The following is a 288,358-nucleotide window of genomic DNA, read 5'->3' on the forward strand; positions in this document are numbered from 1 at the left end:
AAAACCTTCAGTAAGCATCATATGCAATGGGGAAAAACTGGAACCTTTCCCAGTAAGATCTGGAGTGAAGCAAGGTTGCCCACTATCACCATTATTATTCAATATCGTATTAGAAACACTAGCCTCTGCAATGAGTCAAGAAAGAGATTAAAAGAATTAGAGTAGGCAATGAGGAAACCAAACTATCATTCTTTGCAGATGATATGATTGTATGCTTAGAGAACCCCAGAGATTCTACTAAAAAGATATTAGAAATAATTCATAATTTTAGCAAAGTAGCAGGATACAAAATAAATCCCCATAAATCCTCAGCATTTTTATACATCACCAATAAAATCCAACAGCAAGAAATACAAAGAGAAATTCCATTCAAAAGAACTGTTGATAGCATAAAATATTTGGGAGTCTATCTACCAAAGGAAAGTCAGGAATTATATGAGCAAAATTACAAAAAAGTTTCCACACAAATAAAGTCAGACTTAAATAATTGGAAAAATATTAAGTGCTCTTTGATAGGCCGAGCGAATATAATAAAGATGACAATACTCCCTAAACTAATCTATTTATTTAGTGCTGCACCAATCAGACTTCCAAGAAAATCTTTTAATGATCTAGAAAAAATAACAAAATTCATATGGAACAATAAAGTCGAGAATCTCAAGGGAATTAATGAAAAAAAAAAATCAAATGAAGGTGGCCTAGCTGTACCTGATCTAAAATTATATTATAAAGCAGCAGTCACCAAAACCATTTGGTATTGGCTAAAAAATAGATTAGCTGATCAGTGGAAAAGGTTAGATTCACAAGACAGAATAGTCAACTATAGCTATCTAGTGCTTGACAAATCCAAAGATCCTAACTTTGGGGATAAGAATTCATTATTTGACAAAAACTGCTGTGATAACTGGAAATTAGTATGGCAGAAATTAGGCATGGACACAAACTTAACACCATATACCAAGATAAGATCAAAATGGGTCCATGATTTAGGCATAAAGAATGAGATTATAAATAAATTAGAGGAACATAGATAATTTATCTCTCAGACTTGTGGAGGAGAAAGAATTTTGTGACCAAAGATGAACTAGAGACCATTCCTGATCACAAAATAGAAAATTTTGATTATATCAAATTAAAAAGCCTTTGTACAAACAAAACTAATGCAAACAAGATTAGAAGGGAAGCAACAAACTGGGAAAACATCTTCACAGTTAAAGGTTTTAATAAAGGCCTCATTTCCAAAATATATAGAGAACTGACTCAAATTTATAAAAAAATCAAGCCATTCTCCAATTGATAAATGGTCAAAGGATATGAACAGACAATTTTCAGAGGATGAGATTGAAACTATTACCACTCATATGAAAGAGTGTTCCAAATCATTATTGATCAGAGAAATGCAAATTAAGACAACTCTGAGATACCACTACACACCTGTCAGATTGGCTAAGATGACAGGAATAAATAATGATGAATGTTGGAGGGGATGCGGGAAAACTGGGACACTGATGCATTGTTGGTGGAGTTGTGAACAAATTCAACCAATCTGGAGAGCAATCTGGAATTATGACCAAAAAGTTATCAAACTGTGCATACCCTTTGATCCAGCAGTGCTACTACTGGGCTTATACCCCAAAAAGATACTAAAGAAGAGAAAGGGACCTGTATGTGCCAAAATGTTTGTGGCAGCCCTGTTTGTAGTGGCTAGAAACTGGAAATTGAATGGATGCCCATCAATTGGAGAATGACTGGGTAAATTGTGGTATATGAATGTTATGGAATATTATTGTTCTGTAAGGAATGACCAGCAGGATGAAAACAGAGAGGCTTGGAGAGACTTACATGAACTGATGCTGAGTGAAATGAGCAGAACCAGGAGATCATTATACACTTTGACAACGATATTGTATGAGGATGTATTCTGATGGAAGTGGATTTCTTTGACAAAGAGACCTAACTTAGTTTCAACTGATAAATGATGGACAGAAGCAGCTCTACTCAAAGAAAGAACACTGGGAAATGAATGTAAAATATTAACATTTTTGTTTTTCTTCCTGGGTTATTTTTACCTTCTGAATTCAATTCTCCCTGTGCAACAAGAGAACTATTCGGTTCTGCAAACATATATTGTATCTAGGATATACTGCAACATATCTAACATATATAGGACTGCTTGCCATCTAGGGGAGGGGGTGAATGGAGGCGGGGGGGAAATCGGAACAGAAGTGAGTGTAAGGAATAATGTTGTAAAAAAAATTACCCTGGCATGAATTCTGTCAATGTAAATTTATTATAAAATAAAAGAAAATATAAAAGAAAAAAAATTGATCATCATATAGTACTGTTCTTGAAATATATAACAATCTCCTGATTCTTCTCATTTCATTCAGCATCAGTTCATGTAAGTCTCTCCAGGCCTCTCTGAAATCTCCTATTGGTCATTTCTTACAGAACAATAATATTCCATAACATTTATATGCCACAATTTATTCAGCCATTCTCCAATTGGTGGGCATCCACTCAGTTTCATTTCTGGCCACTACAAAGTGAGCTGCAACAAACATTTTTGCATATACAAGGGAAAGGTCTCTTTCCCTTCTTTATGATCTCTTTGGGATATAAGCCCAGTAATAGCACTGCTAGTTCAAAGAGTATGCACAGTTTGATAACTTTTTGAGTATAGTTCCAAATCCTTTTTTAGAATGACTGGATGTATTCACAATTCCACCAGTAATGTATCAGTGACCCAGTTTTCCCACTTCCCCTCCAACATTCAGCATTATCTGTCATACTAGCCAATCTGACAGGTGAGTAGTTGTATCTCAGAGTTGTCATAATTTGCATTTCTCCAATTAATAATAACTTGGAGCATTTTTATATATTGATAGAAATAGTTTCAATTTCTTCATCTGAAAATTGTCTGTTCATATCCTTCCATCATTTATCAATTGGAGAATGTCTTAATTTCTTATAAAGTAGAGTCAGTTTTTTATATATTTTGTAAATAAGAACTTTATAAGAACCCTTGACTATAAAAATGTTTTCCCAGTTTATTGTTTCCCTTCTAATCTTGTATGCATTACTTTTGTTTGTACAAAAGCTTTTAAATTTGATATAATCAAAAATTTCAAAAAATAAAAAAATAATCAAGAAATATTTTATGACCAAGAAGGATCTCTAGTTCTTCTTGGGTTACAAATTCCTTCCTCCTCTACAGGTCTGAGAGATAAACTAACCTATGTTCTTTTTTTATAATTGCATTATTTATGCCTAGATCATAAACTCATTTTGACATTATCTTGGTGTATGGTGTTAAGTGTGAGTCAATGCCTAGTTTCTGTCATACTAATTTGCAATTTTCCCAGCAGATTTTGTCAAGCAGTGAATTCTTATCCAAAATGCTGGGGTCTTTGGATTTCTCAAACACTAGATTATTAAAATTATTGACTATTTTGTCCTGTGAACCTGAGCTATTCCACTGATCAACTAGTCTACTTCTTAGCCAATATCAAAAGGTTTTGGTGATCACTGCTTTATAATATAGATTTAAATCTGGTACAGCTAGGCCACCTTCATTTGATTTTATTTTTCCTTAGTTCCCTTAAAATTCTTTATCTTTTGTTCTTCCAGATGAATTTTGTTATTTTTTTCTAGGTCATTAAAATAGTTTTTTGGGGGAGTCTAATTGGCATAGCTTAAATACATTGATTAGTTTAGGTAGTATCATCATCTTTATATTTACTTGACCTATCCAAGAGACGTATCCTAACCAATTGGTTACATCTGACTTTATTTGTGTGGAAAGAGTAGTTTTGCTCATATAGTCCCTGACTTTCCTTTGGCAGATAGATTCCCAAATATTTTATACTATTGACAGTTAGTTTAAATGGAATTTCTCTTTGTAACTCTAACTGTTGGATTTTGTTGGTGAAATCTAAGAATTCTGATGATTTATGTGGGTTTATTTTGTATCCTGCAAATTTGCTAAATTTGTGGATGGTTTCTAATAGCTTTTTAATAGAATCTCTGGGGTTCTCTAAGTATATCATCATATCATCTGCAAAGAGTGATAATTTGGTCTCCTCATTGACTATTCTAATTCTTTTCATGTCTTTCTCAACTTGTATTGTCAAAGCTAGCATTTCTAATACAATATTGAATAGTAATGGTGATAGGGTGAAATCTTGTTTCACTCCTAATTTTATTGGGAATGGTTCCAGTTTATCCCTATTACATGTGATGCTTACTGATGGTTTTAAATCGCTGCTACTGATTTTTTAAGGAAAAGTAAATTTATTCTTATAGTCTCAAGTGTTTTTAATTGGAATGGATGTTGGATTTTATCAAATGCTTTTTCTGCATCAATTGAGACAATTATATGCTTTTTTTTTGTTTTGTTTTATTAATTTGGTTACTGATATAGTCAATTATGCTAATAGTTTTCCTAATATTGAACCAGCCTGCATTTCTCATATAAATCCTGCTTGGTCATGGTGTATGATCCTTGGAATGATTTTCTGTAGTCTTTTTGCTAATATCTTATTTAAGATATTTAGCATCAGTATTCATTAGAGAGATTGGTCTATAATTTTATTTCTCTGCTTTCAACCTACCTGGTTTAGGTATCAGTACCATGTCTGTGTCATAAAAGGAATTTGGTCAGACTCCTTCATTCCCTATTTTTTCAAATAGTTTATATAGCACTGGGGCTAATTGTCCTTTAAGTGTTTGGTAAGCATCAAATAACTGTCCCACATATGAAGTTCCTATACATCCATAACAGCAATAGTTACACAATTTAACAACTCCATCCCGAATCTTTTTTTTTTTTCCAATAGCCTTTTATTTACAAGTTATATGTATGGGTGATTTTACAGCATTGACAATTGCTAAACCTTTTGTTCCAATTTTTCCCCTCCTTCCTCCCACCCCCTCCCCTAGATGGTAGGATGACCAGTAGATATTAAATATATTAAAGTATAAATTAGATACACAATAAACATACATGATCAAACCATTATTTTGTTGTACAAAAAGAATCGGACTCTGAAATATTATACAATTAGTCTACGAAGGAAATCCAAAATGCTGGCAGGCAAAAATATAGGGATTGGGAATTCAATGTAATGCTCCTTAGTCATCTCCCAGGGTTCTTTCACTAGGCGTAGCTGGTTCAGTTCATTAACGCTCCATTGGAACTGGTTTGGTTTATCTCCTTCCTTAGGATGGCCAGGTCCATCAGAATTGGCCTCATATATTATTGTTGTTGGAGTAAATAAATGATCTCCTGGTCCTGCTCGTTTCACTCAGCATCAGTTCGTGTAAGTCTCTCCAGGCCTTTCTGAAATCATCCTGTAGGTCATTTCTTACCAAACAATAATATTCCATAATATTCATATATCACAGTTTATTCAGCCATTCTCCAATTGATGGGCATCTACTCAGTTTCCAGTTTCTGGCCACTCCAAAGAGGGCTGCCACAAACATTCATGCACTTTCCCTTCTTTATGATCTCTTTGGGAGATAAGCCCAGGAGTAACACTGCTGGGTCAAAGGGTATTCACAGGTTGATAAGTTTTTGAGCATAGTTCCAAATTGCTCTCCAGAATGGTTGGATGTATTCACAATTCCACCAACAATGTATCAGTGTCTCCGTTTTCCCACATCCCCTCCAACATTCCGAATTATCTTTCCCTGTCATTCTAGCCAGTCTGACAGATGTGTAGTGGTATCTCAGAGTTGTCTTAATTTGCATTTCTCTGATTGATAATGACTTGGAGCATCTTTTCATATGGCTAGAAATAGTTTCAATTTCTTCATCTGAGAATTGTCAGTTCATATCCTTTGACTGTTTATCAATTGGAGAATGACTTGATTTCTTATAAATTCGAGTCAATTCTCTATGTATTTTGGAAATGAGGCCTTTATCAAAACCTTTGATTAAAAATATTTTGCCAGTTTATTGCTTCCCTTCTAATCTTGTCTGCATTAGTTTTGTTTGTACAAAAACTTTTCAGTTTGATATAATCAAAATTTTCTATTTTGTGATCAGTAATAATCTCTAGTTCTTCTCTGGTCCTAAATTCCTTCCTCTTCCACAGGTCTGAGAGGTAAACTATCCTGTGTTCCTCTAATTTATTTATAATCTCATTCTTTATGTTTAGGTCATAAACCCATTTTGACCTTATCTTGGTGTACGTTGTGACGTGTGGGTCGATGCCTAGTTTCTACCATACTAGTTTCCAATTTTCCCAGCAATTTTTGTCAAACAGTAAGTTTTTATCCCAAAAGATGGGGTCTTTGGGTTTGTCAAACACTAGGTTGCCATAGTTATTGACTGTTTTGTCCTTTTAACCTAACCTATTCCACTGATCAACTAATCTATTCCATAGCCAATACCGAATGATTTTGGTAACTGCTGCTCTATAATATAATTTTAGATCTGGTACAGTTAAGCCACCTTCATTTGATTTTTTTTTCATTAATTCCCTTGAAATTCTGGACCTTTTGTTTTTCCATATGAAGTCTGTTGTTATTTTTTTATAAGGTCATCCAAATAGTTTTTTAACAGTCTGATTGATATAGCGCTGATTAGATAATTTGTTTAGGTAGTATTGTCATTTTTATTCTATTTGTTCACCCAATCCAAGAGCGTTTAATTCTTTTCCAGTGGGTTAGATCAGACTTAATTTATGTGGAAAGTGTTTTGTAGTTTTGCTCATAAAGTTTCTGATTTTCCCTTGGCAGATAGATTCCTAAATATTTTATACAATCAGTAGTTATTTTAAATGGAATTTCTCTTTGTAACTCTAACTGTTGGGTTTTGCTAGTGATATATAAGAATGCTGATGACTTATGTGGGTTTATTTTGTATCCTACAACTTTGCTCAAGGTTTAGATTGTTTCTATTAACTTTTTAGTAGACTCTCTGGGGTTCTCTAAGTTTACCATCATATCATCAGCAACGAGTGATAATTTGGTTTCCTCATTGCCTATTCTTATTACTTTAACCTCTTTCTCAACTCTTATTGCCGAAGCTAGCATTTCTAATACAATATTAAATAGTAACGGTGATAGTGGGCAACCTTGTTTCACTACTGATCTTATTGGGAATGGTTGCAGTTTGTCCCCGTTACATATGATGCTTACTGCTGGTTTTAAATAGATGCTACTGATTATTTTAAGGAAAAGTCTATTTATTCCTATACTCTCAAGAGTTATTAATAGGAATGGATGTTGGATTTTATCAAATGCCTTTTCTGCATCTATTGAGATGATCATATGGTTTTTGTTAATTTGGTTATTAATATGGCCAATTATACTGATAGTTTTCCTAATATTGAACAAGCCTTGCATTCCTGGTATAAAGCCTACTTGATCGTGGTGTATTATCCTGGGAATGATGAATGATTTCCTGTAGTCTTTTTGCTTATATCTTATTTAAGATTTTAGCATCAATATTCATTAGGGAGATTGGTCTATCATTTTCTTTCTCTATTTTCAACCTACCTGTTTTAGGTTTTCAACCTACCATGTCTGTGTCATAAAAGGAATTTGGTAGAACTCCTTCATTCCCTAATTTTTTTTTCAAATAGTTTATAAAGCATTGGGCCTAATTGTTCTTTGAATGTTTGGTAGAATTCACATGTAAATCCATCTGGTCCCGAAGATTTTTTTTTTTAGGGAGTGGATAAATAGCTTGTTCTATTTTGTTTTCATTTCAGAAAAATAGTCCCATTTCAGGGACTATTTAAGCAATTTACTTCCTCCTCTGATAATCTGGGAAGCCTATATTTTTGGAGGTAGTCATCCATTTCACTTAGATTATCACACTTATTGCCATAAAGTTGGGCAAAGTACCCCTTATTATTTCTTTAATTTCCTCTTCATTGGTGGAAAGTTCTCCCCTTTCATTTTTAATACTATTAATTTGATTTTCCTCTCTCCTTTTTCTAATCAGATTTACCAAAAGTTTAGCAATTTTATTGTTTTTTTTTTCATATAACCTGCTCTTAGTTTTAATTATTAGTTCAATAGTTTTTTTTTTTTACTTTCTATTTTATTAATTTCTCCTTTTAATTTTAAAATGTCAAGTTTAGTAATTTAAGGAGTTTTTAATTTGGTCTTTTTCTACCTATTTCAGTTGCAGACCCAATTCATTGCTCTTCTCTTTCTCTATTTTATTCAAGTAAGCCTCTAAGGATATAAAATTTCCCCTTATTACTGCTTTAGTTGCATCCCATAAATTTGGGTATGATGTCTCACCGTTGTCATTATCTTTAGTGAAATTATTGTGTCTATAATTTGCTGTTTCACCCAATCATTCTTTAAGATGAGATTATTTAGTTTCCAATTACTTTTTGGTCTATTTACCCTTAACTTTTTGTTGAATATAGTTTTTATTGCGTTGTGATCTGAAAAGAAAGCATTTACTATTTCTGCCTTCCTGCATTTAATTTTGAGGTCTTTATGTCCTAATATATGGTCAATTTTTGTGTAGGTTCCATGAACTGCTGAGAAGAAAGTATACTCCTTTCTGTCACCATTCAGTTTTCTCCAGAGAGCTATCATACCTAATTTTTCTAATATTCTGTTTATCTCTTTAATTTCTTTCTTATTTGTTTTGTGATTTGATTTATCTAAATCTGAGAGTGCAAGATTGAGATCTCCCACTATTATAGTTTTGCTATTTCTTCTCACAACTCTCTTAAATTCTCCTTTAGGAAGTTAGATGCTATACCACTTGGTGCATATATGTTTAATACTGATATTGCTTCATTGTCTATAGTACCCTTTAGCAAGATATAGTTTCCTTCCTTATCTCTTTTAACTAGATAAATTTTTGCTTTTGCTTGATCTGAGATAAAGATGGCTACCCCTACTTTTTTGACTTCACCTGAAGCATAATAGATTCTCCTCCAGCCTTTTACCTTTACTCTGTATGTATCTCCCTGTTTTAAATTTGTTTGCTGTAAACAACACATTGTGGGGTTCTGACTTTTGATCCAGTCTGCTATCTGTCTCCTCTTTATGGGAGAGTTCATCCCATTCACATGAATGGTTAAAATGTCTAATTTTGTATTTCCTGCCATCCTAATATCCCCAGATTATGCTTTTCCTTTTCTTTCCCTCCTTTCCTCCTTCCCTAGTATTAAACTTATTGGTCCCACTTCCGTCACGCAGCTCTCCCTCTTTAGTATCCCTCCCTCCTCCCTTTGAATTCCTTCCCCTTTCTTGTACCCTTCCCTTATTACACTTTTTCCTTTTCCTTTTTCCTCTCCCAGTTTTTAATGAAGTGAGAGAAGATTCTCTGTAAAACAAACATGTCAATTATTTCCTCTTTGAGCCAACTCTGATGAGAGTAGGATTCACACAATGTTCCTCCTCCTCTCTAAGTTCCCTCAGATTTGATAGGTTTCCTTTGCCTCATCGTCGCATGTAGTTTCCCTCTTTTTATCTCCCCTTTTCCTTCTTTCTGACACTATCCCCTTTCCATTTCTACTTCCCTTTTTTATGTTATATCAGTAAAATCAGATTATACATGTGGTTTTTATCTATATCCACAACAGAAATACAGTTCTCAAGAGTTCCTTTTGCCTTTTTCTACTTCTCTTGAGTCCTGTTTTTGGACATCAAATCTTTTGTTTAAGTCTATTTTTTTCCCCTTAGAAACAAATGGAATTCCTCTGTTCTATTAAATGTCCATCTTCTTCCATGGAAAAAAAACGTACTCAGTTAGCTGGGTAGTTTATTCTTGGCTGCATTCCATGTTCTCTTGCCTTTTGGAATATCAGATTCCAGGCCCTTCGATCCTTTAATGTTTAGGCAGCCAGATCTTGCGTGACCCTTTTTGTGGTACCTTGATATTTGAACTGTTTTTTCCTGGCTGCTTGTAAAATTTTTTCTTTAGTCTGAAAATTCTGAAGTTTGGCCACAATATTCCTCGGAGTCTTTATTTTAGGGTCTTTTTCAGAAGGTGTTCAATGAATTCTTTCAACGCCTATTTTCCCTTCCGCTTCTATTACTTCTGGTCAGTTCTCTTTGATGATTTTCTATAAAATAGTAGCTAGGCTCTTTTTTTCATCATAATTTTCGGGTAGTCCAATGATCCTCAGATTATCTCTGCTTTATCTATTTTCCAGGTGTGTTGTTTTTCCAAGTGAATAGTTAACATTTTTTTTCTTTTCTTTTTTTTTTTTTGGTTTTGCTTAACTGATTTTTGATGTCTCAATGAATCATTCATGTGTATTTCTTCAGTTCTCACTTTTATTGAATTATTTTCTTTATTAGCTTTTATTTTTTACTTATTTTTGAATAGATCCAGTTGAGTTTTGAAATGAGGTTTTTTTTTTTTTTTCAATTTCACCATTTTTTTAAGTGAGCCTTTTTTTTTTTTTTCCCACTTCACAAATCCTACTTTCCTGGGAGTTCTTTATCTTTTCCAATTCATAAATTATGTTTCCCTGGGAGTTCTTTACCTTTTTTTCAATTTACATTTCAGGAAGTTGTTTTATTTTTCCACTTTATCAAATTTTTTCTTTAAGTGAGTTATATGTCTTTTCTGTACTCTCTTGCAGAACTTTTCTTTCCTTTCCCCATGTAAAGACAGCTTTCAATACTCATCACTGCAAAATCTCATGTTGCAAATTTCCTCCTACCCTTTCTCCACCCTTCCTCCAGACTGAAAATAATCCACTTTTGGTTAAACAGGTACAATTATTCCAAACATATTCCTACATTTATCATGCTGGACAAGAAAAATCAGATCAAAAAGGGAAAAAATAAGAAAGGAAAAAAAAAAAAAAGAAAGAAAACAACAACAAAATGGTGAAAATACTATGTTGTGATTCACATTCAATCTTATCTTCCTATACCACAACTCATTCAGCCATTATTCAACTGATGAACATCCATTCAGTTTCTGCTGTATCAAAGGTTATCCACAATTTGATAACCCTTTGGGCATAACTCCAAATTGTTCTCCAGATTGATTGGATCACAACTCCACCAACAATATATTGGAATCCCAGTTTTCTCAGATCCTCTTCAACATTCAACACAAATTCCTTTCTTCTCCACACACTGCAGAAATAGTCTATCCTTTGTTTTCCTAATTGGCTTATGAAATCATCCTTTATATCTAAATCTTGAACCAATTTTAACCTTATCTTGGTGCCTAGTATCTGCTTTACTATTTTCCAATTTCCCCCGCAAGTTTTGTCATATTGTGAATTCTTACCACAGAAGAAGATGGAGTCTTTGAGTTTATCAAACACTAGATTATTATAGCCATTCACTATTTTGTCTTGAGAGCCTAACCTATTGCACTGATCAAGTACTCTATTTTTTTAGCCAGTACCAAAAGCTTTTGATGGCAACTACTTTATAACACAGTTTTAGTACTGGTACAGTTAGACCACATTCATTTATAATTGTTTCACTAATTCCCTTGAAATTCATGAACGTTTATTTTTCCAGATCAATTTTGTTATTTTTTTTCCTAGCTCTATGGTACTTAATAAATAGATTAATTTAGATAGAATTTTCATTTTTACTATATTGGTCAGGCCAACCCATGAGCACTTGATATTCTTCTCATTGTTCAGATTTGATTTTATTTGCATGGAAAATGTTTTATACTTATTTTCATATAATCCTGACTGTCTTATCAGTTAGACTCTCACATATTTTATATTATCTACAGTTATTTTAAATGGAATTTCTCTTTGTATCTCTTACTGCTGGATATGTTTGTAACATATAGAAATGTCAATGATCTATGTGGAATTATTTTTTATCCTGCATCTATGCTAAAATTGTGAATTGTTTTCCAGTAATTTTTAGTTGATTCTCTAGTATTCTCTAAGTAACCATGGTATCATCTGCAAAGAGTGGTAATTTTGTTTACTCATTACCTATTCTAATTCCTTCATTTTTTTTCTTTTCTTATTACTAAAGGTAATATTTCTAATACAATATTGAATCGCAATGGTGATACTGGGCAAACTGTTTCACCCTTGATATCATTGGGAATGGTTCTAGTTTATCCCTATTAAATATAATGCTTGCTGATAATTTTAAATAGATGTTACTTATCATTTTAAGGAAAAAAACTCCATTTATCTAGTATTTTTAATAGGAACAAGGATTGTATTTTGTCAAATGATTTTTCTGTATCTATTGATATAATTGTATGATTTCCATTAGTTTAGTTATTGATTTAGTCAATTATTGTAATAGTTTTCCTAATATTAAATTTACTAATATTTCCTAAATACTAACTATTCCTAATATTTCTAAATATTCCTAATTCTTGATATAAATGCTACTTGGTCATGGTATATTGTCCAGGTGAGAAATTTCTACTTGTTAACATTATATTTAAGTTTTTTGCATCAATATTCATTAGGGAATTTGGTCAATAAGTTTCTTTTCATCTGGTTTAGGTATCAGCATCACATCTGTATCATGAAAGAATTTTGGTAAGACTCCTTCCTCCCCTGTTTTTCCAAGTACTTTGTATTGGAATTAATTGTTCTTTAAATGTTTCATATAATTCACTTGGAAATCCATCTGGCCTTGGAGATTTTTTTCCTTAGGGAGTTCATTAATGACTGAAACAAAGAATTCTTAATATTTGAGATCTACCCCACTTGAAAAATGTGAAAGGGAACACAGAAGAGAAATTAAGGGTGGAAAACAAAACTTCTAGATAGTGAATTTTTATGGTTGAGAAGAGAACACAGTATAAAGGAGACTATAAGAATGGAAATGAGAAGATCTGAACTAGAAGTAATTAAAACTGGTCTTTAGATTTAGTTTTGAATTTAGATTTAGGGCATATATAAAGTCCAGAAGGAGGTTTATTTGTGTATGACATGACATTTTACAAAACTGATAGAGCTCAAACTTAGGATAGTTGACATAGTATATTAAAATTAATGAAAACACTGTTTACAATGTATAAAATAATTATAACATAATAGTAATATTATGTATAGCGCAATTAAAATGATAATTTATATTTAATACAATATTATAATATAATGTTTAAAATATAATTTATAACAGCTTTATGATTTGTAAAATAATTTTCAATTTTCCCTTTCATTTTATTTTCAAAATGACTCTGAGAGGTATTTACTATTATTATTTTTATTTTGTAGATAAGAAATGCAGGCAGATCTTGTGATGTTCCAAACTCACACAGCTTATTTTGATCTTCAGTCTTTCTGTTTTTAGTTCCCACACTCCATCCACTGTGCTACTTATCTGCCTAGGCATAACAACTGGTATAAACAACACTTGTAATGCAGAAACTTGTAATGTATTCTAGTAGATACATAAGTGTGATATGGGAAAGGGCTATAATAGACATTTGTATACTTGTCCTTCTCTCCATTACATTATAAGATCCATGAAATCACTTCCAGTATTTTATCTTGTTTTATAATCTCAGTACCCTTGTGTAGAGTAGACACTCAATTTTTTTTTGAACTGAATTAAACTGAATAAAACAAATGATTACTCACAATACATGATATTTTCAATTCCCCAAAGCAAGGATTTAAGGACATTTTACTTACATATTGTCCCCTTTACATAACACCCCCTTTAAAACTAAAGAGAAAGGAGGTGAAAGAATAAATTCAAAGAAGAAAATGAAAAGTTATGGAGGTGGAGGGAGGGGGAAAAAGCAAATCATACCAACTTGTCCCTGACTTCAAATATCCTCAGTATTCTAATGAGAATGTGTATTTTTCAGTAAAATTAAAAGTCCTATCTAGCTTGGGAAAATAAATGCAAAACAAAAAAAAAAAAAAAAAAGAAAAAGAAGAAGAAGAAGAAAAGAAAAAAAACAAGCTTTAGAGAAGGGCATATCTCTTTTTTGAAGAGAAACATTACATTCACTTTGCTTCTACCTTTAGAAAAGCAATATAAAAGTGAAATGTTTTGCTTATTTATTAACTATCATCTAAGAAGAGAACTGCCTTTCCCCTCAGTGTTTCCAAGGTTCTCTGGCTGTCAAAACTTAGCTTCTTTGATAATACTGAGAATATATGAAAGAATAATAAGAAAGAGGGGAGGGGGACACAATGTCAGGTTTATTTCCTTTACCCTGGTATCTTCAAGAAGAGAGAGTTAACTGCTGAGCCCAGCAGTGAGCAAAGAATTCATGCTGTGAGCAGCTGCCTGCCTGGGAAAAACATGTTTTTAAAAATACCTTCTGGTCCAGGTAATTAGGACTTTATAGCCCAATAAGCTTCAACTGCTCTCAAGGACAAGACCTAGGAAAGCAAGTTGTCTAAATAGAGATTATTTTAGATGGCCAAAATGGCCCAAATTACACTTTGCTTGGATCTGCCTGGGGCTATGAGATCAATGGGTTTTGACTGAACAAAAATCAATTCAGTCAAACAACCAGTTAAATGAATTTACTTCCTCTTCAACCTCCATAACTAAAGGGTTGTTTGACAAAATAAATTCCATCATTTGTTTCAGCACTATTTAGATACAGCTTTTGTTTTCTTTCTTTCTTTTTTTTTTGATTACTGTTAAATTCTGTATTTTGAAACAATATGCCCAAATCTGTCTTTTTCAAACTTGTCCTGAATAATGTATATAGAAAACTCCTGTTATTGTCCTATCTCATTTTTATCCCTAAAAGGAACTCACAGTTTATCTAACATCTGGAGTCATAGATAGAGATAATTATATTCAAGGAAAAATCCCTTTTAGAAATATACTTGGTCACTAGTTATTTTCATTATCTGTGGAAAAAAAATCAACATATAGATTTCTTTCCCTTTCTTTCATTTTTTTCATTTTTGCATGTTTAATTTATAACTTTTATTTTTACATCACTTTCATTCCCTAATATATCCCTTATTCAAAAAAGTTCTTTAAATTTTTTATTCTTAAATATTATTATCCTTCCCCATCCCTTTTTCCCCATTTCCCCCTCCCCATTTTTCCCCAAGGGAAAACTTCCTGAATAAAGCATGTGTTAAGAAATAAATTTGTTCTCTATAAAGTACCAATAAACATACAAAAATTAAACACAAATACATATACATACAGGAAAGGAGTCTACAGAGAAAAAAAAATCATTAAAATAAATCAATCCATCAAACATGTCTAGCAGTCTATGCAATACTTCATACTTCCAGTCCTCTTTGGTTATGAAAACTCTTCTATAGAAACCAGCTCAATCTTAAAAATAATGAAGAGTTGAAAATTTTTTTTGCTATTTTCTGTAGGCATTATTACAAATAGTGTTTGTACATATGTATATGTATTTATGTATATATACACATATACTTTATCCTGCCAGATGATCTTTAGAATCTTTCTAAGACAATTTCAATGAAAGTGATTCAGTTTTCTGGTATGGCAGGTTACACTGTTATACTGTCCAGGTTTCACAGCATACTACACTGAGGTCAGCACAATGACTTTGTAGCTCTTCACTCTAGTACTCAATCAAATACTTCTCTTCTCCCACATTTCAGAGGCTTCCCAAACACTGAGCTAGCTCTGTCAATGTGCTTGTCCACCTCACTATTAATGTGTACATGAAAGGTATACAAGTTAAGTGAACTTATTCACAGCATTCAGAACTTCACCATTTTCTGTAATTGATGGTTCCACATCCATTGATGGACGATGTAGTGCTGGCTAATGGAGTACCTGAGTTTTCTTGGTGGTGTTAGACCCAAATTAGTATAAGCAGCAGAGAATCAACCCATACCATGTTGCATCTCAGCTTCAGAGGCTTCATTGAGTGTACAATCAACTGCAAGCAAAAAAAAAAAAAATCATGAAACACTCCCAGTTTAGTTTTGACTTGTAACCTTTTCAAGTTGAAGAAATTACTGTCAATATGATAGCTGACTATGATGCCATATTTATCCTCAATGAAAGTTATTTCTTGATGAAAAGATCATGCTAAAAAGCATGGGAGAAAACACACAGCCTTGTGTCATTCTACTGGTGACAGGGAAAACTTGATAGTATTATTCATTGTTCAGAACCTGGGCAAACATGCCATCATGAAATTGACTTACTATAGTGATGAACTTTTCCCGCCAACCAAATTTTGACATAATTTTTCATAAGACCTCACAACTGACAGTTTCAAAGACCTCCTTCAGATTGATAAATGTATATAGACCTCTGTTCTGTTCCTCCCATTTGCTCTGGGATTGTCATGTATTAAATACCTTATTGAATGTTCCTTGGCCCCTTCCAAAAATAACACTGCCTCTCAGGTAGAGAGTTTTCCAGGCATAGAACCAACTTATTAAGGAGAACTCTGGCAAAAATCTTGCCATCAGTGACTAGGAGAAAGATTCTCCTGTGATTGTCACAGGTCAACCTATTCCTTTTACTTTTATAAAGATTGATAGTAGAGGCATCCTTGAATTCCTGGGGCATAACCTCCTCTTGCCATATAATATCTTCCATTTGAATTGCCTTAAGAAGATTCTGAAGATCATCTGGCGGAATAATATGTCAGACACTGAGATCTTTTTACAAACTAAACTGCCATGCATTCAAATTCTCTTGCAGAGAATAGAATTGGTAAGCTGGGCACATTGTAATTTAACTCTAACAGTAATGTAACTTTGGTCCTCTTCAAGAAGGAAGGACAACAACCAAAATCAGATAATCATACATATTCCACAATCTTATTTACTTGTTCAAGATTAGTTGATAAGATTTCCATTGTTTCCTTAAATTCTTCATTTTTATTATCTCTTATAATAGTAATTTTCCAAATCATTAATGTAATAATATTTGTTTAGCTATTTTACAATTGATGAATAGTTCTTTGATACCTCAATGAGTAGATATGAACATATATTATGCAAATACATGTATATATATAGAGATATGTCTATTTATTTATCAAATTTATTTATCCTTTCTTCATGTCTTAGCTTCCTCTAGGATATATATATATATATATATATATATATATATATATTCATAGCACAATAATCTCTTAAAACTTTGGGCCAATTGGATTGCTCGTTTTTTTTTTTTTTAAATTCCAAATTGCTTTTCGCAATGGTTATAATACTTTACAGATCCACCTGAAATGTATGTATTACAATCTGCCTGCAGACTCTTAAGTATTGACAATTTTCATCTCTTTTCACCTTTGCCATCTTTCTGAGTGTAAAATAAGGCCACAGAGTTGTTTTAATTTTCATTTTTACTTGTTAGCAGTCTGAATCAATATTTCATATGGCTGTTGGTAACTTGCAATTATTCTTTTAAGAATTGTTGATTCACATCACTTCATAACTTATCCATTGTATTGGCTCTTGAGCTTTTATATTTGTAGAGATTTTTTATATTTCTATGACTTTCTTATATATTTTGAATTTGAGACTTTTCACAAAGATATTTGGTGCTTTAGCATAGAAGAGTAAAGAAACTATTTGGAGCATGCAGAATCTGGTTTGCAGCAATTCCTGCCATTTATCTCAAAATTTTCCTTTGCCCAGATTTACTTTTGACCTGACCTTTGAAGAGGGTAATTTGGATATCTAACATTTCTGACATTTAATGTCTCCTCACCTTAAGTTCTATATACCAAGGAATGTTTTAAGTTATTGTAATAGTTTTAGACTGGAAGTTTTAGAAGGTCATTAGAAAAAGGTGAAAGTGAAAAAAACCACCTATTTTGCAATATAGATTTAATATGGTATAAATTATTTATTCCCAAACAGAAAACAATAAACATAAAAGAATCACACCATACATTAAAAGAGTGAAAGACATATGATCTATTATTCTACTATTAATATAAGCACACAGAAAAGGGAGACCAATATTCCAGCCTTGTGACATCAAACAATTTTTTAAAGATTACTAAATCATGATATTATACTTAATCTTTTTAAAATCAATTGACAAAGTTGGACCTCTCTAATAATCTTTCTCTGATACCAACTCTCCCCTTGGTTTCAGTTTTGTCTTTCTGTTATTCAGGTACTCTATCATCTCCTCAATTGATCAGATTCTGAGGAAGAAGTTTATATTAGCTGTTTTTGCTCTCAGAGCTTTCAGTTCTCATAGGGATGGTACTAAGTAGGAATCACTATAAGCCTGAGTAGTTGAGTCCATATTCCAAGTGGTGAAACTCAGTCCCTGCTACCATATGTTATGAAAGAAGAACACCATTCTTTACCTTTTTCTGAAATCACATCTTGTCACTTGAAGGACTGTCCCATCTCAGGAAACATTTAGGAGGCTCTCATCAACTATGAAACTCTCCTCAGTGCTCCCTTTCCCTGGTACTCTCTCCCTCTCTCTGTAGGGAGAGGTATAGGCACCTGAGAACTCTTACTGAATTATAATTTTAGGAAGGACACTTAGGGAATTTACCTCACCATTTTCTGCGTGACTGCTCTCTTGGTCTTCATGATCTCCAGAAATTCACCATCCTTAAAAATCATACTAGCACCATTTCATCACTCCTTAACCCTGGGATTCCCTTCCTGTGGTTGACAAAAGTAGAGGGTGGATATTGGTGAGTACTTTAAGGAGTATGTCCATGACATTTGCCTCATACTTTCCTGCTCAGCTTCTCTCTTGGGCTTCTTGATGTGCAGATATTAATCATCCTCCAAGTTTAAACGAACTCTGAAATCTATACTTCCTAAATCATTTTCCACCCAGACTTAAGGAGTTCATTGTATACTTGAGAGTTGAACTATCCTCTTCCCGGTAAGGGGTTCTCTAGGTTAAAAATTCACATTCAACAAGCACAGTTTTAAAGAGGATAAGTACAAGTTTATTACTGCTCAGAACCTTGATTTAAACAAGACATAGGGGAAGAGGAAACTTGTAATAGAGAAACAATAAACAACTTAAGGGGTGTTAACAAATTCAGACAGACATGTAACTTATATCATCAATTTGGGAATTTGAGAAACATAAACTCCTGACTCTTCAGGCTGGGGGAACCCTAAATCAAGTCACTGATCAGAGAGCACCCAAAAGAGGGAAAAACTCTCAGGCAAGGCCATCCCTTTGTTGGGTGAAGCTCCAAAGTGTCTAAGTATGTAATATATGACAGCTTCCCAGATAGGGAGGGCTTCCACCAGAGGAAATAGTTCATTCATCCCTTAAATCAGCTTGTTTCATTCAGAAAACTGAACAGGTTTCCGGGGTGAAACACATGCTCAGGCCAAAGGACGATCTTAAATCAAGCAGGAAGAAAAGTGCTGGGCTCTTTCTGTGCCTCCTGGAGTCTTATCAACAATTGTAAGCATGTCCTCATGTTTTCATTACACGATAATACAAAGGGACCTGTCTGACATTTATAGAGATTCTTTACAATCACAGAAAATACTCCAAGGACATGATTGAGACTTACTAAGATTTTTTACACCCCCTTTGTACCTTTTTAGTTTCTTTTCATGTGTTGTATTCCCCCACTAGACTGTGAACTCCTTGAAGGGAGGGATTATTGTAACCTTTTCTTATTATCCTAGTGTTTAGCATATTGTCTGCCATATAGTGTGTGCTTAATAAATGTTTATTGACCGTTTCTGGATCATACTGTATTGGAAAGTAGTTTTTCACTGCCACAACACGACTTTCCAGAAGTTTAAAAAAAAAAAGGGTAAAAGCTTTTGGGCATACAGGAGGCAAAGGAGGGGGAAAGAAACTATTTATATATACACATTCCCCCCCCCCAACACTTTCATCTCAACCATATGGAGATTATGACAAAGCTATGCAAGGCCATGCAATTAAATTATCTACTTTGCATTTTACCATTGCCTCAATCATTCAAAAATATTTTAGTACATACAGACATTATGCTAAGCAATAAGAATTTAAAAAAAAAGATACCTTCTGAATGTTTGATTAAACAGCCTTTCATAGTCATTGTATTTGAAGTTATATCTTTTTTCCTCTTTCTTTTTTTGCAAGGAAACTGGGGTTGAGGGACTTACCCAGGGTCACACAGCTAGTACGTGTTAAATATCTGAGGCCAAGTTGAAATGAGGTACTCCTGACTTCATGGCTGTTATCATTGCACCATCTAATTGCCCCTTTGAATGTTATCTCTATAAAATTTGCTCAGTTTTTTTTTTCTTACAATTTAAGTCAAGTACTCATTTAGACCATATGTGATATACAATGTGAAGTTAAATCTTTTTAAAAAAAAATTAAACTACTTTCTAGAAGCCTCAGGGAATCTTCTCAAGTAGAGAGTTCTTTCTGGAATAATTTATATTCTATGATTTTTGGAGAGATGGATTGATGAAGTTAATAGTTTCTGATTTTTGCTCACAAAGTATATCCCAATGACCCACATTTAATTTTATCAGCACTATAGTGTTTATGAGTTCTATTTACTATAATTATAAACACTATCCTGTTAACCTGCATTTTTAATATAACCCTTTGAGGTTTTCCAAGTACTTTGTTTTTATAAACTCATTTGATCTTCACAGCAACCCTATGGAGTAGGTTCTTATATTCCATGTAAAAATTCACTTTGAATATATTAAAAAAATTAAAATCCATGTGCATATTTTACTGAAAGATTTTTTGTAATTATAGGATTGCAAAACTATTAATAGGAACATATTTATATAGAATTATCATAGGATTTTTAAATTTAAGTTCTTTGTATCAATACCTAAGAATAATTGTTGTTTTTACTTTTGTTTGTTTTATCCATTCTTTTTTTTTTTTTTTGGTAATGCAATCATAGTTCTTTCATAACAAAGCGATTGTTAACTATTTTAAATAATAGTTTGTATAGCATTGGTATTAATTGCTCTAATGTTTGATAAAATTAACTTTTAAAGATGAGTTGATCAGCTTTTCTTTTATATCTACTTTATAACATGTTTAAGTTAATTTTCTGATGTTGATTTGACTAAAATCTCAACTTCATAATTTTAATTTGACTTTGTATTTTTGTTATTAATAATTTAATAATTATCTGTTAAATGCTTACTATTTGCTATGAATTATGCTAAGCACTGGGGATACAAATAATCAAATGAAAAAGTCTCTATCCTCCAGGAACTTGCAATGTAATGGGGGAAGACATAGAAAAGGAAGCTTAAAAGCCAGGGGTAGAGAGAAAGAAAAGGATCATCCGGGAGGACCCAGTGAGGGAGAGTAGAAGTATGATGTAGTTGAAATCAAGCTGATGGGAAATTCAGAATTACCTATAATGTTCTGTATCAAAAACTGAGTCAATCAGCATAGTGATAATCTACTTATTTTATTTTGAAGGTGAAAGTATTTCCTGAAATGGAATACCATAAAAATATAAGAGAACATTCTATTCTAAAATCTTAGGCACATCATTCCACATTCATAACATAGATGATATATTCAGGAATAATGTGCAGAAAAAATTAGGATGCTATTTGAGTGCTAGGTGTGTAGGTAACCCATGATTGGAGAAAGTTATTGTGGTTGTTTGTTGTTGTTGTTGTTGTTGTTGTTGTTGTTGTTGTTGTTGTTGTTGTTGTTGTTGTTGTTGTTGTTGTTGTTGTTGTTGTTGTTGTTGTTGTTGTTGTTGTTGTTGTTCTTCTTCTTCTTCTTCTTCTTCTTCTTCTTCTTCTTCTTCTTCTTCTTCTACTCTACTAGATTATAAATTCCTTGGAGGTAGAAAGTCTCATCTTTTCTTATTTGTGTCCCAGTTCAGTGAAATTCTTGGAACACAGTAAATACTTGATAAATATTTATTGAAGTGAACTATCAATAACAAAAATAAAAAACAAAATTAAGCATGTGAAGTAGAAGTCTTTATCAAACCAACATCAAAAAAAATTGAACATATAATAAAGCAAGGTATTATATATATAATGTATCTATAGCTATCATCTATCTATCTGACCAGAGAAGAAAACAGATATAACTAGATATAAATATATTTAACTATATATATATATGTATATATATATATATATATATATCCTCTCTCTCTCTCTCTCTCTCTCTCTCTCTCTCTCTTTCTTTCTCTCTTTATGTCTCACTCTGTCTATCTCTCTTTCTGTCACGCTCTGTCTATCTCTATTTCTGCCTCAATAGCATGGCTGACACATCAACCATTTCCTTATTAAATGAATAAAAGCATAATAATTACATACCAAATATATGTCTCTGCCTAGACCTTTCTCTGTCAGGAGGTGATTAACTTCTTCCCTGTTGTGATCCAATTGCACTTCCTAGACTCTGAGTTTACCCTAATGAAGGCTACTGAAAAGTATTATACAGGAAATTATACTAGTAAGTCATCATTTGCACTCAAGGAGGCAATATACACATCAATGAGATGGAAACATAATGATGTATTCTAGTATTTATATAACATGGATTATTGGGCACTAAGCTACATATATCCTCAAAGAGTATGTAGGTTTATTTGGGCAAATAAGTATATACTTATGCAAACACATGCATATATGTATGCACACAAATCCCAGAGAGAGAAAACAATTTGCCAAAGTCACAAAGCAAGGTTCATACAATGTTTTTAGAAATTAAGCCTGAACTGTGGCACCATCAAGTACAATATGAGTTTCATAGTCTGATAACTTAAATGCACATTTCACAATAGAAAGAATTACATAAACAACAACATTTTTTTAATGAAAAGGTGTCATTTGGATCATAATAGTTTTTTAATAGCTTTTTATTTGCAAGTTATATGCATGGGTAATTTTACAGCATTGACAATTGCCAAACCTTTTGTTCCAATTTTCCCCCTTCTTCCGCCCACCCCCTCCCCCAGATGGCAGGATGACAGTAGATGTTAAATATATTAAAGTATAAATTAGATACATAATAAGTATTCGTGACTAAACCATTATTTTACTGTACAAAAAGAATTGGACTCTGAAATATTGTACAATTAGCCTGTGAAGGAAATCCAAAATGCAGGCAGGCAAAAATATAGGGATTGGGAATTCAATGTAATGGTTCATAGTCATCTCCCAGAGTTCTTTTGCTGGGTGTAACTGGTTCAGTTCATTACTGCTCCATTGGAACTGATTTGGTTCATCTCATTGCTGAAGATGGCCAGGTCCACCAGAATTGATCATCATATAGTATCATTGCTGAAGTATATAATGATCTCCTAGCCCTGCTCATTTCACTCAGCATCAGTTCGTGTAAGTCTCTCTAGGCCTTTCTGAAATCATCCTCTTGTTGGTCATTTCTTACTGAACAATAATATCCCATAATATTCATAGACCACAATTTATTCAGCCATTCTCCAATTGATGGGCATCTACTCAGTTTCCACTTTTTTGGCCACTACAAAGAGGGCTGCCACAAACATTCGTGCACATACAGGTCCCTTTCCCTTCTTTATGATCTCTTTAGGATATAAGCTCAGTAGTAACACTGCTCGATCAAAGGGTATGCACAGTTTGATAACTTTTTTGAGCATAGTTCCAAATTACTCTCCACAATGGTTGGATGTATTCACAATTCGACCAACAATGTATTAGTGTCCCTGTTTTCCCACATCTCCTCCAACATTCCGCATTATCTTTCCCTGTCATTCTAGCCAGTCTGACAGGTGTGTAGTGGTATCTCAGGGTTGTCTTAATTTGCATTTCTCTGATTAATAATGACTCAGAGCATCTTTTCATATGGCTAGAAATAGTTTCAATTTCTTCATCTGAGAATTGTCTGTTCATATCCTTTGACCATTTATCAATTGGAGGATGGGTTGATTCATAATAGGTTTTGAAAGTTGGAAAGGATTTTAATGGTTATTGTGTTAAATAAATAAATAAAGTTGATGTAAGTTTTTTTTTTTTTTAAACAGATGAGAAAACTGAGACTGAGAAGGGTCAAGTGATTTGCTCAAGGTTATACAGTTAATTCATGGTTAAAGTAAGGTTTAAATTCAAGTCTTCCCTACTTTGAATCTAATGTTCTAACCCTTGTATTAGTTGCTTTTGTTTGGTCATTTGGGGGTTTCTTGTCAAAGATGCAAGGCTAATTTGCCATTTCTTCAGCTCATTTTAAGGATGAGGAAACTGAGACAAAAAGAATTAGATGACTTGCCCAAGCATAATGTGTGTGCTATGTAGTAAACACTAATCCTTACTTGTTGATTGACATAAAATTTTAAAACTTAGAAGGCCTTTAAAATGTAATCATATATCCTTATCAAAGAGAAATACATAATTGAGTAAATCAATTATTTAATAAGCATTTATTTAATACCTATTTGCTGGACAATAAAGTAAATGCTAAGAAGAAAATATTAAGAATGAAGTAAATCTTATATTAAATTTATATTCGGTTAAATATATATTTATAAATCTATTGAATAATTGCTATAAAATATACAGAGGCAGTTTGATAGTTTAAAGATAAATTATGAAAAGCATAAATGCAAGGTACTTGAGTCCAAAGTAATGAGAAATAAATGGCTATGGGAAGAGGGAAGGGAAGTAGATTAAGCTTTACTTAATAAAGTAAATAGTCAAATAATCCCAAGAACAAGGGAAAAATAGCAGTAAAGTACCACTGGGAAAATTAGCTATTATTAATATTGGGGGATACCAAAGTATGGTATGATATGATAACTGAGGTATCATCGAAGAATATGATAACTGTAGTAAAGCAGTGAAAACACACTAATTCAAGAGTTATGATATTTGCATTTAGCTCTAAATCAGTAGGTAATTGGGCTAGTCAATTAGAGTTTTTTGAACCTATTCCTTCCCTGTAACAATGGAGATAATAAAAGTTATTTTACATAATTACAGTACTGTCCATAAAATAAGGACTTTAAAAAAAAATTAAGTGGTTTATTATTTGAGATAAACTTCAAGAGAGGTGTCATGATCTAACCAACTGATGTTTTTTGAAACCTAACTCTGACATACATTTAAGTAAATCTTATTAAGTCATAGAATCTTACATTCTTCATCTGTAAAATGAACATAAAAATGACTTACCACCTAATACTGTTATGAGAAAATCATGTTGTACATTTTTGGCACTAGATAAAGGGTAATTGCTATTATTATAAAAGGTGTAGAAAGAGGTGTGAGTTCAGATGAAACAGGACACTCCAGGGACTACAGAGTAATAAAAATCCTCCTGGTAAAGTCTGAGCAGTTTTCTTCTGCTCTGGGAATTTTTGTCTTCAAGAGAAATATATCAGTTGTAACTTTGAGCGTAGGTGAACCGGCACTGAGGATTTGTTGTCTCCCACTTTCAGTAAATTGCAGTGATGAAACTTCAGCTGCAGGTGTTTATTAATAATTCAAGGAGAGAATTAAGTACTATTTTTTTCTCTCAGACTAAAGCTAACAAGGTCTTTGCTTAGCTATTTGCATCTTTATTTCTATCCTCTGAACATGCATTCTCCATTTAACCCAGGATATGCCACTCAGTTGTTAATGACACTTTTGCAGCTTCACATTTAGCAAGTTCCTAGCATAACAACCAAGAAAAACTCTATCAGAAGCAACTTACTTACAATGTCCTGATCCTAAAATAAATAAACTAAACAGCTAGGCAAGTTTTCTTTAATAGGAAGGGAAAAGGGATATAACAGCATATAGTATGTGTTTGAGGAGATTATTTTGGGTTTATCATCCATATTAGTGTTTAGCAATGGGAAATACATGTTTGCCATAACCATTAGTTGGTGACATTTCCCATATCTTATCTGCTTCTTACAAACATACATTTTAATATCTAAATCTTTAATTTATTGAAGTTTGAACATTTTCAAAATTCATTTTACATCAATTGTAGTTTTCTTTCTCCCCTCCCTTGTAAAAATAAATGAATAAATACCTGGATATTTTACTTGTTTCATTATAAAAATAGCTTATATGTCTGTAGTAGCTTATGCTTACAGCAAGCTTGTGAAGTCTCATTAAAGTTTTAGAGATGAGAAAACTGAAGCTCAGTTTCAGCAACCCATCCATTAACTCACAAAGTTAGTTAAAGTGTTAAACTGGGTTTGAGACATTCCAAGAATAAGGATCTTTTAATGAGATCATGGAGTGATAGACTGAGAGCTGGAAAGAACTTATAAATCATCTGCCATGATACTAATTTTACATGAAAAACTGAGTGCTACAGAGGATAGGTTCAGATCTCAAATTTCAGACTTTAAATCCATGTATTAGGGAAGACTCTGCCTGCTTAACCAGGCAATGATATAATTAAAACTGACTCAATGGAGCTTTTAGACTATTTAGCATGGGATCAACATAAAAACTTAGCTTTCCTGAATTATCTGTAACCATTATAATATATTTCAGGAATGAATTAACAAATGATCAAACATTTTTTTAAGTATTTACTATATGCAAAGCAATGTGCTAAGCACAGTATTTACAAACAGATAATCAAATTTGTTCTTGCTCTTGAGTTCATATGCTAATGAGAAGATTCAAAGGGTATAGGAATTTTCAGGAGTGGATCAGATAGAAAGGCCTCTGGTCTTTAGGATGTACTCACAAAGCAAATGACAATGCATCTTGGATATCATTTCTATTGATAAAGCTATATCCATTTCTAGTACTGAAGCATTTTATGGTCCTCTCAGGACTTTCTTTTTTTTACATCTTCATTAAGTGATGGGGAAATTGGGACTAAACTACCTGCAATTAATCTTCACAAGAGTACCTGAATAGAGGGATGAGGCACTAGTAGATGCCTATCTGTTGCAGCCCATTGGTAATTGCTACTATTTTTGTCCCAACCCCTTTGCATCCTCAAAGTTTCTTGCGTCCTCATGTAGGCTGGTTTGCCTCTAACACGGGGTAGCTGTGGGCCAGCAATAGGTATTAGTGTTGGTTGTCCTTCATACTCAATGAGAACCAAAATGAAACAATTATGTCAGGATCAAAATGTAGTATATTTGCCATGGCTAATCACATTAATAGATTCTCAGAAGGCTCGACCACAGGCTGGGCAAAAGTACTTCATGTGAACACTTGAAGTGAAAGTCTCTAAATTTGAACATCTCATTTTTGTGGTAGCAGTGAAAGCAGAGTTGCTTTTCTATATAGATGATAGCTTCTAGAGAAGGTTAGAAGAAAGAAAGGTATAATGTATGTTCCTAGATTTAGTTAGTCTCTTTTTGGTAATAGAGCAAAGACTCTTTAGTTACATTCAATCTTCTTTTTTTTTTCTGGATGCAGATGACATTTTCTGTTCTAGGTCTGTGGGATTTCCTTCTATCACTGAACCACTGAGAATAACTAAGCTTTTCATAGTTGATCATTGCACAATTTTGCCATTATTGTTGCTATTATTGTATACAATGTATTCCTGATTCTGCTTGTTTCATTCAGCATCAGCTCATGTAGTTTTTCCAGGTCTTTCTATAAGCAGGTTTTTATATATCAATAGTCTATTATCTTCATGTACCACAGTTTGTTCAGTCATTCCATAATTGACGAACATCCAGTACTTTTCTAATTCTTTGCTACCAAAAGAGCTGCTACCCACACTGTTGCACATGTGGGTCCTTTCCTCTACTTTATGATTTTCTTGGGATGCAGACCCAGTGAAGGCACTGTTGCATCAAAGCGAATGCACAGTTTTATAGCCTTTTGGACTTCAGATTGCTCTCTGCAATGTTTGGATCATTTCACAGCTCCACGAAAATTGCATTAGTGTCTCAGTTTTCCCACCTCTCCAATTTATTATTATTATTATGATCGAGGCCAGTTCCAATGATCTTGTAATGAAAAGAACCATCTACACTCAGAGAGAGGATTGTGGGAACTGAATGTGGATCAAAGCATAACATATTCATTCTCTTTGTATTTGTTTGCTTACATTTTATTTTCTTTTTCATTTTTTTTCTTTTTGATCTGATTTTTTCTTGTGCAGCAATATTATTGTGTGTGTGTATGTATATATATATATATATAATATATATATATATATATATATATATATATTGGATTTAATATCTGTTTTAACATGTTAACCTTTTTTTTGTATTACTTGCCATCTAGGGGAGAGAGTGGAAGGAAGGAGGGGAAAATTTGAAACACAAGATTTTGTAAGGGTACATATGTTTTGAAAAAATTATGTAAAGCTTCCCATCACATTCTAATTTACTGCTATGAAATAATGAAATAGTGTCCAAAATGTTATATCAACATGAAAGGATTTTGTCAATAAAAATCATTCACTGAAAAGACAAAAAAATAATACTGAATGTAAAGATTTTCCCCCAGTTTTGTACTTCCCTTTTAATGTTGTCTCTGTTGCTTTTATTTGTGTAAAATATTTTTAAATTTAATATAATTAAAGTTGCCCATTTTTACTTTTTATAATGTTCTCTAGTTCTTCTTTGATCATAAATGTGTCCCTTCTCGAAAGATCTGTTAGGTTATAACAGATTTAGGGCATTAGCATGCTCTAATGCATACTCAATTTTTGTTAGTTGTTCTCCTAAATTGTTAAGGGTAGTATCCTTTACGCCCAAATCATATACCCATTTTGACCTTATTTTGGTAGAGAGTGTGAGATGTAGATCCATATCAAGTTTCTGACATTATTTTTCAGTTTTCCCAGAAAGTTTTGTTAAAAACAGAATTCTTATTCCAGAAGTAGGAGTTTGGGGATTTATCAAATACTAAATAGCTACAGAGCTTGATTTTTGTGTCCTGTGTATCTAATCCATTCCACTGATTCATCACTCTATTTCTTCACCAACACTAAATGATTTTTGATTACTGCTGCTTTGTAGTATAGTTTTAGGTTGGTACTGCTAAGCTAACATCTTTTGTATTTTTTCATTAATAATTCCCTTGATATTCTTGACCATTTGTTGTTCCAGATGAGTTCTATTATTATTTTTTTCTAGTTTTATAGAATAATGTTTTGGCAGGTTCATTGGTATGCGCTGAACAAGTAGACCGATTTAGACAGAACTGTCATTTTTATTATATTAGCTCAGCCTAGCTCTGAATTATTGAAATTTTCTCAATTGTTTAAATCTGATTTTATTTGTATGAGAAGTGTTTTATAATTGTATTTATATATTTTTTAAGTTTATCTTTGCAGGTAGACTTCCAAGTAATTTATTTTGTCTAGAGTGATTTTAAATGGAATTTCTTTTTTTATCTCATTGATGAATACCTTAATAATATGTAGAAATACTGATGATTTTTATGGTTTCATTTTATATCTTACAACTTTACTAAAGTGTGAATTGTTTCCAGTACGATTTTGGATGGTTTTCTAGGATTCTCTAAGCATATCATCTTATCATCTGCAAAGAGTGATAGCTTTGTTTTCTCATTGTCTATTCTAACTCCTTTAATTTGGATAAATTGTTTGGCTAAAACCAACATATCTAGTAAACTGTTGAATAATAATGATGATAATCAGCACCCTTGCTTCACCTCTGATTTTTTTGGGAATGCATTCAGCTCCTCTCCATTACATATAATGCTTGCTGTAGATTTTAGATAGATACAGCTTATTATTTTATGAAAAACTTCTTTTATTACTGTGCTTTCTACTGTTTTTTAATAGGAACAAGTGCTGTATTTGTCAAAATATTTTTCTACATCAATTGAGATTATTATATATTTTCTGTTGGTTTTCTTATTTGTATGGTAAATTATGGTAATAGTTTTCCTGATATTGAGCCAGCCCTGCATTCCTGGTATAAATCCTACTTGGTCATAGTTCATTATTCTGCTGATAAACTGCTGTAATCTATTTGCTTATATTTTATTTAATTTTTTGCATCAATATTCATTAGGGGTATTGTCTGTAATTTCCTTTCTCTGTTTTGGCCTTTCTTAGTTTAGGTATCAGTGATATATTTGTGTCATAGAAGAAATTTATCAGCGCTTCTTCTTTCCTTCTTTCCTTTTTTTTTTTTTTCAAGTAGTTTACATAATACTGGACTTGATTGTTCTTAAATATTGGGTAGAAATCACTTGTGAATCCATTTGGCCTTGGACATTTCTTTCTTAGGGAGTTCATTAATGACTGGTTGAATTTCTTTTTCTACAAAGGGAGTATTTAAGTTTTTTATTTCTCTTCTGTTAGCCTGGGCAATTTATATTTTTGCAGATATTCATCTATTTTGGTTAGATTATCAGACTTGCTGCCATAGAGTTGGGGAAAATATCTCCTAGTTATTGCCTCAATTTCTTTTCCAATGGTAGTAAGTTCACTTCTTTTATTTGATGCTGGTGATTTTTTCTTTCCTTTTTTTGAACATATTAACCAAAGATTTACTATTTTATTAGTTATTTTTCATAAAACCAACTCTTCATTTCATTTGTTAGTTCAATAGTTTTCTTAGTTTCTATTTTATTATTCTCTACTTTGAGTTTCAACATTTCTAGTGTGTGTGTGTGTGTGTGTGTGTGTGTAGGCACTTGGGGTTAAGTGACTTCACCAGGATCACACAGCTAGGAAATGTTAAGTCTCTGAGCTCAGATTTCAACTCAGGTCCTTCTGACTTCAGGACCAGTGTTTTATCCATTGAGCTATGTAACTGCCCCTCTGATTTAATATTTAATTGGGAGGTGCTTTAATTTATTCTTTTTCTAGCTTTTTAGCTGCATATTTAATTCATCTTTTCTTTCTCTATTTCATTGATGTAGCTCTCTGGAGATATATAAAAAAGAGATAAAAAATATAAAATAAGAAGTGCTTTGACTGCATGTCATGGATTTTGATATGTTATCTTATTATTGTGATTTTCTTGGATGAAATTATGGATTGTTTCTATGACTGATTGGTTGACACACTCATTCATTTTTTTTTTAATAATAACTTTGTATTGACAGAACCCATGCCAGAGTAATTTTTTACAACATTATCTCTCGCACTCACTTCTGTTCTGATTTTTCCCCTCTCTCCCTCCACTCCCTCCCCTAGATGGCAAGCAGTCCTATATATGTTAAATATGTCGCAGTATATCCTAGATACACTATACGTGTGCAGAACCAACAGATCTCTTGTTGCACAGGGAGAATTGGATTCAGAAGGTAGAAATAACCCAGGAAGAAAAACAAAAATGCATGCAGTTTATATTCATTTTCCAGTGTTCTTTGTTTGGGTGTACCTCCTTCTGTCCATTATTGATCAATTTAAACTGAGTTAAGTCTCTTTGTCAAAGAAATCAATTTCCATCAGAATACATCTTCATGTTGAAGTATATAATGATCTCCTGGTTCTGCTCATTTCATTTAGCATCAGTTCATGTAGGTCTCTCCAAGCCTCTCTGTATTCATCCTGCTGGTCATTCCTTACAGAACAATAATATTTCATAACATTCATATACCACAATTTATCCAGCCATTCTCCAATTGATGGACAGCCTTTCATTTTCTAGCTTCTAGCCACTACAAACAGGGCTGCCACAAACATTTTAGCACATACAGGTCCCTTTCTCTTTTTTAGTATCTCTTTGGGGTATAAGCCCAGTAGTAGCACTGCTAGATCAAAGGGTATGCACATTTTGATAACTTTTTGGGCATAATTCCAGATTGCTCTCCAGAATGGTTGGATTCCTTCATAATTCCACCAACAATGCATCAGTGTCGCAGTTTTCTGGCATCCCCTCCAACATTCATAATTATTTTTTTCGTGTCATCTTAGCCAATCTGACAGGTGTGTAGTGGTATCTCAGAATTGTCTTAATTTTCATTTCTCTGATCAATAGTGATTTGGAACACTCTTTCATATGAGTAGTAATAGTTTCAATTTCATCATCTGAAAAGTGTCTGTTCATATTCTTTGACCATTTATCAATTGGAGAATGGCTTGATTTCTTATAAATTTGAGTCAATTCTCTATATATTTTGGAAATGAGGCCTTTATCAGAACTTTAACTGTGAAGATGTTTTCCAAGTTTGTTGCTTCTCTTCTAATCTTGTTTGCATTAGTTTTGTTTGTACAAAGGCTTTTTAATCTGATATAATCAAAATTTTCTATTTTGTGATCAATAATGGTCTCTAGTTCATCTTTGGTCACAAATCTCTTTCTCCTCCACAAGTCTGAGAAATAAACTATCCTATGTTCCTCTAATTTATTTATAATCTCATTCTTTATGCCTAGGTCATAGACCCATTTTGATCTTATCTTGGTATACAGTGTTAAGTGTGGATCCATGCCTAATTTCTGCCATATTAATTTCCAGTTATCCCAGCAGTTTTTGTCAAAAAATGAATTCTTATCCCAAAAGTTAGGATCTTTGGGTTTGTCAAACACTAGATTGCTATAGTTGACTATTCTGTCTTGTGAACCTATCCTATTTCACTGATCAACTAATCTATTTCTTAACCAATACCAAATGGTTTTGGTGACTGCTGCTTTATAATATAGTTTTAGATCAGGTACAGCTAGGCCCCCTTCATTTGATTTTTTTTTTTCATTAATTCCCTTGAGATTCTTGACCTTTTATTATTCCATATGAATTTTGTTGTTATTTTTTCTAGATCATTAAAATATTTTCTTGGAAGTCTGATTGGTATAACACTAAATAAATAGATTAGTTTAGGGAGTATTGTCATCTTTATTATATTTGCTCAGCCTAACCAAGAGCGCTTAATATTTTTCCAATTATTTAAGTCTGACTTTATTTGTGTGGAAAGTTTTTTTTGTAATTTTGCTTATATAATTCCTGACTTTGCTTTGGTAGATAGATTCCCAAAAAGTTTTTGCTGTCGACAGTTATTTTGAATGGAATTTCTCTTTGTATCTCTTGCTGTTGGATTTTGTTGCTGATGTATAAAAATGCTGAGGATTTATGGGGATTTATTTTGTATCCTGCAACTTTGCTAAAGTTATGAATTATTTCTAATAGCTTTTTAGTAGAATCTCTGGGGTTCTATATGTATACCATCATATAATCTGCAAAGAGTGATAGTTTGGTTTCCTCATTGCCTTCTCTAATTCCTTTAATCTCTTTCTCGACTCTTATTGCCAAGTCTAGTGTTCCTAATACAATATTGAATAATAATGGTGATAGTGGGCAACCTTGCTTCACTCCAGATCTTACTAAGAAAGGTTCCAGTTTTTCCCCATTGCATATGATGCTTACTGATGATTTTAAATAAATGCTCCTGACTATTTTAAGGAAAAGTCAATTTATTCCTATGCTCTCAAGTGTTTTTATTAGGAATGGATGTTGGATTTTATCAAATTCTTTTCCTGCATCTGTTGAGATGATCATATGGTGTTTGTTAATTTGGTTATTGATATAAGTGATTATGCTAAAATTTTTCTCTTAAAGCCTATTCTGAAGGCAGTAAGATACCCACTATATTCATCCCCCTCCATTCTTTCTCTCAGATATAATAGCTTTCCTTTGCCTTTTCATGAGATGTAGTACCCCCACTTTACCCTTTTCCTGGTACAATGTCCTTTACACATCTAGTTTCTAGAACAAGGTATACATGTATTCTTTATATATCTTTATAGCCGAAATATAGTTCCCAAGATTTCTTTTTACCTTTCTAGATTTCTCTTGAGTTCTATATTTGTAGATCAAACTTTTTATTAAGTACTGGTTTTTTCATCAAAAATAGGTGGAATTCGCTTACTTCGTTGAATGTCCATCTTCTTCCCTGGAAAAAGATGCTCATTCTCGCTGGGTAAGTTATTTTTGGTTGCATACCAAGTTCCTTAGCCTTTCGGAATATCATATTCCAGGCCCTTCGATCCTTTAATGTGGATGCTGCCAGATCCTGGGTGATCCTTATTGTGGCTCCTCGATACTTGAATTGGGTTTTTCTAGCCGCTTGCAATATTTTTTCCTTCATCTGAGGGTTCTGGCATTTGGCCACTATATTTCTTGGTGTTTTGATTTTAGGATCCCTTTCAGTGGGTGATCGATGAATTCTTTCAATGTCTATTTTACCCTCTGTTTCTATGACTTCTGGGCAGTTCTCTTTGATAATTTCCTGGAAAATAGTGTCCAGGCTCTTTTTTTCATCATGCTTTTCTGGAAGTCCAATGATTCTCAGATTGTCTCTCCTGGATCTGTTTTCCAGGTCTGTTGTTTTCCCCAGAAGGTATTTCACATTCTTTTCCATTGTTTGATTTTTTTGGATTTGCTTGACTGATTCTTCTTGTCTCCTCGAGTCATTCAATTCCATTTGTTCAATTCTGATTTTTAATGAAGTATTTTCTTCACTCACTTTTTAAATATCTTTTTCTAATCGTCCCATTGAGTTCTTTTGTTCTATGGAAATTTTTTCCATTTCGCCAATTTTGTTTTTTAGAGAGCTATTTTCTGTTTCCAGTTCACTAATCCTATTTTTCAAGGATTTGATTTCTTTATCCACTCTCTCTTTAACTGAGTGGGATGACTTCTCCAGCCTCTCTTGCCAAGCCTCCCTCTCCTTTTCCCATTTTTCTTCTAGCTCCCTTGTGATAGCTTTTTAAATTTCTTTTATGAGGTTCATCTGTGCTGAGGAACAGATGATCTCCTCCTTTGGGGATTCACCTGGGAAAAGTCTGTTTTTAGTCTCCTCAGGGTTTAGAGTCTGCTCTCTATCTGTATAGAAGCTGTCATTTTGTCAGAGAATCAAAGACAAACTAACAAAGAAAAAAAAGAAAAAAAACCCTAAATGGAGTCTGCTTTTTTGGGGGGAGGGGCTGGATGGTGTTACCGAGCTTCCTCTACAGACTGTGGGGGCAGCAGCGAGGCACTAGCCCTACTGTGCTGCGCCTGCACTCTGAGACTACGAGAGTGTGCTGATACACTGTGGGGGAGGGGTGGCCAGGTCCTGAGAGACTCCAGCTGTTCGGGGTTGTATTCTTCACCACCACCCCCTTCCCCCAGGTGTTTTTAGCTTCTCTGCTGGGCTACTGACTTGCTGCCAGGGCAGAGTATCCAATCCTGTAGCAAAGCTCCCCCCCCAGAGATGGCTGAGGTCATACCCCACCCTGCTCTGGTCTGCTCATCTGTGAGCTTCCTGTCCTCAGCCTGTGCCTGATCTAAAACCGTCCCCGCCCTCAAGCAAAAACAAACCTTTCCTGGTGAATTTCAAGGATGTCTTCTCTTGATAACTATTTGTGTTTTCTTTTTTTTTTTTTAGTCAAGCATTAATTCAGAGGCTTGTCATGAAATGGATCCTGAGAGAAAACACTGAGCTTACACAGCTGTGTGCCTTCTCTCCGCCATCTTGGCTGGAAGTCCCCACTCATTCTTTAGAATTAGATTATTTAATTTCAAATTGGTTTTTAGTCTCTTTCCCTGGCTCGTTATTGAATATGATTTTTACTGCATTGTGATCTGAAAGAAAACATTTAGTATTTTTGACTTTTTGTATTTGATTGTGAGGTTTTTAGTGCCCTAATGCATGCTCAATTTTTGTGTAGTACCATGTACTGCTGAGGAAAAAAAGGTGTGTTCCTTTGCCTATTAAATTTTCTCCAGATGTCTATTATATCTATGTTTTGTAGGATCCTAAAAACCCCCTTAGTTTCTTTCTTGTTTATTTTGTGATTAGTTGTGTCTGGTTCTAAGAAGGGAAGGTTGAGATTCCCCACTAGAATAGTTTTGCTGTCTATTCCTAAAATGGGCTTAAAGTCTTTACTAATTCACCTTCTCTTCCATGTATTGCATACATATTTGGTATCATTGCTACTTCATTATTTAAGGTACTCTTTATCAAGATGTATTTTCCCTTTTTATCTCTTTTAATAAGATCTATTTTTACTTTTCTTTATCTGAGATCGAAATTGCTACCACTGTTTTTTTTTTTTTTTTTTTTTTTTTTTTTTTACTGCAACTGAAACATAATAAATTCTGTCCCAGCCTTTTACCTATCCTCTGTATGTGTTTCTCTGTGTCAAATTTGTTTCTTGTAAACAACACATTGTAGGATTCTGCTTTTTAATCCACTCTGCTATTTGTTTCCACTTTATGGAAGAGTTCATCCCATTCACATCAACAGTTAATTTTTACCAGCTCTGTATTTTCTTCCATCCTATTTTCTTCCATATATATACTTTTGTTCTCTCTTTCCATCTTTCCACACTACCCACTACCTTATCTTTTATTACCTGTTCCCCCTTCTTTTAAATAGTCTTTTTAACCCTCTCCATCCACTATCTTATTTTCTTACACCCTTTATCCCTGTCTCTTGTTTTTTCCCTGGTGACTTTGTCTTCCCTTCTATCCTGTCCCTCCCTTTTCTTTTCTTTCTTCTCTTCTACTTCTTTATAAATTTAGATAAATTGCTATACTCAACTGAAAGATTAATTTATTCCATCTTAAATTAAAAACTGATAAGATCAACCTTCAAACAATACTCATACCTCTCCTATTTCCTCCTGGGTTTTAATAGGCCTTTTGTACTTCTTCATGTGAACTAAGTTTTCCTTTATACACCCCTTTCCCCCTTTTCCTCTTTTTCCAGTACAGACATCTTGTCACCCTTTAATGTATTTTTCTTTGATGTCATCACAGAGTACATTCACAAACACCCCCTAAATTCATGTGAAGTCTCTCATGTGTCCCAGTGACAGATATAGCTCTCAAGGGTTACAGATAGTATTTTCCCATCTAGGGATGAAAACAGTTTAATCTTTATATATATATATATATTTCCCAGTTTACTTTTCTGTGGTTCTCTTATGTCCTCTGTTTGTACATTAAATTTTCTGTTTTAACTCAGCTTTTTTCAATAGAAATGAATGAAACTCTCTTACTTAATTGAAGCTCCAACACCTCTGAAAGATGAGTGGCCAATTAACTTTTGGTTGTAACTCTGGGTCCTTTGCCTTCTGTAATATGATATTGCAAGTCCTCCAATCCTTTACTGTAAAATCTGTCAGATCCTAGGTATCCTGAGTATTGCTCCTTGATATTTGAATTGTTGTTTTCTGGTAGCTTGCAGTATTTTGTCCTTGCGATTATATTTTTGGAGTTTTGCAACAATGTTCCTTGGAGTTTTCCTATTGGGCTCTCTTTCCAGAAGTGATTGATGAATTCTTTCAATGAGAAATTTCCCCTCTGTTTCTAGAATATTGAGGCAGTTTTCTTTAAAGACCTCTTGTAGAATGCTCTCCAGGTTCTTTTTTTTTTTTTTGGTCATGGCATAAAGGGATGCCAATAATTTTTGAATTGCCTCTTCTGGAGCTATTTCCCAGGTCAGCTATTTTTTGTTTGTTTGTTTGTTTTTTGTTTTTTTTTCCCAGTGAGGTATTTCACATTTTCTTCCATTTTTTCATTATTTTTATATTGGTTGACTGATTATTGCTGTCTTAAAAAGTCGTTAGCTTCCATTTGCCTTGTTCTAGTTTCTAAACTATAATTTTCTTCAATTGTCTTTTGGATCTCTTTTTTTCCATTTCATTTGTTCTGCTGTTTAAGGAATTGTTTTCTTCAGACATTTTTTTTTCCTTCCTCTTCCAAACCGTTGATTCTCTCTTGCATACCTCTCATTTAATTTCTTATTTTTTCTTCTCTCTTATTTGCCTTTTAAAGTATTTTATGAGCTTTTCCAAGAAGCCTCTTTGGGCTTGAGACCAATACATATAACTCTTTGAGATTTTCTCTGTGAACATTCTGTGCTCATCTGAGTTTGTGTTTTGGTCTGCCTGTCACCATAGTAACTTTCTATGGTCAAGGTTCTTTTCAGAACCTTTCCTTTCCTTTTCTTTGGGTTTTCTTTTCTTTCTTTCTTTCTTTCTTTTTTTTTTTTTTTTTTTTTTTTTTTACTTTTATGGTTGAGCTCTTCTTCTGGGCTAAAAGGGGCGCTGTCCCAAGCTTCCCGTGCCCCTCTGAGCCTTGGCTTTGAGCACAGCGTCCCCTCGAATTTTCAGGGGATAGTTTCCAGGAAAGAGCCTGGTTTCCCAGATTTTGCCTTCTGAGGTAGGACTGGTGGTTGCCCCCCTCTGCTGTGCTCCTTTGCTGAACCATGACTGAAGGTCTTAGTGGCTCATTTGCTGCGATTAAGACCCTCTCATAGGCTTTCCCACAGTCTGACCTGGGCTGAGCACCCTTTTCACCCCAGTGAGACTGACCTTTCTCAAAGTTTTTTCAGCCTATCTTGAGCTGGAGAGGGGTTTCATTCTGTCAGACTGTTCAGAGGCTGGGTTTCATATGATTTTCAAGGGAAACTCCAGAAATTTTCTTTAGATATCCATTTGTTCCTGTAAATGTGTATGTACATATGCATATCTATAGAATCTGTATATCCCTCTATACAAATATTGATATAAAGAGATAGAGGTATAGGTCTAAAATATATATCCTTACGTCTACATGTACAACACACTCACTTTTATAAGTAAATCTAAATCTATTTATATCTGTATGTCTAGCTGTCTTTCAATATGTTTGTCTATCTGTCCAGACTTGTTTTCTCACTGTCTGAAAATTCCCTACACTTAGGAAAACTACACTTGGAGAACTAAGAGGTTAAGTGATTCCTCATGATCCCACAGCCAGTACTTGAACCCGGCTCCTCTTGACTACAGATTTAGTCTCTGTTTACTGTGATGTTATCTCAAGTGTAATATTGTGCCATACTATCTCAGGAACAATATCAAATTGGATAAATACACCACCTGAAACTTAATTTTATGATACCAATGTGAATGGAATTCCTAAATTGCTTGTGGGAGATTGATTCTTTCAGTTTAACTCATAAACTCAGGATCATACATTTAAAGCTAAACATGAAAAGAGTTATATAGCCCAGACCTTTTTCTTAATGTGTAGATAAAAACACAGACTCATAAGGAGGTTAAGTTACTTGCTTGATGTTCAATACATAGGAAGTATAAGAGGCAGGAGTCAAACATCATGATCTTTTGACTCAAATCTGGAAATGTTTCCACTTTGTTTAGTCCACCCCAAGGCCTTGTGACTCAATGTAATCCCACAAGTTAGTTATGCATAAATTGCCTTCTCAGTCAATCTCTATCCTACACAGAACATTAAAGCTTGGATCACACAAAATGCAGTCTTATTAATACAGTTTCCAATTTAATTTGCATATTACTTCATCCTGGAAGACATTACTATTTTTTAATGTTAGCAAATAGGTAGAAAATGTCATCTAAATAAAAATTATGTTGTATATCATTGCAAAGAATTTGATAGTTATAGTTAGAATATATAAGCAATTTAGAGATTAATTATAACACTTTAAGAAAAAAAGAAATTTAGTAGAAAATGCTGGGATACTTATTTTGATTTCATATGAAATTTCACACTAAAATGAGCTATATTTTTTGGTAATGCATCTGCAGTTTTTACATTCTATGTCTTATAAGATAAATTAACCCTAAATGATTCAATTTTTCAGAACCAGACCAAAACAATCATCTAATGAATTCCATATGACTAAAGATGGTCAGTTCAGTGGAAAGGGTAAACTTCGAAGCAGGAAAATTACAATTTTCAAATCTTGCTTCTTATACTTTCTGGCTACATGAATGTCTAACAGTCATCCAACTTCCTGAGCCTCAATTTCTTCATCTGCAAAATAGAGATAATAGTAACTATAGTTCTATCACACAAGATAGCTGTATCAATTAAATGAAACTAATTTAAAGTGTTTTCATTATATTTGCTATATTTCAGAATAGTAATAACTAACATTAACATAGCAACTACTATGTCTTAGCCATTGTACTTAAGTGCCTTACAAACTAATGCTACATGTTAAGAGTTGTTAATATTAAGTGATAATATTATTCCTATTTTATAGTCAAGGAAACTAAGACACATAGAAAAGAAATGACTTGTCCAGAGTCACATAACAAGTAAAAATCTGAGTCCATATTTCTCTCAGGTCTTATTTTTTCCAGTGCTTATCATGGTATTTGGCATATACTAGTTTCATAACAAATGCTCACTGGTTGATTAATTGACTAATTTCTGACTCTTGGTCTAGTAATCTATCCACTAAGACACATATTACCCATATTCATTTTTAAATATCTAATAAATGGCAAACTTTCAGTTTCTTTGCTGAGAAAATCCCAAAAGGGATTTAAAAAAAGTTAGACCTGGTTGAAAATGACTAAACAGTAATAAAACAACTTTAAATATATTGTTAACATCAATAATATTTGTTATTCTTAGGAATGGGGAACAGGATTATTTTTGTAATTTTAGTAATATAGGAAACTCCTAGGTAAAGAAAGAGATTCTCTGTCAAAATAGGTGAGGGATGTCTCTACAATTTAGAGTCTAGTATATTTGTCAACAAAACTGAGAAGGTAAATGACTTGTCTAGAGGCACACAACCAGTATATATGGGAGTGGTGATACTTGAACCCAGATCATCTGAACTCTAAGGCTAGTTACCTATTCACTATCCCATGCTGCTTTCATGAAGTCATTGTTATTGTAACAATTCAATGAGTGGGACTATTTCTCTAAATCTCATATTTTAATTACAAACTTCAGTTCTTTCCCCACCAAAGGTTACTCTGTTCTTATTGTTTGTAATTCAAACCTAACATTTTTCTTTACCTTATAAATTATGGTCTTTAAGTTGCCACAGGAAACATAGTGCATCTGTAACATAGTACAGTGATTATTTTCCTAGGTTAAGGGGGAAAAAAAATGTTTCCTCTTGAGCCAGAAAAGAATTATTTATTCATTCTGCAGAACTAATAATGAAGATGCATTCTAAATGTTTCTAGGAATTCGTGATTTCCTTGTGAGATACCAATCTACTAATGTCAAATCTGAGCACACTATCAATATAATTCTATTGTCAATCACCCTTGTTATAATTCAATTCTTTTTTTTTTTTTCCCATTAAGCTATCCTCACCCTGGTGGCATAATGACCTAAGATAGATGAAATGAGTAGAAGCATAATTCTGTATTCTTGAACTTCCTAAGTGATTTGAACTTTCAGAAAGAAAAGTGCTCTAAAATGCATTCATCATCACCACCATTATTGTTATTCAAAGCTGATGTGACTGACAAGGCCATTTCCAAAGCTGTCTTCTCTTTACATTAGCTATTCTCATTCCTGACCTCTGGGGACAATGGCATGCAAAGTGAGATGGCCAAAATGGGAATAGGATCAGTTGATTGCCTTTAATAGCTCTCCAGACTTTGGCATCTCAAACAAAATGCTATATTATTCTGTTACTGCAGCTATCCTGAGTATAATAGAGAAGTAAGAATTGCAGGGGAATGGTATAAAGAATCTTTGTATGAGACAAAACTTACATTACTTAAGATATAATTTATTTTAAAGGAAAAATTAATAGGTCTAAATATTTATTTTTAGTGTAACATTATGAAAATATAAAATTATGATAATGGTTGTGCTTATATAAAACCAAAACATTTGTTTACAAAAAAATTAAGTCAATAAAACTAGTTATTAAACATAATAAACATCAGAGAAATAGGCCTTCATAGAATTATAGAATATTAATGGTAGAAGAAATCTTAGACATTATCTAATCTAGCATCCTATCTAATCTGATACCTGGTCAGAATGGGAAAATGACATGCTTTATTTGTTACTTTTAAAATAATTACATAATGTGAAAAGAAAAACTTAGTTAATTTAGAGTCAGAGAATGTCAGATTGAAATCATGCTTTGATACTCTTGGTAGAGTATAAAGAGTATAAAACCTCCCCCTCCATCTAACAGTGAGCTAAAATTCTTTTTGGGGGGGCATTGAGACTAAAATCATAATTTCATGAGTGTAGAGAGTTCCTATTAAAGAGTTTTCTCTACTAATGTAAACTTGCATTTTCTCTTAAACTAATATTTTTAAAGGTTCTTAAAGTACCCGGAACTTAAATAACTAACTCAAGATGACAATACTAATATATATCTATCAAAGGAGAGATTTAAATCTTTGTGGCATTGTTACACTGCCTGTCATGGACATATAACCCAGATTTTACAAAGTGGGGACTCATTCTAAACAAATTAGAGAAATAATGAAGATTCCCCCCACCTTTATCTATAAGCATACTAATAAATTTATGAAGAAGCAATAAATTGGTTCAAGCCCAAAAAGTCACTGAAACCCTCTAAACAGATAGGTAATACACATATTTATTCAGAAGAATGTAAGAACAACAACAAAAAAAGAAACTACATGTTAAAAATATTTGTTACAACACCTTTTATTTTAGCAAAGAACCCAAAATCAAGAGTGGATGATCATCATTTAAAAAATAGCTAAACATTTGATAAAATCCAACATCCATTCCTATTAAAAACACTTGAGAGTATAGGAATAAATTGACTTTTCCTTAAAATAATCAGTAGCATCTATTTAAAACCATCAGTAAGCATCATATGTAATGGAGACAAACTGCAACCATTCCCAATAAGATCAGGAATGAAACAAGGTTGTCCACTATCACCATTACTATTTAATATTGTATTAGAAATGCTAGCTTTGGCAATAAAAATTGAGAAAGAGATTAAAGGAATTAGACTAGGCAATGAGGAAACCAAATTATCACTCTTTGCTGATGATATGATGATATATTTAGAGAACCCCAGAGATTCTACTAAAAAGATATTAGAAATAATCCACACCTTTAGCAAAGTTGCAGGCTACAAAATAAGCCCACATAACTCATCAGAATTTTTATAGATCACTAACAAAATCCAACAGCTAGAGTTACATAGAGAAATTCCATTTAAAGTAACTACTGATAGTATAAAATACTTAGGAAGCTATCTGCCAAGAGAAAATCAGAAACTTTATGAGCAAAACTACAAAACACTTTCCACAGAAATTAAGTCTGATCTAACCAAGTGGAAAAATATTAAGTGCTCTTGGATAGGCCAAGTGAATATAATAAAAAATGACAATACTCCCTAAGCTAATCCATTTATTTAGCGCTATACCAATCAGACTCCCAAAAAACTATTTTAATGACCTAGAAAAAATAACAACCAAGTTCATATGGAAAAACAAAAGGTCAAGAATTTCAAAGGAATTAATGAAAAAAAAATCAAATGAAGGTGGCCTAGCTGTACATAAAACAACAGTTACCAAAACCATTTGGTATTGGCTAAGAAATAGACTAGTTGATTAATGGAATAGGTTAGGTTCAAAGGACACAACAGCCAATAACTTTAAAAATCTAGTGTTTGACAAAACCAAAAACCCCAGTTTTGGGGAGAAGAGCTCACTATTTGACAAAAATTGCTGGGAAAATTGTAAATTAGTATGGCAGAAACTAGGCATTGATCCACACTTAACACCGTACACTAAGATAAGATCAAAATGGGTTCATGACCTAGGCATAAAGAATGAGATTATAAATAAATTGGAAGAGCATAGGATAGTTTACCTCTCAGACCTGTGGAAGAGGAAGTGATTTATGAGCAAAGAAGAATTAGAGATTATTATTGATCACAAAATAGAAAAGTTTGATTATATCAAATTAAAAAGCCTTTGTACAAACAAAACTAAGCAAACAAGATTAGAAGGGAAGCAACAAACTGGAAAATACTTTCACAGTTAAAGGTTCTGATAAAGGCCTCATTTCCAAAATATATAGAGAATTGATTCTATAAGAAATCAAGCCATTCTCCAATTGATAAATTGTCAAAGGATATGAACAGACAATTCTCAGATGAAGAAATTGAAACTATTTCTAGCCATATAAAAAGATTCTCCAAGTCATTATTAATCAGAGAAATGCAAATTAAGACAACTCTGAATTTCCACGACACACCTACCAGATTGGCTAGAATGACAGGAAAAGATAATGCTGAATGTTGGAGGGGATGTGGGAAAACAGGGACACTGATACATTGTTGGTGGAATTGTGAATACATACAGCCATTCTGGAGAGCAATTTGGAACTATGTTCAAAAAGTTATTAAACTGTGCATACCCTTTGATCCAGCAGTGCTTCTACTGGGCTTATACCCCAAAAAGATACTAAAGAAGGGAAAGAGACCTGTATGTGCCAAAATGTTTGTGGCAGCCCTGTTTATAGTGGCTAAAAACTGGAAAATAAATGGATGCCCATCAACTGGAGAATGGTTGAGTAAATTGTGGTATATGAATGTTATGGAACATTATTGTTCTGCAAGAAATGACCAGCAAGATGAATACAGAGAGGACTGGTGAGACTTACATGAACTGATGCTGAGTGAAATGAGCAGAACCAGGAGATCATTATATACTTCAACAACAATATTGTATGAGAATGTATTCTGATAGACATGGATTTCTTTGACAAAGAGAAGATCTAACTCAGTTTCAATTGATCAATGATGAACAGAAGCAGCTACACCCAAGAAAGAACACTGGGAAATGAATGTAAACTCTTTGCATTTTTGTTTTTCTTCCCAGGTTATTTTTATCTTCTGAATCCAGTTTTTCCTGTGCACCAAGGGAACTGTTCAGTTCTGCACACATATATTATGTCTAGGATATACTTTGACATATTTAACATATATAGGACTGCTTGCCATCTGTGGGAAGGGGTGGAGGGAGGGAGGGGAAAAGTCGGAACAGAAGTGAGTGCAAGGGATAACATAGTTAAAAATTACCCAGGCATGGGTTCTGTCAATAAAAAGTTATAATTATGAAAAACAAAGAAATAGCTAAAACTACTAGTAGCATATGAATATAATAAAATATTGTACAGTTAGTACAGTTTATATTAAGAAAGTTAGGTGGCACAATGGTTACAGTATAATACTTTTAGTCAGAAAGACTCATCTTCCTAAGATCAAATCTGGCTTCAAACTCTATCTGGACAATTCCCTCATCTGTAAAATGAACTGGAGGAGAAAATAGCAAACCATTCTAGCTTCTTTGCTGAGAAAACCCCAAAAGGGATAAAAAAAAATTAGGCAAGATTGAAAATGACTAAACATCAATAAAAATAATTTATAATAGATTGTTCTTAGTGTTACCATTACACTGCAACATATCATGTCATTATTACTAGTATTAATCTATTGTAATGAGTTAATAAAAATAACCAATTCAGAAAAATCTAGGAAAACTGGTGTGAACTAACAAGTAAAGTGAGCAGAAGCAGAAGTAGAAGAATAATTTATACAGTAAGTAAAATATTGAAAAGAAAAATATAATGGCCAAGATTTGGTCCAGAGGACCAGTGCTTGAAAGGGAAGTAATGAAATTGATCTGTACCATTAGGCTTACATTTTCCGACATGGATAATATGTAGGTTTATTTTTTTTCTGCTAGATTATACTGACTTGTTGAAACTCAGGTTTTTGATTTTTTGGAGGAGACAAAGGTGAAAGATTTTTTGGGAAAAAAAGGGAAACTAATGATAGTGACCAAAAATTTAGGAAGAAATAAAAGAACATCAATGAAGCAGGTTTTAGAAAATCAACTATAAAGATTAGGAGGTTCAGAGGGTAACATAAAGAAGTGAGATAGCTTTAGAACTAGTATGCTGAATTGAACATATTCTTCAAAAAAAGCCATCTATATATAATGAGAATCATGTTTTCATATATAATCCTCTATGTATTTTTCATATGGAAAATTCATGTTTGTTGATATTTGCCAAATTCAGAATAACAAAAATATATTTTTAAATTAAAGTTAGCTTTATCATAGTTACTTGCAAAATGAAAAAAAATGTTCCCTTTCCTACCTTCATCTTCTGTATGAGAATAGGGAAAGATGTGGGAAAATGAAAGGGAAAAAATCATTTATTGAATTTCTACTATGTTAGATACTCTGCTGAATGTCTTGTTGAACCCATGATTCCATCTATGTAAAGAGCTTTTAGTAAGGAACTTGCTATCTTTGTAGATCAGAATCATCTCTGCAATGTAGCATCTTAGACAGTTACCTAGAGCACTAGAAGATTATGTAGCTTTGGCCCAGGGTCCCAGATCCAATATATATCAGAGGCAGGCCTGAATTAAACTTCCTGGCTCCAAGACTATCTCTGTAAACACTCTGTCATGTCATATTGGATATATCCCTTTTTCTTAAAAGGGCTGAACTATATTGACTTCTATAGAATTCAATAAATATGAATTTAGAAGAAATTAGTAAGATAATTTTAAGAATTATTGCTGTAGTTTACTCACAGAAAATAAATGTGTATCATACTGATTTATATGAATTAGGAAAAGCTGGTACATGATCTACTTTCCTCTACCTTTCTTTAGCCTTTCTTCTTTTCTAACCCTTCTAAGAAATAGGCAGCATTCATTTAAAATTCTATATGTTGATTGTTGTTCAGTCTTCAATTTCAAGAAATAGTAATCACATTACAATGTTGGAAGCCAAGTCCAGTGTGTTCAGCCAAAGTGAAACTTTTATAGAACCCCAGATATATGAGTATATACAATAGGTATACAAATCAAACATTTACATATAGCAAAGAAATCGACTTTAAAACAATTCTTTGTTGTACATATAACTTTACTCTTATAAAAGATGAAAGCACATTTGCATTCTAATGAGATGAATATGCTTGTTTATTTTTGCATTAAAAATTAAACTCAACAGAATATTTGATACTTTTTATTGTTGCCAAATTTTTATGATCTTCCACATTCAATTATATGACCTCATTTGGAGTCTTGACCCACAGTTTAAGAAGCTTTACATAAAAATATTTAGATGCTGAGTTTCTTTAACTCATGTTTCTATTGTTCTTCTAAGACTGGGTTTTGCTCATAGTATATAGCCCCTTTACTGAAGTTGGCATGCCATGCTGGGGTATTTTGTATCAATATTTCCCATGTCTCACAAGCAATACCAAAGATTTTCAGACATTGAGATTGTCCTTATATCACCTTGTGAGTTATAAGTTCTCTGTAAAAGAGTCTTTAGGGTAAGTGTTCAGGTGAAATTGAAACTACATGGTCAGTTCACTGGAGATGCACTCTCTGAAAATAAAGCTTAAATTCCTGGAAGTTTATATCCAGAGAGGACTCAGTGTCTGGTACCTTATATAATACCAACATAATTGATTACTTCAGATATACAAAAATTTAAATTCCTTCTTTAGGCATAAAATAGGAGCATTATGTATATTACATTCTCTTTTCTTTTTTTTAAATTTGACTTCATTTACATCAAAAAGTGCAACTGGAGGGATCTTAAACGTTCTTCTTTTAGGCCCTTGTTAAGTCAGAGGGAATTTTTGAATAAAAGAGAACCTGGATGGATGATGCTAGCATCCTTATAGAAGGTAATTGCATCACAAGAAAACTAAGATTGAGAAGTAAAGAAAAAAGTGGATAAAAAAATGAATTAATATTGAAGAGCATTGAAATAAAGAAACTATTATATCTCTGAAAGAAAGAACTGCATGTCTTCTCTCTTTTATAATATTACACATTATTACACTTAATATACATACATATATATATGTGTGTGTTTCAACTCAAGAACTATTGGTATTCTGGTCTACACATATACTTCTTTTATCCCGTATATTTATTTTTTAAGTAAAGATGATCTTACCTTTCTTCTTCCTTAAGAAATAACTCTTTAATTTTGCCTACAAATATGTTTATTTTTTCAAAAGAATGGGTTGGTATTTTTAGCATATTCATTTAATCTTATTAGCAGCAAATTGTCATTCATTAAACTAATTCACTATAAATGGAGAGATATTTACTTAAAATAATCAATGGTTTAAAACCATTTGATACTGCTAAAAAACAGAGTGATAGATCAATGGAATAGATTAGATACACAAAACACAACAATCAAGGTCTGTAGCAATCTAGTATTCGATAAACACCCAAACTACAACTTCTGGTATAAGAACTCACTATTTGATAAAAATTTCTGGGAAAACTAGAAAATAATATGACATAAAATTGACATAGAACTATATTTCACATCCCATGGCAAAATGTCAAAATGGATACATGATTTGGGCATAAAGGATGGTACCATAAATAAATGAGGAGAACTAGGAAAAATTTACCTATCAGATATTTGGAGAAGGGAGGAATTTAGGACCAAAGAAGAAATAGAGCACATTATGAAAGAAATGATTACATTAAATCAAAAAGGTTTGGCCCAGACAAAACCAACAAAAATATGATTAAAAAGAAAATACTAAGCTAGGAAAAAAAAATCTTTTCAGCCACTATTTCTGATAAAGGTCTCATTTCAAAAATAAATAATAAACTGTGTCAAATATATAAGGGAACAAATCATTGCCCAACTGAAAATAGTCAAAGAATATGAACAGATAATTTTCAGATAATAAAATTAAAACCATTTATACTTATAAGGAAAAATGTTTTAAATTACTATTGATTAGAAAAATGCAAAATAAAACAACATACCTCTCAGAGTGGCTACAATGATAGGAAAAGATAATGGTAAATATTGAAGAGGATGTGGGAAAATGAGGGCACTAATGTGTTGTTGGGGGAGTTGTGAAATGATCCAACAATTCCGGAGAACAATTGGGAACTATGCAAAAAGGCGCTATAAAACTGTGCAAGCTCTTTGACCCAACAGTGTCATTACTAAGTCTGCATTCCAAGGAAGTCATAAAGGACAGAAAAGGATTATTTTGCATTCCCTGAATATTTAGAGATATATAGTCTTTGAGATTTTTCTGAGAGTAGCATAATAAATACAGAATGGAAATTAGTTTCTATAAGGACACACACTTTGGAGAATTTCCATATCCAAGATGCTTGAATTTTATGAATTATGGGAGAATAGAACTTTTATAGCTTGTTAATTATGTTGTTTATATGTTGAATATACAATTTTAGTTATGATTTGTTTTTCTTTCAAGGAAAATTGTTTTGTTAGGAAATGCCACGAAGTATTAGGACATGGTATTTCTCTTTAATGTTTGTGTCAGATAAAGAAATATACTTCAATAAAGTATAATGAAGCACATCTTCCAAGGAAAAGATATAATTAAAAGTAATGATTATCATAGAATCTTAGGATTGAAAGTGATAACCTTAGATGTTGTTTCTCCTCCACTCAGTGTAGGATTCTTTTTCCAAAACATTCTGTCTAATTCAACTTCAAGAAACATGCATTAATTGTTATTCTTAGGAGTTGAAGGGAAGATGATACAAAGTTTAAGTTTGGTGCCTCCTCTCATTAACCTTAACATCTAATAATTAATGATACTGTCTAATTAGATTCATAAAAAATTAATCATTTCTTAATACTAAGAAACAAAAATCAACTAATAGTAAATATAATAGTGAAATAATCATATATATAGATACATATCTAGTAGAAACATGAATAATTAATGATTAGTAAATGAGTGAACAACAACAAAATCTTTGTGTGTACAGAAAAATGTATCAAGTGATGAATAAATAAAAAAAAATAACAAGTGAAAAAGACAGTTATTCCCTGCTTTCAAGGAGCTTATATCATCATGGGAGAGATGATACAGAAAGGAGATTTAGAACCTTAGAACCTATTAGAACATCCTGTGGTCCATTGAAGAAAAGAACTTATGATATATTTTCTTTAGTGTCATTTCTATTAATAAATCCATACAATTTCTGATGTTAAACCATTTAACAAAACCAAGAACTTCAACATTATTTTTTTCTTCTTGGGATTTCAAGAGCTGTAGCTGCTGAAGGAGTAGTGGTCACAGGACTTAAAGAGGCTCTGGTCTAGTCATGTCTGCCCAGGGTTTAGATAACAGATGCCAAAGAAGAATGTGAGAAAAACCTAGGAAATGGAAGGCTGAGGTAGATTGTGAAACTGTTTGTGAGCATGGTTATTTATTAGTGGCAGTTAGTTGCTGTAGTGGTATAGTTGCCAGATGTCTTCTCCATAGGGGTGTTCCCCATGAAAAATGCTTATGTGGCCAGGTTGGAAGTAAGAACCATGTTCTTAGGGATAATAGACACCAAATTCTACTAAATTCAAATACTCTGACCTTCAGGTGTGTAAGAAGTCAATTAAACAGTGTGGGCTTAAGTTTAGGGCTCCTTACTAGGTCTTATAAGTCTTTTTTTTATAATGTTTTCTATGTGTTTATATATGTTATGTTATTGTCTTTGATAGTTTTCTTAAGGGCAAGTTAAGTTTCATTTTTGTCTTTGTATTTCTATTGTATTCTGTATTTGTATTTGTATTTCTAATATATATTTCATATCTTCACAAAGTAAAGGTTTAATAACAAATGATTGTTGATTATTTCTTCATCATTGTTACAAAGCACTGTGCTTAAAATTATATGAATGAATGAACAAATAAGTAAGAGAGTGAAATTGAATGAATGAATGACCAAAGCATTTATTATATACATACATATATATACATATTATATACACACATACAAATATAACAAATATATATACAAATACACACACACACATATATATATATACATACATACATGTACACACACATACAAACTATATATATATATATGTATATATATATACATATATATATATATATATATATAGTTTGTATGTGTGTGTACACAGAATAAGAATTCAAAGAACAGTTCTAAGTTCTGGAGTTATAGAGATACAAATAGAAGTAATATATAGCTTCTGCTTATGTGGCATTCACATGCCAGTGGATAGTAGATTAAATTAAATTTGATCTCATGGACATGTTATTCCATACTTGATCCTCTGATACTTTGTTTTGATGGGAATTTTAGCTTTTTACCAGAAAGACAGGAAGATGGATTTTTAGTCCATGGTTTGTCATAGACTGGTTTTTCTCTATCATTAGCAGAGCACTGAATGATAGAGTCAGTAGACTTAACCTCAGATCTGGGCACCAATATTTATTATCTTTATGATTTTGCACAAAATCCATTTAATCTCTCTATGCTTCACTTCCTCATCTGTAGAATGAGGGAATTAGACTAGATGAATCCTCACTTTCCTTCTAGTTAGACATCCTATAATATTACTGTTTTTTTTTTTCCCCCAAGCTTTTAACATAAATTATCTCTTGGTCATACTGATGTTGCACACATTTGCTTACTCATAAGCATACCAGAATCAAATCTTCCACAAATAAATTTGTAAGCTCTGTTCTTTCTGCTGACATTTTCATATACAACCATCCTATAGCAGATGGCTGACAAAACTAATCAAGAGATTTTGAATAAATCAACAAAAATCTTTGGCCAGGATCTGTAGTTATTGAAAAAAAAAAAAAAGGACAGAACCATATGTCCCAGTATACTGAATATCATTCTGATGGGATTTTTACACAACATTTAATCATCTTGTTCCATATTACTGTATAATCCTTCACTGTGTCAGCACCTTTGTAGCTAACACTGCTAAATGCAACTTTCTATGAACTCGGGATTTAATTTGGAATCTGAATTAAAGAGCAGAAAAAGTTTTCATTCCTGATTTGGTACTAGTTTTGGTTTTATATTTGTGAACTGTATTATACATACACACACACACACATATATATATATACATACATACATGTACACACACATACAAACTATATATATATATATATATAGTTTGTATGTGTGTGTACAAACTATATATATATATATATATATATATATATATATATATATATATATATAGTTTGTATGTGTGTGTACACAGAATAAGAATTCAAAGAACAGTTCTAAGTTCTGGAGTTATAGAGATACAAATAGAAGTAATATATAGCTTCTGCTTATGTGGCATTCACATGCCAGTGGATAGTAGATTAAATTAAATTTGATCTCATGGACATGTTATTCCATACTTGATCCTTTGATACTTTGTTTTGATGGGAATTTTAGCTTTTTACCAGAAAGACAGGAAGATGGATTTTTAGTCCATGGTTTGTCATAGACTGGTTTTTCTCTATCATTAGCAGAGCACTGAATGATAGAGTCAGTAGACTTAACCTCAGATCTGGGCACCAATATTTATTATCTTTATGATTTTGCACAAAATCCATTTAATCTCTCTATGCTTCACTTCCTCATCTGTAGAATGAGGGAATTAGACTAGATGAATCCTCACTTTCCTTCTAGTTAGACATCCTATAATATTACTGTTTTTTTTCCCCCAAGCTTTTAACATAAATTATCTCTTGGTCATACTGATGTTGCACACATTTGCTTACTCATAAGCATACCAGAATCAAATCTTCCACAAATAAATTTGTAAGCTCTGTTCTTTCTGCTGACATTTTCATATACAACCATCCTATAGCAGATGGCTGACAAAACTAATCAAGAGATTTTGAATAAATCAACAAAAATCTTTGGCCAGGATCTGTAGTTATTGAAAAAAAAAAAAAGGACAGAACCATATGTCCCAGTATACTGAATATCATTCTGATGGGATTTTTACACAACATTTAATCATCTTGTTCCATATTACTGTATAATCCTTCACTGTGTCAGCACCTTTGTAGCTAACACTGCTAAATGCAACTTTCTATGAACTCGGGATTTAATTTGGAATCTGAATTAAAGAGCAGAAAAAGTTTTCATTCCTGATTTGGTACTAGTTTTGGTTTTATATTTGTGAACTGTATTATACATACACACACACATATCTATATATCTATATCTATCTATATCTATCTATCTATCTATATATGTACATATATATATATTTGTTATAGATATTAAGCACAATGTGTTGCTATTAGTTTAAGAAAGTTATGCTTCAGGCCAGATTTTAATGTAAAATGAACTACACATGATTAGAGTTCTATCAAAACACATGGTATTATCCTGGTTATGAGGTTTTAGCCTCTAGGGCATATTTGCAATGAGAGAACATGGTATATGTCCCTTAACCAATACCTTGGATGAATTTTACTTGCTGAGCAAAGATTTAAATGGAGTTAAAAGGATATGTCCATGATTATAACTTAATTTGCATATGTAATTATATAATTCTAATTTGCAATGGCAGTAAAGGGGGAATAAAAAATATGGTTATTATTTGCAGCAGATTGCATTTGATCTTTATGGTTTCCCAAATGAATTAAATATGAAACCTGTAATAATTTGTAAAATGGCACTACAATTTTCCACCACATCAGGTTTTTTTTTTTATTTTTTATTTCAAGGTAATGTAACTAAATACTCTTAAGTAAAGGTCAACTGCAAAGCAAATATACCTTAACAGTCAGCATATCATAGTAGAAAGAACCCTGGCTCTATACTCAAAAGACCTAAGTTTACAGTGTTGCACAGTGAAAAACATATGAAGTAAAAGATGAGAGAAACTGGCTTCAAATTCTGCTTCTCATGTTTACTGGCCAAGGGACTTTGGGCAAGCCACATCATTTTTCTGGGATTTAGTTCTCTTATCTATAAAGTGAGGGTGTTGCAGTAGATGGCCTCTGAGAGTTCTTTCAAACCTAGAACTATGATTCAAGAATATCTAGTAGACAAAGAGAGTAGATGAGTAGTGAGATTGGGAAGAAGAATTTAAATAGTCTATCTTAATTTACATGAGTGTAGTGGAGAAAGATCCAGCACTGGAGTTACACAAATAGATTTGGATTCAAATACTGTCCCTGGCAAATACTGCTTATGAGATTAGCAGCTCTTCAAAATATGTTAGATAAGTTGCCCTTCTGTAGCAGAGTAGCAGTTTCTAGCATGAGCTCCCCAGCAGTTCAAGTCATAAGTTAAGAACTTGCTGATTTCTACATCCATTGTTGCTCCAAAAAGTGGAAATTTATAAAGAAACATACATGCAACATAGAATTCAAACTATAGACTTGTCCTGCTGTGTAACTCAAAAGAAAAGAGAATAAGAGAGAATCGGTCTTATCACCTGTATGAATTTGAACAAGTCACTTACTATCTAAACTTTAATTCTTCATCTATAAAATGAGGAAGGGAAGAACTTAACTTTCAGATCCTTTATAATTTCACATTGATTAGCCTATGAACTGAATTAGCAATCATAAGAGTAGATTACATTTTTAAGAAGATAACAAATGTTGGAATTATGGTGTTTATGCTATATCCCAAGGATTCAGCATAATTAAAAAAGTAAACATTTAAAAATAAACAAATGAAAGAACAAAAAAATGAATTTTTTAAACTCAAGATAGAGTATGTGAACATCTCATCACTGATATGTCTATAGTGTGTTGACCTTATTAGCCACAAGATTATTGTCAAAATTACCTAGAGGTTACCTTCTACCATGACTAGAGAAAAGGTCCAAATTGATGGAATTACAGATCTGGAAACCATTGAATTGCTTATCTGGCAAATTCAATCTAACAAAATATATCCTTTACAATAATCTTGAAAGACAGATAGTGCAAGAATTACAATATCTATTCTACAGAGGGGAGAGCTTTAACTCAGATGAAATACTTTAACAACTGTGATGTTTAGTAAGACAGGACCAGAACTTTCAGTAAGATTCTCTGGATTCAACACTAGTTTTCTTTCCTTCTCCCTACATTGCTTCACTTTTAGTGCCAAACAGAAAGCAGAAATTCAAGAGTGATAATCTTCACTAATAATTGAAAGTAGTAAGATAATAATTTACAGCCTAAAAATAGGCATAAAATACTTCACATATTGATTATACACTGGGCCCCAATGTGCTATAAATTGTATGTACAGCACATAAAATCATAACTATCTATTTCATCAAAATTTGACATAAAACTAATTTGCTGGCTAGGATAAACCTTAATTAAGCATTCAGTTTAATGAACAGTTTAGTGTGTCTTATGAGAATTTGGATAGGCTTTGATAGGATAACATAAGTGGTCCAAGTAACCTAAAGGAAGACTTACTTAATTAAAGCCTTTTTTTTTTCTTTCAAGAAACTTTACAACAGCATACCTCTTTCCACTGTGTCACACAGATTTCTAGAAATCATTTGTGTTGTGTAATGGAATAAGACTATAATTTAAATTCTATGTTTAATATATGTTTGGGATACTTTCTCTGACCAAAAACACCCACTCTTCTCTGAGATAGGACATGCTTAATAAATCATTGATGACAGTGTTTTTGTTGTTGAGCAAATGCTGGTATTTCTCTCTCAGAAACATAGCTTTACCAGAATTGTCCAAGCCAGAATTTTTATTTTTCATCCTCAGTTACTGATTCAGTCCATTTAAATTCTACTTAAAGTCTGATTAGTTTGGGCCATCAGGAAACAATACTTGTCAGCTGTCAGGGAAAATTACATTTCATTGTAAAGTCATAAAACAATTATGAGGTCATTAAGACCTTTTTAAAAAGAACTTTGAAAAATTGCTTTTTGATTTCTAAGATAAGTATGAGATTACTCACATGTAATGTTCTACATTGACTAGAATCATTTAATATTGGGGGAGGGATAGGTTGATTAGTGACTTTTCAGGAATTCCCATGTATCAATGCAAATGAACATCTTTCAAATAGTGATAGAGAGTTGAGTGGATACTGAAAAATTAAATAACTTGATTAGACTCACAGAATCAATATGTATTAGATTTGAGCCTTAAAGTTGAGTGTTTCTGACTCCAAGGTCTATTTGCTATCGGTTACATTACACTCCCTTTTTATGGTTATTAAGAGATGGCTATTAAGAGATGGCTAAAAGAGAAAAGCTATAAAAGAGAAAAAAATCTATAAAGTAGTAAATAACAGACATTGCTTATTTTATTTATTATCAGCAAGTCAAATGTATTACATATCCCATTTTATAGCCATTTCACAGAAAGGCAGAATGGAGAAGTAATTATCTGACCTGCAGTAAGGAAGGAATGGATTCAAAAGTCACATCTGGCAATTCCTATTATGTGGCCATAGGGAAATCATTTCTGAAACTCATCTTCCTCAGCTAATAAATGTGAGATAATTAAAGCTATATAATACAACTCATAAAGTTGTTTTGAGGTCTAAATGATATAATATTGGTGGGTAAGACCCTTGTTAAACTTTTACAGTTACACGGATATTAAGTGGAATCAATGAAAAGAGTTCATGGTGATATATAATACTAGATTTCAGAAGTCAGTCAAATATCTTACTTGAGTCTAAATAGTTATTGCTTAAGAAATTACTTATCAATAAGGAATCTATTTATTTAATCGTCCACTAACCATTCCTGTGAGAAATCATAAGTAGTAGTACTAGAAACCTAGCCCATCAGAATTATGTATGGGATTCTTCTCACCATGGAAGTTCTAGGTGGGGAAGTGTGATGACCATGTCAGCACCCTGGATACTTTAGAATCAGCTGGAGTCAGAATCAGCAAAAGTCCTTGATCTTTATTCTTTGTGGAGGTGAAGGGAATGGCCATACGAAATGAGAGGAATCGTGACATGAATCCACCAGGAGTGACTCTGACTCTCTCACTCCACCCCCTAAATCCTCCACCCAATCTCCTATACAACAGATCAAACTTGCACAGAGTAATGGGCAGGGCCATTCTTTCTCCAAACATATATGAATAGAGTATTGTCCAATTGGTAATTAGCCTTACATGCTCAGACCTCAGTATATCTGCTCAGTTTCAGCCCATTACAGGGAAATGTCCCTAGAAGGAAAGTTACATTGTGATGACTTTTTACATGTTAAGTTTTGAATCATTGATATTTATATGGAACAACTAGAACTCATCATAAATAATACTAAAAGGAGCATCAAGGATGTTGGAGAAGATGTGGGAAAACTGGGACACTAATACATTGTTGATGGAGATGTGAACTGATCCAACCATTCTGGAGAGCAATTTGGAACTATATCCAAAGGGCTATCAAAGTGTGCATGCCCTTTGATCCAGCAGTATCATTACTGGGCCTGTATCACAAACAGATTATAAAAAAGGGAAAAGGACATCTATGTATAAAAATGTTTGCAACAGCCCTTTTTGTAGTGGTAAGAAACTGGAAGCTGAGTGAATGTCCATCATTTGGAGGATGGCTGAATAAGTTATGGTATATGAATGTTATAGAATATTATTGTTCTATAAGAAATGATCAGTATGATGATTTCAGAGAGACCTGGAGAGACTTACATGAACTGATGCTAAGTGAAGTGAGTAGAACCAAGAGAACGATATACACATCAACAGCGAGTTTAAACAATGATCAATTCTTATAGACATAGCTTTTTTCAACAATGAGATGATTCAGGCAGTTCTAACGGTCTTGTGATGGAGAGTCATCTATACCCAAAGAGAGTTTTGTTGGGACTGAGTGTGGATCACAACATAGTATTTTCATTTTTAATTGTTTTTTTCCTTGCATTGTATTGTATTTTTGATTTTTTTCCTTTTTAATTTTATTTTTCTTGTGCATCATAATTGTGGAAATATGTATAGAAGAATTGTACATATTTGACATATATTTGATTACTTGCCATTTAGGGAAGGTGATGGAGAAAAGGGAGGGAAAAATTTTGGAACACAAGGTTTTGAAAGGATGAATGCTGAAAATTTTCTATGCATATGATTTGAAAATAAAAAAAGCTTTAATAAAAAAGAATATATATATATATATATTTACACACATACATATATGTATGTGTATATATAAAAAGATGATCAAGAAGAAATATTGTCCATAATGCTAAAAAGATGATGAAAGTATCAAAATGTTGTCAAGGGTTCCTTTTGGTTAGTAGTAATATATTATACTGGTATGTATTGGACCCAGCTCTAACTGGCTTTTCAGCTGATTACAAAATTTTCAATATATTCAAAATTCAGGAAACATCAATCACTATGAAAATAGGCTTGATGTTTTATTTTTTTCATTGTCTGTACTCAAGAAAATGTTAATAAACAGATTAAAGTTAAAATGCTATGTATATTGGCCTCCCCCATTTCTCTTTCCAAAATCCAGTTTTTTTTAATATTAACAGCACTCCTCTGACTTATTTTGTAACTATTTATTCATTTATTAATCTTAGCAGGAATGCTACAAAAAAGTCAAAGAATGAAGATTTCACCCAAATGGGAGTTTTGTGACTGTAGGATAATGATGACTATAACAATAATAATGATAATAATACAACAATAATAACTAAGATTTATATAGCATTTCAAAGTTTTCAAAGATTTACATCTATAATCTCATTTAAGTCTCACAAAACCCTTGCTATATTACACCATTGTCATAAGAAATAAGTTTTGCAGAAGACAACTTGAAATGAATTAACTGTGTGGTACACTGTAAAGAGTGCCAGACCTACTCTCAAGAAAGACTTAGTTTTAAAATCTGTCTCCAATCCTTTTTGATTATATGATGAAGAAGTCAGGTAACCATTAATAGCCCTTATTTTTCACATTTGAAAACAGGAATAATACATATAAAGTGCTTTCATTATTATTGTCCACCATAAAAAAGACTTCATATTAAATTGGGTTAATATTCCAAAATTTGGCCTTTATCATGAAAAATCTCTTTCCTATACAATTTCAGTGATTACATTTCACATAGATTCCAATTTAATTTATTTTATTAAAAATATTTATAAATCCAACACTGTCATAGATATACAAAGACAAAAATGAAATGATTTTTATTCTTGAGGGGGTAACAGTCTACAATGAGGATACATTTATACTGGAGGCAGTTAGACGGCCTGGTCAAGAGTTTGAATCTAGTCTCACACACTTACAAGCTGTGTGACCCCAAGTAAGTCATTTACCTGCTATTTGTCTTAATCTGCCAGGAAAGGAAATTGCATACCACTCCAATATTTTTGCCAAGTCCATGGGATCTTGAATAGTTAGAAATTACTGAAGCAAGTGAACAATAATAATAAATTATATGTATACAGCTATATGGCAAAGTGGATATAGTGTTGAGTCATCAGTCAGGAAAATCTGAGTTGAAATATGACCTCATGCTTACAAGCTGAGGGATCTTAGGCAGGTCACATAACGTCTGCTTGACTCAGTTTCCCTATTTCTAAAATAAATATAATAATAGCATTTACCTCCCAGGGTTGTTTTAGAAATCCTAAGATAATAACTAAACTACTTAAGATAGTTAAGGTACATAATGAGTGCTATATAAATGCTAAGTGATGACAACACTGCTTTAAATAAGATCAATATAAGCAAAAAGTAACAAATATTGGCTGGGGCAATCAAGAAGGATTTCTTGTAGGAGATATTATTTGTTCGATCCTCAAAAATAGCTATAAGGCAAAATTTGGAGTAATGTAAGACAGTTGTGTAAAGGCACAAGATGAGATAGACTACTTTGTACTGGCACATCAAGTAGTTTTTGAAAGCCAAAAGTATGTAAGGAAGAATAATGTGTAACCACTCTATAAAGAGGTTTTTAAATCATGTTGTGAAGGCCTTTCAATGTCTAATTGAGAATCAAACAAATAAAAGGAGCAAAAATAATGGCTTCTTCCTTTATAACCATTATTTTATTTCTTTTAGGTCACACATACCTGGACCAATTTTTATTTTCTTGACAGATGTAATACCTTTAATAGAAAGAAGGGAAGAAAAGAAAATTAAATCAGTTTTAATAAGCCATGCCCATTTAAATCAGATCATCTGGCTTGCTGTGACTCTTCAGATCTTGCCTGCTGTGAGTCAATCAAATTTCTACATTTAGCTTAAAATAAAATCTAATCAAGCTATAACTGATTCTTTTTTATGCTACAAATGTAATAAACACTTTTACTTAATGAAAAAGAATATATTATGTAATTCAACCAAGTTCCAATAAAAAAAGTATGGGAAAATTCCTTTTAAAAATCTTCTAGATGATCTTGATTTTAACTTTCTATGTATGTATAAATACTTTTGTTTTTGGTTATGCCACAAATGTAGATAGTATAAATTAAAGTTTATATTTTCTACTTTGTTCTTCCCTACTTCCTCTAAAGTAAATAGCACAATATTTAACCCAATTATAATGTTAATGTCAACTGAGGTAGGATGCAGGATGCCAGGGCTTGTGCACTCTGAGGGTTAAATGGATAAATTTCCTATTTTAATTCACAAGATGGATGAGCTCAGCAACATGGCTTTCAATTTGTCTCAAACTCAATATGCTAGAGAACAAATGAAGTATAACCTTTATTAGTAGCTGGGCTCCATAGTACAAAGTTAAGTTTCTTCCTGTCTTAATCTATTCTCTTCTCTTGTATAAAAGTACTGAATGAAGACTGTCACTTCTGCCAGATAAAACCATAAGCCACCTTTCCTGAAATTACAGGTCAGATATGACAAATATTAATGCTACAGTACAATTCTAATGTACATCTTATTATATTACATTTGATGAAAGGACTAAGGGCTTTGGGTGAACTTTATAAACAAATCAAGAGTCCTCCTTTGCTAGCCCTTTCTTCATTCTGAACAATTTTAAATGTAAGCACTAAACATTTCTGCCAAGGAAAATGCCTACTTTTTTATGATTATTTGTCGTTGTTGCTGTTCTCAAAAGGTAACTGTTCCATTTCATTCCTAAATTATTTTTAAATTAATATGGAGTTGAACTTCAAGGAACACAAGAAATTATGCAGTTGAATAATCATGCGTAATCCAGTTTGTTGTTAAAAGTGACAGAAAGGTTGACAGTCATAATTATCCCCTCTTACATGGCAGGTTAGGTATGTGTGTGTGTTTGTGTATGGTCATGTATGTTTTTATATAATAAAAAAAAATCTCTCTCAATGGGGTGGGGAAGAAGACTCACTATTGGTTTGATTATGTCATGGACCTAAAAATTAAAAAAAAATTGACTATATGCCTTCATTTTACATAAGGCATACCAGTGAACCTATTTGAAGGAACTATTAGTTGTTTTTTTTTTTTTGTTGTTGTTGTTGTTGTTGTTCCTGTTTGGGGTCTATTTGAGGAACTATTAGGTTTTTGTGTTCCTGTTTGGGGTTTATTTTAAAATGTTTTGAAAAATACCTGCTTAGGATATAGACATAGCAAGAAGAAAAGAATTATAGAATGATGTCAGCTAGGAAGAAGCTATTGAGACTGAAAACTGACAGAATTAAGATAAATTAAGACAAATTGGAGGTGCACATTTCTGTTCCATTCCTACTCATTTTAGACCACAAGAAAACAAAAATGAAAAAAAAAGAATGAACATATCCAATCTGCATTAATTTGTCCTAAAACATATAAATCTTGAGATCTAATTTTACCAGACATAATTTTCATATAACAGAATTACAAAAAATAAAACGAGAAAAGCAAAGCTTATGGAAAAACATGCACATATGCATGTGCATTCATATTGGAGTTTTATTCAAGTGGAGACAATTAAGTGGCATAATAGATAACATGCCAGGCCTGTAGTCAGAAAATTCATGTTTTTGTTTTGAAATCAAGCCTCAGATATTTATTAGCTGTGTGATCCTGGGAAAGTTATTTAACCCTCTTTGCCTTAGTTTCTTCAAAAGTAAAATGACCTGACGTAGAAAATGGAAAACCATTCCAGTATTTTTGCCAAGAAAACCCCACATGATTCATGAAGAGTTTGAACATTACTAACAAATAGCTGAAAAATATTGCCCAAGTATTTATTATCCTCTGAATTATTGGAATGGCTTTTATTTTGATCCAGACCTGTGATTTCACTGTCTCAGGAAATTCCTAATGGTAGAATTGCCCTATATCAATGGAGACTGGCAATTTTTCTTCAACAAATAGTTTTACAGAGTTGTTTAAGGGCATTGATGCTTAAGTGGGTTACTCAGGAATGCAAATGTGTACAAAAAGTAGTTGTGAATTCAGTAATGATTTGACCATTTATAAAATTAGTCCTCACTTAAAAGTTCCTTTCCCATTAAAACACTTTCCCGTTAAAAACACTTATCTATCCCTTTTCATCTCCTTCTATTGAGTAAGAAGCAGACATATTGGGAAAATATTTAAATGCTCAACAGAAGAGAATATTTAATTTATACAAGATATATTGAGTTGCTTGAGTTTATTACATAGAGATGTGACATGATTAGAAATTCACTTTAACAAAAGCATCTTGACAGTTGTATAGAGGATGGCTTATAATAAAAGGAGATTTGTGATAGAGTGATGATCTAGCAGATCATTGCAATATCATTGGCAAAAAATGATAGGTACCTAAACTAGAATATTGCAACATGAGTTGATAGGTAGGGTTAAAAGGGAGAAATGTTTGAAGAAGAGAGAAAGTAATATTTAGCAACTGCAATAATACCTTAGTTCTTATCATTTATTGGTTCCAGAAAGCATAAGTGATGAAAAGTATGAATATTAAACAAAATTTTTCCACAAGGAGTACACTTCCAATCTGCAATGTATTCCTCCCCACCCAAATCTTCAAAAGGAGAAGTGGGACTTCTAGCTACAGAGAAACAAGCTAGCTCAATTCAGCTCAACTCCTCCCTACTTGGTCCAACTAACTTTCTGAGGGAAAACCAGGCTTTTATTTTACCTTCCCCTATTCCCTCTTCTGCTCCCCCACCATTATGCCTAAATTTTTGTGAGAGTAGAAGGGAGGAGCTGGATGTGGAGGTAGGAGCTATGGTCCCATGTTCTCTATAGCCCAGGACTGCAGTCACATTGTCCTGCAGAGACTACCATCATGCACGACTTCAGTATCATGAACTACAACCTTACTATCCTTCATTGGGGAGGAGTTGGCCATGGTTGAGGGCAATAGAAGCTGTAGCAGTGGAAACTGAGCAGAGTGCCTAGCCAACTTCACATGGATTGGTCTAAACAACAAAGTGCAATGAGTGCAGAATAAGTGTCAAGTGCTGAAGCATAAGCAGACAAGTGCTTAGATACCACTTTATTAGGATGTATAACTTCTGAAAATGTAAAAACTTAAATATGATGTAAAGCATGTAAACTTATGTGACTATAAGGATAGTGTTGCCCTCAATAGTAATAAGAAAGTATATAAGACAAAGTATATATTTTCTGGGTACAGAAAAGGAATATTATGCTTTGGACTTTTTGAATTTGGGATGTATGTGGCACCCAGTTTGAATGCCAAATATTTATTTAAAGTTGTGGTATTGAAGTTTAGGAAGAGAAACTAGTAGTGGATATGTAGATGTAGAAGTAATTTGAATAGAGTAGTTAGAACTGAATTCATGGAGGATAATAAAAACTGAGATCTTTGTAGAGAGAAAAAAAAAGTGATCTAGAACATAACCTTGGTGGATACATCACAGTTAATAGCATCAAAAAATTGTTGAATGATCATAGGAAATTAAGGACAAGTTAGGAAAAATAGCAAGAAGAGAGTACTGTCATGAAAAATCAGGGAGAAAAAAAGCATATAAGTGCATAGGAAAATCAGCAAAGACAAATTCTATAGAGAAGTCAAGCATAATGAGTAAAACGAAATTATTAGATTTGGTCATTTAAGAGACTAGTGTCAGTTGAGAGATAAATTAAGAAGGTAGATTATAAGGGGAGTAGAAAGTGAAAAACATAGAAACACTAAGTCCAGACAATTTTTAAAAGAAGTTTTGATTAAGAAATAGAGCAAATGCATAAGATAAAGCAAAGTAATTATTAAGCAAGGATATAAAATTAAAATGTTATGCTTGTTTTAATAATGATGAAGATGATGCTATGAAGCAGAAAAGGTAAGGAATCAGGGGTAATGGGTTAGAAAGAAAGAGAGAGTGGGAGAGACAGAGACAAGACACAAAGAGAAAGATACACACAGAGAGACAGAGGGACAGAAGCAAAGACAGCAATAGGCAGACTAGGCAGACTAGGCAGACAGAGACACAATGAAAGAAACAGAGAGAATCAGTTGCTGGGGCTGAAGATGAGACACTTGGAATCAATAAAAGTTTAGAGAAAGCTAGAGTGATAGAAACATGATTAGATGGAGGGATTTCATATCTCTTAATCATGGAAATGGAATGTTTCTGAGTGATGGCAAGATTAAAAGCATTATCATTCCCATGTATAGTTCAGGTACAATAGAAGAATATGCTATATTTGTTGAATAAACTGAGGAATTAGAAAGTTCAAGTATTTTCAGTAACATCAGCATGCATTTTGAAGTTCCCTAGTATAAAGTAAGGTAAGATAATGAAAAAATTAGTTGTTTAATAAATTTATTGTATCTACTATTTACTAGGCACCGTGTTAAGGACTGAAGATACAAAAAGAAGAAAAGAGGTACCTCAAAGACCTCAAAAGCTATTGAACGAGAAAACAAGCAAACAAATATGTACAGTTTTTATATAGATGAAATAGAAAATTATTAAAAATGGAAGGGACTAGAATTCAAAAATGTTGGGAGATATTCTTATAGAAGATGGCAGTTTAGTTGGACATTAAGGAAGCCAATAGGCAGAGATGAAGATTGCAAGAATGGAAGACAGCAGACTAAAATGTCAAGAAAGGAAAAATGAAGTGTTTTATTCTAAGAACATCTGAGTCCAGATCCTGGTGATTGTAATATACTGACCTTAAGGTATTCCTTTTCATTGCTTAATTAGTTTGATATATAATTCAAAATCTCCCTTTACATGCTAAAACCTGCTGTAATGTCCAGGTTAGCTCTCTGAGGGACCAGCCTTGGTCTTAGTGGAAGAATGAAGTAGGCAGGAGATTCAACAGGAAGATGGTCAAAGATAGAATGTCTCATTTCCAGTCCTCTCACACATTAAATATCTCAGTATGGTATTTTCACTACAGCACACGTAAGTATGTGTAAACTAGAGAACATTACATTACCATACTAAATACTAAGTATATATGAACTAGAGAACCATTATATCATCAGTTATACTGAGTAAACACCCTTTTATAAGTACCCTTGTTTCAAGTATATTTTTCCAGAGTTCTGACCCTCTACAACCTGCCTTTTTTATTTCCCCTTCCAGTGTGCCTTTGATTCTATGGAACTTTGAATCAAGCCTCAATCAGGCTCTCAACTTCAATCAACTTCTATGGTAATTTTCACCCTGATAGTCTTTTAAAGGGGGTCAGCCCTTTTTTGGTTTTATGTTTAATATTTATATTTAATAGGATAAAATTTAATAAGCACTTATTATATACTGGGCATTGTGTTAAGCCTGGGGATTTAAATACAAGACTAAGAAAATTCTTTGCAATCAAGGAGCATGTATTCTAATGAGGAAATATGAGACTAAGGAATTTGAAAGAAGCTGCAGAAGGTGTCCACACAAAAGCATGAAAGCAATCTAGAATCAGAAGTATAACTAGGAGTATAATGACAGATGACAGGGTCCTTCACAAAATGGAGACCTGGAGAAGAACTTACCAGTGGGAAAAAAAGGCTGAGATGATCAAAGTGTGAATAACCTTAGAAGTTGATTGAAGTTAAGAACACAATTAAGGCATGATGCCAAGTTCCATAGAATCAAAACCACAACTGGAAAGGAAATCATCAGCACAGTTGTTAGAGATTGTGAATCATACATAAAACTCATTAGACAATTAAGGGGAAATGTCATGAGGGTCAGTATATAACAACCACCAGCATCTAGATTAGAAGATAAATTTCAGTAGAAAGAACAGCTAAGAAGGAGAGGTTGCTGAGTGAGGGAGATCATGGTAATGAAAATGGGGAGAAAGGAGTATGCAGTAAACAAAGAGTATGAGAGAAAATGCTAGTAGTTCTACAAAGGAAGATTTGTTGTTTGTCCTTTCTTCTCTAAGAAGACCAATGATATCAGGAGGGTGATATCTTGACTTGCCAATGAATTAAATTTAAGTGAGGCAGAATTATGCAAAGCCATTTGAGTTCAATGGCAAGACATAGGTGCATGGACCCACTAGAGTGGGAGACCTTGGACTTTTTGAAAAAAAAATTAAATTTATTTCAAATTTCCCCCAGTTATATTCAAAACATTTTTTTTACATTTTTGAGTTCTAGATTCTCTCCCTTATCCCCATAACAATTAAGAAACCATTTGTGAAGTTATTCTTTTTTTTTTTTTGCTGAGGCAATTGGGATTAAGTGACTTGCCCAAGGTCATACAGCTAGGAAGTGTTAAGTGTCTTGAGATCAGATTGGAACTCAGGTCCTCCTGACTTCAAGGCTGGTGCCCTATGCACTGTGCCACCTGACTGCCCCCACTTGTGAAGTTATTCAAAGCATTTTCATAAATGTCAAGTTGTGAAAAACACCGTAGATCTCCCGGGCTTAGAGAGAGAGAGAGAAAGAGAGAGAAGACAGAGAGAGAGAGAGAGAGAGAGAGAGAGAGAGAGAGAGAGAGAGAGAGAGTGAATGCTTTAATCTGTATTTGATCATAATCAATTCTTTCTCTGGGTTTGGATAGGATTTTTCATCATAAGTCCTTCAGAGTAGTTGTGGATGATTGTAGTACTGAGGACAACAAAATCATTCACAGCTGCTCATCCCAGAACATTGCTATTATTTTGCATGCAATACATTTCACTTTGCTTAAGTTCATGGAGGAATTTCCAGGTTCTTTTTTTTCCCCCTGATCACAATCTCCTCATTATTTCTTATAGAACAATAATATTCCATTATAAACACACACCAGTTTATTGAGCCATTCTCAAAGTGATAGGAAAGAAAAGAAAAGAAAAAATCAAACTTGGAGGAGAAAACCCTCAGGATTTCTAGCCAGAACAAAAATAATTACTTTTTATACTCACTCTGAATCATCAAAAGCCAAATGGAGACCAAGTAATCCTTGAGCTGAAACTTATTATTGGTCAATCAATGAGAACCAGAGTGATTCGAGTTTAAGGCAGGAGCAATTAGCTCCATTTGAATGCAAAGGACATTTATCTAAGCCTGGTTTTCAAGGATTTCATAAAGGCTTGGGTTTAGATATCAAGAGAGGGAGATAGTGGTTAGGTTTCAGAAAGACATAGAAGAGAGAGTAGACATGATAAGAATTCTAAAAAATAGGGATTTTGCTTTTTTAAAATTTTGAATTCTGGAATTCACTTGAGAGCAGAATGAGAATCTCTAGTGGGATACTTGGGAGGTAATTGATTGGTTGGTTATTGTCCTTCATTCCTGAAAAGGACCAAAATGGCATCACTATGTAGAGTCCAGTTACAGTGTGTCTGACTGTGGCTGATTAGACTAATATAAGCTCAGAATGCTCTGCCATAGGTAGTACAAAAATAGCCTCTATGAACATTTGGAATGATTTCTCTAACTTTGTACATCTTGTGTTTCTTCTAAGCCAATTCATCTCTGCTTTGCTCATAGAATACAACACCTTCTCTCATAAGGGCATGCCATCCTGGGCAATCCTGTGTTAGTGTCTCCTATGTTATATAATCAATCCTAAAATTTTTAAGAAAGAACTTAAAAGTTTCCTTGTATTGCTTCTTCTGAAAGCTTGTGAGTGCCTATCCTATGTGAGTTCTCCATAAAATAATCTTTTGGGCAAACATACATTTGGTATTCAAACAATGTGGCCAGCCCAATGGAGTTGTGTTCCCTGCATTAAACTTGGAATACTTGACAGTTTAGTTTGAAAAAGGACTTTAGTATAGGGTATATTATCCTAATAGGTGTTCTTTAGAATCTTCCTAAAACAATTCAAATGGAAGCAGTTTAGTTTCCTGGCATGACACTGGTATACTGTCCAGGTTTCAAATATATACAACATGAGGTCAGCACAATGGTTTTGTAGAGCTTCATTTTGGTAGTCAATCTAATACCTGTGCTTTCCCATATTTTCTTTTGGAGCTTTGCAAACTCTAAGCTAGTTCTGGCAATGCTTGTGTCAATTTCATTATCAATGTGGACATCCCTGGAAAGTATACTGACAAAATTTGAAAGTATAATATCAAATTTTAGTTGCCCAGAGAAGATCATCAGTATAATATTTTATGATAGTGTGCTTGCTTGGGTTCTGGACAATGGACAATGCTCTCGAGCTTTCCCGAGGATGCATGGAGTGAAACAAGGCTGTGAGCTTGCTCCCATGCCTTTTAGCATGATGTTTTCAGCCACATTGTATAACACCTTCAATCAGGACAAACATGGAATCAAAGTTAGTACTGCTGATAAGTACATCAATTTGAAAAAGAAACAACTAAAACTAAAGTGGAGGGAGTATTGGTACATTTTTATTTATTTATTTTTTTTTTCATTTGGAGATGATTGTGTACTCAATGCTTCAGAAGCTGGGATGTAGGAAAAGTATGAACTGATTCTCTTCTGTTTGTGTTAATTTTGCCCTAACAATTAACACCAAGAAAGCACCGGTCCTCCATCAGCCAGCACTACATCATCCATATGTGGTAACATCAAAAACAGCAAATTGTAAAATTTTGAATGCTATGGATAAGTTCTCTTACACTGGCAATATACTTTCCAGGGGAATACTAGGGAGATAGTGTTGTAAGGCAGTATGCTCTGATGATATTGAATTAAATATTCGAGAGATAGGGACAGTGAGAAGCTCAGTGTTGCCTGAAACCTGGAGAGTGACTCAGAGAAGATTTTTATGAGTAGAAAAAGTTCTGTTGATGAAAGAGGTGAGTAGAATATTGTTGATTTTCAAACAGAAATCTTGCTTTGAGATCTGTGCATATAAGAAATATTGTCTTGAGATCTCTGTAATGGTCTTTGTTCCTTTGTAGAGCCTAGTATTCTGGATCTTGAGAACATACAAGCATTCTATTAAAGATCAAAAACAATGGACATGATTTTCTGGTAGCCACCACTATTTATTTTGAAATATTAGACCTCATTTAAGTCAATTAGTTAAGGTTACTGGGTACAGTTAGGCTCTCCCTCTACCAGGCCATCAAAATGATAGTGTTTAACCACCTAATGCTGAGGTATAGGGTGATATCCCAAATGTATGTTGGGATTATGGGGCTGGTATTAGAACTTCTCTCAAAAGAATTTGTAGGCTTAGACATCCTCCAGAATAAAGGAGCAAAGATTTTATTATGCTACTAGGGACAGGCTAAATCCAACAGAATTTTTTTGCAAGAAAAAGTTTAGCAATCAACAAAGAAGAAGACATGATCCCTAGCAGTAACCAGGAGAAAGACTCCATAGAATGGAATTATGCCATTAACTGTTGGACTAAAATCAGAAAGAAGTTTAGCAGACTAACCTCCAAAAGATGTTGGGAATAGGAGATTGCAAAATGACTCGTGTGTTAAGACTAAAAGTGATTTAGTACCCCAAAAAGAATTAGTCAGGATCTACAATATAAGCAGATCTTTTATTATGAAAATAATAACTTCATAGTTTGGCATCATAACTTAGCTTTTTAATTGAATAAGTAAAGGTGAAATTTTCAGAGATGTTCACCAGGGGTGGAATATAATCCAAATTCTGTTTGAACGAAAGCTCTACTTAGGATAAAAGGCCCTCTTAAGAATGAGGTGGTCTTGTTTTGTGTCCTTCCCTGCTTGCCTCAAGCAATATTATAATCCTTCTCAGAGTTTTTGGCTTTTTCTGACTCACCTGGTCAAATAGGAACTCTTCAAATTGTCTTTCAAGACATCTCCCCCCTCTCCCTCACTTATGTGTCCATTATCCTTAGATAACAGGTACTTAAAATGCTTCTGTAGAAGTCAGATGAGGCCATTTCACAGTTTTAGAAAAAAACACATTTTACATTGTAAATAATTAACTTGCTGCTTGCTAGGGATAGTTCAGTCTAGGTCATCATAATTTGTATTGGTGAAAATAAACAATAATTGTCTATATTCTTGATATTGAATAATCCTTTTTAAAGTGGTTTTGTCAGTTCTCAGATGTCGAAATTGAAACTATTTCTAGCCATATGAAAAGATGCTCCGAGTCATTATTAATCAGAGAAATGCAAATTAAGACAACCCTTAGAAACCACTACACACCTGTCAGATTGGCTAAAATGACAGGGAAAGATAATGCACAATGTTGGAGGGGATGTGGGAAAACAGGGACACTAATGCGATGTTGGTGGAATTGTGAATGTGTCCAGCCATTCTGGAGAGCGATTTGGAACTATGCTCAAAAAGTTATCAAACTGTGCATGCCCTTTGATCCAGCAGTGTTTCTACTGGGCTTATATCCAAAAGAGATCTTAAAGAAGGGAAAGGGACCTGTATATGCCAAAATGTTTGTGGCAGCCCTCTTTGTAGTGGCCAGAAAATGGAAACTGAGTGGATGCCCATCAATTGGAGAATGGCTGAATAAATTGTGGTCTATGAATATTATGGGATATTATTGTTCAGTAAGAAATGACCAGCAGGAGGATTTCAGAAAGGCCTGGAGAGACTTACACAAACTGATGCTGATGCTGAGTGAAATGAGCAGGACCAGAAAATTTGTGGGATGTAGCCAAGCAGTAATTAGGGGAAATTTGTGCTTACTTGCATAAAATAGAAAAAGAAAAGATCAATGAATTGAGCTTGCCATTAAAAAAGCTAGAAAAGGCACAAATTAAAAACTCCCAATAAAATAATAAATTTGAAATTCTGAAAATAAAAGGGGAGATTAATAAAATTAAAATTAAGAAAGCTGTTGAATTAATAAGTAAAAGTAAGTGTGGCTTTTTATGAAAAACAAACAACAAAATAGATAAACATTTAGTTAATTTGATTAGAAAAAGGAAAGACCATCAAATTTTAGCCTCAAAAATTAAAAGGGAGAACTCTTCTCCAGTTAAGAGGAAATTAGAGCAATAATTAGTAGTTATTTTGCCAAACTACATTTCAATAATTTTGATAATCTAAGTGAAATGGAGGAATACCTTCAAAAATATAGATTGACCAAATTAGCAGAAGAAGAAATAAATTTCTTAAATATAACCATTTTTAGAAAAAGAAATAGAACAAACTACTAATTAATAAGAAAACAATCTACAAGGCCAAATGGATTTACATGTGAATTCTATCAAATATTTAAAGAACAATTCATTTCATGCTATACAAACTATTTGAAAAAAATAGGCAAAGAAGAACTCCTACCAAATTCCTTTTATGACACAGATATGGCGCTGATACATAAACTAGGTAGGGTGAAAACAAAGAAAGAAAATTATAGACCAATTTCCCTAATGAATATTGATGCAAAAATCTTAAATAAATTAGCAAAGAGATTACATAGAGTCATCTTCAAGATAACACACAATTAGCCAAAAGGTTATACCAGAAATGCAAGGCTAGTTCAAAATTCAGAAAACTATTAGTATAATTGATGATATCAATAACCAAACTAACAAAAACCATATGATTATCTCAATAGATGCAGAAAAAGCATTTGATAAAATTCAACACCCAATCCTATTAAAAATAAAGAGAGTATAGGAAGAAAATAACTTTTTTTCTTGAAATGATCAGTGGCATCTATTTAAAATCATCAGCAAAGTAGAACCATTCCCAATAAGATCAGGGTTTTGAAATAAGGTTGCCCATTAGCACCATTATTGTTAAATATTGTATTCAAAATGTTAGCTTTGGCAATGACAAGCAAAGGAGATTAAAGGAATTAGAATAGGTAATGAGGAAAACAAATTATCACTCTTTGCAGATGATATGATGGTATACTTAAAGAACCATAGAGAATCAACCAAAAACTACAAGAAACGATTCACAATTTTAGTAAAGTTGCAGGATACAAAAAGAATCCACATAAATCATCAGCATTTTTGTACATAACCAACAAAGTCCAACAGCAAGTGATAAAAAGAGAAATTCAATTTAAAATAACTATAGATAATGTAAAATATTTTGGATTCTATCTTCATGATAGTCATGAACTACGTGAACACAACTACACATAACTTTCCACACAAACTCAGATCTAATCAATTGGAAAAATATTAAGTACTCACAGGCAGGCTGAGCCAATATAATAAAAATGACAATACTACCCAAATTAATCTACTTATTCAGTGCCATACCAATCAAACTCCCAAGAAATTATTTTACAGATCTTGAAAAAATAATAGCAAAGATGATCTAAAAGAGCAAAAGATCAAGAATTCAAGAGGAATTAATGAAAAAAAAAAGTCAATGTATGTATCCTAGCTGTGCCAGACCTAAAACTGTATTATAAAGCAGTGGTTATCAAAACCATTTGGTACTGACAAAGAAATAGAGTGGTCCATCAGTAGAATAGGTTAGGTTCATAGGACAAAATAGTCAATAACTATAGCAGTTTAGTGTTTCACAAACCCGAAGACACCAGTTTTGAGGATAAGAACTCATTATTTAACAAAAATTCATGGGAAAATTGGAAACTAGTATGACAGAAACTAGGAATTGACCCACAGCTGTCACCACATAGCAAAATAAGGTCAAAATGGGTTCATGATCTAGACATAAAGAGTGATATTACAATCAAATTAGAAGAACATAGGATAGTTTATCTCTCAGATCTGTGGAAAAGAAAGGAATTTATAACCAAAGAAGAGCTGGAACTTATTATTAAACACCAAATAGGCAATTTTGGTTGTATTAAATTGAATGTTTTTGTATCAACAAAACTAATGCAGACAAGATTAAAAGGGAAGCAATAAACTAAGAACACAATTTTACATTTAAGGGTTCTGATAAAGGCCTTATTTCTAAAATATATAGAGAATTGACAATCCATTCTCCACTTGATAAATGGGCAAAGGATATGAACAGACAATTTTCATATGAAAAAATTAAAAATATTTCCAGTCATATGAAAAGGTGCTCCAAATCACTATTAATCAGAGAAATGTAAATTGAGATAACTCTGAGATACCACTACAGAACTATCAGTTTGACTAAAATGACAGGAGAAGATAATAACATGTTAAAGGAGATGTGGGAAAACTAAGACACTGACACATTGGTGGAAATGTGAATGAATCCAACCATTCTGGAGAGCAATTTGCAACTATGCCCAAAGGGCTGTCATAGTGTGCATACCCTTTGATCCAGCAGTGTTACTACTATATCCCAAAGAGCTCTTAAAGGAGAGAAAGGGACCCACGTGTGCAAAAATTTTTGTGGCAACCCTTTTTGAAATGGCAAGAAACTGAAAACTGAATGGATGCCCATCAGTTGCAGAATGGCTGAATAAGTTATGGTATATGAATGTTATAGAATAATGTTTTTCTATAAGAAATAATCAGCTGGATGATTTCAGAAAGGTCTGGAGAAACTTACGTGAACTGGTGTTAAGTGAAATGAGCAGAACCAGGAGATCATTGTACCCTTTGACAACAATATTACATGGTGATCAATTCTGATGAATGTAGCTCTTTTCAACAATGACATGATTCAGACCAGTTCCAATGATCTTGTGATGAAGAGAGCTATCTTCACCCAGAAAGAATACTGTAGAAACTGAGTATGGATCACAATATTACATTGCATTCTTTTTTTTGTTTGTTTGTTTGCTTGCATTTTATTTTCTTTCTCACTTTTTTGATTAGTTTTTTCTTGTGCACAAGATAATTGTATGTATATGTATGCATATATTGGATTTAATATATACTTTTAACAAGTTTAATATATATTGAATTATTTGCCATTTAGGATAGGGAGTAGGGGGAATGGAAGAAATTAAAACATAAAGTTTTTTCAAGGGCTACTGTTGAAAAATTATCCATAACTATGTTTTGAAAATAAAAAGCTTAAAAAAAAAAGAAATTCAAATTGCTTAAACTTAACTTTAAGAGCCACTGAAGTTAAAATTTTAACTGACAGAATTGTTTAATAAATGTATTTTTGAAGCTTATCATATAGAGATATCTAATGATCATTGGGCAACATTACACAATGTATTTGTCCTCCTTCTTATTAATTATTTGATTCCTGCAGAATTCTATCTAATAAAATTCAGACATCTTTTTAGGTACATGTGATTGAATCTAGGCCCACATTTTGCCAAACAAATAACACTAAAATTGATCTCCATCTGTCAAATGTAAAGACAAAATGATATCAGTTATCTTGGAGAGTGAGTCTGATTATCAAGGGTGAACAGATATGAATCTAAGACTTCTATAGATGAATGATTAAACCTAAATTTCATATAATTTTCTAAAATTCCTATTTTTTGTTTTAAGTAGTATACATGAAATTAGATAACTTTAAATAAAACTAATATTTCTTCAGTCATCAGTAAAATTACTCAATTCAAAATACGTTAAAGTCTCCATTTCAATTTTTTTTAGAAAATACATTGAATACCATTCTGAAAGGACATTTTATTATGAATAGTAAGAGCCAAATTAGTATTTATGATGAAGTAAAATAAAACAAGAAAATATAAAGGGAAGCAAAGATTAAGAAAATAAAAATGATTAATATAGCTAGAATTCATGTAGTACTTAACAGTTTGCAAAGCACTATATATTATTTCAAATTAAAAGAATATTTTTTACAATGATTTTAAATATATCATTGAAAATATATTTGTTCTAAATTTTTCCTGATGTGCATGCACTCAATCACCTACCTGTAAGATCTTAGGCTCACACATGTAAAACTTATAGATACATTGTAGATCATTTAATTTAAAAATCTATATTTTCAAAATAGCAACTTGAGATCTAAAACCTTTAAATATATTTAAGTTTATTTTTTAACATTAAAATAATGTTTTATTTGGCTTTATTGTATTTTTGACAGGACTAATAAAGAATTAAACTATAAAGTATAGGAGATGAAATAAAAGAAAAACTGTATATTTGTATGTTTTTAGATTATTCTTTATATAAATGCAACATAATAAATACATTCTCAAAATTTAACTTCATTTTATCAACCTCTCTACTTTGTGTTTAATCACTATTTTTTTATATTTGATATGCATTGAAACTAGTAGGATAATTAAATTATCTTGAAAACTAATGTTAATTTTTTAAAGATATAAAGCAATATCTTATAAGAAATCTATGCAGGGCAATTCTTTTTTCAAACTTGGAAAAATAAAAAAAAAATAATTTATGGTCTTATCTTTTCCCCATTAATTCCAAAAAGGAGAAAGGTGTTAAACCATCAATGGCAAGGAAAAGAAAATTTTAAAAGGTTAAGTCTTTCAAGATTTCTCTTTGAAGAACATTTTTAAAAAGCAAGAAATTGGAATAGTACATACCATAATCAATGCATACACATATTTTATAGTAGATCGATAGAGAGAAGTGGTATGCACAAATAAATGTCACATATACATAAACCAAAATTTTATGTCCTTATGTGAATCATTATAAAGGTATATTTATAGTGTGTGTATGTACATAAACATGTATATGCACATATATAACAATAATCACTTAAGTACATGGAAATTCTTGTCTTCATTTATAAAGCTCCTTCATTAATCTAAAAAAAAAAAAAAAATCACACTTTCCCCCAAAGGACAGTGTAATCTGAATCTGATAAACTGGTAAGTCTTCTAAATGCAAACAAATGAGAAATATTCATTATAGGTAAATAGAAAACAACTGTTGGTTTCAATGTTGTTTTTCAAAGTCATTTTTAACAGCATTACTGACAATCATTTTAGGTCTTAGAACTCATTCCAATGACTACATTTATTAATCTCATTAATCATTATATTTTACAGTAGCACAATGGCATATTGAGCTTGCAATTACATAGGCTACAGCTACAGGCATTTTTAATGCACTGTCATCAAGCTTGACTTGAAACAGTACACAGAATACAAAAAAAAGATATTATATTGTTTGTATGTTTTAGTTTGGTTTGAATTTGAGGTTTTTTTTTTTTTTTTGACTAGCAAATATGTTTCTCTATTGAGGAAAGGAAAGAAAGAAAAAAAGAAGTAAAGGAGAAAGGGAAGAAGGAAGGGAGCGACAAAAACAGGAAAGAAGGATGAAAGGGGGAGAGAAGGAGGGAGAGGAGAAAAACAGGGAAGAATAAAGGAAGGTAATTACTCAATTTATTCAATGGTTTTATAAAATTACTATTTTAATAACCCAATCATATAAAATAATATATTAATGTTGGAAATATGTGTAGTCAAACAGAACAATGACATCAAATGGGTCAGTAACATTGTCAATGAGGATAATTCTTCCAATAATACAGGTTTTCACTTGTTAACATGTGCCTATTATATACAATTCTTGTCAATTTTCTCTCATAACTTTGCCAAGGGGAATCAACATAATGTGCTGGTAATCTTGCTTTCCTTTGACATCAGCAGTTTGACAAATAGCTATATCTCACTCTTATTTCATGAGCAACATAACTTTCCTTTTTAATTATATGTTTTTTTCTGAAGATATAATCTCATTTCTTCTTAATTTTTTGTCTTGTGATTCAGCCTGCTCACATCCACCACAAACTCACCACTTTATCTGAATTGTACTAATTTTTAGGTTAATTTTACAGGATATACAGTATTACTAGTAGACAACAGTACTAATAGACTATCAGTACTAAAAGTTGAACCACTTTTTACAGGAGTCAGAGAAAGGCAAGTTTGGATATTTAAACACTTTCCACCCTGTCTCCCTTCCTTCTATTCCCTCACTCCTATCCCTACACCTACCTTTCCTTTCCTTTCTTTCACTTTCCTTCCTTCTAAATGTCTCCTAATTCTGGAGCTCACTAATTTATTTTCACTCTCTGTAAAATTTATATAGTTAAGGAAAAATTATCACTATAGCTTTTTTTTCCCTAACTGCATTGCATAATATGACAATTAACATCATTCATTTGATTTTTCCTGTGTGAATGATATTTATAGGAATAAAGCCATTCTCCTATTGATAAATAAAGCATATGAACAGTCAATTTTCAGATGAAGAAATAAAAACCATTTCTAATTATATGAAAGACTCTCTAAGTCACTATTGATAAGAAAAATGCATTTTGGGACAGCTCTTAGGTAGCTCTGAGATTGAAATGAAAGATAACCTTCCTCTCAGATTGGGTAAGATTAGGAAAAGATAATGATGAGTATTGGAAATCATGTGGAAAAACTGGGGACACTAACACATTGTTGTTGAGGTTGTGAACTGATCTAACTGTTCCAACCATTCTGGAAACCAATATGAAACTATGTCCAAGACTACCAAACTGTGCATACTCTTTGATCCAACAGTGTTTTTACTGGCATGTATCCCAAAGAGATCATGAAAAAGGGAATAGAATCCACAAATGCAAGGGTTTTGTGGCAACCCTTCTTGTAGTGGCAAAAAACGAGAAACTCAGTAGAGGTCCATCAGTTGGAGAATGGCTGAATAAGTTACGGTATATAAATGTTATGGAATATAATTCTTCTATAAGAAACGATCAGCAGGATGATTTCAGAGAATCCTGGAGAGACTTATGTGGACTGATGCTAAGTGAAGTGAATAGAAACAGGAGATCTTTGTATATGGCAACAGAATTATGTAGTGATCAATTCTGGTGTACATGGCTCTTCTCAAAAATGAAGTGATTCACATCAATTCCAATAGAAGAGATAGAGGGAGCTATCTGCTTCCAGAAAGAGGATTGAGGAGACTGAATGTGCATAAGAACATAGTATTTTCATCTTTTTGTTATTGTTTGCCTGATTTTTGTTTTCTTTCTTATTTTCCCCCTTTTTGATCTGATTTTTCTTGTGCAACATGATAATAATTGTGGAAATATGTTTAATGTATTGGATTACTTGTTGTCTAGAGGAAAGGATGGGGAGAATGGAGGGAGAAAAACTTTAGAACCCAGGGTTTTGCAGGGATGAATGTTGAAAATTATCTTTGCATATATTTCCAAAATAAAAATCTATTATTTTAAAATAGATGCAAATATTTAAAAAACAAAAAGCTATTATTTTTAAAAGCTATTATTAAAAATTGATTGGATATACATATATTCTAAGAAGACGTGGAGTGTTTTGGTGTTTGCTTTATCAAACTTTTGCCAACAAAAGGAGGTATCTAGGGAACTTGAATACCTATATTAAAATATATCATGCTCAAAATTAAACTCATTATCTATGTTTTCTAAATCTACCCCACTTCCTAATTCCTTTATTTCTGCTGAAGACTCCATTATCTTTCCAGTTACTTAAATTACAAACCTCAAAGTCATGTTAAGTTGTTACTTTTACTAATTTTCTACATGTAATAACTTACCAAGTTTTAACTCTTTTTACACAATAATTCTTAAGGTCTTTCTCTCCACTTAAATTGCCACCAACTCAGTTCAAGATTTCATTGTCTTTAATTTTTTTGTATTCTCCTAAATGATCTCCTCTGGACCAACTTCTTTTCTGGCCAGTCCATCTTTCACATATCTGCAGATTTATTATTCTGAAATACAGATATGAATTATATTGCTTTTCAATTCAAGAAATTCTAGTGGCAGTTTCTTGCAGTTATAATGAAATGTAGTTTCCTTGGTTTAGCTTTTAAAGTACTTTACATTGTTGCTCCACCCTAGAATCTCAGAATATTATTTCTCATTACTTTTTAATTAAGTACTCTAGATTCTAGCCTAACTTACCTATTTATTCTTTGATCAAGATGTTCTCCATACCTGAAATTCACTTCTTCTTTGCCTCCACTAGCATTTTTTAAGATTTAATTTAAGTGTCACCTTCTATAGAAACTTATCCATAAATCTGGAGTTATTTGTATCTATCCTATCTCAGAAGAAAATATTTAGTTTTATATATGTAAGTAATATGTATGTGAAAATATATACACACATGTTATACGTAGAGTGATATAGTTATAGATCCACACATATGTGATTATAAAACATAATATATTACACACATTTACATATATCTACTTACTGTGTATATTTCCTTTACCATTTAATTTATTTTTTTCAATGATAAATAATTTATTTTCTTTCCCTCCATTCCTCTCCCAGACAAGAAATAGGGGAAAATTAAAGGAAAAAAAAAGTTATTTTGGTAGTAAATATACTTAGCCAAGAAAAGCAAATACATTGTCTATATTTATATCTATCTATATCTATATCTATCTTTCTATCTGTCTATCTATCTATCTACTTCATTTTTCATCATGAATCCGTCAAATATCTGACAGGAGGGAGACTGTGTCTTTTATTAATGGTTTTCTGTAATTCTGGTTGGTCATTGCATTCATCACACATCTTAAGTCTTTTAAATTCCATCTTTACAATGTTATTATTGTATAAACTACTTTCTTAGTTCTACTCATTTAACTTTATAACTTCTCAGGTTTCTCTGAAATCATCCTTTTTACTATTTCTTATAGCAAAATAGAATTCCAATACATTTATGTAACATAATTTGTTTAGTTTTTCTCCACTTGAAGTGCATCTCATTAGGTTCTAGTTCTTTTTCATAGCTCTAGATTAATATGTCAATTTGTTAGATTTCTAGCAGGCCCTCCAACATTTATCATTAGTTTTTTTGCACGTGTGTTAAATTTGCCAATAAAGTGGATGAAAGAGAGAATTTCAGAACTATATTAATTTGTTTTTTCCTAATTATTGGTTACTTGGAGACATATATATGTATATATATATATATATAGATAGATATATAAAACTATCAATAAATCAGATTTCTTATTTAAAATCTGTCTATTCATATAATTTAATCACAATTTTCATCAAAATTTAAGTAAATACCTTACTAAATGTAACTTATAGTCATATATATAATAAAAATGATGATCTAGAACAAATTTAGTTTGTATTAGGCAAAATTAACAAAGCTAAAAAATATATAGTCATGTTATTTGATAAAAAAGCAAAAATTCACAATATCAATATTAATAAACAATGAAATTACATTATGCTAAAGGAACAAGAGGTGTAAAAATTAATGTGGAAATTTTATGTTCAAAATGGACACAAAGTAGATACCTCTCTATTGAGAAATGACAAAAAATAATAACCCACATGATTGTAATGGGATATTACTATGTTGTAAGAAATAATGCATGTACATATACTGAAACAATGCATATACTGAATAAACTGAAGTATGGAAAGAATAAACTGATCTGATGGAGACTGAAGTAAGGAGAACAAAGAACAGAACATGCTCTATTAATGCACCAATGAAAATAGACCTCAAAGATCATAGGTCAATTTCCTCATTTCCAAATTTGAATTGTTTTTCCCTTTAGTCTCAAATGTTCTAATTGGTCTAGTATTCTGACTCCAATTCTGTTTATTTTTTTCCCTCAATACTTCAAGTTTCCATTTCTTTCTGGGTACATTAGAACTTGCCAGCCAATGGAAGGAAAGGTCAGAACTGGAGTTGGGAGCTTCCAGCTAGGATCTACATAATCTTGTATTGTGCAGTTTGCACTTTCCACTCCTTTATTCACACTCTGTCTGTTGGAAATTGCTCTATTGATTCTGATAAAGTAACATATTTTACTTCTAAGGCTTTATAAGAAATAATGGGGAGAGATTGCAAATTGAGTGTCAATTTCATATGTGTGGGCATCTGTTCTAATCAGGGAAAGAAAAGAATGAATCATATATATATATATATATATATATACACATATATATATATATATATATTTTAAGAAATGAATTACCAAGCCATTCTCCAATTGACAAATGGTCAAAGGATATGAACAGACAATTTTCAGATGATGAAATTGAAACTATTACCACTCATATGAAAGAGTGTTTCAAATCACTATTGATCAGAGAGATGCAAATTAAGACAACTCTGAGATACCACTACACACCTGTCAGATTGGCTAAGATGACAGGAAAAAAATAATGATGAATGTTGGAGGGGATGCGGGAAAACTGGGACATTGATGCATTGTTGGTGGAGTTGTGAACGAATCCAACCATTCTGGAGAGCAATCTGGAATTATGCCCAAAAAGTTATCAAACTGTGCATACCTTTTGATCTAGCAGTGTTACTACTGGGCTTACACCCCAAAGAGATACTAAAGAAGGGAAAGGGAGCTGTATGTGCCAAAATGTTTGTGGCAGCCCTATTTGTAGTGGCTAGAAACTGGAAATTGAATGGATGCCCATCAATTGGAGAATGGCTGGGTAAATTGTGGTATATGGATGTTATGGAATATTATTGTTCTGTAAGAAATGACCAGCAGGATGAACACAGAGAGGCTTGGAGAGACTTACATGAACTGATGCTGAGTGAAATGAGCAGAATCAGGAGATCATTATACACTTCGACAATGATATTGTATGAGGATATATTCTGATGGAAGTGGATTTCTTTGACAAAGAAACCTAACTGAGTTTCAATTGATAAATGATGGACAGAAGCAGCTACACCCAAAGAAAGAATACTGGGAAACAAATGTGAACTATCTGCATGTTTGTTTTTCTTCCCGGGTTAATTTTACCTTCTGAATCCAATTCTCCCTGTGCAACAAGAGAACTGTTTGGTTCTGCAAACATTTATTGTATCTAGGGTATACTGCAACATATCTAACATATATAGGACTGCTTGCCATCTAGGGGAGGGGGTGGAAGGAGGGAGGGGAAAAATCAGAACAGAAGCGAGTGCAAGGGATAATGTTGTAAAAAAAATTACCCTGGCATGGATTCTGTCAATAAAAGTTATTATTAAATAAAATAAAATAAAATATTTAAAAAAAGAAAAGGATTACTAAATTGATATTAGAGACTGAATTGCTGCCCATTGCTTTGTCACCATAAGTGATCTGTGACTTTCCCCATGTGAGATGCTATTTGATTTACTTTTACTTTGGTGGAGAAAGGGAAATACTCTCTTTTGAAACAAAGGGTAAGTTTTTAAGAAATTATATACTGGTAGTGTCCTCATTGCTTTCAGACCTTAAGAAACCAGGGTTGCTTGTCCAGACAACACCTTTGGAGTTTGCAGTTGCAGGAGAGTGCTTCCTAAATTCTGAAAGAAGCAGAGTGGGAAGGACCTTACCAGATATTACAGATGACTGAATCCATACTGAAACTGCAATCAGGAGGCTAAGAACATCAGGTTTAAAGAACCTGTGGAAGAATCTGTGGAAGAATCTTTGAAGGACCTTTGGAAAAATGCTCAAGAAAATTATAACTAAAATTGACTTTGCACCAGGGCAATTGAGAATGTTTTGATTGGGATGTTTAATTGTGCTTAGAAGAATTTTAACACTATTAGCATTGTCCCAGTTATTTATATTTTCAGAAAAGTTTATAGAGACTCCTCAATTGGAAGAATTTGAATTAACATTTTTTTAGGATGAGGACATTATTAATGTTAATTCTTATAGGGTTCTTTAATGTGAAATTAAGACAATATATTCTATATTCTATGAGTCATTTTAAAATTGTTCCCATTGTTTAGGGAGATTCTGAGAAGTGTGGCCTATGTCTTTGTTCTTTTGAAGATGATTAATACCTAAACATGATTTGATATCGATGGTTATTGAGCTTCTTAGAATAAAGTTATTTGTGTAATGTGGAATTTAAAACCATCTACTTAGATATGAAGATAAGTTGTTGTAATGGGCTGAGGCTTGAGTTGATGCACTGAGGTCCCAAGCACATGAGGCTAAATAGTAATTGGACCATACTCTATTAATATATAAGCTTGGAGAAAGAATGGCCCCCACCCACTCTTTGTGCAAGTCCTGATGTGTTGAATAGGAAATGACGATTTTGGTGGGTGAAGGCAGGGGAGTGGAAAAGGAAGGGGAGGAGAGCTCAGACCTCTCTCTCTCTGCTTTCTGTTTGTTTCTCTTCGTCTTTTTTGCTTTTTGCTGAGGTAGTTGGAGTTAAGTGACTTGCCCATGGTCACACAACCAGGAATTGTTAAGTGTCTGAGGCTGGATTTGAACTCAGGTCCTCCTGACTTCAGGACTGGTGCTCTACCCACTGAGCCATCTCCTATTTAGCCTCATGTGCTTGGGACCTCAGTGCATCAACTCAAGCCTCAGCCCATTACAAGTTGTGAACTTTTTAAAAAATTTTAATAGCTTTTTATTTACAAGTTATATGCATGGATAATTTTACAGCATTGACAATTGCCAAGCTTTTGTTCCAATTTTTCCCCTCCTTCCCCCCACCCTCTCCCCTCAATGGCAGGATGACCAATACATGTTAAATTTATTAAAATATAAATTAAATACAAAATAAGTATACATGTCCAAACCATTATTTTGCTATACAAAAAGAATTGGACTCTGAAATATTGTACAATTAGCCTGTGAAGGAAATAAAAAAATGCAGGTGAGCAAAAATACATGGATTGGGAATTCAATTTAATGGTTCTTAATCATCTCCCAGAGTTCTTTCACTGGCTGTAGCTGGTTCAGTTCATTACTGCTCCATTAGAACTGATTTGGTTCATCTCATTGCTGAGGATGGCCAGGTCCATCAGAATTCATGATCATATTGTATTGTTGTTGAAGTATATAATGATCTCTTGGTTCTGCTCATTTAACTCAGCATCAGTTCATATAGGTGTCTCCAGGCCTTTCTGAAATTATTCTGTTGGTCATTTCTTACCAAACAATAATACTCCATAATATTCATATACCACAATTTACCCAGCCATTCTCCAATTGATGGGCATACACTCAGTTTCCACTTTCTGGCCACTACAAAGAGGGCCACCACAAACATTCTTGCACATACAGGTCCCTTTCCCTTCTTTAAGATCTCTTTGGGATTATAAACCCAGTCGTAACACTGCTGGATCAAAGGGTATGCACAGTTTGATAACTTTTTGAGCATAGTTCCAAATTGCTCTCCAGAATGGTTGGATGTATTCACAATTCCACCAACAATGTATTACTGTCCCTGTTTTCCCATCCCCTCCAACATTCTGCATTATCTTTCCCTATCATTCTAGCCAATCTGACAGGTGTGTAGTGGTATCTCAGAGTTATCTTAATTTGCATTTCTCTGATGAATAATGACTTGGAGCATCTTTTCATATGGCTAGAAATAGTTTCAATTTCTTCATCTGAGAATTGTCTGTTCATATCCTTTGACCATTTATCAATTGGAGAATGGCTTGATTTCTTATAAATTAGAGACAATTCTCTCTATATTTTGGAAATGAGGCCTTTATCAGAACCTTTGATTGTAAAAATGTAGTTTTGAACTTTCTAGGATGAATCTCTTACTGTTATAACTGTAAGAATATAGTCAATACTTATTTAGGATATGTGATTCTTGAGAGCTACATTCACCTGAAGCTTTGATTAATGGCACTTGAAATTTGAGATCAAATCTCTTGAGGCTATAGCTGATATTATTTGGTGTTTTGAAATCAGGAATGATTGTCTGATGGATCAAGTCAGTAATCTACCATCTGAAAGTAATATGCCACAAGGTACTCAAGAGGAAAGTGGTTCTATATTGTTACAGGTAGAGGCTATTATGGGAGGACAACTGTGACTTCCAATTACAGAGTCATTCTGACTCACTTTCCCAATGGTGTTCCTTTGAATAAAAACCCACCTGATTATTCCTGAGTCTGGCTATAGGGTGGAATTGTTATTGCATACAATTGCCTAAAGTCAAACTGAGTTTAGGATGCTTTATCCTTTCATGTATGTTCTCTCAGCCTGAGGTCTGAAGATACTTTTTCAAATAAGCATAGATGGCTTTAATTTCATCTTCTGAAAATTGTCTGTTTATATTCTTTGCCCATTTATCAAATGGGGAATGACTTGTATTCTTATAAATTTGATATATATTTAGAATATTTATTTATATATATATTTATACATATTTATATTTATATCTATTTATATATATTTAGAAATGAGACTTTTATCAGAAATACAGTTTTTGATTATAATTATGTCCCTATTTTTTCCTCTTATAGCAAATTTCTATAATCAGGGCAAACATTCAATAGAAGCTATGAATACAATTCAAGTATAGAAAATATGTAGTCATTATATCCTAAATAAGTAGATAAGTGAGCATTTGGCCTGGTCATTTATCTGTTGCTAAATGCTTGTGTCTGTTTCTTTGAGCATTTCTGTTGTTGCTGACTTTCCTTATAGGCATTTTTATTTGTGAAGAATTACCTACTCTAATTACTGAGGACACAAATGGTTGCATGGATAGATGGCCCCAGATGGGAATTGGGGGTACAGAACCTTAATTTGTATGCTGAATAGGCTTATTAGACTCGAGGCTGTGGTCGAAATAATTACTAGCTAGATAACAAAGGCACTAGATTTGTTAGCAGACCAAGCCACTTAGAATACAGAAGAAGTACTCCCACATAGATTGGTATTAGAGTACTTTTTGGCTAAGGAAAGCAGAATTTGTGGGGAACTAAATTTTGGTGTATGAAAAGTGATGATAATGGACAGGTAGTGAAGGAAATTGTCAGACATCAGAAAATTGGGTCATGTTCCATTGCAGATCTGGCTCTGATTCTGTGAAGTTTGTCACCAAATGATGGTAGGCACTAAAAGTAGGGACTTGGTCATATAAAGAATTCACAATGGTAATTGTCTTTGGGAAAAGGTAGATTTATTTGGGAGAATAAGTTACAGACAAAATGAACACTGTCTGCCCCCTGTGTGATATAGCTTATTACAAGAGTAGTACCAACATCACTGGTCAGGATGGCAATGACTGAATAACCTGGAGGGGGAAATCCAGTTAGAGTAATCAAAAGACAAGTAGAGAAAAAGGACAAACCAGACTCAGAGGGATTGAAGACTGAGAATGAGATAATTGAGGAAATGTATCAAGAATGGTGTGAGTCTTCAAAGGTTAATAAATAAGAGGAGGGATTGAATGATGTACACTGAAGGAAGACCTCTCATAAGAATGTAGCCTTTTATCAGATAATTTCTGTGTTTCCTTTCCCAAATACTCCTACAATGTTCTCATTTTTTTTCTCATAAGAATGTAGCCTTGATCTATGCCCTAATTATGACTTGACTTTCCATTTACAAGTTGAGCTACATCTAAAAGCTGCAGGTGATGAATTATCTTAGATAAACAAACATTTCCCTTTTATCTCCTCCACATATACCTTTTCCTTAGCTTTTATGTTTCTAATACATAAAGTGTGTTGTGTGGTCAATATTTAGTCTCTAAGTAAATTAGAACTAGCCAGCCAATGGGAGAAAAGGTCAGAAGGGAGGCAGGTGAGGTTTTGGATTAGGGTCTACATAATCTTTTGTTTTGTAGTTTGCAGTTTGCACTCTGCATTACTCTATTGATACCTTGTCTGTTAGGAGCTGCTCTTTCTTGCAAGATCATAATATCTTTTTTTGCTTTTTACCTTGAGAGTCTCTGATTGTAATTTGGGTAAAAATTGCTGTCACACAAACACTTCCTAGATGCTGGGAACTCTTCTGGAGCTGTGGCCCAGCTGGAGTTAGGATTAATTTTGGGCTCCTACACTGCTTCCACAGAGCTTTTCTGCTGAACTGCCAGCCCTTCTTTGGTGGCTCTAGCATGAGAAGTCTGGAAGCAACCAGTACAGCTGCTGATACAGAGGTTGAACCCAATCCAGCTTGGATCTAGCTGAGAATGGCTCCATAGTACACTGCATGCCCTATCCTGAGCCTCCCACCCTGATATTACAAACCTGTTCTACTTAGCTTCTAAGCTGCCTTTGGAAGTTGGAGCAGTTAGGGAAAAGGTTAGGCAAGTTCCTGCCTTTACTCTTGTCATTTTGGCTCTGTCACCAGGGGTTTTTCTTGATGATCTCTTGAAGAATGCTATCCAAACTCTTTTTTTTTAATTATTTATTTATTTATTTATTTTTTTGGTGATGGCCTTCAAGTTGACCAATAACTTTAAAATTATCTCTCCTGGATCTATTTTACAGATTGTCTCTTTTTCCAATAAGGTATTTTATATTTTCTTCCATTTTTCATTATTTTTAGTTTGTTTGATTCATTCTTGATATCTCATAGAATCATTAGTTTCCATTTGCCTTGTTCTAGTTTTAATGTATGATTTTCTTCAATCACCATTGTATCTCTTTTTCCTTTTGAATAGCTCTACTTTTCAAGGTGTTGTTTTCTTCAGTAGATTTTTATCTTATTTTATTTTTTGCATTTGGCCAATTTTATTTTTAAGGAATTGTCTTCTTTTTTTAAAGCTGTGGACTCTCTCTTGCATACCTCTCATTTCTTTTTCTATTTTTTTTCCTTTTTTTCCATTTTGTGAAATCTATTTTGTAAGGAGTTATATGCTTTTTCCATTTCACTAAATCTATTTTTAAAGAATTCTTATCAGATAATTTCTGTGTTTCCTTTTCCAAATACTCCTACAATGTTCTCATTTTCTTTCCCTGTTTTTCTTTTAATTCACATGCCCTTTTTGAATTCTTCCAAGAGAACTTTGTGAGATGGGAACCAACTTATATGTCACCCTTTGGGACTTCATCTGGAGATGATCTGCTTTTAGTGTCCTCAGGGTTTGAGGTCTCTTCTCTTTCTCTATAAAAACTATCTATGTTTAGAATACTCTTTCTCTCTTTTTTTTTCCCTTTGGATCATTTTTTAAAAGATTGAGGTTTGTTTTTAGGGCAAAGGAGAGATTTTCCAAGCTTCCTCTCTAGGTGCCAGTGGCTGCACTGGGTCAGTGCTCATTAACTTCTGGTGTTAGTGTGTGGTGGATATGGTGTCGGGGTGTGATCAGGTCCCTTCTTATTCTGGGTTCAGGGGCTAGCTATTTGCCTCTTGTATTTGTTTTGGATGTCGCATAGCTAATCTGCTAATCTACCAGCCAGTAACCAGGACAGAGTAGCCAACATTGTTGTAAATTCTTCCCTTTATATTCCCCAATGCACAGGGCCCACACTTCTCTGTATCTCTGTGCTGTGCCTGAACTAGGTTGCCTCCCTCTGTGTCCAATTTAAACTGATCTTTTCTGAAGTTCTTCAAAAATATCTTCTGCCGAATATTTGTTATACTCCAAATATTTGTGGGTACTGTCACCCAAAACCAGTTCAGAAAGTTGATTTGATATTAAGCTGAGGGACATAGGGACAGCTTAGATAAAGAATTCTCCTCTATGCCATCTTGACTCTGCCCCTCCAATTTTTCTTCTACCTCTTTTATTTATCGTTTTAAATATTTTTATGAGCACTCCGAAGAAGCTTCTTTGAACCTGAGACTAATTCATATTACTCTTTGAGATTTCCCATGTGGGCATTTTGTCCTCATCTGACTTAGTGCTTTGGTCTTCTAAGAAAATTAGCCCTAGAAGTTGAAAGTTATTTTGTATAGATAGGCTGAAGAACCCAACTGAATGACTTGCCCAGGAGAAATGCTGCTCTATTCCACATATGTACTAGATTGTGGACCATAAGAAGAGAAAGGGCATTGAAGTTTTGCAATATCAGGGAAGTGTTTGTATTGAATATCACTGATAAAAATATGATATCCAAGATATAGAGGTAATTAACACAAATATTTGAAAAGAATATCATTTTCCAGTAATGTGTCAAATGAAATGAAATAATAACTCACAAAAGAAGAAATGTGCCATTTGACAATCGTTTATAATATTGATCCAAATTCGAGATAGTAATATGAGAACTAAAAAAATAAACTTTGAAGTTTCTTTTTTGTATTATGCAAATTGTCAATGGTGACAAAAAATTGAAACAATCAGTATTGGAGGTTATTATATAAAAGCAAACATTAAAGTGCTGCAAAAAGATAGAAATTAGTCAATCTTTTGTGGGAAAATTTGATTATAGAAATTATAAAATGATTATAGAAAATTATATTAAAATGTCTACACTTTTGATCCAGTTTCCACTGCTACTCATTATTTTACGAATAACAATTGAATTTATATGGAGCTTAATTTGTGCCAGTTAAAGTAATAAGAACTTTACAAATATTTTCTCTATTATTGTTACAACAACCCTGTAAGTTTTGCACTATTCTTTCTATTTTATGGTTAAGGAAACAGAAAATTAAATGACTAGTATGTGTCATAGTTTTAGTTCATTAATATTTCATTTCAAATAATATTAATTACATCTTATGGCAAATTTTTATTATTATATGAAATTGATATTATATAGTCTTATATTAGACCTTTCTTAACCATACATAATGGATATAAAAGCATAAAAGTGCATAGGAAAGATTTTTGGAAGTGTGAGCTTTGTTATAATGAATTTCCAATGGTTCCTTTAAGTAAGACTCTTTTCTCCTGAGAGACATTGGTATAATCATACTAGACATTTTATAAAGAGGTGAAATGATACTAATAATAAATGACTTTCACCAAGTAGAAAAGAGGTGTTGAATTCAATTATTTCCTACAACTATTTTGAAAGATACTGTATGAAGAGCTTTGCTCATAAGGTAGAATTTTTATATTTCAAAAGATACATAAATGAAGAGAGAATGAATGGAAGAATAGCTTGAAAGGTGAATAAAAGCATTATTTGGCACTAACATGGTGAAAAGTAGGTGCTTTGAGTATGGAAGGTCAGAGTAAAAAATGTCCTTTTGAATATGATTTATTGAAAATTGAATCTATTGAATATGAATCTATTAAAAATTGAATCTATTGAATATGAATTCATCAATTATCTCATAAAGTTTTTTTTCTTATAGAATAGAATTTAACAATTTGGAATTCTAAGTAATCACCCCTACCTTAAATTTTCCTGAGTATTCCAATTTTTTTCAGGTAAATAAATTAAGATATAGAGGTTGAGTAATGTTTTCATTTTTAATTTTTTTAATAGAGATTAGATTATTGTTTTGCTCTTAACTTACATTCTATAATCACATTACAAAAATGTTTTCAGACATCACTCATAAATCTTTGGACAGAGAGCATTTCTTATCTTCCTACATTAGACATAGCCTGAATTTATAGGCTGCTTTCCCCTCCAACAGAAAGTTGTAAGGAGACTGACTTCCTCTGGTGCCAACATCCCAGGTATATTTCCACAATACAAAACAAGCAGTTCTGGAGACAACACTGAAATTTGTTTTGGTGAATGTATTTTCAAGAGATTCTAGTTTCAATGTTAACATTAAAAAATGTTCAAATTGTTCAATATCCTTGGAGTTGATGTTACCCTGTATTAGTCTTAAGGGATTTAGCCTGTTGACTATGTGAGAAAAATGTTCTGTCCTGTTCCAACCTCTTACCTTACTACTTTTGATCTTTTTTGGTGGCTTTTTGTCCCTCACTGAAGTATTAGATGTTAATATCAAATAAAGCTTCAAAGTTTTTTTTTCTTTTCATTAATTTTTTCATCACTACTTCCACTTGTTTTTTTCTGTATTAGTTATTATTATTATTATTATTATTAAATGTTAGCTACTAGTTTATGAATGTTTTAATTTTTTTAATGTATAATCAGTGTAAGGCTTGGGATTTTTTTTTGTCATAGGAAATTACAATCTTCATTCTGTTTTATACTGCACTCGTTTTAATGGAATTACTTATGATGGAAAGCTCCTCTTTAATTGAAACATATATTGTCAATTAAATACCCTTCAGAAGACGAAACCCTGTTTCAAGTTGATTATCCATTGACCTCTGGAGGATTTCTTTACTTCTAGTATCAGATTCTTTCCCATTTATATCCTATAAATATGATTAAATGTTATCGATTTGATCATAACTATAATCAACAATTAATATTAATCAGGAGAAACAATAACAGATTTTGCAAAACAAGAGTGAGGGTAACTGGATTGCCTTGCTTTCTTCCTCTAAAACCTCTCCTTAGATAAACTAATCAGCACCTTATGGATTCAATTATCATCCATATGGAGATCACTCCCATTTTTACATTCCCAACCCTCTGACAGAATCTGCCTTTAAATCTTTCATAGACATAGACATAGACAAAGAAAATATTTAAAACTGAACTCAAGAATGTGTTTGATTGTTACATCCTTCTCTAGAAATTCTCCCAGTTATTAGTGTCATATATTGTATTTTCTCTCTGTAGATAGATAGAGGTATTTCAGATATATACTTTCTTTTCTGAGGATATAGTAGACTATAAAGTGATTTTTTCTTATAAAGACAACAATTTTTTTAAAGAGTCTTTTCTTTTGAAGATATAAGATTAGAGAAGTATTCTTCTATCTTGTAATATAGTAATAATACAGACTTTTTCTGTCTTTTAAGTAGTTTAAACTTTCTATGCCTCAAGATTATTGGAGATATTAGGTATAATAGAGACCTTGTTGAGTTAGGAAACATGTGCAATATTTTTATAGAATTTTCAAATTTACCTTTCCATTATCCTTAAAGAGATTTTTACTGATAAATGTAAATAGGATTTGACAAGAAAATAAGAGGGTGGGCAAACCTCTAGAATTTATGCTTATCATACCACAAGGCAGGGAGTGGGATAAGGATGAGGGACTATCTGGTATTCTTAAGAAGAGGAAAGCAGAACTGGAAAAAAGAGCACATATTGTTTTTTCTGTTTTATTTTTTCATGAAAACAAATCAAATCCATTCTACCTACCCCCTTAACCATGGGGAAAAATAAGAAGCAAAAGCATTCATATTCAAGAAAAATAAATGTAAACAATTGCCCAAATTTTAAAAATCCCATTTGGCATTGTGAATTTATTATTGTGGCTAGCACATAGAAAATAATTAATAAATAAGCCATTTGAAATATGTGGCAGGAGTTGGGCAGTGTACTGAATCATCCTCTGTTCATTCTATTTGAACATTGTGTGAATTAGAGTTTATTTGTTTGTTTATCAATTAGTTTCTTTACAATGCTGTTATTGTATGAATTGTTCCCCTGATAACTGCTCACATTCTGTATCACTTTATAAAAGTCTTCCTAAGGATTTCTAAAGCTCATTCTTTCATCATTTCTCAAAACTCATTAGTATTCAATTACATTCAGATATCATAATTCTCTCAGTCATTCCCTGATTAATGAGCACCCGATTAGTTTCAGATTTGTTTCTACACACACAAACACACACACACACACACACAGAGAAATTGTGTTGTGTGTTTTGTGTGTGTATGTGTAATTTATATAAGAATCATTTTTTTCTTTATTTGTTATATAATAAATTTATAGTTCTTTTTTAAAAAGAGTATAGAGTTGAAAATAGTCTTCAGAATGACAAGACCAGTTCACCAAGAGAACATTACAGATTGTTTCCTCATATGCCCTCCAACATTGTAGTTTACTCTTTATTGGTCAATATTGGCTATTTCATGGGGCAGCTAGGTAAACAGTGGATGGAGAACTTAACCTATAGTCAATAATACTCATTTCTGTGAAATCAAATCCAGTTTTAAGACACATAAGCTGTGATATTCTGGGAAAGTCACTTAACACAATTTACTCCAGTTTTCGCATTTGTAAAATGAGTTAGAGAAGAGAATGACAAACCACTTTATTATCTCTGCCAGGAAAATCCTAAAAATTTGAACTCAAATGAAAAATGATACTGTAACAATAATAATTCCCAATCCTTTGGGTAGGTAGTGATATATCAGTCTATTTACTTTTTATTCTTCTATTAGTTATTCAAATATTTTCCCAAAGGTTTAAAATCCTATTTCTAACTTTTAAAACTTACTATTTGTGTATTTTTATTATTTGTCAATTAGGGAATGATTCCCATTTTTGTGACTCTGACCCATCTCTTATATATCTTTGATAGCAGAACTCTGACAGAAACTTGATATAGTTACTTTCTTGGATATTTTCCTCCTGTTTTATTTAACTTGATTTTGTTTAAGGAAAGTATTTTTTTCCATTTTATGTTATTAGATTTGTTGATTCTACATCCTATGATCTTCTTTAATCCCTATTTGATTCTGGAAAATACTTCCTTTGTTCATAGAGACTCCTAACAGAATGTCTTTTCTTGTGTAAAAGTTAATAACCTGATTAATACTAATGATTCCATTGACTAATATTGTTAAATAATATAATTAGACTTATATAAATAATTCAACTGTTAAATCTATTTTACTACTTATAAAGTGCAATAATAGTAAGGCCAATGATAATATTATTTTGATACTACTCTTCCTTACATTAATGCAATAATGATATTAATAAAATGATTACTAATGATTTAATTAGTGGATACTTATAAATAAGAGATATCTTTCTCTTTCTCTCTCTCTCTCTCTCTGTTTTTCCCTCCCTCTCTCCTGCTCTGTGTGTATTCATGTGTGTAGATAACTACTTACGTATCACTTACTATGAGGAAAACTTATTGCTATTGCTAATGCAATTTTTACTATTAATTCTATGATTTAAATAATGTATCAACTTAAAATCTTAATAATACTGATTTTATTATTATTGCTTTTAATACTGCCAACAAAGCCTTGCAAATATTTTAATATTGCTTGGAAATTATCCTCAACTTTCCATTCTCCCTCAATTCCCATATCCAAATAATTACTCAGTATTGTTGTATTTTTATTTAGAAACATTTAATTTTTTTCCTCAGTTGCAAGTCAAGAAAATTATTAGCATTCATTTTTGCAAGATTTTAGGTTCCAAATTTTCCCCCCATTCTCTCTTCTTTTCTGAAGATAGTAGAAAAATTTATATAATTTATGCTTGTACTTTCATGGAAAAAAATCTGTATTAGTCACAGTTGTGAAAAAAGAAATAGATCTAAAGAAAAAAACAAAACAAAAAATAAGTGGAAAAAATGTTTCAATTGGCATTCAGAGTCCATCAGTTATTTATTTGGGTGACATTTTCCTTCATGAGTCCTTTGTATGTGTCTTAGATCATTGTGTTGCTGAAAAGAGAGAGCTGAGTGATTCGTAGTTGAATATCAAAAATTGTTACTCATATTGTGTACAGTGATTTTTAGGTTTATTGCACACTGTTACTATGTCATTGACTATTATGTTTCATGTGTTAAGTTTATTCCACTAATCCACCACTCTATTTCTTATCCCATATAAGATAATTTTGATGATTACTCCATCATAATACAATTAGAAATCTTGTCTTGTTAGGTCATTGTCTTTTTTATTTCTTTTCATTAATTCTCTTTATAGTCTTGATCTCTCTTCCAGATAAATTTTGTTGGTGTTTTTTTTTTCTAATTCTCTCAGATATAGATGTAGTTTGATTGGTATAATATTGAATAAGTAAATTAGTTTAAGCAGAATTGTCATTTTATTATATTGGCTCAGCCTATTCATGAACAATCAATATTTTCCCAGTGGTATACATCTGACTTTATTTGTTTAAAAAATGTTTTGTTACTGTGTTCATATGATTTCTTGTTTTCTCTTGACAGGTAGACTTCTCTAAGTATTTTATATTATTTTCAGTTGTTTTAAATGGGATTTCTCTTTCTCTTGCTGCTGGGCTTTGTTGGTCATATAAAGAAATGCTGATGATTTACATGGGTTTATTTTATATCTTGAGACTTTGCTAAAGTTGTCGACTATTTCAAGAAAAATTTTAGTTGATGTCCTAGAATCCTATTGAGAGAGGTCAGAGAACAACAACTGCTTCTCAATCTCATTGTATCATCAGCATCTTCTCACATAAAGAGAACCCATTCTACAGGTCTGAATTAGACCTCCAGCAGCCACTGGCAGCTTATCACAACATCATCTTAATCTGTACCCTATGCCTATCCTTTTAGATGTACTATTAATAATGCAATCTTTAAGAATTATATGTATTAGAGAGGACTGGCGAGACTTACATGAACTGATGCTAAGTTCCAGATGAGCAGAACCAGATCATTATATACCTCAACAATGATACTGTTTGAGGATGTATTCTGATGGAAGTGGATCTCTTTGATATAGAGAGCTAATTCAGTTTCTATTGATCAAAGATGGACAGAAGCAGCTACATCCAAAGAAAGAACACTGGGAAATGAATATAAACTGCTTGCATTTTTGTTTTTCTTCCAGGGTTATTTATACCTTCTGAATCCAATACTCCTTGTGCAACAAGAGACCTGTTCAGTTCTGCACACATATATTGTATCCAGGATATACTGTAACCTATTCAACATGTAAAGGACTGCTTGCCATCTGGGGGAGGGGGTGGAGGAAAGGAGGGGAAAAATCGGAACAGAAGTGAATGCAAGGGATAATGCTGTAAAAATTACCCTGGCATGGGTTCTATCAATAAAAAGTTATTAAAAAAAAGAATTATATGCATTATCTTCCCATATAGGAATACAAGCAGTTTAGCTCTAGTGAATTCTTTGTAATTTTCTTTTTTCCTTTTTTTTTTCTCTTGCTCTTGATATTTGATATCAAACTTTTGGTTTAGTTTTAATTTTCTCCTTATGAAAGTTTAAAATCATTCTATTTCATTTAATAATTGTTTTCCCCACTTGATATGATATGCTTGATTCTGCTGAGTAAATTATCCTTATTTGTTGTTTGTGGCAGCCCTGTTTGTAGTGGCTAGAAGCTGGAAAATGAATGGATGCCCATCAATTGGAGAATGGTTGAGTAAATTGTGGTATATGGATGTTATGGAATATTATTGTTCTGTAAGAAATGACCAGCAGGATGAATACAGAGAGGCTTGGAGAGACTTACATGAACTGATGCTAAGTGAAATGAGCAGAACCAGGAGATCATTATATATCTCAACAACGATACTGTTTGAGGATGTATTCTGATGGAAGTGGATCTCTTCGATAAAAAAAGCTAATTCAGTTTCAATTGGTCAATGATAGACAGAAGTAGCTACACCCAAAGAAAGAACACTGGGAAATGAATATAAACTGCTTGCATTTTTGCTTTTCTTCCCGGGTAATTTTTACCTTCTGAATCCAATTCTCCCTGTGCAACAAGAAAACTGTTTGGTTCTGCACACATATATTGTGTCTAGGATATACTGTAACCTATTTAACATATAAAGGACTGCTTGCCATCTAGGGGAGAGAATAGAGGGAGGGAGGGGAAAAAATCAGAACAGAAGTGAGTGCAAGGGATACTGCTGTAAAAAATTACCCTGGCATGGGTTCTGTCAATAAAAAGTTTTAAAAATATATTCTTATTTATGGTCCTAGCTCTTTGGCCTTGTGAAATATCATGTTATGTGACTTTTTGTTCCTTTATTATTGCAGATACCAAGTTTTGTATAATTCTAACTGTATAATTCCTGTATAATTGGTCTTCAGTACTTGAATTGTTTCTTTCTCATCATTTGCAGTACATTTTCCTTGATCTGATAGTTCTGAAATTTGGCTATAATTGTCCTTGAGGTTTTTATTTGGGGATGTCTTTCGTGAGGGAATAATGATTTCTTTCAATACTTCTGTGCTGCCTGGTTCTAAGGTAATAGGGAAGTTTTCCTTGATTATTTGTTGAAAAACTTTGCATTTCAGTGAACTACATTGAAGTATATGGTCATGGAATTACTGTAGGCTGCCTATTTGAACAGAATTGTGCCAAAGCACATGAAGGTATGTGTCTGCTAGAGGATGCTGGACTGAAGTTTATGGTTTTCTGATGCCTGGAGGATGTCTGTTTGCCCCAGCCTATATCAAATCATATGATGGCTTTAAGAGTGGTAGCATACCAGCTATTCTGGCTCCACTGAGGCATGATTTGGCAATTGGCATTTACATCCTTCACCATGCTGAGACTAGCATGTGCTCTCAGTTTTTTGAGATTGAGTTTACTGTCTATTCTTTCAGAAGCTGCCTGTTCTCAACTGTCCCCCCATTACCCTTTATCTGAGTGATATGAACCATTCCTGTTGATCTTCCAAGTTTCCTGAGCTAAAAAAAAAAAAAAAAAAAAAAAAAAAAAGATTTGTCTCTTGGTGCTATTTAATGGATGCTTGGAAGAACACATAGGAGACATATAGTAATTAATTGCCTACTCTGCCATCTTGGCTCCTAAAAGTAGTATCCTATCTTGTCAATTAGTATTCCTTCTCATCTCTCTCATTTTCCCCCTTTTACAAATCATATTACAACAACTCTAGATCAAGTTCATATATACATATATATATATGTAACATAAATATACACACAATTCACATCCACTCAAAGATTCATACACGCATGCATGCCCACACATATACATTTATCCATATGTAAATTTGCATCTAAAACAATCATATAGATGACAAAATGTAAATTTTTCTCTTGATTGAATATTTGTTTGACTTTGTCTAAAATTAATCATGACTAGCCCTACATTTTCTTTCTAGTAAATTTTATTCCTGATCCTTGTTGTAGTGTTTCTGTGTATCTCATTTCCTAAACCTGATAAGTCTTCTACTTTAATTCTGCTCCTTAGCTTACCTTGCAGGTTATTACTTAACTGCCCCCCACCAATGGATCCCTCCCTTATCTTGCCCTCTCCCCTTCCCTTTTCTCTTTATCCCATTTCCATTAATCTAGAGGAATACTAATTAAAATCCAGGACTCAAATTGTACTCACAGAACCTAGAAATCTCTTGACCTTAGTCTTTTTTTTCCATTTTATTCTGAGTAATATTAACATGATTAGGAATTTTCTTTTCATTGGAAGAAAGGGACAGGAATTTTTTTTTCCTATTAATAAACCATGATACTTGACATATCTTAATTAGAAGTTCAGATGACTGATGGACATTAACTTTTAACACTATTTTAAAAAATTAATTTCCTTTAGTGTATTAATGACTTCTCATTTCCTCTTTCTTAATGTGTAGGTCAGTGTAAGAACTATGAGAATTAAGAAAAATGAACAAAGGTGGTACTGAAAGTTTATCCTGAAGCCAAACTTTTTATTTCTATTTCATTATTTAATCTGAAATGTTCCTGTCTTTAGTTATCATATATATGTATGTGTGTGTTTTATTTTTGCTTTTGCTTTTGTTTTTACTTTTGTTTGCTTATTTGTTTTTGATGGTGGGATTTTCTTTTCTATGCCTTATTCATTAATATCTTAGCCCATTGTCTCAACATGAGTAAATTGTTTGTTTTTTGTAAAACATGCTTTAATAGTATTTTATTTTAGAGAGGGAACTAAGATGGTAAAAGCAGGTCTCCTGAGCCTTCGCCAGACTCTTCCAAATGCCATTATATAATGACTAAACAAATTCTAGAGTGTTGTAACTATCCCAAAAAAAGAGTGAAACAATTTTCCTGACTCAAACAACTTGTGAAGTCAGCAGAACAGGTCTATCACACCAAGGTGAGAGTAAAGTTCAGTCCAGGGCTTGCAGTTGCAGCATAGCCCTGACCCCAGAAAATCAGGGGGAAGCCTTGGAAGGCACTGAATCAAAATAAACTGCAGTATCTGCTTCTTGAGCTATTAGCCCACAAATTATAAGGGAATCAAGCAACAAGGAAGTTATAGGAGGCCTTTTTGCTAGCACTGAGGCAGTGATCTGTTGCTTTGCCCATACTTGTATCTAGGTCATAGTCATAGATGATACTCCCAGGGCAAGGAGAAGCACTAACACATCCGAGCTTGCAATTGCAATGGAGGTTGGACTTTCCTCACAATTCCAGGGCAGAAAAGAGTGGTTATCATCACTGACAGAGAAGAGCATGGATCAGGAGAATAGTAAACACACATTTCCTTGGATCATTCCACTTTGGAAGAATTTGAAAACTTACAGGTACCTAGAAGTAACTTTGAAAACAACTGTATAAAACCCTGAAAACTGGGAAAGTGCACCCTCTGCCCTGAAAGCAGAGCCCTACTTTAACAAATAATTTATAATTAAGCATTAGGCTGGGAAAATGAGAAGCCAATAGAAAATATTCTGCCCATAGAAAGGTCCGATGATGACAAGAAAGATCAAAAAAGAAAAAAAAATGAAGAAAAAGGTAACAAAGTTAAAGCTCCTACATTGAAAGCTTCCAAGGAAAAGTGAAAATAACTTAAATAAAAGTTCAAAATGGATTTTGAAAATCAAGCAACAGACATAGAGGAAAAATTGAGAAGAAAACTGAGAGTCATGCAAGAAAATCATGAAAAACAGTCAGTAGCTTGGTAAAAGACACACACACACATACACACACACACACCCATGCACACAAACACAATACTAAAGAAAACAACACTTTAAAAACATAGGCTAAATAACAAAGAAAGTTCAAAACAGTTCAGAGAAGAATGCCTTAAAAAGCTGAATTGACCAAATACAGAAAAAAAATGAAGAAAACAACTTTAAAAAATAGAATTAAAAAAAATTATATATATATATCATTATATTAATTTACAATAATCCTGGGGTAGGGGACAAACTTTTTGACCAAATATATTCCATTAAGAAAATGAAGTGAAGACATGGATAGTATGTATTTTGACAGGAAATTGATAAAAGTATTTTTCAACAAACTAGATAATTGAAGCAATTGCTCAAAAGCTAATTGGTATACTATTTCCTTCTGTATTATACAATTGATTTTTTATCAGCCAAAATTAGTTTTATTAGTGAACTGAAAAGATACTTAGCAGAATGAATTCCCCTAGGAGTGAAATCAGAAGAATTTGGATAACATTATATATAGTATCAGCAATATTGTGTGATGATCAACTATGAATGACTCAGATCCTCCTATAAAAGAAGGTACAAAAACTCACTGAAGAAAATAATTCCTTAAAAATTACAATTGAGCAAATGTAAACTAATGGCTTTATGAGAAATCAAGAAACAATAAAAACAAAAAGAATGGAAAAAATAGAAGATTGTGTGAAATATCCTATTGGAAATACAATTGCCCTGGAAAGTAGAGCCAAGAGAGGTAATTGTAAAATTGTTGGACTACCTGAAAGCCTTAATGAAAAAAAGAGAGCTTAGATATTATCTTTTAAAAATTGTTAAGGAAATGATACTGTTTGAGGATGTATTCTGATGGAACTGGATCTCTTCAATAAAGAGAGCTAATTCAGTTTCAATTGATCAAAGATGGACAGAAGCAGCTACATCCAAAGAAAGAACACTGGGAAATGAATATAAACTACTTGCATTTTTGTTTTTCTTCCCAGGTTATTTATACTTTATGAATTCAATTCTCCCTGTGCAACAAGAAAACTGTTTGGTTCTGCACACATATATTGTGTCTAGGATATACTGTAACCTATTTAACATCTAAAGGACTGCTTGCCATCTGGGGGAGGGAGTGGAGGGAGGGAGGGGAAAAATCGGAACAGAAGTGCAAGGGATAATGCTGTAAAAAATTATCCTGGCATGGGTTCTATCAATAAAAAGTTATTTTAAAAAAATAAATAAAAATTGTTAAGGAAAACCGTCCTGATATTTTAGAAACAGGGAAGTCTGGTGTAGTGAGATTAGAGCTGTCTATAGAGATTTTGGCATTTTCTGATGCCAAATTGGGGTCTTAGAGCTGGTGTATGATGTTTGCTGAGACTGCTGAAGTGTTTCTGAATTTCTTGGGGGCTACCCTGAACATTGGGAGATTTGACTGCTGGTGGCTGCCTATATGCCTGGGGCTATATAGAAGTACTTGGAGGTTCTTAGAACTGGAGAGTACCCATTCCCTGCAAAGTGCAGCAACCTCAGTAAAGCCAGGTACATGGAGACTCCTTGTGTTGGTGTTTGCTTGCTACAACAACTAGAACTAAGCATTTCCCAGTGGTTTTCTGAGTTGGGGCTTGCTGTTTGCTGGAATGCTTCCGGTCCTAAATTGCACTCTCTTTTTATATGAATGAGACTGATATTTTCTGCCAATCTTTTCAGTTTTTTTGGGGACTAAAGGGTTGTTTCACTCCATCTTTTTTTCTGGTTCTGCTATTATATTTTTTGTTTTAGGGTGCTATTTTATGGTTGTTTGGAGGTGAATATGAAGGAGTTATAGAGATTTACTGTTTACTTCACCATCTTGCCTTCCAGAAGTGAGTTTTTAAAGAATATTTCATGGAATTCTAATGCATTTTGCTAAGTTGGAAAGTACTAGTAAGGCTTCTCTGCTATTCAGAAACAGGCCTAATTAAGTTCTTGGAGGCCCATCATCAGAAAGATTGGTCAAAATGAAGTAAATATTTTTGGCCACAGAGATTGATGAACACTCATCTCTGAAGCACAGTAGGGTTATGATCTACACTAAAAAGTTGAATAGGGAGAAGAGTACTCACATTTATGAAAGCAAGGATTCATAAAACACTGAAATAAGTGGTGGTGGTATTGTTTTTGCTGAAATCTTTAAAGTTTATGACACATGTAAATAAGTATGTGTACATTTATTTATAGGTGTAGCAAAGTGATACAATGGATAGAGTTTTATAGATGTAGCAAAGTGATACAGTGGATAGAGTGCTGGTCCCTGGAACATGAACACCTAAATGTGTGTGAAAATAGAGTGCTATCTACTTAGAGCTAACTAGCTATCTCTCTACCTGTCTATCTCTCTGTCTGTTGTAAAGTCAGGGCTAGCTCCCTGGAGGCCTCAGGAACAGCTGGAGTCAGGATAACTAAAAGTCCTTGGTCTTTAGGAGAAGTGAAGGAGACAGATAAACTACCACAAGCTTGCCACCAACCTCCCTTCTCCTCATCCTGCTGCAAAGTGAAATTCTCTGGACTCTCTCACCTCACCCCCTAATTCTTACCTACAATTCTCTTAACCCCAACCATTGAGCCAGCATTAACTGTGAGTAAAGCAATTCCATACATATGCTAATAGTCATTGTCTTATTTTGAATAGGTAATTAGCCTTAAGTACTTGGTTGTATGATTCAAATGCGCCTATTCAGAGTTTCAGCCCTTTACAATCTGTAGCATCAGATCATTAGATTTTATATCCCTAATGATTAGCACAATTCCTGGCATATACTAAGCATATGCTTTCTTTTTGTCAATAAGGGTTAACTCATCATATTCAACAAATCATACAGAATTATGTATTTAAAACATGTTTATTTAATTGGACTCAATAACTTAAAAGCTAGAAAATGAAGCATTGTCCTTTATTTAAACTCATAGTACATGTGGCTTTAAGTAATGGGAAAACTCATGCAGTTCATAAGATGAGGCTATTTTCTGGAAGTGTTCCAAGAAAAGGAAATATAGAATGCAATTAAAAGAAAACTGTGCATGAAGTAATTGGACTCAAATACATCAAGTCCACATCATAATGACAAAGAGAATTCATGAAGTTAATGAAATGTATTTGACAATACAAAGCCTATAAGGGACAAAATGTATGATGAGATTAATTTCCATCAGTTCCTGGGGGGGTGGTGGAGAGGGGAACTATTTGACCAAGTATATTTTGTCAAGAAAATGAATTGAAGACATGGATAAAATACATTTTGACAGGAAAATTGATTAAAGCATGTTTGGATACAATTTTTCAGCAAAATAGATAATTGAAGCAATTGATCAAAAGCCAGTTGATAAACTATTTCCCTCTGTATAATACAATTGATTTTTTTCCAGCCAAAATTAGTTTTATCAGTAAACTGAAAGAAGGTAGTAGGCAGAATGCATTTTCTCAGAAATGGATGGAAATCTGGTTGAAAAGTAATAGATTAAAAAGATAATCAAGTTTTGTTGTTTTTTTAGTCTCTGTGCAGAAAAGTTTTAGTGACTGAAACTGGATTTAATTCAGGTTAGAATTTAATTCAGGTAGAAGTTATATATCCCAACATGATACTGTGACTTTATTTATCAAATAACTTCCCAATTTTCAAATATGTATCTGCAGGTTTTATTTTCCTCTTTTTTTTTTTTTTTTTTTTTTGTTTTCTGTTTAACTGATTAATGCCTGGAAAAAGTTGAAAAAGTAATCAGTATTACAGTTAGGGTAGTTTTACATAAAAGGAATATTCAAAGTCAATTACTACAGTATTAAGTGTCCCCAGTCTGTTCCATATAATTCTACTACTTATTTACTGCTCACTAAAATTCAGTTATTTTCAGAACTTTTGAAGAGTTTGACTCCCAGAATTGTACACAAACTACAAAAAATGTTTTTGTTGCTGGCAAAATAAAAGCAAAATTACCAAAATGTTTTTTTTTCTTTGTATACAATCTAGAAGAGACAAAAATGAATATATTTGTAATGGCCAAATAATATAATATTGCTAGTTGTGATGAAAAGGAAATATTAAAAGAAAGAGTGTACAGTGGAATTGAAAAGTTTTTTTTTTAAACAAGGTTAAATCCTCTATGTAGATCTGAGATTTTTTAACAGTTTCTGTTTTGTTTTGCTTTGTTTTTATTTTGTTTTTATATCATTGAACCTTTCTTAATCTAGTGAAAATTATGAACTTTTTCAGATTCTTTTTAATTGAAGAAATTGCTATATGTTATTAAGAATTGGGAAAATATAGATGAAATTTGTTTTGTCATTGAAGTTTCAATCATCCTGTAGGTTATTTACAGACTTCTAAAGGCTCCGTGGACAGCAGGTTAAGAACTCCTGGTGTAGTGATATTCCCCAAAAACTTCAGTTATTTTCAGAACTTTTGAAGAGTTTGACTCCCAGAATTGTACACAAACTACAAAAAATGTTTTTGTTGCTGGCAAAATAAAAGCAAAATTACCAAAATGTTTTTTTTTTTCTTTGTATACAATCTAGGGTTAACTCATCAGCCTAAGGAATTTTAGAGAATAAAATCAAGATAACTTCACTAAAGCCAACAATACTTATAGTTTTATCTCAGTAAAGTGCCTAAATCATAATAAACACCTAAGAAACATTTTTTTCTTTTTTTTTTAAACTTGGTGATTAGATATGATATATATACCTAGTAACATCCTTCTAAATCTAAGACCTTGTGCTTTTTCCTATACATGAATTAGTAAAATTACCTTAAAAATGATTTTGTTAACTATAATGAACTAAAAAAGTTACCTTTCTTGGGAACAATTTCTAAAAAGGAAAAGCAAAATGTTCACAAGAACATTTATGACATACTTGCATGTTGTTTCAGTTTAATCAAATACAGTTCCATCCATCCATAATGGATCTATGTGTAAAATATATTCAGTGATATATATTCCAAAGACTCTCTAGGGAGTAGGTAGATTATATGGGGAATATGTTAAAAGTAAATTCCTTAGACAATCTAATTTCTCTTTTGACTCTTTATTATGGTCAATCATCTTCTGGAAACAAGCTTTTTTCCTAGACCTCCTTTTAGTGACGAAAGAATGAAAACAAGCATTTATTAGGAATGTACTATGTGTCAAATACGATGGAAAGTAATTTATAAATATTATCTGATCGAATTCTCATAATACTTTTGGGAAATTAATCTTAATGTTTTCTCCATTTTGCATTTGAGGCAACTCATTAAACAATTAAGGAGAAATGTCATGAAGGTCAGTATATAACAACCATCAGCATCTGGATTACATGATAAATTTCAGTAGAAAGAACAACTAAGAAGGAGAGGTTAAGTGACTTAAGGTGGGATTGGAACTCCTAAATATAAGTTCAGTACTCTTTATAATATAACCAACAGCCTCTATTCTAGATACTTCCATTTGCCTCTCATGTATCAATTACATTTAGATCAAATAATCTGATCTCAGACTGCCCTAAATCTTCATTTGCCATTGGTCCTTTTCTACTGTAACTTCTTTAGCCAACTTTATGGACATGATGTCATGATTGGCTCTGAGGTTAACCTACATTAAATTGACTGTTAATATGTTTCCTTGGGCTATTTATCATTAGTCAGCTAATCCACACAATATTCAATGCACAGAATTAGATCCTGGAGAGTATATAGCAACTTGTAAAAAAGGAGACTAGAATATAGTAGTTGAGAAATTAGGACATGCATAGAAATTATTACAATACAAGTGAGAATATAAAGTTAACTAAAATGTGTCAAGAAGAAGGAAACAATAAACTTCATTTAAAAAAAAATGTTATAAAGGAAAGAAATGTGTATGTGTGTGTGTATAATTTTCTTTTTTAAAAGCTGTTTTTTTTTTAAATTTGGAAATCCCTTTACAAAAGTTATGTTCTTTTCTTCATCATGAAATAGAATCAGCTGCAAATTCTTAATGTAAGAGTTTGTCCAGTCCTAGTACACTTCAAGAAGCAAAGTGGGAATCTATTATTTCAGAACAGTATATTCTTGAAGGTTGGTCACTAGGTAATTAATTGTGCTTTGGACACAGCAGCTTGAAAAAACCATCTGTCTGTTGAGGAAGGCAGATTTGTATTATAAGGACTATTTTCACCCATGAGATCACAAATCATTTGAAGTATATTAAAGTTAGAATAACTGCAAGTTGAAGATATGTTAAAAGTTCAAACTCTTCAATCATTATCTTTTTCTCTGAGAATTCCTATTCAAATTTCAACTTAAATGACATTTTCTTGATACAATATTTTCTAAACATCCAGGTTATGAGTAGTCTCCTCTCCAAATGCAAAATAACGTTTGAATGTTCTTATCTGTAAATACTTTTAAAGGTTCTTTTTCATATATGTGTTATTTCCCATCATTAGAATGTAAGCTCCTTGAGGATAGAAACTGTTTTCATTTTTGTCCTTACATCTTAAGCACCTAGAATAGCACAAAACAAAAGAAGATATTTGATAAGTGATTGTCAAATTGTATTTAGATAGTCACCCTTATTCAAACCACAAATTGTATAGAGTTAAGGCCATAAAAGGTTATATGTCTTTTAATGTATCTGAGAATTGTATATTTAAGAGAATGTCATTCATAAATCGTGATCCATTCAGGCATGATTTTTTTTCTTTCTTGTTCTTCTATTTGCCCTTATAGTTCAAAAAAAAATTCCATATAAGAAATGCTAATTTTATATAAGACTAGCAAAAGCATAAAACAAATTTCTATTTACTCACACAAGATCTCATGGGACAGAGGAAAACAAAGTAAGTCTTTTTATGATGCAAAAAGTTGGGTTGATCAGCAATGATTAGCTTACATTTTGGTCTTGGTAAATCTTCCAGTTCCTGTTATTTCAACAGGCTCTATATAGAAAAAAAAAAAAAAAGTGTCATGTGCTCTAATACAAAAGATGAAAACTAGATTTCAAATCTTACCCTGATAGATGTTGGATAGATGATGCTGGGCTTAACTTAACTTAACTTAACTTCCAGGTAGCTCTAAGGGTATAAGTTGCAAAGAAGGGATGAATTCCCATTGGTTGAGAGTATTTTTTTTTAATTGGGAATTCTCAAAACTAATAATCACAAATAAAGATCCTCTATCACTATCATAAGGATGTCTTGTAGTATTGTTTCCTGTTCTCCAACTAAGTATAATCTTTTAACACTCAAAAACCATTAAGACAGTGATCCTCAAGTTACAAATCAGTGTCTGTTATGTAAACCTGACTGATCCACGGAAAGGTAGCAGCAAAGGGATATAATCCTCAATGTATCTAAACAATTTTACTAAGGGCAAGTCTTTTATGTTTCCTGACTTAACACTGGAATTTACAATTACTGCCCTGTTAGGAAATACATATTCCTCCTAGTATAGCATGATAAGTGATTCAGTCTCCCAAATATTGAGAACTAGCATATATTGTACAGTCCTTATAAGGTAGTAGTGTTGAAAAATAATAAAATAAAACCCCAAACAAAAACAAAAACATACTGAATTGAGCTCACTAGATCACCTCCTAAAAGAGACTCCAAAATGAAAACTCCAATGAATATTGTAGCTAAGTTTCAGAGTTATCAGATCCAGGAGAAAATATTACAAGCAGCCAGAAAAAAATAATTCAAATATTGAGGAGACAAAATCAGGATTTTCTACTTCCACTTTAAATGATCGAAGGACCTTGAATATGATATTCTGAAGGACAAAGGAACTTGTATTACAGTCAGAAATCAACTATCCAACAAAATTGAGCATTATCTTTCAGGGGAAAAGATGGATCTTTAATGAAACAGGTGAATTTCTTTATTTCTGATGAAAAGACCAGAGCTGAACAGAAAATGTGATCTTCAAATAAATAACTCAAGAGAAGCATAAAAAGGAAAGAAAAGGAACTGTTTCTTTTAAAAATAAAAAGTTCACATACCTATATGGGGAAATGATATGTTTAACTCTTAAGAACTGTTATCTTTGATATATGGATATTTAGAAGTTGTAAGTATAATTTGATTTTATTGGGATGATATAAAAAAGAAACTAGAAATGAAAGGGGGATTATACTGGAAGAAAAGAAAAGGGGAGATTAAATGGGACAAATCACATCTCATGGAGAGGCAATAAAAATATATTGCAATTGATGGAAAGGAAGGGGATGAGCATTATGTGAATCTTACTCTTAGTGAATTTGGCTCAAAGAGAGAATATCAGACTTATTTAGTTCACACACCAAAAAAATTGTTTCATCCTATAGGGAAGAGGAGAGGTAAGGGGAAAGGAAAGGGGCAGGCTAACAAAAGAGAGAACAGAAATAGAAGGGGAAAGAGGCAACAAAGAAGCAGAGTCTGTAAAGGGGGAGGTTATATTGAGGGATTTGGTAATCAGAAGCAAAACATTGAAGAAGAGGGAAAGGAGGAAATGAAAGAGAAACATATAACTTGGGGAAAACAAGATGGCAGGAAACACAATAATTTTCACTATGAATATGAATGTGATGAATTCTCCCATAAAACAGAAGCAGGTAGCAGACTGGATAAAAAGACAGAATCTTGCAATTTGTTGTTTATAAAAAACACACTTAAAGAAGAGTGATACATAGAAAATATATATAAAAGACTGAAGCAGATGTTATTATGCTTCAGCTCAAAAAAAAAAAAAAAAAGGAAAAAAAAAGCAGTGGTAGTGATCCTGATCTTAAAGACAAGCTAAAATAGCTCAAATTAAAAGAGATAAGAAAGGAAATTATACTTTGCTTAAGGATACCATAAATAATGAAGTAATATCAATATTAAATACATATGCACCAAGTGGTTTAGCATCCAGATTTCTAGAGGAGAATTTAAGAGAGCTACAAGAAGAAACAGACAACAAAACTATGCTAGTGGGGCATCTCAACCTTGCTCTATCAGAACTAGATAAATAAAACCACAAAATAAATAAGAAAGAAGTTAAAGAAGTAACTAGAATTTTAGAAAAGTTAAGCATGATAGACCTTTGGCAAAAAATATAATGGAGAAAGAAAGGAATATACTTTTTTTTTTTAGTGGTTCATGAAATATACACACAACTTTACCGTATATTAGGGTATAAAAATCTCAAAAGCAAATGCAGAAAGGCAGTAAAAATGCATTTTTCTGAGATCATGATGTAATAAAAATTACAGGTAATAAAGGTTCAGGGGAAAATAAACCAAAAAATAATTGTAAACTAAATAATCTAATTCTAAAGAATGAGTGTTGAAACAACAAATCATAGACCCAATCAATAATTTCATTCAAGAGAATGACAATAATAAGACAATATAACATTTATGGGATTCAGCCAAAGCAATTTATAGGGAAAGTTTCATGTCTCTAGATGCTTACTTGCAGAAAATATAGAAAAAGAAAATCAATGAATTGGCTTGCAATTAAAAAAGCTAGAAAAAGAATGAATTTAAAACCCTAAATTAAATATCAAATTTGAAATTCTGAAAATAAAAGGGGAGATTAATAAAACTGAAAGTAAGAAAACTATTGAACTAATAAATAAAACTATCAGTTGGTTTTATGGTAAAAAATAAACCTTTAGTTGATTTGATTAGGAAAAGGAAAGAAAAAATGAAATTATTAGTATCAAAAAATGAAAATGATGAAGTTTTCATCAATGAAGAGGAAATTAGAGCAATAATTAGGAGATATTTTACCTATATGCCTATAAATCTGATAATCTCAGTCAAATTGAGGAATACTTACAAAAAATATAGATTTCACAGTTTAACAGAGAAGGAAATAAATTGCTTAAAGTCCCATTTTAGAAAAAGAAATTGAACAAGTTATTAATCAACTCATTAAGAAAAAATCCCCAGGGCCAGATGGATTTACATATAAATTCTACCAAACATTTAAAGAACAATTAATTCTTATACTATGGAAACTATTTAGAAAAAAAATAGAGAAAGACGGAGTCCTCCCAAATTTCTTGTATGAGACAGATATGGTGCTGATACCTAAGCCAGGTAAGGTCAGAGAAATAAAATTATCAATCAATCTCTCTAATGAATATTGATGCAAAAATCTTAAATATTAGTAAAAAAAAAAAGATTACTGCACGTTATCCCAAGGATAATACATTATGACCCAGTATAATTTATAACAGGAATGCAGAGTTGATTCACTGTAGGAAAACTATTAGCATAATTGACTATATCAGTAACCAAACTAACAAAAATCATGTCATTATTCCAATAAATGAGGAAAAAGCATTTAACAAAATCTAACATTTATTCCTATTGAAAATGCTAAAAAAATATAGGAATAAGTGGATTTTTCTTTAAAATGACCAGCAGTGGGGCAGCCAGGTAGCACAGTAGATAGAACACTAGCCCTGAAGTCAGGAGGACCCAAGTTGAAAACTCGTCTCAGACACTTAATACTTCCTAGATGTGTGACCTTGGGCAAGTCACTTAACCCCAATTGCCTCAGTCAAGAAAAAATTAATAAACAGCAGCATCTATTTAAAACAATCAGCAAGCATCATATGTAATGGGAATAAACTAGAACCATTCCCCATAAGATTGGGTGAAAGAAGGTTGCCCACTATCACCATTATTATTCATAGGAATCTTAACTTTAGCAGTAAGAGAACAAAAGCAAATTAAATGAATTAGAGTAGGAAATGAAGGAACAAAATTATTACTCTTTGCAGATGATATGTTGGCAAACTTGGAGAATCCTAGAGAATTAACTAAAAAAAAAAAACTGCTAGAAAGTTCTGACTTTATCAAAGTTGCAGTATACAAAACAAATCCACAGAAATCATCAGTATTTTCCCATATTACCAACAAGTTGCAGCAGTAAAATAGTCAAAGAGAAATTCCATTTAAAATAACTGTAGATAATATAAAATATTTGGGATTCTATCTGCCAAGACAAAGTCAGGAACTATATGAACATAACTACTACACTTTCCACACAAATAAAGTCAGATCTAATCAATTGGGAAATTTTCAAGTGTTCATGGATAGGCTGAACAAATGTAATAAAAATGACAATACTACCTAAATTAATCTACTTACTTAGTGCCATACCAATAAAACTCCCAAAAATTATTTTACAAATCTAGAAAAAAATAATAACATAGTTCATCTGAAAGAATAATTTTCTGAACTGATTCAACAATTGTGGAGTGCAATTTGGAATTATGCCCAAGGGACTATCAAACTATACTTCTTTTTTCACCCAGCAGTATCCTTACTGGATCTAAATTACAAGATTATCATAAACAAGGCAAAAGGATCTATGTGTACAAAAATGTTCATTCCAGCCTTTTTTATAGTGACAAGAAACAGGAAAATGAATGAATTTCCATTATTTGGAGTGTGGCTGAATAAGTTACAGTATATGAATATTATGGAATATTATTATCCTATAAAAATGATCAGCAAGATGGTTTCAGGGAGATCTGAAAAGACTTACATGAATTGATGCTAAGTGAAGTAAGCAGAACCAGGAGAATATTGAACACAGCAACAAAAAGATTATGTGATGAACAATTCTGTTGGACGTGGCTCTTTTCAACAATGTGATTCAGGTTAGTTCCAATGGTCTTATGATGAAGAACACCTATTGTAACCAGAGAGATGGGACTGTGGAGTCTGAGTATGGGTCACAGTATAGTATTTTCTCCTTTTTTTTATTGTTTTTTTTGCTTGCATTTTGTTTTCTTTTTCTTTTTCTTTTTTGTTTTTGCTTTGATTTTTCTTGTGCACTATGTTAATTGTGGATATATGAAAAAAAAAGAATTGCATGTGTTTTACATATTTGAATCACTTTCTGTGTAGGGGAGAGGGTTGGGGGAAGGGAAGGAAAAATTTTGGAATGCAAAATTTTGCAAGGGTGAATATTGCATTTTTTTTCTGTGTGTTTTGAAAATAAACAGCTTTATTTTTTAAAAATCTAAAAACATTCATCTCTTATTTCTTATTTATTCTATATAGCTTGCTTTGTATATATTTGTTTGCATATTGTTTTCCCATTTAGATTGCAAGCTATTTGAAGGCAGAAACTTTTTTTTTTCTTTTTGTATACTCAAGCTTTAGCACAGTGTAGATATTTATTAATGAACAGTAGACATTTTATAAATATCCTTCTCTCCTCTCTTCCTATATTTGAATACATTCTCTTTCAAAAGTTAAAATAAAGCATGAGTTATTTGTGAAATTTCCTAAATGCTTCCTATTCCACTGTGGCAGATGCTTACTTTAAGATTTTAGTAGGCCCTTAATATGCCTCTACATCACTATACCATATTACAACATTGGGTTACATTATATTTATTTTCTTCCTTCTTTTGTAACCTTAGCTCTCTGACTGTATGAAGTGTTATTCATCTGTTTTTCTCTCATGCCACAAAGAATTACGTTTTTTCAGTATACCATGGTTGAATTCATTTGAATTTCAAAATAAAAATGATTTGATAACTAGGCATATTAATTGAATTTATAAAATCATTGGAGAAAAATATGAGGCAATATAATATATCTGCCTTATTCACCATTGGACACTTAGCCAAAAAAAAAAAAAAAGGAAAGGAAAAAAAAAATCTCTGACATCAAGTGATAATGTTGAATTTAGGAAGAGGACCCCACAAGGTTCGGGTCACAGACCAATGTCACAAGGTATCTAAAAATAATTTGCAGACTTGAATCCACTTCCTGGTCAAGGGACAAAATTTATTATAATTGTTACATCTTTATAAGTGGACTAAGTTCCACGAGAATTTAGCAAAGAAACAGAAGTAAGGAGATACATTTATTTAGTTCTTCATGTTATAGATATGCTAATTTTATGGCCCAGATATAGAATCAAGGAATGGTCTCTGCAATTTGGTTCTCACTGACCAACAGATAGTAATGTTTGTTAACAACTTTTTATTCTTAGGTTGGGTATAGTAATTTCCCAAGGCAAATTCCAAAACCAAAAGATTTAGAATCACTGATTTCCTGTTAGAACAGAAGCCCCCTAAGTTCAAGGGATTTCAAAATCATTGCTGTCTTCCCTAGAAGTCATATTACATCAGGAACATCTTTCTTCTTAAGGCCTATCAGATTTTTCCAAACTAATTCTAGATAATAATTTATCAACAAAATATGGCTGATAGGTTTTATCTTTTTTTTAAATTGTAGATAGTAAATTTTCTAAACCATAGAAAATAACTTTTGAAATGTTCACTAATAATTTTGATTATAGGAAAAAAAATGTGGCTACCTGTATAAAGTATCATGGGTTATTGATATGATTATCAATTCAATTATCTAAAAATAATATTCCAAATATTTTGCAATATCAATAGCTTAATCATTTTATAATGTTTTTTCTTTTACCCAATTACTTGGGAAAATAATATTTAGAATTCATTTTTTAAAAATATTTTTTGAATTCCATATTCCCTTTCTCTTTCCCTCTTTTCCCTCATCCTTAAGAAAGCAGGCTCTTCAAAATTACAAAACACTTTCCACACAATTTAAGGCAGATCTAACCAACTGGAAAAATATTAAATGCTCTTGGATAGGGCTAGCAAATATAATAAAGATGACAATACTACCTAAACTCATCTATTTATTTAGCCCTATACCAGTCAGACTCCTAAAAAATGATTTTAATGACATAGAAAAAATAACAACAATATTCATATGGAAGAACAAAAGGTCAAGAATCTCAAGGGAATTAATGAAAAAAAAATCAAATGAAGGTGTACCTGATCTAAAACTATATTATAAAGCAATGGTCACCAAAAACCATTTGGTATTGGCTAAGAAGTACATTAGTTGATCAGTGGAATAGGTTAGGTTCACAGGACAAAATAGTTAATAACTATAGCAATCTAGTGTTTGACAAACCCAAAGATCCCAACTTTTGGGATAAGAATTCATTATTTCACAAAAACTGCTGGGAAAACTGGAAATTAGTATGGCAGAAATTAGACATGGACCCACACTTAACACCGTACACCAAGATAAGCTCAAAATGGGTCCATGAAGAACAAGATTATAAATAAATCAGAGGAACATAAGAGAGTTTATCTCTTAGACTTGTGGAAGAAGAAGGAATTTGTGACCAAAGATGAAATAGAGATCATTATTGATAACAAAATAGAAAATTTTGATTATATCAAATCAAAAATCTTTGTACAAACAAAACTAATGCAAACAAGATTAGAAGGGAAGCAACAAAGTGGAAAAACATTTTTAAAGTTAAAGGTTCTGATAAAGGCCTCATTTCCAAAATATAAAGAGAATTGACTCTAATTTATAAGAAATCAAGCCATTCTCCAATTGATAAATGGTCAAAAGATATGAACAGATAATTTTCAGATGATGAAATTGAAATTATTTCCATTCATCTGAAAGAGTGTTCCAAATCACTATTGATCAGAGAAATGCAAATTAAGACAACTCTGAGATACCACTACACACCTGTCAGATAGGCTAAGATGACAGGAAAAAATAATGATGAATGTTGGAGGAGATGCGGGAAAACTGGGACACAGATGCATTGTTGGTGGAGTTGTGAACAAATCCAACCATTCTGGAGAGCAATCTGGAATTATGCCCCAAAAGTTATCAAACTGTGCATACTCTTTGATCCAGCAGTGTTACTACTGGGCTTATGTCCCATAGAGATACTAAAGAATGGAAAGGAACCTGTATGTGCCAAAATGTTTGTGGCAGTCCTTTTTGTGGTGGCTAGAAACTGGAAAATGAGTGGATCAATTGGAGAATGGTTGGGTAAATTGTGGTATATGAATGTTATGGAATGTTATTATTCTGTAAGAAATGATGAATACAGAAAGACTTGGAAAGATTGACATGAACTGATGTTGAGTGAAGTGAGCAGAACCAGGAGATCATTATACACTTCAACAACGATACTGTATGAGGATATATTCTGATGGTAGTGGATATCTTCAACAAAGAGAAGATCTAATTCGGTTCTAATTGATCAGTGATGGACAGAATAAGCTATACCCAGAGAAGGAGCATTGGGAAATGAGTGTGAACTGTTTGCATTTTTGTTTTTCTTCTCAGGTTATTTTTGCTTTCTGAATCCAATTCTTCCTGTGCAACAAGAGAACTGTTAGGTTTAGCACACATATATTGTATCTAGGATGTATTATAAGATATTTAACATGTGTAACACTGCCTGCCATCTAGGGCAGGGTGTGGAGGGAGGGAAGGGAAAAGTTGGAACAGAAGTGAATGCAAGGGATAAAATTGTAAAAAATTACCCATGCATATGTACTGTCAATAAAAAAAGTTATTTAAAAAGCATAATCATTTTTGATTAGCCAATTTTTGGTCTTCTCTATTATGAAATAATAGCAAAGAACATGATCCAGCATTTGTTAAATGAGAAGGTAAAGTTACTCTTAAAGTTCACTAGTGACATACTGTTTTTGTTAAAACTTCTGTAAATCATATTTTTTTAAAAAGCTCATTGAGTTTCTCGTCATTGCTGTAATGCATCATGCAATATATGACTACATTAGTCACACTATGTTAAGTTACTGATATAGTCTACTTTGACATGATTGATGGTACAATCAAAATCTTGGAAAAGGAGGTTTTTATTTTACTTTTAAAGATGATTTCTCAAACTTTTTAAAAATGGAAAGCATTAATTGTCTTTAGAAATAAAATTGCAAAGAACATGAATACAGCTGAAGTTTTTCCTTTTCCATGAAATGTGAATTTATCTGAGTTATTTCTTCTTTGTGATTGTGAATATATGTGTGAATTAGTTTATTTTACTTTACCTGTTACAGGAGCCAATCTTATGACTCATAATGGCAGGTGACAGAGCTTTCCTGCCTCAAATTTTACTCTTTTATGGTGAAATTTTGGCAAGCTTAATCAAATTGCAAATGTTTAGAATCTGGTTTTTGTGGTATTCTCTTCTTTATAATATAATGGTTCTCTCTGGGAGCAGGTTTCTTGGGGAGGTTTTCTGGAGGCAGCCTTAGTTGCAGTTGAAAACAATAATCACTTCAAAATGAAGCCAGCTGATTCAAATCCAAACGTTTATTTCTTATCTCTTTCCTTCGTTCCAAGAGCTCTTGCACTTGTCCTTTGCCTCTGCTTTCTTCAGCATCCAGCTAGCATCAAGGTGAAAGTTGGAATGAATCTTTCTTGCCTCCGAGACAGGGCTTCTCTCTGAATTCACTTGACGCTCCCTTTCAATCTTTTCAGCTGAACTAACTCTGACTGGTTCACTGAAGCTCTGTTTATGCTGGGTGTAAAAGGTTGACTCCTCCTCCGAGAGAGTGGGATTATGGGATCTGAGAGTGGGATTATGGGTTTCTGGCTTGTGAATCTCATACTGAATATTGACTTGTGAATTTCCCCAAAGTGTGAACTCCAATGAGTACTTAAATACTTCTTGCTTATATGAGCTCTCTAAAGGTGTGAACACAAGCATTGTATCAATTCCATAGAGTTAACTCTAGGATTTTAACATCTCCCTTGAGTTATCACCTTGTTTCAAGTTGAGTTAATACTAGCATTCTAACAGTTTTTCCCTTTGTATTTGTAGTCCTAGTGCATGGAAAAAAATTAGTCCTTTAATTAAAAAAAAATGTTGTTTAATTGATTCCACCTCTAAAATTCTTATTAAAAAACTGTCTTTGTACAACAAATTATTTGCTTGATATCCTACTGTGTTGATCTTTCAATTAACTAAAGCTTCTCTCTGCATGTGTCTCTCTCTCTCTCTCTTTCTCTCTCTTACTTTTCCAAGTTCTTATTGACATTTACTAATCCTAGATCATTATATTTACTTTAAATATATTTACCCTCCCCTTCCTTCAGAACTATCCCATATGACAATTACTGTTTTTAATGAATAAACAATTACTATTTATAGATAAATTGAAAAAAAGTACAAAAATATGTAAAACATGTGAAATATGTTGATGTCCCACTTCCATGAAGATATAGATTGGGAGATTCTTCCATCTTTTCATTCAAATACTGCTTGATCTTTATTATTTTGATATATTTTCTTTTTGATTTTTTTTTGTGCTGTTCTTTCCATTTACATTAGTGTAGTTACTGTGCAATATTAAGCTTCCTCTACAGGTAATAGCAGTTTTATGATGCCTTTGGCCATTATTGCTGACTTCCTTCCTATGCTGGGTGGGTATGGCCAAGTTGTGCATTATTTGGGGTTCAGAGGCTCACTTTTTGCCTTTTGTCTTTGCATTGGATGAGACACAGCTAATCTGCTGATCTATTGGCTTCTAACCTGGAAAGAGAGGCCGACCTTGCTGTATTTTGGCTAAAAGTCTCCCAATAGATTTTCCGGCATATGGATACCACACCACCCTGGGTCCTTGAGCTGTACCTTCCCTTTTCTGAAATTTTCCAAAATATCTTCTGCTGAAAATTTGTTACACTCTAAATATTTGTGGGTTCTGTCAGTCCAAAATCAATTCAGAGTCTTTATCTAGTGTTGATCTGAGGGTCGCCAGAAAGAGCTCAAATAAAGGGCTAACTACTCAACATCTTGGTTCCCAGAACAATATTACTTTATTACAAGCCATTTTAATATAATGAAGGAGTCTTACTAGAGTAGCTCACTGCTAATTAATTTTTGTTTGCTTTTTCTGTGAATTTGAATTCAACAAATTAGGCATGATTCCAAAACCAAAGAAAAGAAAATTAATTATTAGATTTTTTTAAATTATTAAATAAAATTCAAAACTCAGTGCTAAGCCCTAGTAGACTTTAGCTGCTAGGTGATATGGTGAGTGAGCTAGATAGGTATAAAACTTTGAGTCCTTCTGATGCCCAAATAAGACTAAAATGTAATGGAGAAATGTTGAACAACTTAAATGATAAAACAATAAAACATAGATAACCTTACATTTTAAAATTAATTCAATACAAGTCCTGTAGGAATGCTTATGTACATATTAGTGCTTCCATTCATATTTGAGTTTGATATCACTCTATCAGATCAATGGAAGATTTGTAAATCCTGCTACTGAAGCTAGGTTAATGTTCTAGATTAATGTTCAATCTAGCTAGTACTATTATTTTAAGCATTACACAAATATCAGTATTTTGAAATTATATGTAAAGATCAAATTGTGTAATGAATAAAGAGTTGGATAAAAAGTAAGTTTAGCAAGTCTCTGAGCCTCATTTTCCCTTCTGTAAAATGAAAATAATAATATCTGAAGTACTTGTTGAGAGCTTTAAAGAAGACAGCATCAAGGGGAAAAAAAAAAAACTTTAGAAACCAATCTTTAGATGTTATAGAAACAATAATTTTATTAACTAAACAATATCATAGTCTGCTGGGGTTTTCATCAATTTCTGCCTAACAGATGAGCACCAAGTTTATACTTAGAAATAATGGAATCAGGGAATGAAAAATAAATAGAATCATATTTATCCTGAGAGCATACTATCAGGCTAACCATTGATGGTTCAGTTCTAGTTGTGTAGAATTTATTATGTATTGAAACTTGGCCACATAGCCTTGTTCACCATCTATTCCAGTACTAGCTATACCCTCCTTCCTTTTCCTTGGCTCAGTCATGCCCCAGACAAGCCTCAGCCTTGGATCACAGCTACCATTTATTGCCTTTACTTTTACACATGTGCTGCTGAATAAAAGGGGGAAAAATATACAACTCTTTTGACTATCTGGATCTATTTTAGATTTGTGTTATATAAACTTAACCTGGACCCTCACTGCTGCTAGGCAATCCTACTGTATCTCCATTATAAAATCACTAATTAACTCTCCTTGCCAGCTCTCCTTAGTGACCTAATAGTTCCTTAGCAGTTTTTCATCTTTCCTCAAACTTCCAAGGCTCCCCAGGCCCCAGCTCTTTCAGCTCATCAAGTTGTCTCATACTTATAAGAAAAAAAATGAGTCCATCTACTATGAACTCTTTCTTCTTTCCTCTTTGCCATCTCTTCTTATTTAGGATATCTTATTCAGATATCCCATCTCTTCATCCTCCTTCATCTCTCACACAATGAAGTGGCTAAGCTTGTTCAAGTAATCCCATGTTATTCCATCTCCTTCAACTTATTGTCTCCTCTATTATCCCCACTCTTTCATTAATTGCTCTGTAATAGCTCATTTTCTACTGCCTATAAATATGCCTATGTCATCATTCTGTTAAAATCTTCAATTATTGCTTTCATGCCTGATAAATATTGTTTTGTTTCCCTTCTGTACTTGGTGTCTAAACTTGAAAGTGTCATTTACAATGGAGTCCTCTCTTTCCTTCCTTCACTCTTTTCTTAACCCCAGACAATTTGACTTGCAAGTTTATTATTCAATCAAAACTGTTTTCGCCAAAGTTACTAATAATCTCTTAGTTGACGATCCTCATATTTACCCATCCTGTCTCTAACTTTCTTCACTGATTTCTAGTCTTACATCTCAAAATGCCATTCAAACATCTGAACAGAACACATTATTATTCCCTCCCATCCCCTGAAATTCCAGCCCTATCGCATCTCTGCTTTCCCTTTTATTATAGTTGAGAAAAATATCTCCCTAGTTCCTCAGGCTCACAATATAGATCTAATCTTGGATTCCTATTTCTCACTCCTGGTATCCAAGGTGTTGTCAAGGCTTTTCAATTTCAGCTCTGCAACATCTCTTCTATATGTTATCTTCTTTCCATTGAGATTGACACCATCCTGCTGTAGACCCTCACTAACTTATGCCTGAATTATAGTAATAGTTTGCTGCTTTGTCTGCCTCCTTCATTTCTCCACCCCCCTCCCACTCCAATCCATCCTCCATTCAATCACTAAAATGAAATGCATATCCAGTCATGTCTCTCTCTCTCTCATACACATGCCTTGTCCCTACTCAAAAAAAAATCAAGGGCTTTCAAAAAGGCAGACTAACAAAAACACCTCTGTTTGACTTTCAAAACCCTTCATAAGTACTTCCTACTATTTCTGCAAGTCTTTTTATATCTTATCCCTCTACAGTTACTCTTTGACTTAGTTACACTGATCTCTTGATTGTTCCACAAACAAGGTATTCCATCTCTTCTCTGGCTATCTCCCATATCTGATATGTTCTCATAGGATGTAAAGCATCATCTTCATACCCAAAGATAACTATGGATGATAATAAAGGAAATTCATTAGGGAAAATAGAAAAAAAAAGATACTTGAAATAAAAATAAATGTCATGAATTGGTAGTTAAAGAAAAAAAAGCAATTATGGATATTCAAATGTATGGTGGTACAGATTTATTTTTTTTTAACAGAATGAGGGCTCTTCCCACTCATTTTTGAGCGGGGTTGTTAAATGTACTTTACTCTCAATTCCAAGATTTTAAACCACAGAAATAAAAAAACATGAAAAGTATGGATGATAACAATCTACCATTTTTCATAAATTCTACATAAATATTAAGGTGTGCAACTTGAAAGGAAAGAAAGATGATGGGGCTTGAAATATCCAATAGTTAGAACTAATACTTTTTTTAAAGTCATAAATTGTGTTGTTAATATTTTGATGTAATTTGAAATTTATGGATATATAACTAGGCATGTAAAAGAACATCTGAGAAGAGAAGAAAATAACTTTTCATGAAATTAATTTTTTATGACAAATAAGTAAAATATTTTACCAAACAAAAATAAGGACAAATTTATTTATAAAAATACAACTAATGCAATTTTGGTGGTTGTGGTTGAGCATCTTTATGCAATAGACATTGGGGATTGTGTTAACCACTTTAGTTTTACAACCTTCAAATCCCATGGCATTTCTAGAGATAATATAACTTTACCTGAGAACTATTAACCAATCAAATTAACTTAGAAAAAATTAGATAATGTGAAATTGAGTATCTAGAAGAGCTTTATATCTTTATAGCCAAATATTTTAATTGGGTTTTAACTTTACTTACCTACTCAGGATACATTTTAAAAATCTTCATTGTTAGATGAGCAACAGAACAGATTGTTCTATATTTCTATGTATTCGAATACCAGAGTAAAAAGAAAGAGACAGAGACAGAGACAGAAACACAGAGAAACAGAGAGAGAAGACACACACACACACACAGAAAGAGACAGACAGACAGACAGACAGAGAGAGAGACAGAGACAGAGAGACAGCGAGACCGAGAGAAGGATAAATGTGACAACCCTTATTTCTTAGGTGTTACACAAGGAAATAATTCAATTATTAATAACTATTTTTCATTATAATTTCCCACTGTAGTTGACTAGAACTATTAGCACATTACAATGTACAAATGGGGTTTTGTATCTTGCCAACTTTTGTTTCTTTTGTATCTTGCCTGCTATGTGAAGTTAAGAATTTGAATAAAAAGGGTACGTGTTTTAATGGCATTCTCCCTGGGGTACATCAAGTCATTTTATACAATGACACAGTAAGAAAGGCAATTGATGGTGTGTGACTGACTCTAATGCTACTTTTTCATCATTTCATTTGTTTTCCATTAGGCAGGAAGAAAGACATGTGAACTACATATAAATTCTTGCACTGTTCTCCATAGGGGGTTCCTTTCAGAATTAGAATTCTTGCTGAATACAATGTCTTTAGTGTACTCCAGTAATGTAAATGGGGAAAAAAAACAATAATGGGAAAGGTGGAGTTTTAGAAATTTTTTCTTCTTTACTTCAAAATTTATGCTACTTTTTCTTAAGAAATTTTGAAGGACATCTGAAGGGTTTTTAGAATCCTACTGAAATTAAAGGTGCAGGTTTTTTTTTTTTAAGCTAAAGTTATTATTTTGAGGATACCAATTTTTAAGGATAAAAATCTTGCAACAAATTACAATAATTATCTTTAGAGCTTTTGAAGTATATGTTGTCAAAATGAAAGAAATAACATTTTTCTTGTTTTTGTTCTATTTCAGTGATGTTACTCTCTTGTTTTATGCTAAATTTCTACCCTACATTCAATGTTTTATATTGTTTGAAGTGAGCTATGGTACCTTCTCAAATAATTTGTATTTCCATTACATATGGTAGTTTTGGGGTGTTCTAAAATATAAAATAATCAACAAATGGTAGACTGACCAATTAGATGTAGAGAAAAAAATAATATAGATTCTGGTCTGGATTAGACTGGATAGAGTGTGGATTCTTTACAATTTTCTCCTATATTTTGGCTGGTATCATTGCCAGCTGACTCATCATTATTTCCCATTCTATCTCTACAATGGATTTTGTCATGATTTCCTCAATTTTTACTTTTGTTTCTTTAAGGTTTCATTTTCCAATGTTAACGTTGTCCTGGGTAGAGATTTGGGAAGTAGTTGGGTCCTACTTCCTAGGTAATAAATCTATTAAGCCCTTTAAAACAACAGTTTTTTTGTGTTAGGTTAAACCCAGATAATAAAGAGATCATTTTGTATTTGGATTGGGGAAAGTTGATCAAAAACTTGTATTGAGATATTATGGTGCAATTCAAAAAGACTTAACTGTAGAGTAAAAAAAAAAAAAAGTTCATATCCTGAGTCTCACATTTATTACTTATGTGATTTTAGACAAGTCATTTTACCTCCCTGAGCCTCAGTTTCATGCTATGTAAAATGGGAATGCTGCACTATTATGATCCCTTCCAACTCTCACTATGCTCGTGACTTTTAGGAGAGTTTTATAGCTCATAAAAAACATGAAATTATAAAAATTAAAAATTAAGATTTTTTTTTAACAAAACTCATTTTAATATAAGAATCAGTTATTAAGCACCTAATTTGCTGGTGTTAGGCTTTTCATTCAGATTTAGTGGAGTGCTCTTAAGTTCCAAAGGCTTCTTTATCTTGCAGAACCTGAACTCTATTACTGTTATAACCTGAGGACATTTTTCTGTTAGGATTTCAATAGTATATATGATGGGGGAGTGGAAAGAGTAATGCCATGTAGGGTGGGCAAAAGGAGTTAGTATAGAGTTGAGTTGTGCTGCATGAATGTAGATCCTTACTTAACAACACGATATCAGGGATCAGCAAATGGATGAATGTTTTCATAGACTCGTTGACTTTTATATGATTATATAGATGTGCACAAACACGCAAATATCAATTAAAAAGTAGGGGGGAAAGGTGAGTTTTTGGTTATTAATTTTAGGGAAATGATCGTTTGATAGATTACAGTTCAGGTTTGAAAGTCCCACTATTTGTGGTATATAAGTATGTGTTTTATATAAATAAATGGTTCTTATCTGTATTTGATGAGAATATGATATTTATATACCTTGAAAGAAGAGAGGGACTTTATAAGACATAGGTAAAGAGAAAATATATTGCAGATATTGAGGAAAGCTAGTGCAATGACAAAGTAATAAGAAAAGGAGCATTTTATGTGAAGAACAAAGAAAAGGCCTTTTTGTTGTTGTTGTTGTTGATTATTGGAGATTTAGTAAGAGAAGTGATATTTTAAAAACCTGGAAAAAGTGGCTGAAGAAAAGAGCTTTATAAGAGATAGTGAGGATGCTTCTCCTTCTTATGTAGCATGTTGCCTGTCATTTCCATTGTATAAATAAGAAAATGCAAGCCTTCCCAATATCTTAAAACTAACCAGTGGAACAGGGAGAATTTGATTCTAGTTCTAACTGCGTGTATGTATGGTATTCAATCTACTATGAAAATGATAAAATGTCAGAATTTGAAAATCACAATTAATTTGAGCCCCAGCTTCTAGAAATGTTTAACTATTTCCATTTTGGTATCTTTTTTTTTTTTTACTTGACACTATGGATCAGTTTATCGGATGCTGAGATAACTTTATCCAAATATATGCAAGTCACAAATGATCATTTGTTAGAAAATTAAGTAGTGATTCAGCAATGCTTCATCTGTAAGCAGTGAGGCATAACCACAACAGAAATCAGCATCTGGAGTACATGTAAGTCATTTGATTTAAATATATTTGAACATCTCTGTTCAGAGCGTGAAAGAGAAAACAGATAGATACTGTCTTCAAATGAAAATGAATCTGCAGTAACTGGAAATCAGTTCCCCTCAGAGAGACATATATGAAGTCTAGAATGGATACAAGTAGCCTCTGAAAAAGGTGAGTTCCAACAAATACAAAAATAAGAGTTTTCACTTACTGATTTATTGATAGTTTTGAAAATCCCAACTGTAAAGAGATGGTAGATATATTTAGAAATAGATACCCAACCATGTAAATATGATGCAAAGGTTAAAGTTGTTTATTTAACTTCAGAATTTATTTCAACTGCAATAAATACAATATCTCTCTTAAGTGTATGTTCTTCTTCCTCAAGCTTTCTAAGGAACATCTTTCCCTTGCCCTTTAAGCTAAGGACCTTGCTTCCTATGTTACAGAAAAAATTTAGACCTTTCATTGAGTTCTCTCATTTATTTCTTTGCATTTCACATGTCTTAGATTATTTTCTCCACAATTCCTCCTTTATTTTTATTTCCTATTTGTTCTTATGTAAAAGATGCTTCTTGCCAAGGCAAAAAATCCTTTATATAGATTCCTGATCTAATTAAATTCCATCTCCTTAGTATTAGTATTTTGCCCCCTCTATCATTCTTGTCTCTCTTACTTTCGATCTTTCCCTGATTCTTTGCTGTCTGTAAACAAGGCCATGTCTTCCTAAACCAACAAACAAAAAGAAGAACTCAGTGCATCTAACAATATCCAGCAGTTATTTTTCTATATATCGCTTCCTTTTTTGTCAGTAAGCTTTTCAAGAAACTATCTTTTCTTTGTCTCTTTGCTTTTGTTCTGCTCCAGTAATCTTCTTAAATTCTTTGTGATCTAGGTTTCAAACTCATTATTCAACTGAAACTACTCTCTCCAAAGTTAGGAATAATTTTTTTTTGGCCTAATCTAATGGCATTTTCTCAACCAATATCCTTTAGCTTTCTATAACCTGAAAGTACTAATATCTCTTTTTTTCTGAATATTTTTTTCTTCTCTTTCTTTTCAGAACACTATTACCTGCTGGTTCTTCACCTTTTTGTATGGTTGTTCCTTCTTTTCTTTTGTTGAATCCCCATTTTGTAATGACCAATAACTATCAGTAACCTCCTTGGACCTCTTCTCCTCTTGACCCATGTTTTTATATATTGATAATTTCCTTTGAATATTTTTTCAATTTTTATTATCATTTCATATGAATATATATATAATATCCAGAACTATGTATCCATCTTAACGTGTTCTCTTATTTCTGGGCTCATATCATTAATTGCCTTTTTAATATTTCAAAATGGGTCCCTCACAGTCATCAAAAATGAAAAAAATATATATTCAAAACAAAGATCATTATTTTATCCACCAAGTTTTCCTCATTTCCTAATGTGCCTGTTGATTGTTGAGATCATTGTCTTCTTTTAGTCACTCAGGTTCATAACATTGAAGTCATCCTCTAATTCTCATCATCACTTTCCTTCTAATCTTCTAATCTGTTGCCAAATCTGTAACATCAAGCAATATATTTCTGATGTATGTTTCTTTCTCACCTGATATGGCCCCCCTGTAGGCTGTCATCACCTGCACTATTGAAGTTGCCTTCTGCCTGATATTGTTTCAAGTGATTCCCTTCCCTCAAATCCATTCTTTATTGAACTGTTAAAGTATTTTGTCTAAAAACTATGCTCCCTGGTCCCCAAATAATAAACTCCATGAGAACCTCCATGGTTAAATATATATATTTTCCTCCATTTCATTTTAAATACATAAATCTTTGCTTGGCATCTGTTTACTCACTTGTTCCTTTCTCTCATTCTTGGCTTGACACTTCTCTTTAGGTGCTCTACATTTCTGGAGTACTAGCATTCTTGTTTTTCATACAATCCACTTCCTGACTACAAGTCTTTGCACTTGTTGTCCTTCATGTTTAGGATGCTCCTTATCCTCACCACACTCCATGGATTGCATGGCTTTCATCAAATACTAGCTCAAAGCCTACCTTTATCTGAAGATTATTTTCTCTGCCTCTATCTGATATTTATTAAAGCTTTCTCTCTGTGATTACTTTCCATTTTCACTGTATGTATCTCACGCAGATTTTTTTTTTTTTTTTTTGGTGTGTGTGTCATGGAATCTCTGTTAGAATAGGAGCACATTAAAAGCAGGGACTACACTTCCATGTATTTTTGTATCCTTAACACTTGTTTAATACAGCACTGATTAACTGACAGACTCCTGCTTTTAAGCCTCTAATTATACCCATTAATTCATAATTGCATTAGTCAGTTCTTTCTGGTGGAACACTCTAATAATTGCATTAAGCATGGATCTTGATTTTCATAAATTTATCCCAAAGAATATTTGTGTAAATAAAACATTTGATTTTTTTGTTATTTGAAAAATAAATCACTTTAGCTTTAATGCATACATTAACTTCTATCTATTCACTAACTTCAAAAAAAATGTTATTCACTTTTTCTTCAATGAAGTTGTGTGATATTGGACATGAGACATCCTTTTAAGACTCTTATTTGAGAGTTTGAGAAAAGTTGATGTTTTCCTGAATAATCTATAAGCTCCCTAATAAAACTTATCATTATAAAACAGGAGTGATTACAAAAATATATATGTTTGTTATCAATAAACCTTCAAGGTTAACATTCTGTACACTTTTTCCAGCTACTTGGCCTTTGTGGATGTAGCTAACCCTCTTCTCCTTCTACCCTCAGCTCAAGTGTTTTTTTTTTCCCCTATAAAGTATTTTACTATTTTTTGAACCATATTATTCTTCTCTTACCATTTTTCTTCTTTGTATGTTGTTTGTCCCTGATAGAATGTAAGCTCTTGGAAGACAAGAATTTTCTTAGCATTTGTCTCTATATCCCCACAATTAGCAATTGACAACTAGTAAGTTCTTGGTCAAATTTTTGAGTGTTTTTTTAATTCCCTTCATTTATTTAGGGTGTTTACAAAACAAAAAGGGATGTGTAAATTTCAAATTAACAAAAATGCATTACTAGTGAAAGAAACATCATTCACTAAAGTCATATTGCATAAAGAAGATACAATTAGACCCCAATTATAAGAAACCCAATGAAGAGTTAATAACATAGCATGCTGCCATTGCAACCCATTGATGCAAGTTTCTAAAAATGCCAGTAACAAATTAGGTAATAGTGGATTACTGTTTTGTGACTAATTTTAAATGTTAATGTTATTTATATATTTCTTGCAATTCTGTTTCAAAAACCATATTTTTCATAATGTAATTTATGATAATGCATATTTGAATTACTTTCATAAAGCAATTGGAAAAGAACTATTAGGTATTTTGAAATAGTAAAAGGGAGCCATTCACAAGGACAACATGACCAAATCTGGATGATTTCTTTTGTCAACATTTCACAAGTAACTATGTAGAGGAATTATGAAGTGAAGAGATCTCTATTGGCTGCTGCATGCCTCGAGGGCTGCATGCAAAGCATAACTTCAATAGTTGAAGCTGACTTTGATATGACCTATAGTGTTTCTGTAATAGTTATATGTAAATTCATTTATTGGAGTTTCACACTCTATTATAAATAGCATAGCAGGAATAAGAAAAGGCATTTCTCTATTACATATGTATGGTGTGCTGGCAATTTCTTCTTAAATATCCTAAGGGAATATTTATAATAGCATTTCTTCTCACTAGAGTTTTTTATGTTTTATTCTCTTTGTTACAAATTTCTATTTTATATCAGCATCAGACTGCCTCTATTGTCTCCATTGTGCATTGTTTTTTGTCAATATAATGGGGGTATGGAATTGTAGCTCATAGAGAAATATAGCAGACCTATTATGAAATCAAAAAAAGCCTATTACATCAGCTTCTATATCAAAACACATCTTCATTCTTTGAGTTTGAGAAAATGCTATAAGGAGAGAGTTCATGAGGCTTTATTCCTTTTAGTCCATACAACCAGGTAGGAGAGTCTTGGTCCTTGGCCTGTGTATTTATACTTTTTCTCTTGTAGGTATTTTGTCAGAGTCTATGTGACCTTGTGAGTCTAAAAGGTTCAGAGGGTGTCTTGGCATCAGCCATAGTTTTGTAGCATCTGTTTTGTGTGGACCAAAGAATCATATTCAGCAGCAACACCTGAGACTTAGGCTAATGACACCAGAGATGAAGGTAAATCTATTAAAGAGATTAATAAAATTGAAAGTAAGAAAACCAATGAACTAATAAATAAAATAAGAATGGTTCCATAAAAAAAACAATAAAATAGATAAAATTTTGATTAATTTGACTAGGAAAAAGGAAAGAAGGTAACCAAATTATGAATAACAAAAATGAAAACCAATGAAGAGAAAATTAAAACAAAAATAGGAATTATTTTGTGGTAGTTGTATGCCAATAAATCTGGCAATCTAAATAAAATGGATGAATATTTACAAATTACAGATTGCCAGATTAACAGTAGATGAAGTAAAATATTTACAAAGTCCCATTTCAGAAAAAAAGAAACTAACAACTCATCAATGAATTCTCTAAGAAAAAACCTGTAAGGCCAGATGGATTCGCAAATAAATTATCCCAAACATTTAAAGAAAAATAATTCCAATACTAAATAAACTATTCAAAAAATATGGTGCTAAGAGAAGGGACACAATAGAGAAAGAAAATTATAGATCTTTCTATATGGAGATAATGAGGAAAGAAACTATCACTTCTTGGAGATGATATGATGGCATATTTAGAGAATCACAGAGAATCAACTAACTACTAGTAACAACTAACAATTTTAGCAAATCTGCAGCATATAAAATAAACCCATATAAAACCATTGACATTTCTGTATGTTACCATCAAAGTTCAGTAGCAATTGATGGAAAGAGAAATCTTCTTTAAAGTAACTAGACAATATAAAACATTTGAGAGTCTGCCTGCCAAGAAAACGCCAGAATTATGTAAACACATTTGCAAAACAGTTTTTAACATAAAAAAAAATGTTATATCTACCAATTAGAAGAATATCAAATGCTCATGGGTAGGCTGAGGTAATATAATAAAGGTGACAATTCTACCTAAATTACTTTAATTCTTCAGTGCCATGCCAATCAAACTGCCAACAAATGATTTTATAGAATTAGAAAAAAAAAAAAACATAACAAATTCATCTGGAAGATCAAAAGGTTAAAATTATCAAAGGAATAAATAGGAAAAATTCAAGGGAAAATGTCTTGGCTATACCAGACCTAAAATTATACTATAAAGTTGCAGTCATCATTTGGTACTGGCTAAGAAATAGAATAGTGGATTAATGGAATAGGTTAGATACACATGGCACAATAATTAATAACTATAATAATTTAATATTTGAAAAACCCAAAGTGCTAATTCTCCTTGAATATCCCCAATGTTTGATAATTTATACAGTCGTTCAATATGACTCTTTCCTCACATAAAATATGAAAACCACATAAAGCCAGACCAGAGCTGAGTCACGAAATTTTCATTAACTCAGAAGTTCCATTAATACAAGTATTTAAAAATGGCTCTATTTATTTATGTGGAAGATTAACATAGCACATTCGCTTATGCTCTATTTTCCTGGAAGCACCTCTATGGTATCTTTCACATGGATGATACCATCACATATGCTTAGAGCATGTAATAGAGTCCTATTATACTAGAACAAAGCATGCATTTTATGTTTTATGATTTTTTCATTCAATTTTCATTGTTAGCATTGTGTATATTGTTCTCCTGCTCCTGCCTAGTTTACTCCAATTTTATTAATATGTCTTCTCATTAATCACTGTATACGTTATACCTATATTTTCTAGCACATTATTATTTCCTTATATTAATGTATCACAATTTATATAGTTATTTCATAATCAGTGAACATATGGTTGTTTTCCTCTACAAAAAATGCTTTTTTAAATAACTGATCTGTAAGAATGGCTTTCCTCACTCAACTCCTGTGTTTAACTTCCTTGGAGTATGTATGAGATCTCTAGTTGAAAAGAATAAACATCTTAATAAACTCTAAAAGCAAAATACCTAATTATTTTTGTATTACAGGATAATTCACAGTGCAATTTAAAGTATATTTATGCTTCTATATTCCCACAATCTTTCCAACCTTAACTATTCTTTATTTTTTATTATATTTGCCAATTTATTGCGTTTGAAATGAAATCATGTAGCTATTATGATTTACATTTCTGTTGACAAAACTTTTAATTGACAATGAAATTTTGCTTAGAGTAAGAAATGTAAAATAATATATGACATGAGGAAGATTATCACAGCTTATGAATGATGGAGGGCTTGAAAAATACCATTTTCCATGGGCAAAATTGTATTACAGTGTCAACATATCACATACATAGATATATTATAAATTTTCTCTTGGGATAGACCAACATATTGTACTTATATATGTTATAGTTGGTTATATGAGTACGTGAACATATTTACCTACATATAAATGATTCTGGAAAAAAAATTATGCTACCTTAAAACCTTTTCTCACATGTCAGAATATATATAAACTGATAATGTATTTCACATTAAGTTTCATTAAGTGTTTACTATTTCCCATTAGAAATTCTGAGTGTATAACATTGTGACAAGATGAATTATGTTTCATAAGGTACTAGAGCCTTAATAAATCTTGCAAATGATTCAAACATTTTGTACTAACTGATGTGATAAAAATTTTAGCTTTCATCTTAAAAGTAAGACAGTTTATATCGTTCTCACATTTCCATAAGTTGACCTTTGATCTTTATCTTCTTTTCTTTTCTTTTCTTTTTTAAATTATGAGCACTACGGCAAAGATGTGGTTCACTTCCGTCTAAAACCTTAGGCTCTTGAAGCACAACTTGTCACAGGCAAGATGACAGAAAATTGTTCATTGCCATAAGTAATCTTGTTTCTTTATTTCCTGTGGAAATCTGTGAATTAAAAAATTACAACAAAAGCAGTTTGATTCTAACAACTTGAAGTCTCTTTGGTATGTCAATTTTCACTAGATTGTTTCTACATATCTATCTTGCCTTTCATGCTAACCAAAATAAAAGTAAACACATATGCCTCCCCCCCATATTTAGGAAAATACTTAGTACTGGATTTCTCAGTAAAGGAGATTTCATGTTTTACCTCTTTTCATTCTGATCAGATACTCCCCAAAAGCACCTTTTTACTGTTATAAATATACTCCAGTGCAGACAGAACAAGCTTGAAATGAGAAATAAGTTAAGAATTTATTATTTAGACTCTTTTTCTTTTTGGAAGGAAATTGCTTTATGCCAATACTTTTTAAAATGCAATTAACACTGTTTATTAATGTAGATTGTCACAATTTTCACCTCCTTAGCAATTTTGAGAATTTTAAACTCCCAGCTCTCAGTTTTCCCCTAGGAGGGGGAGTGTTGATGATATATCTGTGAACAGCTCTTACTATAGTTCAAAGTTATAAAATCCCAAACTCAAATTCTTCCATACTATTTAAGGTTTCTTTTCTAAGCAAAAAGATTATAAATACTTTTTAAATAACTTAGTTCTCTTAAATGCTTACAAATAATATTCTATTTTATTAATGATTTCCTTTATGCATTTACTTTTATCTATACACTATATAATATCATATGTGAATATGTTAGTCAATATTAATGAACCTTTTAAACATAAAAAAAGAGAGAGAAAGAGAGAGAGAGAGAGAGAGAGAGAGAGAGAGAGAGAGAGAATATACAAGTATATCTTCCAAAAATGTTAGTTTGGTTTAAAAAATACTGAAATAAAATAATATACAGTTTATTGAATACTTGTGAATTAGCTATATGATTCAAAATAAGTCATTTAATATCCCTGAGCCTCAGTTTCTTCATCTGTGAATTAGAAGACTTAAAGGAGATCACATCAAAAGTTCCACCCATTTAAATCTAAAGTCAAATGAGTTTGAATGAGTCTATGCTATCTTCATACTGAATCTCAGTATTTAAAATATATTTTCCCCAGCAAGCATAACTCATGTTATTCTCTCCCCTTTCCAATTAAGATTGTGGATAAGACTGGTAAATTTTAAGAGTGAGTGATCTTGTTATGAATGTTCATTTTAAATCAAATGGCCTTAGATAATGATTTATATGGCAATTGTGGTTACTTTGCATTCTTGGAAATTAAAATAGTGCACAGTATTCCAAAGATAGAAATTTAGTAGCTTCTTATCAGAGTAGCATAAAATAACAGCGTGGCAAATCATAGGTACATTACCTAAACAACAGTTCCTGAATTATAGGGGGTACTAGGAAAGAAAGGGAGCTCTCTCTGTTGGAGATCTATTTGCATCAGGGAGATCCTTTTAATATTATTTGCTTGGCAGCTCACAATGAAAATGACCATGATAATGTTGACTAAACAAGGATTTTATACACACACACACACACACACACACACACACACACACACATATATTCATAGCAAAGCATGCCAAGAAGGAAGCTGATTTATGCAGTCTTATGTTTACCATCACTAATATCATTTATGGCTCTAAACCTAGATAATTGCTGGGAGTTAGGCAATTTAAAATGGATACATATATGATAAAATGATATAATGATTGAGTGATACAGAGTACCATAAATGTTATGGCTTCTAAAATTTTAAATAATATTTTTACCAGGATATTCATACCATTAACATTTTTACAAGTTATTTACAGAAGTGATAGGATTTGAGTTGCCATGAACCATCCTATGGGTGAAAAATATTCAATTATTTTTGAAAGCAGTTGTGTAAATTTTATATGTTTATATTTTTAAGGAATCTGTCGTATTTTTTTTAAAGACAAAACTAATGAATAACAACACATTTTCACACTAATTTTTCTAGAAAATAATATCATTTCTCAGTAACTTTATAATTAATACCTCAAGCCACATACAATCTCACATATATAAAAATGAGTGAAGAAAATATATTTTTAGTTTTTTGACATTAAACATACATTAAAATTTATCATCATTGAAAGTATTCTTTCTTCTTCTTCAATGCCGAGAATTAAATTATTTTTTAATCTAACTTTATACTTACTTTACACCAAAGTTCTATCAGTGCCTAATCATATTAGGCAGAGGGCTACAAGTTTTGAATAGTAAGACAGCTGAGTACAAGGGGAAAAAAAATGCTCATTTTTACCCAAATGGAAAATCTTTGAGCCAAGTCAGTAGAACCTCTATGACAAGGAACAACTTTAAGTCAGTACAGAGACTCTATGACTTGGAACAATTTTAAGTCAGTACAGAGACTCTATGCATAGGAACAAGCTAACACAGTTTGGAGAGTCTCATTAACAGTAGAAAAGTTATGAAAGTATTGTTTTTGCTAATTTTACCTTTATTCACTCTAAAATATAACTTCTGAATATGAAGAAAGAAAAGTATTTATATGTGAAAGCTTACAATGGCATCTGAGTTATACCAATGAAGTATCCTTGATTTCATTGTCATAAATTCTTTCACTATTAAGGAAACACTTACTTCTGCCATACTTTCTCATTTTCTCATTTTTTATAATTTTCATATTTAATATAGTGTAGGCATTCCTCTTTGTATCTTTGTGCTTATGTGCATGTGTGTTTATGTGTGTGTGTATGTATATATATGTGCATATACATATGTGCATATGTAAATGTGGGTGATATAATATATGCATATATGAGTATGCATGTAATTGTGTTACATACTCATATATACACAATTACATGCATACTCATATATATTATATCATCCACATTTACATATGCACATATGTATGTGTGCACTTATCTATTTACCTACCACTCTAGCTATCAACCTATATTTATTTATCTGTCTATCTATCTATCTATCTATCTATCATCCATTTAAATTTGTGCTAGGAGCTGGAGTGACAATGATCAAATGAAAACACACTGACATAAAGAAATTCAAAAAGGTTTTCTATGACCCTTCTACAGCAAGTTTGGCATACTTTTTAAAAGAGATAAGGAAAGAATAAAAAAATGGCAAAGTTGAGGGAAAAAAAGTGTAAGTATATTTTTATTTATATCTTTTAATTTTATTGCATTTCAGTCTCTCTTCTAGAAATATCACTTACAATAGATTTTTAAGGGGAAAAGAGGGAAAAATAAAACATTTAGCAAAATCAATCAACACATTAAAAAGTTATATTACATACTATATTCCATATCTGCAAAGGTGCTGGGAGAGCAGGTTGGCAGTGTTGCCTAATTAGCATTTCATTTTGTTTGTTTTGTGGTTGCTTTTCTTTCCATATATACTGTTATCATTATGTGATTAGTTTTTGCTGGATATAGTTACTTCATTACATTTTTCTAATAAGAATTTTTCTTTCTCTATTTGTTCATTATGTTTGTTTCCCACAACATGAATATATTGTATATATATAACTATAGTTTATTTAGTCATTCCCCTATTGATGTCTATCTACTTTCTAATTTTTATAATGAATTTTTGTTTTGTTAACCCTATATTTTGTTTACACAGTTTTCTGTTGTGTCAATGTATGTTTGTAGAGATGTGTTTTTTTTTTTTTTTTCCTCTGAGGACTACTTTAGTTTAATCCTAGAAATGTTGACATTTCCTTCATTGTCATCATTTCCTTTTGCAAACTTTTTGTTTCTATGATGTGTTCTTTTACCCATTTATTTAAAATTTCTTTCCTAATCTCAGTTTGAGTCCCTGTTTTCTTTTTCATGGTCCCTGAATCAATTATTTGTGTGTGTGTATGTACATGTCTGTGTGTGTGTGTGTGATACTCTGTAAAATTAATATTGATTGTTTCTCTCTTTATGGACTTCTTTTCTGGCCATAGCTCATTGTCTTAATATTTAGTCAATTTTTCTAAAAGTCCCATTTGTGGTGAAAATATGTATATTCTTTTATAATAACAGCTATAAGATTCCTCAAGTTTCTTTTTTTTTTTAATCTCTAGTTTCTCCAGTAATATGTGCAATTAGAGCAAAACATTTCCATATTAATTATTTTATATAAGAAAACTTAAGAGGAAAAAGAAAGAAAAGTGAAACATACCATTTTTAGTCTTTATTGCATCAATATCAGTTCTTTCTTTGGAGGGGAATAGTATGAGACTGTCTTGGATCATTGTATTTTTGAGAATAGCTAAGTCATTCATGGTTTATCACTGAGCTACCTTGTTTCAGCTGAAATATAATAAGCTCAGTTCCAGCAACTTGCTGTTCCATGTGTGTATTTCTCTGTTTTTTATGTGCTTCTTCTAAATAATATATTGGAGGATTCTGTTTTTAAATCCTCTTTGCTTTTTGCTTCCTTTTGTGGGGTGATTTCATTCTATTTATATTTACAGTAATGATAACTTTGTACTTCCCTCTATGTACTATTTACTTGTTTATTTTTCCCTGTTTCTTACAGCCTAATTTTTCTCTTCCCCAGTGTTTTACTTGTTCCCCAATATAATTCCACTTTTAGATATTCCCCTACCTTATATTATCCCCATCCATTTTTTGTAAATAAATACAGATTTATATAACCAATTCAGTGTATGTTATTTCCTCTTTGAGACAATTATGAGAGTGACATTTTTAAGCTTCTCCAACACAACCTGTAATCTTCAACTCAATTATAATAGCTCTTTACTACCCTATTAAATGGGATAATTTACCTCATTTAAGATGTCCCTCCTCCTTTTGTGAAGGCAATTTTCTTTCTCACCCTTTTTTTTTGGGGGGGGAGGGTTCCATCAGACTCACCATATGTCCACATCTTCTGTATACATAAAATCCTACTAATTGTTCCTATAATAATAAAATTTAAAACAAATTACATTTGTCTTATGGGAATATGAATAATTTAACCCTACTGAAGTTCTTATGCCTTTTTTTTTTTTACCTTTTTATATTTCTGTTGAGTCATGTACATGGAAAACAAAATTTTTTATTCAACTCTGGATTTGTTTTTATTTAATTTTTGATTTTTGGTATTTGTTTTTTAATACAGATAGAAAATATTTTATTTTTCCAATAACTTGTAAAAATAATTACAATTAAAAATTACAATCAATAATTAAAAATTATTAATTATAACTATTGATAATTTCATTCAAGATAATGACAATGGTGAGACATCATACCAAAATTTGTGGGATGCAACTAAAGCAGTAATAAGGGAAAATTTTATATCCTTAGAGGCTTACTTGAATAAAATAGAGAAAGAGAAGATCAATGAATTGGGTCTGCAAATTAAAAAGGTAGAAAAAGACCAAATTAAAAACCCCTTCAATTACTAAACTCTACATTTTAAAATTAAAAGGAGAAATTAATCAAATAGAAAGTAAAAAAGAAAAAAAAAACTATTGAACTAATAATTAAAACAAAGAGTTGGTTTTATGAAAAAATCAATAAAATTGCTAAACCTTTGGTAAATCTGATTAGAAAAAGGAGAGAGGAAAATCAAATTAGTAGTCTTAAAAATGAAAGGGGAGAACTTTCCACAAATGAAGAGGAAATTAAGGAAATAATAAGGGGTACTTTGCCCAACTTTATGGCAAAAAGTGTGATAACCTAAGTGAAATGGATGACTACCTCCAAAAATATAGGCTTCCCAGATTATCAGAGGAGGAAGCCAATTGCTTAAATAGTCCCATTTCAGAAAAAGAAATAGAACAAGCTATTAATCAACTCCCTAAAAAAAATCCTCGGGACCAGATGGATTTATATGTGAATTCTACCAAACATTCAAAGAACAATTAGGCCCAATGCTTTATAAACTATTTGAAAAAAATAGGGAATGAAGGAGTTCTACCAAATTCCTTTTATAACACAGACATGGTAGGTTGAAAACCTAAAACAGGTAGGTTGAAAATAGAGAAAGAAAATTATAGACCAATCTCCCTAATGAATATTGATGCTAAAATCTTAAATAAGACATAAGCAAAAAGACTACAGAAAATCATTCCCAGGATAATACACCACGATCAAGTAGGCTGTATACAAGGAATGCAAGGCTTGTTCAATATTAGGAAAACTATAATTGGCCATATTAATAACCAAATTAACACAAAACATGATCATCTCAATAGATGCAGAAAAGGCATTTGATAAAATCCAACATCCATTCCTAATAAAAACTCTTGAAAGTATAGGAATAAATGGACTTTTCCTTAAAATAATCAGTAGCATCTATTTAAAAACAGCAGTAAGCATCATATGGAACGGGGACAAACTGCAACCATTCCCAATAAGATCAGGAGTGAAAAAAGGTTGCCCACTATCACCGTTACTATTTAATATTGTAGTAGAAATGCTAGTTTCGGCAATAAGAGTTGAGAAAGAGATTAAAAAAATAAGAATAGGCAATGAGGAAACCAAATTATCACTCATTGCTGAAGATATGATGGTATACTTAGAGAACCCCAGAGATTCTACTAAAAAGTTAATAGAAACAATCCAAACCTTTAGCAAAGTTGCAGGATACAAAATAAACCCAGATAAGTCATCAGCATTCTTAAATATCACTAGCAAAACCCAACAGTTAGAGTTACAAAGAGAAATTCCATTTAAAATAACTACTGATTGTATAAAATATTTAGGAATCTATCTGCCAAAGGAAAATCAGAAACTTTATGAGCAAAACTACAAAACACTTTCCACATAAATTAAGTCTGATCTAACCCACTGGAAAAGAATTAAATGCTCTTGGATTGGGTGAACAAATAGAATAAAAATGACAATACTACCTAAACTAATTATCTATTCAGCACTATATCAATCAGACTGTTAAAAAAAAAAAAAACTATTTGGATGACCTAGAAAAAAATAACAGCAAAGTTCATATGGAAAAACAAAAGGTCCAGAATTTCAAGGGAATTAATGAAAAAAACAAAAATCAAATGAAGGTGGCTTAATTGTACCAGATCTAAAATTATATTATAGAGCAGCAGTTAACAAAATCATTCGGTATTGGCTACGGAATAGATTAGTTGATCAGTGGAATAGGTTAGGTTCAAAGGACAAAACAGTCAATAACTATAGCAACCTAGTGTTTGACAAACCCAAAGACCCCATCTTTTGAGATAAAAACTTACTGTTTGACAAAAATTGCTGGGAAAATTGGAAACTATTATGGTAGAAAGTAGGCATCGACTCACACTTAACACCGTACACCAAGATAAGGTCAAAATGGGTTCATGACCTAAACAATAAAGAATGAGATTATAAATGAATTAGAGGAACACAGGATAGTTTACCTCTCAGACCTGTGGAAGAGGAAGGAATATATGACCAGAGAAGAACTAGAGATCATTACTGATCACAAAATAGAAAATTTTGATTATATCAAACTGAAAATTTTTGTACAAACAAAATTAATGCAGACAAGATTAGAAGGGAAGCAATAAACTGGCAAAATATTTTTACAGTCAAAGGTTCTGATAAAGGGCTCATTTCCAAAATATATAGAGAATTGACTCTGATTTATAAGAAATCAAGACATTTTCCAATTGATAAATGGTCAAAGGATATAAACAGACAATTCTCAGACGAAGAAATTGAAACTATTTCTAGCCATATGAAAAGATGCTCCAAGTCATTATCAATCAGAGAAATGCAAATTAAGACAACTCTGAGATACCACTACACACCTGTCAGACTGGCTAGAATGACAGGGAAAGATAATACGGAATGTTGGAGGGGATGTGGGAAAACAGGGACACCAATACATTGTTGGACGAATTGTGAATACATCCAACCATTCTGGGGAGCAATTTGGAACTATGCTCAAAAATTATCAAACTGTGCATACCCTTTGATCTAGCAGTGTTACTCCTGGGCTTATATCACAAAGAGATCATAAAGAAGGGAAAGGGGTCTGTATGTGCATGAAAGTTTGTGGCAGCCCTGTTTGTAGTGACCAGAAAATGAAAACTGAGTAGATGCCCATCAATCGGAGAATGGCTGAATAAATTGTGGTATATGAATATTATGGAATAGTTTTGTTTGGTAAGAAATGACCTAGAGGATGATTTCAGAAAGGCCTGGAGAGACTTACACGAACTGATGCTGAGTGAAATGAATAGGGACAGGAGATCATTATATAATTCAACAACAATACTATATGATGACCAATTCTGATTGACCTGGCCATCCTCAGTAATGAGATAAACCAAACCAGTTCCAATGGAGCATTAATGAACTGAACCAGCTAAACCCAGGGAAAGAACCCTTGGAGATGACAAAGGAGCGTTACATTGAAATCCCAGTCCCTATATTTTTTGCCTGCCAGCATTTTGGATTTCCTTCGCAGACTAATTGTATAATATTTCAGAGTCCGACTCTTTTTGTACAACAAAATAATGGTTTCATCATGTATGTTTTTTGTGTATCTAATTTATACTTTAATATATTTAACACCTACTGGTCATCCTGCCATCTAGGGGAGGGGGTGGGGGGAACCAGGGGAAAAATTGGAACAAAAGGTTTGGCAATTGTCAATGCTGTAAAATTACCCATACATATAACTTGTAAATAAAGAGCTATCGGGAAAAAAAAAAAAAAAAAAAAAAAAAAGATTGGGGATGGAGTTGTTAAATTGTGTAACTATTGCTGTTATGGATGTAAAGGAACTTCATATGTGGGACGGTTATTTGATGCTTTAGTTTTGAAATCCCTTATTCTGTTGCAATTGCTCTGGCAGACTATTCTCTGATTGCCTGTTTTTAGGAAATCTCCAAGATATGATACTTACCTTGAGACTGGCAGTCTCCAGCCCTGTAACCCCAGTTTCTTAATGGCAATATCAGCATTTTCAATGGACATTGCAATTTTGAGAGAAAGCCTCTAAAGTTCAGGGTTTGCCTGCCTTCACGGTCTAACTATGCATATTCTGCTCAGCAATCCCTTTTGGATCCTAGTAGCAGCTCCTGTTCTATCAGAGGGAACAAGTAGAGCTACTCCAGGTCCTACTCTTTTCTTCTTTGAAATCCCTGACAGACTTAGGGTGCCCCTCCTAGCATGGGCAACATGACTGTCTTGAGCACTGCTACTCCCTATATAAGCAGAAGCTGAGTTCAGTGCACAAATGACTGAAGACCACCTAACAGTGAACTGTCCACCTCAAACTGGATTCTCTAGCTGAGATGAGGGCCTTTGTACTGCTGATAACTCTGGGGTTATCAGGAAGACATTTGTCCTTGCCATAAATCCTTGCATTTTCTAGTTTCATTTTGATTTATTTGCTTCACATTGGGTTGGCCAAAATTATGGTGCTGAGACCTCCCAGGTATCCCGGGGAGGTAATTCAATAATTCAAATATTCAGAAGGAGAGTGTGTAATGTTGTGCCTCAGTTTCCCTAGATTGCCATCTTTGTTAATTTATCTTTGTATTTTTATATCTGCCAAATGCCAATTTGTGCTGTGATAACTGTTTCCAAGACAGTTGGTGGAAGCAATCTTTATGGTAGGAAATAATTGCAATCAGTGGTATTATACTGTTACCATTATGTTAACCTTGTATAATTGCATTAGTAAGCAGAACAGTTCAACGGTCCCTATCAAAAATATCACATGTAAAAAGATGTTATTAAAATGATGATTCTCTAGGAAAAAAGGGGATGTATTAGGAGTGGATGATTCTGCTGATGAGCTTGATAAACAATGTATAAATCTGTTAACTGATATCGAACAATGTGTAAGTTCTTCATAGAAATATGATAAAAATCATTTACCTATTACAAGGAGGGGATTGTGTGGAATGGAGAGATAAGGTGAAGAACTTACAGGAATGTTTACATTCTTTTTCTGCATGTTATCTTTTACATATATATACTCCTATCTGACATGTAATATTTGATACCTCTCCCTTGTGTCATCTTAATGAAAAACGATTTCTAATGCTAAATTATTTCCAGGAGTACAGTGCCTGCTGGTGATCACCTTTTCCCCATTTTTTAACTTATCATTTTATTATTATCATTTTTAAATTTTTTATTTTTTTTTATTTTTATTTACTTTTTATCACTTTTTATCACTTAATTCCCCACTTACCTGAATAGCACACCTGTGTTGAAGTGGGCAACCTTCCACAGAAGCGCTGTTCACTCATGGGAAGTTCCACTCGTGCAAAGCTCTGTCCCTGTTTCAGGCGCCACTGTTGGAGTCCAGCTCCTGTAGTGAGATGAAAGGTGTGACTTTCCCAGGGCCAGGCAGGGAGAGTCTCACTTATGGGCTCTTCAAAGTTTAGCGATCAGAGAGACAAATATATATATATATATATATATATATATATATATATATATATATATATATATATATATATATATCTCAAATGCTTGTAGTTTGGATACAAAGTAAACTCTAGCCTAACAAAATCTACTATGATTTACACAATGAAACCCCTTAAGCCCCGGATTTTGCTTACTGAGGCGGAGATGTAAATAGGTGAGATCCGCATAAGAGTAAAGTTTGTTATACTGTTGTCTCCAGTATCTTACTCCCAAATACCTTTAGTCTCTTTGTGGACCTTCTTTCCTGTCCCAAGTTCAAAGGTTTAGTTTTAATCTGTTCAATCATGTTCGCATTTTGTTTCAGTCACTGGAATTCCAATTTATAGTATTACCAAGTGTAGAGGGCCAAGAGGGAAGACTCCATGCCAGGTTTGGGGGCTTACAGTAACTTGGTTCAACAAAACTCCCTTATTGGAATAAGAGACTGCTTTCAATATAATAAATTAATAATCTAGGTACCGAAGCAAAATGCAAACACTACTCTTTGGATTAAAAGCTAAATCTTGGAATTTAGAACAGGAAAGAATGTCCACAAGGAGCCTAAAGGTATTTGGGAGAAAGACACCAGAGACAAAGGTATAATAAATTTTACTCTGATGTGGATCTCAACTATTTCCATCTCAGTCTAAGTAAATAAGATCTGGGGCTTAAGCGGTTTAACATTTTACATCATAGAAGATTTTGTTAGGCTAGAGGACTTTTAAAAGAGTGTATTCTATCAAAACTATGAGCATTTGATATATATATATATATATGTATATATATATATATATATATTTAGACACACATATAAATATGTATATATATATATATAATATATATATATATACATATATGCATATATATATATATATATATATATATATATATATATTTGTCTCTCCGATAAATAAACATGCAAGAGTCCGTAAACAGGGACATCTCCGGCTGGCCCTGGTATATTGTCACATCGTTCATGTCATTATAGGAGCTGTACTCCAACAGCCAAGCATGTCTGTGCTATTAATAAGGAAAAGACATGCTGGTGAGGCTAGTTAGGATAACATTTAAAATCTGGGATGCATTCTCCCTTCCTGGCCCTCTACAGAGGAGAAGGCTGCAAATGCTTCACTTCTTGGAGGAATGTCTCCTTGTCCCACACAGGCACCTTGGAGGCCAGTGCCTTCACGCGAAGGGTGCGATCATCTGTGAGCAGAGCCAGGTCCCCCGGATGGAACTGGATTGGCTGGTCGTCCCAGGAAGGCAAGTTGTTGTCGCTCTGAGCTCTCTGGTAGTTGAGGCAGCAGGCGAGGATGTGGTCATCGTAATTTCCGTGCAGCCAGAGGATGTCCTTCTGGCCACAGTCAATGGTTTTCAGCTCTTGCCCTTGGCTGCTGAGGACCTTGAGCCGAGGGTTAGAGAGTGGAAAGTGCTGTTCCAGGAAGTCAATGGCCCTCTGGGCCCTCTGGGCGCTCTGGGCCCTATGCCGAGGTCCAGAGGAAGGGGTCCCGGCCATCAGGTTTCCCTTGGCCAGGCCCCTGAGCTCATGGATTACCACCAGGGGCACCAGCACTGTGAGGCTCCTCTCCTTCAACAGCTGGCTCACGTTGTCTAGCTGCAGAATGAAACTATTGGTGTCCAGGACCAGGCAGCTGGGGCGGCGGTCTTCCCCCAGCCGCATCTCGCGGGTCGGGCCGTGCAGAATCGCCTGGATTCTGTCACGACGCCGCTGCTCTGCTGCTATCTCGTGGGCCAGGAGCAGCTTCTTCACCTTCAGCGCCTCGGGAGCGTGCTCAGGAGCTCCAGGGGCTTCCTCCAACGTGTCGACCCTGAACCCTTTCCCGTCTTCCTGACGCAGTCGCCTTCGCCTTTCCTTGCTGGCTGAGTCTGCAGCGGCTGTCGGCCCGTTGCCCCGGCCACCCGGGGATTCCCAGGGGGGCTTCTCGGGGCCGCAAAGCGATTCCAGCAAGTCCTTCAGCACGTTAACTCGCCTGCAGTTCCCTGCCGTGGCCTCGTCCGACTTTGTCCTCGGGTAGTAGCAGGGCTCCCGGGGAGCAGCCAGTAACGGAGCGAAGCCTGAGAAGAGCTGATCCTCCTCCAGGAGGAGGAGGGCCAGGTCGTCGCCAGGCTGCCCGTACAAGGGCACCTCGGCAGTGTCGACCATCTGCAGGCTTTGGCGCAAACGATGGAGACTCCCCCAAACGTCCCGGGAACCGTGTCCTCCGGGCTTCAGGCTGCTGCTGGGCCAGTCCCAGCTGGTTCTCCAGAGCACGATCCATTCGCAACAGATCTTCACACTGGGGAGCAGGGCTCGGAGGGCGGGACCGAAGGAGGAAACCCGGATCGCACCAGGCTGAGGATGATCCTCACCCTCTGCAGGGGGCACGCCGGCTGCGGGACAGCGCTGAAGCCAGTAGGTACAGCAGCTCAGCAGCAGCGCGAACATGGCCAGCGCCAGGCCTGTAGCTTCTCCCTGGACCAAAGGAGCCCAGGGCGCCGAGGGCCTCTCCTTCTCCTGGGAGTGGTGCACAGAGAACACGTTGATGGTCAGGAGCTGGAGGAGCATCTGCTGCTTTGCCAGAGAAGCGGGACTCTTGCGAAGGAGGAGCTGGAACTTCTCCAGCACCTCCTCCGCCGCCGCCGGAAATGTCTCCATCCCCTCCCCGGTAAACAGTCGCGCGTGAGCTTGGAGAAAGCTGCGGGTGAAAGCTTGCCCGAGATCGCCAGCACGCGCACTGCTGCCGCCGGTCCCCTGGCCTCTGGCCTCTGCCTGGCGTCCGAGGGCTGCAAAGAGTTTCCGGAGGTTCTTCTCGCTGCAAACGCTCGGTCTCGCCGCAGCTAAGCTTCTCATCCAGTAGCAAGCGGCCTCCAGTGTCCTCTTGGTAGACACTGCCAACAAGGCCAGCTGGTTGTAGGGCTGCGGGTCTGAGGGATCGAGCTGCAGAGCTTGCAGGTACCAGCTTCGTGCTGGGCCAAAGTCTGCGGAGCCCTGGGCTTGCTGCCGGTGCCGGGCAAGATCTCCCAGGCAGAGGAGCAGCTTCTGGCCACAGGCCAAGGCGGACTTCAAGGGTTCCTCCAAGGGCTGGTGGCCAAGGGCCGCTCCACGAGTGGGCTGCTCCCGCAGCTGGAACCGGTATCGCTTCTGTAGCTTTTCCAGCAGACTCTCAAAGAACGGGGTGCCCTCGTCCAGGACGGCCCAGAGCCTGGGGGCGATGTGCTCTGGGGGCAGAGCACTGGCCTGCTGAAGGAGGTGCCCCAGCTTCTCGATCACCTGATGGAAGGCGTGCTTCCAGAGGAGCTGGCTGACGCGGTGCCCCTCCGAGAACACCACGTCCGCCAGGATGACTCTTTGGTAGTGACCCAGCAGCTCGGCCCTTTGCTGAGCTGCCTTGTCCAGGTCGTCCCGACTGACCGCGGGGCCAGACAGCAGGCCGGCCAGCTGCGCTTGTCTCTCGCCGGCCAAAGAAAGAATGTGACGCAGCACCTGCGTCTTGCAGTCGCTTCTACGCCCTTCTCCCTTCTGGGGGGAAGGAGGGCGGTGGCATCCAGGCTCTGGTGCTCCCGCGGGGCTCCAGGAAGCCCAGGGCGTCCATGCCGGGGAAGCTGCCGCGTTGGCGAACAGGGCTTGGCCCTGGCCTCCGTGGCGGCGAATTCCCAGGCCGAGTCCGGCAAACTCCCGCTGAGATGCCATTGTCTCCCTATGCTCGGATGGCGTTGGCTCCATGTCTCCCGCCTCCCTCTCAGCCTTCCCTCGGGTCTTAGGTTCCCGCTCACCCTCCCCGGGGCAAGAAGCAACAGGCTAAGGGAGAGCGCAGGGGCTGCAGTGGCTAGGGGTGGCGCGGGCCGAGAAGGCTGGAGGCTTCCTGCCTGGGCTGGGCTGAATAGTACTCCCCCAGGATGGGAAGAGCAGGCACACAAAGCTCCCCAAGCGATCTAGCTACCAAGGGCGGAGGGAAGGGGCCCCACTACTCACCCAGAAATTCGCCGACTTCACTTTTCTGGTACTCCGGGGCTTGAAACGCCAAAAATACCGCAATGCCAAGAGAACAAGCCTGAGCAGGTCCGCTCTGGGCGCTGTTTAGCTCGCTCTGGCAGGTAGCCGGCCCGGCAGCCCTCCCCCCCTTTTATAGAGAAGCCAGGGGCGGGACTGCCCCTGATTGGCTGATGTCAGCCCGCAAGCTCCTTCACCCCCCACCCCTCTCCAGGTCCTAGTCACCCTCTCCATGGCCCAGTGTGGTGCCCACTAATGATAAAAAGCCTTGAAAATCTGTCATTTCGTTGAATCTCTATTTCTTCTGGTTCAATATTATAGATAATTTCGCTGTATATGATTATTTCTGGCCTCAGGTTTGTTTCTTTTGATTGTCAGTAAATATGATTCCAGCACCTGTGGTCTTTTATTGTGGCTGCTCATTAGGACTGCACCATTTTAATTGTAGCTCTAGCTTATTTCTATTGTTTTGTTTTGTTTTGTTTTGTTTTGTTTTGTTTTTTTCTCGTTTCTTTAAAAATTTTCTCTTTGATCTGAGATTTTCAAAATTTGGTAACAGTGTTCCTATGTGTTTTCACAATGGATCTCCTGGAGGTGGTGATGGGTGATTTTTTTTCTATTTCTGCTTTCTCCTCATGTTCTATTAGGCCAGGATCATTTTCTTGGATAGCCTCCACCCCCACCCCTGGCATTATTGTGGCCAAGTCCTTTTTCTGGTCAGAACATTCAGGCAATTCCATTATTCTTATATTTTCTTTTTGGCTCTTTTCTCCAGACCTGCCCTTTTTCTTATAAGATGTTTCACGGGGCGGAGCCAAGATGGCAGAGAAGGCACACCTGACTTTCTAAGCTCCTCTCATCCCCCTCATAATCAACTATTTAATTCAGCCTTAAAAACAGCTCTTCACTCAAGGTTGCCCACTATCACCATTATTATTCAATATTATATTAGAAACACTAGCCTCTGCAATAAGAGTCGAGAAAGAGATTAAAGGAATTAGAGTAGGCAATGAGGAAACCAAACTATCACTCTTTGCAGATGATATGATGGTATACCTAGAGAACCCCAGAGATTCTACTAAAAAGCTATTAGAAATAATTCATAATTTTAGCAAAGTAGCAGGATACCAAATAAATCCCCATAAATCCTTAGCATTTTTATACACCACCAACAAAATCCAAGAGCAAGAGATACAAAGAGAAATTCCATTCAAAATAACTGTTGATAGCATAAATATATGGGAATCTACCTAACAAAGGAAAGTCAGGAATTGTGTGAGCAAAATTACAAAAAGGTTTCCACACAAATAAAGTCAGACTTAAATAATTGGAAAAATATTAAGTGCTCTTGGATAGGCCAAGGGAATACAATAAAGATGACGATACTCCCTAAACTAATCTATTTATTTAGTGCTATACCAATCAGACTTCCAAGAAAACATTTTAATGATCTAGAAAAAATAACAACAAAATTCATATGGAACAATAAAAAGTCAAGAATCTCAAGGGAATTAATGGGAAAAAAAAATCAAATGAAGGTGGTCTAGCTGTACCAGATCTAAAATTATATGATAAAGCAGCAGGCACCAAAACCATTTGGTATTGGCTAAGAAATAGATTAGTGGATCAGTGGAAAAGGTTAGGTTCACAAGACAGAATAGTCAACTATAGCAATCTAGTGTTTGACAAACCCAAACATGCTAACTTTTGGGATAAGAATTCACTATTTGATAAAAACTGCTGGGATAACTGGGAATTAGTATGGCAGAAATTAGGCAAGGACCCACACTTAACACCATATACCAAGATAAGATCAAAATGGGTCCATGACCTAGGCATAAAGAATGAGAATATAAATAAATTAGAGGAACATAGGATAGTTTATCTCTCAGACTTGTGGAGGAGAAAGAAATTTGTGACTAAAGATGAACTAGAGTCCATTACCGATCACAAAATAGAAAATTTTGATTATATCAAATTAACAAGCCTTTGTACAAACAGAACTAATGCAAACACGATTAGAAGGGAAGCAACAAACTGGGAAAACATCTTTACAGTTGAAGGTTCTGATAAAGGCCTCAATTCCAAAATATATAGAGAACTGACCCTGATTTACAAGAAATCAAGCCATTCTCCAATCGATAAATGGTCAAAGGATATGAACAGACAATTTTCAGATGATGAAATTGAAACTATTACCACTCATATGAAAGAGTGTTCCAAATCACTATTGATCAGAGAAATGCAAATTAAGACAACTCTGAGATACCACTACACACCTGTCAGATTGGCTAAGATGACAGGAAAAAAATAACGATGAATGTTGGAAGGGATGCGGGGAAAACTGGGACACTGATGCATTGTTGGTGGAGTTGTGAACGAATCCAACCATTCTGGAGAGCAATCTGGAATTAAGCCAAAAAGTTATCAAACTGTGCATATCCTTTGATCCAGCAGTGCTACTACTGGGCTTACACCCCAAAGAGATACTAAAGAAGGGAAAGGGACCTGTATGTGCCAAAATGTTTGTGGCAGTCCTCTTTGTAGTGGCCAGAAACTGGAAACTGAGTAGATGCCCATCAATTGGAGAATGGCTGAATAAATTGTGGCATATGAATATTATGCAATATTATTATTGTTCTATAAGAAATGACCAACAGGATGATTTCAGAAAGGCTTGGAGAGATTTACGTGAACTGATTCTGAGTGAAATGAGCAAGACCAGGACATCATTATACACTTCAACAACAATACTATATGATGATCAATGAGATGAACCAAATCAGCTCCAATAGAGCAGTGATGAATTGAACCAGCTACACCCAGCGAAAGAACTCTGGGAGATGACTATGTATGACTACATAGAATTCCTTATCTCTCTACCTTTATCCTCCTGCATTTTTGATGTCCTTCAAAGGCTAATGGTACACTATTTCAAAGTATGATTCTTTTTGAACAGCAAAATAACTGTTTGGTCATGTATACTAATATTGTATTTAATTTATATTTTAACATATTAAACATATATTGATCCACCTGCCATCTAGCTGAGGGGGTTGGGCGAAGTAGAGAAAAAATTGGAACAAATGATTTTGCAATTTTCAATGCTGTAAAATTACCCATACATATAAATTATAAATAAAAAGCTATAATAAATTTAAAAAATTTTAAAAACTAAATACCACATTGATTTTTTCTAATATTATATGAACCATTTGAAACTATATTCAGAAACATAAACAAATATAATTAAAAATAATACTTTAATTATTTGCATATTTGACCTTGTGAATATTCCCTTCAACAGTACTAAAGCTTTCATGATCTTATAGAACTGTGTGAAAAAAAATGCAATTACCCTCTGATTAAGCTGGTGATAATCCTGGTAGAAAACAAGGTAGTCATTAAGAAGCATTATATAAATGATTACAGAGAATAGAATGTACATAGCAATTCAAAAAAAGTAGAGTCTAAAGGGGGAAAAAGTGATACAGCAGGCCCTGCTGGTTGAATGGAATGCCACTAGGCACTGAATTTTACTGACTGAAATAGGGGATTCTAGGTTAAAAGCAATAGACAAGATGATGTGTGGAAAGGAGAAAGGATAAGAAATTTGTTGAAAGCACATATTGTCGAATATAGGGAGAGATAATCAAAATCAATTCAACAAATGCTTGTTGTTGTTCAGTTATTTGAGCTATGTCTGATGCTTCAGGATTCATTTGGACTTTTCTCGACAAAGATGCTGGGGTGATGCGCCATATGTTTCTCCAACTCATATAAAAGTTGTGGAAATTGCAGCAAAAACTGACTTGCCCAGTGTCACATAACTAGTAAGTAGCTGAGGCAAGATTTGAACACAGAGAAATGAATCAGTAAAACTTATCCAGGTTCAGCATTCTATCCATTCTGCCACCTAGCTGATACACATGCACAAGCACACACACACACACACAGAGGGACAAAGGCAGATTAAAACAGAGAGAGAGACAGACAGACAGACAGAGAAAGAGAGAGAGGGAACGATACAGACAGACAGAGACAGAGACAGATTCTCCCTAAAATTAATGGGAAAGTATTCAGGGTCTAGAGATCATTTCTATACTTTAAGGCTAAGAAATATAGATCATATCTATTGGGAAATAAGATACTGTGTTTTACAGCTGGAGATCTGATCTTAAGTGCTCTTTCTTGAACCTGACAATGAATTTTATTTTTGAAAGCATTAGAAAAACAATGCCTGAATGGTTCTGTAAAATATGTAAAATTGCTATTATATCATAAAGTTAAAATTGATTTCTAATAGAATGCATTTATTTTCTAAGCTTTGAATTTATTTGACAAGGGAAATATGGGGAAAATAAAATGTCATAACTGAAAAGGATTTTTAAGCATCTGAATGGTTACCAATTGTCATTGTTCACTTTTTTTATATAGTAGCTCTAAAATGAAGTAACATAATAGAGCACCTTTTATAGTATTAAAAACCTTGAAAATATGTCAAGTGTAAAGCTTTAAGATGTTACATCTTGACCTACCCACGCAAAGTAATTGGAAATGGACATTAATTATTTAATAAAGGGAATATGATAGAGTCAACATGCAGTGCTTGGCTTTACTGAAGGGACTGTGTTTTTCTGATTTCCAAATCCCTCCACCATAATTATTTGAGCATATAGTCATACAGTGTTTATAAGTGGATGAAGAGGAGAATTTGATTATCTCAGCTCCATCAAGTCTCATTTAAATGAGACTGACTTTTCTGCAAAATGTATTTTTATTAACATAGAGAGTTTTTTTTTCATTAGGCATCACAGGTGGACTGCTCAAGTGTTGACAACCCCAAAATGTGTCAATGTGAACCATAACAATGGCTAATTCCATGAAGCAGAAATAATGATGGGCCCAGACAGTCCAATGCAGCTGGTTTCAATTGCTGCCTCCAAAGCTGTCATTATTAAGTGATTATCAAATGGTTCACACAATTTGTTCACTGTAACAAAATGAAAAAAGGCAATACTGACCACAAGGCTATTCCTTTGGATAGTAGGAGAGAAATCTATTTTGAAATGCTAAATTCACAAAACAAGAAAAAATTAAAAGTTACCTGAGATTTAAAAGAAAAAAAAAAAGCTTCAAAAAGCAATTGAATTCAACAATACATTTATTAAGGGCCTTCACTGTCTTGTCCCTGTGCTTGACACTTTGGATATAAAAAAATTAAAATGAATTCCTATCTTAATGATGATTATATTATATTGGAAAAAATTATATGTAATTGAAAATTAATTTAAAAAATATATACAAAATATTCTGGGTAAGACATTATCCAGTAAGGCATTGTCCCTAGCAAAGGATTAAGTATGGCCTTTGTATAGGAGGTGACATACAGAGCTTAGAAGGAAAGAAGGGATTTTAGTAGAAATGAAAAGGAATTGCATTCTTGTTCTGGCAACTAAATTGTATAAATTTATAAAGATAAAGATTTCATGTGATGTTCCAGGAATAAATGGCCCATAATGGACAAATGACAAACAAAAAGAGGAGTGAACATTTTCTTTGATTCCTATATTCTTTTAAATCTCCCCCGCTAAAAAAAAAAAAAAATTATGTGACAAAGACAAAGCAACTTCAATTAAATCCGAGGCCTAAGAAACTTGGAATCCAAAAGATTAAAAACTGAGGGCCTACTTTGAACTGACTCCTTACTCCCTCTCCCCCTGCCTCCATGCTACCTATTACCTATTATGAGTTTGCACTATCTAACTCAAGGACTAGATAAGGGCTCACAACAAAATCCAAACCTGGTCTTCTATCAATGCTTTCTTCATTGTGGAGATCCCAGTCATTTCCCCATAGTGGAAGTTTCCTTTAGATATGACAGTCAGCCATCACAAAACCAGTGCTCCAAATTTGTGACCAAAGATGAACTAGAGATCACAAAATAGAAAATTTTGATTATATCGATTTAAAAAGCCTTTGTACAAACAAAAACTAATGCAAATAAGATTAGAAGGGAAGCAACAAACTGGGAAAACATTTTCACATTTAAAGATTCTGATAAAGACCTCATTTCCAAAATATATAGAGAATTGACTCTAATTTGTAAGAAATCAAGCCATTCTTCAATTGGTAAATGGTCAAAGGATATGAACAGACAATTTTTAGATGATGAAATTGAAACTATTTTCACTCATATGAAAGTGTTCCAAATCACTATTGATCAGAGAAATGCAAATTAATACAACTCTCAGATACCACTAGACACCTGTGAGATTGGCTAAGATGAAGGCTAATCAGGAAAAAATAATGATGACTGTTGGAGAGGATGCGGGAAAACTGGAAAATTGATGCATTGTTGGTGAAGTTGTGAACAAATCCAACCATTCTGGAGAGCAATCTGGAATTATGCCCAAAAAGTTATCAAACTGTGCATACTCTTTGATCCAGCAGTGCTACTACTGGGCTCAAAGATACTAAAGAAAGGAAATGGACCTGTATGTGCCAAAATGTTTGTGGCAGTCCTATTTGTAATGGCTAGAAACTGGAAAATGAATGGATGCCCATCAATTGGAGAATGGCTGGGTAAATTGTGATATATGAATGTTATGGAATATTATTGTTGTGTAAGAAATAATCAGCAGGAGGAATACAAAGAGGCTTGGAGAGACTTACATGAACTGATGCTAAATGAAATGATCAGAACCAGGAGATCATTATGTACCTCAACAATGACACTGTTTGAGGATGTATTCTGATGTAAGTGGATTTCTTCGACAAAGAGAAGATCTAACTCAGTTTCAATTGATAAATGATGGACACAAGCAGCTATACCCAAAGAAAGGACACTGGGTAATGAATATAAACTGGTTGCATTTTTGTTTTTCTTTCTGGGTTATTTTTACCTTCTGAATCCAATTCTTCCTGTGCAACAAGAGAACTGTTCTGTTCTGCACACATATATTGTATCTAGGATACACTGTGACATATTTAACATGTATAGGACTGCTTACCATCTGGGGAAGGGGATGGAAGGAGGGAGGGGGAAAGTCGGAAAAGAAGTGAGTGCAAGGGATAATGTCGCAAAAAAATTACCGAGGCATAGGTTCTGTCAATAAAAAGTTAGAATTAAAAAAAAAAATTAGCATTAAAAGTTCTTTTTAAAAAAGTAAAGAAACTATTGCTCCAGGCTGCTAAAGCTGTTGTTTTTTTCCTCCATAGTGCCTTGTGCTGCAAAAGACATCGGTAGAAGAGTAGAGAAGCTGAGGTAAAGAAGAAAAAAACCATGTGTAGGCTTGAAATACAGTTTAAGCCCACATTCCACTCCATCACTTTTTTCAAAAATTTAGGTAACCCAAACTCCTGAACTACAGAAATCACTCCTGGATATGATAACAGCACTATGATAGTAATTTTAATCATTTTAGGAGAGATAATTGAGGAATAGATGGAATGGAACAGTTTACTTTAGTGGTGAGGAGCAGTTATAAGGCAATCCAACAACTCAGAGGAAAAATATCAATCTTCCAATGGGCAATTCCATCCTTTAAAAAATCATTTGGGGCCATAAATCTATGTTGATAAACTATGAATTGTTCAGTATAGGAAGTCTAAGATGCTTTGAGATCCAAAACTCAAGGAAAGATCTATCAGAGAGAAGAAAGTCAGAAAGTGAGAAAGACAGGAAAATAATGTAAAAGGATAAATGAAATTTCCAAAGAAATTAGGAGGAAGATAATTCAAAAAAACAAACAAACAAACAAACAAACAAAAAAAAAAAAAAAAAACAAGCAGATACAACAACAACAAATAAATAAATAAATAGAAACAAACATTAATAATAGAAATACATATGTCCTCCAGATACAATAATTACTTCAAGAATTTAGGAAGAAATATGGCAAAACAAGGAAAATGATCCAATATTTAATACAGGCTCATGTGGAATTTTTACTCTTTTAGGGCCTACTAATAGAAAGACCCTATTTCCAATCCAGCAGGAAGTCCCCATTTCTGAAGCAGGCTACCTGCTGAACCTCATACCCAGAGAAGACTAAAGAATAGACCTAACTCCTACAAAGCAAGCCAGAAAGAAAGGTTCCCCTCCAGAACAAAGCAAGAAGCTAACCCTTAAAACCAAGTGAAAGCCAGCAGCAAAACCCAAAGCCTGAGTATAAAAAGCCTGGGAGGATAATGCCAGACCAGAGTTTATCGATTACATAAAAACACGAAGTCACAAAAAGAAGCAGAACAATAGATCAAAAAAGAAATAAAATTGAGAGAGAGAGAGAGAGAGAGAGAGAGAGAGAGAGAGAGAGAGAGAGAGAAAGAGAGAGAGAGAGAGAGCCTGACTATAGAAGTTACTTGGATGTTAAGGAGGTTCAAGGCAAAAATTTTAAAAAGGACAATAGTATCAAAATATCTACAAGAAAAATGCAATTTGGTCTCAAGCTTAAAAAGAATTCTTGGAAGAACTTTAAAAGGGCTTTAAAAAACAATTTTGAGAAATGGAAGAAAAATTAGGAAAAGAAATGAGAGTAATAAAACAGAATCATGAAAAAAATAGTTAATACTATGGGAAAGGATAAACAAAAATTCACCAAGGGAAAAGAATCTAAAAATTGAAGTGACCAAATGGAAACAGAAGTAGAAAAGTTCAGTGAAGAAAATAATTTTTAAAACTTTGAATTGGAGAAATGGAAACTAATGATTCAATGAGACATCAAATTACAATTCACAAAATTTTAAAAAAAAGAAAAAAAAGAGGAAGAAAATGTGAAATTATTTATTGGAAAAACGAATGACCTAGAAAATATGTTCAGGAGAGATACTATTATATTTCTTTGACTATCTAAAAGCCTGTGATATGATTAAAAGAAGAAGAGGAAAAGAAAAACTAAAACAACAACAATAAACCTTGGATAACACCTTTCAAGAAATTCTCAAGGAAACCTTCCTGGATATATTAGAACCATAAGTAAAATAGAAATTCCAAAAATCTACTGATCACCCCTTGAAAGACATCCTAAAATAAAAATCCCAATAAAATTCCAGAACTCCCAGATGAAGGAAAAAAAAATATTGCAAGCAGCCAAAAAGAAACAATTTAAATATTGAGGAGCTACAATTAGGATTGTACAGGCTTTGGCAAGTTCCACATTAAAGAATTACGGAACTTGCAGTATAATAAACTAGAATGCAAGGAACTGAGGATTAAACCAAAAATCATCTATCTAAGAAAATTGAATATAATCTTTTGGGATTTGTGGTAAAGAGAAATATTTGATGAAATAGAGGTCTTTCAAGCATTTCTAAATTTAAAAAAAAAACTCTCAGGCTGATCTTTTCGTGGTCTCAGGCATATGGAAATTAAGTGGATTAATTGGGGAATGTTTGAATAAATTGTAGTATATGAACATGACAAAATATTGTAGTTCTATAAGAAATGATAAGCGGGTAACTTCACAAAGGCCTGGAAAGGCTTGCATGAACTGATGCTGAGTAAAATGATGAGAAACAGGAGAACATTGTACAGAGGAGCAATAAGATTATGTGATAATCCACTGTGCTAGATTTGGTTCTTTTCAACAAGACAGTGATGCAAAACAATTCAAATAGACTTAAGATAGAAAATGCCATCCATATCTAGAGACAGAACTATGGAGACTGAATGCAGATTGAAATACACTGTGTTAAGCTTTTTTGTTAATTTGATTTTCCTTTCTCTTTTTTTTTCTTTTGTTCTGATTTTTCTTTCACAACATTATTAGTATAGAAAGACATTTAAAATATCACATGTGTACAATCTATATTAGATTGTTTAGTGTGAGGGGAAAGGGGGGCTTAGGGAATGGAGAAAAATGTAGCTCAATTTTTTATAAAGATTTTATTTTCAAAACACAGGCATACTTTTCAACATTCATTCTTTATTATTATTATTATAGCTTTTTATTTACAGAACATGTGCATGGGTAATTTTTCAACACTGACCTTTGCAACTTTCTGTTCCAAATTTTTCCCTTCTTCCCCTCTCCCCTTTCCTAAATAGCAGATAGTCCAATACATGTTAAATATGTTAAAGTATATGTTACATCCAAAATATGTAGACATATTTATACAGTTATCTTACTTCAAAAGAAAAATCAGATCTAGAAAAAAAGAAAAAAAAACTAAGAAAGAAAACAAAAATGCAAGCAAACAATAACAGAAAGAGTGGAAATATTATGTTGTGGTCCATATTCTCTCTGGGTGTAGTTGACTCTCTTCATTACTAAATAATTGGAATTGGTTTGTATTACCTCATTGTTGAAGAGAGCCACATCCATCAGAATTAATCATATATAATTTTGTTGTTGCCATGTATAATGATCTCCTGGTTCTGCTCATTTCACTTAGCATCAATTCATGTAAGTCTCTCCAGGCCTCTCTGAAATCATCCTTCAACATTGACTCTTGCAAGACCTTGAGTTCCAATTATTTTTTTTTCAGCCTCATCCCCTAAACAACAAGCAATCCAATATATGTTAAACAATTCAATTCTTTTATATATATTTCCACAATTATCACACTGCACAAGAAAAATCTAATCAAAAAGGGTAAAAATGTGAAAGAAAACAAAATGCAAGCAAACACCAACCAAAAAATGAAAATATTATGCTGTGATTGACATTCAATACATATAGAGTTCTCTCTGGGTGCAGATGGCTCTCCCATAATAAGCCCATGTGGCACTGGTCTGAATAATCTCACTGTTGAAAAGAGCCATGTAAATCAGAATCTCTTATCACATAATCTTGTTGTTGCTGTGTACAATGTTTTCTTGGTTTTACTCACTTCGCTTAATATCAGTTCATATAATTCTCTCCAGGCCTTTCTTAAATCATACTGATAATTGTTTCTTATAGAACATTTTTGCTGCATAACATTCATATACCAAAACTTATTCAGCCAATCTTCAAATGATGGGAATTAAGTTTCTAGTCCCTTTCCACTACAAAAAGGACTGGTATAAAACATTTTTACACATGTGGGTTCTTTTCCCTTTTTTATGATCTTTGGGATACAGATGCAGCAGCAACACTGCTGGATCAAAGGATATGCACATTTTGATAGCTCTTTGGCCATACTTCAAAGTTGCCCTCCAGAATGTTTGTATCAGTTTACAACTTCACCAACAGTGTATTAGAGTCCTAATTTTCCCACATCCCCTCTAATATTCATCATTATCTTTTCCTGTCATTTTAGTCAATCTGACAGATGTGTAGTGGTAACTCAGAGTTGTTTTAATTTATATTTCTTTGATCAATATAGATTTAGAATACTTTGTCATATAACTAGAAATAGTTTTAATTTCTTCATCTGAAAATTGTCTGTTCATATGCATTGACCATTTGTCAATTGGAGAATGGTTTGCATTCTTACAAATTTGAGCCAATTCTTTAAACTTTTTAAAATAGGAATTTTATCAGAACACTTGGATGTAAATTTTTTTTTCCAGTTTGCTACTTCCCTTCTAATCTTGGCTGCATGTTTTGTTTCTACAAAACCTTTTTAGCTTAATATAATCAAAATTATCCATTATTTAATTTTATAATGTACTCTAGTTTTTTGGCCATAAATTTCTTCCTTCTCCACAGATATGACAGGATGACTACCCCTTTTTTACCTTCTAATTTGCTTATAGTATCATTATATACATTATAGTATTATGTCTAAATCATGTACCCACTTAGATCTATTTTGGTATATGATTTTAGCTGTGGGTCAATAGCTAGTTTCTGCCATATTAATTTCCAATATTTCCAGCAATTTTTTGTGAAATAGTGAGTTCTTATTCAAGAAGCTGGGGCCTTTGGGATTAACAAACAATAGATTATTATAATAATTGACTATTGTGTCTTGTGAATTTAACCTATTCCATTGATTCAACTTACTCTTTTTCTTAGTCAGTATCAAATGATTTTAATGACTACTGCTTTATAATATAGTTTTAGGTCTGGTACAATTAGGTCACCATGATTTGCATTTTCTCCATTAATTGTTGTGAAATTCTTGACCTTTTATTCTTCCAGGCAAACTTTGTTATTATTATTATTTTTTTATCTCCACAAAGCAAGTCCTTGGCAGTTTGCTTGGCATGGCATTGAATAAGTAGATTAATTTTGGTAGAATTGTCATTTTTATTATATTTGCTTGGCCTACCAATAAGCACTTGATACTCTTCCAATTGATTAGACTTGAATTTATGTATATCAAAAGTATTTTGTAATTGTGTTAATATTTTTCTTGATTTTAAGTTGGCAAGAGGACTCCCAAATATTTTATGTTATCTATAGTTATTTTAAATGAAATTTCTCCATGTATCTGTTATTGGTGGACTTTGTTGGCAATATATTAAAAATGTTGATGATTTCTGTGGGTTTATTTTGTATACTGCAACTTTGCTAAAGTCTGAACTGTTTCTAGTAGTTTTTTAGTTAATTCTCTAGGATTCTCCAAGTATATCAATATAAAACTTCCTAACAATTTCTTTGGCTGCATGCCATAAATTTTGATATATTGTCTGATTATTGCCATTCTCTTTGATGAAGTTATGGATTGTGTGTATAATTTGTTGTTCCATCCACTTATTCTTTAGGATTAGATTATCCTTTATTATGTGTAATTTCTTTTGCATTATGATCTGAAAATGTGCATTTATTATATCTGTCTTCCTGCAATTATCTAAGAGGTTTTCATGCTCTAATATATGGTCAGATTTTGTGTATATACCATGTACTCTGAGAACAAAGTATAATCTTTTCAGTCTCCATTCAATTTTCTCCAAAGGTTTATCATAGTTAGCTTTTATAATATTAATATTTATCTCCTGAACTTGTTTCTTATTTATTTTGTGGTCTATTTATCTAATTCTGATACAGAATGTTTGAGATTCCTGCCCCTTCTCCCTCCCCCCAGTACAGTTTTGCTGTCTAATTCATATTGCAGTTCTTTTAACTTCTCCTTTAGGAACTTGGAAGCCATATCTACTTGTTGCATATATATTAGTATTGCTTCTATGTAATGTAATGCAATGTAAAGGGATCCATTATACCTTATTGCAAAATGTAGTTTTGTTCCTTATATCCTTTAATTAGATCTATTTTTGCTTTTGCTTTATTTGAGATTAGAACTTTTTTTTAAAATACTTCAGCTGAAGCATAATCGATTCTACTCCAGCTTTTTTCCTCTAGTCTGTATGTATCATTCTGTTTCAAATGTGTTTCTTGTAAACAACATATAGTAGTTGCTTCTTTTTAATCCAATGTGCTATACACTTCCACTTTGTGGGAGAATTCATCCCATTCATATTCATACAAAATGAGTAACTGTATTTACTGTCATCTTATTTTCCTCATTATACTTTTCTCTTTCCTTTCACCTTTTCTCTTATCTCAGTGTTTTGCTTCTGACCACCACCTCCCTAAAGCAGCCTTATTGTTTTAAGCACCCCCCTTCTTATTTTTTACTATATTCCTGTATATTAGTCTCACTTTTTTCTTTCTCCTTTCTTCTCCTACTTCCCTATAGGATGAGACAACTTTTTATATCTAAATAAATATGTCTGAAATTCTTTCTTTGAGCCATATTAAGGTTCACAGAATGTTCATCCCCTTCCTTTCTTTCCCACTATTGTAATTGGTCATTTTTGTCTCTTTGTGAGATATAATTCACTCTATTTTACTTCCCCTTTTCTTTTCTTCCTGTTCAACACCGTTTATCCCTAATCCAATGAGTTGTTTTTCCAATTCTTTTTTTTTTTTTTTTGGTTTTGTTTGACTTGATGTCTCATTCACTCATTCACTTCCATTTGCTGAATTATAAATTTTAGTGAATTACTTTCTTTAGTTAGCTTTTTTTAGTTAACCTTTTGCATTTGTCCAATTGAATTTTTAAATGAGTTGTTTAAATGATTGGATTTTTTTTTCCATTTCAGAAATTCTATTTTTGCAAGGAGTTGTTTTCTTTTCCTTTTTCATCAAATCTATTTTGTAAGGAGTTATATGCTTTTTTCATTTCACTGCATCTATTCTTTAAGGAGTTTTTTTTTTTTTCCAGATAATTTCTGTGTTTCCTGTTCTAAACTCTCCTGCAAAGTTTCATTTTATTTCCTCATTTTTCTTTTAACTCTTTTTTATTATTATTACAGCTTTTTATTTAGTAGTTATATGCATGGGCAATTTTATAGCATTGATAACTGCCAAACCTTTTGTTTCAATTTTTACCTTCCTTCTCCACCCCCTCCCCTAGATGTCAGGTTGACCGATACAGTTTTAACTCTTTTTTAAAGATATTTTTTGATTTCTACCATGAGAATCTTGTGAGATGGAGATCAACTCATATCACACTTTGGAGCTTCATCTGGAGATGTTTTGGTTTTAGTGTCCTCAGGGTTTGAGGTATATTATTCCCTATATGCATAAAAGCTATCTTGGGTCAGAGTTCTTTTTGCTTTTTTGCTCATTTCTAAAGATTGATGTCTGCTCTTAGGGCAAAGAGGAGATCATCCCAAGCTTCCTCTATAGGAAACAAGGATATCATTTTGCCTTGGGGCTTGTGCTGGTGGCCAAATCCTTCATCATTCTGGACTTCAGGAATTCACTATTTGCCTTTTATAGTTGCATTGGATGTCTCACAGCTAGTCTGCTGATACAGTGGTTTCTGAATCAGGACAGAGTAGTCAACTGCTATATTTTGGGTAAGAGCCTCCTCATAGCTTCTCCTGGTGCATGAAATCCTCTCTGCCCTAGCTACCTTCAGTGTGCCTCTTTCCCCCTCCTCCTCTTCCCCATCTGATTGAGACAGACCTTTTTGAAATTCTTCCAAAATATCTTCTGCTAGAAACATGTTTTACTCCAAATGTTTGTGGGTTCTGTCATTCCAAAATCTGGTGTTGATCTGAGGGAATCCAGGAAGATCTCAAAGACGTGTCTACTCTCCACCATCTTGACTCTACCCCCCTAAAAACTGGGACTCGAAATTTTATAAAAGCAAATGTTGAAAACTATTTTTTACAAGTTATTAATTATAAAATAACAAATTATTACAAATAATTACAATATTACAAATTTGTAATAATTAATATTAATTAATAGTTACAAGTGAAGTTATTAATAGTTTTTTTTTTTACTTTCAATATTATTAATTTCTCCTTTTAATTTTAGAATTTCAAGTTTAGTATTTAATTGGGTTTTTTTTAATTTGGTCTTTTTTCTAGCTTTTTGAGTTGCAAACCCAATTCATTGATCTTCTATTTCTCTATTTTATTCAAGTAAGCTTCTAAAGATATAAAATTTCCCCTCTTATTGCTTTGGCTGCATCTCACAAATTTTGGTATGATGTCTCATCATTGTCATTATCTTGGATGAAATTATTAAACATGTCTAAGTTGTTGTTTCACCCAATCATTCTTTAAGATGAGATCATTTAGTTTCCAATTACTTTTTGGTCTATTTACCCCTAAATTTTTTTTAATGTAGTTTTTATTGCATTGTGATCTGAAAAGAAAGCATTACTATTTCTGCCTTCCTGCATTTAATTTTGAGGTCTTTATGTCTTAATACATCGTCAACTTTTGTATAGATTCCATGAACTGCTGAGAAGAAAGTATACTCCTTTCTGTCACCATTCAGTTTTCTCCAGAGATCTATCATACCTAATTTTTCTAATAATCTATTTACCTCTTTAATTTCTTTCTTATTTGTTTTGTGATTTGATTTATCTAAATCTGAGAATGCAAGATTGCAATCTCACACTATTATAGTTTTGCTGTCTATTTCTTCTTACAACTCTCTTAAATTCTCCTTTAGGAAGTTAGATGCCATACCACTTGGTGCATATATGTTTAATACTGATATTGCTTCATTGTCTATAGTACCCTTTAGCAAGATATAGTTTCCTTCCTTATCTCTTTTAACTAGATCAATTTTTGCCTTTGCTTGATCTGAGATAAGGATGGCTACCCCTGCTTTTTTGACTTCACCTGAAGCATAATAGATTCTGCTAAAGCCTTTTACCTTTAGTCTGTATGTATCTCCCTGTTTTAAATGTGTTTGCTGTAAACAATACATTGTGGGGTTCTGACTTTTGATCCAGTCTGCTATCTGTCTCCTCTTTATGGGAGAGTTCATCCCATTCACATGAACGGTTAAAATGATTAATTCTGTATTTCCTGCCATCCTAATATCCCCAGATTATGCTTTTCTTTCCCTCCTTTCCCCCTTCCCTAGTATTAAACTTACTGGTCCCACTTCCGTCACGCAGCTCTCCCTCTTTAGTATCCCTCCCTCCTCCCTTTGAATCCCTTCCCTTTTCTTGTACAGTTCCCTTATTACACTTTTTGCTTTTTTCCTTTTCCTCTCCCAGTTTTTAATGAAGTGAGAGAAGATTCTCTGTAAAACAAATATGTCAATTATTTCCTCTTTGAGCCAACTCTGATGAGAGTAGGATTCACACAATGTTCTTCCTCCTCTCTAAGTTCCCTCAGATTTGATTGGTTTCCTTTGCCTCATCGTCACATGTAGTTTCCCTCTTTTTATCTCCCCTTTTCCCTTTTTCTGACACTATCCCCTTTCCATTTCTACTTCCCTTTTTTATGTTATATCAGTAAAATCAGATTATACATGTGGTTTTTATCTATAGCCACAACAGAAATACAGTTCTCAAGAGTTCCTTTTACCTTTTTCTACTTCTCTTGAGTCCTGTTTTTGGACATCAAATCTTTTGTTTAAGTCTATTTTTTTCCCTTAGAAACAAATGGAATTCCTCTATTTTATTAAATGTCCATCTTCTTCCATGGGAAAAAAAAAATACTCAGCTTAGCTGGATAGTTTATTCTTGGCTGCATTCCAAGTTCTCTTGCCTTTCAGAATATCAGATTCCAGGCCCTTCAAACCTTTAATGTTGAGGCAGCCAGATCTTGCGTGACCCTTGTTGTGGTATCTCGATATTTGAACTGTTTTTTCCTGGCTGCTTATAAAAATTTTTCTTTAGTCTGAAAATTCTGAAGTTTGGCCACAATATTCTTTGGAGTCTTTATTTTAGGGTCTTTTTCAGAAGGTTTCGATGAATTCTTTCAACACCTATTTTCCCTTCCGGTTCTATTACTTCTGGACAGTTCTCTTTGATGATTTCCTGTAAAATAGTAGCTAGGCTCTTTTTTTCATCATAATTTTCGGATAGTCCAATGATCCTCAGATTATCTCTCCTAGATATATTTTTCAGTTCTGTTGTTTTTTCAAGTAAATAATTGACATTTTTTTTTTTTAACAATCTTTTATTTTTTTGGTTTTGCTTAACTGATTCTTGATGTCTCAATGAATCAGTCATTTCTATTTGTTCCGTTCTGATTTTTATTGAGTTATTTTCTTCATTAGCTTTTTTTTTTTTACTTCTTTTTATATATGTCCAATTGAGTTGTTTTGCTCTATGGTGTTTTTTTTTTTTTTTTTCCACTTCACTAATTTTATTTTTTAGTGAGTTATTTTCATTTTCCAGTTCACAAATTCTGTTTCCCTGCACTTCTTGGGAGTTTTTTAACTTTTCCAATTCACATTTCAGGAAGTTGTTTTCTTTTTCCACTTTTTCAAATTTTTCTTTTAGTGAATTATTTGTCTTTTCTGTACTCTCTTGCATAGCTTCTCTTTCCTTTCCCCATTTTTTTTCTAATTCTCTTTTAAGGTTTTTAATAGTCTCTTCTAGGAGAGCCTTTTGTATTGGGGGCCAACAATTGTCTGGAGACTGTCTGCTATTAGTTTCTTCAGGGTTGAAAAGCTATTCTCTTTCTGTATAGAAACTATCAATCGTTCTTTTGATTTTTTTTTTGCTCATTTTGTTAAAGCCTGTAGGGTCTGCCTTCAGATCCAGCAGGTTACTAGCTTCCTCTGCAGAGCAGTGAAAGGCGTATGGACAGGTAGCTGTCCTGCCAGCCGACTACAAAAAGCAGCAAGGTACTAGAGTGGTCTGGGAAAGAGTTCCCCCTCACCTCCTCACTCTCCCCTCCCCCCCCACCCCGCCCCCACCTCACAGGAGTAATTCAGGCCTGCAGGGAGGAGCTGAGAAAGTGCATTGCAAAGAATCCCAGCTGTGTGAGATAATGACTGCCCTAGGGCTAGACACTGAGCAGTGAGTTTCACTATCCCAATCCAAATCCCACCCTGGGGCTGCGGGTATTAGTAGTTGAGTAGTGAATGAATTTGCAGGGAACTGAAGTGCCTGCCCTGGAAGCAGAGTCTGCTGGGGAAGTTCTATTGCCCCAGACTGAGCCCCTCACTCTGTAGATTAGAGGCTGCCCAGGCTGTGCCCTCCTGCTGTGCAGATTAGTAACTGCCCCAGCAAAAGCCCCAAACTGGGGGATGTGGCTGCAGGGCTGCGTGAAAGTCTGCATGAGTCACTTCCGGGTTTTTTGAGTGGTTACAGCCAGATCTGATTAGGTTCTGGCATTTTTCAGAATCCCCTGTTTTAGGCTTTAATTTCTCTGCCAGTTTACTGCTTTGTACTCAAGGCAGAGCAGTTAGCCTATAGCAGAGTTGTCCCTAGAACTTCTCTAGCCACAGAAATCACCCCCGCCCCTGTACTGCTCAGGATGCTAGTCTCTTGCTGCCTGTGCTAGTCTGTTCCTGGCCCCTCAGGACAAACCTTTCCTGGCAATCTTCCTGACTGATTTAGGCTGGCAAATTGTAGTGCTTCTAATCTTCATGAATTTAAGCAGTGAAGAGCTATTTTTAAGGCTGAATTAAAGAGTTGATTATGAGGGGGATGAGAGGAGATTAGAAAGTCAGGTGTGCCTTCTCTGCCATCTTGGCTCCGCCCCGTGAAACATCTTATAAATAAAAGGGCAGGGCTGGAGAAAAGATTAAAAAAGAAAATATAAGAATAATGGAATTGCCTGAAAGTTCTGACCAGAAAAAGGACTTTGACACAATAATGAAGGGGTGGGGGTGGGGGGTATCCAAGAAAATGATCCTGGCGTAATAGAACATGAGGAGAAAGCAGAAATACAAAAAAAAAAAATCACCCATCACCACCTCCAAGAGATCCATTGTGAAAACACAAAGGAACACTGTTACCAAATTTTGAAAATCTCAGATCAAAGAGAAAATTTTTAAAGAAATGAGGAAAAAAAAACAATAGAAATAAGCTAGAGCTACAATTAAAATGGTTCAGTCCTAATGAGCAGCCACAATAAAGGACCACAGGTGCTGGAATCATATCTACTGACAATCAAAAGAAACAAGCCTGAAGCCAGAAATATCATATACAGCAAAATTATCTATAATATTGAACCAGAAGAAATAGAGATTCAACGAAATTACAGATTTTCAAGGCTTTTTATCATTAGTGGGCACAACACTGGGCCATGGAGAGGGTGACTAGGACCTGGAGAGGGGTGGGAGTGGGGGGGTAGGGGGTGAATGACCTTGCGGGCTGACATCAGCCAATCAGGGGCAGTCCCGCCCCTGGCTTCTCTATAAAAGGGGGAGGGCTGCCAGGCCGGCTACCTGCCAGAGTGAGCTAAACAGTGCCCAGAGCGGACCTGCTCAGGCTTGTTCTCTTGGCATTGCGGTATTTTGGCGTTTCAAGCCCCGGAGTACCAGAAAAGTGAACTCGGCGAATTTCTGGGTGAGTAGTGGGGACCCTTCCCTCCGCCCTTGGTAGCTAGATCGCTTGGGGAGCTTTGTGTGCCTGCTCTTCCCATCCTGGGGGAGTACTATTCAGCCCAGCCCAGGCAGGAAGCCTCCAGCCTTCTCGGCCCGGGCCACCCCTAGCCACTGCAGCCCCTGCGCTCTCACTTAGCCTGGTACTTCTTGCCCTGGGGAGGGTGAACAGGAACCTAAGGCCCAAGGGAAGGCTGAGAGGGAGGCGGGAGACATGGAGCCAACGACATCCGAGCATAGGGAGAAAATAGCATCTCAGCGGGAGTTTGCAGGACTCAGCCTGGGAATTCTCTGCCACTGAGGCCAGGACCAAGCCCTGTTCTCCAATGCGGCAGCTTCCCTGGCATGGACACCCTGGGCTTCTCTCCTCTGTAGAGGGACAGGAAGGAAGAATGCATCCCAGATTTTAAATGTTATCCTAATTAGCCTCACCAGCATGTCTTTTCCTTATTAATAGCACAGACATGCTTGGCTGTTGGAGTACAGCTCCTATAATGACATGAAGGATGTGACAATATACCAGGGCCAGCCAGAGATGTCCTGTTTATGGACGCTTGGATGTTTATATATATGTATATATGTGTGTGTGTGTGTGTGTGTGTGTGTGTGTATATACGCATACATACATACATACATATGTATATATGTGTATATATACACACACACACACATCAAATGCTCATAGTTTTGATAGAATACACTCTTTTAAAAGTCCTCTAGACTAACAAAATCTTCTATGATGTAAAATGTTAAACTGCTTAAGCCCCAGATCTTATTTACTTAGACAGAGATGGAAATAGTTGAGATCCACATCAGAGTAAAATTTATTATACCCTTGACTCTGGTGTCTTTCTCCCAACTACCTTTAGGCTCCTTGTGGACATTCTTTCCTGTTCTACATTCCAAGATTTAATTTTTAATCCAAAGAGTAGTGTTTGCATTTTGCTTCGGTCACTAGATTATTAATTTATTCTATTGAAAGCAATCTCTTATTCCAATAAGGGATTTTTGTTGAACCAAGTTACTGTAAGCCCCCAAACTTGGAATTCCAGTGACTGAAACAAAATGTGAACATGATTGAACAGATTCAAACTAAACCTTTGACCTTGGGACAGGAAAGAAGGTCCACAAAGAGACTAAAGGTATTTGGGAGTAAGATACTGGAGACAACAGTGTAATAAACTTTACTCTTATGTGGATCTCAGCTATTTACATCTCTGCCTCAGTAAGCAAAATCCGGGGCTTAAGGGGTTTAATTGTGTAACTCACAGTAGATTTTGTGAGGCTAGAGGAATTTTGTTAGGCTAGAGTTTACTTTGTATCCAAACTACAAGCATTTGAGGCATATATTTGTCTCTCTGATTGCTAAACTTTGAAGAGCCCATAACTGAGACTCTCCCTGCCTGGCCCTGGGAAAGTCACACCTTTCATCTCACTACAGGAGCTGGACTCCAACAGTGGCGCCTGAAACAGGGACAGAGCTTTGCATGAGTGGAACTTCACATGAGGGAACAGCGCTTCTGTGGAAGGTTGCCCACTTCAACACAGGTGTGCTATTCAGGTAAGTGGGGAATTAAGTGATAAAAAGTGATAAAAAGTAAATAAAAATAAAAAAAAATAAAAAATTTAAAAATGATAATAATAAAATGATAAGTTAAAAAATGGGGAAAAGGTGATCACCAGCAGGCACTGTACTCCTGGAAATAATTTAGCATTAGAAATCGTTTTTCATTAAGATGACACAAGGGAGAGGTATCAAATATTACATGTCAGATAGGAGTATATATATGTAAAAGATAAAATGCAGAAAAAGAATGTAAACATTCCTGTAAGTTCTTCACCTTTTCTCTCCATTCCACACAATCCCCTCCTTGTAATAGGTAAATGATTTTTATCATATTTCTATGAAGAACTTACACATTGTTCAATATCAGTTAACAGATTTATACATTGTTTATCATCAGCAGAATCATCCACTCCTAATACATCCCCTTTTTTCCTAGAGAATCATCATTTTAATAACATCTTTTTACATGTGATATTTTTGATAGGGACCGTTGAACTGTTCTGCTTACTAATGCAATTATACAAGGTTAACATAATGGTAACAGTATAATACCACTGATTGCAATTATTTCCTACCATAAAGATTGCTTCCACCAACTGTCTTGGAAACAGTTATCACAGCACAAATTGGCATTTGGCAGATATAAAAATACAAAGATAAATTAACAAAGATGGCAATCTAGGGAAACGGAGGCACAACATTACACACTCTCCTTCTGAATATTTGAATTATTGAATTACCTCCCCGGGATACCTGGGAGGTCTCAGCACCATAATTTTGGCCAACCCAATGTGAAGCAAATAAATCAAAATGAAACTAGAAAATGCAAGGATTTATGGCAAGGACAAATGTCTTCCTGATAACCCCAGAGTTATCAGCAGTACAAAGGCCCTCATCTCAGCTAGAGAATCCAGTTTGAGGTGGACAGTTCACTGTTAGGTGGTCTTCAGTCATTTGTGCACTGAACTCAGCTTCTGCTTATATAGGGAGTAGCAGTGCTCAAGACAGTCATGTTGCCCATGCTAGGAGGGGCACCCTAAGTCTGTCAGGGATTTCAAAGAAGAAAAGAGTAGGACCTGGAGTAGCTCTACTTGTTCCCTCTGATAGAACAGGAGCTGCTACTAGGATGCAAAAGGGATTGCTGAGCAGAATATGCATAGTTAGACCGTGAAGGCAGGCAAACCCTGAACTTTAGAGGCTTTCTCTCAAAACTGCAATGTCCATTGAAAATGCTGATATTGCCATTAAGAAACTGGGGTTACAGGGCTGGAGACTGCCAGTCTCAAGGTAAGTATCATATCTTGGAGATTTCCTAAAAACAGGCAATCAGAGAATAGTCTGCCAGAGCAATTGCAACAGAATAAGGGATTTCAAAACTAAAGTATCAAATAAAGCAAATAAATAATCAAATAATCACATATGAAGTTCCTTTACATCCATAACAGCAATAGTTACACAATTTAACAACTCTATCCCGAATCTTTTTTTTTTTTTCAATAGCTTTTTATTTACAAGTTATATGTATGGGTAATTTTACAGCATTGACAATTGCCAAACCTTTTGTTCCAATTTTTCCCCTGGTTCCCCCCACCCCCTCCCCTAGATGGCAGGATGACCAGTAGGTGTTAAATATATTAAAGTATAAATTAGATACACAAAAAATATACATGATGAAACCATTATTTTGTTGTACAAAAAGAGTCGGACTCTGAAATATTATACAATTAGTCTGCGAAGGAAATTCAAAATGCTGGCAGGCAAAAATATAGGGATTGGGAATTCAATGTAATGCTCCTTAGTCATCTCCCAGGGTCCTTTCGCTGGGCGTAGCTGGTTCAGTTCATTAATGCTCCACTGGAACTGGTTTGGTTTATCTCATTACTGAGGATGGCCAGGTCCATCAGAATTGGCCTCATATAGTGTTGTTGTTGGAGTATATAAATGTTCTCCTGGTTCTGCTCATTTCACTTAGCATCAGTTCATGTAGGTCTCTCCAAGCCTCTCTGTATTCATCCTGCTGGTCATTCCTTACAGAACAATAATATTCCATAACATTCATATAGCACAATTTACCCAGCCATTCTCCAATTGATGGGCATCCATTCATTTTCCAGTTTCTAGCCACTACAAATAGGGCTTCTACAAACATTTTGGCACATATAGGTTACTTTCCCTTCTTTAGTATTTCTTTGGGATATAAGCCTGGGGATTTTTTCTTAGGGAGTTGGTTAATAGTTTATTATATTTCTTTTTCTAAGATGGGACTGTTTAGGATATTTACTTCTTCCTCTGTTAGTCTGGGTAAGCTATATTTTTGAAGGTATTCTTCAATTTCATTTAATTTGTCGAATTTATTGGTACAAAGTTGGGCAAAGTAACTCCTAATTATTGCTCTAATTTCCTCTTCATTAGTGGTGAGTTCTCCCTTTTTATTTTTAAGACTAACAATTTGATTTTCCTCTTTCCTTTTTTTAAATCAGATTTACTAAGGATTTGTCTATTTTGTTGTTTTTTTCATAGAATCAACTCTTAGTTTTATTAATTAATTCAATAGTTTTTTTTTTTACTTTTAATTTTATTGCTCTCTTTTTATTTTTAGAATTTCAAGTATAGTGTTTGACTGGGGGTTTTTAATTTGTTACTTTTTTAGCATTTTTAGTTGCAAGCCCAATTCATTGACCTTCTCTTTCTCTATTTTTATGCAAGTAGGCTTCTAGAGATATGAAATTTCTTCTTATTACTGCTTTGGCTGCATCCCATACATTTTGGTATGATGTCTCATTATTGTTGTTTTCTTAGGTGAAGTTATTAATTATGTCTATGGTTTGCTGTTTCACCCAATCATTCTTTATTGTGAGATTATTTAGTTTCCAATTATTTTTCAGTCTACTTTCCCCTGGCTTTTCATTGAATGTAATTTTCATTGCATCGTGGTCTGAAAAAGATGCATTTACTATTTCTGCCTTACCGCACTTGAGTTTGAGGTTTTTATGTCCTAATATATAGTCAATTTTTGTATAGGTTCCATGAACTGCTGAAAAGAAAGTGTACTCCTTTATGTCTCCATTTAGTTTTCTCCAGAGATCTGTCATATCTAACTTTTCTAGTATTCTATTTACCTCTTTGACTTCTTTCTTATTTATTTTGTGATTTGATTTATCTAATTCTGAGAGTGCAAAGTTGAGATCTCCCACTATTATAGTTTTGTTGTCTATTTCTTCTTGCAGCTCTCTTAATTTCTCTTTTAAGAATTTAGATGCTATACCACTTGGTTCATATATGTTTAATATTGATATTGCTTCATTATCCATGCTACCCTTTGGCAAGATATAGTGCCCTTCCTTATCTCTTTTAATTAGATCCATTTTTGCTTTTGCTTGATCTGAGATCATGATGGCTACCCCTGCATTTTTGACTTCACCTGAACATAGTAGATTTTGCTCCAATGTTTTACCTTTACTCTGCCTGTATCTCCCTACTTTGGGTGTGTCCTATAAACAACATATTGTAGGATTCTGGCTTTTACTCCATTTTGCTGTTTTCTCTTTATGGGGGAGTTTACCGTGTTCACATTTATAGTTAAAATGACCAATTCTGTATTACTTGCCATCTTGTTAACCTCTGTTTTTGCTTTTCTCCCTTCTTCCTCCCTTATCCTCCTTCCCTGTATTAAACTTGTGAGCACAACTTGCTTCACACAGTCCTCCCTTTTTAGTATCCCTCCCCCTGCCTTAGACTTCCTCCCCCATCTTACTCCTTTCCCTCACAGTTTCCGTATTTCCTTCTGCTTAGCTTATTCCTTCTCTTTTTACTTTTTCCTTCTCACCTTTCCATGAGGTGGGAGAAGTTTCACCATAAATTGAATATATCTAAAATCTTTCTCTTAAAGCCAATTCTGACGGCAGTAAGATATCCAATATATTCATCCTTCTTTCTCTCAGATATAATAGGTTTCCTTTGCCTCTTTGTGAGATCCTTTTTCTGGTACAATGTCCTTTCCACCTCTAGTTTCTAGAACAAGGTATACATGTATTCTTTATACATCTTTATAGCAGAATTATAGTTCCCCAAGATTTCTTTTTTACCTTTTTAGGTTTCTCTTGAGCTCTATATTTGTAGATCAAACTTTTCGTTACATTCTGGTTTTTTCATTAAAAATAGGTGAAAGTGGCTTATTTCATTGAATGACCATTTTCTTCCCTGGAAAAACATGCTCATTCTGACTGGGTAATTTATTTTTAGTTGCATACTGAGTTCCTTAGCCTTTTGGAATATCATATTCCAGCCCCTTTGATCTTTTAAAGTGGATGCTACTAGATCCTGGGTAATCCTTATTGTGGCTCCTCTATATTTGAATTGGGTTTTTTTAGCTGCTTGCAGTATTTTTGCCTTCATCTGAGGGTTCTAGCATTTGACCTCTAAATTTCTTGGTGTTTTGATTTTAGGATCCCTTCAGTAGGTGATCAATGAATTCTTTCAATGTCTATTTTACCCTCTGTTTCTTTGACTTCTGGGCAGTTCTCTTTGATAATTTCCTGGAAAATAGTGTCCAGGCTCTTTTTTTTCATCATATTTTTCTGGGAGTCCAATAATTCTCAGATTGTCTCTCCTGGATCTATTTTCCAGGTCTGTTGTTTTCTCAAGAAGGTATTATACTTTTTTTTCCCATTGTTTGGTTTTTTTTTTTTTTTTTTGGTTTTGCTTGACTGATTCTTGTTGTCTCGTTGAGTCATTCAATTCCATTTGTTCGATTTTGATTTTCAGTGAAGTATTTTCTTCAGTCACTTTATATATATATATATATATATATATATATATATATATATATATATATATATATATATAATATATATATATATATATATATATATCTTTTTCTAATTGCCCAATTGAGTTGTTTTGTTCTATGGAATTTTTTTTTTCCATTTCACCAGTTTTATTTTTTAGAGAGCTATATTCTGTTTCCATTTCACTAATCCTATTTTTCAAGGATTTGATTTCTTTATCCACTCTGTCTTTAAATGAGTGGGATGACTTCTCCAGACTCTCTTGCCAAGCCTCCCTCTCCTTTTCCCATTTTTCTTCTAGCTCTCTTGTGAGAGCCTTTTTAATTTCTTCTATGAGGTTCATCTGTGCTGAGGAACAGATGATCTCCTCCTTTGGGGATTCACCTGGAGACAGTCTGTTTTTAGTCTCCTCAGGGTTTTGAGTCTGCTCTCTATCCATATAGAAGCTGTCAAGGGTTAAGGTCCTTTTAAAATTTTTCCTCATTTTGTCAGAGAAGAATCAAAGACAAACTAGCAAAGAAAAAAAGAAAACAAATGGAATCTGCTTTTTTTGGGGGAGGGGCTTAATGGTATTACTGAACTTCCTCTAAAGACTGTAGGGGTGGAGAACAGGGGAGGAGGAGGGAGGCAGCAGTGAGGCACTAACAGGATTGTGCTGCACCTGCACTCTGAGACTCTGAGTGCTTGCTGAGATTCTTTGGGGGAGGGGTGACCAGATCCTGAGAGACTCCAGCTATTCTGGGTTATATTCTTAATGCCCTGTATTTTTAGGTTCTCTGCTGGGCTTCTGGCTTGCTGCCAGGGCAAAGTATCCAATCCTGCAGCAAAGCTCTTCCCGCAGAGACGGCTGAGATCATACCCCACACCACTCTGGTCTGCTTGGCTGTGAGCTGCCTGCCGGGCTCTCACTGCCACTACCTGCCCTCAGCCTGTGCCCAATCTCAAACCGTCCCTGCAAAAACAGACCTTTCCTGGCGAATTTCAAGGATGTCTTCTTTTGGTAACGATTGGTGTTTTTTTTTTTTTTTTTTTTAAAGTCAAGCTTTAATTCAGAGGCCTGTAATGAAATGGATTCTGAGAGTTAATGAGGAGCTTACAGAGCTGTGTGCTTCCTCTCCACCATCTTGGCCCTGTTTTTTTTTTTTTTTTTCCTTAGAAACAATTGGAATTCATCTGTTTCATTAAATGTCCATCTTCCTCCATGGAAGAAAATGTTCAGCTTAGCTTGGTAGTTTATTCTTGGTTGCATTCCCAGTTCTTTTGCCTTTTGGAATATCAGATTCCAGGCCTTTTGATCCTTTTATGTGGAAGCAGTCAGATCTTGATGATCCTTATTGTGGCACCTTGGTTGTTGAATTGTTTTTTTTCTGGCTGCTTGTAATATTTTTCCTTAGTCTGATATTTCTGAATTCTGGCCACAATATTTATTGGAGTTTTTATTTTAGGGTCTTTTTCAGAAGGTGTTAGATGAATTCTTTGAATGCCTATTTTACCTTTTGATTATATTATATCTGGACAATTCTCATTGATGATTTCATGTAATCTAGGCTCTTTTTTTCATCAGAATTTTTGGGAAGTCCAATAATCCTCAGATTATCTCGCCCAGATCTATTTTCCAGATCTGTCACTTTTCCAAGTAGATATTTATAGTTTTTTTTTCCCTTATTTTTCTTTCTTTCTTTTTCTTTCTTTTCTTTTCTTTCTTTTTTTTTTCTTTTCTTTTCTTTTTTTTTTTTTGGTTTTGCTTGCTTGATTCTTGATGTCTCAATGAATCATTCATTTCTCCTTGTTCAGTTCTGATTTTTAATGAGTTATTTTCTTCCTTAGCTTTTTTAAATTTCTTTTTGTATATGTCCAATTGATTTTTTAAATAAGTTATTTTGCTCTATGGAATTTTTTTCCATTTCACTATTTTTTAGTGAGTTATTTTCTTTTTCCAGTTCACAAATTCTACTTTTTTTTCTTTTAAATTTTATTTTATTTAATAATAACTTTATATTGACAGAATCCATGCCAGAGTAATTTTTTACAACATTATCCCTTGCACTCGCTTCTGTTTCAATTTTTCCCCTCCCTCCCTCCACCCCCTCCCCTAGATGGCAAGCAGTCCTATATATGTTAGATATGTTGCAGTATATCCTAGATAAAATATATGTTTGCAGAACCGAACAGTTCTCTTGTTGCACAGGGAGAATTAGATTCCGAAGGTAAAAATAACTCGGGAAGAAAATCAAAAATGCAAATAGATCATATTTGTTTCCCAGTGTTCTTTCTTTGGGTGTAGCTGTTTCTGTCCATCATTTATCCATTGAAACTCATTTAGGTCTCTTTGTCAAAGAAATCCACTTCCATCAGAATACATCCTCATACAATATCGTTGTCGAAGTGTATAATGATCTCCTGGTTCTGCTCATTTCACTTAGCATCAGTTCATGTAGGTCTCTCCAAGCCTCTATGTATTCATCCTGCTGGTCATTCCTCACAGAACAATAATATTCCATAACATTCATATACCACAATTTACCCAGCCATTCTCCAATTGATGGGCATCCATTCATTTTCCAGTTTCTAGCCACTACAAACAGGGCTGCCACAAACATTTTGGCACATACAGGTCCCTTTCCCTTCTTTAGTATTTCTTTTTGATATAAGCCCAATAGAAACACTGCTGGAAAAAAGGGTATGCACATTTTCATAACTTTTTGGTCATAATTCCAGATTGCTCTCCAGAATGGTTGGATTCGTTCACAACTCCACCAACAATGCATTAGTGTCCCAGTTTTCCCCGCATCCCTTCCAACATTCATCATTATTTTTTCCTGTCATCTTAGCCAATCTGACAGGTGTGTAGTGGTATCTCAGAGTTGTCTTAATTTGCATTTCTCTAATCAATAGTGATCACAAATCCTACTTTCTTGGGAATTCTTTATCTTTTCCAATTCACAAATCCTTCTTTCCTGGCATTTTTTAACCATTTCCAATTCACAAATTCTCTTTCCCTGCACTTCCTGGGAATTCTTAACCTTTTCAAATTCACTTTTCAGGAAGTTGTTACTCTCTTGCATAGTTTCTCTTTTCTTTACTCATTTTTCTTCTAATTCTCTTTTAAAATTTTTAATAGTCTCTTCTAGGAGAGAGTTATATGATGGATGCCAAGTAACATCCCCCTTTGGGGTATTGTCTGGAGACTGTTTGCTATTAATCTACTTGAGGTTACAAACCTGCTCTATTTCTGTATAGAAGCTATCGATGGTCCTTTTGATTTTTTTCTCATTTTTAAAAGCCTGTAAGGTCTGCCTAGAGGGGCAGGAGGTTACCAGCTTCCTCTGCAAAGCAGAGATAGGTATATGGATGGTAGCTGTCTTCTGAATGGGTTGCAAAGAGCAGAGAAGTACTGGAGTACTCTGGGGAAAATTTCCTCCACCCCCTCCCTGCCAAGTGTTTCAAGCCTGGTTAGCAGGGGCGAGCTGCAGAAGTAGCCAGTGAAGAACTTCTCTGTGTGGATTAGCTACTGCCTTGAGGCTAGAAGCTGAGCAGTGAAAGTGTCACTACCCCTGGCCAAAGCCTGCTGTGGGGTTGTGAATATTAGAAGCTGACCAGTGAGTAGCCCTGCTTGATCTGGAAGTGTCTCTGCCCCAGGAAGCACAGTTGTGCTGGGGAAGTTCTATTGCCCCAGGCCAAGCCCCCTCTTTGCACATTAGAGGTGGCCCCAGGCTGTGCTCCCCTGATGTGCAGGTTTGTAACTGCCCCAAGGAAAAGCCCCATACTGTGGAATGGGGCTGAACAGTTGTGCTATGATCTGTGAGGAGTCACTTCCGGTTTGGCGTAGGTATATCCAGATCCTGTTAGGTTCTGGCGTTTTATAGAGTATCCTCTATCTTTGGCTTTGATTTCTCTGCTCATCTGCTGTTTTGCAAGCAGAGCAGAGCAATCAGCCTATGCCAGAGTCGACTTTGTAATTTTTCTAACCATAGAAGTCACCCCTCCCCTGTCTGCTCCATTTGCTAGCCTCTCCTACTTCCCTGTTTGTGCTGATCTGCTCTGGGCCCTCAGGACAACCCTTTTCTGATGAACTTCCAGATCATCTTCAGCTGATAAGTTGTTGTACTTCTAATCTTTGTGGGTTTTACCAGTCAAGCACTATTTTTGAGGCTAAATTAGTGATTGGTCATGAGGGTATGAGAGAGCTTATAAAGTCAGGGGTGCCTTCTCTGCCATCTTGGCTCCCATGGCCAGTATTTAGTTTTTCTGAAATGCTTTGATGTTCCTGTTTTAAAAATAAATGTTAGTTACAAGATTTTGCATTGTAGTAGAATTGTGTGTGCTTAGGAATTATTTTAAAATAAAATGTAAAATAAAAGCAAAAGGTATCTCCAGTAATTTGTGTGTCTCTGTGGAGTGTAGTTGATTGGTTGGTTCTTTTCTCCAACTGCTTTTTAAAAGTAAGCATTTTATATATTATGTTAATATATATTATACAGTATTTCAATTCAAAGATTGCAGGAAGGTCTTCTTATTGCAGGAAGATGCTTATTTCTCTACATTAAAAGTTTCAGAAGATCATATCTCTGTACCTAGGTATTTATAGAAAATCAAATCCAAAAGTGGATTTTCTTTAACTATGGTAGTTGTCCTTCATTCTCGAAGAGGACTAAAATAGCATCATTATATTGAGGTCAATATAGAGTGTGTCTGACTGAGGTTGATTAGACAAACTGAAGCTTGGAATGCTCTACTTTTGAGTTAGGAAGGGATAATTCATATGGAGTTTAATGCAATTCTGTCAGTATATTAGAACTTGATGTGAGAATCATGAATACAACATGGGACATTAGTAATAAAAAGACTTGGGATGAATCCTTATTCAGCAAACTGCTATTTTTTCACACTTTAGGCAAGTTGGGTAAATTGGATGAATTTAGATTTCTATATTGATAAAATGATGAGTTTCAAGTAGATTTTTTTTTTTTTGGATGCTTCTAAACTTAAATCTTATGATAGTGTTTTTTTTTTTTTTAAGAAAGACATGATAAAAGGACAGATTAATAGTTTTATATATCAATATCATATATTCCTCTTAGGAAATTACCAAATGAAAAAAAAAACATAAGAGATTAAAATACTTGGGTGAAGATAATGAAGAAAAAGCAACAGTAACATTATAATGCATCTATTATACATGTCATTCAACTGTCTTTTACAAGTTGAATATATGAAAGATTCCTTATTCATGTTCCTCTTTTTTCTGTAAGAAATAAAGATTATAATATTGTTTTAAGTCAAAGCCTAGTTAGCCATTCATAGAATCAGTCAACAAACATTTATCATGCACTTAATTCTGTGCAAAGAACTTTGCTAAGCAGTGAAATATTCAAAGAAAAACAAAAGATGATTTGCCTTCAAACAATATATTCTAAAAGATAAAATAAAGTCAATCTAAATGAAGAAGACATTAGAAGCTGAATCTCAAAGTATATGAAAGATTACTGTTCAGTGAATGATGCTATGAAGCTAGTTTGATGCGAAGTTGTGGAAAGCTTTTAAACACAGAAGAGCGTAGATTGTATTTTAGATGCCATATGAAGATTGTGAAGTCTTTTGAGTGAAAGAGAAACTTTGTCAATTCTGTGAAGGATGTTTCTGATAGAGTAGAGACTTGAGAGAGGGAAACCCCTCAAGAGATCATTGCATTTTTCTTGAAAAGTGGTAAAGAGGGCCTAATCTACAATCATGATTGTGGAAATAGAGAATTAGGATCAGGTATGAGAAATGTGATCAAACAGAAATATAAGATGTGGTAATTGTTCTGATACAGAAGGAGAATGATAATGAATAATAAATGATAACATTTATGAAAAGGACCTAAAATATTGGGAAAATGGTGATGCCCTGAAAAAAAAAAAAGTAGGGTAATTCAGCAGAGAAGAGACTTTGTGTGAGAAGATTGTGTTTGGATTTATACATATTGAATTTATGATGTCTCGGAAATAATCAATTATAGACTAATCAAATGTAGTGGGAATGTGGAACTAGAACTGAGAGTTCAGGATAAAGATTGGAAATATATATGAGTTATCTACACAAATATGAACATTAAATGAATAAGAGCTAAAGATATACCCCAGAAAGAGAAAAGGACTCAGTAGAAAGTCAAGGAGTATATGTCAAAGAGCTAGAGTATGAAAAGGATGATCAAGTAACTGAAGACTTAGAAGGAACAGTCACAAGTAAAAGAATAGTGTTATCATAAAAACTTAGAGGGACAAAAATATCTAGACAATAGGTAAACTGACAGTATCATAAGCAGAGTTGTAATGAGTAAGAAAGAAAGGTGAGAGAAGACCACAATAAGAGATTGTTGGTAACTTTGGAGAAGGTAATTTCAAATTGAATACTGTGTTGGCAAGTCAGATTTCAAAAGGTTAACTAGTCAATATCACGTGGGATATATAGATAATTTTATTAGGATTTTGTCAAACACAAATTCCTATTGGTATCCCTGGATTAAAAAAAAAAAGATGAAGAAGAATATGGCAATGATTTCTGTGAATACATTAGGGTCAGAGATGTTAAGTTTCAGAAATAACTAGTAACCCTATTTGCTTTGCTATAGTATTGGTGAAGAGTATGTATAAAAATAGTATGAAATATCGTAGAAATGTAGCTAGAAATCAAATTGTAAAGACACTTAAATGGTAGGTCAATGTTTTATTTTATCTTACATGAAACAGAGAACCACTTTACATGTGTTCTTTGTTTTTGTTTTTGTTTTGTTGTTTTTTGTTTTGTTTTTGTTTCTTTTGCTTTTTTTTTAAAGCAAGGTAATGATAGGTACTATCTCTGTATGTTAGGAAGATTGCCTTTGTTAACTGTGTGAGAAATGGACAGAAGAAGAACAATAAGAGAAGCAGGAAGCTAATCAATAGTCCATAATTATACTTCAGAGAAGAGGTGATAAAGATGATAAAGATGTGAACTGATGCTCACATTCCTTTTATTTTAGTTAGCCTTATGATGAGTTTCTTTTAACCCACTGAATTCTGTGGTCAGAATAAGCAAAATTTCAGGTAGTATTCTCAATGAAGAGGAGCTTAGGTTTTATGAGAGTATATTAGTATTTCTTGCATGAGGAACAAACATTAACAGGAATAATTTAAAATTATATTAAATTAGCTTACTTATTTTGAGAAAAGATAATTTGGCTTTTTAGTTTTCATACATATGTACACACATACACACATATATATAATGTGCATATATATATATACATATATATATACACAGATGTATGTATGTATGCATACATATACATATATGTGTATTCATATATAAAAATAAAGTGTGGGTATGTGTATTAGCTCATGAAAACCAATGCAGCAAATTTGAATAGTTCTCTCTCCTTTCTCCAAAAGAATTGGTCTCTATTCACTAGTACTTTAAATTAAGTAAGTGACCAAAGTATGATTGTAATCCCTGGTTTGGATGGCACTTGAACAGCTCTTTGTGAGCCTAATGAAGCTTGAGAATATTCATAGCCATTCAAAAGAAGTCCCATGACTCCATTTAAAATACTTATGCAATACAAATTGTTAAAAAGGAGGATTTTGTTTCAGATTGTTGGCAATCCCTCTGTTCCAATGGGACTTTAATGAAGGATATACTTAGTAGGGGAGTGAATTTGCTGTTTATGAGCATTTTATATTGAAGCATATTTTTAAAAATCTAATTACACAAATAAAAAGTTAAAATATTAAAAGTAGTTTTCTGTTAACTACTTCATGAAGATTTAAAATCAAGTCTACTTATTCTACTCTTTATCTAAATATTTTTTCAGCTCATGCATTTAAATTTATTCAGTATATTATTTTCCCCAGTTACATGTAAAACCAATTTTTAACAATCCTTTAAAAAACTGAGTTTCAAATTGAATTTTTCTGTCCTCCCTCTCAACCCACTTCATTGAGGAGACAAGTAATTCAATATAGGTTATACATGTGAGATCATAACATTTCCATAATAGTCATGTTGTGAAAGAAACATAGACCAAAAAAAAAAAAAAAGTTCACAAAACAATAAATCAATAAATTAATTAATTAACAAAAAACTTTAACATATTTAACATGTATTAATCAACCTGCCATCTCGGGGAAAGGGTGGAGGGAAGGAGGAGAAAAGGTGGAACAAAAAGATTTGCAACTGTCAATGCTGAAAAATTACCTATGCATGTATCTTGTAAATAAAAAGCTAAAAAAAAAGATAAGCTTCACTCTATATTCACATACATATACAACACACACACACATACACATTCATATATGTATTTTTCCCTCTTTTTGTTTTCTATCTCTTTGGAGATGCAGACCAAGTAGTGGTATTGCTAAGTCAAAGGGTATGCATGGTTTTGTAGTTCTGGGGGCATAGTTCCAAATTGCACAATAGAATAGTTAAATTATTTGACAACTCTACCAAAAATGCATTAGTATCTGAATTTTCCCATATCCCTTCCATCATTTCCCATTTTCTTTTTCTATTTTATTAGCCAATCTAAAAATATGAGATAAAACCTTAAATTGTTTTAATTCACATTTATCCAGTCAATAATGTTAGAACATTTTCCACATGGTTTCAGGTAGCTTTGATTACATTGTCTTGCTCATATCTTTTGATCATTTATCAATTGGAAAACCACCCTTACTTTTATAAGTTTGACTCAGTTTTCTATATTTGAGAAATGAAGCTTGCTGCATTTTTTCTTAACTATTACTAATTGTATTTCCTTCTGTCCTATCCACCCATTAATTCTGTTCCCTCTTTTTTTATTATGTTTCTATTCAAAAAAAGTTTTGTTTCTGTATACTCTTTCCCTTGAGCTATCCTTCTATCAACAACCTCTCCCCATTTTTGTAATCCTTCTCCCCTCCTACTTCTCTGTAGGACAAGATTGACTTCCATCATCAAGTGAGTATGTATGTTTTTCTTTCTTTTTCTTTTTTTTTTTTTTTAATAACTTCTTATTGATAGAACGCATGCCAGGGTAATTTTTTTACAGCATTATCCCTTGCATTCACTTCTGTTCCGATTTTTCCCTCCCTCCCTCCACCCATTCCCCCACATGGCAAGCAGTCCTTTACATGTTGAATGGGTTGCAGTATATCCCGGATACAATATATGTGTGCAGAACCGAACAGTTTTCTTGTTGCACAGGGAGAATTGAATTCAGAAGGTATAAATAACCCAGGAAGAAAAACAAAAATGCAAGCAGTTTATATTCATTTCCCAGTGTTCTTTCTCTGGGTGTAGCTGCTTCTGTCCATCTTTGATCAATTAAGGCTCTCTTTATCGAAGAGATCCACTTCTATCAGAATACATCCTCAAACAGTATCATTGTTGAGGTATATAATGATCTCCTGGTTCTGCTCATTTCACTCAGCATCAGTTCATGTAAGTCTCACCAGTCCTCTCGGTATTCATCCTGCTGGTCATTCCTTACAGAACAATAATATTCCATAACATTCATATACCACAGTTTACTCAACCATTCGCCAATTGATGGACATCCTTTCATTTTCCAGCTTCTAGCCACTACAAACAGGGCTGCCACTAACATTTTGGCACATACAGGTCCCTTTCCTTTCTTTAGCATCTCTTTGGGGTATAAGCCCATTAGAAACACTGCTGGATCAAAGGGTATGCACAGTTTGATAACTTTTTGAACATAGTTCCAAATTGCTCTCTAGAATGGCTGGATGTGTTCACAATTCCACCAACAATGTATCAGTGTCCCTGTTTTCCCACATCCCCTCCAACATTCCCCATTATCTTTACTTGTCATTCTAGCCAATCTGACAGGTGTGTAGTGGTATCTCAGAGTTGTCTTAATTTGCATTTCTCTGATTAATAATGATTTGGAGCATATTTTCATATGTCTATAAATAGTTTCAATTTCTCCGTCTGAGAATTGTCTGTTCATATCCTTTGACCATTTATCAATTGGAGAATGGTTTGATTTCTTATAGATTAGAGTCAATTCTCTATATATTTTGGAAATGAGGCCTTTATCAGAACCTTTGATTGTAAAAATGTTTTCCCAGTTTATTGTTTCCCTTCTAATCTTGTTTGCATTTATTTTGTTTGTACAAAAACTTTTCAATTTGATATAATCAAAATTTTCTATGTTGTGGTCAATAGTGTTCTCTAGTTCTTCTTTGGTCATAAATTCTTCCCTCTTCCATAGGTCTGCGAGGTAAACTATCCTATGCTCCTCCAATTTATTTATCATCTCATTCTTTATGCCTAGGTCATGAATCCATTTTGACCTTATCTTGGTGTACGGTGTTAAGTGTGGGTCAATGCCTAGTTTCTGCCATACTGATTTCCAATTTTCCCAGCAATTTTTGTCAAATAATGCATTCTTATCCCAGAAACTGGAGTTTTTGGGTTTGTCAAACACTATATTATTAAAGTTATTGGCTGTTTTGTCCTTTGAATCTAACCTATTCCATTGATCAACTAGTCTATTTCTTAGCCAATACCAGATGGTTTTAGTAACTGCTGCTTTATAATATAATTTTAGATCTGGTACAGCTAGGCCACCTTCATTTGATTTTTTTTTCATTAATTCCCTTGAAATTCTTGACCTTTTGTTTTTCCATATGAACTTTGTTGTTATTTTTTCTAATTCATCAAAGTAGTTTTTTGGGAATCTGATTGGTATAGCGCTAAATAAGTAGATTAATTTAGGTAGTATTGTCATCTTTATTATATTTGCTCGCCCAATCCAAGAGCATTTAATATTTTTCCAGTTGGTTAGATCAGACTTAATTTGTGTGGAAAGTGTTTTGTAGTTTTGCTCATAAAGTTTCTGATTTTCCCTTGGCAGATAGATTCCTAAATATTTTATTGTTTTTCTTTTTTTAAGACAATTCTTTTTTTTTTTTTGTTTTGTTTTGTTTTGTTTTTTTGATTTTCATAATTCACTTTTTTTTAAATTTTTATTTAATAATTACTTTATGTTGACACTCGTTTCTGTTCCGATTTTTTTTTCCCTCCCTCCCTCCACCCCCTCCCCTAGATGGCAAGTAGTCCTTTATATGTTGGATATGTTGCAGTATATCCTAGATACAATATATGTTTGCAGAACCGAACAGTTCTCTTGTTGCATAGGGAGAATTGGATTCAGAAGGTATAAATAACCCGGGAAGAAAAACAAAAATGCAGATAGTTCACATTCGTTTCCCAGTGTTCTTTCTTTGGGTGTAGCTGCTTTTGTCCGTCATTTATCAATTGAAACTCATGTCTCTTTGTCAAAGAAATCCACTTCCATCAAAATATGTCCTCATACAATATTGTTGTCAAAGTGTATAATGATCTCCTGGTTCTGCTCATTTCACTTAGCATCAGTTCATGTAAGTCTCGCCAGTCCTCTCTGTATTCATCCTGCTGGTCATTTCTTACAGAACAATAATATTCCATAACATTCATATACCACAATTTAGCCAGCCATTTTCCAATTGATGGGCATCCATTCATTTTCCAGTTTCTAGCCACTACAAACAGGGCTACTACAAACATTTTGGCACATACAGGTCCCTTTCCCTTCTTTAGTATTTCTTTGGGATATAAGCCCAATAGAAACACTGCTGGATCAAAGGGTATGCACAATTTGATAATTTTTTGGGCATAATTCCAGATTGCTCTCCAGAATGGTTGGATTCGTTCACAACTCCACCAACAATGCATTAGTGTCCCAGTTTTCCCGCATCCCCTCCAACATTCATCATTATTTTTTCCTGTCATCTTAGCCAATCTGACAGGTGTGTAGTGGTATCTCAGAGTTGTCTTAATTTGCATTTCTCTGATCAATAATGATTTGGAACACTCTTTCATATGAGTGGTAATAGTTTCAATTTCATCCTCTGAAAATTGTCTGTTCATATCCTTTGACCATTTATCAATTGGAGAATGGCTTGATTTCTTATAAATTTGGGTCAGTTCTCTATATATTTTGGAAATGAGGCCTTTATCAGAACCTTTAACTGTGAAAATGTTTTCCCAGTTTGTTGCTTCCCTTCTAATCTTGTTTGCATTAGTTTTATTTGTACAAAGGCTTTTTAATTTGATGTAATCAAAATTTTCTATTTTGTGATCAGTAATGGTCTCTAGTTCATCTTTGGTCACAAATTTCTTTCTCCTCCACAAGTCTGAGAGATAAACTATTCTATGTTCCTCTAATTTATTTATAATCTCGTTCTTTATGCCTAGGTCGTAGACCCATTTTGATCTTATCTTGGTATATGGTGTTAAGTGTGGGTCCATGCCTAATTTCTGCCATACTAATTTCCAATTATCCCAGCAGTTTTTATCAAATAATGAATTCTTTTCCCAGAAGTTAGGGGCTTTGGGTTTGTCAAACACTAGATTGCTATAGTTGACTATTCTGTCTTGTGAACCTAGCCTTTTCCACTGATCCACTAATCTATTTCTTAGCCAATACCAAATGGTTTTGGTGACTGCTGCTTTATAATATAATTTTAGATCAGGTACAGCTAGGCCACCTTCATTTGATTTTTTTTTTCATTAATTCCCTTGAGATTCTCGACTTTTTATTGTTCCATATGAATTTTGTTGTTATTTTTTCTAGATCAATAAAATATTTTCTTGGAAGTCTGATTGGTATAGCACTAAATAAATAGATTAGTTTAGGGAGTATTGTCATCTTTATTATGTTCGCTCGGCCGATCCAAGAGCACTTAATATTTTTCCAATTATTTAAGTCTGACTTTATTTGTGTGAAGACTTTTTTATAATTTTGCTCATATAATTCCTGACTTTCCTTTGGTAGATAGATTCCCAAATATTTTATGGTATCAACAGTTATTCTGAATGGAATGTCTCTTTGTATCTCTTGCTGTTGGGTTTTGTTGGTGATGTATAAAAATGCTGAGGATTTATGGGGATTTATTTTGTAGCCAGCTACTTTGCTAAAATTATGAATTATTTCCAATAGCTTTTTAGTAGAATCTCTGGGGTTCTCTAGGTATACCATCATATCATCTGCAAAGAGTGATAGTTTGGTTTCCTCATTGCCTACTCTAATTCCTTTAATATCTTTCTCGACTCTTATTGCCGAGGCTAGTGTTTCTAATACGATATTAAATAATAATGGTGATAGTGGGCAACCTTGCTTCACTCCAGATCTTACTGGGAAAGGTTCCAGTTTTTCCCCATTGTATATGATGCTTACTGATGGTTTTAAATATATGCTCCTGACTATTTTAAGGAAAAGTCCATTTATTCCTATACTCTCAAGTGTTTTTATTAGGAATGGATGTTGGATTTTATCAAATGCTTTTTCTGCATCTATTGAGATGATCATATGGTTTTTGTTTGGTTGGTTATTGATATAGTCAATTATGCTAATAGTTTTCCTAATATTGAACCATCCCTGCATTCCTGGTATAAATCCTACTTGGTCATAGTGTATTATCCTGGTGACGATTTTCTGTAATCTTTTTGCTAATATTTTATTTAAGATTTTAGCATCAATATTCATTAGGGAGATTGTTCTATAATTTTCTTTCTCTGTTTTCAGCCTACCTGGTTTAGGTATCAGTACCATGTCTGTGTCATAAAAGGAGTTTGGTAGGACTCCTTCAATCCCTATTTTTTCAAATAATTTATATAACATTGGAGTTAATTGTTCTTTAAATCTTTAAATTTGGTAGAATTCACATGTGAATCCATCTGGTCCTGGGGATTTTTTCTTAGGGAGTTGATTGATAGTTTGTTCTACTTCTTTTTCTGAGATGGGACTGTTTAGGATATTTATTTCTTCCTCTGTTAGTTTGGGCAAGCTATATTTTTGGAGGTATTTTTCTATTTCATTTAAGTTGTCGAATTTATTGGCATAAAGTTGGGCAAAGTAACTCCTAATTATTGCTCTAATTTCCTCTTCGTTAGTGGTGAGTTCTCCCTTTTCATTTTTAAGACTAACAATTTGATTTTCCTCTTTCCTTTTTTTAATCAGATTTACTAAGGGTTTGTCTATTTTGTTGGTTTTTTCATAGAACCAACTCTTAGTTTTATTAATCAATTCAATAGTTTTTTTACTTTCAATTTTATTGATCTCACCTTTTATTTTTAGAATTTCAAGTTTAGTGTTTGACTGGGGGTTTTTAATTTGTTCCTTTTCTAGCATTTTTAATTGCAAACCCAATTCATTGACCTTCTCTTTCTCTATTTTATACAAATAGGCCTCTAAAGATATGAAATTTCCCCTTATTACCACTTTGGCTGCATCCCATACATTTTGGTATGATGTCTCATTATTATCGTTTTCTTGGGTGAAGTTATTAATTATGTCTATGATTTGCTGTTTCACCCAATCATTCTTTAGTATGAGATTATTTAGTTTCCAATTATTTTTTGGTCTACTTCCCCCTGGTTTTTTGTTGAATGTAATTTTCATTGCATCGTGGTCTGAAAAGGATGCATTTACTATTTCTGCCTTACTGCATTTGAGTTTGAGGTTTTTATGTCCTAATATATGGTCAATTTTTGTATAGGTTCCATGAACTGCTGAAAAGAAAGTGTATTCCTTTCTGTCTCCATTACATTTTCTCCAGAGATCTATCATATCTAACTTTTCTAGTATTCTATTTACCTCTTTGACTTCTTTCTTATTTATTTTGTGGTTTGATTTATCTAATTCTGAGAGTGCAAGGTTAAGATCTCCCACTATTATAGTTTTACTGTCTATTTCTTCTTGCAGCTCTCTTAGTTTCTCTTTTAAGAATTTAGATGCTACCCCACTTGGTGCATATATGTTTAATATAGATAGTGCTTCATTATCCATGCTACCCTTTAGCAAGATATAGTGCCCTTCCTTATCTCTTTTAATTAGATCAATTTTTGCTTTAGCTTGGTCTGAGATCAGGATGGCTACCCCTGCTTTTTTGACTTCACCTGAAGCATAGTAGATTTTGCTCCAACCTTTTACCTTTAACCTGCATGTATCTCCCCGCTTCAGGTGTGTTTCCTGTAAACAACATATTGTAGGATTCTGGCTTTTAATCCATTCTGCTAACCGCTTCCTCTTTATGGGGGAGTTTACCCCGTTCACGTTTATGGTTAGAATGACCAATTCTGTATTACTTGCCATCTTGTTAACCCCGGTTTATGCTTTTCTCCCTTCTTTCCCCTTTCCCCCCCTTCCCAGTATTAAGCTTGTGAGCACCACTTGCTTCTCACAGCCCTTCCTTTTTAGTATCCCTCCCCCTGCCTTAGAGTTCCTCCCCCTATCTTACCCCTTTCCCTCCCAGTTCCCGTATTCCCTTCCGCTTAGCTTATTCCTTCCCTTTTCACTTTTCCCTTCTCACTTTTCAATGAGGTGGGAGAAGTTTCACCATAGATTGAATATGTCTTAAGATTTTTCACTTAAAGCCAATTCTGAAGGCAGTAAGATACCCACTATATTCATCCCCCTCCATTCTTTCTCTCAGATATAATAGGTTTCCTATGCCTCTTCATGAGATGTACTACCCCCACTTTACCCTTTTTCTGATACAATGTCCTTTCCACATCAATTTCTAGAACAAGGTATACATGTATTCTTTATACATCTATATAGTCAAAATATAGTTCCCAAGATTAATCTTTACCTTTTTAGATTTCTCTTGAGTTCTATATTTGTAGATCAAACTTTTTGTTAAGTTCTGGTTTTTTCATCAGAAATAGATGAAATTCGCTTACTTCGTTGAATGTCCATCTTCTTCCCTGGAAAAAGATGCTCATTCTCGCTGGGTAAGTTATTTTTGGTTGCATACCAAGTTCCTTAGCCTTTCGGAATATCATATTCCAGGCCCTTCGATCTTTTAATGTGGATGCTGCCAGATCCTGGGTGATCCTTATTGTGGCTCCTTGATACTTGAATTGGGTTTTTCTAGCCGCTTGCAATATTTTTTCCTTCATCTGAGGGTTCTGGCATTTGGCCACTATATTCCTTGATGTTTTGATTTTAGGATCCCTTTCAGTGGGTGATCGATGAATCCTTTCAATGTTTATTTTTTCCTCTGTTCCTATGACTTCTAGGCAGTTCTCTTTGATAATTTCCTGGAAAATAGTGTCCAGGCTCTTTTTTGTTCATCATGTTTTTCTGGAAGTCCAATGATTCTCAGATTGTCTCTCCTGGATCTGTTTTCCAGGTCTGTTGTCTTCCCCAGAAGGTATTTCACATTTTTCTCCATTGTTTGATTTTTTTGGATTTGCCTGACTGATTCTTCTTGTCTCCTCCAGTCATTCAATTCCAATTGTTCAATTCTGATTTTCAGTGAAGTATTTTCTTCACTCACTTTTTAAAAATCTTTTTCTAATTGTCCCATTGAGTTCTTTTGTTCTGTGGAATTTTTTTCCATTCCGCCAATTTTGTTTTTTAGAGAGCTGTTTTCTGTTTCCAGTTCACTAATCCTATTTTTCAAGGATTTTACTTCTTTATCCACTCTCTCTTTAACTGACTTCTCCAGGCTCTTTTGCCAAGCCTCCCTCTCCTTTTCCCATTTTTCTTCTAGCTCCCTTGTGAGAGCCTTTTTAATCACTTCTATGAGGTTCATCTGTGCTGAGGAACAGATGATCTCCTCCTTTGGGGATTCACCTGGGGACTGTCTGTTTTTAGTCTCCTCAGGATTTAGAGTCTGCTCTCTATCTGTATAGAAGCTGTCAAGGGTTAAAGTCCTCTTCAGCTTCTTTCTCATTCTGTCTAATAATCAGAGACAAACTACCAAAGAAAAACAGAAAAAACTGGAGTCTTTCTTTGGGGGAGGGGCTGGGTATGTTATCGAGCTTCCTCTACAGACTGCAGGGGGCTGCAGTGAGGCACTAGCAGGACTGTGTTGCGCCTGCGCTCTGAGGTCCCAGAGCATGCTGAGTCACTGTGGGGGGGGGGGAAGGGAGGGGCGGCCAGGTCCTGAGAGACTCCAGCTGTTTGGGGTTGTATTCTTCAGCCCCGGTGTTTTTAGCTTCTCTGCTGGGCTGCTGACTTGCTGCCGGAGCAAAGTATCCAAACCTGTAGCGAAGCTCTCCCCGCAGAGATGGCTGCGATCACTCCCCACCTCCTCTCCCTTCTGCTCCCGTGCTCTCACTGCCGCTGCCCGCCGCCTGCGCCCGATCTAAAACCGTCCTAGCCCTCCAGTAAAGACAGACCTTTCTTGGTGAATCTCAAGGATGGCTTCTCTTCGTAACTATATGTGGGTTTTTTTTTCAGTCAAGCATTAATTCAGAGGCTTGTAATGAAGTGGATAGTGAGAGAAAGCGTGGAGCTTACACAGCTGTGTGCCTCCTCTCCGCCATCTTAACCGGAAGTCCCATAATTCACCTTTTAGGACAATTCTTATGAATATAGGGTTCACTCACTCCTCTTTAACCCTTTTTCCTCTCCATTGTAAAAGCCTTTTTTTAACCTTTTCCTCTGTATTGTAAATGCTTTTTCTTGCCTGTTTTATGTGAGATAAATTGCCCCATTCTAATTCTCCTTCCTTTTTCTTTCAATACTTTTCTCTCTCACCCCTTAATTTAATTTAATTTTTATATAATTTCTTCATATTTAACTCATACCTGTGCCCTCAGTCTAAATATATATATAGACTGAGGGCACAGGTATGAGTTAAATATGAAGAAATTATATATAGATATATATATATATAGATATATATATATATATATCCATTCCACCTAATTGCCCTATATTCATTCCACCTAATTGCCCTAATAATGAGAAAGTTCTTATGAGTTACAAGTATCATCTTCCTATGTAGGAATGTAAACTGTTTAACTTGATTAATGTGAAGTCTGGATTAGCTCCCTGGAGGCCTCAGAATTAATCGGATTCAGGATAAGCAAAAGTCCTTGGTCTTTAGGGGAAGAAGTGAAAAGGATGGACAACATTGCCATAGGCTCTTCACAACCTCCCTTCTCTTCATCTTCCTCCAAAGTGACTCTGGCTTGTCTCACTCTACTCCCTAATCCCTCCTATGATCATCTGTATACACTAAAAGATGGATCCAGCAAGGAATAATGAGAAGGGTCATTTTTTCCTAGCATATGCTAGTAGAGTTATTGTCCAATAGGTAATTAGCCTTAAATGCTAGATGGTCTGATTCTAGTGCACCTATTCAGAGTTTCAGTCCTTTACATCTCCTACTTTCTTTTGTTTTAGAACACAGGTGGTCACTCCATCCATGACTTCTCAGGAAAGGAGATGAAAACACCAAAGAGGAGGTGATCATACCCCCCTGACTTCTTAGGAAGGAAGGTGAAAGTACTAAAAAGGAGATGATCACGTACTCCCTGAATTCTCAGGATGAGAGATGAAAAATACTAAAGGGAAGTGGGGAGTCAAGCCAGATATAGTTAGCAGGATTCTGAACCTGCTGAAGGATCTTACTAGAAACAGGTATGCAGAAACCCATTAGCATGGGAAGTATTATACAAGCACATAGCAATAAAGCACAGGCTATTACTGATAACTCTCCCCACAGCCAGTGCAGGCTCAATATGTTATAACAAACATGAATTGTACATGCAAGTAGTGATAAAACAAACAATATACATCAACATGGTGTTGTAAAAGATTTCCAGAAGTTCTAGAAGGAGGGTATGTAAGCAATTCCTCTTCAGCAGTCAAGAGATAGTCCCAAACCAATCTATTGTACAATGCTTCACATGTCAGGGAATCCAATGATCCCTGCAAGATTTTGAAATCCTGAAATAGTCTTTTTATCTGTTAATGAATCAATGATTCCTGCAGATTTAGAAGTTCTGCAATAGTCTTATCATTTCTCAGAAAATCGAATGATTCTTGAGGGTTTTGAAGACCAACAATTTTCGATATCTATGAGTCAATCACCATAACTGCCATGCTCTTTCAGTAGTCAGCAATGGAACCACCTGATATTTCTTGAGTTTTCTCCTTTGTTTCAAGGTCTGCTCCATCTCTCTCCAATGGACAAGGCAAATACAGCTCGTTGGCATCCATCTGATTCGTTCTCCATCTGTAGAGATACAAGCAAACCCTCTCCCCCTACTAGTTAACTCATCTGGTTCCTTCCATTCATCACTTCCTGAGTCTTTCCACATCACCTGGCAATTATCTAAAGAAAATGGACTGCTCATACTGGACACTGCCCTTCCAGTGGGTTATAAAACCTGTCTGCCGGAGCCAGTGCATCTTTGTCAAAAATCAAGAAGTTAATAGTATAAAGAGCTAAATTTAGAAGTTCTCTAGGGTTACCTGTGGTTCCCCCTTTCTTTTGTTTTTGGAAGAGCATATTAATGTCTGTTTCTCCTCTCTACCATTGCTAGTCCTTGAGGATTAAAAGGTATGCCAGTGGTGTGTAAAATCTTATACTGTGCAGAAAAGTATGTAAAATGTTTGGAGGTGTATGCTGGACCATTGTCTGTTTTTGTTGCTTGTGGCACACCCATAATGGCAAATGCTTGCATGAGGAATTCAGTGACCACTCAGGCTATCTCTTTTGCTGCTGGTATGGCAGTCCAGGCTGAAGAGCATATAACTCTATTCTCCCCAGTTGTAATTCCTTTCTCCCATAAGATTGCTTCCTGGCTGATCAGTCATGTCTGGGTATTGAACTTTGAAAGACTTTCTGGGTGTAGCATTAGCTACCATCATGCCCCAAGTATTTTTTGCCTTGGACCCTGGGGCTGGGCCCCTCATTCTGTTTCCCTGAATCAGTCTCCATTCTGATGCCCAGTGGAAACCTCTCTTGCATTTCAGACATAGGATTTTGGGTCTTGTGCTCCCACCCTGTTTTCTCACTTGGTCTTTATGCCAACATTGAACTTTAAGATGCCTTACTTTACTACATTGAAAACATTGACAAATCTCTCTGGAAGTTTTTTTTTGCCAAAAGGGACCCTGTCTTCCAATGGTCGGATCTTGGCAAGTCTGCATCATAGCCTGGCTATAAAAGGTATTTGTGCCCACTGTGGCACAGCATCTTATAATCTCCTCTAAAGGAGCATCCTTTTGTAGTTGTAGTATAATTCTTCTACAAACCTCATTAGCATTTTCTTTAGCAAGTTGCCTTATCATAATTTCTGTTGCTGCATTTTCACCAATAGTTTGTATGACCACTGTCTGCAAATGTCCAATAAAGTCATCAAAAGGTTCATTTGGCCTTTGTGCTATTTTTGTGGAGGCTTCTCTTTTGTCCTGTTTAACTGGGATAAAACCCCATGCTTTGATAGCAGCAAAAGCAATTTGTTCATATACTGGTATGGGGTAATTAATCTGTACTGAAATGTCTTCATAAAAACCTATATCTGTTAGTTCGTCATAGGTGATTGGATATTAACTCCACTTTGACTATTTTGTTGGGCTTGTATAATACAGAGCTCACTATATTTAAAAAGCTATAACAAGTTTTGTCCAAGTTCTAAGCATGTTCTTGCTATAGATTTCCAGTAACTATGGGTTAAGCATTCATAAGGCAAATTCTGTAATAACATCTTAACAGAAGATGATGTAGCCACATAAAGAATACAAGCCTTTTTCAGGTCTTTGAGGATTTCTAGATCTAAAGGAGTGTATCTTCCTTGACCTGAATCACAGGATACATTTTTATTCTCAAATCAGCTATATTCTGCCCTTCTTCTGTGGCTTTAAGTAGTATCTTTTGCAATCAAGTCATGGGAGGGGCTGATCGGGGAGGGGGGGAGGGGTTTGTGTTGGGGGGAGGTGCTGGTGATATCACTGCCCCTCCCACTACTCCTTCTCCCTTCATCCCAGAAGGTGAAGTTGATGGGGGCATGTCAACAACCTGTTCCAGTATAGGTGGAGTTGAAGCTAGGCTGTGAGAGTGAGAATCACCATGCCCTTCAAGTTCACTTAAGGCCTCATGCCCTCTAGCGATATTGCCATTAATCTGTCCTTTGTCTTCTTCTTTTTCCTCAAACTTCCTCATCTGTCTATTGTTAAAACTTTTCTTTTTTTCTATAACTTGCAGGATTTTTTAAGGCCAATTGTAATATATTGTATATATATATAGAATGTTGCCTTAGAAATTGGATCAAGAGAGGCAGAGCCAAGATGGTGAAAAAGGCACATGTGAGTTTCTAAACTCTCTCATACTCTCATGACCTATTATTAAATTCAGCCCTCAGAATAGTACTTGAGTGGTAAAACCCATGAAGGTTAGAAATATGACAACTCACCAGCCTAAGATAATCTGGAATTTTGTCAGAAAAGGTTTTTCCTGAGGGGCTGGAGCACATCAGTGGGGGCAGGGACAAAACTAGAGGCTAGCATATTATGCACATCAGGTGCTGGTGATCTCTGTGGTTAGAAAAATTACAGAGAAGACTCTGGCATAGACTGATTGCTCTGCCCTGCTTGCAAAACAGCAGATCAGCAGAGAATCCAAAGCCACTCTAAATAAAAAATGCCAGAACCTAACAGGATCTGGCTATACCCACCCAAAACCTGAAGTGAATCAGCACAGATCACAGCACAACTGTGCAGCCCCAATCTGCAGTACAGGGCTTTACCTTGGGGCAGTTATGAACCTGCATGGCAGGAGGACACAGCCTGGGGCAGCCTCTTATCTGCACAGTGGAGGGCTCAGCCTGGGTCAATAGAAATTCCTCAATGAGATTATGATTCTGGGGTAGAGACACTTCCGATCCAAGCAGGGCTATTCACTGATCAGTTGCTAATACCCACAGCCCCACAGTGGGCTTTAGTCAGGGGTAGTAACAGTGACACTTTCATTGCTCAATCTCTAGCCTCAGGGCAGTCGCTAATCAGTATAGCAGGAGTTCTTCACTGGGCACTTCTGTAGCTTGGCCTGAGCTAACTAGACCTGGATGACTTCCAATAGGGGAACATTTTCCCAGAGCACTCCAGTACCTCACTGCTCTCTACAGCTTGTTTGTACCTTTCCTGCTTTGCAGAGGATGTTGGTAACCTCCTTGTCATAAAGGCAGACCCTAAAAGCTTTAAAAGTGAGTAAAAAAATCAAAAGAATGATCAATAGCTTCTATATAGAAAAAAAGCAGATGGAGGAGACTAATAGCAAACAGTCTCCAGACAATAATCCAAAGGGCAATGTTACCTGGCTCCCATCATATAATGCTTTGCTAGAAGATACCATTAAAAGGAAAAGAGAGCTAGGAAAAAATGGGGAAAGGAAAGAGAAGCTATGCAAGAAAGTAACAGCTTGCTGAAATGAATTTGAAAAGGTAAAGAATTCCAGGAAAGTAGGATTTGGGAATTGGAAAAGATAAAGAATTCCCCAAAAAGTAGGATTTTGTGAATTGGAAAAGATAAAGAATTTCCAAGAAATTAGGATTTGTGAATTGGAAAAAAGAAAATAACTCACTAAAAAAAAAAAAAAAAAAATTAGTGAAATGGGAAAAAATTCCATAGAGCAAAACAACTCATTTAAAAACTCAATTGGACATATACAAAAAAAAAAAAAAAAAAAAAAAAAAAAGCTAATGAAGAAAATAACTCATTAAAAATCAGAACTGAACAAATAGAAATCAGTGATTTGTTGAGACATCAAAAATCAGTCAAAAAAAAAAAAAAGAAAGAAAAATTAGAAAGAAGCATTTACTTGGAAAAAAACAACAGACCTGGAAAATAGATATAGGAGAGATAATCTGAGGATTATTGGATTTTCCGAAAATTATGATGAAAAAAAGAGCCTAGATACTATTTAACAGGAAATCATCAAAGACAACTGTCCAAATGTAATAGAATCAGACGGTAAAATAGGCATTGAAAAAATCCATCAAACACCTTCTGAAAAAGACCCTAAAATAAAAACTCCAAGGAATATTGTGGCCAAATTTCAGAACTATCAGATCAAGAAAAAAATATTACAAGCAGCCAGAAAAAACAATTCAAATACTGAGGTGCCACAATAAAGATCACTCAAGATCTGGCTGCCTCCACATTAAAAGATCCAAGGACCTGGAACCTGATATTCCGAAAGGCAAAAGAATTTGGAATGCAGCCAAGAATAAACTATCCATCCAAGCTGAGCATTTTCTTCCAGGGAAGAAGATGAACATTTAATGAAACAGGTGAATTCCATTTGTTTCTAAGGAAAAAACAAGAACTAAACAAAAAATTTGATCTCTAGCCATAGGACTCAAGAGAAGCACAAAAAGGTAAAAAGAACTCTTGAGAAATGTATTTCTGTTGTGGATATACAAAAGACCCCATGTATAATTTGATTTAAATGATATCACATAAAAAGGGAAGAAGAAATGGAAAAGGGATAGCATCAAAAAAGGGGGAAAGGGGGGATAAAAAAGGGAACCTACATCCCACAAAGAAGCAAAGGAAACCTATCATATCTGAGGGAATTTAGAGAGGCAGAGGAACATTGTATAAATCTTACCTGGATCAAAAGTCAGAACCTACAATGTGTTGTTTACAGGAAACACATTTAAAACAGGGAAATGCATACAGAGTAAAGGTAAAAGGCTGGAGCAGAATCTATTATGCTTCAGGTGAAGTGGAAAAAGCAGGGGTAGCCATCCTTATTTTAGATCAAGCTAAACCAAAAATTGATCTAATTAAAAGAGATAAGGAAGGAAACTATATCTTGCTAAAGGGGAGCATATACAATGAAGCAATATCAATACTAAACATATATGCACCAAGTGGTATAGCATCTAACTTCCCAAAGGAGAAATTAAGAGAAATGCAAGAATAGACAACAAAATTGTAATAGTGGGAGATTTCAACCTCGCACTCTCAGAATTAGATAAATCAAACCATAAAACAACTAAGAAATAAATTAAAGAGGAAAATAGAATATTAGAAAAATTAGGTATGATAGATCTTTGTAGAAAACTGAATGGTGACAGATAGCAGTATACTTTCTGCTCAGCAGTTCATGGAACCTATACAAAAATTTTGACCATATATTAGGGCATAAAGACCTCAAAATTAAATGCAGAAAGGCAGAAATAGTAAATACTTTCTTTTCAGATCATGATGCAATAAAACTACATTAAAAAAAAAGTTAGTGGAAAATTGACCAAAAAGTAATTGGAAACTAAATAATATCATCTTAAAAATGATTGGGTGAAAGAGTAAATCATAGACACAATTAATAATTTCACTCAAAATAATGACAATGATGAGACATCATACCAAAATTTGTGGGATGCAGCCAAAGTGGTAATAAGGGGGAATTTTATATCCTTAGAGGCTTACTTGAATAAAATAGAGAAAGAAAAGATCAATGAATTGGGCTTGCAACTTAAAAAGCTAGAAAAAGACCAAATTAACCCCACCCCAACCAAATACTTAACTTGAAATTCTAAAATTAAAAGGAGAAATTGATAATTTTGAAAGTAAAAAAAAAAACAAACTATTAAATTAATAAATAAAACTAAGGGTTGGTTTTATGAAAAAAGATACAATACAATAGATAAGCCTTTGGTAGATCTGATTAGACAAAGGAGAGAGGAAAATCAAATTAGTAGTCTTAAAAATGAAAAGGGAGAACTTTCCACCAATGAAGAGGAAATTAGAGAAATAAGGAGTTACTTTGCCCAACTTTATGCCAATAATTTTGATAACCTAAGTGAAATGGATGAGTACCTCCAAAAATATAGGCTTCCCAGATTAACAAAGAAGGAAGTAAAGTGCTGAAATAGTCCCATTTCAGAAAAAGAAATAAAACAAGCTATTGATCAACTTCCTAAGAAAACATCCCCAGGACCAGATGGATTTACATATCAATTCCACCAAACATTTAAAGAACAATTAGCCCCAATGCTATATAAACTATTTGAAAAAATAGGGAATGAAGGAGTCCTACCAAATTCCTTTTTATGACACAGACATGGTACTGATACCTAAACCAGGTAGCTTGAAAACAGAGAAAGAAAAGTATAGAGCAATCTCCCTAATGAATATTGATGCTAATATCTTAAATAACATATTAGCAAAAAGACTACAGAAAATCATCCCCAGGAAAATATACCATGATTAAGTAGGATTTATACCAGGAATGCAGGGCTGGTTCAATATTAGGAAAACAATCAGTATAATTGGCCATATTAACAACCAAATTAACAAAAAACATATGATCATCTCAAAAATGCAGAAAAAGTATGTGATAAAATTCAACATCGATTCTTATTTAAAACACTTGAGAGTATAGGAATAAATGGACTTTTCCTCAAAATAATCAGTAGCATCTATTTAAAATCATCAATAAGCATCATATGTAATGGGGACAAACTGCAACCATTCCCAAATAAGATCAGGAGTGAAACAAGGTTGCCAACTATCACTGTTACTATTCAATATTGTATTAGAAATGCTTGCTTTGGCAATAAGAGTTGAGAAAGAGATTAAAGGAATAAGAATAGGCAATGAAGAAACCAAATGATCACTCTTTGCTGATGATATAATGGTATACTTAGAGAATTCTAGAGATTCTACTAAAAAGCTATTAGAAATAATCCACACTTTTAGAAAAGTTGCAGGATACAAAATAAATCCACCTAAGTCATCAGCATTCTTATGTATCACTAACAAAATCCAAGAGTTAGAATTACAAAGAGAAAATCAATTCAAAGTAACTACTGATAGTATAAAATACTTTGGAATCTATCTGCCAAGGGAAAATAAGAAATTTTATGAGCAAAACTACAAAGCACTTTCCACACAAATTATGTCTGATCTAACCAATTGGAAAAAAATATTAAATGCTCTTGGATAGGGTGAGCAAATATAATAAAGATGACAATGCTACCTAAACTAATCTATTTAGCACTATACCAATCAGACTCCCAAAAACTATTTTAATTACCTTGAAAAAATAACAAAAAAAATTCCTATGGAAAAACAAAAGGTCAAGAATTTCAAGGGAATTAATGGGAAAAAAAAATCAAATGAAGGTGGCCTAGGTGTACCAGATCTAAAATTATATTATATAGTAAAGTTACCAAAACCATTTGTTATTGGCTAAGAAATAGACTAGTTGATCTGTTAGGTTCTAAGGACAAAACCGTAAATAACTTTAATACTCTAGTGTTTGACAATCCCAAAGATCCCTTTTGGGATAAGAACTCACTGTTTGACAAAAATTGCTGGGAAAATTGAAAACTAATATGGTAGAAATTAGGCATTGACCCACACTTAACACCATACACCAAGATAAGATCAAAATGGGTTCATGACCTAGGCATAAAGGATGAGATTATAAATAAATTACAGGAAGGTTTATCTCTCAGTTTATCTCTCAGATCTGTGGAAGAGGAAGAAATGTATCACCAAAGTACAACCAGAGATCATTATTGATCACAAAATGGAAAATTTTGATTATATCAAATTGAAAAGTTTTTCTACAAACAAAACTAATGCAGACAAGATTAGAAAGGAAGCAATATAGTCAAAGGTTCTGATAAAGGCCTCATTTCCAAAATATATAGAGAATTGACTCTAATTTATAAGAAATCAAGCCATTCTCCAGTTGATAAATGTTCAAAGGATATGAACAGACAATTCTCAGATGAAAAAATTGAAACTATTTCTAAGCCATATGAAAAAAAGCTCCAAATCATTATTAATCAGAGAAATGCAAATTACGATAACTCTGAGATACCACTACACACCTGTCAAATTGGCTAGAATGACAGGGAAAGATAATGCGGAATGTTGGAGGGGATGTGGGCAAACAGGGACACTAATACATTATTGGTGGAATTGTGAATACATCCAACCATTCTGGAGAGCAATTCAGAACTATACTCAAAAAGTTATCAAACTGTGCATACCCTTTGATCCAGCAGTGTTATTACTGGGCTTATATCCCAAAGAGATCTTAAAGAAGGGAAAGGGATTGTATGTGCAAGAATGTTTGTGGCGGAGTGAAACTGGAAACTGTAGTGGAGAAAAACTGGAAACTGAGTGGATGCCCATCAGTTGGAGAATGGCTGAATATATTGTGGTCTATGAATATTATGGAATATTATTGTTCAGTAAGAAATGACCAACAGGATGATTTCAGAAAGGCCTGGAGAGGCTTACATGAACTGGTGCTGAGTGAAATGAGCAGGACCAGTGTGATGACCATGCTAGCACTCCAGACATCCCAAAACCAGTCAGAGTCAGGATAAGCAAAAGTCCTTAGTCTTTATTCTTGGTCTTTAGACTCAAGATTGAACAGGATGGAAGCAGAATCTCTGCAACTGCTTTCTTCCTCATTGACTGCCAAAGAGTGTTCCTGGGTACTCTTACTCCACCCCGTAGTTCCTCCTATAATCCTCTGTATACACCAATCATTAAACCAACATAGTATAGTGGGAAGGACTATTTTCCAAGCATATGCCCATATTGTCCAATTGGAAGTTAGCCTCAAGTGCTCGGCAGTCCTGTCCTCAGTGCATTGACTCAATAGTTTCAACTCTCTACAGACCAGGAGATCATTATATCCTTCAACAACAATACTATATGATCAATTCTGATGGACCTGGCCATCTTCAGTAATGAGATGAACCAAATCAGTTCCAATTGAACCAGCTACAACCACCAAAAGAACTCAGGGAGATGACTAAGAATCATTACATAGAATTCTCAATCCCTATATTTTTGTCCACCTGCATTTTTTATTTCCTTCACATGCTAATTGTACACTATTTTAGAGTCCAATTCTTTTTGTATAGAAAAATAACTGTTTGGACATGTATACTTATTGTGTATTTAATTTATACTTTAACATATTTAACATGTATTGGGCAACCTACTATCTAGGGGAGGGAGTGAGTGGAAAGAGGGGAAAAATTGGAACAAAAGGTTTGCAATTGTCAGTGCTATAAAATTGCCCATGCATATAACTTGTAAATAAAAAGGTATTAAAAAGAAGAAGAAGGAGGAGGAGGAGGAGGAGGTGGAGAAGGAGGAGGAGAAGGAGAAGGAGGAGGAGGAGGAGGAGAAGGAGAAATTGGATTAGGATTTTTATCATTGTAGTATTCACATATTTGATCTCTTACTAGTTTCCAATTATCTGCCTCTATATCTTCTTCCTTGAAGAACCAAGGGGATGTGCATTCAAATGTATCCAAAAGTTCACTGATCTGCTCCCAATTTAGAAGCAAATTGTGTCTTTTGATCAACTTGAGTATGCTTTCTATAGTGTTCACTCAGGGCAGAGGTGGGGGTGGAATTGGAGATGGTAGAGAATCTTTTCCTAATATCTGTCCCATTTCAGTTAGAAAAAAATTATTAGTTTAGCTCTTAACAAAGTAAGTTCCCTGTTTGTCTATTAAAATGCCCACCCTATTTCCTGGTCACTGCGGACTTCTGTAGTGATATTAGGGTCCTTGTTTCACATGTTAGGCACCAAAATATGAAGTCCGGGTTAGCTTCTTAGCTAGCAGAGTCAGACTAAGCAAAAGTCCTTGGTCTTTAGGAGGAGAAGTGAAGGCAATGGACAAACTGCCACAAACTCTCCACAACCTCCCTTCTCCTCATCCTCCTCTAAAGTGAGTCTGGCTTGTCTCACTCCACCCCTTACTCCCTCCTATGATTATATGTATACACCAAAAGATGGAGCCAGCATGGAATAGTGAGAAGGGTCATTTTTGCAAGCATATGCTAATAGAGTTATTGTCCAATAGGTAATTAGCCTTAAGTGCTCAGTTGTCTGATTCCAGTGCACCTATTCAGAGTTTCAGACCTTTACAGATTAAGTTACTTATCATTTCCTTTTCCTGTTTACCTCTTTATGAATTTCTTGAGTTTTGTGTCTGAACATCAAATTTTCAATTAAGCTCTGGTATTTTCATAAGAATGCTTGAAAGCCCTCTATTTCAGTAATTAACCATTTTCCCCTTAATGATTATAATTGGTTTAACTGATTAATTGATTTATGGTTGCAATGCTAGCCTCTTTGTCCCGCAGAATACCATATTCCAACATCTCTGATTCTTTATTTTACAAGTTGTTAAATCTTGTGTTATTCTGAATATAGATCCATACTTGAATACTTTTGTTTTCTAGCGGCTTGCAATATTTTCTCCTTGACTTAGGAGTTCTGGAATTTGACTATAATAATTCTAGGAGTTTTTTTTTTTTTGGGGGGGGGGGTATCTTTCATAAGATGATCAGTGGATTCTTTTAATTTCTATTTTACCCTTTGATGCTAGACTATCACAGCATTTTTCCTTGATAATTTCTTGAAAGATATTGTCTATATTGTTTTTTATTATGGCTTTCAGGTGGTCCCATGATCTTTAATTTTCTGTTAAATCTATTTTCCAGGTCAATTGTTTTGTTTTGTTTTGTTTTATTTTCAGTGAAATATTGCACAAGGCCTTCTCCTCCTCATTCTTTTTGTTTTGTTTTCTTATTTTTCACAAAATCACTAGCTTGTATTTTATTAATCCTATTTTTAAGTAATTATTTTTTTCAGTGAACTTTGAAAATCCTTCTCCATTGGGAATTCTATTTCTTAAGGAATTTATTTCTTAAGTGAATATTTGTGCTTTTCTTTCCATTTGTTCCACTCTGCTTTTGAAGACATTCTTTTCCTCATTGACTTTTTGGGCCTCATTTACTAAATGGCCTAGGGTCTGCTTTTTTCAGATGTAGGAATTTTGACTTTTTTATCTTCTTGTGAGTATATGTTTTAATATCTTCTGTCATCATAGTAATTGTCTACAGTCAGATTTTTTTTTCTGTTGTTTGCTCATTTCTTCAGATTGTTCTTGATCCTTAAATTTTTGTTAAAGTAGGGCTCTGCTTTCAGGGTGGAAAGTTCACTGACCCACAACTCGGGAGCATTTTTCAGCAGATTTTGGAGACACTTTTAAAGATTTGGAAGTTTTCAATTCTTCCAAGGCAGCATGATTAAGGAAAAGTATTTATTTATTTCCTGGCCTGTGCTCTTCTCTATGAGTGGGCACATATTCTTTTCTACCCTGGGATTGTGAAGAGAATTCCCAAAATGAGCACTAGCTCATCTTCTTTGCCTTCCAATTGCCACCCAGGATTGTGACCCAGATCCAAATATGGATAAAACAACAAAATGCTACCTCATTTCTAGCAAAGGCACCACTGTAATCTCCCTCTGACCAGTAATCAACTCCTTTACCATCTGTGATCTGAGTACTCCTTAAGTTGCTGCTGCTGCTACTACTGATTCAGTGACTCTCAAAATTTCTGTTTTGGTAGGGCTAAGAGTGTGCTGGAATGACCTGAGCTAAATTGTAATGCACTCTCACCCCAGTAGGACAGATCTTTGCTGGTAACTTTCTAAGGTATCTTTGGGTTGAGATATCTGGAAACTTTTTTTGCTGTCACTATTTCAGTTGCCCCAAGACCTGCTTCTGGTTTCCTGGAGGCTGATCTGCTTTGGCACAATCTGTGCTGGATTTCCCTTTGTGCATCGGACCTTTCCTGCCAACCTTCTAAGTTGTCTTGCACTGGAAAATAATTTTAGTCTATCTTTTGGTGGGTTCTTCTGCTCTATACTTTCTTTAGAATCATTTAAAGGCATTTAGAAAGGTTTGGTGGAGATCTCAGACAAGTCACTACCTTTACTTTGCCATCTTGGCTCCCTTTCCTTTAAAATAATTAATAATAATTAAATAAGAAATTGAGAGGAAACAATAATATCCCATTCTTTTCTCCTCTGGAGCTCATTTTTTAAATGTTTGTTTACAATAAATATTACCTTTGTTTATAAATCTTTTCATAAATCTTTTTACAGTAGAGATGCAGCCAAGATTCAGTTAGAAGAAATGAGAAGAAAGGCAACAATATCTCATAAATATTGGATGATATTGAGTGATTAAAATAATGATAAAGCCATCAATAGAAATCAGAAGTTTAGGGGAAAAGACATGTTATAGGGAAAGTCAATAGCAAAGTGGGAATCTTAGTCATATAGAGACTGAAAATCTGGATGGCACTATAAAACAGGAAATTAAAAATCCAGAAATAGTCTTCAAGGGAAAGATTAGGGCTAGAGAACAGGTTTCTAGATTACAGAGTCAGTAACCTTGTGGTGACACTGAAAACAGGGAAGTGAATTATATTGACTATGTTAAGACCATAAAGCATTAAGAACAACTTACTAAAGTCAAGCTCTTGAAGAGACTCCCTAAATGAAAAAAAAAAGGGGGAGTGGGAGATGAAATTGAAAAGTGTTGATATTTGTAAATGTTTTATAAACTTTTTTAAAAATAAATTTTAAATCTTTTTTGTGAGTATTATTGATATTAATGATAATGATGGTGATGGTAATGATGAATAAGTGAAATTCTAACTGATGATAATAGAACAAGAATGGCCAGAGCCCTTTTATGGTTATTTCCAATCATAACTGTTTCCAAGAAAAAAGGGTCACAAATGAATTCTAATACATTCTATCTTATGTCTAGGCACAGTGAGAAATGTATATTCAAAAACAAGTATTTAAGGAAGGACTTAGCATACCATGTAAACTTGGAATGATCCTTAGTTGGTAGATGAAAATCTTTTAGTTGTGTAATCATAGATTATAAATAACTGAAAGGGACCTGATACAGCAATGAGTTGCACTCCATTATTTCACATGCAAAGAAGTGAAACTCAGAGAACCTCAAAGTTAACAAAACTAGACGGAGATGGAAGTTTTGTCTACTAATTAAAATATTTTTCTTTTACTTAAAATTTCTATAAGCTGTATCTTTCACTTTTCAGCTAAGAAGTTGTATCAGAATGATAAGACATTAGAAAGTGAAAGAAAATTTACATTAGAAAATGCAGGTTTTTAACATCAGACTTGTAGTTTATCACTGACTTTATAATATATTCTAAAATAAAATATAGAAACTGAAAGAGGATGTTTAACAATTTCTCACTCAATTCTTCTCTGGAGTCTAATGATTTTCATTTTTTTCTTTGACAAATATCGAGTTATAATAAATGTCACCTTTGTTTCTTTATGTATTTCTCTAGAAACCCTCCAAACATTTACTCTTCAATCTTTTTATCACCTTTGTCAATTTCTAGGGGGTATGGTGAAAGGTGAAATTAGTTTTGATTTGATTTATTTCTTTTTGTTAGAAATTTACAGTCTTGCATATGAATTCTTTAATTTTTGGGATTATATATTTGAATATCATTTGGTAATACTTTGGCTACCTATTGAACAGAGAATGATGTTTTGAGTTTTTTTTTTTTTTGTTGTTGTTGTTGTTATTGTTGTTTTTATGTCTTTTGTGTTTGTGTTAGTTCTTTATTAAAAGACTTTTAAGTCAGTTTGATTCAATTTCACTCAACAAGAATTTATGAAGAATTCACTTGATTAGTAAGGTAAGACATGTTAGGACAAGAACAAGATTGTTTTTATTTATAAGGAGCTTTTATTTTCCTGAAAAATACAAAACGTGCATAGATGAATAAAAATAAGGTAACTTGATCATGGAAAGAATACTAATAATTAAGGGAACTGAGGAAACTTTCACTGAAATGGTGACACTAAAACCAAACATTGAAGGAAGTGATTAATTTCATGACAAAATTATATTTCCAAGTTCATTTCTCTATCTAGTAAGCCACTGTGGCTATATGTACTTTGTAAATTGTGAATGTAGGTGAATTTATCTTTTCTATCACCTTCAAAGTTACAGATGAGGGCATCAGCCAAAAAAATTCTGATACAGAATCTTAAGAATCTTTGAAAGCCAGTACCCCTTTCACCTTCCTCCTTCCCTCCCTTTAGGTGGATTATGCATATGAATTCCATAAGAACTGCAACTATTTCCATATTTTTTTAAGTGAATTCCTAGCCAAGAATCCTCATAGAAGTGATACCAGTTGTTGGAGTAGCACAGAATGAGAAATGAGAGAAAGGAAGAAGAAAATGGATGTTGCAATCTAAATAGTCCCTCTTTTCCTGACATTTGTTGACATAGGATTTATAACAGGTAGGCGATAATTAATTAAATTAGTAAGTTATCGGGGCATTTGAGCAGTTCTGGAGTTTCACAATTGAACATGTACACAAATGAGATAGAATTTTCAGAATCTAGGAATGATGGAGCCAAGAAGACAGAAATCTTAGGTATCTGCTCATGGATTTGTTCAACAAAAATTATTGATAGATTTGTGTTATGGGCCAGACTTCTGAACTTGAAGCAAAGGATTCTTACAAGATACTAAGTCAGTGAAATTGATAGAGACAATAGTTATCTAATTTAGCATGATTCAGTATGATGGATTTAATCCTACAAGGAGATGTTATGGGCCAGAACTTGAAACAAGATACTAAGTGGAATTGAGACAGTGGTTAAATCTAGTTTAGCGTTGATTTAATGCTACAGCCAATAATGATTTCCTAGTGATATAGTGATTGGTGTATACTCAGTGTGGAGCATATAAGGGAGAAGCTCTCAGGGCCAGGAGGGACAAAGCACACGAGAAGCGCTCAAGCTCTTGGAACCAAGACTACAGAAGGCCTCCAGAAAAACTAGCCGAAGCCCCAGGAAAAAAAGACAGAACTTTGAAAGAGATAATAAAGGACTTGGACTTTAACCCCTGGCCACTCCTGTGGTAATTACTGAACTGATACAAAGCCTGCCTTCAGAGACCCCAAGAAAACTTCAATAGAGAACATTACATTTTAGAGAGAATGTTGCAGCTTTGAGCAAACTTCTTAATAGTCATGTGAATAAACTAAAAAAAAAAAAAGTTATTTTGTTGTGTCTTAGGCATACTTTAACACATGAGTGAAAGTTTAATAAAAGCCACTGTTCTTTGATATTTTCTCGCTTGAACTGTTTATTGTTATTCCAGAATCTCATGAGCTTCCTTATGTTTTCATCATGTTTATATTTGCTAAGATTCTTAAATTTGCTTCTCTTTCATAATGCTTGAGTAGGAATAAATTGTAATTTGCCCACACTCATTATATTCCTTTTGGGTGAACCTAACTCTGACTCATCAGATCATGTTATTCCAAGATAAATGGATATACAGACATACATCATGTCATAATTCATTAAACCATTAAACAAAACCACCATTATCATCTAATTATCATTTAAAATATCAAGTCTATCTAAATAACTCAGGACTTCATAGAAAGCATTGCTTGCTTAAATTGCCATTCTAATTAAATAAAATGTGATCCATTGATTTTATAATTTTATCCAGATTGGCTAAGATGACAGGAAAAAATAATGATGAATGTTGGAGGGGATGCGGGAAAACTGGGACACTGATGCATTGTTGGTGGAACTGTGAACGAATCCAACCATTCTGGAGAGCAATCTGGAATTATGCCCAAAAAGTTACCAAATTGTGCATACCCTTTGATCCAGCAGTGTTTCTATTGGGCTTATATCCCAAAGAAATACTAAAGAAGGGAAAGGGACCTGTATGTGCTAAAATGTTTGTGGCAGCCCTGTTTGTAGTGGCTAGAAACTGGAAATTGAATGGATGCCCATCAATTGGAGAATGGCTAGGTAAATTGTGGTATATGAATGTTATGGAATATTATTGTTCTGTAAGAAATGACCAGCAGGATGAATACAGAGAGGCTTGGAGAGACTTACGTGAACTGATGCTAAGTGAAATGAGCAGAACCAGGAGATCACTTTACACTTCGACAACGATATTGTATGAGCATGTATTCTGATGGAAGTGGATTTCTTTGACAAAGACTCAATTTCAATTGCTAAATGATGAACAGAAGCAGCTACACCCAAAGAAAGAACACTGGGAAACAAATGTGAACTATTTGCATTTTTGTTTTTCTTTCGGAGTTGTTTTTTACCTTCTGAATCCAATTCTCCCTGTGCAACAAGAGAACTGCTCGGTTCTGCACACATATATTGTATCTAGGATATACTGCAACATATTTAACATATATAGGACTGCTTGCCATCTGGGAGAGGAGGTGGAGAGAGGGAGGGGAAAAATCGGAACAGAAGCGAGTGCAAGGGATAATGTTGTAAAAAAAAATTACCCGGGCATGGATTCTGTCAATATAAAGTTATTATAAAATAAAATATTAAAAAAAATTAAAAAAAGAAGACTCAATAGCCTATATAAATAGAACAGTTTCATTTTTAAATAAAAGTTTCTTTCAATTCAAATAATTCATTGACAATAAATGTTAATGAAAGCAATAAACATATCTTAATAGTAAATAGTCTATTCTGAATCAAATCACTAAAATCAAAAATAGCATTTATATATTTGTCTATAATTCAAATAAACTGGATTTTTTTTTTTACTTCAGGATGAAGGTTCAGTTTTTTTTCTTTAAAAACAATGAATCATAGTATCAAATATTCCTTATGTTTGCTCTAATAATTATTACCATTTATTTTCAATAAAATTAGTGACATTTATTCTATCTGCCTAAGTTTATTTTTATCTTTTTGTGCTTACTCTTTATATTTACATTTTTATAGTCATCATGTTTATTGCTTTTTAATTCTGGTGATTTAATTTACCTTCATTTCCTGTATGTCTTCCCATGCTTCTCTGTATTAGTCATATTTATAGCTTTTGTCTGCATATTAATGTCCTGTTGCATTTATATAACACCATTATTTAACCATTTTCTGATAAGTGAACTTTTTTGTTTTTCCTACAACAAAATAATTCTGCTACCCATATTTTAGTGTAATATTTGGTGTATAGTGTAATTTTTAAAAATTTTCCTTTTAAAAAGTTTCCTTATTTCCATTTTCTTTCTTCCCTTTTTCCTCTTTTACTTCCTCCTTTTCCTCTCTCCCTTTCTTATTTTTCTTTCCCTTTCCTTTCCTTTCATTTCCCTTTCCCTTCCTTTCGTTTCCCTTTTCCTTCCGTTTCCCTTTTCCTTCCCTTTCCTTTTCTCCTTCCCCACTTTCTTCCTTCCTATCTTTTTTTTTTCCTTCTAGTATATGATTAATAATGGAATCTATAGATCAAGGAATATGAGAATTTTATTCACTTCATTTGCATAATTGTAAAATGTATTTCAGAAAAAATCATATCAATTTACTACTATAAGAAAAATGTATTTTTATGTCTATTTTTACAGAACTACTCCAGAAAGGATTATCTTATCTGTTGATATTTTTAATTTGTTGAGTATTAGATGAAACTCCAGGATAGCATTTCTTTGATTATTAGTTGATTTGGAATATTCTTTTTCAAATAATAGTTAATAATATGTGTTTTTTTGTTTAATTTTAAAAATATGTATAGATCACTTATTTACTAGCTGATGAATTGCTTTAAATTTTATGTTTCTGTTAAGCTATTTATATATCTGAAATACCAAGAACTTTTCTGAAAATCTGATACAAACATTGGTTATTTTCCACAAATATCACTTCACTTTTTATTCTAAATAGATCATTTTTGTGCAAATCCTTTGGAAGTTGGAATAAATAGAATATCTATTTTATTCCTTATAAATTGTCTTTATCATTTTCACTCACTTTTTTTTTTTTTGGCTTATGTATTGTTAACTAGTACTTTCTCTTTGAATGCTGTGAATCTTTCATCTACTGCTTGCAGGAGACAAAAGGATTTATAAGTATAAGGGATTTATATTCATTGGTTCAATCTGACATCTTCATTTAAACTTAAATATTTTCTGTCTCTCTTTGTTTCTCTGTTTATCACTGTCTCATAAATTAATAATTGTATACTTATTGAATAAAAAAACAATAATTTTATATGTTGGAAAAAATTAATGAAATAAAAAAAACATTTAAACAAATAATTTAGTTAGAACTGATTTAAAAGGTTGTTTTGTTTTGTTTTGTTTTTATCCCCAAGTCTTAGCATGGTGTCAATAACATGGTAGGTGCTTAATAAATATTTGTTTATATTTTGAGTGTGATTTTTATGATTCTTTTAGAAATATAATGAAAATTCATGCTTCTAAAGGGCATAAAATGCTTCCAGCTTTCTCTTAGAGAGAAGATAAACTCAAAATACATTTTATATTTTTAAACCAAAATGAGAATTTGTATTATTTGATATTGTATATTCATTATGACTTTTCTTTTTTTCCCTCTTTTGTTTAAAAGGAAAGAAAGGAAATTGATGAGGAGTGAACATAAATGTTTGCCAAAGAATACAAATTTCATTTTTTAAAAATATGCTAGGTGATATGTTCATTGTTTATTTAGGTGATGTATTCATTAAGTTTTCTTATGAGTGTAACAGATAAATATAGTTCTTATTTCCCAGTGTCTTTAAGAAGCTTCTTAACCTCCAATTATCATGATTCTGGCCTCAAACAGTAAGAGAATTGCTTGTCAATAACAAATTACCTTCTATGTTTATCTCCAAATTCACCAAATATGTAATAGTACATAGGATCTAAGATGTTTTTATAATTTCTGTAAAATGTTGAGGGAAAAGTTTGTGTTTATGACTGTAACAATTTTCATTTGTAATTACTCCATCTTGATATATTTGTTTTTCTAGTTTGATTTGTGAATTCACGGTTAAAAAGATTTTGATATTCTATTCTGAATATGCAAATAACTCTTTTTAAACAGCTAAGACATTGCCATTGTTTTAGTCCTTCATTTAATTATTATGCATAATTTCTGAAATTTCTAGTAAGTTAAATAAATAGTGACCAGGTTATTCATTTTCTTCAGATTTTAATATATATATATATATATATATATATATTTTTTTTTTTTTTGCTTTTCTCTTCACTTGTTCCAGGCTATGAGGAAGATACGTCCTAAAATTGTCATTAATTGTATTGAAATACATTATAACTTGGAGCCCATTGTGTAGTTAACAAAAAGCCTTGAGTATTCCTTTACTCTAACTGGTAGCATTTGTTTGGAATTTTGTTATGAAGTGTATATTAACTATCTTTCTATCCAGGATGCAATAGTAAGTAGTGTCCAATATTGCACAGAGGTTAAAAAAAACAAGGACTTAAAAGAGGCCAATAATTACTTAAGTCCAGTGCCTTAGTAGTAACGTTTATTCATGATCATGGAGATAATTTCAATATAGTGGTGAATTGAGAAAAGAATGGTAAGTGGGAAAATAGACACATTAGATACAGACATTTTCTCTCAAAATCATCATAGATGGGGATAGATTGATGCACTAATAGGGCAGATGAATATTTTTAAGGATGAAGGGATGGAGTTCTGCCCATTTTTGCAAGTATCAGAATGAGCCAGTTCATTAGTGGGAAAAAGAGATATGATCAAAGAGCCAAGGTTAAGAAGATAATTTGGTGTTGACAAGAAGGAGGACTTCTTCGTACTTGGTCCTCTTTGCAAGCCAAAAATAAATAAATAAATAAATAAATAAATAAATAAATAAATAAATAAATAAATAAAAATCTGTCTGTACTACCATTTGTCCCACTGAGGATCCAACTGGTCAGTTTTAACTGAACAATACTCCTTTCTTCCTTTCTTTTTTCCTTCTTTCCTCCTTCCTTCCCTCCCTCCCTCTTTTCCTTTTTCCCCTCTCTCCTTTCCTCATTCTTTCCTTCCTTCTGTCCTTCTCTCCTTCTGCCTACATAGGGAAATCATACTCTTACATGTGGGTACTATGCCCAAAGTAATAGACTTGTTAATTGCTAATATTTCACAAGATATCTTGGGACTTGGGAGTTAGCATATTTTTTCTTCTCTATTTTATCATTAAAAAATAAAGGACAATTAACTTGTCTCATATGGTTTCATTTATAATTTTCTTAAATAAAATTCTGTAATTCCAGATTTTGATAAAGCTCATTGGGAGTTAAATGGAACTACTTGACAAATCCTAAATCCAAATCACTCTGGCTCTCACGGATTGGCCAATAATGGGTCCTTAGCTTTTTTAAAGCAAACTAGTCAATCTTCTGCCTCACTTCTTTCCTAATCTTAAATCACTGTATCAGTGTGTTTGCGTGTGGGTATCCTTGTTCTTTTTATTGACATATAAATGCATACAGTTAAGCAGAATTTAAATATAGGTTTTCTTATTTTTTCTATTAATAACTTTATGCAGTTTGAGATATTAGATAAATGCAGAAATTGAGTTATTTTCAGCATATCTGTAACTGCTTTTCTTTGCACAGAAGAAACAAAATGAGACATTTGTTATTTACATTATTCTAAAAGTGAAACCATGAAGGAAGAGAAATAATTAGAAAAAGAAGAAACAAAACCTTTAAAATAGATTGAATACAACCAACCAGCACAGAGTGTTTGTCTCAGAAAAAAAGCTGAGAGTAGGACTGATTTGAAATTGTGATAAGGATAAAGAGCAATTAGGGAATGTAAGGAAGAGTGAGAAGTAAAATGACAATTTGATCAGATAAAGGAATTTTATAAACTTTATCAATATGGATGTGCGGCATTTGAGGGTGATTGCAAGAACAAGACTAAGAGTGCCATTTGTGTATGCTGAGGTGTGGTGAAGGAGAAGACCATGGTATATAAATAAATTGAGAGAGAGAGAGAGAGAGAGAGAGACAGAGAGAGAGATCTTTAGATCTCTCTGTATATATAAATAGATATCTATATGTCTATATACAAGTTGATATATAAATATAAATATATAGTTATCTCCTAACAAGAAGAGAAATGAAAGATGCTTAGTCATACCTTGAGCTCATAAGGAGAGAGAGGCAGCCTAGAATTTGGTAGACAACAGCTACCAGATCTTGATTGGGAGATACATAAGGATTAAACGAACCTCTAAAGAAGGAGATTATTAAGTGATGGAGTTATAGGAACAGAATAGAAGTAACAATAAGGAACAAAGAGGATTTCAGTGCTCCTATCTATACCAATGATTGGAGCTATGGGTGAAGTACAATCAGTGGTTTAAAGACTGGCAAGGAAAACTGTGTCATCAGAAGGAATCCAGTACTCATTGAGTGTGGGAGTATTGGAGACAATATGAAATGAAAAGGTTTATGTTCATTGTGTTCATGATACTCTTAGTCTCATCTTCTATCATTATTTTCCTTTTGCCTTCAATTTTTGCCAACATTATGTTTTTTTTTTCCCATGAATCCAAGTTTCTCATTATGTGGCTAGAATACTTAATCTTTAGCATCAGAATTTGACTTTTCAGTGACTAGCTTGAATTGCTTTATTTTATGTATTGGCTCATTTGAAACCCTTGCTGTACAAAGGAATTTCAAAAGTCTTTTGTCACACTACATAGATCAATATTGTATAGGAATATGGAATGTAAGATCTATGAAACAAAGTAATCTGGATATGATCAAAGAGGAAATGGGAAGATTAAACATCAACTTCCTGAGTGCTAGTGAACTCAAATGATGGAAAGGGTGAATTTAATTCATATGATCACAACATATACTACTATGGACAAGAATTCCTTAGAAGAAATGAATTATTTCTGCTATTAAATAAAGATGTTAGAAAATCAGTATTGGGGTATTATCTCAAAAATGACTAAATGATATCAGTTTGAATCCAATATAAACTGTTAAAAAAATTAATGCAAATTAGTGCTCCAACCACTAATTCCAAAATGTTCAAGATTGATTAGTTCTATAATGACTTACAAAATCTTTCAGAAATAACACTGAAAAAATAAAGGGAGAAAAGAAAATATTTCACCTTCATCATGATGAATTGAAATATTAAAATAGGAAATCATAAGATAATTGGAATAATGTATAATTTGGTGTATAAGTCAAAAATGAGGTAGGATAGAGATTAATAGAATTTTGTTAGGGTAACTTACTGGTCATAACAAATACTATTTTTCAAAACTCCAAATTGCTCAGAGAATGTCTGGTTCCTCAAGAGAGTTAGATCATCTAGAGTATGAATGTAAAGAATTGTTGTTATGTCAAACTTGGGGCACAATCCACTTGCTGGGTCTTAGCTGAGAAAACACAGTGTTTCTTCTAATATCTTGATAGCAGGACAAGTATAAGTAGAGGAGAGTAAAGGGGCAGTAAAAAATGAAGGAAGAGAATGAGAACGAATAAGGAAGGAGAAAAGAAGAGGAACTTTTTATATCAAATAGAGAAAACCAGCAGTATTTATTAGATATGCCCCACTAAACTTGGGAAATCTTACTAACTGAGCCATCTGAATGGGTAGTTGGATTCAACTTTTATCCTTAAAAACATTTAATTTAACTTGAAAAGCACGTCCCTTTTAGTAATGGAAATGAGGCAGACAACCTTTTGGCTAGACAGCTTGACAAAGGGCAAAAAGGCTAGCTTTTATGGAAATGAAAGCTGAATATTAAATTCAAACAATACCCAAAGTTAGTAAAGATGACTTCCAGAACTTTTATTAGACTACATAGATAGCAGTATGAGTCATTTATAGTAATCTCATTTAATCCAATGTATCGTGAAAAAAGAAAAAAAAATTTGAAATAAGATGCCTTGTAAACATAGAAACAAGAATAGTAAAGAATAAAATATTGTCTATATATTTGTCATATGTGATCTAATTGTCCTAATAATTTTGTCATTACTGCTATTAATACTGTATAGATAAAACACTTGCAAAAATAAAAGTTTTTATTATAGTTTTTTTTTAATGAAATACTAGGTTTCAAAAATTCTTAGCCTTATATACTTATCCAGGAATAATATCTTTTTTAACCCTTAAAAATTAAAGAGAAAATGCATTTTTTCTGCACATGAAAACTTTACAACTTTTAGTAGGAAATAATGTTTTGTATTGTTCTTTTTGCCTAGAAAGATTCAAAAATAGTGATACATAATAACTGGCTTTAAATATGGGAAAAGCTGAAACAGAACAACTTTTTTTTTTCTTTTTTGGCCTGATCCCTAAAGGCTCAATGAGGAACAATGAGTAAAAGTTAGAGAGGAACAGACTTAGTTTTGATATGAAAACAAAGGAACAGTTATTATTACTGAATTATATTTTTTAAAAAAAACATATACTATGTAAAAGAATCTTATTATTTCCAAAATAATTCTAAATTCTATTATTTTTGTACAAGAATGTTAAATTTTGTTATGCTTTTATTGAAAACATCTTTAAAAAACTATAAAGAAAAATCTTCCTAATAATCACATATATCAAAAAAAGGGGAATGGATTGTCTCAGGATTTAGTAGAATTCCTGTCATTGTTACTTTTTCAGTAAAGAATGGAAGACCAATTGCTGAGTAGATCTTTTCTTATTTATGTATAAGTTGAATTTAATGGCCTCTAAGGACCCTGTAGATTCCAGGACTTATTCTTTGATTCTGATATTCTTGATCATTCCAATTAAGCATAAAAATACACATAGATAATGGTACCTTAACAAACTGTAGAAATTTAATCATGAAGTAATGAGAGTTTGGTGCTTGCCTAGGGCATCTATATTGACATCACCAACTTAGGAGATACTACAGATCTAGCCTTGGAGATAGCACTAATTTATACTAGTTTTTCTATAATCTCTCTCTCTCTCTCTCTCTCTGTATATATATATATATATATATATACACACACACGCACATACATACATACACACACACACACACACACACACACATACATATATATATATATATATATATATACTATACACAACTTTTGAAAGCAGTCTCTTCCCCTCCCCATTCTTCTCACCCTTACCCATTGATTGTGGAGACAGAACTGTCTAGTCACTGTCTTTAAAATTACTACTTTTGTCAGATAAAATGTGGGAATGAAAACTTATTTGAAATCTTTCATGGGCAGCATTAAATAAATCTATATAAATGGGCAGACCAAGGATCAATACCAAAAGTAAAAAAAAAAAATTCTTAACATTTTTTAAATGACACTTTCTTTATCCCTGACATCATGCTCTCAAGTATGTTGGATCAATCTTTTTTTTTTTTAATATTATTGACAGCTAATGTTATTCATAAATAATGAACATTCAAGCCTTATTGCCAAAGACTTCATTAAAATCCACCTTTTCAATTCCAGAGCTTTTTGAAGAGCATTAAAAACATATAAAAGAGAATTCTATTCTAATGTGTCTTCAGGGAATTTGGTGAAACTAAATATCATTATAAATTGATCTTAAATCTCCCATTCTTTTAGGGGTATTTAAAGTTCAGATCTGTAAACCCGAGTAGGGAAAAAGGTTTGAATAGATCTTACTTTTTTTCTATTTTGAAATTTCTATGCATGGATGTTATGTTATTTTACATATTCTCTAATCCCAGGAGGACCTTGTGTCATCCTTACTTTTTTATGTGTTGTCTCTGCTAAAGTAATTAAGATATGCATGTATTTGTGGGCCCTACATTGATTCCAGAAACTCACCCAATTTACTAAATTTTAGAAAGTTTTTAGTCTACATGGATATGACCACTTACCAATGAAATCACATATTCTGATAAAGTATTGAAGCAAACATAAGCCAAGAGTGGACGATATGTTCACACCTTACTTGAATTATTGCTATTTTTAATTTTCATTTTTTTTTATTTACGAGATCACTTTAAGTTTTTTTTTAAATTCAAATTTTCAAATTTCAAGATATGAAAAAGGAATAAATACCTTTCCCCCAGCTTCAATGAATTAGAAATAAATATTTGATTTTAAAAGTGTGAATTAAGCACCTGATAATACTGAGTGAACATATCACTTTTTTTTCTTTGCTTCATATCTTTTAATATTAGAAAGATCATAAGTTAAGAATACCTGGAGGGACCATATTGAATCAATTAATGCATTGCATTTTAAAATTTGAATAAAGAAAATAGAGAAAAGATAAAATTTTTATTTCAAAATAAAATTACTCTGTAACTTTGTACTTTTTAATTATTAAAAAATAAATCTTACCTACCATAATGAACTTATGAGAAGCATAAGTGGCTCATATCAAGATCATATTTGTTTCTCTTTTTAGTTTTAATAACTGGTGGTGTTCCTATTACTTTGTAAAAAAAATCAATAATATCATTGTTTAAAACAAAAAATATGAGGCTAAAATGGAGGGTATAAGGTAATTATTGTTGAAAAAAGGAAATAAGATAGGAAATGACAGGTAAATCAGTGCCAAATAGATTTAAAGGAAGAACAAAGTATTTAAAGACCATTTACATGATATAATTAAAGTTTTGACTTTTAGTTCATTCAGCAAATAATTTATTTAGTACTTCCACTGTGCAAGGAATTATGTTTTAATTATGATTTCTTTTGGCATTACTTATACTACTTTAAAATATAGCTTTTGTTTTAGGGTAAATAGTTTGGTTAATAGCACATATCTCAAAAGCAAGAATAGGGAATCCATCATTTCTTAAAAATGTAAAAGGAAATTCTAGATTGCATCAGTTAAATTACATACTACTATTTTGACTGACAGACATTACCAACAGTTAGTAATAATTTTTTTTGGCAAAAAAGTATGTTTAATATTTGAGGATGTCAAAAAAAAATGGAAACGTTAATAATTTCTTTCTCAAAACGAGTCATTGAATGCCTGTCACAGCTCATTTATATAGGCTGAAGAAAACAAACTATAGCATGTAGTCTAGATTTACTAATCTAGACAGATGTAAAAGATTTGCATAAAAGTAACCTCATTTTTAATATGAATCACCTAAGGTTGTTAAAATGGAAATTATGATGAAAATAGAGATGGGTAATTAGTCATATGTTTTGGTTATTTTCATTTCCTTTATTATTTATAGATAATCATCCTATTTGTGATTTTCCTAATAAGTATTTTAAGCTTCCCCCTTCTCTCTTCAAGTTAAACAATTGATCTATCTACACTCTCAAATTTTGTTTTCTTCAGCACAGATCTTATTTTGTGCATTTTTAGACTGAACTGATTGCTCATACACCCTCTTCCCCTCCCCTGCACCTAACCCCCCCAATATTTCTTTACTCCATTTTGTCTTTATCATATATAGCATATGAAGAAATGTGTTGTCAGGAGTGAAAATATGTTAGTTCTCTTATCATTGATGAAGAATGTATTGTTTGTTTTAATAGTCTTGGTATCATATACACAATATAAATATAAATATAAATATATATATATACATAAAATTTATTTATTTCTAGTGTGCCCTCAGTGTGCCCCCTTAATCTCAATACAAACTAATTTAATGTTATTTACCAAGACTTTTCTTTGATGATTTTTGTTGTTGTTGTTGTTGTTGTTGTTTTATTTTGTTTTTCCTCAAACATAATTGCCTTTCTATGTAAGGCTGGATAAATCTTATACTCTAAAGTACTGTTACTTTTTGGTGTCATATATCTCTGCATGTTGCTCAATGTATTATATGTCTATAATCTATTATTTTTCTGTGAGATATAAATAGCAATGTCAATAGTGCTTAATTTTGAAGGTTTCTATGAAGCTAAGCTTAAATGTACTTATGTGAGAATATAAGTATATTTACACTATATACATATGCACATGTGTAAAGGCACATACAAATAGATATATACAAAACGCTGCAAAATTTAAAGGCAATTTTTTATGACAATTTTTATTGAATGACTTTGTTCTAAACATTTGAAACAAACATTATAATAACTGCATTAAAAATAATTACACTGATGCAAATTAAGACAACTCTGAGATACCACTATACACCTGTCAGATTGGCTAGAATGACAGGGAAAGATAATGTGGAATGTTGGAGGGGATGTGGGAAAACAGGGACACTGATACATTGTTGGTGGAATTGTGAACACATCCAGCCATTCTGGAGAGCAATTTGGAACTATGCTCAAAAAGTTATCAAACTGTGCATACCCTTTGATCCAGCAGTGTTTCTACTGGGCTTATACCCCAAAGAGATACTAAAGAAAGGAAAGGGACCTGTATATGCCAAAATGTTTGTGGCAGTCCTGTTTGTAGTGGCTAGAAACTGGAAAATGAAAGGATGTCCATCAATTGGAGAATGGTTGAGTAAATTGTGGTATATGAATGTTATGGAATATTATTGTTCTGTAAGGAATGACCAGCAGGATGAATACAGAGAGGACTGGCGAGACTTATATGAACTGATGCTAAGTGAAATGAGCAGAAATCATTATATACCTCAACAACGATACTGTTTGAGGATGTATTCTGATGGAAGTGGATCTCTTCGATAAAGAGAGTTAAATTCAGATCAAAGATGGACAGAAGCAGCTACACCCAAATAAAGAACACTGGGAAATGAATATAAACTGCTTGCATCTTTGTTTTTCTTCCCGGGTTATTTCTACCTTCTGAATTCAATTCTCCCTGTGGAACAAGAAAACTGTTCAGTTCTGCACACATAGATTGTATCTAGGATATACTGTAACCTATTCAACATGTAAAGGACTGCTTGCCATCTAAGGGAGGGGGTGAAGGGAGGGAGGGGAAAAATTGGAACAGAAGTGAACGCAAGGGATAATGCTGTAAAAAAAATTACCCTGGCATGGGTTCTATCAATAAAAAGTTATTTAAAAAATTAATTACACTGAAAAGTATTTGTGAATGGGAAATCATTAGAAGCAAACAAAAACAAAAACAAAACAAACAGAAAAAAACAAACCAAAAAAAACAAAAAACAAAAAACAAAAAATTTACCAAAGCCAGGCCAGATTATAATTAATGTATTTATTTTATGTCCCTAGGATTCAGGTAGATTGCTACAAATTTTCAATTAACATGGGTCTGTGTAGGCTTAGCCATAATCAAATGTCTTAAATAGAATAATGGGTTTTTCAAAAGTAGGACTGGAAAGCAAAGGCTTCATGAAAGATTTTTTTTCTTCATTATACAATACTTGAGATATTTTTTGAATAGCAATTCAAAACATCATCTGTAACTGGCAATATCAAGTTGATTTTCTAAGACTATGTATTTCAAAACTTTCATTTTAAAATTATACTCTCAGGAACTAATTGCTTATTGATTTAAATATCTTCAGAATTAGTCAACTTATGTTAAAGAAATAAACTACTCTTACAAATTTTAATGAATTTTAGTTGGTTATGGATGGAATATATTTACAAATATGGTATTTTTTGCAAACATACAAATGAATGTAACTGCATCGCATATGTACTCTTATAATTAAGTCATAATTAATGTGGCTTTTAAATGATGTCTTAGAAGTTTGGTTATTTGGACTACCAAGAAAAAGATAAATCTACAAATAACTTTTTTTAATGCGCTCAACAAATGTTTTTTTTAAATCCACCTATTTAAAAAAATATTTTGGTACATATTTCCCAAGTACATTTATAAATATAAATTGTCCCTCATTTTTTAAAAGTTGAGTTCAAATTTTTTTCTCTCTCCCATATCTTCCCCAGCCCTTAAAAGTGCAAACAATATGATATTAATTATACATGTGAAGGCAACATATTTGCCAGGGTGAATTTGGAAAAATAAAGACACTATGCAAAATTTATTCTCATATTATCCATGTTATAAAAGTAAGCACATCCACAAACAAGAAAAAAGTAAGAAAGTAAAAAATATACTTCAATATTCACTTAGAGCTCTAGTTCTGTCCTTGGTGGTGAATAGTATTTTCATGATAGGCCAAATTTTCTTGATCAAAACAGTTAAGTCTTTCACTATTAAAATATTCTTGTTTATGTTGACAGCAGTCTCCTGATTCAGCTCATTTTACTTTGTATCATTTTTTATATGAAAAAATTTTTCTGAAATGATCCTACTCATTCCTTATAGCACAATAATATCACAAGTATAAATCACAACTTATTCAACCTTTCACAATTGATGGGCATACTCTCAATTTGCACCACCACAAAAAGAGCAGGTCCTTTCCTCTTTCTGTGTTTGTTTTTTCACAAGGGTTAAGTGACTTGCCCAGGGTCATACTACTAGGAAGTGTTATGTGACTGAGGCCAGATTTGAACTCCCGTCCTGATAGACTCCAGAGCTGGTAGTCTATCCCTTAGGCCATCTAGCTGTCCTTTTGTCCTCTTTCTTTTGATCTCTTTGTGATATTCTCTTTAATCCAGATCTGAAGTGAATAAAGTTCCTCTAAAACATTCTTTATTTTCCCTCTCCCCTCTTTTTATCTCCTTAGTCTCTTATTTTTTTCTGAATTTTGAAGACTTTTATATGTCTGTCTGTCTGTCTATCTATCTATCTATAGCAGTGGTTCTCAAAGGATGGTCTAGAGAATCCTGGGGATCTCTGAAATCTTTTTAGAGGGTCTAAAATTCAAAAATAGTTTTTATTTCCAATATGGTAAATGTCTATAAATATAACCCAGATAAACAAAAATGCTTTGGAGAGATCCTGAATAATTTTTAATAGAATAAATATACTGAAAACAAAAGTTTGAGAATCACTGATCTATAGTTTCCTCTTTACCCCATTCCTGATGAGATTAGAGTTACAGAACTGCCAGACCTTCTACCCCATCTACTTTCTCTGTGTCAGTTCTTCCCCTAGCACCTCATTATATAAGATGATTACTCTTTTATCTTTTCCTACATGGTTTTATTTTTAGAATGACATGATTCTCAGCTCTTCCCTAGTCTTTCTTTCAAACTACCTAATTATTAATGAAAACTTTAGAAATATTATTTACATTCCCATGTACAAAAAACAATTTGTCCTTATTGATCCCCTGAAATTAACCTTTGATATATATCCTATATCTTTTTTATTTATCTTGTATTTCCTTTATTTTTTTTCCTTTATTTTCCTTTATTTCCTTTTATTTTCCTTTATTTATTTATCTTGTATTTCCTTTTTTTAAATTCAGGTCTTTTTTTTTTTTTAACAATAAAATCCTAAAATTCTCACAATTTACTGAATGTCACTTTTTTCAATTAGGATTATGTTTAATTTTGGTGGTTATGATACTTTTGGACATAACCCAAGGGTTTTGTTTGTTTGTTTGTTTTTGCTTTTCAAAATAAAATTTTCCAAACTTGGAATTTGTTAGTATAGACACTGCTAATTCTTGGGTGATTCTATTTGTGGCTGTAGCATATTTGAATTTTTTTTCTTGTTGCTCATATGTTGCTTTTTTTTTTTTTTTTTGAGCTGGGTTTTTTTTAGAATTTAGCTATGATATTCCTATAGGATTCCCTCATAATATCTCTTTCAGGTAGCAACTTATGGATTTTTTTCTATTTCTATTTTCCCTTCTACATTTCAGGACAATTTTTATTTCTTGTATTATTGTATCAAGATTTGTTTCATGATTGTTGTTTATTAGTAGACTGGATATTCTTATGTTTTCTCTTCTTGATCTATTGTTCAGATCAGCTGTTTTACTTTTGTTTCATGTTATCATTTATTTTTTTCATTCTTTATATTGTGTTTTCTTATTTCCAGATCTCTTATAGCTTCACTGGCTTCTAATTTTCAAGGAGAAATTTTCTTCCTTAATATTCTGGATCTCCTTTTCCATTTGTTTGATGTTCTTTTCATAATTTGTTTTTCTTGAATTGTTCTTTTTTTCTTTAATTTCCCCTCAATTTCTCATTTGATTTTAAAGTATTTTTTTGAATCTTCTCTGGATTCTTTTTGGGCAGTGACTATTTAAGGTTATTCTTTGGGGTAGGAAAAACTTTATTATTATTATTATTAATTATTATTGTTATTGTTATTATTTTTGCTTCAGTATCCTCCTCTGAAGATGAACACTGATCTGATTGTATTGAAACTTTCTCTAATTGCATTTTTCTCTCTTTCCTGTAATTATTTTTTTTTAAATAACAGTTTGTTATTATAATTTCCTCTAGTTCTAGGATGTGGGAGATTGTTCCTCTGCTCCAAGTCCTTCTTCAGATCTTCACTCTGGTTTCAATCCTGAAAAAAAAGACTATGCCTTTCTAAAAGTGTCCCCAGCCACAGCATTGCTACCCCATTGTGCTTCTACACTCACCAGGGCATGTTCCAGTCCCTTCTCACCCACAGCAGAAGTCTCACCATTATCTGGGTCTGGCATTTCTTATCTGCCAAGGATCCCTGAATTTTCTCTCAGCTGAGATATCTCACATTGTTCAAGAGGTGAAAATTCTGCTGGCTTAGGCCAAGACTAACACCCAACCCAGCTAGCCCCAGGACTCATTGCCTACTATTTCAGAGAAGCTATCCTGGAGGTGTTTACATTTCTCAGGGGCCAAACCTCAGCCCTAGTATCTTTCTTAGGATCTTCTTTACATCCTCCTAAGAGTACCACAGTTCTGCCTCAACTATTGTCTATTTGTACTGCTCTACATTTGCTGTGAGGGACTCTTTTGTCTCATTTAGGTGGGGAATTGGAAAGCTTGTAGTTTTCTTTCCAACTCTGCCATCTTTTCACAATCCTTTATCTATTCAAATGATCTTACTTATTTAATGCCACATCTATCAAATGGCCAATAAAGCTCAAAAAAAAAATAGCAAAATTCATCTGAAAGAGAGAACAAGTCAAGAATGCAAAAATAATTAATTAAATAAGAAATAAAGGAAAAAAGTCAAGCAGTATCAGTTTTCAAACTGTATTACCAAGTAGTAATTTTCAAAACAATGAAGAATTGGCTAAAAATTAGGGTAATCTATCAGTGAAATAGATTAGATAGAAAAATCAGAAGGAAAATTATTGTAGTAATTTAATGTTTCATAAACGTAAAGATAAAAGTTTCTGGGGCAAGAACTCACTATTTGATTTTAAAATTGTGTGAAAACAATAAAGCAGTTTGGTAGAAAACTAGAAATAGAACAAAATCTCTAACCATATACTAAGATAAAATCAAAATGGATCAATGATTTAGGCATAATAGACATGATAAGTAAATTAAAGGATCCTCAGAAATTTTGCTTGTCAAGTGTATGAAGAAGGAATTGTTTATTGACCAAATAATAGAGATGAACATGAGAAAAAATGGATACTTTTCATTATATAAAATTTAAAAAAAAAGCCTACACAAGTCTTTAGTGAAGAATTGTCCACTAAGCTGAATTATGGGAAATTTTTGACATTTATATATCTTGACATTATTTTAATTTACAAAAATAAATATTTATTTATCAAAATACTAATAAGCATATTTTTGCACAAGCAAAAATAATGTAGTCAAAATTAGAAGAAAAACAGAAATGTGGGATTTTTTTCACAGCATGTTCCTCTAATAAATTACTGATTTCTAAAAAATATACAGAACTTGTCAAATTCAGTAAAAAAAAAATCATAAAACTCATTTTCTATTTGAGATGTTACAGTTTTCAGAAGAAACCAAAGCTTTCAATAACCAGGTAAAACATGTCTAAGTAATTCATAATTATTGAAGTGAAAATTTAAAATTCTGAGATAATCACCTCATACCTATTGGAATGAGTAATAAAAATGAAAAAAAATATGAATGCTGGAAAAGTTGTGAGAAAAAAATAGATATAGTAATGCATTGTTGGTAGAATTGTGTACTAATCCAAGTATTCTAGAGAACAATTTGGAACTAATTTAAAGGTGAGTGATTGAAAGCCCTTTGTTATTTATCAACCCTGATCTAAATATATGTATATCAACATGCCAATAAATAGAAAAATTCTGTTTTATTTTTAAGGGAAATATAATGGCTATTGGTTTTGTAAAAATAATATCTACTGAATTGTATCAAAATGATAATATCAATTCAATACTTGAATGTAATATACAATTTGTAGAAAATATTTATTTGTATATTCAAATTGAAGACATTAATATTAATTCTTGGTAGTGTCCATACAGGTCATTTTACATCCTTGAACTTATTTATGCCTTTGCATACATTGTTCTCTATGACCATAATTCACTTTTTCATCACCTATACCTTTTAAAATCCCTAGCTTCCTTCAAGCATAGATCATACAATCCATTCTATGCAAACTATTCACCATCCTCTCACTTTTATCATCCTTTTCCCTCATGAAATTATTTTGCATGGCTTTTCATGTACTTATATGTATATGCTATGCCCTCAACCCTTAGAATTTTAGGCTCTTTGAGAGCAGAAATTATATCTTTTTTTAAAAAATTCTGAGCAACTTGCACAGGGTCTTGGCAGAGTAGGTTTTTAATAAATGTTTGTACATTTTAAATAATGCTTTACTTTTATGTTAATATTTATAAAATGCAGTGAAGTTATTTTTTATTTATTTCTTATTCTGGATGTCATTCAATTTAGTAATAATTCAAGAATTAAAACTACCAATTGTACGAAAGAATGTTTAAGAGAAGGTAATGGATATTTGCAAACTAGGATTTTTTTTTTTTTGAGCTGTGAATGTACTGGCCAGAGTGAAATATTTCAATTTTCATATGAGAACTTAATCAAGAAAAGAAAAATATCTTCATTCATCTCCTTCTGTTATGGGAAAATTATTTTAGAAAACTCTCTGCTCAGGAAGGAAAGGGAAAGAGAGAATGATAAAAACTATACTTTTGTTTTAAAAGGCCCATTGTAAATGGGGAAAACTATGGATGAACCTATATAGTATTTTTGAATAGGGAAAAATGACTTATGGAAATGAATGAAACATCAGATCAAGTATAAAAAACATCCACTGAAGATTTTATACCTAACCTGATGGTTTAACTCTACTTCAAACTTCTCAGATTTTCCTTAAGGTATCTTACCCAGACTATTCCCTTTACTCTTGTTCAATTATAAAATGCCATGGAGTTCCTTTCCTGCGTGGTTATGTGTTATTCCAAGGGCAGCCAACTGATGATCACAGAAGTCCCACCTGCTGTTAAGCACTACATCAAAGCATAATATTTTGAAGGTAATTTATTTCCTAATTCTTATGTTTACAACTCCTGAAAAAGTTACTCCAATTCTTGTTGCTGCTGTCTATCCCTCAAATTTGGAGAAATGCCACACTGAAAATATTTTATTATTTGTTAAATGATTATTTATTAATGTGAGCCCTTATTGATCTAAAGAAAAATACCATGGAATAGTTTTTATGAATAATTCTTACACTGAAGTTAATAACTGGATAATTCTGGTCATTTGATGATTACATACCTGAGACAATATTCTAAAATTTCTTGATTAGGTACTTTTGAAGAGGTTTTCTATATGATCCATTCTCTGAAGCTGTTGTTCAAGGTCCCACTTGTATTAACAAGGTAGGGACTCAGAAGATGACTACAACATTCCTTCAGGACTCTAGGGGTACATAGGGTAGAGGTATTTTTTGAATTGCATAGATCACATATAATTTTCAGTTGATTTCAAATAGTCATAAATAGAATGTCTTAAAAGTGCAGTATGACTTTTGAGACATTTTATATTTAAAGAATGTATGGGAGGGGGTGGAGCCAAGATGGCAGAGATGACACACATTTCTTTCCGACCTCAGACTAATTAGCAAATTCAGCCTCTGAATTAGCTGTGGACTAGCAGAACCCATAAATATTGGGAGTGCGACAAATTATCAGCAGAAGATAATTTTGAAGATCTCCAGAAAAGGTCTGTTACAATTGGAAACAGGAAGGAGACAGACAAGCACAAGCAGATGAGTACAGACACCAGGGCAGACAGCACAGAATCCCAGGGTGGTGCAGAGTCTGCAGGGAGGTGCAGTCTCCACAGGGTGGTACAGACTCTGAGTGCCAGAGATTCTACAAGGAGGAAACAGACCAAAAAAGTCTGTTTCAATCGGAAATGGGAGGGAAACAGCCATTCACAAGCAGGCTAAGCACAAACACCAGTGCAAATAGCTCAGAGTCCCAAGGAAGGGCAGACTCTGCATGGGAGAGAATCCACAGAGAGGAATCTACAGCAATAGTGTGGCCACTCTGTCCCAGGTGCAAGCCAGTAGAACAGCAAAGTTATAAAATATCCAACACAAACACAAACAGTAAATAATGGATCCCAAAACACCAGAATCTCATGGAACCTGGCCTTGTCCATCAAGCGCCAGGAGTGAGTCAGCACTGACCCAGTGTAGCAGTGGTCATTTATAGAGGAAGTCACTGCTTGTAGAGGAAGCTTGGAAAACCTCCCTTTCCCTAAAAGCAGACATTAATGTTAAAAAAACAAACAAACAAACAAAAAAAATAAATAAATAAATAAATAAAGAGAATTCTGATGATAGCTACTAAAGGCAGATTTTCTCCATATGAAACCCCAAAAAGTGATATAATTTGGCCACAAGGCTCTCCTAGAAGAAATTAAAAAGGATCTTAAAAGAGAGCTATAAGAAAAATGGGGAAATTACATAAAAAAATTTGTAAGATGGTTTGGAAAAGGCATATAGATCACTAAAAGATTGATTTTATAAAATGGAAAAAGAAAGCGATCCCCATAAAAACAGAATTTGTGAAACAGAAAAAGAAAATAACTCCTTAAAAACAGAATTTAAGTGTGTGTGTGGGTGGGGGGTGGTGGAGCCAAAATGTTGGAGAAGGCACATGTGACTTTCTAAGCTCTCACATATCCTGATGATCAATATTAAATTCAGCCTCAAAAATTTGCTTGACTGGTAAAACCCATGAAGACTAGAAGTACAACAACTCACCAGCCAAAGATAATCTGGAATTTTGTCAGAAAAGGTTTGTCCTGAGGGGCCAGGGAGAAGATCCATACAAGCAAGGAAAGAACTAGAGGCTAACATATTGTACAGACCAGACGGGAGGTTAGAAAATTACAGAGATGACACTGGCATAGACTGATTGCTCTGCAAAACAGTAGATTAGCAGAGAAATCAAAGCCACTCTAAAAAACGGCAGAACCTTACAGGATCTGGCTTTACCCACCCAAAACCGGAAGTGATTCAGCATAGATCACAGCACAACTGTGCAGCCCCAACCCACAGTACAAGGTTTTTCCTTGGGGCAGTTACAAACCTGCATAGCAATGGGGCAGAGTCCAGGGCAGTGGGGGACTTGGCCTGGGTCAATAGAACTGCTGCAGAGTGACTTGACTTGCTTCGAGGCAGAGATACTTCCAGTCTGACCAGGGCTATTCACTGGTCAGCTGCTAATACACACAGCCCCAATGGGAGTTTTGGCCTGCAGTAGTGATACTTTCACTACTTAGTCTCTATCTTTAAGGCAATCACTTAACCATACAGCAGAGTTCTCCACTAGGCACTTGCATAGCTTGACCGTGCTGAATCACTTCCGGTTGTGGAGGGGGGGGGACTTTTGTCCTGAGCACTCCCCTACCTCGCTATTTTCAGTCTGTTTTATATCTTTCCCTGCTTTGCAGAGGAAGCTGGTAATCCCCTTGCCCTGAAGACAGACCCTAAAGGCTTTAAAAAATGAATAAAAAAATTAAAAGGACAATCAGGAGCTTCTATACAGAAAAAGAGTAGGTTTGCAACCCTGAGACTAATAGCAAATGATCTTCAGACAATACCCCAAAGGGGAATGTTACCTGGCCTCCTTTACATAAGGCTCTCTTAGAAGAAACTATTAAAAGTCTCAAAAGAGAGTTAGAAGAAAAACGGGGAAAGGAAAGAGAAGGTTTTCAAGAAAGTAACAACTTCCTAAAATATGAATTGGAAAAGGTAAACAATTCCCAGGAAGGGCAGGGAAACAGAATTTGTGAATTGGAAAAGGTTTAAAAAAAATCCCAGGAAAGTAGGATTTGTGAATTGGAAAAAGAAAATAATTCAAAAAAAAAAATAGTAAAATGGAAAAAAAAAATTCCATAGAGCAAAACAACTCATTTAAATACTCAATTAAATACTCAATTAAATAGAGAAAAAGACTCTAATTTGTATATGTCAATTGGACATATACAAAAAGAAGTTTAAAAAAGCTAATGAAGAAAATAACTCATTAAAAATCAGAACTGAACAAATAGAAATCAATGATTCATTGAGACATCAAGAAGTCAAGCAAGACCAAAAAAATGAAAAATTAGAGAAAAGCATCAAATATCTATTTGGAAAAATGACAGGCTCGGAAGATCTAGGAGAGATAATCTGAGGATTATTGGACTTTCCAGAAATTATAATGAAAAAAAGAGCCTGGATACTATTTAACAGGAAATCATCAAAGAGAACTGTCCATAGGTAATAGAATCAGAAGGTAAAATAGGTATTGAAAGAATTCATCGAACACCTTCTGAAAAAGACTCTAAAATAAAAACTCCAAGGAATATTGTGGCCAGATTTCAGAACTATCAGATCAAGAAAAAAATATTACAAGCAGCCAGAAAAAACCAATTCAAATACCAAGGTGCCATAATAAGGATCACCCAAGATCTGGCTGCCTCCACATTAAAGGATCAAAGGGCCTATAATCTGATATTCCAAAAGGCAAAAGAACTTGGAATGCAGCCAAGAATAAACTACACAGCCAAGAAGAGCATTTTTTTGTAGGGAGGAAGATGGGCATTTAATGAAACAGATGAGATCTATTTGTTTCTAAGGGAAAAAAAAAAAACAGAACTAAACAAAAAAATTGATCTCCAATCATAAGGACTCAAGAGAAGCAGAAAAAGTAAAAGGAACTCTTAGGAACTGTATTTCTGTTATGGATATACAAAAAGATTACATGTATAATTTGATTTTACTGATATAACATAAAAAAGAAGAATAGGAAAGGGGATAGTGTCAAAAAAGGGGGATAAAAAAGGGAAACTACATTCCACAAAGAAGGCAAAGGAAACCTATCATGTCTGAGGGATTTAGAAAGGGGGAGAAACATTGTGTCAATCTCACTCTGATCAGAGTTGGCTTAAAGAGAAAATAATAGACATACTTCTTTTACAGAAAATCTTCTCTCACTTCATTAAAAAGGGGGAGAGGAAAAGGGAAAAGAAAAGAATAATAAGGGAAGGGTATAAGAAAGGGAAGAGATTCAAAGGAGGTAGGAAGGGATCCTAAAGAGGGTAAGTGGGGTGATTCAAGTGGGGCACATAAGCTTAAAACAAGAAAAGAGGTTTGGGGGGGCAAGAAAAAGAAAAGCATAATCTGGGGATAATAAGATGGCAGGAAATACAGAATTATTAATTTTAACCATAAATATGAATGGGATGAACTATCCCATAAAGTTGAGGCAGATAGCAGACTGGATCAAAACTCAGAACCCTACAATATATTGTTTACAGGAAACACATTTAAAACAGGGATATACATACAGAGTAAAAGTAAAAGGCTGGAGCAGAATCTATTATGCTTCAGGTGAAGTCAAAAAAACAGGGGTAGCCATCCTTATCTCAGATCAAGGTAAAGCAAAAATTGATCTAATTAAAAGAGATAAGGAAGGAAACTATATCTTGCTAAAGGGTAGCATAGACAATGAAATAATATCAATACTAAACATATATGCACCAAGTGGTATAGCATCTAACTTCTTAAAGGAGAAATTAAGATAGTTGCAAGAATAAATAGACAGCAAAACTGCAATAGGAGTTCTTAACGTTGCACTCTCAGAATTAGATAAATCAAACCAAAAAGCAAATAACAAAGAAATTAAAGAGGTAAATAGAATATTAGAAAAAAAAAAAGGTATGATTGATATTTGGAGAAAACTGAATGGAGACAGATAGGAGTATACGTTCTTCTCAGGAGTTCGTGGAACCTATATAAAAACTGATCATATATTAGGACATAAAGACCTCAAAATTAAATGCAGGAAGACAAAAAGAGTAAATGCTTTCTTTTCAGATCACAATCCAATAAAAACTATATTAAAAAAAAGTTAGGGGAAAATAGCCCAAAAAATACTTGGAAACTAAATAATATCATCTTAAAGAATGACTGGGTGGAAAAGCAAATTATGGACATAATAATTTCATTCAAGATAATGACAATGATAAGACATCATACCAAAATTTGTGGGATGCAGCCAAAGCGATAATAAGGGGTAATTTTACATACTTGGAGGTTTACTTCAATAAAATAGAGAAAGACAAGCTCAATGAATTGGGTTTCCAACTTAAAAAGCTAGAAAAAGACCAAATTTTAAAACCCCAATCAAATAATAAACTTGAAATTCTAAAATTAAAAGGAGAAATTAATAATATCAAAAGTAAAAAGAAAAAACTATTGAACTTATAAATAAAAGTAAGAGTTGTTTTTATGAAAAAAATAATAAAATAGATAAACCTTTCATAAAGCTGATTAGAAAAAGGAGAGAGGAAAATCAAATTATTAGTCTTAAAAATGGAAAGGGAGAACTTTCCACCAATGAAGAGAAAATTAGACAAATAATAAGAAGTTACTTTACCCAACTTTATGGCAATAAATTTGATAATCTAAGTGAAATGGATGACTACCTCCAAAAATGTAGGCTTCCCAAATTAACAGAGGAGGTAGTAAATTGCTTAAATAGTCCCATTTCAGAAACAGAAATAGAAAAAGCTATTAATCAATTGCCTAAGAAAAAATTCCCAGGACCAGATGAATTCACATGTAAATTCTACCCAACTTTTAAATAACAATTACCCCAATGCTATATAAACTATTTGAAAAAATAGGGAATGAAGGAGTCCTACCAAATTCCTTTTATGACACAGACATGGTACTGATATCTAAACCAGGTAAGTTGAAATAGAGAAAGAAAATTTTAGACCAATCTCCCTAATGAATATTGATGCTAAAATCTTAAATAAGATATCAGCAATAAGACTACAGAAAATTATCCCCATGATCAAGTAGGATTTATACCAGGAATGCAGGCCTGATTTAATATTAGGAAAACTATCAGTATAATTGGCCATATTAATAACCAAATTAGCAAAAAACATATGTTCATTTCAATAATGCAGAAAAAGCATTTGATAAAATTCAATATCCATTCTCATTAAAAACACTTGAGAATATAGGAATAAACATACTTTTCTTTAAAACAATCAGTAGCATCTATTTAAAACGATTAGTAAGTATCATATTAAATGGGGACAAACTGCAACCATTCCCAATAAGATAAGGAGTGAAACAAGGTTGCCAACTATTACTGTTACTATTCAATATTGTATTAGAAATGCCATCTTTGTCAATAAGAGTTGAGAAAGAGATTAAAGGAATAAGAATAGGCAATGAGGAAATCAAATTATCACTCTTTGCTGATGATATGATGGTATACTTAGAGAATTCCAGAGATCCTACTAAAAAGCTATTAGAAATAATCCACACCTTTAGCAAAGTTGCAGGATACAAAATAAACGCAACTAAGTCATCAGCATTCTTATATATCACTAACAAAATCTAACAGTTAGGGTTACAAAGAGAAATTCCATTTAACGTAACTACCAACAGTATAAAATACTTAGGAATGTATCTGCCAAGGGAAAATCAGAAACTTTATGAGCAAAACTACAAAATGCTTTCCACACAAATTAAGTCTGATCTAACCAATTGGAAAAATATTAAATGCTCTTGGATAGAGTGAGCAAATATAATGAAAATGGCATTACTACCTAAATTAATCTATTTATTTAGTACTATAGCAATCAGACTCCCAAAAAACTATTTTAATGACCTAGAAAAAATAACAACAAAGTTCATATGGAAAAACAAAAGGTCAAGAGTTTCAAGAGAATTAATGAAAAAAAAATCAAATGAAGGTGGCCTAGCTGTACCAGATCTAAAATTATATCATAAATCAGCAGTTACCAAAAACATTTGGTATTGACTAAGAAATAGATTAGTTGATCAGTGGAATAGGTTAGGTTCCAAGGACAAAAGAGTCAATAACTTTAATACTCTAGTGTTTGACAAACCCAAAGATTACAGCTTTTGGGATAAGAACTCACTGTTTGACAAAAATTGTTGGGAAAATTGGAAACTAGTTGGCAGAAGCTAGACGTTGACCCACACTTAACACCGTACACCAAGATAAGGTCAAAATGGGTTCATGACCTAGGCATAAAGAATGAGATTATAAATAAATTAGAGGAACTCAGGATAATTTACCTCTCAGACCTGTGGAAGAGGAAGGAATTTATGACCAAAGAAGAAGTAGAGATCATTATTGATCACAAAATAGAAAATTTTGATTATATCAAATTGAAATTTTTTTTTACAAACAAAACTAATGCAGACAACATTAAAAGGGAAGTAATAAACTGGGAAAACATTTTTACAGACAAAGGTTTTGATAAAGGCCTCATTTCCAAAATATATAGAGGATTGCCTCTAATTTATAAGAAATCAAGCCATTCTCCAATTGATAAATGGTCAAAGGATATGAACAGGCAATTTTCAGATGAAGAAATGGAAACTATTTCTAGCCATATGAAAAGATGCTCCAAGTCATTATTAATCAGAGAAATGCAAATTAAGACAATGTAAATACATCCAGCCATTCTGGAGAGCAATTTGGAACTATGCTCAAAAAGTTATCAAACTGCACATACCCTTTGATCCAGCAGTGTTATTACTGGGCTTATATCCCAAAGAGATCTTAAAGAAGGGAAAGGAATGTGTATGTGCAAGAATGTTTCTGGCAGCCCTCTTTGTAGTGGCCAGAAACTGGAAACTGAGTGGATGCCCATCAATTGGAGAATGGCTGAATAAATTGTGGTCTATGAATATTATGGAATATTATTATTTGTTGATCAATTCTGATGGACCTGTGCATCTTCAGCAATGATATGAACCAAATCAGTTCCAATGGAGCAGTAATGAACTGAACCAGCTAGACCCAGAAAAAGAACTCTGGGAGATGACTATGAACCATTACATAGAATTTCCAATCCCTATATTTTTTGTGTGCTTGCATTTTTTATTTCCTTTACAGGCTAATTTTACACTATTTCAGAGTCCAATTCTTTTTGTACAGCAAAATATTTATTTGGACATGTATACTTATTTTGTATTTAATTTATTCTTTAGCATATTTATCATGAATTGGTCATCCTGCCATCTAGGGGAGGGGGTGGGGGGAAGAAGGGGAACAATCAGAACAAAACGTTTGGCAATTGTCAATGCTGTAAAATTACCTATGCATATAACTTGTAAATAAAAAGCTATTAATAAAAATATTTTTTAAAAAATCGAATTTGTGAAATGGAAAAAAACTTCCATGAGCAAAACAACTTATTTAAAAATTCAACTGGACAAATACCAAAAGAAATAAAAAAAAATAAATAAAGAAAATTATTCACTAAAATTCAGAATCAAAGAATTGAAAATGAATGACTTAATGAGACAACAAGAAACAATCAAGCAATATCAAAAAAATTTTAAAAATAGAAAAGATGTAAATTATCTAATTAGGAAAATAACTGACCTGGGAGATACACATAGGAGAGACTATCTAAGGATTATTGGACTCCCTGAAATCCATGATGAAAAAAAGAGCCTAGACACTATTTTTCAGGAAATCATTAAAAAGAACTGCCTGGATGTCATAAATCAGAAGGTTAAATGACTATTGAAAGAATTCACTGAACACCTCCTGAAAGAGGCACCAAAATTAAAACTCTGAGGAATACTGTGGGTAAATTTCGGAACTATTAGACTAAGGGAAAATATTACAGGCAGACAGAAAGAAAGAAATACTGAGGAGCCACAATAAGAATTACTCAGCACCTAGCAGCTTCCACTTTAAAGGAATGAATGGCCTAATCTGATATTTTAAAAGGTGAAGGAACTTGGTTAGATTCACAGAACAATACAGCCAATGATTATAGGAATCTAGTATTTGACAAACCCCAAGGCTCCAACTTTTGGGATAAGAATTCAATATTTGACAAATCTACTGGGAAAGTTAGAAACTAGTTTGGCAGAAAGTAGGCATAGACCTACGCCTAACATCATATACCAAAATAAGGTCAAAATGAGTTCATGATCTATACATAAAGAATGATATTACAAACAAATTAAAAGAACATAGGATAACCTCCCAGATTTGTAAAGGAGGAAGGAATTTGTGACCAAAGAATTAGAGATCATTATTGATCACAAAATAGATATTTTTAATTATATTAAGTTAAAAAGTTTGTGTACAAGATTAGAAGAGAAGCAATAAATTGGGAAAACATATTTATATCCAAAGGATCTGATAAAGGCCTAATTTTTAAAAATATATAGAGAATTGACTCTAAATTATAATAATTCAAGCCATTCTCCAAATGATAAATGGTTAAATAATATAAAAAGACAATTTTTAGATGAAGAAATTAAAACTATTTGTAGTCACATGAAAAGGTGTTCCAAATCATTATTGATCAGAATGCAAATTAAGACATCTCTGCGATACCACTATATACCTGTCCAATTGGCTAAGATGACAGGAAAAGATAATGAAGAATGTTGGTGGAGATGTGAGAAAACTGGTACAGTGATGCATTATATGTTAAAATGTAAGGGATCCAACCATTCCAGAGAGCAATTTGGAACTATGTTCAAAAAGTTATCAAACTGTGCATACTCTTTGGTCCAGCGGTGTTTCTACTGGGCTTATATTCCAAAGAAATCTTAAAGGAGGGAAAGGGATCCACATGTGCAAAAATGTTTATGGCAGCCCTCTTTGTAATAGCAAGAAACTGGAAACTGAATGTATGCCCCTCAATTGGAGAATGGATGAATAAATTATGGTATATGAATATTATGGAACATTATTTATTTTTCTGTACGAAATGACCAGTAGGATGATTTCGGAGAGCCTTGGAGAGACCTACATGAAGGGATGCTAAATGAAATGTGCAGAACTAGGAGATCATTATGCATGGCAAAAAAAAAAAAGACTATATGACAATTGGTTCTGAAGGACATATCTCTCTTCAACAATGAGATGATCTAAACCAGTTCCACTTCTTCAGTAATGAAGAGAGTCATCTACACCCAGAAAGAGAACCATGGGAACACAGTGTGGAACACCACATAGTATTCCCATTCTTTCTGTTGTTAGTTGCTAGCATTTTGTTTTCTTTCTTAGTTTTTCTTTTTCTTCACTTTTGATCTGATTTTTCTTGTGCATGCACTACTTTGGCAAAGTTGCAGGATACAAAATAATCCACATAAATCATCAGCATTCTTATATATCACTAACAAAATACAACAGCTAGAGATCCAAAGAGAAATTCCATTTAAAATAACTGCCGATAATATAAAATATTTTGGAATCTCTCTGCCAAAGGAAAGTCAGAATCTATATGAGCAAAACTACAAAACACTTTCCACACAAATAAAGTCAGATCTAACCAACTGGAAAAAAAATTAAATGCTCTTGGATAAGTTGAGCAAATATAATAAAGACGACAATACTTCCTAAACTAATCAATTTATTTGGTGCTATGACAGACTCCCAAAAAACTATTTTAATGACCTCGAAGAAATAACAACAAAATTAATCTGGAAGAACAAAAGATCAAGACTTTTAAGGGAACTAATAAAAAAACAAAACAAAACAAAACAAAACTCAAATGAAGGTGGCCTAGTTGTACCAGATCTAAAACTATATTATAAAGCAATGGTCACCAAAATCATTTGGTATTGGCTAAGAAATAGACTAATTGATCAGTGTAATAAGTTAGGTTCACAGGACAAAATAGTCAATAACTATAATAAGCTAATATTTAACAAACCCAAAGACTCCAGCTTTGGGGATAAGAAGTCATTGACAAAAAGTACTGGGAAAATTGGAAATTAGTATGACAGAAACTAGGCATTGAGCCACACTTAACACCATACACCAGATGAAGTCAACGTGGGTTCATGATGTAGGCATGAAGAATGAGATTATAAATAAATTAGAAGAACATAGCATAGTTTATCTCTCAGATCTGTGGAGGAGGTACAAATTTGTGAGCAAAGAAGAATGAGAGATCATTATTGATCACAAAATAGAAAATTTTGATTATGTCAAGTTAAAAAGTTTTTGTACAAACAAAACTAATGCAGACAAGATTAGAAGGGAAGCACTAAATTGGGAAAACATTTTTACAATGAAAGGTTCTGATACAGGACTCATTTCCAAAAAATATAGAAAATTGACTCTAATTTATAAGAAATCAAGCCATTGTCCAATTGATAAATAGTCAAATGATGTTATGGGCCAGGACTTTCTACTTGAAACACAGATTTTTACAAGCTGTTAAGGCAGTGGAATTGATAAAACAATAGTCATCTAGTTTCGAATGATGATTAATAGTTCTCTAGTTCAGTACATGAACTTAGTACTTAATATAGTTTTACAAGATTTACACCTACAATGATGTAATTATAATAGAATATGTAAGAAACAACAATTATAATAGAGTATATAAGAGAGAGAGAGACATTCCTTCTTTAGTCAGGCTTCTGGCAGTTCTCCTGAGAGACTGGTAGAGACTCGGAGGGGCTTGGAGACAGACTCGGAAGGGGAATGGAACAAACTGGGGGAAGGCAGTGGCTGGAGGCTGGAGCACAACATTTTGGACTGAGACAGACTTCAAGACAGAGACCTTCAAGGTGTTCCTCCTGTCTCCCCCATAGAAAGCAAGACACATTCCAGAGGACCTCAAAAAAGCTAGTAAAAGCCCCAGGCAAGGAGACAATACTGAAGGAGATAATAAAGAATTGGAACTTTAACACCTGGCTATTCTCATGGTGATTACTCTGCTGAAAGGAAGGCTGGTCCAGAGACCCCCAGAAAACTAAGATTACAGAAGGATACAAACAGACAATTTTTGGATTAAGAAATGGAAACTATTTTTAATCATGTAAAAAGATGCTCCAAATCATTATTTATCAGAGAAATGCAAATTAAGACAACTCTGAGGTATCACTATACACCCCTCATGCTTTCTAGAATGACCAGGAAAAGATAATGATGAATGTGTGGAGGAATTGTGAATGCATCCAACCATTCATTCTGGAGACCAATTTGGAACTATGGTCAAAAAGTTATCAAACTGTGCATACCCTTTGATCCAGCAATGTTACTACTGGGCTTATATCCCAAAGAGATCTTAATGAAGGGAAAGGGCCCTGTATGTGCAAAAATATTTGTGGCAGCCTTTTTATAGTAACTAGAAACTGGAAATTGAATGGATGCCCATCAATTGAATGGCTGAATAAGTTGTGGTATATGAATGTTATATGGTATATTATTGTTCTGTAAGAAATGACTAAGAGGGTGATTTCAGAGACACCTGGAGATACTTACATAAACTGATGCTGAGTGAAATGAGCAGAACCAGGAGATCATTATATACTTCATCAACATCAATGTGATCAATTCTGATGCACATGGCTCTCTTCAACAATATGAACCAAATCAGTTCCAATTGTTCAATATGAAGAGAACCAGCTACATCCAGTGAAAGAACTATGGGAAATGAGTATGGACTACAACATAGCATTTCTACTCTTTCAGTTTTTGTCCACTTGTGTTTTTGTTTTCCTTCTCAGGTTATTTTTACCTTATTTCTAAATCCAATTTTTCTTGTGCAGCAAGATAACTGTATAAATATGTATACATATATTGTATTTAACACAAACTTTAACATATTTGACAAGTGTTGGTCTACCTGCCATCTAGAAGGTTTTGCAAGAGTCAGTGCTGAAAAATTAACCATGCACATGTCTTGTAAATAAAAGGCTATAATAATTTTAAAAAGAAAAAGAATAATAAAAATATATCCACAGGTACAGTTATTTTGATTGTCAATATATTTTATTGCAAGACCTGTGATCTTTTATGGTGACTGCTGATAAATCCTCTGCAATTCAAACAAAACAACCATGTATACAACAAACAACAAAACAGTCATAAATAATGAGCTTTTTAGTATCTATATTTACCAGACAGTACATTTGGTACAAAATATCCCTAGCATATGTGGCAAATGGGATCACATGTCTTTTAGAATTATATTCTTTTTTCTTGTGTCTTCAGAATTTTCCTTTTAGCTATATTAACTGGTTTTCCTTGGTAGATTGATCCTAAGTATTGGTTTAGTTGAGTTTGTAGATACTCATTTTGTTTTGTGCCTCTTTCCTTGAGTATAGAGTAGGATTGAGCTAGACTTGACTTGCCTTCATGGTAGAATTGTCAGTTTGAAATATTATAAGCAGTCTCTCTCTGTTAGATATAAGTATCAAGGGAAGAATACTCTTAGTTATCAGAGAGAAGACCACTGAGAGAAAGAGGAGAAACCAAATCCTTGGCCTGATTTGCAAGTATGGAAAAAAAATTTGATGATTTTCATAGATATGGAGATGATATGTGTAATAAATATACTAATAAGTTATATTTTTCAAAGCTGCCTTTTCTGGCTTGGGAGTCAGACCCTTGCAATATAGTTTGAAATCATCAATTAGTTTTTGACAATGCTTAACTGTATGTGTTAAGTGTAGTGAATCAAAGATTTCAGAACTTGTTCCTATCACAGAATTCTAATGCCAAGGGATTAGAAACAATCACTTAAAACAGTTCCCACAGGAATGAAGAAAACCTGTAATTTTTTTTGCATTCATGGGCTGGTCATAAGAAACCACTTAAACCCAAGAAATGATTGTATTGTATTCATCCTTCCTGCTTATGATTTATATATAAAATTTATATAGTATTCCTGCAACAGGAGGAGATCCCCTGCCTAGGAGAGATTCCAATTTGCAGAATGCATTTCTCACTATGACAATGATTAATTAATTTTTTATCTGATCTCTGAAATCTGACTCTAGGCCTGCTTTGTGAAGCTCCATCCATTCACAGTTTAGAAAAATGCTGTTAACATGAAAAATCCTTGGGATTTTGGCTGTTTTTGAAATCATCAATGTAGTAAACCCATAGTGATACCCTAATTTGCAACAGAAGGCAACAGAGTTCTGGTACAGGGAGGAAATATGGCCTGGAATAGAAAGCTATCATTTGGCCTTACCATAGAAATGTGTGTTGTGGGCTGTTTCTTAGATCCTTCTCAGTCCAAAGTGGTTATACCTAGGCTCTAGTCTATGAAGATAAGGTAATATCCTAGCAGTGGCAGCACTTAAAGCAGAATTCCTATCCTGACACAGACATCATCTATTTATGTGAACTTGTAATTCTACTAGAGAAATTTACATTATAATTGTTTTTTTTTTTGTCGTGAATTTGCCTTCATTTTTACCAGAAGTATTTCTGATACTCATATTACATTATTAAATAATTACTATGTTAGTAATTATATTTATATATAATAATATATTATAATTATATTAGTTATTATAACTACATTAGTGTGATATACTAATAATTATTCTATTAGTAAATGAAATTGTTAAGAGGAAGTGGAGACAGAGCCAAGATGGCAGAGAGGAACCAGGAAGTTGCCTGAGTTCTTCCTAGTTTCCTTCAGAAACAATGCCTTTAAATGGATTCTGGAATAATAGAACCCATAAAAAGACAAAGCAAAAAATTTTCCAGTTAAAGATAACTTGGAAGGATATTAGGAAAGGTTTGTCTCAGGTAAAATGAAAGCACAGGTGGTCTAATGGAAGCTTCTAAGCCAAAGCACAGATCAACAGAGGATGCTCCTCAGTCGTGATTTAGTGGGCTAGCACCTCAAAAGGCCAACTGTGAGGTCTCCAATCCCAGAACAGAAAGGTAATCACGAGTCCTAAAACCCAGTACCATAGGCAACCAATATGTCTGGCCCCAGCATGGAGAACCAATGATAAAGCCCTTGTCCTCTACAAAAGAAACTTCCAGTATGTCCTATGCACCTAAAAGCACATTCCCCCCCCCCCCAAAAAAAAAAAAAGAAAAGAAAAAGAAAAAGAACCTTGAACATAAAAAGCTACTTATGGCAACAAGGAAGATCAGAAGCTCACACTTTTCACATTCACTAAGATGACAGAAAAAATAATGATAAATATTGAAAGGCTTTGGGAAAACTGGGACACTAATGTATTGTTGCTGGAGTTGTGAGCTGATTCAAGCATTCTGGAGAACAATTTGACAATTGAAGAATAACTGTCCCCAAAGGATATAAAGATGTGCATACCCTTTGATCCAGAAGTGTCTCTATTGGGTTAGTAATTCAAAAACATGTTAAAAATGGGAAATGATCCACATGCAAAAAATATTTGTGGGAATTATTTTTGTGGTAGCAAGAAACCAGAAATGAGTGGCTGCCCATCAGTTGAGGAATGACTGAATATATTGTGATGTATGAATATAATGGAATATTCTTCTTTTAGAAGAAATTATGAGCAGGTTGATTTCAAAAACAAAAAAACACATGAATTGATGCTGACTGAAATAAGGAAAATCAGGAGAACATTGTATACAGTAACAGCAAGACTTTAACTCTTCTCAGCAATACAGTGATCCAAGACAATTCCAGTAGATTTGGGATGGAAAATGTCATATACATCCTGAGAAAGAACTATGGACACTGAATGCAGAACAAAGCATAGTATCCCCCTTCTCTTCCCCTGCTTCTCCCCACCATTTTAGTTTTGTTGTTGTTGTTGTTGTTGTTTTCATCATGGCTTTTCCTTTTTGTTCTGATTTGTCTTTCTCAACATGACTAATATGGAAATACATTTAAAATGATTATATATCTATAGCCTATATCAGATTGTTTGCTGCTTTGAGAATAAGCAAAAAAGGTAGGAAAAAAATAACTCAAAATCTTAAAATAATGAATGTAGAAAACTATCTTTATGTGTCATTGAAGAAAAATATATATTCAGGGGGAAAATATTAAGAAAGTGGATAAGTAGGAATACCTAATGACCATATATTTTGCCAACCACTCTTTGAATAAAAACTGATTTAATTTAAAAGAGAATAAAAGACTCAGACTATTTCTATAAAACAAGAATGAAATGAATACCTAGCAGCCATCAATAAATTCAAATTTCTTGATTTGAATTTTCAGTATTTTTATATCTGGGCTTTGAAGGGATTTATTGAATGCTTTTTTCTATATTTAATAAAATTTTGAATTCATTAATATTTCTTGGGGGCAGGAGAGATTTGACATAACTATATGGAGACATAGATTTTCCCCAATGTACTGTATTAATAGTACACCATAGATTGTGGAATGCTATCTAATTGAAAATAATTCATTAAATATAATTATGTGCTATGTTGATGCTTTATTCTTTGGTCCTTCCAATGTTTATGGTAACATTATTAGGCTTCCATTTACTTATTAATTCTTTGTTTATAATTCTCTTGCTGAAGACAATTTTTATTTTTAAAATTCAAAAAATAATATATATGCCTGTTTGTATTTATTTATGATTACTTTAAATAACATGAATTAAAAAAAAATAAGGCACTCTTCTTGGTGTCTTTTGTTCTTTTTTATAACAAATATTACTTTTTTTCATCATATATGTATAAGATAGAACAAGTCATAATTTAAAGGAAAAAAAGGAAGTAATTTAAAACTCATCTATACATGGTAAATATCTGAAAATAAGTGTAGTGTTCCAAAGGATTAATCTCCAACTTCCCTAAAGGGACATGAAGGAGTATATTCTCAAATGTCTTCTTTGAAGCCACATTTATTATTTATAATTTTATGATGCTGACATTTGATTTTTGTAGATTTTTTGGGTTGTTCTTTTTGTTTATATAATTGAAGTTTTCTGAGCTCTGTTTATTTTACTCTATATCATTTCATAAAATTCTTCTCATTCTTTTCTGTATTCATATAAATTCATCATTTCTTATAACAATAATATGTGTAATAAATATGTATATATACTTACATAGATTCATTATGTATATGTTTTCTAATTGCATGTCTCTTTCTTACTAAAATTTCATATTTCCAAAACATATGCATGGATAATTTTTAACATTCAACCTTGCAAAACCTTATGTTCCAATTTTTTTTTCTCTCCCTTCCCCCCCTCTTCTGGATGGCAAGTAATCCAATATATATTAAACATGTGCACTTCTTCTATACATATTTTCAGTTATCATGCTGTGAAAAAAAAATCAGATCAAGAAGGAAAAACTAAAACAGAAAACAAAATGCAAACAACAAAAAGAGTGAAAATACTATGTTGTGATCCATACTTAGTTCCCACAGTCTTCTCTCTGAATGCATACTTACATAATCTCTTAAATGTTAAGTACTAATCAGAAAAAATTAGGTTAAATTTCTTCCACCTTCCCAAATTGATAATTTCCCTTTTTTATGTTAAGTGTATTGATTATTTCTACTGAAGCTTTTCAGTTAATGTAATCAAAGTTATATATTTTGTAATTGTCTTTATCCCTTGCTTCTTGGATGAACCTTGTCTTTATGTATTCAAATTTTTATATTCTTCCAATTAGTTCTGCTATAAAGGCTATGAACTCTGTGTTCATTATTCTTATTTCTCTTTTAAATAATTCAACAGTAGAATTTTATGGTTATGCTGTTGTGAATCTACAGAGTCCTCATACTCATTAACCATTTTCTTTTTTTCATTGTCCTTTTGTTTCTTTTTTTTTTTTTTTTTTTTTTAAATTTTATTTTATTTAATAATAACTTCGCATTGACAGAATCCATGCCAGGATAATTTCTACACGACATTATCCCTTGCAATCACTTATGTTTCGTTTTTTTCCCCTCCCTCCCTCCTCCCCCCCCCCCCCAGGATGGCAGGCAGTCCTATATATGCTAAACATGTTGCAGTATATCCTAGATACAATACATATTTGCAGAACCAAACAGTTCTCTTGTTGCACAGGGAGAGTTGGATTCAGAAGGTAAAAATAACTCGGGAAGAAAATCAAAAATGCAAATAGTTCACATTCATTTCCCAGTATTCCTTCTTTGGGTGTAGCTGTTTCTGTCCATCATTTCTCCAATGAAACTCAGTTAAGTCTCTTTGTCAGAGAAATCCACTTCCATCAGAATACATCCTCATACAATATCGTTGTCGAAGTGTATAATGATCTCCTGGTTCTGCTCATCTCACTTAGCATCAGTCCATGTAGGTCTCTCCAAGCCTCTCTGTATTCATCCTGCTGGTCATTCCTTACAGAGCAATAATATTCCATAACATTCATATACCACAATTTACCCAGCCATTCTCCAATTGATGGGCATCCATTCATTTTCCAGTTTCTAGCCACTACAAACAGGGCTGCTACAAACATTTTGGCACATACAGGTCCCCTTCCCTTTTTTAGTATCTCTTTGGGGTATAAGCCCAATAGAAACACTGTTGGATCAAAGGGTATGCACAGTTTGATAACTTTTTGGGCATAATTCCAGATCGCTCTCCAGAATGGCTGGATTCGTTCACAACTCCACCAACAATGCATCAATGTCCCCGTTTTCCCGCATCCCCTCCAACATTCATCATTGTTTTTTCCTGTCATCTTAGCCAATCTGACAGGAGTGTAGTGATATCTCAGAGTTGTCTTAATTTGCATTTCTCTGATCAATAGTGATTTGGAACACTCTTTCATGTGAGTGGTAATAGTTTCAATTTCTTCATCTGAAAATTGTCTGTTCATATCCTTTGACCATTTATCAATTGGAGAATGGCTTGATTTTTTATAAATTTGAGTCAGTTCTCTATATATTTTGGAAATGAGGCCTTTATCAGAACCTTTAATTGTAAAGATGTTTTCCCAGTTAGTTACTTCCCTACTAATCTTGTTTGCATTCGTTCTGTTTGTACAAAGGCTTTTTAATTTGATATAATCAAAATTTTCTATTTTGTGATTGGTAATGGTCTCTAGTTCATCTTTGGTCACAAATTTCTTTCTCCTCCACAAGTCTGAGAGGTAAACTATCCTATGTTCCTCTAATTTATTTATAATCTCGTTCTTTATGCCTAGGTCATGGACCCATTTTGATCTTATCTTGGTATGTGGTGTTAAGTGTGGGTCCTTGCCTAATTTCTGCCATACTAATTTCCAGTTATCCCAGCAGTTTTTATCAAATAATGAAATCTTATCCCAAAATTTAGAATCTTTGGGTTTGTCAAACACTAGATTGCTATAGTTGACTATTCTGTCTTGTGAACCTAACCTTTTCCACTGATCAACTAATCTATTTCTAAGCCAATACCAGATGGTTTTGGTGACTGCTGCTTTATAATATAATTTTAGATCAGGTACAGCTAGACCACCTTCATTTGATTTTTTTTTCATTAATTCCCTTGAGATTCTCGACTTTTTATTGTTCCATATGAATTTTGTTGTTATTTTTTCTAAATCATTAAAATATTTTCTTGGAAGTCTGATTGGTATAGCACTAAATAAATAGATTAGTTTAGGGAGTATTGTCATCTTTATTATATTTGCTCGGCCTATCCAAGAGCACTTAATATTTTTCCAATTATTTAAGTCTGACTTTATTTGTGTGAAAACTTTTTTGTAATTTTGCTCATATAATTCCTGACTTTCCTTTGGTAGGTAGATTCCCAAATATTTTATGCTATCAACAGTTATTTTGAATGGAATTTCTCTTTGTATCTCTTGTTCTTGGATTTTGTTGGTGGTGTATAAGAATGCTGAGGATTTATGGGGATTTATTTTGTATCCTGCTACTTTGCTAAAATTATGAATTATTTCTAATAGCTTTTTAGTAGAATCTCTGGGGTTTTCTAGGTATACCATCATATCATCTGCAAAGAGTGATAGTTTGGTTTCCTCATTGCCTACTCTAATTCCTTTAATCTCTTTCTCGACTCTTATTGCAGAGGCCAGTGTTTCTAATACAATATTGAATAATAATGGTGATAGTGGGCAACCTTGCTTCACTCCAGATCTTACCGGGAAAGGTTCCAGTTTTTCCCCATTGCATATGATGCTTACTGAAGGTTTAAAATATATGCTCCTAACTATTTTAAGGAAAAGTCCTTTTATTCCTATGCTCTCAAGTGTTTTTATTAGGAATGGCTGTTGGATTTTATCAAATGCTTTTTCTGCATCTATTGAAATGATCATATGGTTTTTGTTTGGTTGGTTGTTGATATAGTCAATTATGTTAATAGTTTTCCTAATATTGAACCAGCCCTGCATTCCTGGTATAAATCCTACTTGGTCATAGTGTATTATCCTGGGGATGATTTTCTGTAATCTTTTTGCTAATATTTTATTTAAGATTTTAGCATCAATATTCATTAGGGAGATTGGTCTATAATTTTCTTTCTCTGTTTTCAGCCTACCTGGTTTAGGTATCAGTACCATATCTGTGTCATAAAAGGAGTTTGGTAGGACTCCTTCAATCCCTACTTCTTCAAATAGTTTATTTAGCATTGGAGTTAATTGCTCTTTAAATGTTTGATAGAATTCAGATGTAAATCCATCTGGTCCTGGGGTTTTTTTCTTAGGGAGTTGATTGATAGTTTGTTCTATTTCTTTTTCTGAGATAGGAGTGTTTAGGATATTTACTTCTTCCTCTGTTAGTTTAGGTAAGCTATATTTTTGGAGGTATTCTTCTATTTCATTTAAGTTGTCGAATTTATTGGCGTAAAGTTGGGCAAAGTAACTCCTAATTATTGCTCTAATTTCCTCTTCGTTAGTGGTGAGTTCTCCCTTTTCATTTTTAAGACTAACAATTTGATTTTCCTCTTTCCTTTTTTTAATCAGATTTACTAAGGGTTTGTCTATTTTGTTGGTTTTTTCATAGAACCAACTCTTAGTTTTATTAATCAATTCAATAGTTTTTTTACTTTCAATTTTATTGATCTCTCCTTTTATTTTTTGAATTTCAAGTTTAGTGTTTGATTGGGGGTTTTTAATTTGTTCCTTTTCTAGCATTTTTAGTTGCAAGCCCAATTCATTGACCTTCTCTTTCTCTATTTTATACAAATAGGCCTCTAGAGATATGAGATTTCCCCTTATTACCGCTTTGGCTGCATCCCATACATTTTGGTATGATGTCTCATTATTATCATTTTCTTGGATGAAGTTATTAATTATGTCTATAATTTGCTGTTTCACCCAATCATTCTTTAGTATGAGATTATTTAGTTTCCAATTATTTTTTGGTCTACTTTCCTGTGGCTTTTTATTGAATGTAATTTTCAATGCATCATGGTCTGAAAAGGATGCATTCACTATTTCTGCCTTACTGCATTTGAGTTTGAGGTTTTTATGTCCTAATATATGATCAGTTTTTGTATAAGTTCCATGAACTGCTGAAAAGAAGGTGTACTCCTTTCTGTCCCCATTACATTTTCTCCAGAGATCTATCATATCTAATTTTTCTAGTATTCTATTTATCTCTTTGACTTCTTTCTTATTTATTTTGTGGTTTGATTTATCTAATTCTGAGAGTGCAAGGTTGAGATCTCCCACTATTAAAGTTTTACTGTCTATTTCTTCTTGCAGCTCTCTTAATTTCTCTTTTAGGAATTTAGATGCTACACTACTTGGTGCATATATATTTAATATAGATAGTTCTTCATTATTCATTCTACCCTTTAGCAAGATATAGTGCCCTTCCTTATCTCTTTTGATTAGATCAATTTTTGCTTTAGCTTGATCTGAGATCAGGATGGCTACCCCTGCTTTTTTGGCTTCACCTGAAGCATAGTAGATTTTGCTCCAACCTTTTACCTTTAACCTGCATGTATCACCCCGCTTCAGGTGTGTTTCCTGTATACAACATATTGTAGGATTCTGGCTTTTAATCCATTCTGCTAACCGCTTCCTCTTTATAGAGGAGTTTACCCCGTTCACATTTATGGTTAAAATGACCAATTCTGTATTACTTGCCATCTTGTTAACCCCGGTTTATGCTTTTCTCCCTTCTTACTCCCTTACCCCCTCCCTTACCCCCCTTCCCAGTATTAAGCTTGTGAGCTCCCCTTGCTTCTCACAGCCCTCCCTTTTTCAGTATCCCTCCCCCCCCTTAGAGTTCCCCCCCCCAACTTACCCCTTTCCCTCCCAGTTACCGTATTCCCTTCCACTTAGCTTATTCCTTCCTTTTTCACTTTTCCCTTCTCACTTTTCAATGAGGTGGGAGAAGTTTCACCATAGAATGAATATGTCTAAAATTCTTCTCTTACTGCCAATTCTGAAAGCAGTAAAATACTCACTATTTTCATTCCTCTCCATTCTTTCTCTCAGATTTACTAGGTTTTCTTTGCCTCTTCATGAAATGTAGTACCCCCACTTTCCCTTTTTTCTAGTACAATGTCCTTTCCACAACTAGTTTCTAGAACAAGGTATACATGTATTCTTTATACATCTTTACAGCCGAAATATAGTTCCCAAGATTAATCTTTACCTTTTTAGATTTCTCTTGAGTTCTGTGCTTGTAGATCAAATTTTTTGTTAAGTTCTGGCTTTTTCATCAGAAATAGATGAAATTCGCTTATTTCGTTGAATGTCCATCTTCTTCCCTGGAAAAAGATGCTCAATCTCGCTGGGTAAGTTATTTTTGGTTGCATACCAAGTTCCTTAGCCTTTCGGAATATCATATTCCAGGCCCTTCGATCCTTTAATGTGGATGCTGCCAGATCCTGGGTGATCCTTATTGTGGCTCCTTGATACTTGAATTGGGTTTTTCTAGCCGCTTGCAGTATTTTTTCCTTTGCCTGAGGGTTCTGGCATTTGGCCACTATATTCCTTGGTGTTTTGATTTTAGGATCCCTTTCAGTAGGGGATCGATGAATTCTTTCAATGTCTATTTTACCTTCTGTTTCTATGACTTCTGGGCAGTTCTCTTTGATAATTTCCTGGAAGATAGTGTTCAGGCTTTTTTTTTCATCATACTTTTCTGGAAGTCCGATGATTCTCAGGTTGTCTCTCCTGGATCTGTTTTCCAGGTCTGTTGTCTTCCCCAGAAGGTATTTCACATCCTTTTCCATTGTTTGATTTTTTTGGATTTGCTTGACTGAATCTTCTTGTCTCCTCGAGTCATTCAATTCCAATTGTTCGACCCTGATTTTCAGTGAGGTATTTTCTTCACTCACTTTTTTAAGATCTTTTTCTAATTGTCCAATTGAGTTCTTTTGTTCTGTGGAATTTTTTTCCATTTCGCCAATTTTGTTTTTTAGAGAGCTGTTTTCTGTTTCCAGTTCACTAATCCTATTTTTCAAGGATTTGGTTTCTTTATCCACTCTCTCTTTAACTGACTTCTCCAGGCTCTTTTGCCAAGCCTCCCTCTCCTTTTTCAGAGCCTCCCTCTCCTTTTCCCATTTTTCTTCTAGCTCCCTTGTGAGAGCCTTTTTAATTTCCTCCATGAGATTTATCTGTGCTGAGGGACATAAGGTCTCTTCCTTCGGGGATTCACCTGGGGACTGTTTGTTTTTAGTCTCCTCAGGGTTTGGAGTCTGCTCTTTATCTGTATAAAAGCTGTCCAGGGTTAAATTCTTTTTCAGTTTCTTGCTCATTCTGTCTATTTATCAAAGACAAACTATCAAAGAAACAGAAGGAAAAAAAACCCCTTGAATGGAGGCTGCTTTCTTTGGGGAAGGGGCAGGGTATTCGTGAGGCACAGGTCCTACTGTGCTATGGCGCCTGCGCACTGAGATCCGAGCGCTCTGAGATCCGAGCGGGCTAAGACACTGTGGGGGAGGGGTGGCCAGGTCCCGAGAAACTCCAGCTGCTTGGGATTGTATTCTTCACCCCCGGTGTTTTTAGCTTCTCTGCTGGGCTGCTGACTTGCTCCTATAGCAAAGCTCTCACCGCAGAGCTCACGGCTGCGATCGCGTCCTACCCCCACTCCGCTCCACCCGGTTCTGAGCTGCTATCTGTGCTTTGGTTGCCGCTGCTGCCCGCAGACTGCTTCCAAATACCGTCCCCGCCCTCGCGCAAAAACAGACCTTTCTTGACGAGTCTCAAGGATGGTTTCTCTTGGTAAGTAATTGTATGGTTTTTTTTCAGTCGAGCATTAATTCAGAGGCATGAAATGAAATGAATAGTGAGAGAAAAACACGGAGATTACACAGAAGTGTATTTCCTCTCCGCCATCTTGGCCGGAAGTCCGTCCTTTTGTTTCCAATATTTTTTTATAGGTATTTGGAATCATTTAGCTATTGTAGAGGCCATATTTACTTTTCTGGCAAGTTATTCCTTTCCTTTTTATTTATATGCTTAACATTAATTTTCAATTTTTTTTTTAGTAAATTGAATAAAAAATAAGAAAAAGACTGAAAAGGAAAACAAATAATACAAAACAAAACAAAAACATTGTCATGTGTTCAGCAAAACATCAGAGAGGATTCAAAACATATAACAATTTCCATTTCAAGAAAGCATATATAATAATGGAAGAGATTATATTCATGAGTTTCCATCTTTTCTTTACTTCCTTGTAGATTATTCTTTTGTTCTCTGCTGCATGTTTTCTTACTTTTTTTTTCTTTTTTGTTCCCTATGATCTTCCCACTTCCTCCAAGCAGGTAAGCACAGATACACACACACACACACACACACACACGTGTACACATGCACATATCTATATACCCGTAGACTACATGCATACATATCTACACATATTAAGACACAGATATATATATACACATGCATTTACTCATATGTAAACAGGCACATAAAACAACATTAATATGGCTGATATATAATGTAGATTTCTCTCTTCGCTCTTAAAAATCTTTAAATTTGATTTTGTCTAAGATCATTGACTACTAGGTATACTTATTTTTTCTGATAAATTCTACTCTTGATCATTGTTTTAGTATTTGTGTATATTACTTCTTTCTTATCCCTATAAACTCTTCTATTTTAATTCTGCTCCACAACTTACATTGCTATTACTTAATCCCCTCACCCATGTATCCCTCCTTTATCTTCTCCCCTCACCATTTCCTTCCTTCCTTCTTTTTTTCCCTTTTCCATTAATCTATGCATTTTAACTCACTACCATAATGCTACATATCCTTCCAAATGTCACCTTATTCTTTATCCTTTTCTCATTAATCTACACATCTTGTCCCACTGCCATTCTCCAATATTTCACCTTATCCTACCCCAATCTGTAAAGTATGGGTTAGCTCCCTGGAGGGCCTCAGGGTCAGCCAGAGTCAGGATAAATGAAAGTCCTTGGTTTTTAGGGGTAGAAGTGAAGGAGGCAGGCAAGGTGCCATGTGGCTTACCAAAGATGTATCCTGGATTCTGGAGTCCTGAGTCTCCAGCCTCCCTCCTCCTTGTCCTGCTGCCAAGTGCCTCTCACTTCTATCCCTCTGCCCTCCAATCCTTACGTATGATTATCTTACTACCAAACAATCCACAAGCACCAATGGTGAGGAGAGCCATCATCCAAATGTATTCTAATAGAGCCATTGTCTCACATTGAATAGGTAGCCTTGAGGGCTCTCTTGTCTGATTCAGAGTTTCAACCTTCTACACCCATCCCTTTATTTCTTTATAGATTTTGGAAGGTGCTGTATCCTTCCAAAAGGATGGTATGTATGTAGTGTTGCTTATATAATCCACTGCTGATTTGAGTAAATTTTTAAAACAAGGATGCCTCCTCTTTCTCCTTCTGATGCCTCTATTTCTATTCTTCCTTTGCACTTCATGTATATAACATAATTTCTATTTTTAGCTTGACCTATACAGTTTTGCTTTTTAAAATCAGATCATACTCAACTGTGATCCACTCTTTTTTTGAGATATCCAGTTACTGATATCAGTCTTAAACATACGGTATACATTTCCATGTTAAAAAACAAAAACAAAATATTTGTCCAATGTTAAGTTTATTGAAATTCATTCTAAAAGCTTTCTATTTTTAGAACATATGTATAAAAAGTTTTCAGCATTTACCCTTGCAAAATCTTGCTTTCCAAATTTTTTTTTTCTCTCTCCTTCACTCCATCCCCACCCCTAGAAGGCAAGTAATCTAATCTATGTTAAACAAGTGCAGTTTTTGAATACTTAATTTTTGTACTGGCTCTTACATATTAAATTTTTTACTAAGTTCAGTCCTGAAAATGTACAAGTTCATAGAATGTCTTTTTAAAAATATATTATTATTATTTAATAACCTTAAAGTTTTTTAAGTGTGTTTTCTTCCTCCTGAAATCTTTGGTAATCTGTCTTTTTTATGTTCCATCATTGTTATTTTTGAGGAACTTCTCCTTTGGTTGTGGTTTCCAAAGTAATACTCCTTAAGATTTTTTCTAAACTTCTCATATGCTACACTATATTATGACTTTCAGAGGAATAGAACTGTCCCAGTTGGTTGCTAGGTCCATGATTTCATATAAGACTTTTGGATCTATGTACATTTTGGCCTACTTCCTCAGTTTTATCTGTTGTTCAACTATACAGTTTTATCTGTAGTTCTCTAGCTAATCAGTACTTCAGCACAAAATTCTCTGATCCCAGATAAAGCATTTTCCCCCTACTTTGGTTTTCTAAAGTAATGGAAGAAAGGGGTGAATGTTGTATTATGTTTCTGACCCTTGAATTGCCTTGTACAACCCAGTCAAAGCATGGTGTATGGTGGGGAATTAAATCTGAATATTTGCATGAGGGATTAGTCTTTCTTGCTGTTCATTAAAAAAAAAAAAAAAACTCATCAGGATTTTTAGTGTCCTTGTATGGAGACAATTGAAATTGCTTTATCATCTGCACATGATTCTTATTTGGAGAAATTAGAGAAATCTTTAGAATAAAACCTTCAACTTGTTCATCATATGATCCTTCTAAAATAGAAGGTCAATAATGATCATTGAAATATGTCTTGTTTTATAATGTCATCTAGAGCCACTTTTCCTGAGCCACTAGATATACTCCATTATATCCTCTTTTGACTGTTGTTTCTAGCATAATGTCCTCCAAGTCTTTTTTCCTCCTAAAAGATAAGTATCTGGTTTATAAATTCCTTCTCTAACTCATTTCCTGGTAAGTGTAATAATTTTTTATTCTTCTCAATTCGAAGTGTTACATTATCTTTGTCTCTAGTCTGTTTTAATTACACATATCACCTTGTCTCTTACCCCCATCAAATTTACCCTAGTTACCAGAGATCTTTGTCATGACTCCCATCAAGGGATCTTTTTCTTTTATTCTTTTTTCATTGTTATTCCTTCAGAGGCTTTCCATTTGTGAACTAATTATTATTTTATTAACTGTTTGAATTCTCACTTTTGAGCAATGAAGGATTAGTCAAATCTCTAGTGAGGGAAAACTGTTAGGCATGATTGGTGCAAGTTCTTGGTTACTGAGCACTCCATCTATTGACAGTTTTTAACTTTTTAAAAAAAATTTAGTTACTCTGATTCCTTCCCTCACTACACAAAAGTAATAGTTAAGTATCTGATGGCTTGATGGAAGGAGATGTAGAGAGAACTAGATACCAATAACTGTGATCTACTATGGTGGCCACAAATGCTCTTGATGATTATTTGCTCTCTGCTATTTCCTTTGGTGTAATCATGTATTTAATTCTAGAGAGATCCCATTTGGCATTTTCATTTTAGTTTTCAAAATTTTCATGAGCTATTTAACATATATAGGACTGCTTGCCATCTAGGGGAGAGGGTGGAGGGAGGGAGGGGAAAACTCGGAACAGAAGTGAGTGCAAAGGATAATGTAAAAAATTTACCCTGGAATGTGTTCTGTCAATAAAAAGTTATTATAAAAGAAAAAAAAAGTGCTTAGCACAATGCCTAGCAAAAAAAAAAAAAAATTCAATGTATGAAGGCAGAAGTATGGTCTGGAAGGTTTTGTTTCAAGATTTTGCTGTGATTCTCACTAACTATGGGGAAACTATGGGGAAATAATTTAAATGCTAAACCTCAGGCTCGTTATATTTATAGAAAGGTGAAAATAATATGTGAACAGTCTACCTTATAAGTTTGGTATAAAGAAAACAGTAAATTGTAATGTCTTGTGTAATATATAATTAATAATTTTAATTTTAAAAATATTTTATATGAATCCCAAATGCATAGCTTTTTTAGTGTTTATATTTGTATTAAATTTGTTTTTATACTTTAGGAATCTGATAAAGGAGTTAGAAAAAACAGATAATAATGAAAGTAATGCTTATCAGATGACTTAATCTAGGGGATCATAGTCACCAAAATGTCTACATTTTTCTTCTACATACTTAAGCATAACTTTATTAGAATAAAACCTAATCACAGAATTATAAGATTTACCACGCTGATACTTGGTTGCAAAAATGATTTGGTATGTGATCAAAGAGGAGAAAATATAATGTTAAAATGAATGTAATTATAATAATTGTAAATTTTGAGTTGGGGAAGTTATGATGCAATTTAATTGATTAATATGATGCAAGTTTAATACTTAGAAAGCTAGAATTTAACTCAGTCCAAACATCTATTACTGAAAAACAATCCAAGGTAATTATAGAATAATATGTAAGGGAACTAAATATGATAGTGTAGTCTGCAATTTTCAGGGTTCTTGGGAGATTGTTTTTGATATTACATTTACATTTCCTTCCAAAACAATATCCCTATTATTCTCAAGTTGGTAATTCAGTTTTATGGTCTGATCTTAAGTTTTTGTTTTTTTTTTCATCTTAAATTATGAAAAAATCACCTACATTTTAACATACAGGGGAAATATGAAAGAATCTTAGAGAAAGATTATGAGCTTTTGCTATTTTACTCATTTATAAAGTGTATATTTTATCTAACAAGTAATAAAATTGCTCTATTTGTTTTTGTCCCCTTGTGAGATCTTATCTCTATATTGTATCACATATATATATGTCACTATTATAACCTAACAATTCTTCTCTCCTGTTATTTGAATTTAAATATATATAATGAAACGAAAGTAAAATATTAACTGCATGTTAAAATTTATTATTCTTTTATTTTTTTCTAGTCTAGCAACTTTCCATCAAGAAAGAGGAAGAATATTTCATCATTAGCCCAATGAAATTATTAGAGTCCACTGTTTTTGTTTAGATTTTGAAATCTTTCAAGTCTTTTGTCTTTTTCCATCTGCTTATTATTATACTTTGTGCAAATTGATATGCATCATAAAACTGTAGTAAGGTAGGAAGAAAACTGAATTTTAAGTCAGAAAGCTGTCCAAATCCTGTTTCTAGTATGTACCATTTGTGTAACTTTAGTTAAGTACTTTGACTTTTTTAATCTCTCAATTTCCTTTCTGAATTGTGAATTTTGTGTGAAATGATATTTCAAGTCCCTTTTAACTTTAAATTTGGCATCTTGTATTGTATGAAATTGTAATCATTTTGTTTTATCAATTTATACAAGTTCCTACAAATTACTCTGAATTCATTTTTTTCATTTTATTGCACAATATCATTTCATGAAATTCATATAAAACAATTTATTCAATAATTTCTAAATCAGTAGAAACAATTTTCCTCTTCCTTTTGCTACAATAGTTTGTATATATGTATATGTGTGTGTATACATACATACAATTTAATATACACATATAACATCATATCTTTATATGTGAACATATATAAATAAACATATAGTAGCACAAGTTTTATATATAAATGTATATATATATTCATATACACATATATACATTTATTCAGTAGCATAAATTGATATATATGTATATGCATATTGATTTGTGCTACTAAATGTGTGCATGTATATGTATATATCAACTTGTGCTAGATACATATATTTACATATATATGAATCCACTTGCTCCTCCACTTTACTTTTATCTCCTCCCTTGCTTTACTACCCTACCTCCAAGGACTCCTTCCTTATCCTCTACCTCTACCCTTTCCTTCACTCTTTATCTCATTCCCAGTAATCTATATATCCTTTGATATTGCCCCCCTTATCCGATTCACTCCTCTCATTTCTTTATAAATTTAGAAGACTTTTTATACCCTTCTGCATATATGCATATTGTTTCCTTTTTAATGCATTACCAATGAGAATAGAGTTTCAGATCCACCAGCCCTCCTCCCCTATCTAATTCCTCTATATTACTCTTCTTCTCAAATCTTATTTATATAACATAATTTTTCTTTTTACTTTTTCCTACATGATATTATTGCTTTATAGATATGTCATAAGCAACTCTACACCAAACTTTCTTTCTAACTACCCAATTATTAATAATAATCTTAGATATATGGTTCACATTTCCATGTATAAAACATACATTTTTTGTCTTTATTGTGTCCCTTGGAATTAATCTCTGATGTTTACTTATATTTCTTGTGGAGATTTTATGTCCAATTTTCTGTTAAGTTTGGATCTTTTTGCAACAAAATCCTATAAGTGTGGCAATTCAATGAGCATCTTTTTTTTTTTCATTCAGAATAATCCTTTACTATGATTATTGTGCCACAGTTCTAGTTATTTTGCTCTTTGACATGTGATGTTCTAAGATCTGGGATGATCTAGTTTTCAAGAAGTCATTTTTTTTCTTTAAGATTCTGGATCTCCTGATTCAAATCAGTTCCAATTGTTCAATGATGAAGAGAGCCATTTACACCCAGAGAGAGTGGACTGTGGGAACTGAGTGTGGACCATAACATAGCATTTTCACTCATTCTGTTGTTATTTGCTTGAATTTTCTTTTCTTTCTCAGTTTTTTTTTTCCTTCTTGATCTGATTTTTCTTTTGCATTAAGATGCCTGTAGAAATATGTATACATACATTGGATTTAATATATATTTTAATATATTTAACATGTATTGGACTACCTCCCATCTAGGGGAGGGGTTGGGAGTAAGGAAGGGGGAATTTGTAACAGTAGGTTTTGCAAAGATCAAAGTTGAAAAATTACCCATGCAAATATTTTGTAAATAAAAAGCTTTAATTAATTAAAAAAAGGGGGAAAAAAAAGATTTTGTATCTCTTTTTCTAGTTGGTTGACTTTCTTTTCATAATTTTCTTGTGTTTTTTTTTTCTTGGAGTTTTTTTAATTCTTTTTGTTTCTTTTGGTTTTCCTCAGTCTCTCAATTGTATATATATATATATATATATATATATATATATATATATATATATATATATATAAATCTTTTTTGAGTTCTTCTATAAAGTCTTTGGTTTGGTCATACAAAATTACTCTGGGTTAGAAGAGGCTTTTTTTTTTTTTTTTTTGCTTCAGTAACCTTCCTCTAAAGATGAACCCTGGTCTTTCATGTTTCCGTAGCAACTATCTATAGCGGTGTTCTTTCTCTTTTGCTGGCTTATTTTTTTTTTTAACTTTTTTTAAAAAAATTATATTTATAGCAGATTTTTGGTATAATAATTTCTAATCCTCCTATAGTTCTCCCCTCTGGACAGGAACCCCAAATCAAGAACTCCATCTTCACATATTGCCCACAACCAGCAGCATCCCTGCCCCACTTCTTCGGCACTTATTAGACATGTGGAGGTTCCTTCTCACCCAGAGTTACTTCTTCATAGCACAAATGAGCCTATTGTTCCTTCTACAGAGGTTCCCTCAATCTCTCCAACTATGATGTTACTCCTCACATTGTCCAGGAGGTAAAAAATTCCTATGATTGGGACCAAGAATAGCTCTTAACTTAGTTAGTCCCAGGACTTACTGCTTGTTCTTTCAGTTAAACTAGCCTGGAGGTTATTTACACTTGACAGGAGCCAAACTTCCATCCTGTATTTTTGTTCATATCTTCTCAAGTTCTCCCAGGAGGATCACTGTTCTGCCGTATCTCTTGTGTGTTTTTATTGCTATATGTTTGCCTAGAGGCAGTTTTTGTTTTGTTTTGTTTTTTTGTCTTGTGATAGAAATCTGGAGAGCTTATAATTTTCTGATCTACTCTGTCATCTTCCAGAATTCTCTGTTCTTATATTTTTTTAAATCCTTGAGTCATTGAATGTGTTCCACAGATCACATATACAAAATTACTATTTAAAAAAGTGCTCCAGAAATGTGGTTGCTGGGAGTTTAAAAAATGTTACATATATTTATCCTTGTTAATACCTTGTTATTTTTATAATTATCATTATTAATATAATGATTGCTATATAAGTCTCAGTGTGCTAGTGACCCTGGATATTCAAAGATGAGATAAAAAATAATCCCTTTCAGATTCTAAGAAGTTGGAAAGATCTTATTCTAAATATATGTATTATCTAAAGATAATCAGTCTAGCTAAGATTTATGAGGCTCATTACCAGAATTGTGGACATCATTGGATTCTTTTCCCCCAAAGTAACTCATAAAGAGAAAGTGTAATTAGCATTAGTTGAAGGAATACTTATACCACTGAAATCAAATATTATTGAATTTACTTTCTTCCTCCTCATATGCTAATGACATTAGAGTTTCTCTTTTTAACTTAAAAATAGTTGATTTTAGAGACCAAATACTGAAAGAAATAAAAATACAATGAATGAGAACACTTTTCCCCTCTTTTAAGATCAGCTGTTAATTTAAAATGAATTTCTTCTCTAAAGAATATGATTGTGACATTATTTGAATTGTATGTATTTAAATCATGTTTTGAAAGCACATCTAATGTTTATAAGACAAATCAAAGAAAATAGATCAAGGAGATATAATTCAAATTGAAAACATAAGCTTTAATTTCATATTTTAGTAAGATAAGAACTTTTATATTGTTAGTCTTCTCACTTAGTACTTATGAAAAAACTCAGCTCATAGTTTTTTTACTTTACCTGCTAGTCTATCTTAACTTAATTCTTACTAGTGATTGATCATTTTTGATACTAGGGAAGAAAACTGTAAGGTAAAGGAATGAATGAAAATCACAATCAAAGAACAACAACAATAACAACAAAAAAACATTCACACTTTTTTTCCTATCATTTTGACAATAGTGCATCATAATTATTTTTATGGGCAATTAATTTTATTCCTGTTGAGGCACCCCACTTTCCTTCATATGATACCTGTATGGACATTTTAGAAACAGTATTATATGCTGGCAAGCTGGTCACATATAACATGGTCTGTGGGAATTAATTTTGCATTTTATAATCATAACAATATCCTGTTTTAAGTCCTGGGTTGCAATTATACTTTCATCATATTCTCATATAATCCCTCCATAGAGACCATGCATTTTTTCACATAAAGAGAAAGGTTTTATATTTATTAACTTAAATCTTTTGAGCTTCATACTGTCAATTTCATAGATTTAGTTAAAAATTCTCCTATTGGATGTTGAAGTAACAATGCATATTTCTTTATCACTGACACTTTTATGGTATTTGAGGTAAGAAATAAGCTGTATGTTTCATCTATCACAAACTTGAATACAAATAGGTTTCTTAATAGGGTTTTCTATAAGGATAACTACAAAGGAGAAAATCTGCAACTCCTCCACATCCTTTTGAAGATCTCTTACCATAATTCTCATTTCTCCTCCTATCTCAATGAATCTTCAGGCACTCAGTGCTCTTTTGTTCATCTTCTCTCCCTTCCAACAAAATCTGTTCCCAAGAGATAAGTCCTAATTTCACATTTTTATGGTATGGTTCCAGAAGATTATACTGCTTTTGCTGAAAAGTATGGCTTAGATTTGGATTCCCCAGATTTCCATAGTTCATTCACTCTTTTAACTAAGATCAAAAACTTTACTCCTTTCACTTGTAGTGGAAGAGAATAAATGGAAGATCAGAAGAACTTGTTCCATACTTTGGAGGCTACAAGGCCTCAGAAAGAGAAAAGTCCTTAAAGCTATACCCCTTAACATATGTTCTCTTACCAGACACAGTGAATGAAAAAGATCACCAAACTTCCCCAGAGGCAAATTATTCACAGAGATGAAAAGAAGTGACTCAGGCTTTTGTGAAGCTACTTATATTTCTGACTATATAGGCAATGGAAAAAAGTTCTCCCCGTCAGATAGATACTTGATCAAACCAGTATCAGAATATCTATGCATCTATGCACAATATCTCTGTCACTTTCTTTATCCATCATGATTTTCCCAGAAGAAGGCTATTTAGTTTTTTTAGTAATTGGTTCTTTGTATGCACTGATTTACATTACATTAATGTGTACTCTATATTGAAATCTCACTTCCAGAAACAATTTAGGAATTGATTAAATAAAAAAAAAAACCCTTATTCATCACTTATCCCATTGCATAATCTATAGATGCAGAATTATAATAGAAAAAACTAAGGAAAGATCTCCAAAATATTATGAATGAAAATAATACTGTAAGTCTTGGTTTGTTCAATAAACAGATTCCTGAGAACAGAAACTTTATCTATCTATCAATTTATCTATCTATCTATCATCTATGTGGTTTTGTTGGTTTCTTTATTTAGGAGCTTTTTTGTACATAGCAAGCACTGAGTGCATAGTAAATACTTAATAATTGCTTGTCAATAATTTAATTTGATTTATTGCTTGGAAAATATATTTGTCACTTGGATGCTAAATATATAGAAAGTTGTAAAAATCCTCTCAAAATCTCAGTTTTTGCATCAATAAAAATAGATATACTTTATAACTTACATCAATAAATATATGGTACATTTTCTCTAGTAAACATTTCTGAAATACAAAATTATGCTGAAGCATAAAATTATGCAGAAGTATAAAATCATGCTAAATATAAATAAAAACTTTCTTATCAGAATTCTTCTAGAAAGTCTTGTCTGTTATAGTGTAGGGTTGCTGCTCACTTAAGTCAAAGACTAGATGCAACATATCCAGTATATTCTAGAAAGCATTTTTTTTCAAGTATGGATTAGATGAGTGTTTACAAAAAAAAATTCAATTTTCATGTCCTGTGCTACTGTGAAAATAAATTGAGACTACTTTCCACTCTGCTATGGTGTCTTTTCTCTACTAAATTAAATTGAATGTTCCACTGTATCTTCTGTGCATATCATAAGTTAACTTTAAATATAAGTGAAAATGTATGGGAACATCTCCAAGCTCCATATAAGAATGCCTTATTTGAATAATAAATAAATATGTATGTATATATATTATATATTTATATATGTGTGTATATATGTGTGTGTATATATAATATATACTAGCAGGAGTTGTGTAAAAAATTAGTTAGTAAAGTAATTAGAAAACCTAATAAGCAGCTTCCTTTAAGACCTAGAGAATAGTTGTGATAAGGAGGGGAAGGCATTTGGAAGGGAACTGAATGAAACATGAGGCAGGCAAATTGGGATGAAGCATTGATATGACATATTTACTACAATTGTTTTTACATAAAGCAAAAAATCCAACTTTTTGGAAATGATTAAATAAAGGGGAAAAAACATATTTTTGTTGTTGATAACATTGAAGGAAACTAGGAAATAATTTATCAGGCATGGATAGGGGTAATTAAATAAAATGTTCTCCCAGGAACGAAAGAAAAGATTTGCAGATTTAGAGCTTCAGGAATTTGAATAAGAATAATGAATTAACAGTCCAAAAACGAAAGGAAAATTGTGAATACACATAGCTTTCATTTATAAAGTTTTATAATTCCATGATATTTATAGTAACAAATAATAGCTCCTTTGGCTATATCATTTCAACTACTTTAATCATCTCTTGTTTTTCCTGTTCTTCTCAAAGCAGCCATATAAAAGACTGATAAAACTTTAGTTCTTCTATTAACTCAGGAGGTTACAAAGTTAATTCATGGAAATGACAGTCCCTCTTTTAATACACATTATTGAAAGCAATTACATTATCAAAATAAGAGCATTCTGAGTTTTATAACCTACTTTAGAATTATGTTTGGAATGAAAGAATAAGTAGTCAAGTTGAAAGGAAATGGGAAAAAATTTAGACTGACATTTTGACTCCAGGGGAAAAGACAGAAAAAGAAAGAACTTGCTTAGTTACTTCATTCTAGTTCTTTACTTAGAGGGTTGGTGCCTACATTTTACAAAGTATATTCCTAGAACAAATTTAAAAAAAATACTTTTTTGTTTTTGTTTTTCTTTTGTTTGTTTCTTGGTTTCTTTTTTGGTGTCAGAGATCTTTTTGGCAGTTTTGGTGAACTCTATGGAGCCATTCTTAAAATAAGGTTTTAAATGTATAAAACATAGGATTTTTAAAGGAAACTATTTTTATTGAATCAGGGGCATCAAAATATCTATCTAAAATTTTTTTAATCCAGATTAAGAATTGTGTGATCTAAGATTTGACAATTTAGCACAGAGCATACATGTAGAGGAAATAATAAAGTACTGTGTCTATGGTAGCCACCATCTATTTCAACAGAAGACCTAAATAAAAGTCATATTGTCCATTACTTGCTTAATATTAATTTATTAGAGTCTGCTATTTGATAGACACTATGGTAATTGCTGTAGATACAAAGATGTTTCCAACTGTTGATCTAATGGAGAATGCTACACCAAAACAACTATGTGGATATTTGTGTGTAATACATCTACAGATATGTGTATGTATGTATGTCTATTATGAGAGATGATCAATAGAGGGAAGGTCTTGGTAATGAAGAGAAAGGAGAAAAAGCTTTTCTTATAAAGTGAAATTTTAACTAGGACTTAAAGGAGACCAGAGAGTTTGTAGTGCTGGGTGGTGGAGAAGAAAGCATCCAGATATCCTGCAAAAAAGAATGGAGGCAGCATGTGCTAAATAAGTCAAAGCAGTAATACTTTAAAGTCCATTTCCCAACAGACCCTGAGTAAGACAACCCAGTACCATCAATCCAAGATAGCATTATAAATAGGAGTGGGAGACAATTGGGCATAACTTTGTTTCTATGCTCAACCATTATTCTAGGAAGGAGCCCAAGTGGAGATGAACCAACATTTATTCCTACAAGTCTTATATCCACATTCAGTGAAAATCTAGAAAAGGAACTTTTTTGCCACCAAAATCTTTACCACTGTGAAATGTTTCTACATCAGAAATATCATTTTATCAGAGGAACTGACATTATAGAATAGGCGATTTCTTATGCTTAATTGTTATATCCTAAGGATTGAGTACTATTTACTTACTTAGGGCTGAATCCTTCCAAATGTTTTGCCTTGTCCATTAGAATGATAACTCCTTGAAAGCAGATACTTTTTCTGTCTTTTTTTTTTCATTTTGTTTCCCTGGTACTTAGAACACAGTTGGAAAGCACCTCAGAGGCCATAAAGTTCATTTCAGAATTTCAAAACAACTCATTTTACAATATTCTAAACTGATCATGCAGTCTTTCCTTCAAGACCTCTAGAGATGGGGAATACACACACACACACACACACACACACACACACATACACACACACACACACATATATATATATTCATTCTTGTTCTTTACTTAGAGGGTTGGTGCCTACATTTTACAAAATATATTCCTAGAACAAATTAAAAAAAAAACCCTTTTTTTTGTTTTTGTTTTTCTTGTTAAGAATGTTAAACCCATATAAAGCAACTGCCCAAAAATTGTCTCATCCTGACAACCTTGTCAAGTTTATATGTTTGACAATTAAGGAAAAAAAATATAATCTAAAGTCATTTACACAATTTTATGAAGGATATTAGTAGAAAATCGTGAACATCATTGATTCATAAAACAATGAAGGGCAGTTGAAGGAAAAATAAATTTGTAGAAAGATTGTTGTGAGATGAAATTAAGTTGGATGTTCCCAGGAGCATTTAACTATGCAACTGAAAATAGGACAACAGATGGAAAGTGCAACAATTCTGTCAGCATTTTTCTGGCAAACAGTTTTAATAATTGATGAAATGAAACCACTGCATTTGTACTTTTGACCATCTAGTAGACTGATGTTATATGGGAACACTTATGTGCCCTAAGAAGATAAAGATGAGAGGTTGCACCAGATATACATAGAAGAGTTTCTTATTGGAGATCCCACAATTTTGTACACTTTGAAGGATCGGTTATCAAAATATCTGAAAGACAGGCAGGTAATGAGCATTCAGGGGCAAAAATAGACTGTATTATTTAACCAAAATATAATGAAAAGGACACCAATATCTGCTAATCTATACGTCTACTTTCCTCTTACTTATAAAATATTTATTCAGATGTTCTAGCTACATATTGAATGTATTCAAGATGAAAATATACAGATAGTTACTCAAGGAAGTACACTTATTTGTGGGAACTGTAGAGGTTTCTGAAGTGAACTTGAAAGAAAGGGATTGCATTAAAGAGTTAAAAGTTCAGTCTTAGGTCTCATTCAAATAAGATGTATATTACTTAAAGTATCTTCTTTGAACTTTACTGTGTAAATAGAACCTACTTTTTATTTGAAATCACTCACAACTACTGAGAGAAATGACAGAAAATTGAAGCTTTTCATTTCTTCCAGACAGTAGAGAAATATTCATCAAATACTATTATATGGCAGGTACTGCTCTAAGCATTGGATTCTAGGAGAAAATCAAATAAGTGAGAGTCCCCCAGAATTTCTGGATTCCTTCATATCAGGAACAAACCTTTGAAAATTTGTCTGAAAAATTCATACAAGTGAATTAATTGTCAATGTGTAATAGGTAGTAATGTATAGTACATTGAAGGTTAACTTTGGGACCAGGAAGCCATCAATTTAAGTCCCTTCTCTACTATATACTGGCTATGTGAATCTGGGCAAGTTCTTTAACCTCAGTGCTCTTAATAACTCCCAAAGTCTGTAAATTGTAAATAGAGTGTCAACTGGAATTGACAGAACAAGTTTCCTCCCCCAAGAGGTTTTTTACACCAATTGATTCTGATTTTTTAACTTATATGCTTTAAATATCCAAACTTCAAATAAACAGGTTAATACATAACAGCACAGGGGGAAAATGCAAGTAAAGAAAACAGATTAAGTAACTGTGCAATTTAATTAACAATTTTCCTTCCAGTCAAATTCACATTTAATCTGGATCATAATGATATGTGTTAATTGGCAGATCCCTAGTTACTTAATGCAATTTGGCCTTTTAATTAAATAACAAAAAAAAAAAAAAAAACCCAGAAAATAGACAGAAAATAATGGTCAATTTATCAAAGACAAAAAACAGACAAACAAACAAACAAAAACCCTCATTTTTATTAGGAAAAATAATACCATTTCGATTTATTCCTTTTTTAAAAAAAATGTGATCTCAAAGGCGGGAGTGGGGGGCATTCTTTTGACAGTAGCAAACTTCACTGTCTCAGAATAATAAGAAAATACTAAAAGTATCAGATGCAACCTATTTTTTTTCTTTTCAAGTTTGTTTATGTTCTTGACAAGCAGATGTACATCCATGTGCCAGCAATAGAGCTTCCACATAACATCTTTTCCATTTCTTAATCTAACCTTCTAGAAACGAGTGGCTGAAACTAAAGCCCTTCCAACAAGTTTAGACTCTCAAGTGGGATTTGTGTACCACCATACACTTGTCATTATAATTGAAAATGCATTTTCTTAATGCCATATTTCTAAAGCTAGAGAGGTTCTTTACAAAAAAAATGTAATAGCAAATCTTGAGTTTATCCTGTTGTTTCAATATTTTTTAAAGGGAGACTTGAATGAATCATGCAAGAGAGTTCAGAATCACAAATGACACTGCCAGTTATCTCTTTTCTACACTTATTTTAAATACATAAGTTTGAACAAACATATGGTAAAACTGTTATATTAGTTTAAAAGTTAAATGTGAAATCAGAAATTTATGTGATTCAGAAAAAAAACAATTATTTATGAAGTAAATAATTAAGGAGCTTAAATACTAGATAAAAGGCATACTTTGCCCTCATGGGATTACAGTAGAATGAACTGATCTCTCTTTTTCTCTGAATCTTTTGGGGAGTCATTAATAATTATAGGGAGAGATTATCAGATAAGTGTCACATCCACTCTCTAGTGTCATTGTTATTTTGATGAAGTGTTATAAAAAATTTGCACTTAAATATTTCTTTAATCAACTTTAACTTCTGGACTTTATGTCATGGTTCATTTTTTCTGTTGTTTGTTTGTTCTAAATATGTTTTAACTGAAATTGAAAAAAAAAGAAAGTAGAAGCACAAATAATAAACAGTATTTTTGTTCTAAGTATATTGTGTTAGAAATGACTACCTAAAACAGGCATACAGGGTTGAAAATGTTTAATGAAGGACAAATAGAATCAGGTAGAAATCAATACCTCTTTGTTCCATTTCTAGTAACCCTAACATGTGAGACTCATTCAGCATTACCAAACACATGCTTACTTTTTTGATGCCCATTATTACTGAAGGGAAGGTACCCACAAGCACAATAGCAAGTGGTATATATCAATTTCTCTGATCACAATTGACCACTTTTCAAATGACACCTATCCTGAGTTTAGCCCTGTATTTAATACATGAAATGATCCTAAGAACATGTAGTGATTCTTTTGTTTTGAGTAGCCACATGAAGTATGTGTGTATTATACACACACACATACACACACACATATATACATGCACATATATACATACAGATAATATGACAAAATCAAGAAAATGTTGGTTCTATCAGTTAAAGAAAAGCAACTTATATCAAATTATCTATTGTATCCCAACAAGTCATTCAAGTATAGGCACTAATAAAACTGCTTCAAATCAAAGTACATGATTTATCTCTCTAAAGTTAAACATTGTCAAATTGTCAAATTGTCAAATTGTCAAATTTGAATTTTGCCATGCACCTGAATCAGTTTTAAATGTAAGAGGGAAATATTTAGCAGAATAAATAAACTAGAATACAACATACATAATGTTAGTTTGAGATATTCTATATCAATATGGAATTGTTAAGGCTCTATTACTATTTGTTTGATATCACTTATGTATAAAATATCTTTAAAATGCAGATACTAGAATAAGCAGACTGCAGGGAATTACCTCTGGAAAGATGTAGAGTTAGGGGAGTATAAACCAGTGAAAATGGTACCTGAGAAAAGAAGAATTAAGAAGAACAAGACATGAATAGGTGTCTATCTACTAGGTAGCCAAAGGAAATAATTGTCACACTTTTTTCTGTATAATATCTTTGAGGATATTTGCTTTTAAAAAAAAGTCTTTCTGTTCAACATGCATTAGAAGTTACTTTGTAGAACTAATATCTTTATAATTTTGAAGTAAATTCTACTTACCAGAAAGATAAGCTAAAATTTTAGGTTGTGTAAGTTTTCTAATATTAAGGAAGAAGATGATTGAGATGAATATGTATGAGTTTGTTCTTTCATAACCAACACACATTTTTCTAGAATCTATTTCTTTATTAATTGAATGATGACCAAGCCAAGGATGTTGTGGTCCATTTTTATACTCAAATACTGAATTCCTATTCAAATATATGGCTCATTTTAAATTTTGGGAGAAGGATGCTAATGTTAGAGAAGAAGAAGAAGAAGAAGAAGAAGAAGGAGGAGGAGGAGGAGGAGGAGGAAGAGGAGGAGGAGGAAAAGAAGGAGGAGGAGGAGGAGGAGGAGGAAAAGAAGGAGGAGGAGGAGGAAAAGAAGGAGGAGGAGGAGTAGGAGGAAAAGAAGGAGGAGGAGGAGGAGGAGGAGGAGGAGGAAAAGAAGGAGGAGGAGGAGGAAAAGAAGGAGGAGGAGAAGGAGGAGAAGGAGAGAAGGAGGAGGAGGAGAGGAGGAGGAGGAAAAGAAGGAGGAGGAGGAGGAAAAGAAGGAGGAGAAGGAGAGGAGGAGGAGAAGGAGGAGGAGGAGGAGGAGGAGGAAAAGAAGGAGGAGGAGGAGGAGGAGAGGAGGAGGAGGAGGAGGAAAAGAAGGAGGAGGAGGAGGAAAAGAAGGAGGAGGAGGAGGAGGAGGAGAAGGAGAGGAGGAAGAAGAGGAGGAGGAGGAGGAGGAGGAGGAAAAGAAGGAGAGGAGGAGGAGGAGGAAGAGGAGGAGGAGGAGAGAAGGAGGAGGAGGAGGAGGAGGAGAGGAGGAGGAGGAGGAGAAGGAGAGGAGGAGGAGGAGGAGAGGAGGAGGAGAGGAGGAGGAGGAGGAGGAGGAGAAGGAAGGGAGGGAGAAGGAAGGAGGAGGAGGAGGGAGGAGGAGGAGGAGGAGGAGGAGGAGGAGGAGGAGAGGAGGAGAAGAAGGAGGAGGAGGAGAAGGAGGAAAAGAAGGAGGAGGAGGAGGAGAGAGGAAAAGAAGGAGGAGGAGGAGGAGGAGGAAGAGGAGGAGGAGGAGGAGAAAAAGGAGGAGGAGAGGAGGAGGAGGAGAAAAAGGAGGAGGAGGAGGAGGAGGAGAAAAAGAAGGAGGAGGAGAAAAAGAAGGAGGAGGAGGAGGAGGAGGAGGAGGAGGAGTAGGAGGAAAAGAAGGAGGAGGAGGAGGAGAAAAAGAAGGAGGAGGAGGAGGAGGAAAAGAAGGAGGAGGAGGAGGAGGAAAAGAAGGAGGAGGAGGAGGCGGAGGAGGAGGAGGAGGAGGAGGAGGAGGAGGAGGAGGAGGAGGAGGAAAAGGAGGAGGAGGAGGAAAAGGAGGAGGAGGAGGAGGAAAAGAAGGAGGAGAGGAGAGGAGGAGGAGGAGGAAAAAGAGAAAGAGGAAGAGGAGGAAGATGAGGAGGAAAAAAAGGAAGAGGAGGAAGAGGAGGAGAAGAAGGAGGAGGAGAAGAAGAGAAGGAGGAAGAAAAGAGAAAGGAGGTGGAGAAGGAAGGGAGCAAAGGATGGAGAGAGAAAAGGAAGGGAGAAATGCAGGAAGGGAGGGAGAAAGGAAGGGAGGGAGAAAGGAAGGAAGGGAGAAAGGAAGGAAGGGAGAAAGGAAGGAAAGGAGAAAGGACAAAAGGAAGGAAGGAAGGAAGGAAGGAAGGAAGGAAGGTTATTTAGTAATTTATTAATATTACTTTACATCACTAAATTTCTGTTTAGTTTGAACTTACCCTGATATATTTTCAGTCATATGACATTTTTTTAAAAAATGGACTATTTGATCTGAGATAAGGATGGCTACCCCTGCTTTCTTGACTTCACCTGAACATAATAGATTCTGACTCAGTCTTTTACCTTTACTACTTATGTATCTCCCTGTTTCAAATGTGTTTCCTGTAAACAGCATATTGTAGAGTTCTGACTTTTGATCCGCTTTATGGGAGAGTTCATCCCATTCATATTTATGGTTAAAATTACTAATTCTGTATTTCCTGCCATCCTAATATGCCCAGATTATACTTTTCTTTTTCTTGCCCCTCTTAACCCCTTCCCTAATTGTTGTGATCTAGTTCAGATGGATCTGAATCCGTCCCTGTTCGGGCGCCAAAATGTGGTGAGTTCAAATGTGGGGTCCCTGTTCGGGCGCCAAAATGTTGTGAGCTTTTTCTTCTCAAAACGCAGCCAGGTGATAAAAGTTCAGATATTTTATTATCTCCAACATAGCCCGGTTAGCTTAGAGGCCTATCTCTCTGCTTGGTTCCAAGAGCTCTCTCCGAATGTTGCCAAATCCAAATGTTGGAATTCTTGTTCTTCTCTGAACACAGCCGGTTTAGCTTAGGGCCCTCCGAGTATCTCCAAATCCAAAGGTTCTGTCCTTCAGCCTCTGCCTCTGCTTTCTTCAGCCTCCAGCCAGCTCCACTCTTCTTGTCATTCCGGTGAAATCTCGACTTGTAGCTTCTTCACTCTGAAGAACTTCTTTGACTGACCCATTGAAGCTCCATTTATGCTCCTTCAAGAGAGGGATTGTGGGTTTTCTCCCATAGTGCTCTCTGGCCCAAAGAGCTTCAAGGGAGGTGTGAATTCATTGAACTCCAATGAGTAAAGGTGTGAACACAAGCCTTGTATTAATTAGTTCTACTTAGTACCTTGTTTCAGGTTCTGCCAAAAACATCTTCTTGTAAGATTAGTTAGAAAGGATTCCAACACCTAATATTAAACTTATGGGTCCCATTGTGTCATGAAGCTCTCCCTCTTTAGGATCCCTCCCCCCTCCCTTTGAATCCCTTTCCCTTTCTTGTACCCTTCCCTTATTACTCTTTTCCCTTTTCCCTTTTACCCTCCCACTTTTTAATGAGGTGGGAGAAGATTCTCTGTAACACAAATAAGTCAATTATTTCCTCTTTGAGGCAACTCCGATGAGAGTAAGATTCACATAATATTCCTCCCCTTTTCTAAGTTCCCTCAGATATGATAGGCTTCCTTTGCCTCATTGTGGGATGTAGTTTCCCTCTTTTTATCTCCTCTTTTCCCTTTTTCTGACACTATTCCCTTTCCATTTCTACTCCCCCCCCCTTTTTTAATGTTATATCAGTAAAATCAAATTATACATGTGGTTTTTATGTATTCACAAATTCTGTGTCCCTGCACTTCTTGGGATTTTTTTACCTTTTACAATTCACATTTCAGGAAGTTGTTGCTCTCTTGCATAACTGCTCTTTCCTTTCTCCATTTTTCTTCTAGTTCTCTTTTAAAGTTTTTAATAGTCTCTTCTAGGAGACCCTTTTATATTGGGGACCAACAATTGTTTGGAGGCTATCTGCTATTAGTCTCCTGGGTTTGAAAAGCTGTTCTCTTTCTGTATAGAAGCTATTGATCTTTTTTTTGTTTTTGTTTTTCCTCATTTTTTTAAAAGCCTATAGGGTCTGCCTTCAGGGCCAGGAGGTTACCAGCTTCCTCTGCAGAACAGTGATAGGTGTATGGACCGGTAGCTGTCCTGCCAACTGGAGACAAAGAGCAGTGGTACAGGAGTGCTCTGGAAAAGAGTTCCCCACAGGGAAGTAACCCAGGCCTGGAGGACAGAGCTAGGAAAGTGTCCTACAAGGAACCCTGCTGTGTGGGTTAATGACTGCCCTGGGGCTAGACGCTGAGCAGTGAAAGTTTCACTGCCCCAAGTCAAATCCTGCCCTGGGGCTGTGGGTATTAGTGGCTGAGCAGTGAAGAGCCCTGCAGGGTCAGGAAGTGTCTCTGCTCCGGGAAGCAGTCTGCTGGGGAAGTTCTATTGCCCCAGGCTGAGCCCCCCACTCTGCAGATTAGAGGCTACCCAGGTTGTGCCCCCCTGCCATGCAGATTTGTAACTGCCCCCACAAAAGCCCCAAACTGCAGGATGTTGCTACAGGGTTGTTATTGGTCTGCTTGAGTCACTTCTGGTTTTGAGTGGTTACAGCTAGATCTTGTTAGGTTCTGGCATTTTTTAGAGAGTACCCTCTGTTTTAGGCTTTAATTTCTCTGCCAATTTACTGCTTTGTAACCAAGGCAAAGCATTTAGCCTATAGCAGAGTCCTCTCTATGACTTCTCTAGCCATAGAGATCAGCCCTGCCCCTGGTCTGCTCAGGACTCTCCCTGCCTGCATTGGTCTGTTCCTGGCCCTTCAGGACAAATCTTTTCTGGTGAACTTCCAGATTATTTTTGGCTGGTAAGCTGTGTGCTTCTAATCTTCATGAATTTTAGCAGTCAAGGCCTATTTTTGAGGCTGCATTTAATAGTTGGTTGTGAGGGGATGAGAGGTGCTTAGAAATTCATGTGTGCCTTCTCCACCATCATGGCTCTGCCATCCTTCTCTCAGATCAAGCAAAGCAAAAAGTGATCTAATCAAAAGAGATAAGGAAGGAAACTATATCATGCTAAAGGGTACTATAGGCAATGAAGCTATATCAATATTCAACATATAGGCACCAAGTGGTATAACATCTAACTTCCTAAAGGAGAAGTTAAGAGAGTTGCAAGAAGAAATAGACAGCAAAACTATAATAGTGGGAGATCTCAATCTTGCACTCTCAGAATTAGAGAAATCAAACCACAAAACAAATAAGAAAGAAATTACAGAGGTAAATAGAATATTAGATAAAAATAGATATGATAGATCTTTGGAGAAAATTTAATTGTGACAGAAAAGAGTATACTTTCTTCTCAGCAGTTCATGGAAACTATACAAAAATTGACCATATATTAGGACATAAAGACCTCAAAATTAAATGCAGGAAGGCAGAAATAGTAAATGCATCCTTTTCTGACCACAATGCAATGAAAATTACATTCAACAAAAAGTTAGGGGTAAATAGACCAAAAAGTAATTGGAAACTAAATAACCTCATCTTAAAGAATGATTGACTGAGACAGCAAATTATAGACACAATAATTTCACTCAAGATAATGACAATGATGAGACATTATGCCAAAATTTGGGGGATGCAGCCAAAGCAGTAATAAGGGGAAATTTTATATCTTCAGAGGCTTACTTGAATAGAGAAGGAGAATATCAGTGAACTGTGCCTGCAACTTACAAAGCTAGAAAAAGACCAAATTAAAAATCCCCAATCAAATACTAAGCTTGAAATTCTAAAACTAAAAGGAGAAATTAATAATATTGAAAGTAAAAAAAAAAACTAGTGAATTAATAAATAAAACTAAGAGTTGGCTTCATGAAAAAAAACAGTAAAATAGATAAATTTTTGGTAAATCTGATTAGAAAAATGAAAGAGGAAAGTCAAATTGTTAGTCTTAAAAATGAAAAGGGGGAACTTTCCACCAATGAAGAAGAAATTAGAGCAATAATAAGGAGTTACTTTGCCCAACTTTATGCCAATAAATTTGATAACATAAGTGAAATGGATGACTACCTCAAAAAAATTTAGGCTTCCCAGATTAACAGAGGAGGAAGCAAATTGCTTAAACAGTCCCAATTCAGAAAAAGAAATAAACAAGCTATTAATCAACTCCCTAAAAAATAATCCCCAGGACCAGATGGATTTACATGTGAATTCTACCAAACATTTAAAGAACAATTTAGCCCAATGCTACATATGCTATTTGAAAAAAATAGGGAATGAAGGAGTCCTACCAAATTCCTTTTATGATGCAGACATGGTACTGATACCTAAACTAGTTAGATTGAAAACAGAAAGAAAATTATAGACCAATCTCCCTAATGAATATTGATGCTAATATTTTAAGCAAAATATTAGCAAAAAGATTACAGAAAATCATCCCCAAAATAATACACTATCATCAAGTAGGATTCACACCAGGAATGCCTGGCTGGTTCAATATTAGGAAAACTATTAGCATAAACGACTATATCAATAACCAAACTAACAAAAACCATATGATCATCTCAATAGATGCAGAAAAAAATTTGATAAAATTCAACATCCATTCCTAATGGATGAGGAAATCAAACTATTATACTTAGAGAACCCCAGAGATTCTACTAAAAAGCTATTAGAAATAATTTACAACTTTAGCAAAGTAGCAGGATACAAAATAAATCCCCATAAATCCTCAGCATTTTTATACATCACCAACAAAATCCAACAACAAGAGATACAAAGAGAAATTCCATTCAAAATAACTGTTGACAGCATAAAATATGTGGGAATCTATCTACCAAAAGAAAGTCAGGAATTATATGAACAAAATTACAAAACACTTTCCACACAAATAAAGTTAGATTTAAATAATTGGAAAAATATTAAGTGCTCTTGGATAGGCCGAGCGAATATAATAAAGATGACAATACTCCCTAAACTAATCTATTTATTTAGTGCTATACCAATCAGACTTCCAAGAAAATATTTTAATGATCTAGAAAAAATAACAACAAAATTCATCTGGAAGAACAAAAGGTCGAGAATTTCAAGGGAATTAATGAAAAAAAAATCAGATGAAGGTGGCCTAGCTGTATCTGATCTAAAACTATATTATAAAGCAGCAGTCACCAAAACTATTTGATATTGGCTAAGAAATAATAAGTTGATCAGTGGAATAGATTAAATTCACAAGACAAAATAATCAACTATAGCAATCTAGTGTTTGACAAACCCAAAGATCCTAACTTTTGGGATAAGAATTCATTATTTGCCAAAAACTGCTGGGAAAACTGGAAATTAGTATGGCATGTACCCATACTTAACACCATATACCAAGATAAGATCAAAATGAGTCCATGATTTAGGCATAAAGAACAAGATTATAAATAAATTAGAGGAACATAGATAGTTTATCTCTCAGACTTGTGGAGGAGAAAGAAATTTGTGACCAAAGATGAACAAGAGATCGTTATTGATCACAAAATAGTAAATTTTGATTATATCAAATTAAAAAGCCTTTGTGCAAACAAGATTAGAAGGGAAGCAACAAACTGGGAAAACATCTTCACAGTTAAAGGTTCTGATAAAGGCCTCATTTCCAAAATATATAGAGAATTGACTCTAATTTATAAGAAATCAAGCCATTCTCCAATTGATAAATGATCAAAGGATATGAACAGACAATTTTCAGATGATGAAATTGAAACTATTTCCACTCATATGAAAGTGTTCCAAATCACTATTGATCAGAAAAATGCAAATTAAGACAACTCTGATATACCACTACACACCTGTCAGATTGGCTAGAATGACAGGGAAAGATAATGCGGAATGTTGCAGGGGATGTGGGCAAACAGGGACACTAATACATTGTTGATGGAATTGTGAATACATCTAGCAATCCAGGAGAGCAATTTGGAACTATGCTCAAAAAGTTATCAAACTGTGCATACCCTTTGATCCAGCAGTGTTTCTATTGGGCTTATACCCCAAATAGAACTAAAGAAGAGAAAGGGACCTGTATGTGCCAAAATGTTTGTGGCAGCCCTGTTTGTAGTGGCTAGAAGCTGGAAAATGAATGGATGCCCATCAATTGGAGAATGATTGAGTAAATTGTGGTATATGAATGTTATGGAATATTATTGCTCTGTAAGAAATGACCAGCAGGATGAATACAGAGAGAACTGGTGAGACTTACATGAACTGATGCTAAGTGAAATGAGCAGAACCAGGAGATCTTATACACTTCAACAACGATACTGTATGAGGATGTATTCTGATGGAAGTGGATTTCTTTGACAAAGAGAAGATCTAACTCAGTTTCAGTTGATCAATAATGGACAGAAGCAGCTACTCCCAAAAAGAACACTGGGAAATGAATATAAACTGTTTGCATTTTTGTTTTTCTTCCCAGGCTATTTTTACCTTCTGAATCCAATTCTTCCTGTGCAACAAGAGAACTGTTTGGTTCTGCATACATATATTATATCTAGGATATACTGTGACATATTCAATATATATATATATATATACAACTGCTTGCCATCTGGGGGAGGAGGTAAAGAGGGGAAGGGATAAAGTCGGAACAGAAATGAGTGCAAGGGATAATATTGTAAAGAATTTTTTTCAAAATTAAAAAAAATTAAAAATGGACTATTTGTTTTTAATCCATTAAACAATTTTATTCCCTTATTCAGTAATTTTCTTCTTCTTCCTTATGATGGCTCCTCAAAGCCATTGTCCATTTGTTAGAATATATATATTTTATTTAGGCTAATAGCTAGTTCCATTATTATGGAAAGTTTTAAATTGCTTATGCCTGTTCATCTGCAAATGTTCCCACAATAAGGACAATGTTAATTCTTATTAGAATTTCCTCTGTACTCCCTCTCCTCTCTATACCCTTTTGCTAGAACTTTTAGCTAAAGTACTGACTCCAAATTTTTTGTGCCTTTTACATGAATCATCACAGAGGGTTTCTGAATTTAACATTTAGGTATCAGAGAATCCTAGAGTTGCAAAGCTGAAAAGGAACTTAATAATCAAGTTCAAATGAGGACACGGATCCCACCAACATCAAATTAACAAGTAGCACACTTTGCTTGGAGTCATGAAGACTCAAGGGTGATATTTTTCCTTGTTTCTTTTCTTCTTCCTGAGGACCCAGTTCTAGTTAGACAATGTTCCTTTCTCTACCCTTTTCCTCCTTCACTCATTTTTTTTTTCCCTTCATTTCACTGATTCTAATTCTTTTCTCTAGGCCAAGCAAAAATACATGTAACTGTTTGCCAGCAAAACAATATAGCCTTTTATTTTATTTTATTTCTTTATAGATGGAGATAGTTTAAAACCATTTGATTGCTCCAATACCATGCTTCGTAATAGCCTAATAGCACATATAACAACAACAACAACAACAAAAAAGAAGCAGTGGATTCTCTCTCTGTTTTACCTCTAAATTGATGTTTCTGGTTGCATGAGTATTATATTTGTATCTGGTTCTGGATTCAGCCTGTCTCTTGAGTTATCCCTTCTCCACTAAAAAATGCTTTCCTAGTTCATTACATATTTGCTTAGAAAGATGCATGATGTTTTTTTTTTCTCTGAAAACCCTTTGATCTTTATGTTTTATTAATATTAGGCTAACTATTGATTTATGTTGCTTCTCTTTCAAGTCAAATGGTTATTAAAGAAGTCATGTCTAATGTATGTGTACATATATTGAGTATACATTAACTAACAGAGCTTGAAACTATTTAATTTTAAAAATTGTATTATGATTTCTGGAAGACTGCCATTATTTGTCATATAAAGTCTATGTATATTATTCTTATGTGAAATTGTGACCTTATTTAGAATTCCCAAAGAAATACCATTATGTTTGCAGGACATGCATTGTCAGCAAAGGAATAAATCAGTCAACAAACATTTAAGTATCACTTACTATTTGTCAGATAAATATTAACTAAGCTGCTGGATACTAGATAATGTTCATAGTATAGCAATTGTTTACTAATGACTAGTGTAACTCACTCTAATAAGTGATTCAGTAAGTTAACATTGATTAAAATAAAATCCCTACCTATATGACAATCCAGTCTTCTAAAAAAAATTAAATTATTATTTAACTGCAAATAAGTTGATTGTTATTTTTTTCTTCATTCATGACTGGATAACTACAAAACCTTGTGCAAATAGTTTTATTTCTGATTGATTTAGGTTTTTCTATCTGTAAAATGCCAATAATAATATCAGCCCTCCTTCTGATGTACACTAGAAACATGATGAATGAGATAATCTTTCACAAGCTCCTTTTTTCATATCTCAAAATGCAAATATGTGAATAAGTGATGGATAATTTCCCAAAATTGTATGCATTTTAATCAAATGAAGAACTCCTTTTGTGATAATTATGACTAACTGTACATTTCCCTTCCCCCTTCATAATTAGCTCTTAACTGTATTCATTTTGTAATTATTTCTTCCTCTCTTAACTAAAGGGATTCTAATCAAGAGGTCCTATAAACAGGATGAAGCTCTTAAAGTTAGAATGGTTAAGATATTTCCTACATTGTTGAGTATAACTTATTTGGTTAGCTGGGGTGCCCTAATAGTATTGAGAATTATAACTTATTAAATTATAGTTATTGGTGCTAATTAGAAAAAAATAGAGTACATTCTTGAAAACATTTCAGAAATGTGATAAAGCAACAATAAAAATTGGTTTTTGCAGGAAAAAAGCCCCTTAAAATAGAGGGTAAGAAAGTTTAGAGGTTAATTCTTAGATCTGACCAATGAAGAGTAAGAGGTAGTGCATTTAGTTTTTTGTTCGCCTGATTTTGTAGTACTTTGGATACTGAATTTCAACAATTTCAAGGAATTTGCATTCACTGACAATATACCAATGGCTAGATTAAATCTTGCAAGGGCCAAAAGCATAGGCTTTTGAGGACACATTGGAATACCTTGAAGTAGGAAGTTTCTAACAGAAGAAAAGAAGGAAAATGTCCAGAGAATCAAGGAATAGATAAATTTCAAAGTAAGAATTTGGTATAACACCAACATAAAAAGGCAATCATAGTCTAAGGTAAACAATGCCAGCAGAGATAATGTACCATGATTTTATTATTTATTTATTTTTATTTTCCCTATTTATGTGTAAAAATAACTTTTGCGGGCGAGGTTATACATGCACATAAATTTTCTAAACTTTAATATATATATATGTGTGTATGTTGGGAGAGAAAAATCAGAACAAAAAAAAAAAAAAAGAAAGAAAAAGAAAAGCCACATGAGAAAAAATTTTTAAAAAGCAAAAGCAAAAAAAAAAAAAAAAGTGAATATAGCATGTGTTGATTTACATTCACTTTCCATAGTTCTCTCTCTAGATACCAGTGGCATTTTTCATCCAAAGTTTTTTGGGATTGCCTTGGATCACTGACTCTGTCACAATTGATCATCACATAATTTGCTGTTTATTGTGTACAATGTATTTCTGATTCTGCTTGTTTCACTCAGCATCTGTTCATATAAGTTTTCCAAACCCTCTCTAAAATCAGCTTGTTCATCATTTTCATACAACAATAATATTGCACTACTTTCATATATCATAATTTATTCAGCCATTCCCTAACTAATGGGCGTCTATTTATTTTCCAATTCTTAGCCATCACAAAAGAGCTGCTACAAATATTTCTGCACATGTATTTGATTTTCCCTCCTTTTTGATTTCCATGTGATATAGACCCAATAGGTATTTCTGTTTCAAATGTGCCATAGTTTATCGAAGAAAGTTTTTATTGGCTAGAGTACATAACAGATAGTAGCCAGTCTTTTTTAAAGTGATCCCTCTAAACATTTAAAGATGACAGTTTGAGTGGTGTATCTGGAGAGGTCTAATCTGGCAAATATCGCAGTCATTTCTAAAACAAACGAGGAGCCACTACTCTCACATAGGCAATAAGGATTAGATCAGTTAATTCCCATTAGATAGCTAGCCATTCAGGTCCTAAAATAAAATCTGTTATTCCCTTGAATATATATAATTAACTATGAAAAAATGAAATAGCCCCATATATCTATTGGATGTTTACATTAATACTTGGTCTGACGAGGCAGATTACCATTACCATCATATTGGGATCCAACAAGAAGAAAATAAAGAGGATATTAGTGACTATTTATTAGAGAAGAACAGAAGAGAATAGTATAGGGAAATGAAACAAGAAGTGGAGTAAACCTTATAAGTATTTTTTAGAATCTTCTCATGTGGCTCCATTCCAAATATTAGGTTCCCAACATTTCCTCAACAGGGCCTGAATCTTGAGTTATGAAAACTGATTTAAAAAATTAATAAAGTTGTCAGGCCTGGTTGGTTACTTTAAAAATTGACTTTTGGACCCGATCTTCTGAGAGGCTTATGCTTTTTACATTGGAATCAATCATTCTACTGATTTGTGGTTAGAAACAATGTAATTCTTTATACTTTCTCATTTCAGGCCTGACTCACAACTTTATGCTCTAAGGAGGTAGAGGTTGCTTTCACCAATGCTATAAAATAACAGTAAAGCTCAGCTAGCATTCCTGGCTTCATCTTCTTTTTTTATACTAAACAATAACAATCCCTTGAGATTTTTCAGGTGAGAAATGAATTGCACCAACGTACTATAGTATAAGAGGTAATTTGAACAAACAAAAAGCCATTGACTTAAATAAGCTGGGGTTGTCCCACCAGATACTGTTCCTCTTCAGAACAGTATTCTATATTCCATTGCTTTTGCTAGAGAATTCTCTCACCAAGAGTACTTTCACAATATGTCTGAGTATTTACCTTTACTTTTGTGGTATGCTTAAGGGCCCAGGAATCGTTTCTTAACAGACATGTTACCAAATATTACTATCTCTGAGGTCCTTGGGGGATCTGTCAGAATGAGCAAAACTTTCCCTATTATGTGATAGTCCTAGAATTTTACAGTTCTCAAGTACAGGATATTTCTAGTGTCTGTCTGACACAGAATTCTTGCCATAGTAATAGTATCTGCCAGAGAGTCCTCTGATTTGTAGTTCAATTATAGAGCTAATAGATTTCATATCTATAGAAGATGATTATCATATAGAAGAGTGATAAATTTCAAGTCATACCCATTCAGGTGGCTTATAAATTGTTGATCTTGTGTTTCAGCTACAAATGGCATTAGCTGACATTCTGTGCCATTTTCTTGATGTTGTGACTGCTTGTTCTATATTATCCACAAATCATTAAGAGTCATTTCACAGAGAATTATATTCGTTCATATTTACTTTTATAAAAAGTGTCATAAATTATTTAAAAATTATATACAATTAAAATATCAACTGAGCATCAAGAAAAGTTTGAACATTACCAGTCATGGATTTTTTCTTTAATATGGAAATGAGCTATTCTCTTCAGAACTCTAGATGTCATATGTTTGTAAAGTTATTTCTAGGATTGGAGAGGTGATGAAGTTTTCTTTTTCATTAATATATATGTATGTATATATATATACATATATATGTATATATATATATATATATGTATATATATACATATATATGTATATATATACACACACATATATAGGAGTTTCTGTTCTCTAAACAGATATTCATGTGGTAAGTTTTATCTCCTATCCAAAAAAAAAAAAAACATCAAATACACAACCTATTGTTACCATGCTTAAGTGAAGGGGCACCTCAATTCTCCCAGAGCCTACACAGCTGTGAATCATAACGCTTGATGGAGTAGCAAAGCAGCCTTTACTAACTCAGATGTTCCTTGTAGATTGGGAATGAAATAAATTGGAGGCAAGAAGGAAGAGGAGAGAAGGTTAGAGAATGCAACTGCCTCTCAGTCTCCTTTTATCATCATCATCCTCTCACATGAAGAGATCCATTCGACATGTCTGAGTTAGAACTCCAGCAGCCACTGGCAAGTGGGTCCTATATCACAACAACTTATAAACATATTTAGCCCATATTTTAATAATTACTCTGAGAAGAATCTTGAAAGAAGTTACAGTTATTTTAGAATGAAGGTTTCTATGTGTGTACAAGGTGTAAGAGGATTATAAAGTTTGGCAATGTGAAACTTTTGCTATGCAAATTTATGAGGCTATAAGTAGCTATGTTGAAAACAAAATATATTGCTTTCTAAATGCAAACAAAAAATCTTTCTATAAGCCATGCTTAATGCACGCACGCGCGCGCGCACACACACACACACACACACACACACAACCATTCTCTGTTGGACAGTTATGTCCCAAAGAAGGATTTGCTTTTGAATTTTCAGTACATACACTTATTAGAAAAAAAAATTGTACTCATTACTAAATGTCATTCCTATAGACAGAAAAGAAAATAACAGTAGCACCTCAGACTATGAGGAGGATCACAACAGGCATACAAATACACTAACTAATGAGAAAAGACTGCACAGAACAAGAACTTACACTTTGTAATACACTGTAATTATACTAACCACATGTAATGTCCGGGCTAGCTCTCTGGAGGACCTCAGGACCAGTCTGAGTCCTTGTCTTAGTGGAGGAGTGAAGGAGGCAGGACAGCTGGAATCTGGAGTCTGTCATCGTTTCTTATGTCTGTGGCTGGGTTGTGGCTGAGAAACCATCTTAAATACCTCAGTATGATTACATCACTGCAGCACACTGAGCACATCACCATACTAAATATTAAGTATATGCTTATCTATAAATCCTTTAAGTACCTTGCTGACCTAGATTCAAGTATACCTTTTCAGAGTTCTGGCCCTCTACAATCATATGCCTTTTTTTTTTTTTTTTTTTTGCTTTTTCACTTAAATTATAAGTTCTAATTTTCCAATGCCAATGGGTTCCATAATTTGCAAATATATTGTTGTTATTTTAAGAGGTTTTGTTTTGATTTTGTTTTATTTTTAACACTGAGACATGAAATTTTAAAAATATGATCTTAACTAACAACATATTTTTCCTATTTAATTCTGAGTTCTCCATCTGCATCTTTAGGAATAAAAAATATATGTATCTATCTATGTTATGAATATCTAGGTTGTCAGTGTGATGCCTGTCAATTTTTGTAATATGAAGATGAGTGAATTAATTAACTGTCTTCCCCATTGGAATTGGCTAAATTGATTTATTTGTATTATGGATTTCATTGTGGGAATTTTTTATATTCTGGGGCCTGATGTTATCTGAATATGGATAATTGTAAAATATCCAAATAAATATGGAAACCTTATTCTGTTTGGAATCTTCACATTATGTCTTCCATGACAATGGTCAAAACCGTATGTGAACAAATACCATTATCTTTGATCATTCACTTGAAGTTGATTCTCAGGATGTCTCCCAATTAGGTTATTTGCATGTCTCAGAGGTTAATATATAATTTTAAATATACATAAGTAAAACACTGTTTTTAAAAATATCTTTTCATGTTTTCTTGGATTTAATTAAATTTTTTTAAAAACATTATTAAAAATGTACTTTGTATCTTCTATATTTCTTATTCAGAAGATAAAGTATGCCCTAGAAAATTGCTTGTAGTCTTCTCTTTTTTCTTCTGTGAAAGTTACTGTGAACTTACACACTAGAAAACTTTGGGTTCTCTAGGAATCTTGCCAGCTGCCCTGAATTTATTGTCTTTTACCTATTGGAATTTCAATTCTAATCATCAAGGATATATGTATTCCTTCCCTAAGAAAGTTAATTTAATCAGCTTTGAAATTCCACACCTGATCTGGGAATAATTATCAAATCAATGCTACAATTTTGTTTGAAGAAGTATGACCATCGATTACCTTATTATTCTAATCACAATCTCTGTGATTCTTCACACCAAAACTTCTTTCACTGCAGATTACTACCCAATATATGCAATCTCCCTCTATTAAACTTTCTAAAGTCTGGACTGTCCAATCTTCATATTTACATTTTCAGCACACCACTACCTGGCCTATAATGGGTGATTAATAAAAACTTTTTCAATCATCTTACCATTTTTAAAAAATCTGAACTTTCATTGAAGTTTTCCAAAGTGCTTTCTTCATTTGAACAAATTAGGTCAATTAGGTAGTGGTAATACTTTACTGATAAGTAAATTGCAGCTTAAACAAAATAAATTATGTGTCTATAGTTATACAGAAAACAAGGATCAGGGGTTAAAATCCATGCCTCTTGTAATTCCATGTGTAGCCTTCTTTTCATTACAATACTGTGAGAGATGGATGGATGGATAAATAAATAGACTAACAGAGAAAAATCAACAAAACAGTGTCTATAATATATGTGCAAACCAGTAGTCAGTGTTTTGGTTTTTTATTTAACAATTTAGTTTAATGACTATTGTTTCCTTTGAAGAAAGCTAGTATCAAAGTAGTTTTTGATGAGCTTTGTGAAAAATAATATATTATTTTGTTTCTAAATTTATTATTGAATTTTGATATGTCCTCCTATTATACAATCATTTAATAAATCAGTAATTTAAAAGCAGAAATGTCAACAAAGTGAAATCTACATATGTGTTTTACATTACTGGATTGAATGATTTTTTGTGTCTATTTATAGACACACACATAAATATTCACAGTCATCTAATAAACATGATATTCATCAGTCATGGTCTTTATTCTTTCCTGAAATTAATTAATAGTGAAAAACTGATGGGTAAAATACAGGAATTATAATATAATAACCACATAATTTAGATCCATCCTTTTGTAATTCATGTAGCTATGCTTTTAAACTCTCAGTGTGAAATCAAATCAATTTCCACTTCTGCAACTATCAGAGACCAATTATTAACCTTTATTTTGCTTAATTTTAATTAGAACTCAATGTAATGGATTATAATCACATTCACTAACAACTATAGACTCATAACCTCTGAGATCTTCATTTAAAACAGTATGACAACAAAAGATTTGTTGTTGTTATAGGTGGTGGCCATAGTGTTTTGCTAGATTTGTGAATTCCTTGGAGTAAGAAACTCCATGTGAGGAAATTCACTCTATCAACCAATTCCTAACTATCAGTGATAAGAGAAAATTTATTCTAAAAAAAAAAAAAAAAAAAAAAAAAAAAAAAAAAGACAAAGGAGAGGTGGAGGTGGAGAATTTCCTTTAATTTCTTACATGCATAGATTCATAAGTTTAGAGTTAGAAGAGATCTTAGAAACCATTGAGTTTAGATTTTCATGTAAAAAATAAGAAACTGAGGCTCACAAAGACTTTCCTACATTTTAGACAGTAAGTACAAAAATAATATTCAAACTCAATCCTATCTCTTTAAATCTCCTCTGCTCTTTCCATTATTCTCAGTTGTCTCTGTTTTTGTTTTGTTTGTTTGTTTTCTGGGAACATTAGTGGACAAAACTACAATTTTTGTAATGAGTCATAGGATGACTGATTCAACCCATTAGATTGTGAGGTCTTAGATACCTGGGACTGTCTTTTGCTTTTCATTGTATTCCCACTGATTAGAACAATTACTGGCATATCATAGCTCCTTAATAAATGCTAGATTATGGACTGGGTACTAAATCACTCTGAGATATATTAGATGAAAAAAAAAAGATCTGTAGAAAAGCTGCTCAAGGTGATTGATCCCCATGTCTATTTAAACTTAGGGTTTCATGAGAATACATCAACTTTCACACTGTGGTGTCCAGGAATATGCAGGTTGACTATGCAAGTGAGTGCACAGGTGAACCTACTGAAAACAGCATTCCCAAGATTGAGTTACTGAACATGTTGAAGGAGCTTAGGGTTATGTGGTCTATGAAACCATTATGGGATATGACTCCTAGTCAATAATGTCTGTAAGCCTCAAGTGTTGCTTTGGATATGCAGTCTTTTTTCCAAGATTAAACAATTCTTTTCTATATAAGCCAATTTGGAGAGTGGCTAGATGTGGTTAAACCTTCAAGAAATGAATTAGTGACTCCTGAGATATTTTTTCAGTTAAAATCCTTTTAAAACATGAAGTTGTGACACTTTTAATCACACAACAGACTTCAGCATAATTAAATTAACTCGGTGAATATAATCAAATATGTTTTCCTTTGAATTAATAATAATATCAAAGAAATGTATTTTTTTTTTTTTTGCAATTTGTAAATCATAGATCTAGAAGCAGAGGTGATTCTGATAGTATAACACTTCTTTATTTAGCAAATGAGGAAACTGAGGCCAAAGAAGATTAAATGACATGCTTATAGTCTCCCTAATCCAGAGGCTGAATAAGAACATAAAGCCCCAATGAGATAAAAATGTTTAAGTACTTATTAACAAGTATTTATTCTTTTCTTTCCCCTTGCCCTTTCTTCAGAAGTGGGCTTTTTTCACTCTACAAACACCTACTGAAACATTTTTTTTCTATTTACCATAGGGGCTACAACATAGTCAACACTCATTAAATGCTCATTATATCTAATAACTACTTTAAATTTTATGATAGAAAATGCATATGAATTAGTTACTTTATTAATTGGTTTGCCTTTGTTATATCTTTGGAGGTGGAGTACGGGCTAGTTCCTTGGAGAGCCTTGGGGTCAGCCAGAGTCAGGATAAATTAAAGTCCTTGGTCTTTAGGGGAAGAAGTGAAGGAGTCAGACAAACTGCCACAGACTCGCCAATGATGTATCCCAGATTTTCCAGTCCAAAGTCACCAACTTCTCTCCTTCTCTTCCTTGTGCAAAGTGACTCTGGTCTCTCTCACCCCACCCTCTAATCCTTGCCTATGATTATCTTAACAAACATTCAGCCAGCATCAACTGTGAGAAGAGCCATTTATCCAAACATATGCTAATAGAATAATTGTCTCATATCAAAAAGGTAATTAGCCTTAAGTGCTTGGTTGTCTGAGTCAAGTATACCTTTTTCAAAGTTTCAGCCCTCTACATCTGGGGAATGGTTATCTTTTGGCAATAAGGTGTCCTTCACATTATTTTACTCTTGTGAGAATGGTCAATGTTTTCTAGCAGTTAAAGAAACAAATCAGCTTGTTGAGCAACTTATAATTTCCTGGTCTTTTAATGTCTAACAAAATAATAAACCTATGGGAAATGGTAACTCACTTTCAACAGTATTTATATTGAAGAATCTGAGAGATTGAATGAATTTTCAAAATTATAGAGTGGCAAAAACTAATAACCTAATATTAAATTATTATGGAAGTCAGTTAAATATATTGAAATGCTACAAATAAAAATTTGGAGTAAAAAATGTTGGTGAGAAAATTATGTTTCATGTGCTTCAAATTTATTAAGAAAATAAAGATTTACTGTCAAAATGATGCCTGTGGTATTGCAGAGTCTAAGTTACTTAGGTTTACCAAGCACATTTTTTGTGGGCTGTATGTTCTTGAGCCTTTAACTTAATATTCAACTTTCCTTACAAAATTAGCACATGGAAATAAAAGAAACCAGAGTAACAACTGTGCATAATTCAGTAAAAAGATCTAATCACCAATTATAACCTTTGTTGCATTCTTTATTTTTTATTTTTCTTCATCAATTGAGCAACTATTAGCCACCCCCTTTTCTTTGAAGATTTATTCTTTCTAGTATCCTGAGATATTACATGATGTTTATAGACATCTAGCTCTAGACACTTTTCCTTTGTGATTCCTCTTTCTCGTTTCTCCTAACCTTCCTAAAATATCCAAAAACAAAAGATCCATTCTTTTCTTTATCTTATATGGTTTTCTTAGATTTTCATATCAAATTTTGTGGTTTCTGAATGTATACTCCACTACATATATGTACACAACAATAATTCCCCAATCTATAGATTTCTCTGTGAATTTACTGAGTCATTATTAATTTAAACAATTTCAGAAAGTATATTTTGGAAGTTTCAAAGAAAACATCAGTAGCTCAAATTCTATAGGAAAAATTAACCCAAGATATTGAAAATTCTCAAGAATTAAATTATAAAAACTAATGAATTCTCTCTCTCTCTCTTTCTCACACACACACACACACACACACACACACTACATACACTGACTCTAATAAATGAGGAAAGAAGTTTCCACAAAATGGATAAACAGTGAAACTCTTAACTAACTTCAATTTGAAATTTGATAAATTTTGAAGATGAAAGCAAGGGAAATTAATTGAAGATGATTTCAAAAGTGATCCTCTAAAACATGGTTAAACAGGTCCAAGTAGCCCAAAATTTTTCCTCAGATCTACTCCCCTGAGACTTAGAAAATATAGTAGATTGATTTCTAATTGGAAAATCAAAACATAAATCCTGTTAATTTTGTTATAGGCCAAATTCCCTTGGAGTTAGAAAGTCTTGGGATAATTCTATTTGGAACCTTGAGCTAGGGTATTTTTTAAAGAATCTATACAATGCAATGTCAAGAAAAGATTTCAACTCCAACACAGAGAAGCTTGGCCTTATTCTGGAAGGAATAAATCAACTGGCAAATCATTTATTCAAAGGTCATTACCCAATGCAGAGTGAAGGAGGCCTATACTTTTAAAAGTAGAGGATCAATTCTAATTGAGGCACAGGGACAAGTACCTAAAGGTGACTACATAGAGCAAAAAAGTGATATAGATTGTAGCCTGTCTACTGCAAATGAATAAAGTACAAAAGCAAACAACATTTGTCTAATTCAAATCTGAGAACAGGAATTTGGTTTCAGATCTAGCCCCAACCTCAGTATAAAGTCTACAACTAAGTAACAAGAGTAAGAAGTTCAATTGAAAGGGTATCATGTAGTTCTTTGATTCTAATTCTGAACACCTTTCCAGCTGGTTTATAGTGGTTTAGACCAGTAGCAGACTATTAAAGTTTGAGGCATATGCAAGTCAACAATTGTGTTGTTCAAATATAAAAACAGGATAAGCTAAGAGCTGGAGCACAAAACGTAGACTTCAAGTTTCAGACAATTTTGGATACATCAAAAACTTTCAGGTTCATAGCTTGGGTTGTTCTTAAGATTCTTGAATAACGCAGCATTCAGTCAGCCATAAGGCATAAAGTGTACCAAAAAAAAAAAAAAAAAAGGAACTAGGAAGTATAAGACATTACTCTTACAAGTGTACAGATGTTGGGCCCGTTGAAATATACATCTAGCATCAGCTCCCCAGGAAGCTGAAACTGGCAGATTTTTTGAATTCAAGATTTCTGAGCTATAGTAGGCTAAACTACTCAAGTAATTACACTAAATGCAGCATCAACATAGTAAAATTTGCAAATAGGAGCACTGCAGTGACATACTCCATCACTGACACATGACATGCCACCAAGGCTCCGGTATTCCAGCCAATTAAGATGATAGGTTTGTGGTGGAAATGATTATGAATCTCTAGTACTTTGCCTCGAACAGCCCCAATCATGTGCTCAAGACATTGAAGAACTCCTACTCCACTCCCATTGTTTAGGAGATGGGTGACAATTGGGATGACCTTGCCCAAGCAGGAGAGTTGTGACTGCCAAAAGCGGTGTCTTCGAGAGGTAGGGAACATGGAGCTTGAGGGACCAGAGGAGGCAATGAGAATCAGTGGAGATCCAGGAATCTTGCTTGGTTTGTTATGAGAAAGCACTCCTACAGCAGGATCCCAGGGCCTTTTAAGTAGAAGATCCAAGGCTTCAGTTCCTGCCGCACCCGTCTTTGTGGTGGAGGACATCAACATTCGGTCAATCAAGGTAGAATAAGAATTAGTAAATTAACATGACAGAAAAGGAACAGATCAGAAGTACCTGTTGTTCTGTTCTGAACTGTAATGAGAGTGAGCTCATAAAGAATTCTAGAAAGAAACAGTGAAGAAGAAGAGAAAGGAAGAGGAAAAATAGAACCCCCAAATCAGAAAATAGGCTAGGAGAATAAGCAAACTACCAAAAAATCCCACCATAAATTGATGTTTTAATGGCAAGAATGCTTAAAGATATCCTCATCTCCCCAATCCCCACAAAAGAAAAAAGGAGAGAGAAAAAGGAATTATAATTATAATGTAATAATGAATACAGGATTGGATAGAGCACCAGTCCTGAAGACAAAAGGACTTGAGTTCAAATCTAGCCTCAAACACTTAACACTTTCTAGGTGTGCGACCCTGGGCAAATCACTTAATCCTAATTGCCTCACCAAAATAAAAAAAAAAAAAAAAAAAGAATACAGCATGCTTCATTGAGAGGGTTGAGGGGAGGGAAATATTAAAGGTAAGTAGGTAAGTGATATAAATATAATATATTATCAATGCTAGATTACTTTTCAAGAATTTGACTTCTGAAAAAGAGAATAGACCAGTGTGTGAAATAACATGTTCCCCACCATTAAGAAATTTAAAAAAAAGGTTTGTTAATCACTTACTAAAGACATTGTGGAATCAATATACAAAATACATCTCTGTTCTCCACTCTTTCCCCCATGTTGATCCATCCTTCTCAAAGCATTTTATTAAAATTAACTAATATTAATATATCAATACAACTTGGCAATTAGATATTTTAAAGGAAGATAGATAGATGCATAGATAGATGGATAGATGTAAGATACAGCTATAGCTATAAATATGTGTGTATACAATTTTTGTTTAGTCATTTTCAATTGTTCAATATTTCATGACCCTATTTGTGTTTTTTTTTTCAAAGATACTGGAATGGATTGCTAATGCCTTTTCCAACTTATTTTACAGATATGAAAACTGAGGCAAGCAAGGTTAAATGATATGCTTTGGATCATATAGCTTGTAAATATCTGAGGTCAGATTTGAACTTGGGAAGATGAGTGCTTCTGACTCCAGGCCAAGCACTCTGTCCATTGTGCCATCTAATGGTCTGTACATATACATTCATATATATAAATACATAAATAATATTATATATGTGTATGTGTTTATAAATATCTATCACTTTCTATCTAATGTTCAATGCATTACAGACTTATGTGAAAAAAAAAGAAGTTAAGTTCATTTTTTGATTTCTCAAGGTTTAGCTTAATTATCACATGTAAATGTAAGTGTGTGTGTGTGTGTGTGTGTGTGTGTGTGTGTGTTTTTAAGTGGATTGTCTGCTTATTTTACATTGATGGGTCATTATAAACATTCTTTTACTCTTCTTTCCTCTTTATAAATTTTGCCCTGGTTCTTTGAATTCTTTGTTTTCATAATTTCTTTGTAGGAACAGAAAGTATTCAGCAATTACTAAGGTTGGCTTCTTCATTTATTTACTGAAGATGTCCAATAGATAAATAGAAAAAATGTACCACCATTCACTGTAGTTCATGTAATTCAAAAGAAGAAGAAACAGGCACATTCTTCAATAAAGTTTCTTTCCAGGGGCAGAGCCAAGATGGCAAAGAGGACACACACTTCATTCTGAGCTGCCTTCTACCCTCATTACTGATTATCAAATTCATCCTCTGAAATAATGCTTGACTGGTAGAATCCATGAATATTGGGAGTACAACAAATAACCAGCAGAAGATAATCTAGAAGATCCCACCAAATTTGGTGGGAAGAGGCCAGCACAGATAGGGAGGCAGTACACAGAGGCTAGCACACTGAGTGGACGGGAGGCATGGGCAGTCTTTGTGGGTGGAGTATTTTCAGGGAGGACTCTACCACAAGTTGACTGTTCTGCTTTGGTTACAAAATAGTAGATCAGCAGAGAAGTTACACAAACACCAAAGGTAGAGTCTACCCCAAAATTCCAGAGTTGCACAGGACCTGGACACATCCACCCAGCACCGGGAGTATCTCAGCATGACCACAGTGAAGCTGCGCAGCTGCATTCCCAAGCACGTAGCTCTGCCCAGAGCAGTCACACTTTGGCTGCACAGGGCTCTTCCCAGGGCAGTTGCACTTCCCCAGCAGGGCAACTCTTTGAAGCCTGTTCTCAGGGTAGCTACTGTTTATCTGTCCCTGTTCTGTAGAGGAAGCTGGGAAATTCCTTGCCCTGAAGGCAGACCCCCAAGAGCTTTTAAAAATATAAGTAAAAAAGCAAAGCGAGGTCTAACTATAGATAGCTTCTATACAGAAAGAGAGCAGATTTCTAAACCTGAGGAAACTAATAGCAGACAGTCTCCAGATGAAACCCCAAAGTTGGATATAACCAAATATCCATCACACCAAGGCTCTCCTAGAAGAAATTATAAAGATCTTAAAAGAGAGCTACAAGAAAAATGGGAAAAGGAAAGAGAAACTCTGCAAGAGAGTATGGAAAAGGCATATAACTCATTAAAAGAAAGATTTGAAAAAGAAAACAACTCCCTGAAATGTGAAATGGAAAAGATAAAAAACTCCCAGGGAAACAAAATCTGTGAATTGGAAAAGATAAAGAACTCCCAAGAAAGTAGAATTTGTGAATTGGAAAAAGAAAATAACTGATTAAAAAAAAATTACTGAAATGGAAAAAAAAATACTCCATAGAGCAAAACAACTCATTTAAAAACTCAATTGGACATATACAAAAAGAAGTAAGAAAAGTTAATAAAGCACATAACTCATTAAAAATCAGAACTGAACATGTCAAGCAAAACTAAAAAAATGCAAAAAAAAAAAAAAAAGGAAAAACATGTTAAGTATCTACTTGGAAAGACAACAGACCTGGAAAATAGGTCTAGGAGAGATAACCTAAGGATTATTGGGCTCCCTCACAACAATGATGAAAAAAGAGCCCAGACACTATTTTTCAGGAAATCATCAAAGAAAACTGTCCAGATGTAATATAATCAGTAAAATAGGCATTGAAAGACTTCATCAAACACCTTCTGAAAGAGACCCCAAAATAAATACTCCAGGGAATAGTGTGGCTAAATTTCAGAAGTATCAGACTAAGGAAAAAATATTTACAATCATCCAGAAAAAAAAAAAAAATCAAGTATCTAGAATCCACAATAAGGATCACTCAGGATCTAGGAGCGTCCACATTAAAGAATCAAAGGGCCAGGAATCTGATATTCCAAAAGGCAAAAGAACTTGGAATGCAGCCAAGAATAAACTACACAGCTAAGCTGAGCATTTTCTTCCAGGGAAGAAGATGGACATTCAATGAAACAGGTGAATTCCATTTATTCATAATGAAAAAAAAAGCTAAACAAAAAATTTTACCTCCAAATATAGGACTCGAGAGAAGCATAAAAAGATAAAAAGAACTCTTGAGAACTGTATTTCTCTTATAGGCATACATAAAGAGCATGTTTATAATTTGATTTTACGGTTATAATATAAAAAGGGGAATTAGAAATAGAAAGGGAATTGTATCAGAAAAAGAGAAAAGTGGGGGGAAAAATGGAAATTACATCTCATGAAGAGGCAAAGAAAACCTATC

Source organism: Antechinus flavipes, chromosome 4 (genome assembly GCF_016432865.1).
Source record: "Antechinus flavipes isolate AdamAnt ecotype Samford, QLD, Australia chromosome 4, AdamAnt_v2, whole genome shotgun sequence".
NCBI classification, from domain to species: domain Eukaryota; kingdom Metazoa; phylum Chordata; class Mammalia; order Dasyuromorphia; family Dasyuridae; genus Antechinus; species Antechinus flavipes.